The following is a 271,262-nucleotide window of genomic DNA, read 5'->3' as shown; positions in this document are numbered from 1 at the left end:
CTCTGAATGTATTGAATGAGTCTGTGACGTGCTGCAAAAAGGATTATACGGCTGTCAAAGGTGATCACTGAGTATCATAATTAATTTGAGTCTTTATCGTCTGTGTGAAAATTATATTTTACGTTTTAGAAGATCTGTTCCCACAATATAACTATATAGCTCCCATTTCCTTTATTTGAAAGCATTTATTTCTCCAGCAGAACGCTGTCAAGAGAACTCTGACTCAGACTAATGGAGTCTACAACAGTGGATTAGCGTCTTCCTCCAGTTAACGTGCCGTCGTTTGTCTCTTTCAGACGCAGTATTTCTGTGACTGCTACTCTGCTAATATAGCCCCCCCCCACCACACACACACACACTCATTTCTGCATTGTGTAGCAGTGCAAAGGGTGGAGGACTAATGTTGATTGCAGGAACAAGTTTGCAGGCTTTGCTTCATTTAGTCAAAGTAACTGTGAGGAATATACTGATGGCTTTATATGACTTTCACGAGTAAAGACAATTAGTAGACAATCGAGAAGATTGTCTTCTTCAATATACCAGAGACCAAAGACTCTCACAGCGACTTGCTGCTCGTCCTCAAAGGACTTGAGACTCAATTCGATCTTAAGATTTGGGACTCGTGTACAATCCGTAATCAATACATCAATACATTCACTATCAATACACTGGTAACAGTTGCACATTCTCAGTCACTCTCTTCTCTCCGACCGCTAGCTGATACACCTGTACACACACCTACCCTACATGTTATAATGTAATATGGATATGTCTGTAACTGTCTTTAGGTGTTTATGGTGACAATGAGATTAAAACGTTACTACAGAGTTGTTAATTTCACTGTCACTCTTTGAAGGCAATAACTAAAACACTGAGGTTATGATACATTATTATAAAATGTAATTGGGTGCAAACAAAGTCATGGGATGAGATTGGAGTTATGACAAAGTGCTCACTTTGATATATACATATTAAATAACAGTTGCAGACTGAGTTAAAAGACCATGCAAGGAAAATGATGTTGAGAAGCAATAAAAGTCATCCAAGCAGAACTTGTTTTATTACACTCGGCATCCCATTTACAAATCAATTTAATGTTTGCATAATTAGAGCTATTCAGATGATGTAATGCATAACGGAAAGTTAAATAACAGCACAATAAAGATGTTAAAAGCACTTTGAAAATATGTTTCCTGCTTGCACAAAGAGCAACAAGGTGGTCTGTTAGCACTCTTACATTCTGCTCTGACCAATAAATAGAGAATACTGATGAGCATCGTAACGATTAACTTTAATCAGCTCTCAGGTGAGGCCCAGTTTATCCTTCTGTTCTGAGCTGCTTGTAATGGTGAGAATGAAATGAACAGCGCTGGTATTTACCTGTTGAAGCAGCGTGAGCTTTTCCTCCGGCTGCTTTCATTTCTTTGCGCCCACGTGCTTTTGGTTCTCTCCCTGGCTGTGCCCCTCCACTCCGTATGTTCTCCCAATGTACCGACAGACGGCATTTGACGTCACAATCTCCTGTGATATATGAAGACTTGTGTCGAAGCGTGGCTCAGATTGGAAGAGCTTGTTGTTTGGAGGCGGTTGTATGGATGGAGGGGGCATGTAAGGCCTGAAGACCAAACTGTTCTGTTCAAGTAGATCTGAGTCAGAAAATGCAATTTTCAACACGGCGTAGAAACCCTCTCTGGAAATGTCTTCCAGGAAATTTCACTCAAACAGAAGACAAAGCGGTAAACACCACAGCCGAACACGGGCAAGTTCCTCATAAACGCACCCATATAACATTAAGTTATGTATTTTCATGTGTGTCTAGGTCGCGCAGTATGTTGGCTTTAGATTAATCGACCGATGTTATCGCAGATATATATCACATCAAGGAGAAACTGCAGTAGAGAAATGCCCAAATGAGTGCTGTAAAACTCATGTTCAGAACATACTTTGGGGCCGATTGACTTGCTATTATGTTCTTCTATAATATTCAGTCTTTTATAATTCAAGAGAACATTTTGGTGAATGAATGAAACCTTTACTGCCTTTAGAGGAGTTTTCTTTGCACAAAAAGCTTAAATGAATATCAAGAGAACGTCAACAACCATATATGACGGAACATAATATAACATAAAGCATGAGCTTTTGGTTTGGTTCAACCAATTTACAGAGAACATATGTTCGTCCCTTCCTCGCCGTATTGAGCCATGCAGATAGTTTTCTTGTCTGTCAGAGGTTCTGACTTTTAGCTCTCATTACATTTCTGCTAGAACTTCTTTCTTTTCCTAAAGTAGTCCCCACAAGCCTCACAGCGAGGCCTGTGGATTATCACAGGAACGGGGACATTATACCATGAATACAATTCAAAACCTGCACGAATATAACCAAAAGTATATTGATGGCTGGATATCATTAGCTGGTGAAGAATGTTTGATGCGTGCATCGTCTAGATGATGGTACACAGAGACGTGATACTGCACCATACTAAAGATGTTCCCTTATATGACCGAGAGAAGCTTCTTCAACAACCTGTGACTCGTTCTCGTGCTGCTGCACCATCTGTGGCAACACTTCTGTCACTGTCTTCGCTCTGCTGATCTAATCAGATGCTTGTCTACACCTGGAATGCCAGCTGAATACACATAATTAGACGGTTGAATAGAAAACCAGCAGCTAGCCCGGGTCAATTACCGAAACACTTAACCCTCGTATAGCAACTCATCAGTCTCCGAGATGAAGGACCGAGTCGATGATTCGCAGGTTAATTGAGTGCAGGCAAACCTTGTAGTGGTAATGAACCTCTGCTGATGCTCTGTACGCCTTGACTGACACCTGCCACACCTGAAGGGCACACGTGTGTATATATATATATATATATATATATATATGTATATATGTTGCACGATGCAAAGAGCTGCTACGCTGTGAAGGACGCAGAGCAGCGACTGAAAGACGAAGCTAATGTCCTCATCCCGTATTCATGCTGGGGGGGAATTACCTTTGTCTTAATCTGCTTAGTTAGAATATTTAATGCACTTATTGTATTTAAATTGTAAAATGCTATTGTATTTTATTAGTTTAATAATCTATAGTAATAATTTGCCACACTGTTTTACTAACCGAGTCGTCAGAATAAATGTTGGCGTTTTAGGTTTCTGCAAACGACGGATATGTTGAATGTTGATGAATCAAAAATACGTTTCATATGTTTTCATATCACGCTTGCAGAAAACACACAATGGCACGTGATTAACGTTGTGAAACGATTGTTGGGTTCAGGCAACAAAACTACCGGGTTATGGTGAGAAAGAAACATCATGGTTTGTGTTAAAATACATCTGTTTTTCTACATCTTCATTGTTGTTGTTGTCTTTGCATGCATTGGTCTCCAATCGTTGTTTTCTTCTTCTCTGTTGTTTTCTCGGTCTTATTTTAAGCCTGTCAGTCATCTGTGAAGCACTTTGACCTGCAGTAACCTGTATGAAAGGTGCAATTCAAATAGAGTTTGAGTTGCTGAATCCAGGCTTGTTTTAATATGGTTCTCCTCTTAGCCAGGAGGAAATATAGAGTTCCTCCAACGAACAAGGACAGAAAAGCTGTTCACAGGCTTAGAGAAGATATGAAGCTCAGATACGCAGCAGTAGATCTGTGAATGAACGCAGATTTAGCTGAGGAGAGGAGAGGAGAGGCAGAATGAGCACTGCTCCATTTAGAAAGTTATTAGGAGATGATCCGAAATATCTTTCAATGAATAGCGGCAGTGTAGAGATGAAAATTCAGTTTTAAAATTCAATCAATTTGTGCAGGTTATACTGGTAGAAATGGAAAGAAGAAGAATCTACAGACAGATGTTGAAGTTACACTGAAGGAGTTAAAGCTTCAGTGAAATCTACTTCATCTGGAAATGGTTTAAATCGTCATTTTTAATTTTACTCAAATCTGTGTGTTTGCCTTTTATTCTAGATGAAGGCTGAATAAGAAAACAAGAAACATAAGTTCAGTGTAAAAAAATGTTAAAATGTAAATTAGGTTTTGAAGCTTAAAGTTCTAATGTTGCTGCTTCATGTATGTAGCTGGTGGGTCGTGATGTGGTTTCTGTTCTAAAGCAGCTACAGGATGTTCAGTGTATTTGTCACTTTGTGGTCACTTAGAGGTTCGTGGCTACGGAACAAAACAAGGAAACATATGGAATTTTTTTTTTTTTTTTTAATATTACAGGGAGCAAATGTTAACAACCACAGCGGATGAAAAACAGACAAACAGGCGCCTACTGGGCTCCATAAGATGTGACACAGCTCCAACACGTCCAGGAGGTAACCCCCCCCCCTGCTCTCACCACGCTGTCTCGTTGTATAGAAAAACCACCGGAGCTCTGAGCACAGCGCGACACTTACAGGTGCTGGTAGCAGAAATGAGAAAGAAAGCTTTTAGATTTCTGCACCTACTGCGTCGAATATTATACAGATTTATCTTCTTTTTATTATTATTTATTTAACTTTAATTTAACAAGGATATTTACAAGAGGGGTTCTGGCTGAGATAAAGTTTCCCGCTAGCACCACATAAAACACAAACAACAAAAAGTTAAAATCAACGTAAAAACATTTTTAAAAATCCTGTTTTTGAAATTGTGCATTCTAATAAAATATTCTAAATTAAAATGTATGTGTAGCTCACACCGAGATGAGGGTCCAAACACTTTAAAAGCACTATAAGCGGCGTGGGTTCTATGAATGATGTTCTGTGATAGAGGAGGAGGAGGAGGAGGCCTTCATAAAGAAAGAAACGTACCGGGGTCTCAGTCTGCAGCTGTATAAAGAAAACAACTTCACCCTGAGGTTTGTTTTGTGTAAAACACTTGATATGATGTTCAGAGTATCAAATAATTCCTTTCATAAAATCCAGGGAATGCATAGATAATGTATAAAATGTTATTTGATTCAATGTAACGTATTTCTACAAAAGACAGGTTACTAAACATCGATCAGATTGATTCACGTTGTAAAAAGACAAACATCTTTTTTTAGTCTCTCTCAGCAGCTTGTAAAAATCCTGTTTCCTTTGAGGCGTTCATGATTAAAGTGGTTTGTATGTCAGGCTTCTACTTTGCATTTTTCCATCAATCCGTCTCTCCGTCTCTGATTGATCAATTCAAAGCGAGGGGTTTGATGTGGTCCTAAAGTGATTTCTCTTTTTCTTCCTCCTCTTTATATCAGAGGAGTCGCTTTGCGGTCGCTCTCGAGCCTCGTCATGTGTGTCATTTCCCCTCAAATAGAAATCTGGGAGCGATGAGTGAGCGACATCTGAGATAGCTGGAAATGAGCAGCTGTCGGTCAGTTAATCAGGGAGTCCATTTCAGATCAGGGAGGATGGCTCAGAGCATCAGACGTGAAGATACCGGAAAGGCAGAATGTTTTTTAAGTTCACTTTAATTCGAGGAAAGTCAACCGAGTCACTACTGCAAAGCTCCATCACCAGGGGACCAGTATCAGTCATCAAAGACCCAGTCCTACAGGTGGCAGCTTGAAGAGCAGAGGGAAAGCATGTTTTCATCTCACGCGTGTGTGGATGGTCTTTATTTACGGATGCTCTCCAACTCTTTCAATTTCAATCTTCTCTGCATGTTATGTGAGAAAGAGATGCGTGAAAAATAGATAGAGTGCGACAGATGAGTGTCAGCGCTGTATATAAATATGGTCATGCCAATAAAGCGTCCTGATGTCTTGCTTTTTGTCTCTTGGAAGAAAGCTGTTTACATCACACAGACATACAGACGGTGTCTCTAATCGATTAATAACAACCTGTTTACCTGTTTACACTTTTCATAAGGAGTATGCTGAGTTATCAGAGGGGGGGGGGCTCCTCTGGTTGTATAGAAGTCTATGAGAAAATGACTCTACTTCTCTCTTGATTTATTACCTCAGTACATTGTAAACATGAGTTTATGGTCTCAATCTCTAGTTTCAAGTATTCTTCAATACAGCATGATGTTCATTTAGTAAATTATGGTCCATTTAGAGTCAAACAGACCATAAAGCAGGGGATGCTTTAGGGGCGGGGCTACACAGTGATTGACAGGTCTCTACCAGAGACGTATACGGCGTCACAACTCCGCAGTCCAAATATGGTCACTTCCGTTTCCAATTGGTATTATTGTTGTCTATGGGACTGAAGTGCTTGCATGGCTGGCTAGCATGTTAGCGGCGGTGAGTGGTCACTACTTCACTAAGCTTCCGAGCTTCTAGAGCTTCTTTCTAAGACACTCAGACACTTTGTTCTGTCCCACTTCCTGCTGCTACCAGGTCGTAAAACCTCTTCATTGATCCCACATGAGGCAGTGGGTCAAATTTCTGCTCTGGCGATGATTATTCTCCCACATTTACGATATGAAATCCTGCTCTTCCAAAAGATGCTAATGTGCACATCTGTGAATGTTATTAAATGGTAATTCAGTGAGACTTATGATGTGCTAAAACAATTGCGGCTTTGAATTAAATGTCACCCAAATCCTCTGTTTGATGTAACTCTTCTGTCTCTCTCATATTTGGACACCACATGTGTAAATGATGTACACATGTGGCTCCAGAGCATTGTGAGAAGTTGTACCAACGGAGCATAGTGACGATATAACTCCGTTTGGTTTTGGAGTCATCGTTTCTCTGGGATGCGGTTTGTCTGTTTGCAATTTTAGAGGAGTAGGAGGGAAAGATTTGTCCGCTTGTGTCGGTCCTAAATATATACTTGGTGCTGATTTAAATTGACATGCCGAAAGGTCAAAGGCCAAAATGAAATATTGCTTGAAGCTGACATAACAGAGGTTGTATGTATTGGTTTTTTGAATTGTGTTGAATGTATGAATTTAAAAGATATCCAGAAGCTTGGTTCAATAGATGCCATGAAAAGTGTTATTATTGTTGTGAGCTGTCAGATCTTTTTGCTTTCATACAGTGTCCTGCTAAACCAATTTAATGAGAAAGACGTATACTAAACTGTGTGGCCAGAACCTCATGAATAGATACACCAGCAGCAGGGAGGACAGCTTGCAGGAGTTTTTCACTTTTAATAACACGGCCGGTAAATTAAATCCAAGCAGCTGTCATGTTTCCGTTGGTGTGTTTAATTGCGAATATTGAAGATCTATATTAGAGATTGCACTAAACTGTAAATCTAGAATGAATCTTTTTCCATCCCTTTGGCTGTGTTAGATTAAGCAGGTCTTCAGGCTCGTTGTTAGTATGTAAACATTCACCGCTAACAGTCTCCCAACCTGCTGTGTTTTAAAGAGCTAAATCAGGACTTCCTATACGTGTGCAGACGCCGTGCGAGCCGAACTCAACACATTCCCGCCTGTGATCTCCGAGTATACCATATATTATTAATTGGGAGCAGAGCAGCAAGCAAAGACGTGACCCTGTCTACCTCCTACTCCCCCTCCTCATTACCGCCTGACGAGAGCTGAAACATCCCTTTAGGGTTCAGGCAGTGTGCACTAATGGCTGCTGTCTGGTGACGGAGAGGTCTGGTGCAGAGCGCACTCACCCGGGGCACACCGAGCTCACTCAGTCATTCATCCAGAGCAAAGTGACTCCACTAGCACCAGCACCTCCTGACGGCACAAGTGGTCGTGGTGCAGGGAAAAACTAAATGTACAAATAATCACATCTTATGTACAGTGCTCACACAGTATAATGGCAAAGTTACTTAATGACAGTGGTGCAGTCAACACTGAGGAGAGTGAATCAGTGATTTACAGCAGGATGGTACAGATGTCTGATAGACTGGTACCGTAGTGTACCGTTAACCTCGTATCTGCTGCTTCTGACGGCCTTGGAGCTGTTGATCATGATCCAGCAGCTACTGTGTACATACACAAGGAGCTGCACACAGGCAGAGTGATGGTGATATGATTTAACTCTGAGAGAGAGAGAGTCTGCGTGAGATTACAGATTAATGAACACAGATTGTGTTGGTTAGAGATGACTTGGGTTGCTCGTTAATTCATCTCGAGACATCGGAGATTTGTATTAATTTGTTGATTGCTCAACACTAATGTTCTTCATGGCTCAAGTGTTTTTAAAAGTATTGCCCTCGTTAAAGAGTAGTCATGAAATTAGTCTGTTTTCTTTGGTTTTCTCATTCCTGTCATTTGTTATCATGTGTATTCAGCCATATAACACGCTGACAGCAAAAGGGGGGAACAGTTGCCAAGTTCCCACAATGCAATGTGCCGTCTGGGCTGTATGTTTCCCTGCATTTGTTGACACGGCAAATAAATGCTGGTTGTTTCAAAGTGATCGCTTCCTGATATTTACTTTGCCTCTCTAAAGGGAGGCTCTTCATTGTAATGGGGACATTGAGGAAGAAGAGTTGTTGGACATGAACAGACGTCCGTGTCTCCAGTTTCATCTCGACAGCGTTCGGGAGGTGCGGCTCGTTGTTCTTCTCATTTGTCTTCCTGTTTCTCTCCCTGCTCCTCTCCAGAACATTGAGACAATCGTTTAGTCCCAGCCCAGCTGCCAGGGTACAAGAAGTTTGGCTTTGTACGCTTCTTTAACTTTCTAACGTAATGTAAGAAAGTCAGCTGAGGGCGGTCGCTGCTTTTTAAAAACTACTTATGTTGTTATTTTAAGATAAACCATGGTGTTTTTCTCTCCTTAACCAAGTAGTTTTATTGCCTAAAGCAAATCGTAGTAGGTTTAGTTTATGCGTTTCCTTTGTTTTCATCTTGCGGTGGATATTTTTACTTTGGCCCAGAATCGGATCGTTTAATGTATTTATTTACAAGTGAGTGATGACCAACATGAAGCAAATACCAGGAAATATGATGACGCGGTCACATGCTATTTCCATTTAGCGTTTCACCATGCTGCAGTGGATTATGGGATGCTGAGGGGCTGCAAAGGACACACCAGTTCAGGCGGCCTCCTCCTCAAAAGTTTATTCAGCTTCATTCAGAGGAGCTTCTTGAAATGAGAGGATGAGCTTATAGGTCCGTTTTAATGTATTCAGTCTCGTCCTGAGCTGAGAGAATATTTCATGAGGATCCAAAGCAAGCTGATAAGACTTTTCTGCGAAAACAATTAAAAAAAGAAATCATCTGCACAGTCAGCTGCTGCGAATGTTAATTGGAATGTACAGTACAGTCTTGTACATTGTGTTCATTGTCTTCTAACACATACGCCCACACACAGGTGCTTGAGCACAAAGACACACAAATCTCCTGGTGCACAGCCCAATTTACAGAAAAACAACAACAACACAGCAGAGCTCATTTAGGTAGCTGCTGAAAAGAGCAGCAATTACTGCAGTCTGGTCTCAACATCCAGGATCACGGTACGTTTTCATGACATTCACATAGAAGCACAAGAGAATCTCACTTAGACTTATTACAGTTTGTGTCTTCTTAGTTTTGTCCATTATTCCAATCAGTAATAATGAGATTGTACTTAACTGCTGGGATTTGGGAACACAAAAACAATCAAACAATGTGTTTTTTTTATGGCACGTTGTCTTGATTTGACAGTGACGGTAGAGATCAGACAGGTTTCAAACAAAGGTGCACAGTGACATCACCCATGTCTCCATTAAACAGTACAGCCGTGATGGTTTACAGTCAAAGCTAGACATACTGTACTCGATGGAAACAAATGATGAATATAAATGGAAATATCTTGGTATAAATTATAGCCAAAGGTATAAAATATAAGACCCAAGCTGTGATAGACCATATTTTAACACAATATTATATTTAGCATATAGTTACAGTTCATTTTACACCTCGCAGTTTGTAATACTTCCACACCAGTCGTCTCAAACACCATGCTTCATCGAAGAGAATGAAATCCATTAACCTTCTCTGCACGTGGCTGCAAGATGTACTTTCACTAAGTCAATGTCTGAACATTTCGCATACAGCTTTTCAATAATAATGTGAAGGTGTTTGTTTTCTTCCTGCCAGCTCTACCTGTTGTCGGTGGGCCCAGCGGTATTCAGCACAGGTTGATTGACATTTTTACAATAAGTTACAGTCAATACACCTTGTCCCCGACTAGAATTATACACCGGAACCAATTACATCCACGTTTTGCAGTGTTTTTTATAAAAGACTTCAATTTAACAACCTACAATAGAAATACATTGACTCACTCGGTGCTCCTTTGTATTTGATTGCAGCCTGTTTTATAGTTAATTATGATATAACTGGGTTAGCAAGTGCCAGTTGTTTTGTTTTTATACACAAACCTCTCGCATGTTAAACATGTGTCTAAATATGTCTGTCCTTTCATCCGATCGACTTCATACTTGCCGGGAGCGTTGCTGAGGAACCGAGGAAGTGTAATATCGAGTGTGAGCTCTTCAGATCTACGGGATACATATTTATTATTATTGCTATGGACACGCACAGACTGTGAATAAGAAGTGGACGTGGCCATCGTGACGTCCCCCGTTGGTTTGTGGGCTGCTGTTTTGAAGACTCGAGTTCGGCATTTTGGCCGTCGCCATCTTGGCTTTTTTTGCAACCAGTGAAGAGAAATGAGCATATTTGGAATGTGGCGGAGTGCCGTAGAGACGCTGCATACGGCTCTGGTAGCGGTAGCAATCGGCCCGTCCAGAGCGGGGCACTGCACTAGTACCGCCAAATTCAGGCACATTTGTTTGCATTACTGTTGCCGTAGATTACAAATTCCTGACGTGAACAATGCACGTTATGTGCAGAGAAGTTTGACCATTTCTCCCAGAAGTTAACCTTCCTTCACTTCTTTCTTTTGTTGGTTTTTGTGCTGTTTAGCATTGACTGCATGTCTGTTGTCAGGAATCTAAGCCATTATCTGTGTGACCTTTTAAATGCTGAATTTCAGACTGAGTAGGCGGACATAAATGATGCACTACATAAGTATACATCGGCCGTCCAATCGATGCTCACTTAGAATGCTGAACACAGCAAGACCATAGGCTCTGAGGCTCTGGTTGTAAAACTGTTGAGGGATTTCCCTCACGTTGATGTGATATTAGGTATTCATGAGAAACAGATGCATCTAATGCCACATTAAAATGGATGTCTACAAACCAGAAACTATAAGGAACGGACATTATAGCTTTTCATGGGGATTCCCGGATGGATGTGATCAGTGCCTGATGGTAATTCAACAGACCTGACAGCCTTATGTGTGTCATAGCTCCAATAGGTTAACAGATGTCATGAAATCTCCATATCCGCTTCAATGAGTTGATCAAATGATTATTTTTAAATTGAGCATTGACACCGTTCACGATACATAACCTCTGCTACCGAACACAGGAAGGATGGATCGCACGGGCAGCCTGAGCCGTCGCCCGTTCCTGTAATTTGTCCACATTTTTCTCCTCTGTTGACAATAACGTGGATGGATGTTTAATATTTAATATGCAGGAGGAGGGGGGGGGGGGGGGGGGGGGGGGGGGGTAATGTAGCCGCTGGCCCCCAGAGCCGAACCTCTTTCCTCTTTCCTGTGCTGCTGCTGACTTGGCAGGATGTCCTCAGCCACTCAATTACCACTAAGCAGCCATCGAAGGCCCTCTTCTTTCAAGGGATGCACACAAACACAGCGGTCAGAATCACATATGTACATAGCACACACTAGACATTGGACCGATGAAACACGTTGGTGTACTTTAACCAATCTATCCACTGCAGCCTTGCTCAACACTGAAGTACACCGGCAGATGTTGTAATTAAAGCAACACATTTCCATGCACCTCTTTCATTTTTTCTTTATTCTTTTATGAGACATCTTTGGTGATAAACAGTTTGATCTCCATTCCATTTTCAAGCAACCTTTTGTGTTGCCTTTATAATGCGATATTTCAAAATGCACATAAATAAACACGAATGAAAACACATGAAAAGAGGTTGTGATATTTTGACCTCTCCTTGGCGAGAGAGTTACAAAGTGGGAGAAGTCATTTCAGGCATCGAGGACTAAAAGTCCCATCTCATTTTCTGCATGGGTGATGTGAGGTCACCGGCAACTGGATGGACAATAAACTCTCCTTGTTGAATCGTTAGTGCAAAGGATGAGTAACTGCTTTTAGGTGCAACACACACCTGCCGTGTTGCATCATGGTATATGATTCCCTATAGTAGTTACACACTGCACACGTCACACAGACGGCTGCTTCTAAAAATACTTTTATTTCTAAAAGATACTCCTCCGGTCTTGCTGTTCCTCTGCTTCTCTCTGAGATCCTTCCTCACAGTCTTTGCATACACTCAGACTACCTGTAGACATAAGCTGACCCGACATCTGACGAGGGTCACTGTGTGATACCAGGCAATAAAAAAAAAAGAAATCTTCTGTGTGGAACTGCAGGTCAGTGAGGCTTGTATTTTCTCACGTTGCCCTTCCTGGAGTCATCCGTAGAGCCAACAAAACCAATAACAGTCAGCTGGAAATATCAGTGTGGGCTTTGGAGAGCAGAGATATTGAATGCCGAGGGCGAAGAGAATAACACAGCTTTTAATGAATTGTCAGATTGTTTCTGCTGTGTTGAAGCTTAGGAGCAACAAAGTCTTCGATTTTGGACCAGCTGGCATTTTCTATCACTGTGTCTGGTTTGGGGTTTGCTGGTATTTGGTGTGTGAGGGGCTTTATTTCAGTGAGCATACACATTAGGGGACATTAGGGGAATAAATATTGAGGATTTGTGCCTCATTTCAAGGCTCTTAACAGTTAAATAATGTTTTTCTGTGTTTGCAGCAGTACAATTGAAGTAGAGCTGTGTGTTTTGGCTCATACGTGTATTTTAAAATGTTCCTTTTAGAAGTGCAGAAGACACCCTGAGGGGGAGATGAATGTCTGAACCAAATCGTATGACGATCCATCCAATAGTTGTGGAGACATTTGACTCAAAACCACAAATCGTCCCTGTGGTGCAGCATGAGGACTAGTTGGGGATCAAATTTTAGTAGCAATTGATTAAATATGTGTTCATGTGTGAGGAGGGAATGGGAATTAGTACAATTAACCACAGACTGATTTATTTTGGTGTCTGAAATTTAAGGAGCAGTTTTGCACCAGCTGATCTCAGTGATGCAGTGATGTACAAGTGTACACCATGACATCACTGCTGGGTGTGGTTCTCACCACACGTGGCCACGCCCCCACGTGACGCTGGGCAACGTTCTCGATGTCATTGAGACAGAGAGGGTTGTAAAAATCTCCTTGCGAGCTGTCCGTTCAGTATGAGTAATGATAAGAGTCTGTGTTTATTTTGAATTTTGGAAATGATTACATCTGTCTTGTAATATAGATTGAGTTGTTGACGGACACACAGGCGGCGGTAGCGCTCTCGATTCTGTAGGTGTGTGTGTTTGTGTTTTTTTAAATCATTAGGATAGTGAACAAGCTTGTGTCTCTATAAGAGAATGGAGACGAACGGAGAAACGTCACCGACCGTACGGTCACTTTTCATGTCAACAACACACGAAGCAGATCAATGATTTCTTTGTTCGACCTCTCGTGGCCATTTAAACGTTTTAAGACCGACCAAAAATCTCCCACATAGTTTTGTTTTGTATAACAGCAGGTAGTCACTGATCTTTTAGTTGAGTGAAATTAGGCAATACAATTGTCCCCTTATGTGTACAGTAAAGCCTTCCACTCGCAGGGCTCATTTACATGTGTGGTCTTTGTAATCTAATCTGCTGTAAACATCTACCTTTCCTTAACCTAACCATGCACCCCCATCTGCTCTTTTCTGTCTGACCTTCTCTCTCCCCGGTTCTTTCTCTCTCTCTCTCTCTCCTCGAGTTGATTTACACTCGGACATTAGTGAGCCACAGGGATGCTCCCGGCCCCCCCTCTAATCACTCGCTGGACCTGCTCCAGATCAACGGGCCGCATGCTGCCAGTCTTTTTTAAAAGGTCTGCATTCCTGGAGAAACTGGTGAAATGGAAAGAAATGGAGAGATGTGAGGAAAGTGAATTTACAGTATGCGGGAGCGGAAAACGCTTCTTTTTTCTTTTCTTTTTCTTTGGCAGACTGACGTTTAATTGGTGTGATTGAAGACAGATGCAGCAGCTTAGGTTGGGGAAGATGCCAAGAATAGGAGCTTTAGACTTTGTGATGAAGGTTTAAACTGTGCCAAGAGGCTGCAGCAGCATGCAGCTTACTGTATATATATATATATATATATACATATATATATATATATATATATGTGTATATTCATCCAACAGACGCAGAGAGTGGAAAGAATCTTGCCTGAGGTAATATATACAAACGGAATTTGTGAGACGTCAGAGTTTTCCAGTCTTAGAAATCCCTTTTAATGTCTCTGGTGCTACTAAGTTATTGTGTCACAAATGAATGAGCAGGACAGCTTTATTGGATTTACATGACTTTGTTGCATTAATGCAATGCAGGATGAAAAGAAAATGTGGTTATTTAATCTATAAATTCACAGAAAATCTACAAGTCACACTATATCTGATATATGTCGATATTACGATGTATAATAATGTCCATCTCAGAGTTCATCATCAGACAAGAAATTGATTATTTCTTATCCTACAACCTCATTTTTGAAAGATACAATTCCTCTTTTATAGGCCGTGGTTCCACTTCTCTTCTCAGTGCTCCTTTTGTCATCCGTTCCTGCCAGGAAGTCTTTAACTGTCAAGTCTTTACGCTCTGAGATTGGATCTTTTTCCACATTGGGGTCTGATCAGCCAGACCCCATGCCGAGGTGGCCTGGTTAGAATCAACTTTGGATCTCAGTGAGGTGTGGCCAGCGTGTGGCACAGTCCAGACAATTTATCAAACGTACGCCTCATCATCTCCCCCACACACACACGGGAGTTCCCCTCCCGAAGAGAGCAGGAAAACCAGGGCTGGAGTCCTGCTGTCTGAGTCGTGTTACGGCTGATGAAAAGCCAAGATTTCCTGATGTTTCTGCTTCAAAATAATGAAAGAACAAGTTACTTTTATTGTGAACAACGTACAGGAAATCGTTTTGTTAGCGGCTGTCCTACAATAAATCTACTAATAACTGCGGGAAGGAAGAGTTAGCAGCAAAAAGAATGGAGGCATTTTTAGAATTTAAAGGAAATAAAATGTGTTTATCCACAGTTTTACAGCCGCAACTACGACCACAAAACTTATCCGATCAATATCGGATCGCAAAAAGTGCATTAAAGGGACAACTGTAACCACAGCAAAACATGCAGAGTTGAGTCTGAATCGATACCTGTTCTATCAAGGATTTTGAACGGGGCATTTTATTTTGGGTTAAGATTAAGGAAGGCATGAAGAAGAGGAAGTAAGTCGACCGCAGGGTTTGGATCGGAAGAAGAAGAAGAAGAAAGGGAAACGCTTGAGAGAGCAAAAGGCTGTTATGAGCTCAACAAGACTGTTTCACAGTGTGCACGTGTGTGACCCGTTAACACACCAGGGCCCTCTTATCTGCTCCGAGCCGCTGACCCTTGAGTTCTTGGGGGGGGCAGCGCACACCGGGGACCGTCCTCAGAGGACGGTTCAATGTCACCAAACAGGAAAGTGTCAGCGAAGACTATACACCGTTTCTTAGCATGCAGATCACACGTAGCAAACTGGGATGTAATCAGCGCAACAACAATTTCATGTTTCCTCCCCGGGGTTTCTTTAATAATCAATGTGCCAAGAATTGTGTGCACGTATATGGAAAACAATCGGCCGCAGTAGGAGCTGCTACGATGTCCTCGTTCTGTGTACATTCATACAAATAAATCTGTGCATCGTCCCGGCGAGTATTGCGTGCCTTCCTTGCGTTTGGCGTACTCCCTGCTGTATGTTTATTATTACGTGGTACATGTGATGATGATAAACAAAATCTCAGTTGGAATCGCTGAGAGCGAAAACAAGGGAATGCTTCCCAACTACAAAGACATTTGCTTTGGCAACAGCACACATGAGAAATCAGAGCTCTGGTTCCTCCTGCTCGCATACCTCCTCTGCTTTCAGTGTCTTTGTTTTCTCAGGCTCGTGTGGAGAATAACAGACGTCTGGGGAAGAAGTGGGTGCGACGGCACACCTAGCGATGGAGCAGCGTTGGTTTTGGCTTCAGGTCGTATAGATGAGCTTTGTGACAGCTGTGCTCAGAGGCACGATAAGGAATCGTATACGAGTTCCAACGCTACGTGAACGGCAGACGAATTAAAGACGACGAGGAGCGAATGAGTGGGTTAGCTTTGCTCGGATTGTCTCGGTTGTGTTGTGAGTTTGGGGAGTGGGATCACAGCCTTTTCTTTTTACATCATATCCTGACTCTCCTTTCCTCCAGAGGGTTATATTTGAAGGCATTTTAACTTCATTTGACACAGATATGAAACCTGGGTGAAGAAAAAGGAAATGACATGCGATAGAAGTTCCCTGCTAGATTACAACCACAACATTGGAGTTACAGTATATGAATACACGTCTCAGAGCAAGAACAACATAGCCGGACCGTGCTATGGAGAAACTCCTCGCACGAGACAGTCCAAGCACGGGAATAAATTACAATATAATAAGCCGACATGTGATTAAGTTTGTTGTTCCAAATGTTGCAAGCTCAGTTATTTAGCCAAGCAGGCCTGTGCTGCCAGCCGGCTGCTAACAGCTGGTGTTAGCTCTCCTCCTGCCGATTCAAACGGATTAGCAGCCGGAATTCAGTGCGTTTTCATTTTGCCCGCTTTCTTTTATACAACAGAGAGCAAAACAAAGAATACTTATTATATTAATACTCTTCTACTCGGGGCTGCAGCTGCGTGAAGACAAACCATCTCCATCGCCCCCTGGTGGCCGGCTGTTGGTTTACGAAGCGCTTGATTGGATATGAGTGGAGCACACATTATTTTTAAACCTCAATATCACAAGTGGTCACGTTCATTTATTTGTGGGAAGCAAAACTTGTGATTGCGATGAATATTTGATTAATCGTGCAGCTCTTTAATGCTGACTGGAATAAAAAAAGTGAGTTCACTGATGGGACATAGTTTGTTCCACCGACTGTAAACTACAGCTAGAGAGCACAACACATTGTTTTTGTTGTTATACACATATATATACTTTTCATGGTTGAAGATGAATTTGACTGATTTCATAAATATTTTTTCTACTTTATTTAAAACAATGAACTTTGACTCTGTGAGCAAATCCACTAATTGCATGATTCATTTTTACCGGAGGATAAGGTCCCACTCCTCCATGTGCAGACTAACCAAAAGCAAAGTTGCTCGACTGCCTCGTCGACTGTCAACATTGATAGATGAATTACTCTTTGGACCGAACGTGGAATAATGCTTTCAGCTGCAGAAAAAAGGCTTTTCAATCAAGGCCGCTCCGGTATCCCATCTTCTCCCGAGCCTCTTTTATGTCTGACTCTCAGGTCCTCGGCAATCACCGAGCCGGCAGATCTTCCATTAACCTCAACACAAAGGCCGGCTGAGGCCTCAGCACAACGGCTTCATCCATTTGGTGAGAGCTCCGGCTTTTCTCTGAGAAATGAGGTGATCGCGTGTTGGTGTTGTCGTTGTTGTTGTTGTGGCATTTGTGGAGAGAGAGATTTTTAAAAAAGTGTGCAAAGTGATGTTTGGAGGTCGGCCATTTATTGCGAGCTTGGTCGATCGGCCCTCATGCAGAAGAAAACTAGGTAGACGCACTAAACCCCAAATTGCCCTAAATGCATAATGGGAAACAAATCAAGTCTTTTGGGATAAAAGCGTGCGCCAAATGAATATAATGTGATGCTGCAGGGCGGCCATTGTTCATTGGCACTCTGACTATGATGAGACTCCGTAACAAGCAGAAATCCACACATTTCACCTCGCACAAAGGAAATGTTTATCTAAATGACCCGTGTGTGGAAGGAAAGGTAAATCTGTTTGTGTTAACACCTGTGCACCAGAGCGGCTCTGCAGGCTGTGAATTACTCCCTAATATCCCTGAGAGCTTCTATTATTATAGTATTCTACTCTGGGATTCACATTTTTTTCACATTCATGTTCCTCCTTCACTTCTGCATATCACATATACAACATATTGATTCATAATGCACGTTATGCATATATAATATTCACTGTGCGTTGATGTAGTTGAAAACACCTTTACTTAAAAACAAGAAGTTTTTTCAAGTGAAAGTTTTCCTCTCAACAATATTTCCTCAGTGTGTCATTTCTACTTGACACGTGTTTATTGCTACTACTTGATAAGAAAAGTGATAAACTTCTTGTTCTTGTCGTTGATTATTTGCATTTTAGGCCACTTTTACTACACTTCAGAGGGCAATGCTGCACCATACAGGACTCTAATCTGTATTTTAACGTTGTTTTACTTCAGAATATGAATACTGTACTTTTTGCACCTCTGTATACTGCCATGTGTATAATCTACTTACCCGCTGACCTGCTATAAAGAACCAGACATGTTATTTATCACAGTGAAAAGAGAACTGTTGAGCATAAATTCAATAACTTCATGTTAAAAGACGCTAATTATGTTTCCACTATATATATACTGTAGATATAGATTTATATATATATATACTTCATAGTCTATACTATATAGACTTTTTTGCTCAAACTATATTTCATCTTTGAATTTTTTGCCCAAACCCAACGGGTTCAGCATATGAACAAGCTGAGCCATCATTATAACCACAACTTCAAAGTCGTCATCCTCAAAACATCTTCAACGACTTTTGCATAATGAGATTTTTTTTTGTCATGAAGACAAACTTCTTACGGATTCCCCACTGGAGTGAGCCCATTAGCCTGTAGTGCATAAACATGAGCACCAGGGTGGCTTAGTGGGCAAAATGGGAGGATTTTTCTGACTCATTTCGCGGCCGCTGTGAACACGGAGGCAGTAAGTCTTTTTGTTGGAGGACATGTACTCATTTTGTTCTCCTTCTGCATGAATACTGAGCAGGACTTATCGGCGGTAAATCCTCTGCACCTGCAGCGCCGGTCTCCGAGAGACTCTGATGGAGCAGCGCTTTGATCCTCTGTGCCATCGCATCAGCGCAGCCAGCGACCTTGTTCCTAATTCTGCTGGTGTGAATATAATGAGCGACTTACATTTACCGCATAGGCTGCGTATGTGAGGGGGCACTCTTGTGCTTTTGTTCTGTTTGTACCATGAATATGAAAAGAGTAAACACCACGGAGAGCTGCAGGCTTTAGAATAGCGTGCCGGCTGTTTCTGCAAACATGTGATGTTCAGATGGAGACATCACAAACACGTGTGTCGTGACGTTTAAGGTCAGAGACTAAGAGTGATTCTCAGCATCAACCTGTGAAATGTTTAAAGTCAAATGATTTCATTTAGTCTGTATCATGTCATCAAATCACAATTTTCCACAGCCCGAGTTAATAATAATTATGTGTTCTGTCTGACCAACAGTCCAAAATCTAAAGCAGAGAGGAACACACGCATGCATTTACATTTGAAAAAGGAGAGGCCCACTGAACAAATGCGTCAATCAAAAGTGAAGTCAAGAAAATGTTTCAAAGCCTTTTCTGCTCCAACGTTTGCTTTCAGCGTGATGGAAGAGTCTCGTGTCTTTAAAGGACTCTTGCCGAACTCTGGCAGCTTGAGTAGAGTTTAACCTTCTGCGTCGACACGAGGCGTGGTGCTCACTACCGGAAACACTACCGCTTTTGTCCACAGGGGCCGCCAAAACCACGAAATACAGGTTCATAGTAGTAACTTTAATCGTTTATGCGATGACATTTTTTTCCTGCTTCCAAAAAAGAGCTTTGCAGAAAAATTGTATAACCACTACATATCCATCGTCAAATGTATATACTTCTCTCTTGACTGATCGTTGAATCACTTCCTCCACATACAGCCTGTTCTCCTGCTCCTTCTAATAAGCGTCCAGTGAACAATGCAGTGTGTTTTCCAGGCTGCATGTCTGTATGTGCATTCCCCTGTGGGCACAGCTACACAGTGAAAATATCTCCCTATCGGAAACAGATACCAAGCCAACGCTCTTTCTCTCTCTCACACACACACACACACACACACACACACACATACACACACACCTGCATGGAGCAAAAATATTCTGAATTGTCTTCACATCCATGCCAGCTCCCAGGCAGAATGGCTGGCATGTGCTGGAGGCACGCTTTTTTTCTTTCTTTTGCAGAACATACAGGCCTTGTAAGTGCTGCCAGCAGCTGGGTTTTGCATGTGGCATCCTGACGCATTGCAGTCTTGGACATGCCTCTTTGCTCGCGCACACACACACACACACACACAGACACACACACACACACACACATTGTAGTTACACAGAAAACTACGCAGATGCACGCACGCGTCGTGGTATCGGGCTCTCTCCCCACATGTCAGTCACACACTCAGCCCATGTATTAGATGGCGCCTCTGCTTGGCAGAAGAAGAAGGTGATAGCAGAGGGATTCCGGAGGCTGTACGTTCTGTCAAACAGCAGCATTAGTATGCTGAGGAGCCCGGGAGCCAAAACACAGGCCATCAAGACGCCTCTATGGCTGCTTGAAAACAGACGAGGGCCACTTAAAGGTTTAAAGGGATGCGACCCCGAGTGTCCTTTGGGCCGGTTTAGTACATTTACATGTAATATATTCAACTTTTGAGGCATTTCAGTGGCAACAAACCGGACACATGTTTGACACATCGAGTCAAGTTTGGACAGAGCTGCCATCAGTGGTGAATAAAAAAGTAAAATGGACAGCGCTCAGACGAACAACGGGTCCATTTTCATTTTGGCGCAGTTTTCACTGTTCCTGTCTCCCTGAACACAAAGACACAGTTTGAAGTGTCTGTGATTGTTTTTTCGCTCTGCTTGCCGTGATCTCTGTAGCCGAGGACATACAAACACTATGGAAAGCCCCCTGCTGGCACTTAACTCTTGGTTGCCAACAGAGTGTTTGATTGCAGCCTACGCATCGGGTCGCTTGTTGTCACAACTCAAAAAGCTTGACTTCAGAAATGCTTTAGATCGGAAGCGTTTGCTGGAAACATTTTCCACAATCCAAATATTAAAAAACATTGAATTTTGGTGTCTTGTTTTTGAGATTGTAACCTTTAAATGCTCTTATCAGGGGGTCTCCACCGGCCCAAATTACCTCCTTCAAATATATTTCCACACGAGTTGTCAGGCTCAACAGACGGAGGAGTGACAATATATCATCAATAACTCCGCTGTCACTGTCGGTGCCAACTCATTCATCAACTTTCAAAAAAAGAGACTTTTTAGCAATAACCGCTCCCCCGGATCTACAAATCTGAAAAGCGTGGATCTTATTTTTACTCTGAATTGTTATTTCATCCGCTGTTGTTCAGACGACCTTCTCGACCTCACGTGTTGTGTTACATCGCCCAAAACTCAAACAAACTTCTCACAACATCATTGCTGGGAGAAAAAAACGAAAAAAAACAGCACGCTATTATTCTCAAGCGTTTACTGTACTCCATCGGACAACAATGGCGTTCCTGAAGAAGGACAACATGTTTACATCTGCCGTGGAGGTAGTTTCTGGTGATTGGTTCTGCAGAAGAAGAATTATGCTCTCTGCTTGCTCCTCAGTGAGGCGAGGTCATTTGTATGCATAGCTTCACGTGACTGCATCGCTAAACGGTGGGAGCAAACAATGCAGCGGGATTCTTCAATATCAGGCGTTGAAATATTTTGTTCCTGCTGCTATATATCAAGGTATCATCTTTTCCCCTCCCCCCCCCCCCCCTCTCTCTCAGATAGGGGTCTTGATTATAGACAGATGCAGACTGAATTATCTTCAGAGCTGCAATTCTTTTCAACTTCTCAATTATGGTTCCATTACATGCTCTGTGTCAACACATGAATTACTGCAATTGCACTGTGAGAGGTTCCTGAAACATGTTCAGAGAAGGCGGACTTTCCTCTCTTCTGTCTAGAAGGAATATGGGATGACTCGCGGCTATAGGCCTCGCGTCTGCAAGCACAGTTATCACACTTTTATTTTTAAAATCTGTTTGCAGTAAAAACGTCTCCGTGGAGAAACATGTGTTCCTGTGTGTGAGAGCTGCTTATTACAATATGCAGGAGTGGATCATGTAGACATCATGTCTGTGTTTATTTCGGTCGCTGCAGTGTAAAAGTTATGGCAGCACATTCCTGAAGGAAACAGGGAAATCTGTACAAAATGTCATGGAAGTCTGTCAACAGTTATTATAGATAATTCAGATTCGAACAAAGTGGTGGAACGACCGACTGACTGACATTTACATCCCTACATCCATGCTGCTAACACGGGTAAACATAAGGGGTCTGTTTAATATTGTGTAGCCTTATTTATTTATTTAACTATTCTAAACAATGTTGTATATTAAGTATTAAAATTAAGAAATGAGACTGTTATTTATTGGCAGGTAACATGCTGAACATATTCCACCGTCACTCTTCTAGAGAGACTCTCCCTCGTAAGCGCCTTTAATACAAAGATCACCCAACACTGCTTAATAATACATTTTATTTAGGAAGCGCTTTTCAAGAAACTCACAGACACGTTTACAAAGGAGATCAAATAGAGAGAAATATTTAAAAGCATACATCACAGCAATAGACAACAGAGCAACTTCTCTACACAAGTAAAATGGTGAGAGGTTAAAAGCAGCCGAATAACGTAAATGTGATGTGATTCATTCAGAGTTAGTATTCACAGCCAGGTTGTTGTTTTGAGGTGTGAGTGAACTGTATAATCCTGAGAAACCTGCATCTCAGTTAAAGAGAACATTTACATTTTTTACCCATTTCAGCCCAAATGGGAATTATGTTACACTCAAAAGAATTTACATCTGGCATGTGGAGATTTGCCCTTTTTTTTTTTTATAGCAAAAATAGATATGCAGCAATGCTGTCTGTGTGGACTCCACGTGGGCCGCTCTAACCTGTTACCAAGGGCGTCGAATATTAAAGCCGACGCAACACAACGGCGGTGTCCTGTACGCAGCCTGTTCATCAGGTGTTGTATCTCCCTCGTACTCGTGTGTGTGTGTGTGTGTGTTTGTCATGTTAAATACGGTGTGGCCAGAAATCCATGTCTTAGCTAAACGTTACACCGGTGACTCCCTGAAATGTCAGCCTGTAGTTCTTTGCACGCTTAAAGAAGTCTCTGGATGCAGGAGGAACAACCGATTCTACAGCTTTCTGGGTCAATGGACGACGTTTATCTGTCTTTTAACACTCAGACATGAGAGTGGCATTGATCTTCTTCACAAAACACTGTAAAACAAAAAAAATACTGTAGTGATCTCTGTGCACGGAAAGTGATTTCCACCCAGAGAAAAGATGCATGTTCATGCATTAGTGCATTATTATCTATTTTCCAGAGGGAAAGCTGAAGAAAAGGGCCAAGATCCTCTTTTCACTGCAGCATCAGGTCAGGAATCATTTTAATAACATGTTTAATTCTCACTTTAAAGCCACTGTACACTCATCTGTCAAGCGAGGGATTTAACAAACGGCGAGTGAGTCAGTAAAAGACATTTCAGCCTCTTATTCCTCTTAAGCTGCATTTAATAATTGAGTGTTTTTTTCTCTGTTTATCGGAGCAGACACTGAAAGAAAAACAATGCACATGTGTCCTCCACCCAGAGGTTCTTCTGCAAAAAAACAAAGCTCACTACGGTTCAGGAATATCAATGAAATGCACAGACAAGGACTCCTGTTCAGCATCAATGCCAACAGCATTTTAAAATAGCACATTCCTTTGAAACATTACACAGTAGAAGACCCTCTGTGTGCTTTTACTTCATCCCCAGAAACAAGTCTTTTCTTTCCTTTGTTTGATTATTTTCCCATAAGCCCCATCCACTCTGTTTAGTGTTTCCTACACATCTTTTCTTTCCCTTTGTTTCCGAGTGTCTCCCCTCGCTTCTCATCTTCCTCTGTAGTCCCTGAGTTGCTTGCTTGCGTGTGTGTGTGTGTGTGTGTGTGTGTGTGTGTGTGTGTGTGTGTGTGTGTGTGTGTGTGTGTGTGTTGTCTCAATGCGCGGTGAGGGCACGGCCATGTAACCTTGGTGCACATGTTGACGTTGCTTACTGAAAACCCACCACAGAGCCTCGGTGCAAATCATCCCGTCAGTCAGAAGGAACCGGGTCGATCGACACTGGGATTGTGTCCAGACCAGGATCTATCCAATGCAAACGTTGTGTGTGTGTGTGTGTGTGTCTGAGATTGGGTGCTGTACAATAGATGGAATCGGGACACGTGGAGCACACACACGCTGAGGCTCAGTGTTTGTGTGAAATGGAGAAAGAAAGACAGCACACATAAATGGATATTCTGTGATGAGAGGATTCACAGGGGGGGGGGGGGGTATAAGAGCCGAGGCCCATTATTTGGCAGCCGTTGGAGCTCAGCTACAAATGTGGGTGCTTTTCATTACGCTAACGTGTCTCCTCTCTTCCCTCACTCGCGTCTTGTCCTCAGAGGTGACGCTAACCGAATATTTTCCAGTCGTTGACGGATTTTTTTAAACAACGACGGAAAAAAAAAGCTGTCCAACATTTTGCCTGACTGGAGGCCTCGGTGACCTCGGGGACCACTACGTGTCAGAGTGCGGTGCTGGTGCAGGAGGAGCACATGATGCGGGGTTTCTTAAAACGGCCACATGAAGCCAAATACAGAAAAAGAAAACCATTCATCTGCTTCGAGGGTGTTGACATGAAAAATGACATCAGGGTCGGTGTTGTGTCTCTGTCCACCATTCTCTGTCAAATACACAATCTACAAGCTAGTTCTGTATATTCATGACAGAGCTGAGCTCTCCTCCTCCCTCCGGAGCTCCGACTCAGGTCCAAGGCTGCAGTGAAGCAGTGAGCTGAAGGAGTTTCTGGTGAACCTGCATGATTTCATCTGATTTCACATGAATCTGACCCGGTGGCACCGATGACGAGCATCAAGAATAACTCTATAGAAACAGACCATCTTCTCTCTGATGGTCTCCTTTACTTATATAGGTCATGTAGAGGATCAGCTTTGCATTGAGACTGTTTCATAACCAGTTGAAAGTAAGTGAAAAATCAACATACAACATTAACGCAACAGTTTTTCCTCGAGTTGCTCTGATTACAGCGAGAACTTGACGTCGTATTTACACAAGACGGATCCTTTCCAGCCATGTGCCACATGTGGAGGAATGTCACTTTACTAGAAGATCCATGATGGAGAGATTTCCTGCTCAGGGGCGGAGAGATGAAACGAGTCAGTGTAAGTTAGCATAATGAAACAGCCCTCTCCCATCAACCCTGACTCTTGAGTTCTCACCATTAGTGTGGCAGCACTGAATAAATATTTGTTCTCTTGACGGTGCGTCTCTGGACGAGCCGGGCCATGAGAAGCAGCTTGACTGCATCTCCAAACCTTGCAGTCCAACCTCGCTCGCTCGCTCGCTCACATGTTTTTACGCGTCCGCATGTTGCTTGTTGAAAAGACACTGACGTTCACACCCGGTGGATGTTCCCGGCGTGATTTGTTAAACCTCGCGGTTCGACCGGCGGGTTGGGCAGCTGGGTGGATGTAAACACGCCGTACAGTTGCAAACATTTGAACACAAATGGATTCTCATTTCTCCATCTGACGCACGCTGTGTAATTACTGCTGCTGTCACATGCAGGCTGATTGCTGTGAATAATGGACTGATGAATGAAAATTGAATGTAATGATACTTGGTGTACTTTTTAGACGGTACCGCCCAGCTAATTTCTGAATGTATTTAAGTGGAGTAAATACGCTGGTTAATTATTGATGGGTTCCATCTACAGCCGGTGTAGAGCTCATACAATAATGATTTCTCATGGGTTCACACCTCAGACCTCTGGGGCCAAGCTCTGTCACAAAGTGGCTTATCTTACCACAGGGAGTCCTCCTAAATGCCACTTAAAGTTCTAAGTGTTTCTTCTCAAAGCTACTAAGAGCAATGTTTACTAAGGAATAGACTCGTAATGTTTCAACCCCATCGGGCTCTTCGTTGGGCAAACATGAAAACAACAAGATGCATGTTTTTTTCAAGGGATCCTGGAGCAAAGAGTTTTGTTGGATTGTTTTGATTTGTTTCAGAGCCGATTTGGATCTTTTTTTAACTCCCCTGCCCTCAAAATAGCCTCCCAAATGAACCAATACCTTTTTCAGGAGTTCTTTATGATGTTTCTCCAAAATCACGAACGCGATGAGGCTCGGTGCCTGCAGCAGCCGCGTGATTGTAAGCAAGTCTTTTTGACTGGAATGCCTCTAGCGTCCCGCACACTTAGGATCTGGTTTTAGTGCCAAAATACTTTGATTAATTCATCTTCAGTTGATTCATCCATAATAACAAATAATTGCATAAATTACAGTTCTTCCATCCTAATCAACCAGCGCTGATTACAGAAACACAGGAACTAAATACCCACAAGAGCGACTCGTCCTTTAATCACATGGTTGGTGGTTCGATGGCTCTAAGTTGCTTATTGGGTTTTGGGTTCTTCCTGAATGCCTTGGCTGGGTTCATGCAGAGGTCAAAGACATAGTTGTAAAACAACATCAGATGATATACCATAATACATCTGTAAAAACCTGTAGAAGAACCATACACACAACAACATAAAAGTAACCTAAAAAGAAAAATCTAATTCTCCTTGCAAAGTTTTGGTTTGATTCTTAAATTTAGGACATGCTGACTATTTTTAGGAGTTTACTATGTTCCAGTACGGAGCTGCTGTTTAGCCATAAGATGTTTTAAACCCATCCGGTTTCCCGACCAATCGTAAACCTTCATTGACTGATTTTCTTTTGACCACTTTGAGTCGAACAAGCTGTGAATACAACATACGACACCGTACTCGTATGTTATCGAAACCAAAGCTCTGGACGTGTTTCAGAGACTTTATTTCTTGCATTCTGGTGACTTTTCAATAATGAAATTAACAAAATAATAAGTACATTGTAGCAGCATTTTTATGTTAAAATATTTTTGATTTAACTTGGAAATAGTAGAGCTTTAGAGTGATGGGGCTTATACACGCTGTGCAGAGCCAGAGACAGGTTGTGATAATTAAAAGGTAAAAAAGGTGACAATTTGGTAAAACGTGAATTTTAGCAAATGTGTATTAAGTTGCATATTTACACATCCAGCACATATGGAGCAACAATAGTTCTGTATTAATTTGGATTTACGTTTCTGTCGACCTGACAAACAAAGTTCAATATTTACTGTTTTGGTTTTCACCAACTCCAGAGAAAGACATGTCAGTGTGATCATTTTCAGGGGTTTTGACACTACAAGCAACCCTTTTCAATTTGATCCATTGTCATTATGAAACTATAGATTATTGCGGCTTTAAAATGATTAAAACTGGGTATAAAACAGGGTGACCGTATGGGGATTATGCCTCTCAGTATATGTGTGTGTACATTTGCATGTGTCATGTAACTGATTTGAGCTAACTTCTACAGCTCCCTGTCACGCTGGGTCTTGCTAATCAACACTAAACAAGGTACGCCTCCACGGTGGAATGGGGCTGTTGGCGCTGTGCGTTTCAAACAGTTCCCCTCGCGACCGGCCATATCCATTTGGGTTTTGCTCCACAGGGATTTTGCCTCCCTCAGTTCTTCCCCGCCACTGCAAAACCAGAGGAAATCAGTCTTTGCCGGTGCTTTGCCCCAGCTCATAATGAGATTTCAGGGACATCAAAGTGCCTCTCTCTTGAGGAAGAAAAATAGATCGGATGAGAAATAGGCCCGAAATGCAAATGTCCCGCTGCGATGATGAACATGAGTCAGCTTCCTCGGGAGCGTGGCACAAAGGACTGAGGCAAGTTTGGACAGCTGAGACATTTGGAGAATGAGTTAGCGGATGTGTTTCAATGATACGCTGTTTTTGTCTAAATCATACATAAATCATGTTGTGATGAAAGGCTGCGCGGGGGCTCCAGGCGAAAAAGTGACACCCACAGGTACAACTATGAATCTGTTGGTGAAACCGGCATGAATGCAGCTTCATGAATGGCTTCTGATAACGGAGCTCACTTCCTCTTCAAGCTGGATTAGAGGGTTCATCAGCAAGCTTTTCAGTCTCATAATAGGACTCCACTGCAAGCTGAGCTCTGTTGCCATGTTAACAGAGGAATATCATTGGGGGCATATTGTTACGAATAATAGTTTAGTGAGGACAAGGAATACTTTGCTTTTCATGTTAATCAGGTATAATATGTATTATATCAGAGACACAATAGATGTCTGAACTCAATAAGGCAGCTTCTATTTGTCGAGCTTTTGGCCCCCATTGGAGCTGTAGTTGTTGATCACCTAGGAACCATGAATACTGGTGCTAAATTCTGTGCCATTGTATCTGATAAACATCAAGAAATGTCACTCCATAAGTGGAAAGTTTGGACTGCTGGTTGCACTACGTGAAAAGTGAGGGGAAAGTCATTAGGATTGGTCCTCTGGGGACCTTGAATATCTGCACCAAATTTCATGGCAATCCAACCAATAGTTGTTGACACATTTACCTCAAAACTACAAATAGCAACCTCATGGTAGCGCTGGAAGAGCCAGGTGATAAGCAGAGCTATTAGGGGACATCCTCTGGGGAAGAAGAATGTCTGTACAACATTTCAACGCAGTCCAATATTTATGGATAGTTGGCATGGTTGCTCAATGGTTAGTGTTCCGATGATGAAAAGTGATGCAAATGCGGAAGTACCTTTAAACTTTCATTCTTTCTAATGGCCATGGTTAACTTTGGTTGCCTAAAAAATGTCTTCTTCAGCATTTGGTTGTTACTTAACTCCACCCACCTGTGTCACTCCTGGTTCAAAAAGTCCAAAATGGCAACAAAAATGCCAGAACTCAAGACTTTAAACCAGCAGTCCACAAACCAATAGGATCACTAGAACTAGACCTCATTAGAGAGAAGAGTAGCGCTCATTTTAGGGGAAATCACTCTTGATGCTCTTGTTTCAAGCTAAAAAGAAAAGATCATATCTAAAATGTTTTCACTCAAATCTGTTGGGCCCTTTTTGCAGTATGAGAAGTAAATATTCAGAGTGTGAGTATCATACAGTGTGAGGCAATGAATACAGCCTGGAGGCGAGTCTGGGGTTAAATCATCTGGACTCCTGGTCTCAGCAAACTCTTATTATTTTCCCTGGAAGCTCTCAGTATCAGAAAGAATGTTTCGATTTCCCCCCCCCCCCCCTCAAACCACCAAATGCAACAATGATGAAGGAAGGGCACAGAAACAATAACCGATTGTATCAGCCAGATGAAAATGCCAAGGGACTGGTGGAAACAAACATTTCTCTGGAAAACAGTGGAGACGACAAAGAGCAACACTGTACAGCTGAATGATGCCGTAGATGCATTTATTTCAAAGCTACTCGTTGGGTGGCGACGACAACAGAGATGTTGAAGACGATGAATAAAATCAGCCATTGAAAACATGTAGGAGATGGAAGAATTCATAATGGGTCATGATTTTAAATGACCAGCCGCTGTCAAAGAAACATGCAGGGAATTATTGTTGTCTTGTTTTGTAGATGTACTTTTGGTGAACGATTGCAGTTAGCGCTAGTCTCCATGTCAAATACATTGCTTCACAATAAAAGCCTCTCTTGTTGTCTCACCAGACTTATAATTTAGCTCATTTTCACTTTCACTTATTGATATCTGACTTTAATAACTTAATGAGTCACAAAGACCCAAAAATCCTTTTCCCCATAAACCACCATTATAAAAGAGACGCCTGTAAAGCTGTCGACAGCACACTCGAACTGCAAACAAGCAAAAGAAGTCCGATTGTATAGAAGTCTATGAGAAAATGACTCTACTTCTCTCTTGATTTATTCCCTCAGTAAACATTGTAAACATGAGTTCATGGTCTCAATCTCTAGTTTCAACTCTTCTTCAATACAGCATGATGTTCATTTAGTAAATGATGGTCCATTTAGAGTCACACAGACCATAAAGCAGGGGATGCTTCAGGGCGGGGCTTACTGTGATTGACGGGTCGTTGTTCTCTTAATTTGCTTGTGTTTTGTCCATTTGCACGAGTTTTCTTAAATTGCATTGACCTCTCAGAGCCGCCGTAACGTTGCCTCAATTAGAATTAATGAGACCTCGGGAAAGAAAATGTCAACTAAGTTAGCGTTGCCGTCGAACAATGAATTGCCGCATAACCTTTAACCCAGTGGTGTCTGTATAATCCACAGAACGACACGTTAACTTCAATCAACACAGAACTTAATCGTGGGCTAGATTAGGTGCTGGTGCCATTGAGGCAGAGGACAAGCTGCAGATGGAGGGATCCATTATTCAGAGCAGAACCTCTCCAGTATCCGGCTTTGACAGCCATTTGTTAGATTAACTCTCACTTGTTTGCATTTGGACAAAGGGGGTATCATGCTGAAAGACACATGGGCTAATTGGAAAATGTTACATGTCGAACAGTACACATAAAGCTGCTTTAGAGAGTTAGTTAAATGGTTGATGCTGCTAGGGCTCCATATTCAAAAGAGCTTAGACGACACATTTGTAGTTTTTCATTGGGAGGATCTGCTGGTAAAAGGTCACAGGTCCAGCCTGCCATTAATGTCGGGTTTCCCTTTTGTTGTTATGCCAAGAAAGTAGCACGCAATCAGTGAAATGGTGGAGAATACAAGTGCAAAGGTGCAGGAAATGAATGAACAGAAGACCAGTGTTCGTAATGACCCTTTAAACCACATCTGAAGTGTGATTATTTCTGGCCTCAGCAGGGGATTTGATTTCATCTACCTTTCAGTTATTGGTGTCCAGAAGTCTTTCCATTACATTTCTGATTAGGAAGTTCTCATAAAAATGATAATGAATAAGCCCACTTGGCTCCGCTTGCACACTCTGGATGATTTATTTATTGCACGTGTTTTGGGAAAATGCCTTTCCTGAGCGTGCTAACGAGCAAATATACTAACCATGCTTGGAAATCAAGAGTCTCCTAAGCAAGGAAATACATCACATCTATTCAGCAGCGTATGACATCCATATTTACATAATTGTTTCCCATTTGGAGGACAGAACTATGAGCAGATGGGCTACAAACATCCTATTTATTTTTGGCTAAAGAAAGAAAAGAAAGGAGAAGGAGAATAGCGACATCAGTCATCTCTAACCCTCTAGCGGCTGTTGTAACGATGGCAGAGGAGGGAGTCCGTTAAGTTAATAAAGAGCGACAAAGTCCAGGTAGGGAGGAGCTCAGGGTGGATGGGACAGCTAAGCAATGACTTTACCACAACAGCTGTTATTTTCCCATGATGAAGTAGTCATTTTAACTGTATAACCATAATAAAGTACTTAAACCTACCAAACCTTATCCAGGCACAGACAGAAGATGTCCTCCTGCTAATAGCGCCTTCATGTCATAAAAAGGATTCTATGTGTTGTTGTAAAAAGCATGGACAAAGAACGTATGTTGCCATTTAATTTGAAAGTACCAAAGTTACCAAAAGCTTTGACTCTTTTATGGATAAAACATGTACAGTGATTCCAGCATGACACCTTCTAAATTGCACTTTAGCAGACAGTTTTGAATCCTGTTCAGTTCTCCCATCTGTAATGTGAGACCATGTGATGACAAAGTAGTAATTATTCTTTCCGCTGTAATGATGAATACCAACGATTGAGAATGGTCCCGCACGTTGCTGTGGTCCACCGGTGTAATTTGCAAGCTTAACTGTGTGCACTAAAGAATGCTCATTAACTAATAAAACATTTATAATCTAAACTAATGACGCACACCACTGTGGATTAATGTAAACGAGGCTATGTAGGAACTAACAGACAAGAATAAAAGTGCTGCTGTAGGATCGGAGCTGATGGAAATATAGCAGTTAATCCAGTTCATCACACACTGATAGTGTTTTCACTGTGTTTTAATCCAATGTGTAAATCCTGCTATCAAATGGAAGCAAATGTGTTACAACTCACATACTGTAGTATCAAGTGCAACCACTGAAAAACAATGACAAAAGAAGGGTTGAAGTGAAGTTAAATGTAAACGGTCGTAAGATATTAAGAATGTAAAGCATTCCATGTGTGGGCTTGTATGCGTTCAGTGTTTTGTTCTGATTTGAGTGTGTTTGTGAGTGTTTCTGCAGCCTGACAATGAGTTACAACCCTCCCATTACAGCAAAAGTTTATTTATATTACACCTTTCATTCCAAGGGTAATGCGCCGCTCCACAGAAGGGCGCAAAGAACATTAACGGTAGGAACTGTATACACTGGCACACATGGTGCACTAACAAACAATTAAACAATCACATGCATATTAAACGCACAACCACAGTGACACATGACTTATTGACAGCACAGGAGAAGAAACATGTTCTGTTTTACCTGATTGCAAGATACTCATTGATTTTCTTTAGCACTGAACAGTTTTTTTCCTACCAAATATATTTTTAATTTAACAAATCTAGAATATTAAATATCAAATCAAGACACTTTTGCAGAAAACCGTGGAGACGGATTTTGCCTCTGAAAATGGTCCCCTTTGACCGAATGAGAATGTTGTAGGTTGAGTAATGGCAGTGAGTGGAATGGTAATTGCATGGTAAATTAAGGCTTCACAGATCCCAGATGCTACGTGCATATTTTTCTGCAGCCTGTGGTGGGAATACATTTATAAAGAAGCGCTATTATCCATCTGTCCGTCCGTGCACTCGTTAATTTAGCCATCTACTCTACTGACCAATCTCTGTAGGAATAACGTTCATTTGGACGATTCTTGCGTCCGAGCGCCAACGCACAATGCCAATGTGGGAAGTAGACCACCATTTGTAAAATAACCCTAACCCTTAATGTATTCTTGGAACATGCCAACCAGTGGGGGAACTGGTAATTGATGTCCCTTAGTAATTGGTATCCTTCCGAGTTGTCACAACAATAGAAACAGATGATATTTGCACACAAACCCTGTACTGTTGTCACGCACGCAATGGTCACTTTAAAAGAGGGACAGATACCAACGCGGGCAAACGCAGAGTTAAGTCATTAGCATGTGACGGTTTCTCGGATGGAACTTATTTGGTTTATCTGCTTTGATCTACAGAAGAGGCTTTAACAGCATGCAATCAAAGAGCAACTTCCTGTATCGCGACTCTTAAGGAGTCCCACCGAGTGAAACACACAGAAAGAGCAGGAATCTTTTATGTGTGCGTTGCACAACGTGCAATTTAAAACCCATCAAATGTAAATGTCACACTTCTCACTTCTGGCCATGCAGAGCTCTGAGATTGTTCCACACTCACAGCTGCTGATTTCCCGAATATGTGTCGGCCACATTAGTGGGGCAGAGATATCTGACTGTTTGAAGGCTGCAGTCAGTCGCTCAGCACACAGTTTCCTCCTTAGTCTGAAGAAAGGATGGAGAAATCCTTTGAAACACAGCTGAGGTCTTCCCATTGAACTGTGTTTCACAAGCCCTGAATGCATGAAGAGTCGCTGCATTGACGTCAGCATCTTCTCAGGATGCCGCTGACAGCGTGCGGCCGATTTCAAGCAGTTATGGTGATTTTAAAGGTTCTGTTTGTCCAGCTGTTATTTTGATCAACATAATTGGAGTGCATTATCTTCTGTCTTCACTTCTCTCTGTACATCCGTAGAATATTAAATATGGGAAATGATGTACAGAAAGCCTTGGATTATTGCAAAAAAAAAGAGCTAGCGGTCATCCTGAGCCCTGATTCGTTCTGCAAAAATAACTAACACGTTGCAAAGATTGTCCTACAAAGTCAATACTATATGCCAACTCTCGCAAATTCTGTTAGAAAGTACGGAGTGAAACGTATCACTATTGGGACTAAAAGTAATGATTATTTTGATTTTTTTAAACTATTATGAATTGTTTGATCTACAAAATGTTAACGTCTTCAAAAAAGCTCCAATAAAAATTGGTCCACTGTCACAAAAATGTTAACATGGTGGGATTAGCAAGCTAATGATAGCACGCTAACTGTGACTGTAATGCTACACTGACTGAAAATGTAAAACCGATAGACGCTGTGGGGAGAGAGGCGATGAGCGGCTGAGTTCACACTCTTTTATTTCGTGATGTAGATTAGTGCCCAACGCTCGACTCTATCTCAGAATCGGACTCGCAAGATTAGGACCGATTTAAAACTGTAGAAGGCTTTTTGAGCCATTTTCAACCATGAAATGCAGATTTTTTTAATAAATTTGATAAGAAATGTCAATATTAACACCAGCATTAATGTGTTTCATCAAAGTACAGTTATATAGTTTACAGTTTATAGCTTAAAAACATGTTTAAGTATGTAGTTACTCTTTAATTTACTGTTAAACGGCAATCAATTGATTAATTGGCTCATAATTTCAATACTAATCATTGTTTATTTGATTAATAATCATATATGTTGATTACAAAAATCATGCTTATTAAAAATAATGTAATATATTATTCTAATCATATAAAATGATTATATTATATAATCATTTTTGATCAATTATCTTAGAAAATCATGCTTTTTGATCAAATAAAATAAACATTAATATAATATATAAACTCCTATTTACGCGACAGATAACTAACACCAGTCGTGTCCTTTTCACAAAGTCTTTAACATCGTCTCTATCGTTACCTATTAAGGTGGACTAATCTAACCTTCCCGCAGGGCGGAGGAGGAGGAGGAGGAGGAGGAGGAGGTGGAATAATGAGTTTGAACGCAGCGGTGATGAAGTCCATAAATAAGGAAAGCAGAAAGGTACAAGGCAGGAGATGTTCCGCATTCCCCACCCGGACATGTGTCGGTGTGTACAGTCTGTGCTTTACAGTGGTGGTCCTGCAGAGAGCGGTAGATAGTTTTAATACGAGCCTCCCCTTACTGTACAGCACATAAGCGGAGGGAGGAGCGACCGTGTAGTATTTCTTTTTTTTTGTGTGTGTGTGTGTGTGCGCTCCTTCTTCTCTCCCTCCTGTCGTTGCAGCCCAGCCAAACGCTACTGGAAGGCAACGCAAAAACAGGGGGAACAAACTGCTCATTTTAACGCAACAACAACAACAGCGAAAAGAGGCTTTTGCAGGAAGGAGCTGTGAGGGGAGGGAGGCGTAATTGTGGCAGTGCGAGGCGCAGCAGCAGCTTTAGCAGAGGACCCGGAGCTTCGGAGTGAGAGAGGTCTTTTGGGGGGAGACGTGGAGCCCTACACACACACACACACACACGCACACGCGCCGCTACACTTCAGCAGAAAGCCCGGAGGAGCCACGCTGACCTTTTCCCCGCTTCGTTTCCACACCAAATGCTCTAAAATATCCAACCCTCGAACTGGTGTCCAAGACCGCGTGAGCGTGGAGGGGGTTAACCGACGGTAAGTGTCGCCACCACAGCGTGCTCTGTGTGCTCTGTGTGTGTGTGTGTGTGTGTGTGTGTGTGTGTGTGCGCGCAGTCGGTGCTAGCATCAGTAGCCCGGGCTGGTTTTGACAGATCGGATCGGCAGCCAAGGTAACGCTGCACACGGTGTACAGTACAGGAGGCACAGGGTCTGACCGTGTTGGGCTGCAGCCATTCCGCCATAACTGTTGACGTTCGTCTCAGGTTTGTTGTCATTGAAGCGGTAACGCAGCCGGATGTAACGTGAACTGTGCAGCGGTCATGCTGCCTCTTTTTTATTATTCATTTATTAGTGTGTGATGCTTTCACTATGTGCTGCACACAGGCCCCAACTTGGATCGTTGCCTGCAGCTGCACTCTTGGCGCGCGCGTGCACGGTCCAAATTACGCGTGCATACGTGCACACCCACAGAGGCAGGATCGATACAAGATGATACAGCCGTGATGCATAGGGAGTGGGATATAGGGGGCCTTTCAGTTCAGCTACTTGACCCTGATTCATGTCGTCCTCATGTTCTCCTTGAGGCGTAGGAGCGGATGCATGCATGCATTCTAGTTTTAATAACAGCAGCAATATCTGTGTTTATAATAGCATTGATCCAGATCTAATGTAATCTTATGTAAGGGTGCAATGAGAGCGAAACACACCCTACAAGTCAACTTGCATCTGCTCATCTTAAAACGAAAACCCTCTTCATCAAAGTCAGTGTTTTGAAAAAATTGTCTCATCAGCATTCGTAATAGTTTTGTGTATGACGGTCCACATGAGGCTCACAGACCGCTTTTAGAGTCATTGTTGTTGTTGTGTTTTTGCTTGATGGTGACACCCCCGATGAATGCCCCGTGCATCCCCAGATAATCATTGTTATCAGTCGATGTGTATCACATATTGCTAATATCGGAACAAAGTGTTCTGGAGAGGCACAATGTGCACTGCATTAGAACTATCTGGGTCTGGTATTGAATTACCACAGACGCTCTGACTCCGTTGTATAACTGTGTGTGTGTGTGTGTGTGTGTGTTTTAGATAAACATGCCCTCAAAATACAGTACAATAGGGTGGGCTTTCTGCAACAAAGACAACATTGCCCAGGAAGTTGCCTTGACGTAACCGCGCTGATTACGAAGGAACTGAAATGCCTGATGTGGCCAAGAATCACTTTCCTAATACAGCCCGGTGGTCCCATAGCCCCGCCTGACCGCTGACAGGCAGCTCTCACACGTAATCATTCACTCAGACCATGTGAAAAAATAATCTCAGTGCAGCAGATCGGGACTATAATGGTGACAGTTTGTGTGCGAAGTCCCTCATCACAACATTTTAGCGCTGCAATAATTAAATCACTCAACGTAACCGCTCTGCCCGGAGCCTTTTCAGGGTCTCCTTTCTCAGGGTCTCCTTTCTCAGGGTCTCCTTTCTCAGTCGCGCTCACTTTCACAGTGGTGTCTTGCACCGCGCTGATAGTAAGTGACAGTCTAAAAAGCCGTATGCTCTCGCAGCTTGAATCCATCAAGCTGGCAACAGAAGCGTCTCCTCTGGCACGCCGAGGCTTCTTTCAAAAGGCGCAGAGTATGGATTCTCCCATCAACGTGGTAAACAGCGAAAACTGTAATTAGTTTTTGACTCTTAGATGTCTAAATTATTAGACTTGAGATGTCTTTTGCAAGCAGGGTAGGATATCGGCTCATTTATTCCTCCAAAAGTGCTCGAGTGCAAAGGTGCCTGAGTAGAGTGCGTACACCTTGATTCATAAATAATGTTCCTGTGTTTATTATGTAAATGTCTGTGGTGCTAAACCCCTACGGAGTCTCAGGATTCCTCACTAAACCGGACTGAAACTAAGCTAATTTATGTTCGGATCAGCTGGTGTGGCCCCAGGTGCCCACTGTTCATTAATCATTAGCCCTCCGTTTAAATCGCAGAGTTCTCTCCCCGGGTTGATTATTAGCCCTGGACAAATCCAGCAGTGGAGTATAAACATTTTCTCCACGGAGAGGATTTTAAGGAGACCAAGTGTGGGCTCCGGAGCTCCGGAGAGGGCATAAACCTGTGCAAACAAAGCTCTTCCATCAGAAACAAAATAACTCAGAGAAACACTGAGCTAACAGGGTTTGTACATGCGAGGACACACAGCCGGTGGGTGGGTGTAGCCCCATGTGACCCGGTCTTCCCTTTTTCTCCCCTCCTCTCCTTCCTTTCTCCCCTCTAACTGTTGGCTGGGGCTCCTTCAGGGGGCCAGAGGTGACCTTCAGTCCCAGCAGCAAAGCACCCCATCGGGCCTCTCTTTTTGTGACCCTGTCTTTCGTCCTGGCCTCCTCGCTCCTTCTCCCCTTCCCCCCCTCCCCGTCCCACCCCTCTCTCTCCCTCTCTCTCCTCTTCTACTTCCATCCTCCCCTCCTGTTCCCGCATGGCGGGGCAGCAGCGCTTAATGCGCAGACACGTACAGCGTTCCCTTATATAACTTGGGCTGTGCAGCTGATGTCCTGGCCCTGTATGTCCTGTATAATGATGTCAGAGCTGTCTGGAGAGACAGAGGGCATGCTGGGTAGGCCAATATGTCAAGAGCTATTCCTGAACCGAGTCTGGTGAGCGGGCTGATCCGGGGATTTTCCTCCTCTCTCTTTTTTCTCTCTCTCTCTCTCAGGATGCTCTTGGAAGCTAAGTGGAGATGCAGTTGATTAGATGTTTGTTTTGTGTGTCAGTTTTAATGAAACGTGTGTGAATGACACGAGGAATGAGGAATGTCCTCGACATGGCAGTTATTGTCCCGAGGGAGCGGCCTCATTGTTTGCCCATATGTCAAGCCGAATACCTCCGGACGTCACTGCCCTGGTTTCACATGTTTCTGGCATTTTTTCAAACAAGCTTCTTTTTTTTTTTCAAACCAAAGGCAAGCAAAGGTGACATATCTGCAGCTGATTATCAGACGTTAGCGTCACAGTCGGACTTCTTTAATGTTGCCTTTTCCTCCATGAACTCACATCCCAGAATAACACGCCTGTTATTGTCTTACCTTTTACTTTCCGCTTGACCTCAGCCGACCGTTGCTCATCCAGTGGAAGCCGGGGGTCCGAAGGTGCTTCGCCATGTCGTCTGTGTTTTCGCCTATGACTAATTAGATTATAGCACACACCCATATGATATAGACTCGTAGGTTGTTTCATGGGATCTGTTCAGCCGGGGTGAATGCAGCCGACCACAAGAAGTCATCTGATCATCACGGGTTTCTGCACTGGCTAATAGATTTTGTAGCAGAGTAGAGTATAGCTTGTGTTAGAAACATACTGCGTTTAGACACACAAAGCCATCTTTTATCAAAGGGCACTTGTATAGAAGTGTTTGATTCCGTTTATTTCTATTTCAGCAAATACATCAGCCTCTTAATGCGTCGAGAGATCGCTCAGATGACAATCAGATAACCATCAGGCGTCTTCGTAGAAGCCTACATATCTTTGTGCTTACCAATTAATAGAGTCATTGCCTCAGGGCCACCTTCTTCTCACAGACATCCTCTTGTTTCCACCAAATCCAGTGCTGATGAGCAACATGCAGTATGTGCAACTTGTTGCTTTCAGTGTTTACTCCCCAGCCGACACTTTAACTGTCTCTCAGGACTTAAACTTTCACTGTTTAATCCATCACCTACACTTCAACTTCAATCGGACATACTGGCCGAGGGGCGTCGCTGGTCCGACTTGTAGGGGGCGCTAGAGAGCCATTGTTTTACACAGAAAGCTGCATTCTTTTTCAGATGGCTATTTTCACCAGGCCTGACAAGTCCCCAAAATTTGGTGAGTTTTCATGCATGGCAAGTCCTCCAAAAATACGTACGTTTACCTAAACGTTAGAATAACAATAGGGCCTCGCCTGGCCCGACGTTGTCGGTTGCTCGGGCCCTAATAAAGTAATAATATTTAAAAAAGAGAGCGTGACGAGAGCTGAGCAATGGTTTCTGCTGGGGTACACCACTTGGACAAACCACGCGCAGAACTGCAGTACACCATAAATACTAGAACTAGTAGTAACTAATTTAAGTACATTTGATCAATGTATTGGGGAGAAGGACGGACTGGAGGAAGTTCACTGCTGCTAATATCTGGCATGCAGAGTAATGAGTTGTGTCCTCTCGCCGGCAGCTCCATCCTCATTGTCTGAGGATGATGCTAACCTTTCAGTGTGACGTCGCGGAGGGTTTTGTGTTGCACGCGGAGGCCCGTTGAGCTCCACCGCTGATAAGCACGCCGTCGTGGTGAACATGACGAGCGATTATCAGTGCACTCTGCACCGGTCTCCCCACAGACCACTGGGGGTGGAACACACAAACACATGACAGCCGGCGTGCTCCAAGTTTGTGACCGTTTCTTTTTTTTATGCCCAACTCTTTCGTTTTTCTCCCAGTAGGTTAGGTTTCGCTTTACTCTTTAGTCGGTGGTTTCCTCTCTCTATTCCTCAGTAGCATTGGACGGTTGTCTCTCTCTGCTTCTCTCAGCCAGCTTCCAGATTACCAGGGAAAAATAATAATCTGTAAAATAGCCTTCATTGTCCAGAGAGAGAGAGAGAGTATCAAGACTGTTTTATACTTCTTCCTTATTAGTCAGCTTGGCTCTGCCTGCGTTCAACTGGAGCCACTCACAACTGGCTTTTCATCAACGGGAACACTTGGCACCGAGGCCCGAGAGGTTTATTTTTGCCAGGGTGAAGCGGAGCACTTTACGAGGACATCCCCTCTCTCTCTCTCTCTCTCTCTCTCTCTCTCTCTCTCTCTCTCACTCTCTCTCTCACTCTCTCTCTGTCTCAATTTATGCGGTGGAATAGAAATTAAGCCATTACACATTTGCAGACGTATTAAACAACCAGTTCCCCAGACAATAAAGTGGCTGCTTTTTTTCCTACTCTGTCATAAACACTGAAGCGTTGTGTCGTACTGAGGGATTCCCTTCATGTGGATTCGAGATTAAACTGGCAATAACAATTTCAGCATCTGTGCCCCTGGGGGCAGAAGATAATCAGTTTATAATCAGAGAGTTCCCAAGAGGAATTAATGTGTGTGATTATGAGTTAGTCTGTATGTGGGCGTTAGTGACAAGAGAATTTAAAACAAAAGTAATAGAAAATAATTAAAGATTGGCTCTTTTGTTTTGGTAGATGCAGGGTTATCTTTGTTGTATATGTACCTGTACATATATCATATATCTATATGTCAATAGTACTAGTAGTAATGATTATTTTCATCTTTTTTTTTACTTGATTGAATAATTGTTTGAAAAATATCCAAAAACAAGTTCCCAGAGCCTAAGGCGACATCTTCAAATTGGTTGTTTTTTGCAATCAAAAGTAAAAAATCCTTCAAAAATCCATTTACACATTTAATTAAGAAGCTTGAAAGAGAATGTTTGAGATTTTTGTTTGACAAATGTGATCATTGTTTCAGCTCTACAGTACACTTTACAGTGTTGTACTTTGCTGTATTGTGTGTATGCATAGAACACCGTTCTACCACAATCAACCACCTCCTAAAGGTAAAGGTACGCACGCATAATGGCTTCAATGATTTAGTCGATTGTGGTAAAACACATCTGATACAAGGCAAAAGAATAAATCTGTTATCCTGCTTGGAAGTTTCCCATGCTTCAGCATACTATTGCTGATGTAATGAATAGCTCTGAGCAAAGAGATGCTTACAAAACCGCACAATTACAAATTTGGCCGAGACCCAAGTCCGCTATGCATGGCCACTCGGCTCCTCCAATGTGTTCTGTTTATAGGTCAAAGTTCATAACTGTGGGGGGAAAAAATCCATAAGTACACAATATAACGCTCTCTGCTTGCTGCTGTTGCAATGTTTAATAGGTTTTCTTTTTTTGGAAACGAGGGTTTGAGATGATCTTAAACATCTCTCAAACTGGAGTCATGCTTCAGGACATTAGGATGGACTCGTTCCAACGTCTGATGGTTTGGCAGGTTTCTACAAAACTCCACTTCATCATTGGGTTTTCTTTGGGCACCACACATGCTATAGCTACACCTATAGTACTTTGGCTATGAATTAGCTGTGTAATTACAAGACCAAAATGGAGATCTTTGGTTATACAGTTGGCTTTCAGAATAGAAACATGTTTGTTTTCATTAGACAGTGTAGAACTGTGTCGGGGGTGAATGAGGCTGTGGTATGCTACGTGCATATACAGCAACACCACCAGTCGTGTTCATTCATAATGAAACTATTATTAATATGCAGTATAGCAAACTCTCTCAACTGTTTATCCACTAATACTAGCTAACTACTTCAACTGTATACTTGTCTGGTAAGGCTATTATTATTATTACTATTACACATTGAAAGAAGTCATTCAAGCTTTGGGATTGTGCTTTCGGCCTTATTGCGGTTCCAATACGTTCAGGTACGGCAGGTCATTTCTTTCTCGCAGTTATTGCACAGCTCTCCTATTCATTTACTGCAATCTGCTTCCTCAGTTGGAGAATGGCCTAGATGTGGGTCACATGTCTGGTTTCCACAGCGGTCGAGTCACAACTCCGTCTGACTGGGGCAACAAGTGTGAACGCATGTGTGAGATATTCCCCTGGCAGAAGAATTAGACTTTGGTTTATATTATGACTGTCTGTGAGGTTAAAGATCGCCTCAGAGTTTAGTTGGGCTTCTTTGAAGTGTGACTGAAAGTGACCCAATCTCCACTGGGCCTCTCCATTACTGCCCACCAGGCACTTTTCTGTTTGAGGAAACTTCTTTTTCTGACATCACTTCCAAGCTGGTCTCTGTTTTCCTTCCTCTGATTATTTTGAGTGCATCGCTTTTTAGAGAAAGTAGCCGGGCCACTTGTTGAGTCAGGGTCAGTGCATTTTGTTCACACTCTGTCCCTTCTTTGTGTGGACGTCGGAGTGGAGAATAGTTAGACGTTCAATCTGTGATCGCATAATGATGGTGGCGGAAGTTGTTTGCCATTGTCTCACAGCTGCAGGTGACACGTTGTGGTTTGCGGAGGGGCATGTTGGTGACAGGAAACCTGTTTGACAGTTGAGGCCTTTGTGCTAAAGCAGCGTGTGATACAATTCTATTTATCTGTCACCTTCTCTTGTTTATTACTCAAGTTCCTGCACACTTTCACACGCGTATGCACTTGTCATTTGAGACCGTTTTCTCAGTTATCTCAAAGGAAAGAGACGATCATTGTGATTAACATACATTTGAGCATTTAGCATGTGATATTGATTGCTTCGTTTGATATTGAAACATGTATGTTTGTCCATGTCTCTGTGTCCTTGTGGCAGATGCAGAAACCTCACCATAAACAGCAGCACTTGAGAGGCATGTTTCACCTTCAAGTGATGCTAAGAAGGAGCAAAGTAACCTTTATATAATCCTAAGCACCTCCGCAGGCTTCACACGCTGATGCTTGCTGTTCATATGGATCTAACCTCTGAAACCTGCTTTTATAAATTGCTGTGCAGCCATAGCAAACTAAATGTCTTTGGGGCTTTTTCTTTGGGAATGTGTCAGCTTGGGATGTTTGAAATGATAACCGGCATTTTGAATACATTTGCTGACATTTTATAGACAAATCAATTAGTGTTCATTAGTTGCAGTCCTGATTATATGAGACTGTCAGACAGCTTTGAATGACAGAATATTCCCACCATTAAAGAGAAGATAAAATGGGAAAATTGTTAAGGGGGTTAATCAATTATCATTAATTAAGTGTGGTTAACTTTTATACATGTACTTCATTCATTTAAATCGTTTGAAATTCTTGCTTTGGAGTGATTAATGTGTTGAGGGTGTGAGTCATGTGAAAGGTGTTTACTGGATTGTTGAAAGGGAAAGTTGTTGAGCTTTAGCAAATGATCAAACAAAAGACAGTGTGCACTCTGCCCTTCATAAAAAAACAACGAATAGAAACAATTAAATCCCCGTGAAAGCTGCTACTGCACGAGGACATTCTGTCACTCATGAACACTCTGAAAGTACTAGATGTACTAGTTTTGGAGCAATGTGGAGCATGTAAACAATCATTAATGTATCGCTATGAAAAGTCCCCTATCCTACACATAAGCTAGGTATTGTTGTCCAACCTGAACGCATCATTAATCCAGGGATTTACTCTGAGGTTTACCTGAGCCAGGCAGTGTGTTTCATCTCTACCTGTTAGTGTTGCTACCAGCCAAGGGAAGGGCTGGCGAGCTACGCACTGGGAGGTCCAGAATGCCAAACTAATGCCAAGCGCCCCGAGGCTGTGTGTGTGTGTGTGTGTGTGTGTGTGTGTGTGTGTGTGTGTGTGTGTGTGTGTGTGTGTGTGTGTGTGTGTGTGTGTGTGTGTGTGTGTGTGTGTGTGTGTGTGTGTGTGTGTGTGTGTGTGTGTGTGTGTGTGCGCGTTTGTCTTTGCAAAAGTATCGAGAGACTTGCTGATCTGGCAGGCGAACACATTCCCCATCTGAGTTGTCTCAACTGCAGCCAATCAACAATCTCTGGCCCACAGGAGACACTAACATAGTCTGAAATTATTTAGTAACATCGCTTCTTTTACACACTTGCATGTGGCGCGAGCGTGTGTCGCGTGTTAATTCATGTGCGTGCAAGGCCGCGTGAGAGCAATGCATCGCTGCAGCGTCTCCCCATGTGTTTGGTGTTAGAGGACGAGCTCGTGTCCTCCTGCATAGCTGGCCCGGAGAGCAGGAAACCCAATAGGCAAAGTGTGAAGCCATCACCCTGTGATTAGTCTTACAGTATCATAGTGCAGTAGCTTTAGCGTGGCAACGCCGGGCACACAAACCCGGGGAAGTTGCATGCAAGCTTTGCACACATGCCAATAATACAGCTGATATGCATGCACTTACAAACACGCACTCGCACCCGCAGAGGCACACGCACACACGTGCATGTTCACACGCAGTCGGCTATTCTTGGTGAAGATGTTATCAATCAGGCTCGTACAGATCACCACTCCTGAAGAACACATGTTGCGTTATGTTCTCTGTGCTTGCACGGTATCGCACAGAGGGATATACACAAAGGCACTTACAGTTCATCTTTATCCCGAGCCAGCTCTGTGTTTGTACAGCTCTGTCTAAACTGTCTGGAGTGAGTGTTTAATGCCGAACCCAACAACTGTTTGACTTTGTTCAATGCAGGGCGGCGCTCGGGGAGCAATAGGCTGCCGACAGTCCCGTGTAACTGGAACAACTTCCATATCAAAAACCACTGTTGGTCATTTATTACAGCAATATACTTTGCACTTGTTTTGACTTTCACACGCGGAATTTGTGTGTTTTGCTGATGCTTTTTTTTTCGAAAGCACTGCTTCAGATGATGTTTTGTTGAAATTGAACACAGTGTTGTGCTCCACCCAGGCCAGTTGTTTGTTACTTGATCACAAAGCATCTTAATCATTCCATAAACCTTATTAGACTAAACAAGATTAAAAGATAATTACAAGGGTGTGAAAATGAACAGTGAAAATAATCAAATTGACCTCGCGGAGCATTCATAGAGGATTTGGCTGCATGCCGGCCCGGGCTGACCGGCAAAAGACTGACAAGCTGGCCCCCGAGAAGAGGCTCCAAACGCTGCTTGTGTTCGCGCTGTCGTGTCCCTGACCCGGGCTCCAGCTGGTCGAGAGAGAGAGAGAGAGAGAGAGAGAGAGAGAGAGAGAGAGAGCGAGAGAGAGAGAGAGAGAGAGAGAGAGAGAGAGAGAGATTGTATTCTGTGTGTATCATGTAAAAGTACATAGTTTACAGTCCAGTGCGTTCCTTTGTTATTCCTGTACATCTGTGTGTGTGTGTTGGTGTCCTAACCTGGAGTGTGTTGGCAGACCCTTATCTGACGGGGGGGATTAGCTGACCGTAGGTGACCCTTTGCCTCCTCTCCCCTCTGTCTCTTCAGCATGTCTGCTCTGCTGCTGTAGAACAGACTCTGCGCGGGGTCGACTGTGATCTGACCGGTTTACCCCGTTGAATACAAAACATATTCATGTTTATCATGAACAGCCGTCGGAGTCCTTTCATTTATATTTTAGTATGATATTAAAGGGTCTGTTCACCCATATTACAAAGAAAACATATTTTCTCACTTATTTAAGGGCTTTCTAGCCGTGCAGTTTTGTCATTAAGGTCATAATCCTTAATCTTACTGTTTTTAAGATGCATCCATTTACATTTATTAATTGCCTTCCAAATAATAGTTGTCAGTGGCGGAGTCTTCATATTGCCCAAGGGAGTCCCAGTAAACGATGCAGCATGTAATCCAGCATTACTGTAATTTGATCTCATTGATATCAACCTCACTGAGCTGTGTTCACTGCTGATGCAAACAGGACATTTCATGCTGCTGCTGCTTCACATCAAGTCTTCAGCTGAAGAAAACATCTCTGTTTGGTTCAGATTCCCACAAACATGACGATCATTGCCTCTAATACTGCAAATCATATCTCAAGCCCCAATCATTTGGGTGAATTGTCCATTTCAAAATTCACTTACAAAGACCTTAAAAGCAACCTTTCACAGTGAAGGTTAAGTTGAACCATGCAGATACACAGTTATGCTGTAACCTTACTGTTACTTGTACCACATATGCACATATAAAAAGCCATAGATTACCATATAATGTGCTAATGCTATCAGGGGAAATGTCCCCTCATCCTCCTAAAGCATGTAATTAGACTTAAGTTTACCCTTCATCAGGGACTAATGTCACTCAATTTGAGCCTTCAGAAATGCCGTAAATATATATTTTACGTCTTTGCATGTTACAGCTATGAACGGATTATTTATTATTAGAAAGGAGCACCAGTGTGTTTCCAGCGAGTGAATAATTGATTATCGGAGTGTCTCTGTTGGAGCACAGGCCTCTCATTATGCTGTTGAACACGTACAGTACACAAGCCCGTCTCACACTAACACACACATTTCCATTAAAGCGCACACAGAGAATATCAAATCGCTGTGAGATCGAGGCGTCGCGGCGCTCTGCGTCTCTCCTTCCAGTTCCTCCAAACTGTGCATCAGGATGTGGATGTGTGTGTGTGTGTGTGTGTGTGTGTGTGTGTGTGTGTGTGTGTGTGTGTGTGTGTGTGTGTGTGTGTTTGTGTTTCGGTGTTTCGGTCCTGTGGCAGCGATGCAACCCTCGCTGTGCAGCTCCAGTGAATCCAGTTGAGTCAGAGAGCTCCTTTACTGTAGATTAGAGGCGGGAAGGAAATTAGAGAGAGAAGCAGGAGAGAGAGAGCGAGAGCAGAAAATGGGTCAGACATCTGAGAGCCAGGCAGTCCTTTTTTTTTCTGCAATTGGTGTCAAGACATTATCCAATTGCACCTCTTTTTCCTTCTTCTTTTTTTCTTACTTTCTCTTTCTCTCATGCATTTGTGTTTCTTTTTCTCTCCCCACTTTCCCCGGCCAAGAAAAAGTGCAAAGAGAGGAGAGTTATTATGCTTGGCATGTCTGCAGAGGACGGGCTTTAATTTGGACACGGCCCAACCGATCAATCTCCACATTGGCTCCGTTACAAGACTCTGTGTGTGTGTGTGCGTGTGTGTGTGTGTGCGTGTGTGTGTGAGTCCGCGTGTAACAGCTAAGCTTTTAAACTATGCAAACCAGCAGATTGCTCCGAAAGTAAAGCACACTCTGGATTAATCCCGTGTGGAAATGACTTATTCTATACACAGAGCCGTGGAGGAACAATGAATTGGATTAAACCTGGAATGAGCGTTAATGGAATGCATCGCTAACAAAGTCAAAAATAAAGGACAGTTTGTTCTGTATGTACGAGGCGGTCTGCAGAGGAGCATCAGCTGAGTCCTGCAGGTCTCTCATCTGATCTGACGCGAGTGATGTTAATGTGTCGCCGTAGATACTAGGCTGATTTGGAAAGGAGCTCTCTCTCTCACACACACACACACACACACACATGTGCTCTGATTTACACTTAAGTCGTTTGCATAATATGCAAATACATGGATGCGAATCAGCGGGTGGTTTGGCGAAGTCTTATTGAGCCGGCAACGTTTCCTGTCTGAGGCCTTGGCGTGCCGTCGAGAGCACTCAGCCCACTTGTGTTGGGAGGTCCTCGTGGTGGGCACGACAGCAGCTCACACCAGCCGTCTCCCAGAAGTCGTGCAGCAGTGACACCCCCACAGCAACAACATCATTTACTGAGGCGAACAAATACTTCAAAGTCACACTTTTGCTGTAAAGAGGCGAGGGTCAATTAATCGGTTTGTCTTTAAAATGTCTCAAATGATAAATAATAGTTGCTGAATCGACAAATTGTTGCAGCTCTAAGGGAGAAAAACCTACTAAACTGAACTAGAGGTGAGGCAGCTCACGACAGAAACACCCCGAAAAGCCTCAATAAAGGGTCCAGTTCCATATTAAAATGGAGACGCTTGACGTTTGTCTGTAATATGAAGCTTCTGACGAACAACTCTGTCCCAAACGTCAGATTTGTCCCAAAAGATTAACGACGGTTGCGGTCTAGTCTTGGGAGACGCTGTCATCTTACAAGAGAGATTTCTCTCTTTCTTTTATTGTGAAGATTAAGCATCGCTGTCTTGGTAAAGCGGGACGGGCATACCGATGAGTTCGACATACTCTGTCAAACTCACAGAGGGACAATACTTCAGTAAGTATGAAACGGCTTTGCATGAAAACATAGAAGGTAGAAGATGTTTATTTCTCCCTGGCTTGATGAAATCAGCAGACGGGTATTTCCGGAAAATATGCTGTCTCTCATTAAAGACGAGGATTGTGGAGCAGATGAAGCTTATATAAATACCGTATTGGCCTGAATATGAGACAACCTTTCTTATTGAGACGCACTGATATGACAAGGTGAAGACTGCATCGTCAACCTTTTAATGAAATCTAGTAGTGAGAAATTAAACTGCAGCCTCGTGGTCAGTTCCAGCTGTTTCAAAGAGAATCGGCATCACGTGTGAATTCAGCTGTTTTTGTCCTCGAACTCTTTTCTTCCTGTGAAAAGGAAACGCACGGTTCGTCCAGTCCACCATACATCTAGGAATAAAGGAATGTTTGGAGTGCGTCTGGTAATAGGCATTCCTGCACTCGGTTCTTCAGTCACCATCTCGCTGCTCTGTGATTGGAAAGGTGTTCTCAGACTGCTTTAAGAGTGTCCTTGAGGGCTCGCCGTCTTGTAACAGGACATTTTGAGACGCTGTTAATTGTTTGTTGCTGGACAGATGATTCTGTCCCCGGACAGTTTCTGCAGTAAAGATCCACAAACGCTTTTTACACTCGCCTCCACTCGTTTGTTTTCTTTCGCAAGGCCTTTTCACAGCGGAGGGCGTGACGAATAAACGACACCAAAATACATCAAAACTATTTATAGCTACAGCTCTGCCTTTGTCGGGGTTTAAAGGAGTAACAAAGTTTGCCGGACTACAGAGCCTCCGTGTTGTATAATATAGTGTTCAGTTTGAATAATTCAGGTCCACACAACGTGATTGGTTGATGCCTTTATTTGTGATGGAGTCAGGGTATGGTTAGCCTAGCTTAGCATAAAGACTAAAGGTAGGGAAAACAGTTAGCCTGGCTCTGTCCAAAGTTCCAAAATACGCCTACCAATACCTCCAAACAATACTTATTAAAACCATGTATCTCATTTGTTTAATTGGTACATATCTTGTTTGTGTTTGGTGGTGTTTGTGTCAGGCTAGCCGTCTCTGCCTGCTTCCTGTCTGTATGCTAAGCTAGGCTAACTATGTCCTAACTCAAGCAATGGACCCAACACTGAGACATGAGGTTGATATCAATGCTATGATCTCGCTCTTGAAAAGAATGCAAATGAACGTATTTTGATAAAAATGTCTTGCTATTCCTGCAAAAAGAATGTTGTATTATGGGTTGTTTGTAGCTTTAATGCAGCTAACAATGTGTTTTTCTTTCACGATGAAGTAGACAGAAAGAGAGTCATTGCATTGATAGTCAGTCTAATACTATCGATCCATTAGATGTATGGGTTCATGTTTTATCCTTCTAATGTTGTGGTCCGGTTCAAAGAGGCAAATGGGCTTCAAGGAACAGCTAACATTCTCTCTTCTTTGTGCAGATGTGCACTAAAGCGCGTCACAAGACGAGAGCTAATGTGCTGACACGTTATGTTGTGGACAAAAGAGTCCCGTCTCTCTCCTCTCCTTAACATCTATCCTGCGTATCCATCAGTTCTCTGTATGTACTTCCTTGTCAGTGGTTCCACATCATCATTACTTAAAGGAAGGAATATTGATGAGAACGGCTCATATTCTCTTCCTCAGCTCATACAGTAGATGAGGTCGAGTGCTGTCAGGTTTAACCCCGACTCCTAGCAGCTGGACCTCTTATCTGTTCCGCCTGTGCTGATGCATTATTTACACCCCCGAGTGGCCGGGAGCCGTCTTAGTTTATGGATTAGCCGGAGAATGAGATGCATGGCCACACTGAATCGCCATAGCCAGTGCTGATAACAAACTAGTGGTGTGGCTTAAAGACAAATTAGTACGTCATCATAGCTCTGAGTCATGGAAGAGGCTGTGTCTCAGTCTCGTGGTGATGATGCTCATATATATATATATATATATATATATATATATATATATATATATATATATATATATATATATATATATCTATATAATCCTAATGAAGGCTAACCTGAGGACAGTTTCTCTCCTGACTTTAATTTGTGAGGCAGCAGCAGTTGTGAGACAAACGTTGATACCAAAAAGACCTCCAACTCTGTTCCTCTTTCTCTCTGATAACGCCGCCAACAAGCGTCTGTGTGCGTCCAAGAAGAATTAGTTCATTATCTTCTCAAAGCAGGATGGGAGTGGCTCAGTGTGTGCCGCCTGCCAAGTCAGGTGGAAAGGTGTGAATGGCGTTGTACTACTTGGCAGAATGTCACCAGATAAGAAATAGATTTTGTAAATGTTTCAGGTTTGCTTGTACTTCACAAGCATTTATTATTGGTGTTAAGATTTTATTAACTACATGTAAAGTTTGTCACGAGCCAAGATCAGATGCAAAACCTACAGCTCTACATCTGTAAAGATATTCCATTATCCAAACCGCTTATCCTATTCAGGGTCGCTGGAGCCGATCCCAGCTGACATTGGGCGAAGGCAGGGCACACCAGGTACACAAGGACCGCCCGGGATCGGGGATCGAACCCGGGCCCCTCTAGCTCTGTAAAGATGTGTTGTGCTGAATTAACTTTTATGATGATTCATTTGACTAAAGTGAGTCACAGAGAGTTATGTCCTCTGCCTCGAATACCTCCGTGAACATGGGCAGTGATGCAATACACAGCTTTTAGCAAAGAATCTGCAGATGTGATATTGTTTACCTCTGTTCCCGGGTCAGTGTCATCCTTCTTAATTTGTTTGTTGCTAGGTCAGACAAGCTTGACAAAAGGAAACATGGCGACGCCGGTTGTGTTTAGCTTGGTGCCGCAGTGCGCCAGGCAACAAAGAAGCCGACAGCAAGGACTGCAGTATGCGATGGAAGGAAGGGAGTCACGGGAGAACCAGAACCAGGACTGAGCGGAGCACTGTCGGACCCCGCTGCAGTACAATGAGAGGTTTTCTGAAGGGAGTCTGGTGCTTTAAATGTAACAGGAAAGGGGGAAAGTTGGGTTTCAAGCTCGCTCAACTGTTATTGGAGCACAGAGCAAAGAGGGGCGGGACTTCGGAAGGGTCAGTTGTGCTTTTTGAAGACTTCAGGCAACGTCTTGAAACGGTCGTCTCACATTTCATTCAGCGTGGGAATGTTTTTGATCAGGCAGCACACTGTAGTGAGCCAGCAGGAGAGGAGCACACAGGGGAATTATTCTGAAAGATTGGTTTTGTGACAGCTGCATCGATTCATTTCCTGATTTCATGCAGAATTTGAGTCACATCTGTAACTGCGTGTCGGTGTAGCTGAATCTCTCTCTTGTATCGGTTCATCTTCACACCCTTCCTCGACGAGTAATTAACAAATCAAAAAATCGGACTGAAAGATATCTTAGTTGCAGCGCTGATCTGTGTTTTTGTGCCTTTTTGTCGATGCATGTTTTCATGTTAATGTGTGTAAACAGCATGTCTGCATGTTGCTGCGTGCATACACATGTGAAGCATTATTCACTTTGATCTGCCAGTCACTTTATGTGATCCGATGCAAAGAGGCCGTCGTTGTCCTGTTCAGTTTGAGATGATTGAACGTGATGCCCAGCGGAATATAGTTTAGTTTAACAGTCAAACATCAAAGCTTCATGCGTGATTTTCCAAGTTGAGGTTTCTGCTCGAGCCTCTCGATCCACTCGACGGTCACAACAGCTACGAACATTCACAAGGGCATTTCACACCTTCATCTCGATGATGTGCGTTGAGCCGTGACTGCTAAATATTCACATTTGCCGTCAGTATTGTGACACTTGGAGTGGGAGTACGAGTGCTAATGAAACCTGTCTGGTTAACACCACCTGAAGCCTTTTCTTTAAGTAGGTGGAAGACGTGGACCTACTCCATCGATGCATTCCTGAGCAGATACTGTGCACTCCTGGCCTTCTGAAAGCCCGGCGAGGTTCATCTTACTATAAACTCCCTTTGATTCCTCTGGCCAGCCTAAGCCTTAAATTAGACACTTATTTTGCCTAAAGGATTAGACTACTAAGCCTTTTAGTGGTAAGCTGGTCACATGAAAATCTAACTTCGGGTTTGCATAGACAAGAAAACCTTGCACCTCCTTCGGGGATTTTCCTCTCTTGAACTCTTGAGACTCCTCCCATGTCATTCCTGACTTGGCAGCGCACGCATGCATCAGTGGCCATGTGGATTTCCCTGTGCAGGGCTGTGGCTATCTGCAGGGTTTTGGCGAACTCCTGTCTCGCAGGATCTTTGTGTAAGCCTTCTCACTCTCCGGAGTGTGTTGGCCCCGGTGGATGTGTGTCTTTTTCCCCCTTTTTGTTGGCGGAGATATGAGGGAATCACAGATTGTCTGTTCTGTTTACAGAGTTCCCTGAGAGCTGCGTTGGGGGATGAAAAACAGGATGAAATGTAAAGAGACGACACTGAAGTGAAGACATCCGACCACCGAGGTAAGAGACGTGTCCGCAGCTTTGTGCACTTTGGCGTGCTTTTCTGCTAAGTCACTCATTCCTGTGAACTTAATTAACTGTGAACCAGTGGGACCAGGGAGTGTGTAGTTACGTTGATACCTCGATACAGGGTCACCAAGTCAAAAGACTGGAGGTGGGTCTTATTTCTCCATGCTGGGACACCGTGTCTCATTTCCACAGGTGCAGACATCAGATCCTGTATGTATAGTACATCTGAGCTGTACAACACGTATGTTCAGCTCGCTCACGTTTATCAGCCTCCCATGCTTCTCGATGGTCCGTTGGAAAATGAGCCAAAAACACCAAAAAGGCTGCAGCTTTTATATTCCTCTTCTTTCCAGATGTGTGAGGCATCATACATGGACAGCAGGCTTCATGTGCTGTACCGGCCTTCATTTACAAATCAAATTGCACGTCAGAAAAACTTTGCATTCTTCTCATACTGCGTGAATTTTGAGGCATATAACCACGACACCCTTTTGAATACGGGTCATCGAACCCATCTCACTTTGAATACTCTGAAATAACAACCTGTATGATATGTTCTCTGAACCCTCCGTCGCCTCTGTGCAGCAGGTGATAATAAACAAGTCCATGCACTCTCATGTGCTGAGAAATCACTCGGGGCTGACAGGGCAGTAAATGGACACACTGGGACAGATTTTTGGGGGGTTCTTTATGTCCGCGGGCGGCGGGCCAGCGCAGTGTAGCATCGCACAGTTCGCAGACTCCAATCTGCAGCAGTCAGCGCTCCTCCTCCTCCTCAGCAGCGCTTTTCTTCAAGAGTGTCGAACGTGCACTTCTTCCCTCTCGTCATCACCGCTATCCAGAAGCAGAAACACGCTGAGCCTCAGTGACGGCTCACACCGGCGCTCACGTTCACTTAGGATTCTTTTTCGTGTTTCATTTTCATGATTTTCACGAGTACTACAGCGCTGATGGAGCAGTTATTGTTAGTGTTGTTGTTTGATAGCAGTTTATTGATCTCAACGCAGTATTAAATTGCAGTATTAGTTAAAAAACGACAACTTTATATCTGCAACCAGCTTTTGTTGGCTGAGAAGGAAGAAGCAGTTAATAATACAAGGAGGATAAACTTCATTTGTATTGCACCTTTTCAAAGCAAGTGCTGACAGTAACTCATGTTCACAACCTGCATCTACAACCTGAAAGTGAGAAGAGCAACATATGAGGTGTTGATTAAATGTGTATCTGATGCATTGACATAACAGCGGTAGATAGACGCATTAACCTCACCTTGTTTTTATGAACTACTTCAGCTCAGAATTCAGAAGCACGAGTTGATACGCTGTAGTGAGGGACATGATGTGTGGGAGATTGTGACAACAGAAAACGATTAGATATTGCTTTGCTCTCTCTTTGGTCGAGTGGGGTTTCACTTTAGGCCTGCGGCACAAATGCAAATGTGCAGTACCGTTGAGCTGTCGCCGTTTCAAACCTGCCTCCTCACAGGGAGTTGGAACCCTCCTCTGTGCAGAGATGCTTGCGGGTATCGTCGCAGAGCCACGGTTGCAGCCTCACAGCGTTCACATTAATCATCTGACAGAATCTGTGAGTTTAACCAGTGAAAGTGACGCTCAGATGTGGCTAAAAATGATTGTTTCGTAAGTTGGTCTTATAAAATAACGAGATCCCGAAACAGAACCTCGCTCCAGATATAGTTTTTGTTGTTGTGGCGTGCTAAAACAACTTTAGCATTAGCATTTAGCCTACCTTTTTACGGGGCTGGTACGTGAATCAAAACAAAGTGGCTCCTGTCGGAGGAATCGGAGGCGAGCGTCGATGCTGCACGTCCCGCCCTCGTGCTTCTCAGGTGGCACAGAGGACGAGCCGAGCCGCTCCCTGCCCATCTGTCATGGCCATCAGGGGAATCACTGTTCCCGCTCTGGCGCACACGCACACACACACAAACACACACGCACACACACATGCACACACTCACACTCGTAAACACAGACGAGTACACACCTGGGCACACATTCACAAACATGCACACACATAATCAAACGGACAAATATGTACAAACATCCACGTGCATGCAGACAAATACATCCACATGCACGCGGACAAACACACACACACACACACACACACACACACACACACACACACACACACACTCACACACACAGTCTAAATACATTTGAATTCTTACACAGATAATCTGCTGACATTTATCTCCGAGCAGGGAGCCCTGTAAAGCTGGACGGGCAGACTGTGAGTGGGCTCGGAGCCAGCGGTTGAATTACTTTTATTTGTCCGACGGTCTGACTCGCCACCTGGTCGGGTAATCCCAGCGCACGCGTTTGGACAGCCCCCCCCCCCCCCTCGTACTAAACCTCAATTTCATTTTCGAGTGAATTGAATTTCTCAGATGGCCATTCGAGCCCTGCCCGGCACTAACCGGTGGAAGTCAGCTTTATGGCCGTTAATGCCGAGCAGAAGAGAGACGCCGTGACATTTAAAATGAAACCATTACAGATGGATGTGCTGGCAAGCTGTCGCTGTATTAATGCGGCCTCCTCTCCTGTCAGTGACATTTGAATAAGCATTTTTTATTCTTGGTAATCAATGAGCTAACTTAATAACCTGCCTCCAGGCTCTTGGATGTCTAGACAGAATATTGTTTTTCTTTTACTCTGCAAAGGAAGCCAGGGATTAATTTAGAAAGACAATTACCCAGCATGCTGCTAAATGACATTTCCAGGGAAGGAGGAAGCAATAACTGCAAAACGACTCTGGAAAAAAATAGCAGGTTGAATTAGTTTGTGTGTCTGCGGCTTCATTTGATGCTCGTGTTATTAATGCTGCGACAGGCGGCTCTACCTGCGTGGCGGTCGGAAGGCTCAGCTGGGCCGGAGGCGCTGCGGTGCGTGCGTCTGTAATCGTTGTGCCGGATAAACACGGTGCAGCTCTAATGTCAGGTTGCAGCGTTGCAGAGAGAGAGTGGGTGGTATTTTATGAACCCCGTGCGGTTTCCTGGACAGCTCTCTCATTCACTGAGAGGAAGTGTTTTTTTTTTTTTGCCTCCTCTTCTGCATCTCTCTGTTGATACTCGGCTCTCTGTTTTGGGGTTTTGGGGTTTTGGGGTTTAGAAGCACGGCTCAAGCGGAAAATGTAAAACAGCACAGCTGTCAGAGAGCAGAGAGTGTTCCTGGGTAACGACCGCCTACCTCTCAGAGCCGTGCTCCTGCTTTAATTGGAGCTGATTGGTGCTGCAGAGTGCAAACGTAGAAGCTCAAGTATTAATGATGTTTCCAAAGTCTGTCAATTTCAAGCTTTTATCTGTGTGTACTGCGGGTAATCCACATCCACAACTTGTTGAACTCTGTTGATTGGCTGATTCTATAATTGATAAAGAACATGCAAGTTTAAGTGCGTCCTTGTGCATTTTGCTAGTAGAGTACAAGATACAAAAACAGCCTGCTGATGTAGGCGAATTAATCAGATTTAATTTTCAATGACCTCCATTACCTATGGAAAGGGGTCCGCACAGCTTGCCCGGGGACGCTGTCTGTGGGAGGAGCCCCTCATGGGACCTGGACTCTGTAGATTTAGCCTCTTTATTTCTTCTCAAAGTGCAGCAGAAGCTCCACTGTTTGGAAGATTTTTTTTTAAAAACCCACAATGTTTCCAAAATCAATGAGTTATCCATACACGCGTGATCTCAATATTAACCAAAACAATCGTAATTATGACTTTTACCAAAATTGAGCAGCAAACGTGTGGTCCAAAATAGAACTGGACCAAAGTTGGACTCTGGCAGGATATTTATTAGCTGAACTTTGACTCTCAGAAGCACAAACTGTGTGAAATCACATCATTGGCACGTCTGCACTGACACTTCTTGTTACTTATTTGACAGCGTGATGCATCAGCGCTGATCTGTCTGTTGTAAACCACACTCGGTTGATAATATCTGAGGAAGCGTACAGTTCTACGTTTGTGTTAAGCTAACGGAAAGAATCAGCAAACTGCAAAACCATCGATGTGTTCAAGCCGTCATGAATTCACGGGTCTCAGTGCACACAACAGAAATAAGAAGTCATGTTCCCTTCCAACCCTTCATTGCTTTTAAATGTGCAGCAGGCTGTACTTCTGTTCTACAGAGCTGACTTTCCTCTTCTGAAGCGTCTCTCTCGTGCTGTGAGGTTCAGGTGGACTTCAGGCTGAGTTCAGACGTCAGAGGCGACATTGATGCATCGATTGCAGGGTCCGGCGTGAAAAAACAAAACAAAGCAATTTTCTGTCTGAGTGTCTGGACTCGTGCTCCATAACCTGTGATCACACCTCAGCTTTATGCAACGTGAATGTAACTTCGTGTTCCACATGTCTCCCTCTGAGTCGCTGGCCGGTGCAGAGGCTGCTGTCAGACGTCAGGTGTCGGGGGGTGAAACAGATATGATTGTATCGAGTGCTATCCAGTTTCAGAAGAACAATGAATAACGTCTTTGAGCAAACCAGACTGGACACATTGTTCTAAGTTCACAGGCTTCACCGGGGGGGGGGGGGGTCCCGTTTCCTGACAGGAACATTTTAGTCGTTCTCTGCACAGACAAAATATTTTCTTATCCCTTATCGAGATGGAGATAGCAGGGTGTTTACATGAAGGCTTTATCATGGGACAGTATTTTGAATAGAATCAAAGAGACGTTAAGCCGCTACCCGCTCTCGGTGTTAGCAGTTACGTTTCTGTGCTTTCAACCTTTGGGTGGCAGTTACACGTGTCAGGGGATTGTGTAATTGTAGTTTTATAGACTAAGCGTTCGGGTCGGGTGGCCGCCGTCAGCCCAACAACCGGCCGATTGCCGATATATTAGCTTAGGAAATACACAACTAGTCAAAATAAAAAGAGGAGATAAGAACAGCATACACGAATTACAAACAGGTACAAATCCTGATCCAGGCTCAAAGGAAGTGTCGCTGACTGTTGGTGACAGACGGGACGTGGATATCGGGTCAGATGCTTTGTTGTAGTTTTAAACAAACTTCCTGGTGAGGACGGCCTCCCTTTGTTGTGAAACTGATTAACCATTCACCAAAGCACTGAAGTGGGTGAGCGCTTTCATCCGACAGCCACCAAATCTTTTTGATACATTATTTGTGACGCGTCCTCCCGCTCCGGATTATTAAACATGCAGTTGCAGATGAAAAAGAATCAATAATATTTGCACTTTAATGGCATTGGACTATAGCTGCTGGAGAACCCAAACTGTTGACGTGACGAGTCCCTTTATGTGGCCGGTCGTGTGAACGGGCCCGCTGAATCCTTCTTTTCTCTCTCTGCAAGATGTAATGCTGAATGCATTAATACGGTTACATTTCAGTAAGTCACGCTGGTGTGGAGCAGTTCTGTGTACGTTCATCCCAGCTGTGTTTACGCTCAACGCGCTGAAGATCTTGTAGTTAAAAGGGCCACATTCTTGCATTACATTTTGTCCCTCGTTCCCTCCCCTATGCCTCATCTTTCCCAAAGGTGGTGTCAGTGGAGGCAGGGAGTGAGATGAACACAAGTTCCTGCACAAACAGTCCCCGCCCCATTATATATAGATATATATTATATACAGCCCGGTCTCCCACTGCGCCGCCATTCAACACAGGTTCAAAGTACTCGACCACGGCGACCGTCTTTTCTTGTTTCAATAATGCCCTGGCTGTGTTTGCTCTCATTCTCGCCTCAGCCGTATGGGATTAGAGATAAAGATACCATGTATGGCCCAGACTTAAGACCACACGGGGTCTTCTACCTCTCGCTAAGGACAGAACAGGCTGAGCTGGTTTACAGGTTTAATGAGTAACGCATCGGTGCGGGTAAGACACGCTGTACAGCAACGGTATGTCTTGGTGAGGGAGGAAGTGGTACATTTTGATGCTCTGAGGGGGAACATGCAGGAACATGCTGGCTCACGTAGTTACAAACTGGGCATATAGCAGCACGTATGTGTCTGTGTTGAGTTGGATCTGATGGAGTGCCCTCCGGCGGGCAATATCTCCAAGCAGAGGTGTTCATTTCAAATCTCCCTTCAGCCCAAGAAAGGTTCTCTTTGTGGCCATGTGCAGCTCTCTGAGACTCCAAACTCACGCCAGTGTATCTTTAGGCAGCGTGTTTATTTCGTCCAAGTTGCAAAGCTCTGGATCCACTGAACATTTCCATGATTAAGAGCTTCTCCTAGACGGTCCAAGACACAGAAATAGAAAAGACACACAGACATCTAGAGGGGGAAAAGCTGGGCAGAAATGGCCGGAGACTGGTGGGCAGCGTTAACCAGTTTAGAGAAGGGCATTCCAGCTCTTTTGTTGTCGGGCCACAACTATTCCAGTCCTCCTACTCCTTGTACCACACAAACGAAGTGAACTTTGGAGGACTCCAATAAAGGCAAGAGAAGAGGCGAGAGCATGAAAAGCGCCCGGGGTTAGGAAGGTTTGCCTCGCTACACACAGTGGGCGCTCTCTTCGGCTCTCCACGCGGTCTCGACTGTTAGTTCCACTACGACACTGAGTGCGGTCTGGTTTGAGTTTTACGCAGGCATGTGGAAGGCTGCCGGGGAGGGGCTTGGACCTCTTTACATGCACGCTGTTAAAGACGCACAAGGGAAGAAAGGGGGTCGTTTAAACCTGGAGCATTTATTAAAGTTTGTTTTTTACATATATGCGTTCACACTGAAACCACGTCTCCGTGCAGACAGGTGAGCGCATACACAAGCATGTGCAATATATAACGTTTTCCAGCTGTTAGGTACAGAGGGGAGGGGCACAGGAATGCATCAGCCCACCTTTTGTACTGTATTTGGATGAGTTCCAGATCAGTTACCCGCGTTCTGCACCTTCTCATTAAGAGAAGGTAATTCTATAAGGTATCGGGCCGGTTTCAACTTGCCACAGTTAGAACCATATTGGGAAGTTTCCCTCCACCCCTGTGGGCAGAGGTCTAGTAGACTTACATTGTGTAATAAAGTTTGATCACATGCACGCCTTTTTCTGGGGGGGTGGGGGTTGTCAGCATGAGTGATTAATAATATCTGAGCGATACAGATGCCAGATGAGATGACTGATATCGTCGTACATATTAGTCCCAAATGACTGGATGTCTCACTCTCATTTTAATGATTCTCGCTGCCTCTTCTCACTGGCAGTAATTTGTGCCTTGATGTTCTTTTCTTTTTGTTGTCGGCGTTTGATCTCGCTCTACACTGCCAGCTGAAGTGTTGTCTCTATTACTAAATTGCCCGTGTGCCTTTCGGCAAAGCACCGAGTGTGTGGAACCTCAGCCAAGTCTGTCAAAGTTACTTTCGCTGAAGTTTGTGCCCGTGTGGTTTGACACACTTTTCTCAACTCTGACTCTATTTTCCCCATTTGTGACTAATGGGTCCAGTATTGAGCCAACCTCACACACCAGATGGCACGCTTACACAGAACCGTTTGAGGAGCCATCTTTTTTGCATAAGCAACTTTCAAAGAAATAATTGGATGAACCATCTGTCAATCAAACTCTTGCAGAAGCCGGTCGGGAGAAGAGTGAAGACGTCTTTCTCATCTAGAAAAAGCCTTCAGTGTCAAAACAACTCTCCAGCTCTGATTTAACTGATGCTAATGCAGCTTCAAACAACTCAGCCACTCCCGTAGCAACTCACAGTTGAGAATAAATACTGAAATGACCCTTTAAGTTATTGTATATTGAAGTTATTTTGCATTGTTAAACGTTACACATTCCAATTAGTAACGCGTGGTTTGTGCTGTTCAGACATAGCGCTCTACAGAACATGCAGACTCAGCTTTGATCTTTTGATCGGTATACTTTCTCATTCTGAGCAGGGCTGCTGAGTTCATATCAATCCAGTGTCCGTGACGTTCCTGTCACCTTACCCTTGTCTGTGTGGTTCTAGCTGATAGAATTGACATTTGGCTGTTCCTTTTTTTGGCTGCACAGCTCAGTGTTGACTCTTGAATGTGAACAAGTTTGTCTTTAAGCTGAAGAACAGAGAGGGAAGACCAGTTTTGATGTAACCCAGAGACAAATCTCAAGCAGTGAGGTGAGCTCCTGACTTTGACAGCAGCCACGGTGCTTTCACTGGGGTCTTTTTCCTGCTCGTTATACTCGTCGGTATTATACCACGCCACTAAGTACGATCAATAACGGTTACTTGATATGCTACGTAAGTTGTATAAAAATTCACCCCTTGTAAAGGTTTGTATCAGGCCGTAAACATGTTATAATTCTGTGTTAAAGTTGCACATTTTAACATAGAGGTCTACGGGGATTGACTCACTTTTGGAGCCTCGAGTGGTCATTTGAAGAACTGCACTTGTTGGCACTTCTGCGTTGGCTTCATTTTTTAGCACCCGAGGCTGCCGCTTGGTTGTACTTCGTCACTTGCTCTCACCAAATGCAAAAACTAATTTTCAACGTATCAGTGTCTTTCTACAGGCGACTCAGCTGTTTGTTTTTTTGTCCAGCACTCAAAGATTTTCAGTTTAAACTTTCATAAAGGGCTCAGAAACTCATCAAATATTCTAATTTAAGTGACTGAGACCAGTGACTTAACCGTCCAGAATCATTGGAATAATGTAATTCTCCCTTAAATGTAATACATACAGTCTTTGTGAGTTCCTGGTTATCCCAGTCTGTTTGTGTGTGTCCCAGTCTGTGTAAATCACTCGCCATATTATAACTCTATATGCGTGTCCTTGTCTGTTTGTAACCCGTTAATGTGTTTGTGTCCTTATGTGGTGTCACCCAATGTGTCCCTGTTTGTCCTTGTCTGTGTGAGTCCATTTATGTATATGTGTGTGTGTCTCCATACACTCATGCATGCAGCAGTGGGAGACGACTGCAGAGGCATGCCTGGGGATGTGGTCAGGAGAGGCATGTATTTTGTGGAACATACTGTACTAAGCTGCGCCGCTGCAGCAGTGAAGGTGCTATAAATAGAATGTGCTGATAAAGAGGAAGAAAGAAAGAGGGAAAAAGGGGGCTCGGTGTGAAACCGACTCACCGAGCCGGTTCCTGTTTGAACACTCAGCCAGCGGAGAAAGGATCCCTGCAAGTCCAGGCTGAGCTAAATACCAACACTAAGGTACATGACAGGCATACAAACAATACTTAGAAGGAGCAGTAATCCCAGATGTTTGTGTCTGTATTGAGGGGGAGGGGTTTTGCGTGTCAAGACTTGATGCCTTTCTGATTTTCATAAAGGGAAGTTAAATGCGATAACTGCAACCAAATCTGGATGTCTGCTGGAGAATCGTCTGTCTACAAATTCAGTTTGTCAATGTGTCCGAACAAACGGTAATGAATTAGTGTTAGAACGAGTAAAGTACAAGCTTGAAGGTGACTGTGGTTCATTGTGAATCCATCGACCGTGGAAAACCTTCCTAAAGCCAACATGCATGGAGACGTTTTAAAAATAGAAAAGACGGGACTGATCTGAGTTCAGTTAGACCTGAGGTTGATTAGACCGCATCCAAACATGTGGTCGAATCCAAACAGATTCAAATAGCACCAGCATGATGCTCCGTCAATTAACAAGCAGCAGCTGTTGAAAAGAACAGCAATGCATGTGTTTGTGTTTTTCCTGCACTGTACAGTTCACACAGTCTCACCTCCAAACACACAGTCTTCTCCTGGTGACTAGAGCTGATGACTTATATTCTGAAGCTGCGCCCGCCTTGTGGTTTCTGACCACAGGTGACTATGATCACTATCAGGCGTGTAGAAGTCGAGTAAAGTCTGTTTTATTTATATATATATATCCTGAGATCACAAATTGTTACCGTCTACCTTTTAAATGTGTCGCCTCTTTTCTCCTTAGACCGTTCAGAAAACATGCTTTTAAAGAATACCACCAAACAAACAGGATCAGTGCTGTATGTAGCCTCTACAGCTGCTGAAAGCTGCCCAGTGAATACACAAGTTTTCTGGTGGCCGCGAAAGAAAACAAGAGAAACGTGTTAACCCCGCGGTGGATGACTCATTCTCAGGATGAGGAGGTTTGTAGGTTTCTCAAACAAATTGTTTGCCCTCTGATCCGACGGGGTATAATGGGACTCACATGGACGGATGGAGGCAGGCAGCGGTGTTTGCTTAGCCTCAGATAAAGGTGAAATGCATACAGATGGGAGGAGAGAACCGCGGCCGCCTCGCTAGCAGACCAGCAACCTTCCTCTCCTTATTATGGCACGAAAAAGCGCTGCGAGGTTTTTTAGGCCTTCAGTACAGTATGTGTCAAAGTCCTGGATCCTTCAAAAACCTCTTGTGCTTATTATGTGCCTATTAAACATAATTAACTCCTCTAAGGTGGTGATCAGTAAGTAGAAGTATCAATTTGTAAAACACAGATGTAAAGCAAGTTACACTCCACTTCTTCCGTTCTGACCTTTCACAATAAAAGCCCCAGGTGTATACACTGTGCATCTGTATCCAGAGGAAACTCAAATTCAGTATTTTGTATTATAAAGAGTATTTCGCCAAAAGGAAGCTCAATGGACACACAACAAAAAAAGGCACTGCCACAATGGCAACACATCATCCATACAATAAATACAACGGTGCGACCAGATGGCTCACGCCGTTAAAGTGCCACGTTAAAGTGCATGTGCTCGTTTACCCAACCGGTGAAGCATTCAGAATGCGGACCGCTTCAGGGTTAGTGCTGTTGGGGTCTTGATACTGCGTGGTCTGGATGTGGTCTGGCTCAGAGAAGGTGGGAAGTTCAAGTCTGCGTTCCCCTTTTGGTGTGCATCTCTTTTCAAAACGCCTGCACATGCAGCAGAGCGTCAGGGCTCGGCTGACACCCAGCCAACGGCACCGTTTGTTATGACCTTGTTTGTCTTCTATTTTCTGTGTCTTTTCCCGCATGCTTTGTTCTCACGCTCATCCTTTAACCCTGATCTGCCCTCTTCACCCTTTATTCTACCTTGTGCTGTACCTCCATCACTCTCCTTTGAGTATCCTTTAATGCATCTATGCCGCAGCACTCCCTGATACACATTCACATGTGTGCACATCCTGGGATATGATTTTGGCTCCGTGCACACACTGCACCCCCAACGTTCCCATTTGGAATACTCCCGTTCCCCCATTCCCAGAATCCTGTTCCGCCATAGCAACACCAGCATGTCTGCGCACACACACACACACACACACACACACACACTTCATATCCACCACATTCCCTTTTTTCCCCTCCCGCCTCTTTTTTTTTTTTTTTATACCCCAGTTGTGGGCTGTTATTTCTTTTCTTTGTTTACGTCTGCGCCCCCACGCTCACTGTGTTCCTTCAGGAATTTTGGCTCACGTTCAACAATCCTAAATCAACTGCAGGCTGCAGCAGTACCCTGGGCCCCTTCGCTCTGCATCTGTCGCCCCACATGTTGACCCCAAGAAGGTTTTAGCCGACGGTCCGATAGCCCCCCCCCCCTCCTCTCTGTCTCTCCTCCCCTCCCTATCTGTCATTCTCTCACTCTGTTACCTCCTCTTGTCTTCTTATTGTCACTACCTGATGTATTGCCCAACAGTGTTTCAATATCTTTGTGACCCACATTACTCTCAATCTCCCTCAGGGATGATTGATTTTGTAGCCCCCCTCCCCCATTTAAATCTCTTTATCTCTCACTCCTAAGAGTTTTATATATTACATGCAGCTGCATATCGAGACGAGTTATACGTAATAATACCTAAGAAAGCAGCCCAACATCAATTAGTCATCATACTCCCTGATACAGTGTCATAAAAGCATCTTCCAGTTCCCTCTGTGCTGTCAGATTCCTCATATTGTGAGGTCAGTGCTTCATTATTCATCATTCTAAACGAAAGAAATCATAGAAAGAACATATCAAACTTATTTGGTTTAAAGTTTCGGACATCCACAGCCATACTATTTTTTGCGTTTAAGAGGCAAACATCATGTAAAGACCTTTAATATGCTGAGGTCATAAACTATTCAGAAAGCAGCTTGCGCTGGTTTTGTGTCGTACATACGTGCACATCACTTTACATTCGTCAGCCTCACTCTAACTTTGTCTCTATTTTCTCTGGCGCTGATCCCTGCTCCGCCTTCTTAAAGAGAGAGGAATTAGTTCTACAGATGTTGTCTATCCCGGGGCTCGAACCGTAGTCTCCTCTATCCCCTCGTGACTCAACCGCCTTTTTCTTTTTACCTCTGCATGACCCTCCGTTCTCATTTGCTCATTTATCTCCAATGAAATGCTGCGGGGATGACGTGTGTTTGTAGGCCAACCGCGGAAGTCAGCATCGCACAGTTTCCTTCAACAGAATGCCAGTGGGATTTATTCTTTCATTGGATTCTGGATTTTCTACAAACGTTTATGATACTTGCATGTTTTGTTCATCAAGATAATCTTCACGAATGATCTCTACATAATCGATGGCTCAACATATGAGCTACATTGTTTGGGCTGGAAGACGTATCTCCAACAGAGAGACACACCTTCAGGCATCTGATCAAAAACGCATAAGAAGAACACCACGTTGAGGGAACCGGAAGTGGCAACATGCTCATTCATTTCCGGGATGATTATTCCTGGTCAATACATCATTCCTGTCTAGCCTTGCACGTGCCGATCAACAAACTGCTTTTAATTGATTTACGGCACCGGCGTGGTGTTGTGCTCTGTCAACACGAGGGCCCCTCCGCTCGGCTTTAATGTGGGTCCATGTACGTAACAATGAGTGTGTGTAGAGCTGCTCGGGACAGCATTCAAGTGTTTTTGCTCTTGTGTGAGATGCTCGGATGACAACCGGCCTGCTGCACATTAGCCCGGTGATTTAGTGAGTTTGGCTGTGGCGCCGCCCCCCCCTTCCACCTCCCCCTCCCCGCCTCGCTCGTTCATTTCATCCCTCCGTTTGGTTGTCCATCGGTCTGGTTCAGATCCCCACATGTGAACACATGTGCAGAGCGGATGTGTTGTCTCTCTCGTGTGCTCCTCTCACAGCTCTTCAGCTCTCTCACCGTCGCGTTGATATTTTTACACGTCTTTTGTGCGTTGTGTCGCTGCAGAGCGTCGCTGTGGCGGTACCTGTAAACACTTTACCATTCACTCTTATCTGCATTTCAAAAGAACATCGGAATTAATCCCCAGGCGCCAAAATGAAGTCAAAGAAACACAAGCGCACAGAGCTTATGATTACCATATTTTCAATGGGGACTCCTGGCGATGCACATGGCTTTTTATGGCTGTGCATTCACTTATCGTTTCTCAAAGGCATCAAACATATTTAGACGGAGAGGGATTGAAAAAACAAGTGCGTTTGGCTTGAAGGGCTTTGGACATCACAAGTTCTTCTGTCAAAGCACGTCTTTTGTTCCAGTGAAGCGATCCTGGTTCCTGTTTTCAGCTGGTAAAGCTGTCCTAATCCGTCCATCAGACCCCTCTTTACCCAGTCAATTTACACTCAATGTAGACTCCGGTGTGTTCATCCTGCCTAAGCCCATCGTGGTCTGTCGGGAAAACCAAACATGTGGAACAGACCTTTGCTAACTTGTTTAGGAATCACATTTTTTTCCGTCATTATTGCATTAGAAGTTATCCTGTTTGATCTGCCGTCTATTCGCCCTTCAGCGCTGCTTGCAGTCGTGTGTTTGTACTTGAGCATCACACACAGTGCCGGTCTGTTTCCAGACCTCTGAACATCCCCTCTTTATTCAAAAAGCTCCGGCGTTGTGCTCATTGACGGCTGTTTCCCTCCAGATAGAGACACAATTAACAAGCCCGGGATGAAGAGTGGGGACATCGTCTTCATCTATGAGAAGGAAAACATAATGGCGACGGGTGTGGATGAGATCAACACAGCTGTGAGGGATGTTTGAAGCTGATTTACAGAAACAGCAGCTCTAAAAGAATCTGTATATTTCTTCATGAGTCAAGAGAACTGTTAGCTACTTATAGCAACCGCTACCAAACATTTCACTCCAGTAGATGTTGAGAACTCTCGTCTCAAACGCAATACAACCCTCACAAGGGAGGTGAAGCCAGCAGTTTATTTGTTTACGTACTAGAATAACAATGCAATGTGCATTCTTTTCTTAATTATCTTTTTTTTCTAACAAAAGAATCAAAGAGAACCGATAAAAGTGTCGATAAGGAACCGAACCAATGAGCAGTAAGAGCAATAAGTACTAATATTGATCAAATCCTACCGATACCCATCCCTACTCTCTACGGAGTTCTCAGCAGAAATCGGCTAACATGAACACAATGAAACAAACTGGCGGTTGAGATTATCACGAGGCAACACAAAGGCCTTTTGACGCTGCAGTGGAAGTATGAGGCATCCGGTCCGTCCGTCTTTTAAGCTGATCTGCGACCTCATATTTCTGCTGTAATGCAGAGTCCTCCAGGGCTGTGGCGGTTGTTTTCTTGTGTCTTTTTGAATAACGGGCTTTATTTTAACATCTCAAATCCTCTGAAAGACACCACAGGACCTGACTCGCTTCAGTTTTTTTGGCTTGGCAACCGTATAATTATTTAATATTCTCAAGCGAATGTACATTCGATATTTATTAAACCTGGGGAAGGCTTCAGTCTGCCGTCATACGCGTAGGCTACCAACAGAGCAGTGTTCTCACAGAGTCCTTCCTCTTGATCACAGAGCTGTCACATCTCCAGTTCTCTGAGCACAAAAGGAAAAAGCATACAGTTACTCACACAAGGTGTGTCTCTCTGTTGGCGGTACGTCTTCCAGCCCAAACAACGTAGCTCATATGTTGAGCCATCAATTATGTATAGCGTCATGGCATCGCGTGTTCTGTAAGATCCAGAGTGCTGGAGGAGCTTATTTCAGTTTTGGATGTTATGAAAACTTGAAGAATGCAGATGTACAGTAGTGAGTGACATCTCTACAGGCTGCTCTGCCTGTTACCGTTCACTGTATCAACACGGCGCTCTGAACGCTCTGGTTTTTAAAAAAAGCAACAGTGGCAGGTGCCGTGTACACAATCTGAGAATTTGGCAGAGCGGCCGCTCGTAGTGCGACGCTCTGCCAGCACCGACACTTTCTCTCCTGCTGCCTGTCAGGCTTCCGTCCATTCCTCCTCTGCCAGATCTCTAATCCACTATTGTTGTGCTCATCTGGTGAGGAGGAGGAGGAACAGAGTTAAAGTTAGTCCAGATCAGCTGGGAGAAATGTGGCTGCTGTGCATCCATCAAGCTGCAACTGAGCTCAGACATGTCTTTCAGCAGCGGGCAGCCGCTGGGAAAAGTGTAAACCAATACTGCTGTGTATTTACTACAGAGTTTATTTACTCTACTCATGTTTAATTTGCAGGGTATTTAATACTAAGTCAGATAGCCCTGTTGAAAACATGTGACAGGAAATGCTCCAGAATCTCAGTGTTTTTATTTCCCGTTGTCAACAAGCAGAGATTCTCACGCCTCTCTCTACCTGGTCTGAACCCCAAAACCCGCCTGAGGGAGTGACATGCATAGCTTTCTTTAAACACTTGACAAAAATGCACTGTTTATCACAGCCAGAAGCTATGACAGCCCACACTATCTTCAGATGTTCATCTTTCTGCCGGTCCTTGAACACATCATGTGTGACGAACGCTTCCATCAGAAAAAGCAACCAAATTAAAGCTTTTAATTGTGATATTTCATCAAAAACACTTCATTCTGAATGTTTCATTTACAATTTTGCCCCAAATAAACCGTTTGCACAAACCAGATCCTTCAAAAAATATTAAATTCTGCCTCAGCGCAGCTGGGAAGCAATCATTGACTCGGCTGAGACCAACAGTCACAAACACTCGACTGAACCGCAGGCTGCTGAACGCAGGAGAGGACAGTCGAGGTTGTAGATAGTTTAATATACAGTATATACAGTATAATCCTAGAGGGCCTCATTAGATATATAATTACTGCATAGTTCACACATTCGACATCCCGTCTTCCCCTACCATCCCCTACCCCGTCTGTGCTCCAGAGTGCAAATCAGACGTCTTGAAGCTATCGTTTGTTTCCAGCCTCCATCAAAGCTGCTGAACCCTTAACGCTGAATCTTTTGCACTTCAGCTCTTAACAGCCGATGTGCTGTCAGTGTCAAATGTCTCATTGGGTTGAGATCTTTTCATGTTGTTTTGGTGATGTTTAATGCAAATCCACAGACTCTAGCACTGTGCTCAAGACTAATTTCCCAAACTGTTGAGCTGTTGTAAATATCTTAAATTGAAATGGCTCAGAATGGTGTTTTCTTCCTGTGCTGTGCCTCTGGAAACCTTTTTCCCAGTACTGACATCAGAGACGGCCTGTGACTGAGTTTACGTGAGCGAACGGGATTCTGTCACTTTCATCATCCTCCATTTCACCTGCTGCCACCTCCTTCATACAGTTAGACATTAAGAGGACACAGCCGGCTGTAACACCATCTGATGAGCAGTCGGCTCGAACACAGACCTCCGCCTGTAGCTTCTCTCTCTCTCTCTCTGTCTGTGTGCGAGGTACAGATCCCCCGGTGTCGCCTCTCCAGCGGGGGACAATGCACTCTCACATCACAGTTCACAGACGAACAGGCAGCGAGGTGCACACCTTTCTTATCTATGTCCTGAGTCTGAGAGACGGAGAGAAGAACACTGACTGTAGTGCACTATCATGTTCAAGTACATAATGTACCGAGCATTAGACACGGTGTACTAGGAACAGCAGGGTGGAATTAAGAGCTGGAGCAAATAAGAGTGTGTCTGCTGCAGAATTCATCTTTTATAACATGTGGAATGAAAAGGTTTATCATCAGACAAACACCATATATTCGTCCGATCGCCCAACCCCAGACTACACTGCAAAAAAAAGGTCCTTTTTTTTAACAAGCCCTATAGATGTACTTTTATTAAAACATGACAAAGATTCTGCATAACACTTATCTCACCTCTTTGGCAGTTGTTTTGGGAATTTTCCAAAAAAGAAATGTCACTGGCAGTGAAACGAGACTAGTCGAGGCAGATTGCAGCAAAACTTGTGGAGCGACACGCGTTTGTCTTGGCAACAGGTTGGAATAATCTCACTCCTTTGGCAGAATGTCTCCGCTAAAAGCTGCACACAAAGGCCAGCCAGGCACCACAGAGACCGTGATTGGTTTGCTTTGTATTTCCTGCTAGTGTTTCCAAGTGCAGACCTTCTCCGTGCCTCTGTATCCGCCTGACTGTGACTGTGAGAGTAGGGTCCTGGTGCTCTGTAGTACCGGTGGCACCTCGACCAGGGTCTGTTGCAGAAGTAAGAAAAACCTTGTAATACTGCAAACCACTAAGAAATCAGACCTGCAGCATCACTGTGCTCCACAGTACATCATGCAGATCCCTCCATCTGTCTAGACATGCATGGTAAATTCACTTTGTTATATAATTCTTTGCCTTCGGACAGAGTCAAACAGGCTAGCTGTCTCCCCACCCCCGATAACGGTATTTATTGTAAGCTAAGCTAACATGTTTTACTTCATAATTACGACAGACGGAGATCAGACCAGACATGTGGCTCTAACACTAGCAGGACGGGGAGGGCTTAGACAGCTGAAAGTGGATGTCATGCACGAGGAATAAACTTTTAATAGTTACACGGTTCTCTGTCTGATATTCAGAGCATTAACAAAGCATCAAACATGTTTATCTGAGCTCCTCTGTGCTTTGTTTACTTAGCATCGGTTAGCTCTCTCCGCCTCTCTGTACTGCACGTATACGACGGTTACAGCCCGAACCAGACAGCGCTGACGAGGAAGCCTCTCCTCTCCGGCTCCCCCTTCGGTTAAACACCGTTAGCTCTGTCAGCATTGTTGCCATTGTTTGCGCTGCTAGTGCAGTTAGCACCGTTAGCTGCTAGGCGCCGGCTCAGCCACCACCTCGTTAAAGAGTGAAGGCAATAGATATATGCTCTGACTTTGGTATTGAGCACCTTTAATGAGAGCTGTGCTTCTTTTGAATGCAAACAAATTGATATTTATACATTTTGAATTAATATTTGTTTCTTTATTTTTACATCACGAATGGTTCACATTCTAATTACACGTGCTGTAGTTCACCGTAAACCCAACAAACCTCTTTCAAAGCCAGGAAGTGATGTAAGCGCTCTCTCTCTCTCTGACTCTCACTCTTTTCTGTCTTTCACTCTACCTCCGTCATGTTTCTTTGCAGTTCACCATTGCTTTCACTCCCTTCATCATCCTCTCTAAGTCAGACTTCGGTTGCTCTGCCACGCTGTTTGCTCTTTGATATTCCTTTTTTATTATTTTCTGCTTGTTAACACTCTAAATTCAGTCTCCCACTTGCCCGTCTCTTCCTCTTTGTAGCTTGATCTGTGGAGAACGTGACGAGGCTAGCGCACACAGAACCTGACAGAGAGAGAGAGCTCATAGGACTTTCATTATATGCCACCGCTGTGTACTTTCATGCAGAATAAAATGAAAAATCGACAGAAGAAAGCAGTGAGTAATAAGATCCCAGAAAACACGCATAGAGATGCCTAGACGTGTGAGTAGATGGAGGTGTGTGTGTGTGTGAGTGTGTGTGTGTGTGTGTGTGTGTTTGTGTTTGTGTGTGTGTTTGTTGTTGTTCCCGGGACAGTGTGACATCTATGTCAACCTGCTGCTATCTGCCAATGAAATGAAAGCTTTGCTTTTTTTGGAATATTTATTTTTCGTTTTTGTGAGACAGTAACATTTCTCTCTATAGCATCTGAAATATTCAAAAGACAAACAGCCCAACAAGACATTTGTGTAAACGACGATTTCATACAACTTCATTTAGTGAAAGAACTATTGCCTTTACATATTCCTTTGCATCTTCATTAAACTAACATATTCCAACATTTATGCATGGTTATTTTGCAGAGGTATACACATTTCTGGGCCTTTTTATTAGCAAAGTTGCATGATGCACGCGTGAACGTGTGAACCTGTTGAAGCGTCTCTCCTCTTGTGTCTGTTTCTGCTGCAGGAGCCAGAAACAGACACAACAATGGACTGTCCCTCAAAATATCGGCCTGCATAGCTGAGTTTTAAAAATGGACGTGTTGCAACTCTTAGTGTGTTTGTCTGAGCGAACACTGGTTTCTACAGAGATATGCTCTCTTGCAATACTTAATCAACGCACTCAAAGCACACTACGTTCTGAAGCTGTTTTTCCTCTTTTGTTGCAGACATTTGAACTCGTATCTGTTCTTTTACTGACAGTAACACATTTAGCTATCTAATGGGTCCTTGACATTCAAATGACGGCGCGGATATTGCTGTGTGTGTGTGTTTTAATGCTCAGTCTGTGTGTATTTTGGTTTATAGTTTCATCTGAGCTGTTTCGTCTTTGCTATCCATGAACCTCTGTTACATCACAGCTCTTTATTGTGCAGTGAATTAAATCGGTGCAGTTGGTTCTTTTAAGATTATTTTGCCATTTTAACATATTTATCTCCAGCTGCTCACATATTGTGATGCATCACAGATAAAGGTCTTGCTGAATATTATAATGGAGCTCGTCGGTGAGTTTCTGGAAGATACCATTCATATTCTGAATCGAGGATTGTTATTGTTAATCATAATGTCGTAACTATCCGAGGTAGACTGACTAAGAGCTACGAGATGTGAAACCACGGTATAAACAAGTCTGTATGATAACAAGCTTTTATTAAGAAACACTTGTTTTATTGCTGATGTCATACTACACTACCTACAATCCTAAAGTGTTATAGCGACGTCTGTGATTGGTGGCTCGTGAGGGTACGTGCTTCATGGTCTGCTCCGGGTTGTCCAACAGGACCGACGTGGCGTTTTGTTGAAAATGTTCTCTAATTTGACAAAATAGTTCAAAGAAATGTGTTTCTGAAAGCATGTGAGGGGAGAAATAAAGTTTTTCGGGAGTTTTCAGATGTTTGAAACTAGAGATTGAGACCATAAACTCATGTTTACAATGTTTACTGAGGTAATAAATCAAGAGAGAAGTAGAGTCATTTTCTCATAGACTTCTATACAACCAGAGGAGTCGCCCCCTGGTGGACACTAGAGAGAATGCACGTTTAAGACACTTCAGCATGGCTTCACTTGACAGAACCGGACGTTTGACGCCTGATACAAAGTCATAGACAGCAGACCCACATGTGACGACATGTGGTGAGTCACATGGTGTCTCAGTGTTCACTGTGACGGCCTGCACAGCCTTGTGTCGCGAATAGACTGAACAGCGGCAGCGTGTGTTGTTATGTGGATGTGCGTGCAAGATATCATACTACATTCCACTGCCTTTATGTAAGGATTGCTGTGATGACGTCGCTTGGGGTAATGCATGTATTTAAATCAAAGGTTAAATGGACTCATTAAATTACAGTCGCTAACGTTTTTAATGCTAAACGCATCATGCGGTGGAATCTGCAGCATCAGCCGGCTCCTCTCATCACGTGTGTTCTGAAGGCACTAACTAAGAGACTCCCTGCAGTGTGCTGGGTTATGTTAATGACATGGCTGCACAATGGAACCGTCTGCTTTAATTATGGAAGAGTGGTGGGCTCACGGCTCCTGCTCCCCTTTCTGCTTCTTTTGATATTCCTTCCTCTTCTCCCACACAGTTCCTTCCTTTTTTGATTTCCCCTCCCCCTGCCCGGTGAGGAGAGGTGGACTAATCCTCTGAATCAAATGTGTCACCTACTCTTAAGCAGGAATGAATAGGCCCTAGATTACCCCCGGACACTAATCGCATTTAGGCTCCACGATGTAGCTTCTGTGCCGGGCTGGAGGGTCCTGAGGCCGGCTGATTTAATGCAGGTCTTGAGCTTTGCTTGGGGCCCAGCTGTCGTCATGCACCTGTTGAGCTTCTTCCTTCCTCTTTTCTGTGGAGGGAAGCTCATAGACATATTCATGGTTTGCAAAGATGGACTCAAGTTTGTTTATAAAACTAAAATAGAGTCAACCAGTGTTACTTAGTAGACGTAACTGCTAAATATACACAGTTGTAGACCAGGAATATAGGTCAAAATACCAAAACCGCTCTGTTACAACTGGGCTGTCACAATAATTATGATATCAACTTATCGTACCACATATCATATGAAACAACAACACGGAGACTCCTTGTCCCATCCAAGATGACAAACTTGACAAAGGTTCTTACCTTTCACAATAAAAGATGTATTTGCCGCTGAGTATTTAGCATTTTCTTGTCATTTATTAGTTGTTCCCCGGGTGTGTAAAGGCCCTCGCATTTTATTTATTACAGCCAGAAATCCATTGCACTTATTGGTTTGCTTGTGTGGTTTTATTTGACAAATTCTTTCCCATTACATTTCCAATCTCTCAATATTCATCTGTCTTTAAAAGGGTTTACTTGCATTATTATGCTTTTATGTTGTCATTATATCAGTGGCGTGAAATCGGCTTAAATTGACAATGATTTAGTTTTTCCCAATTATTTCTGGGACAATAAAAGTAGTCATTGTGACAGGCCCATTTACAACTTGGATATTCTTTTTTATAGCTTTGACTATGATCTTCAGTTATTATAACATTATTCTCATCCAGTGGGATGTATTTTTATCAATGCTGCCATGTTCACAGATCTTATCAATTACTGTAACTTGGTTAGTTCATAACTGAATCTGTAAGTTCAGTCAGCATCATGTCTGGTTTGAGATCAGTTAACGTCTCGCAGCAGTTTACTGGTCCAACTGCTTGTGGATAATAGTAAATAAGACCACCATCTGGGACAAAGACGCATCTGTTCCACAAACCAGCTCAGTGCTGCCAATCTTACCAGCATGTGTGAAATGAAAAATGTAAATCACTGAAAGCCCGTATGTGATGAGGAGACACAAGAATCTATCGGCAGGGCGAGTGTATCGATAATCTTATAGGTAACGCCAATTCAAAGTGCTTTACATTACAGAGTCCTCATAGTCTCTGTACTGTGGAGTGAAACAAGATCACAATGTTTCAATTACGTTTGATTTGACATACTTAATAATGTCTTCAGTTAGTGTGGGACCCGATAGTTTAGTGGCTTAGTCATGAGGTCCTTTCTGTGACTTGAGGATATTGTTTACATCGTGGTATTTGGTCGCTGATGCTGGAACCCAGACTAGTTTTATTTTCACAAGGCATCGGGGAATTGCCCTAGAAAATAAATGGAAATGATGCTACATTCCTTTTATTTTGAGAAATCCCAAATGTGTAAGACAAATTAGACTAACCTGTTTTTCATTATGGACATTTTTCAAATTTGAGTATATCTGCTCCGACGAACCCATAAAACCCCCCGAAATGTTGTTCCATATTTTAAGTCCTAACTGTGTGCCTCCCTCCATCTCATGCTCATACACACAGACAAGTATCTCTAGAGCACCAGCTTCCCCCCCCCCCCCCCCGTGTCTCTGACTCGCTTTCCCTACACATATCTCATGCAAATGCAGCGTCGAGGGCTCCGGAGCAAAGCTATTTGCAGCTTGACCAACAGTAAATTTTCATTTTGACAAGCCCTGTTGCATTGTCTTCTCCCTGTTAGCCATGCCCCCCCCCCCCCCCCCCCACCCCTCCCCCCCAGCTGTCTCCTTGAACCATCCAACTGTGCGGCCTCTCATCAACGAGGCCTTGTGTCTCTCTGACTTCCAGTCTCAGGATCTTTCTATAGTCGTCATCGCTCCCCTTATTGCTATCCTCCTCCCGAGTGCTGTGCATGTTATGAGCGCCTCCAGTCTTCAGTGAATCCCGTCTTTCACCGGGATAAAACGACCGCCCTTGGAGTGACCATGATGTCACCCACCTCCCACCCCTTCCTCCCTCTCTGCCCCAACCCGAATAGATTGAGACACAGATGGCCTGAAGGACGTTTACTGGTGTGTGTGTGTGCGTGTGTGTGTGTGTGTGTGTGTGAGGGTCTGGGCATGCAAACCAATGTATGTGTGAATAAACGTTTTTATCCACAGTTACACTCGGTGCACGTGGTTTGAGAATTGATTCCTGATGTTATTAGCTGAATGTCAAGCTTTATGGGCAGAGACAAAGAATGCATTCTACAACTTCCCACAACTGTTATTGAACCGCATTAAACAGCTAAAACACCACGAAGGAACACGTTTTTTCTTCCATTGATTCCAGATGGGCACTGCAGATTCTCCAACGGGAATGTTTACGTGTTTGTACTGCCGCCCATCGTGTTGCATGGATGACGATACTTTTACTGGCAAGATGACGTCCAATTTTAACCAACACTTGAAAGTGCATCCCGATATACAGACATTTTAATGTGGCACAAAAAGATTAGGTTTGGCTTGGTTTCATTATTCAAACAACATGCACATCATACAAATGAACCTACAGTTCTTCTACAATTACAACGATAGTGGCCGAAGTGAATTGTTTATGAAGTGTCACCTCATGTGTGGGGTGAGTTGTAACAGATAGAGGGTTAGTTGTTGCTAGAAAAGTCTGTTTGAACACAAATAATTCAATTCCATTCTTTGTATAGACTATAGGCGTATCTGCTGGGTCTTTCCACATATATCATGGATGGATAGGTATCCTTCCAGCTCTACTTTCTACCTATTGGTCCATCATGGAGGGATGTAGATACGTAGAGTATATATACCAAAATATGAACAAGAGGTGTGTCAAACATTTATAAACTTCCAATGTTAATGATGAATAGTTGGTTCATCTTGTAAGGCTTATATGATATATAATACCTCTCATATACATGACACAGATTGCATACCACTCTCTTTAATCCAACAGTTGACTTCTTTTCTCTGTTGTCGTCTCGTTCTCGCTCTCTCTCGTCACGTTTGTGATCCTCCAGGCCGCTTGCTGCCACTGATACCCATTAATGCTATTTCCTCTTTTGCCATTGGTCCCTGCGGGTATGTCGAGGTTCTCTCTTCTTCCAGATAAGTTCAAAAGGGGCATCGGATGTTGGATCTAATTTACTACTTATTTTGACTCGGTGAGACCGGTCAAGGCTAAGTGTAATGGAAGGGGGAGATGGTGTGAAGGTGGCGATGAGTAGGATTGGGAAATTTACTGCCGCCACAGAGCCGTGTTTTCATGTGAATTCTGCGAAGCCACTGACGGGGGATCTGCTTTATGCCAAGCCACTGCAGATTGGTTTGAGCCCTTTCCCACAGACAAGCCACAAGAATACCCACAATGCAACGTGCTCATGCAAAGTAGACGAGGGGAATCTTGGCTGACATTGTTTCTGAAATTACATAAATTCCTCCTCCACCCAACCTAAATTATGATTTGATCAAAACCATCGCAGTGTACACTACACATATGGTCTCTCATGCTTTGACTTCTCAAGACTATCCCACTTTGAAACATTGCATTAAGAGAGCACCTCAACGTGTTCCTGGAGGCAACCTGCCTGCCAATCTCATGGTTGATGATGATGTGTTTTGCTGAAACTGCAGGTGTAATTGGGGCCTTTGTATGCAGAGATGATGCATTGCACCCCCAGAGCTAGAACTCTTTGTGCCATGCCATGTTTAGCCTTGCATCGCTCGGTCTGCATCGTCAGAAGATCTTTTTTCCCTGAGGGCGGAACAGCGAGGCAGGATCTGATCTTTTCCATCCACCATCATTCATAGTCCTGACAGGCCGGCAAATTCCCCACTCCCCCCTCCCAGCCTGGAGTTCAAAGCCTTACATTTGCCAACAGAGGGGGGGGGGGGTGTGCTGGTGAACTTGGGGCCCACTGACAGAATTTACCCTCAAGATATTTTCAGTTGAATGTCCTCTGAAGTGGGAACACTTTTTCTGCTTCTGTTTTAGACTTCCTCCAGTCCACTGTGGGTATTCTATCTGGTGAGATCATATCAGTGTCAGGGGGAGCACGTAACCTACAAAACAAGCCTCTCTTCTCTCTGCTCATCAAAGTCACTGCTTTGGAAATGCAGAACTTTTAAGTTGCCATCAGGCTTATAGCTGTGATGCCTTTTGCTGCCTTTTAATTTGCACCAACTAATGATTGTCTTTGTGGTTGGATTGAAAAAAGGAATGGCAAATAACAGCCTCTGAAATACTTCAAAAAACATCTCTTAACTTACTTCAACGAGAGCATGCAGTCGGATTGTTAAAACATAATGAACTGTATTTACAAGAGAGGTTTAACAGCCCCTCTTAAAATGTATAAAGATGTGTTGGTGATGTTGGGCAGGCTTGGTCAGATAACAACGACTTAATTAGTCGCAGCGAGCGGGAGCCTCATTATTTGATGGATCTTATCAAAGCCTCTTTCTTTTCATGCGTCCCCGCCGGCGACAGCCGTAGCCGGCGGCATTGTGTTCTCAGGTTGTCTCTCTAGACGGTCAGGAAACGCCTGGAGGTAATTTCTTCAAATTTGGCACAAACATCCATTTGGACTTAAAGGATGAATTGATTCAAATTGGGTGGTCAGAGGTCACTGTGTCTTCACCAAACTTGGCCATAACTCAGGAGGATAAAATGATGACGTGATGTCATTTGGACAGACATGGACGTAAACTTTACTTTGACTGGTTGTTACTTTTTAAAAGCCTTTTTACGGCATTTAGGTCAAATGACAACTTGAAATTGAGACTTTTTGACAGCACCAGAATGCCAAATACCTCCCGCACCTTTGACCAACCTCTTAGCTGAACATGATCCTGATGTAGTTAGGATCTCGAGCCATTCCACCTTTTTAGGTTAGGCGTTCTGATTGATCAAGAGTCTTTATGGGTTAAAGTGCGATCAGATTAATGTTAACAAAGACTAACAACACATATTGTTAGCACGTTGCTGATTTTCTTCAGTCCACCGTGGATCGATGTTCTATTGTCTAACAGCATCTTCATTGTCCTTTAGCTGTGGTTATCGTCGTCTACAGAGCCTCAGATTCCACTTTGAACTCTGTTATGTAATATTGATCGTGACCCAGTTTCTTTGTGCATTAGGCTGTGCAACCTCACAACCTCATGTTGTTTACTCGTAGCACCTGTGGTCACTTTGTTAACAGGAAATGGGAAGTTGCTGTGCCGTGACTTTGTTGAAGATGCATCAGCAATGCTTCAGATGTCAATATCAGGTCATGTTGGAGCAACGCACCTTTTAAACGGTGGCGTGTTTACCATCTTTAGCTCAGAAAATCATGTTCAGTGCAGAGAAAAAAAAGCAAGTAATTATACCTAATCCGTCATTTAAGCTGCTGGTCATACAGTGTGTCCTGTATGACCCGTGCTACGGTTCAGTGCGGGCCATGCTCATAGGTTTAGACACGCCTCATGTACTGTACAATATTTGTGACTGACTTTGCACCAGGATGGGCTTAGATGCACTATATATGATAGCTATCCAGCCGGTGCAAATATAGCACAGCCATGTGATCTCATGCCACACTAATGCTACTGAAATCCAACTTGACACTGGACACCCATCAGCATGTACACAGGGCCAGCAAAGCCTCGCACACACTGTTTATTCATTTCTATTCTACACGGCTAATGGATTACAGATGTAGGATGTGCCTCAAGGTGGTTTATAAATGAAAATATGTTGCATTATTGTACAATTTCGAGGGGTACTCCAGCAAATGAGTATTGGACATCCATGAAGTTGTAATTGTTAGACGGATCAAAAAAACAGTTAAAAAAGGAAGCAGAACATTTAGTCCTTCGCATGACGCAGCTTTAAAAACACCTAGAAACCTCAAAGTATCCACCTGAAAATGAGCGTGTCTCCTTCAACAACCCGGCGTCAGTTAACCACCTGTCAGATTCCTCCTCTTAAACAAACCCTAAACCTAACTCGTTCTCACTCGCAAGCTCTTTTTCCTCCCTTCTTTTCAGAACACCCAAATTCAATTATTAGTTTCATTTTAGCTCCAGCGGGAGGGCATCAGATGACTGCTACCTCTCTCCTTGTGGCCCTGTGTTCTCCTCTTCTTCTGTGTTTTTTTTTTCTTCTAATGGCCCACGTAGAAGAGCCCTCCAGCTAATTAGAGAATCTGCAGTGGAATTTCACTGCGACAAAGGAAGCTATTCATGTCGGCAGGATGGTGAAAAGGCCACACTGGCAGCGGCGATAGCATTGCTCAGAGAAGTTAGCAGAATGAAGACACTTCACTTTGAAGCTCGTCTGCTTCCAAAGACACCCGAGCTCTCAAACTCGACGCAGTGCTGCTCAGCCTTCAGCTTCTGTTTTTACGCCGTCCTCGGTTGCTTTGTGCGAGGGTGGATCTGAGTTTCCCCTCCTGTCACACGACTGTCAGCGCACGGGCTGAATAGTTGACCTTCCATCTTAACCTTGCTGTCTTCAGCAAGTTGATCTGGCGTCTCTGTGACATATCTGACCCACATATTCCTTCAATGCACTGAAGACAGACACGCACCATTTCTCCGCCTCACTGTTAATCCAACGACCGGCAATATATCCATATTACATCGACATCGTGGTACGAGACGAGATGTCGCCTCACATCTTGCATTTTATCCACATTAAACATTTATTTCATAACTTTGTAAAACAAAATGTAACACATAAGTACACAGATAAACATTCATAGAATGTATTATTAAAATGACAAATCATACACCAGCAAGTCGGTAAAATATCTTAAAAATGTACAGAAATGACATTTCAAGAATATACTGTTTAAATGCAGCAACAAATTGGTCAAAACTTAAACAATAATTAAGATTCCAACATGTAATGTATATAGTATATAAGCATTGAATAGATCTGCAGCATTGTCACAGATACGTATCTGAGTCAGTATCGGCCCGATCTCTGCATCCTCTCCACAGCCGTTCTACAGGGAGAAGAAATGTATTCTTTATGTTCAGACGGAGGGGAATTTCCCTCGCGTGGAATGTGCAGTGAAACACACCCGTCACATTCTCCACACATGCCATCAAGAGTACGCAGCCACCGCAGAATAAAGGCGGCTAATGTTGCATCATCTCACAGTAAACGTCGTCCACACAGATATGTAAATGAAAATGTGATATTCAGTTATCAACTTGTATTAGATCACACAGACACGTCCTAATATCACAACATCCACACACATGCATTCCTTTCGGCACTCCCCCCCTCCCCCCCTCCCCTATGGGACCGTACAGACATTTACGGCTTCCTCTCTTCCTTCCCGTCTCAAAGCACTTTGCAGTTTAAGCAGGTTTCCTTCCAGTTTCTCACTTTCACAGATTTTCTCACAATCTGTGGATGCTTTTCCTCCCGTCGTCTGGTTCTTTTTCTCTCTCTCCCCTCTTTGTTGTGTGGAATGTCACTGTCTCTTGTGGGTTTTACCGTTCATGTGGAATTGTTATTCGAGACACAGACAATAATGAATTGTAGCAGGGATGCATTGCCTGTAAATGCTTCGATACATTTTGTCATTACAGTTCTGTTCTGAATTTGTCATCTTTGGAATAAACCTCACAGTGAATGTAGATCAACAATCAGCTTTTCATTGTGTGATTAATAGGAACTGACAGATAGGAACTAAAGTAAAAAAGCACAACGTTTGCATAAAGCCAAACTGCCAAGTAATGACTTTGTGTTGGCACAACTTGTTTTGATAATATTGGCAGTTGATTATTGGTTTTTTTAAGATAAAATCAGCTGTTATGTTGTGAATGTTGTGGGTAAGAAGACATTGACGCTTAAAGGAAACGTTTGACTTTTTGGGAAATACACTTGTTCACTTTATTGCCAAGAGTTAGATGAGAAAGTATATAGCACTCTCTTATCTGTCCATTAGATATGAAGCTAAAGCCAGCAGACTGTTAGCTTAGCATTAAGACTGGAAACGGCTAGCCTGGCCCTGTCCAGGGACAACAACATGTGCCTAAAGCTCACTAATTACTACTTATTACTAAGACGTTAGTAGGTGTATTGTTTTCTCTTTGAACAGTTTTCCTCCTGGCTACAGTCTTAATGCTAAGCTACGTTAAACACGTTAAGACTCCACCTCCACACTTTACGCACATGACACCATAGTGACAGGATTTTCTCGTTTCACTCTCAGAAAGAAAGCAAATATGTAAATTTCCATAAATGTATGGACATTTGGCAATTCACATCAGAAGCTAGCACAGCTAGCTTAGCACAAGAGTGCTCACTAGCGTCTTATCTGAGATGACAGGCTGCTAAACATCAAAGTGTGACCCATGCATGCTAACATCTGCCTGACGTCAGTCTGTCAACAGGTCCAGCACCTATGCTGACATTAAAACCAGTAATGCTAGCTGTAGGAGGATGTTTTTGCTCCCATTATAGCGTGACCGCGACGCAGGCCCGTAGATAAACGTTTGGCTTTCATGTCTGACTGTGAGGTAAACAGGCCGAAGCTCCTGAGTTTAACTTTTCACAGAGGGAGGGAGTTAAGAGAGAGAGAGAGAGAGAGAGGCGAGGAAAGACATAGACGGAGCGGAAGAGGAATAAAGGAAAGGAAAACAGAGAAGGGAAGAGGAATCACGAAAAGGTCTCAAACTAAGAGGAAATAGAGGGGGGGGGGAGAGGAAGGACAGACAGAAACAGAACAAGAAGTAAGCGTGAGGACGGAGCTTGCTGGCCTTTGTACTGCATGGCCCTGTTTGTTTTCTATATGCTATCTCCCCCTCCGTCCCTCCTCCCTCCTCCTTCCTCTGTCTCAGCTGCTCCCCCACCCTAACAATCCTCTTTCTATTCCTTCCAGGGCGGAGACGAGGCGGACAACACAACGCAGGAGGCCCGGGGAAATCATTAACGGCACACAAACACGTACACTATGACTGGTAGGTCACGTGATCGGTAGATGTTTATGAAGTGTGTGTGTACACGCCGCAGACTCTGCAAGCGGCTGGTTTGTGTAATGATTATTTATCTTCATCCCTTCTGCTGTCCTCATCCTCTTCATTGTGCGCAGTGAGTTGTCACATGTGCAGAATGCGCTGCTCATTGGTTCACTGTCTCTGGAGCCCCGCCTCCCGTAGCTTATGGTTCATAACCAGGAAGTGAATCCCTCTGATGAGTTAGAACAGGTATAATACATGATATATCCCCCTAATTTACTCCGTTAAATACAAATCCTTAACAGGTTTAATTTCACTAACACTTGTTTTAGTAGTTCTTTATTCATCTAATTATGTTGATTTATATTTAACACTGGTGGTGGAAGAAGTATTCAGATACTTAACTTAAGTTAAAGTACCAATGCTGCAACGTATGAATACTCCATTACAAGTAAAAGTCCTGCATCAAATATCCTACTTAAGTATAAGCACGTATTAGCAGAGTTAAAGCACAGGTTTGGCCCCTCTGGCTGATACATTAATATATATGACATTTGATTATTAATACTGAAGATAAAACTTGTGAGCACCATGTGAGTGTCTGAGCTGCTGGAGGTGGAACCACTTAATATACAGTTTTATATCCAAGGACACCAGATGTATCTTGAAGGGTTGTGAGATGATTAGCAGGAGAGATTTTTTTTACGTTTTTGACATTTCATCAAATCTTTTCAAGACTTTTAGTGAGATATTGAATCATTAGAACATTTGTTGAAATGAAACCACGTGAGAAGTTTAGAGGAAAATTTTACTATTTGGTGGAACTCATAAATCTGAAATGCGACCCGGACTACAAACAGCTTGTTGTCGGACAAAAAGGTGTGAAACCTCTGGCTTAGTCTCTGACAATGTGTTGTATGTTAAGAGCTTGTTTTATTATCCATTGTGTGAAATCTTTAGCTTTTATTAACTCGTAACTAAAGCTGTCAAATAAATATAGTGGAGTAAAAAGAGCAATATCTCCCAATGAAATGTAGCGGAGTGAACGAATAAAGAAGCCTAAAATGGGAATACTTCATTTGACAGGTTTTAATGTGTATTATTAGACAAACCTGTAAGTAAGATATTTCTCAGTGGAAATCTCCATGACAGCAAATTGAAATAACCACGTGATGGCATGGGTATTAAGCACCATATGCTGGAAGAATTAGACTTTTATGCAAATTATGTTTTCTGCGATTGCACAATGCATCTTCAGCAATCAGCTTTTTTTTTTTTTGAATGGTGCCTCCCGTAGTCTTCATCTCTCCGCACAGCTGGAGCCAACGGGGAGGCGCGTAATTGTGGTTTAATCCTGCTCTAAGTCCCTGCAGCATTAGGGAAGCGGCGGAGGCAGATACTGCATCGCAGGCCGGGCACAGTGAGACTGAATAGCCCCCAGAGTTGTTTGGACAGATGTTTGGTGAGAAAGGCCTTAATGTTTAGAGAGTTCATACTGGACCAAAAGGGACTGGCGTCAAGTGCTACTTGATAGGACTGCAATGGTTTGGGTATTTGCTTCTAACTGTCACGGTACGGGGGTGAAGGTTCGGTGCACACAGAGCACACGGTATGTAGATTGACGCACCTAATGAGGAACCAAAGTTCCCAAGTGTGAGTTCCACCCCGAAACTTTGAGCCATATGCCGTTAGAAACATATGCAGAGGTTAGCGGAACAAGCTGATTGTTGTTAGTCAGTCACACTACCAGAGCAGGAAGACCCTCCTGCAGGTTCCTGGTCAGCGACAACAACAAAGAGACAGTTGTGTATAAGAGGATGTTGTGTCGACCATTGTAGAGTGTGTGAAGGGAAACATGTCCAACATGCTAAGGCACGTTCAACGGCATTACTCAAATGTGCCGATCACTGGGATGTTTGGGAAAGTGTGTGTAAATGTTCACACAGAAGTGTTTGAAATGTTCCTCATTTTTATAATGAAAATAGTTTAACAAAGTCCCCAGTGTGTCTGTCTTTGACACTTCCACTACTGTCTGGTCAAAATAATGAAAAGAAACATGTCCTTATGCATTTGGGCTCATTTCCCGCTGTACCGAACCAGGCGTTCCTCATGGTCTGAAAAGTGAAGCCATACTGAAGTGTCTTAAACCTGCATTCTCTCTAGTGTCCACCAGGGGGCGACTCCTCTGGTTGTATAGAAGTCTATGAGAAAATGACTCTACTTCTCTCTTGATTTATTACCTCAGTAAACATTGTAAACATGAGTTTATGGTCTCAATCTCTAGTTTCAAGTCTTCTTCAATAGAGCATGAAGTTCGTTTAGTACATTATGGTCCATTTAGAGTCAAACAGACTCTATATACATAAAGCAGGGGATGCTTTAGGGGCGTGGCTACCTTGTGATTGACAGGTCGTTACCAGGGCGTTGTCCAATCCTGGAGTTGTTTTACTGTGTTTCCGGTTCATGAAAGTTAATTGTAACCTTTTTGTCGCCTAAAAATGTCTTATTCAGTGTTTGGTTGTACTTAGCTCCACCCTCTCGTGTCACTTCTGGTTCCAAAAAAAACAAGATGGCGACGGCCAAAAATTACGAACTCAAGGCTTCAAAGCCGTAGATCTCAAACCAGTGGGACACGTCCACTTCTCATACACAGTCTATGTATCAAACCCGCACCGAACCGTGACCGCTAAACCGGATTAAGACATCAGTATTATTTGGGGGAACTGGACACGTGATGGAAAAGCGAGTCTTTTTAATGAGCTGTCATTTCTGTCACAAACCGTCTTTGTGCATTGCTGTGGCGATCAATGCAACATGTGCACCATGTTTAGTTGTGTCCCTCTCACGTGCAGAGGAGCAACAGGCAGTAAAGAAGTCACTACTGCTATTGCAAATATTCTCCTGTGTTCTAATTGTTTATGACGTTGTTGTAAATGTTTGACAGCCAGACTGTTGACCTCTGACCTTCTTACAGTCAGAAAGGTTAGTGACCTGGTTCAACCGGGGAAACGTTGCTCACGGTAAATGCATGTTGCACAATCAATTGTCCAATATTTAAAAGGTTTTTATGAGTTATGACGCTGTTGTACGCTACACGTTTGTTAAGTTATTGATTTGACACTTTAAATGCATTTTGTATCTGGATATTCAAGGCACGCCTAAATCTATATTACATAACTGAAGAGAAGCGTTCAGGGACAAACCAATGAAATACAAAAATGTTATTTCTGGCACGGGACACGAATATTGACCAGTTGAGTGATCATATAGCAGATTATTGTGGTTTAAGACAAACCAGCAACAAGGCTCAGTCAATAAGGTTCAAATAGTGTTCAAATAGAGATCTGATAGATCTGATGGAGTCCCGAGCCGATCCAGTGGATTGGTATCAGGGCGACCGGGCATATTTTGATGGATTGTGTAAAATGAAATCAAAATCGGATCCTCTCTTTACTCAAAGCCTTTTCTTTTTTCCCTGACCGTCACTTTCACGGATCACATCTCCCAGTTCAACTTTCATCCACATCATATTAATAAGTTGCTGCAGCTTTTATTTCAGTCTGTCAGATCAACATCGAGGTAAACATATGCTCAGGCTCAGTATCAGCAGATGGCCATTATAGGGACTTCATCCCTACATTCTGGACCCGAGGTCCAAATACTGCGACATTGCAAACTAACTCACATATTGCCTTATCAATAAATCGTGATAAATAAACGTTCCTGACCATTTTGATATTTAGTAGGTTAACCAGCCATTTCAAAGAGATGCACGTTTGATATGTTATTGAAAACATATATACGCTAAATATTTAGTTAATAAGACCAAACATGCATTTAGGCTGAGTTAACAGGCTATCTCCATCTTTATATTTCCTCTCATCGGTAAAACAAACAGAATGTACGCTAGTCTTTCATATTAGAGTCATTGTTATAAGTAACAATTTTCACGAACATTCAGACTCCCTCGTGTGGCTCAAAGGTGTACTGCAGATCATAAAGAATCCCCTGCGACCCACTAGTGTCTGGTAACGTCTGGCTTAAGCTGCAGAATATTTACCAACCGCATGAGAAAATGCAACTTTATACTTCTCCGCGTCTTCAATGTCACCCAGTAAAGGGAGAAGCCTCTGTGATCCATGGTGCTTGTAAAAGCTGTGAAACACACTCCCTCCTTCTCGCCAGCTCCCTCCAGTGACCTTTTCTAGGCGCTTTCGGGTCAAGCTCTTCTCTCGGAGTCGGCCCCTACCGGAGAGAAGGCCTCTCCGGTTTCAACGAGGGCCACAACATAGTGTGTGATTCCTCAACAGGAGAGCTTTCGTCAGTGGCTGGGGGATATTTTAGAAGGCGTGCTTATAGCCCCAGGAAGGGCGTCTTTCGGAGCGGGGAACACGGCGGTTGGTGCAGACGTTGGACTCATAGTTTCACGCTCAGGGGTTGATGTGCACACATGTGCGTGTGCGTGCATGCCTACTTGCAGCTGTGCATCTGCTGGCTCTCGCTGGGGTTGGAGCCAGGCGAGGTGTGAGGCGGGCCCAGGCGAGGAGGTGGGATCAGTCTCCCATCGCCGGGCTGGAGGCCCTCATTCTTTAACACCTCGTAAATCTCACCTGGCGCTAGAGGCTGCAGTGCACACACACACACACATGAACACCTCATACACACATATGTACAAACTGTGTAGCATGCACATTTTTTTAGTGCAGCCATATGTGTGTGTGTGTGTGTGTGTGTGTGTGTATATAGTGTGTTTAATTGCACACAGGCAGTAAAATCAGAGCCTGAGAGTCAACAGCAGCAGCGACATCGGAAAAATACAGCGATGAGTAATCCGTCGCATTTCATCCGTCAACTCTTCTGACATCCACAAGAACAAAGAAAAGTTAATCTTGGCAGCATTTGAGATGCACTGAATCCGACCCCGCTGGATTTAATCTGCAGCACAGCAGTCAAAGTAAAACTAATCCCTCCTCTGATTTCTCTTGTTTCACGTCACAATCCAGAGATGTGAGTGTTCACTGTTGGGTTTTTTGGTGACATTAGGCGTCCATTAGAGTTCAAACCCATTCTTTAATTTGACCCTTTCTGCTTGTGCAACTTTCTGTAAACACAGCCCTGAGGCTCTGCTCAGCAGTAAAACAACATATTTTGCACTTGAGTAAAGGAGAAAAAGGAAATCGGCCTCTTTGCTTGTGGAAAATTACACTTAATCTCTCTTGTGCTTTCTTACGCGTTTAAAAAGCCGGATGTACCGTCGCTGAATCAAATGACCTAAATAATCCTGCAAATGCATAGCCAAGCACACTTGTTATCTGTGTTATCTGTGGAGAATGTGTGCACTCAGTGAACCGTTGCATAGGAGGGAATGCAGTATAGCCAGAGCCCATCATATATATACATATATATATGTGTGTGTACGTGTCTTTCTACAGTCGGCAGCTGCGCCGCCGGCTTAATCCACGAGTCATACATGTGTACATTCCCGCTCTGACCTCGTGTGTTCTTTGTGTCTCCGTGTGATGATCACACCGCTGAGGCCCCGTGTCCTGAAAAGACAGCAGGGGATTGAAGGTTAAGACTCGGTCCCCTAGTTTGACTGCAGAAGCACCGAACGTCTCTTCCGTAGAAAACCCTCGTTAACACAGAAAAATCTCTAAATTTGTCACACTGTGCACCTGTTCTGTTTTTTTTAATCCAAGACAATTAGAGATGACTGATGTGCCCACTCAGCACACAGACTGTAAGGGCCACAGGGCCGTGTTGAGTGGAGACTTATGATCCACCTGAAGCATCCTGGGAACAGTTCTTCCAATGTCGCTCAACCAGCTCCCCTCTGACAGAGAAGCTGTTCATTAATAAATAAGAAAACTTTCCCACTTTATGATGCCCACATCTCTGCAGGTGGCTGTGGATGTTTCCTGTGCTTCTTAGACGTCACCTCACGGCAGGACAAGGCGCTCGCTTTCTTTCCCCGTCACGCTCACTCGTCACAGAGGACGGCACACGGTGTCTCTTCTTCACGTGACTGTGCAGAACACACACACGCCTGTGAAGGCTTTCAATGTAAAGCGTTCACGTCACTGGCTACAGACACACGTAACTATTAACATTCATGTCATAAATATTAACTTTATTTATTTAATACCAATGTAGAAAGTAATGCCAGTGTTGGGTTGTTAAATCAATGACTTTTTTTCCCGATTAATCGACTAATTCAATAATTCTCAACCCTGGAAGATAAATAAGTAAAGAACTATGTTTCTGCTAAATGCAACATGTATGCATGCATGTTTTTCTTTTCTTGTTCTCTAGTGAAATACTAGATATTTTCAACTTTTTGGTGTCTTTTAAATAAAACCTTTTAATGAAGCAATCTAAGAAAGAAGTCCACATTAAAGCTACATCCGGTAACTTTAATACAAATATTATTTTGTCCTATTTCCTCTAACTGTCACTATATGCTGACAGTAGTACGTGAGACAGATACTCTGTGTATGCAGCTGTCAATCAATGCTTGTGAAGCTCTCGAACTCCAATCCAACTGTCAAACAACTATGTTGAAAACAGTTGAGTGAAAACAAAGCCCCGCCCACCGACCGGGTCACAAACCTTCTCATTTTACAGCCAGACAGAAACTGAAATATGTTTCTGGACAGAACCTTGATTCCTATTTGATCAGCTCAGTAGTCTGACAGTTCCCGAGCTTCACGAGCAGTGATTGACAGCTGCGTTTAAGAGACTCCTCGGTTGTCCTTCGAGTGCGCTGGAATCTTGCAAATGCCATTCAGAGTTCTATCAGGAGGCAGAGGAACCCGATTATTCACAGGTTACTGGTCTCATGTTCGGCTGTCAGGCTGTAGTGACGGTTTGTTATTTTAACCAAAGTTCTCAACTGTAGCTTAACGGCCGTAACCTGCAGCGAGAGGTCAGAAAGGTACGGCACTACTGGAATAATAATTGAAATATATAAATAAGTAATTATTAAATAAATCACTGAATGTGTCACTGAAATTACCAAAACACTTAGGTAACACATTTCAGCAAAACAAATGCCTCGTATGTATTTTAAGTACGACTTAAAATAAAAATAAATCCATTTAAATGGCTAAAAATAAAATGTTATGAATCGCCAAAATGACCAATGAATCACAGAAAGACTTACACAGGTTTGTGGGTGCTCACCACTAAGAAACCCACGTAAACACGTGTGTGTGTGTGTGTGTGTGTGTGTGTGTGTGTGTGTGTGTGTGTGTGTGTGTGTGTGTGTGTGTGTGTGTGTGTGTGTGTGTGTGTGTGTGTGTGTGTGTGTGTGTGTGTGTGTGTGTGTGTGTGTGTGTGTGTGTGTAAAAGCACAGAGAGACACAGGGGATCTTGTCATGAGCCTGGTCACTGTCAGAGCATTATCAGCTGAGCTAACCGTCTGCTGCCACCCTGTCCACAGCTCATTGATCCCCCCCCCCCCCCCTCCACGGCTCCACGGCTCAGGAGCTGTTTGCTAGCAGCTCGGAGGGAATGGTTTCCTGTCAAACAGAGCAGGTCTGAGCAGGAAAAGAGGGTGTTCTGTGTGGCCGGCCTGCACGCTCACAGTGACTGAAGTGAGCAATATATATATACATACATATATATATATATATATATATATGTATGTATATGTATATATAGGCGTTAGTTTCACGAGAGATCGAATACATATACTCGACCCCCGCAGATGACCGTCGCGCTTCGCTGCTGCTGCTGCTGCGTTTGAGTGAGTGCGGTTATTCGCACAAGTGAGGCCCTATTTTGTGGGCGGTTGAAGACTCAGGCTCATTCATTTTTGTCCTGCGGCATTTTGATTTGTGTTTGTGGATGTCAGCTCCCCCCCGGCCCCGCCTCTGCTTTCAGATGCTTTTTTTGGGTCCTTTTTTTTTTTGCCGTCTATTCCCGGACCCAGTTTGCATTAATGAGCTGTTATGGCTGAGCAGCATCGCTCTTCTCCCTCATGTCAACATATATATCATATATAAACTGCAGGTCTCACACTTTATGTGAATGCTAGCTGCTTGCTGCACAGCTGCAGTGTGTACAGGTCATGGTCCCTCACAGATACATGTAATAAACTAAACTGTACCGTTGCACCATGTGGCAAATGTGTCTAGACATAGAAGTGGAACATAACTTGCCAAGTTGCCATTGGAAAACACTTTGAGAAGCAATCAATTCTTGGCCCTTGGCAACCCTTTTTAACACGATAATATTTGTTGCATTGGTTAAAATAACGAGGACCAGACAAAGTCGCACGTGTGAAAGGCTGGCGTGGGTACAGCCATCTGTTTTAGAGACAGTGGAGAAGCAAATGCAGTTGTTTGACCGCAGGGTGAGAAGTTCGACTGATCCGCCAACACCACAAATGAATGTGCGAATTGTTCAACAGATGAACCTCAATAAAAAACTACAAAAGGGGAAGTCTCTGAAGGGGAAGTATTGCGGCATCAAAATGACGCCGCAAAGAACGTACAGCGCTGCGATAAGTGACCCGTCCGTTGACTGCACAGCATCCTAATTACTCAAAATATAAGGTGACAAAAACGGCAAACCAAAAAGCTGTGTTGAAGCCGCCTGACGGCGTCGATAGATGAATATCTCATCCAGCATTAACGCATAAGGCTGCTGTTACGGTGTCTTTTGTCAACAAATCCCATGAAAAGAGCAAAAAGCAACACTGTAAGTCGATCTCTTAATACTGTACAAACACAGGGGGAGACTCACTCACTGATGCCATGAATGTCAAAAAATGGGTCGAGATATATATCATTTAAGTGATATGTTTAGTTTGTTGCTAAATAAACTGAGCAATCTATTTTTTGGGGACTATTTTGAGCTGCAGGTGAGCACACATCAGGTGCTCTAGTGAGTGTTTGTGGCAGCAGGACGGTGTGTGTGTGTGATGGAGTCAGAATAAACTACAGTGTGTGTGTTCATGGTGATGAAGGAGCAACAGTGAGGCTCATTGATGTGTTTTTAATGCGCCGTGAGGCTTCGCTGTGTGGCAGAATACTCACTGAATAATTATTTTGCAGTAATTATTGTTTGTTTTGCCTTTCGATACACAATCCCTTTTGGGTCAGAGGCTCAGAGAAATGTCTCTTAGAGCACAATCACATCATAATGAAGTGGAACAAACAGGCCTCTCTCTCCCTCTCTGTGTGTCTCTCTCTCTCTCCCTCTCTCTCTCTCTCTCTCCCTCTGTCTCTCTCTCTCCCTCTCTGTCTCTGTGTCTCTCCCTCTCTCTCTCTCTCTCTCTCTCTCTCTCCTGCTGTGGCAGTGTCGAGTGTAATGACTCGTGCACACCCTTTCTCTGCTTCTCTGCTGGTGGGTCTCTCTCCTCCTCACATCATCATCATGAGCGCGGGTTTGTTGACGTTGTTCAACGTTGACGTTGTTGCCCGTTCAGAAATCTACTCGCCCAAAGTCACTTTTTTATCTTTCCCCTATTCCATTTCCAGCGACGTTTTGCTCGCTTGTGCTTTCAGCCCATAAACTGTTCCTTACCCCCCCCCCCGCCATTTTCTCACGAGGGCCAGATCGATGCTGTGTATGTGCAACCCTCAACAGAGCTGAGAAAGGAAAGGTGATGGTTGAGGTTTAATCAGTTTAACTACCTGCTGATTACAGTCTGTACACAGACGACATCCTCTGTCCCGGGACCCTCACATCGGAACAGGAAAAACTCCACAAAACACCTAAAAGAAACCTCAAGGAGAGCCACAGAGGAGGGTCCTTCTCCCAGGATAGACAGAAGCACAATAGATGTCATCTGTACAACATGATAGAATTACAACGTAGTCCATCCATATAGTATTTATGATATAAATGATATATATATAATGACAGTAGTTGCACTAATGATAGCAGAACAATCATTTAAAAAATGATGACTACTAATAATTGCGGCAGCAGAGGATTTAATGGAGTAATGATGATAATTACAGCAGTAATGATAGCTGTAGTAGTAATAGAAATGTACTAATAATAATGATAATAGTAGCAGTGGGTGTCGGGCAGCGCCACGGTTCAGGTATAACCACGATCCGTGGAAACGTGCGAGGCGAGGAAGCACAGAGAAGCACAGAGACTCGGGGGAGTTGCTAGATTTGCTCGCCCGACGTGGCGTTTCACTCACCGGGCCATCCTGATTGTTGAGCCCTGATTAGCAGCACCAGACTCTGAGACTAAATAGTTTACTGTGTGTGTGTGTGTGTGTGTGTGTGTGTGTGTGTGTGTGTGTGTGTGTGTGTGTGTGTGTGTGTGTGTGTGTGTGTGTGTGTGTGTGTGTGTGTGTGTGTGTGTATTTCTGCAGCCGGCCAAATGTGCGTATGTGCGAGTATCTTTAGCATATGTGTATGTTCTTCTACAATTTCCAGCCGCCCCCCCCCCCCTCCCCCTCCCCCTCCAGGACTTTTTGAGTGTTTGAGGCAGCGGCTTAAATAAATCCTTGTTACGCTGCCAAATCATGTCGCAGTTCTTTTTTTTCCTGCGTGTCAACATGCAGTTTTTTCCCTGTGCATCACGCAGTATTTCATCTGGTCTCGACCACCGCTGATGACATCGGGGCACCTACAGGGCGGGTCTGTCCCGACTGAAACACGGTCGGCCTGGCCATCGTCCCATCAGTCAGCTTGTAAATGTCAGCAGAAGGACGTGGCAGCATTGGGACGGATGAAACATGTTGACTTTTATCCCGCACAGTGGGATACGCTGAGGTAGAACTTCACTCCCGGTGTGGGCCGGTTCTACGAGTTAGAGCCTGCTGTCTTTAACTAGCAGTCGGTTTGCAGGCCTGCGTCTGGTGAGCGCCCACACGGCCAGTTTATTTCAGTGTGAACGCTGATTCCACGCTGAGTAGTTTGATTACTTTGTGCAGCAGGAGAATCACTCGTTATCGAGTCTGAACTTTGGTCGATAATTTATTAAAAAGGATAAACAGAACTGTGCCTTTGGTTATGTTATTACAGTGTTTCAGATGGATATAAAATACATATGATGCGGAGAAGCACCAATAACTTTGATATTGGCATTTCATTGTTGTTTCCCCCAATGCATTGCCTGTGTTTGTAAGTTATTAAAAACATTGATCAACATTGGTCCTCAAGATATTAAAGAAACCAAATATGTTCCACTAGATATGTGAGAAAATGTTTGTTTAGTTATGCTCAAGGCGTCTTGAATATTCCCGGTTTATGGAACGGTGCAGCCATTAATAAACATGGATAGACTCAGACCGGGGACATTTCAACTATGTTGGAGTGGACATCTGTAACGACAACAGGCAGCATGACATGAATCCTTCTCTACATTAGAAACAGACGGTATGTTTGAAACATCTGTTTCCATCAGCCGTTTATCACAGCATGAATTATTTTATATCCTCTCAGATTTCCACTCCAAATCCACTGACTGCCTTAGAGATATGGTGGGAAAAGTTTTTCTTTTTTAATAACACAGACCATTGAGGAAAAAAACCCTAAAAAGTCACAGTCCGAGAGTGATTAGTGCGCTGCGGTGGCTGTCGTATCCAGCAGCGTTCCAGCTTAACGGCAGATTTCACAGACTCGACTCTGCACGTGCACAGACACATCCGTACAACAAGTCACAAACACTCATAGCTAATGATGCTAATGTTCTGGATTATTAGAGCCCACCCACAGCATGAGTCTGGTCCACTGTCTATCTGTTTGATCAGCTAATTACCACTATTATGAGCTGACACACACACACACACACACACACACAGCACCCAAGAGACTGGGTAAGAGGTTTACTGCAGCGAGCCGCTGGGCTTTGACTCCCCCCTCTCCCCCTCTCCTCCTCTCCTCACTGTCCTTTTTCCTCTATTTCTATTTATTTTTATTTTTATCCCTGGCCTCAGAGCAGCCTTGCCAACATGTGAGTTATTGAAATACAACAAGAAAAATAAAAGATGGAGAAGTGGCCTCCAGACTGATGCTGGCCACCGGCACTGAGCTGCAGTCTACTTTTCATGGTGTAATAAATATAATGGGAATATTGAAGGGGAAGGAATTGTGCATTTAAATTTTAAATGTTGTCAGTTAAAGCTACTACGAGGAACCTTCATTTGGTGTTGATTTTGGCGGTCCCTGTGGACAAACGCGGTAGTGTTTCTGAGCGCCAGACTCCCTTTAGAAAACCTCTGATTTTACTGCAGCAGGGTATCCAGCTGTGAGATATCGTGTAGAATCAGCCATGTGGCTTTGGGACTGCTGTGGTCTGTCGGTTAGTTGGTCCACCTCTCTGCTCCAGACTGAAATATCTCAACAACTATTGTAAAGCCAGACCATGAACAATCCCGTGATTGTACCACTCACGTCACCTCCAAGTCAAAATCCTCACTTGTTGTTGGCTCCCAGACAATGTATCGTAATGCTGAACTTTTCCTGTAGCTAACTTGCTATTATTCGCAGATTAGCGATGACCTAAAGGCTCCTTTCATTTTTCACCTGATCTACTTTCCCACAACTATTCTTCACCCTCTGTCTTTTCCTTTTTAACTACCATCTCTCTTTTCTCACCTTCCTCCATCCTCTCTTTACCTTTTTTATGTTTTCCCGTCACATCTGCCTCCTCTCTCCTCCGTTCCTCCTCTGCACCACTGCAGAAAGAACAAGGTACGTTTCCTCTCCGTTAATTACCATAATCAATGACTGTGTTACCCACACTGCCGCTCTCTCTGCTGCACCACCACCACCTCTGCATGCTCTCCATGACTCGGGGGGGAAATGCATGGCCACCTCTGGAGCTGTTCCTGCTCGGGAAAAGATTAGGGTCATTTCCTGGCAGCGAGGCCTGGAGTTCCGCTCCGTGCATTATAGCCTTAAACTTTAACCTGTATCAAGTGACTCTAATACGCAAAGAAAACAAACAAGCGGAGCCATTAGCAGCTTTCCTGGCCATTGTGTTCCATGAGTCCAAATACTACAGCAAAGACATATGTTTAATACCTTTTTATAACCCTTTTTCTTGAGCTGGTCCATTTATTTAATGTACGGTTCATTCACTTTTCTTGGATTTACTCTACGGCCAGAAGGGCAGAGCTGGAATTCCCCCCATGTGAGCCATCTGCTGCTGCAACCTTGTGTTTACCCGTCATATAAAACTGCAGTTTCAAATTTCCTTCATTTAATTTTAACCCGGATAAAAGACAGCGAAGCAGAACCGAGCTGAATCGCGCCCCCCCCCCCAAAACCTCACCGTTCCTAGTTAAAGTGGATCGTTTCCTTTACCATCTCTCCCTCTTTCGACTGTCACACATCCGTGGTTAAGTGGTGTGTCGATGGAAAGCTCTTATAGGTGGTCTGCCATCAAGTCCACCCACTAAGTGTGTGGTTTAAAGGGCGGGCTCTTGGAAAAACCACACAAATATATGAAAATACTGCAAGTTCGGGATTGTAAAAAGTTGTCTTTGACCCACAGGAGTGATCTCAGGATTTTAATTTCCTGCTCCGTACTGCACGTCATTACTCCCCTCTTTTGAATCGGTCCCATCTCTGACGCTTTTTTTTTCTGCATTTAGCGCCTCTTCCCATGAGGTGTGTTACTGAGAGCCTATCAATGAAACAGCAGTGGAATGAAAACACAGTGTGTGTAGGTGTGAGCGATGTGTTTTGACACAGCCGGTCACTCTTGGCAGCTGTCCTCTGCAGCGAAGCCCAGGTCTGACGTGTGTGTGTGTGTGTGTGTGTGTGTGTGTGTGTGTGTGTGTGTGTGTGTGTGTGTGTGTGTGTGTGTGTGTGTGTGTGTGTGTGTGTGTGTGTGTGTGTGTGTGTGTGTGTGTGTGTGTGTGTGTGTGTGTGTGTGTTTGCGTGCGTGCAGTCACATTACTTACGACGCAATCTAATTGCCCGGGCAAAAAGGCCAGGAACCAGTGCCAAGAACCACAGCAAGCATCACAGTGGGTGTGTCGGGGGTATGTACCGCCTTCAGCCAATCGGCTCGCGGCTCCGCCAGGCAGGAAGTTGTGGCTTTTGAACACGTGTTGTTGTGGCATCCAGAGAGCTGAGAGAAAGGATACGAAGCGGAGAAGAGAAGGAGCCGCGTTCTTTTACTTCCAGCTACAAAGACACAATACGAGACACTTTTACACAGAAGTTTGCAATAATAGAAGGGGTGTGAGAAGATGATGTTCGAGGGCTTTGGTGGTAGAAATGCACATGGATGCACACACAAGTCTGTTTAAAAGAAATAGGAAAGAGAAACTTATCTGCATGGGCAGATGCTGAAGGATTTAGTCTCACCTTTCACAGCGCAGCATTGTCACACGCTGAACAAATGTCTCCCCGGTAATGTTCTCCCAACACCCGTCCATTGTCGGCTAATGGACCGGCACAGGATAAAGGCATATTCCCTACACGCTCACACACAAAGAGAAGATTGAATGACAGAAGCCATTGTCATCCTGCCAAAATAAGTGTCACACTGTTACCGCAGGCGACGCACAGCGACGCATTTGCATGTCGAAGTAGCAGCGCGACAAAAGAATCTCAGAAGAACAGCGTGAGCGAGGCGGGGCAGACGTTGTTTCAGGAGGGTATACGGGATGTACACTTCATGGGGAATGAGTTTCGGATAAATTTCAGCAGAAAACGCAGCCTCCTGCCTCGGGGAGAAACAGACACCGCTGTGCACCACCTCTGACACATAACACCGGCTTTGTGGGGGAAACTTGGTGTTGCAAAATAAATCCAGGTGGGATTGATTAGCATTATCCCACACTGTGACGAACCTCGATTATACAGGATCTTTTCCCTGTTCGTCTGTTTTTACCACCACATGCTCAAATCAGATCAAAACAAAGGCTCGCCTCCAAACCGATGGTTCCCAACAGAGACGTTCAGAGACCAGTTGTGTCCTTCCCAATACTGACTCAGATACCTGAACTTGCGTATCCGCCAATACAATTACCAATCTGATACCAGTGCGTCCTTTCTTCTCATCTCTGTTGAGAGTCGCACATGCTCGTAGCTGCCAACAGCTGTTCTAAACTGTACAGACTGGTCTGTCGTCCACCATCAAATTACTCCCATGAGGCAAGTTAGAACATTTTGAATTCCTTGTTGAGTGTTAAATGACAGTGTATCATGTCTATAAAAGGTTGCGCATTACGTGCTTTCTGCGTGCAAAGACATTTTCTTAGCTGGTATGAAAACCTGCACAAACCTTCATGTGAAGAACTGGAGCTGAATGAAGTTGCCAGGTTTAAAATCTGAACACGTTTCTTACCGTTCAGAAACAAACACTACACCACGTTAGCATAATATATGTTGCAAGAATCATGCTGCCAATTCCCCAACCTGTCAGGCTTGTCAATACTGTATTAAACACATTTGTACTGAATTAATCAGGTACACCTTGTTCTCAGTAATGAGGGCTGTGATGTAAAGTGATGCAAAGTCGTGTACTGAGAAGCCTGGCTAAAGAGCAGGACTGATAGAAATAGTGAACAAAAGAATCAAAAGAGGAGATCCTCTTCAAAAGCAGAGACAAAAAAAACAGGCATTTTATTAAATCTGATCTTCAGTTGAGTCTCTGTGTGACGGCACAATAGCTGCTTTTCCCTCGAGAGGCTTACTGGCTGGCATTTCCTGCTCTGGGATGGCCCAGTCCAGATTAGAGGAAAGTGATTTAATGGCTGCGGTTTAATGGCTCAAAAGGCAACATCCAGTGTGGATACTTCCTTCTCTATTTTTGCTCTTTTTTTTGTTGTTTTCTCTATCTCATCCTGTTTGTGTTTGCACCTGCTTTCCCTTGTTTTCGTCTTGCAGCACACGCTGTAGAGGAATTGTGCTTTTATGTGTGTAGGTATGTGTGGGTGCTGCTGTAGGAGGCAGTATAGCAGGCTGGTTTAATGGAGAGATGCGATCAATAGCGGCGGTAAACCAACACGTACCGCCTCGGGCCCAGCAGGGCATTCAATTAACTGGAGCTGGTACACACAAACAGGGCCGAGGTGTCTCTGCTCACCATCAATGCTGAACTGCTTTAATACAGACATCCGAACTGCAGGTTGTTTGAGTGTCAAGGCTTCTCCCACACACGATATAGATAAATACTTCAACCAAGGGGCTGTGCAGCAACAGAAAATACAGAAAGTATCACTAAAAGTACTTCCCCTAAATACAAAGACTGCAAAACAATGAACAAAACGTGAAACACAGGTCATCACCTTTAAATGCATACATGTGTATTTTATCTTGTTGCAGAGCCGAGATATAAATCTCCTGCTATTTGACATTTTTTCAGGAGACCTATTGAAATCATATGTCAATACATTGTGGTTTCTTGACATATATTGTACCATGACGCTATTGAAACCCCGGGTGCCAGGGAACACGAACAAACCGATATTTCAAAAGTGTAAGAAAAATGTACAGGTTTACGATAAGTAAGACAAACACCGATGAAAAGAGCACAGTTTCGACCTTTTTATCTGGACACGCCCAAGATTTGTTTAAGTTGTGGCGCTTGTGCCGTATATAATGGGGCTATAGAGATGGTGTGTATCTATAGCCTGTGAGGAGTGTGTGTGTGTGTGTGTGTGTGTGTGTGTGTGTGTGTGCGTGTGTGTGTGTGTGTGTGTGTGTGTGTGTGTGTGTGTGTGTGCGTGTGTGTGTGTGTGTGTGTGTGTGTGTGTGTGTGTGTGTGTGTGTGTGTGTGAGCGCTGAGTTTTAAGCTCCTTCAGCTCTACACAGAAACATGACAGGTGGAAGGCAAATTGTCGGCCCTCAGCAAGGTCAGGGGCCTTGCAAGGACAAAGTCCACCTCGAAATATAATAGACAGCGTGACCATGAGACGGAGACATCCCCGTGCATTGTTAACAACATTTGAAATGTGTAAGGTTTTACTTTCACACTTTAAAAGACAAGAAAACAAGCAAATATTCACATTTTAGAAGCTGAAAAATCTCTTTCAGCCGTAAAAGCTGGTATTTGTTGTAAGACGATGTACGGACGTGTCTTGTTTTGTGGTCACTTAGTTTGCATTTTGTACATTTGCTCATAATAATTCACGACATGATCTTACAAATGTGTTGCTAGCATGCGTGCCCACGCCACCATGTTTGCACAGAAGCATGTGAACCTTAACCACACAAAGAGTAAACATGTGATGTAATGTTCCATGTTTGTCCAGTTACTTCCTGTACATCCTGTCGGAGGTCACAGAGAGCGTGGATGGACCGCCTTACCCATCAATTCATTTCTTTTATATAATGTAAAAAGAAGAAAAGCGACATTAGACACCGCAAACGACTATTAATTATCCTACCCGGCTATTAGGTGGCAGACTACAATGTTCACAAGCGGTGAACAGCTGTGAATGGCACCCATTCAAGTGCGATTAATTAAACACAGACACAACAACGACACGAGCCCTGTTCTCCAAAACACAGCCAGCGTGACAGTTAATAGAGATAACCCTGAGGTTTTTGACTAATGAGCAAGGTAATTATATAGCCACATACGATGTGATTAGCTGCAGCATGCGGAGGTCAGCGGGGGGACACACATGTGTTCATCTCATGGGGCCGCGAGGGGATGCGGGACGGCTCCTATCCTCTTCCCCCGGTCCCCTAAGGTCCCCGTGTTATTTAAATGTTTCCCATGTGACGTCTGGCCCTGTTAGGGTTAACGGCACAGAGAAAAGACGGTGCGTGACAGACGAGGCGATGCGGCGTGCTATGTGGGTTATCTATTTAGACTGCGTGTTGAGTCGCAGAGAGGGGCCTCAGGGGGGGCTGTGATTATGAGTCATCACCGGTCTGAGTCTTCTCCCTCTTTATCTGGGCTGTATGCTGCCGAAATATATAATTATAACTGTTAGAAATAATTTATAGCAACAGTCATGCACCTGCTCTGCTGGATTTTTATGTAAACGTGTTACTTGTTTTGGTGCTTTGTTTTTCTACAGTAGTGTTCGTAGTTGGTTGCCAGAGGGGTTTTTATGCATGCACATTATGGTAACCGTGGAGAAAATGGCCCTAATGGGGGATCTTTCTATATCCTCTTGTGTCCTAAATATTCTTTGTTGAAGAGATTAGTGTACATCCAGGATTCTGGCAGAGCCAGTCTTCTTAATGTTTTGCAGTTGTAGCTGATGGTGCATTATAAAGTCACAGCTTACTGATATTTCCTTTAAACCCCTAGAATAATACCTGTAATGGGTTATGGCACCAAGAGCGCACTGTCGCCGTCACAAATAATGCGTTGATGTTCAAACGCTCGGTAAATAACATGCCCGTTGGGGTGCTGCAGTCAAAGAGACGGCTGAAACTTCAATGAGATCAAAGACCCAACGTTTGCTTTACAACCCAATTACACACAAACTCCCCAACACAAAACTTTCCCCATGTCCTAAAAACATTTACAGCAGAACTATATATGTTATGACTATGATCTATAATTGGTGGTTTTCAGGACGTCCACTCCATCAGTCGGCTCAGTTGAAAAGTTTTCTCTACATTGGCCGCCAGTGCAGGTGCTTGGCTTTTAATCTGCAAGTGAAATAAGTTAAATATGTCATGTTGCTCCTGGCACTTTATTAATAATAATATTTCAACACATTCTTCCCCTATTATTTATTCACTCTTTAGCGCTGCATATCCATGGAGACTTTAATATTTTACTTCTTTCACAAGAAGTCTTGGGATGCAAAGTAGGAGTTGTGTAAACATAAAAGAGAATGTTTGAAAAATCATTTATACAAAGGGCCTCATTTACTTGCTCCAACAATCCTCAGCTATACATATTTGCTGTAGGCGATGTAAAGGCTAACTCCACCTCAGGCTTTTCTTTACTTTCTCCCTAATCAGTAGCTCAGGTCTCGCTAATGTTTTTTTAGGCCTCTGCCCCTCGTCTTTATTGTTCTTAGTGGTTCAGTTACAGAGTTCTAGTTGGAGATATCAGGACCGTCAATACTTTTAACTGTCCACATTTAAATTGCATATAAACTTCGCCGTATAAACTTGATTCCCATGTCGTTGTCGTTTAGCGGGCAGCATCGCGAGCCAGAACCGAGTTAAACGTTTCATGCTGGACGTGACACTGTAGTTATTTTAAAGATCTCATATGACTGTATAAGAATAAATCAATCAACATGTAAATAAGTATGACGAGGATAAAAATATACATATATATAAATGACAACGTTATTCCAAATATTGCGTGGGAACGCAGCACGGTTGTGGGTCGGTTCAGGTCTCACTTGGAAACCAACTGATTGATATCCCTGTTGTCCTGAATAAAGTCAGTAGAGTAGCTTATTTCTAACAGACAGGAGGAAATAACCAGTATTGTTAAACACCGCTTGCTGGCGTTCAAATATACCGGTGCAATCAGTGAGAGTTTGAGTCGGCACAGACGGCGTAACCCAAATTTAGCAAATGAAACAAGCTTTGTCTCGTTTGATTCTCGTTGACTAAAATAACCGAGGTCTTTTAACACACTGTTCCATGGTGCAGCTCTTAGTCATGAGAAACTATTTGATGTTCTGGCTGCACTTCACAGGAAGTCAAAACCACTTCAGCTTGAGCAACAAACAAAAAAAAGGAGATATATCAGACGTCTTCCAGCATCAGTAGGAATCACAGCTTGTGCTTTCCCCAAATGTCTTCAGACTGCTAAAAGATAAAAAAAACAAGCGCTCCTTGTGGCTTTCCCCTCTCTCTGTGGTGGAGCCAGATTCTGTCTGAGGTGTTGCTGTTGTCAAAGATTACATCCCAATGCTGATGTCGGCCCCTGTGAAGAAACATACCTGGTGTTTGCTGCTCATCCGTCAGCTGTTCCTGACACATTTTTACCCAACACCATTGCTCACTGACATCAAAAGGGGAGCGTGATGCCTCATAGGCTCCCACCACCACTCCTCTGTGCAGAGCTAAGCATTTAACCGGCGTAGGACCCCTCGAGCTGTGATATTTTATTCAGCAGAAAGTGCCTGGGTTGAATTCCCAATCCTCTTAAGCGGGGATTTTTCCACAGTAGGCAGCACCCGGGCAAAAAGCATCTCTGCAGCATGCAGCTGGTGCAGCACGTCGGCTGTGTTTTGGTGCACGGTTGGCACCCAGAGCAGCCGGAGTGTCTCGCACCACGTGGGTTGGCTTGCCCTTTGAGATAAGGTGAAGTGCTGAGTCATACAGAGTCGCTCCTTTGCGCTGAAAGGAGCCAGGTGGCTCGAGCACTGTGGGACGGGGACAGACCCAGAACAGGGAATATATATATATATATATCCCATCTGGCCTGGGAACACCTCGGGATCCCCCCAGGAAGAGACGGAGAATGCAGCCCGGGAGAAGGACGTCTGGGCTACCTCCCTTTGGCACCGGACGAGCTGCAGAAAATGGATGAATGGGTTTTAATGACGATGATAGAGGGGACATCTTTTAGTAGAGGGAAGAAATAGGGCTGAAATCGGTACCACAGTATTAATATCATTATTGCAATAGAAAGAAATACAGCAAATGTATCACATACAGTATATAATAATTGAAATCAAAACAAAGTACCACGCTCTGCTTCGTCAGCAAAACAAAGAAGATTCAGCAGAGTAAATGAATCATACTTCATGTTTAATTCCCCTAATATCTTCTCAAAATACCAGTTTTCTGCACAGGCGAGTCCGTTGACTTTGTCACCTGAAGCAGGCAGCTGCACTAAATAGAGGGTGTGTCACAGACGATGTTAAAGATCTGATTTGCCCTCCAGCAGCACATTTGTGTGTGGATCACGTTTCTACTTCTTTGCGTCAGGGAGCAGCGACACAGTCACCTGAAACAAAACCGAAACTTAAGATGCCATGTAAAAGAAAATGTTCCCACCCTGGACTGTCTGATTTGATCCACGCTGGGACAGAGTCGTGACAAAGACGGAGGAAGACGGATCATTGCGTAATCAAGAGAAGACGGGTGACCACCAGCAAAGGAAAACAAGCACGCCAATCAATGATGTTATTAATGGCTCTGCACGGACCTGTAGATCTCCCCGATATGAGCTCTGCTGGCATGTTAACATTAATGGAGGACCCATTAGCGTAATGATGGGGGTCACATGAGCTCCGGGCAGCTGGTGCAGGCCTGCTGAGTGTGATGAGGCTGCTGCAGCGGCCCGTTTGTCTTTGGGTGCAGCTGTCAGAGGGCTGTGGTCGCAGCATAATGAACTCCTTCAGCGTCTACGTCTGAGCGGAGGAGGTGGCAGCGTGCTCCCCAACAACAGACACCACTCGAGGTTCATTTAATGTTCATTTTGTTATCTCTAAGGTTTTTAATTTAGTTGTTTAGCACATCCTTTTGTGGGGGCTTTGACGGCATTACTAATAAATAAATACAGTTTTTTTTTTAATGCTACAATGAAGTGCACATTTCTGCGTGATGCAAACGTTTTCATAGCACCATTTATAATTAGAATTAAATATTTTCGCAAATTGAATTAAATGTGAAAATCAGTTGTTGCCAAGGGGGGTTACAACCCTGACTTCCTGTCATCACTCAACTGTCAGCTGCTTAATAAAAGAAGAAAATGATTTTAATGAAATGCACTGCCGCTGTCGGGTCGCTCAATCAAAACAATCACTAAAGACGGAGTTGGGTGACGTCGTGACGTAGCGAGGGATCATGGGAGTTGTTGTCGTCACCACCATTGTCGTCATTGCGGTCGTCTTCTCTCGGTTAGGATTCCTTCGGTTTTTACGCATCAAACCTTTTGATCAATATTTTAGGTCTTTTGTTTTTGGCAGTTCTGTAGAAACAAAGGGGATCGGCATTAAAGGAATACTTCAGCCACAAAATGACCATTTCTACATGAAATATTCACCGCTTGTTACCCTGAATTCTTAAGGAAACGTTGTTTTTCTCTCGTGCCTCAATGCCGAACGGAGAATCAAATAAAAACGGTAAAACGAATCAAAACATCAGTTTACAAACTCCCATACAACTCCTGCAATATGATCCAAGTCTCATCTATCCACTCGTATGCTCAGAGCTTCCAAAACACATGCATCCTCACCAAAACCATCCTATTTAAAACACTTCCTCCACTTCCGTCTCATGTTGCAGGAAGTGTTTGAAATAGTTTTGCTGTTATTAAACGCAGCATCCATTCGCTTCAATCCCTCGAGGATTTACTGTTCACTGTGGAGGCACGCGAGAGAGGTTTCCTTCAAGAATTCATTAAACACAAGGAGAGTAATAGATGTACAAAAGCTCATTTTGTTGGTGAAGTATGGATTTAAACAAAGACCCCCAGCGAGATTCATATCGGGGACGATCCCTACATGGCATCGGTCCCACTGGGCCACGGGGGGCCCCTGAAGAGCCTGTCCTCGGGTAACTTAGTCCATCATCCAGGCGCCGTTTACGTGATCTAATAAAGATACTGAATGCCTCTCTCTCCTCTCACACACACACACACACTGTACTTACTGAAAACACACACCAGGTGTCTGCGCTACAGACCGGATGACCCAGAAAGTCTTGCTGTTCCAGTTCCCTCAAACAATCCGTCATGTACACTAATGGGACGTGAGGGCACATACTTGTGTACATACAGTCACTGCTGTGTGCGTGGCAGTACAAGATGTTTATCTTTACATCTTGACATGGCACAGAATGTTCTCATAGACCTTATTTGTCCTCCTCCTCCTCCTCCTCCTCCCTGCTCATCTCCTTCCTCTTTCTGTCTTTTATCTCGGACACTTGATTGAACGCTGAAGCAGCTGTTTGAGCTGCAGCAACGCAGCTCAGAAATTGATTTGTTGCTGCCAGTCAATTACTTTTTTAGCATCAATTAGTAAATCATTTTTTTGAAGGAGAAGATGTGCGCAATGCAAATTGGGGTTTTCGAGCATCTCAACTCTTCATTATTCTTCCGTTAAGACATTGTGAAAGTTGAAACGTCCTGTTGGGTTTGCTAAATGTTTAATCTGGCTTTGGGCACAGTGTACACATCTTTTAAATATGTAAGTAAATATTGTATTAAATACTGGATCCTTCTCATTTGGTTACAGAAAATCACAATGTGACATCTTCAGAGTTGTTCAAGCCTGTACATTGCAAAAAATAAAAAGTAAAGAAATGCCACAGAAATGCTGAAATAGAAAATATTTGGTCAGTGCATGAATGCTATGTGTACACATTCCTGTCAGGAAGTAGTACAGACACGTATCGCTCCTCACCACTGAGCTTTATCACTTCGGCAGAAATCAGCTTTCTTTCAGAGATCATCGCAGGAAAAGATCTCCGCTCAGCTTAAGCAGAACAAATCCTACATGCACCGCTGTGGCGCCGCGACCCAGCGCAACGTATCATCGCCGTATCTCCGTCTGTGACGCCGCGCTAACGCCGCCCTCAAATCTAGACCCCCATCAGGTCCCCGAGTTCCACCGCTGGGCTTAATGGAGCGAGGCAGAGCTTATTCACTATTTATGTCACTTGTGTTCTCCTGAAACTCCGAGAAGAAGAAAATCCCTCTTCTGAACTTTACTAACAGATGTGAGTTAATCCTTTTGGGCGAAACAAAGGTCGCTTTTGATCTCACGGTTTTCGAGTCTTTATGTGGAGCGGGGGTGTGTTCCCACTTGACTAATGAGAGCTGTGGGCGCGGCTGCTGGATCTGCCTTTACACACCGTGTGCCCCAGAATAGCCAGTTATTTGATTGTGTTTAAGTCACAACACCTTTTCACGTCTCGGTTGCCACAAATCCATAGATGAGGGAGTTATTTCAACGCCAGCGGCTCGTATTTAATGTCAGAATCCGACTCCCCTCTACGCTCTGTGTTCTGCATTGCTGTCTATGGGGAACATGGTTTGGGAATCTGCTTTATATGATTGTAATGCATTGACACATGCATTGACACATGCATTGACACATGCATTGAGGATTTTTGATTTGCATTTAAACAGACCATCAAATATAGATGCTTTAAAGGACGGGTTCACAGTTTTTCCAGTCTGTCTTACAACGACACTCGCGCGCACAAATTTACATTGAAATAGGTTTCGCCCGCTGTAATCCTTCCCATTAAAAATCCTTTCCTTTTGAAATTCCAACATAAATGATGGGGAGCAAAATCCACAGCCCTCGTTCTGGTTGATATGAGGCCTTCAGTTCTTCTTCTCGTTGCAGCTCAGCAAGGAATCACTGCCGACGACACAAAGAGGGAATTCTGTGTAAAAAAATCAAAGACGTACGCTCTTGTCTAACTCAGACTGCTGACAAATTTAATATATGTCTTTGCACAGTCGAGGGCTTTACACAATATTCAAATATCACTAATGCAACAAATATTAGATCATTATTTATTTGGGGCACACGATTTGCTACGAATTGGTTGCCAATTTCTCAAAATGGCAACCTGGCAACTCTTACAATGGAGCTGGTTTTAACAGCACACATGGGAACACATACTAACTAGCACTGAAACAAGTGGAAAAAAGTCATTGACACCTTTTGATAAGCAATTATCATGATTATGAACTTTATAATATGTCTTTTAATATGCCGACAAATAAAGAGCAGGGGCTTCGGGGGTGAGTTATTATTTGCACCTGTTCTTCCAGACACTTGTGTTTCTCCGGAGTTGAGACGGACTGCATTCCTCCCCCTATTGTGCATATGTGCGTGTGTGCACGCCTGCATGCGCCCATGTATGTGCTGTAAATCAAACATGCGCAGATCCCGGTGGGAAGTCAACCAAGCAGCCGTTCTATCTCCGTCTTCTTCGTCTGTCTCCCGTCTCCGTTTCTCTCGTCCTCTATTGATTCTCTGATTGAGAGGAGCCTGTGGGTAAGAGCACTTAAGCGCACTGAACTCCTCTGTCCCGTGTGCATGCATCCATCCATACAGTATGTGTATGCGTGCGTCTGCACGCATGTTTGTCTGTGCTTAATGCGTGTTGGCGTCTGCACAGGTTAATGCAGTGTGATTTAAACATATGGGGGCATGTTTGTGTCGACTGTCCCGCTATAATAGTTCATCCTCATTCTTGTCCCCCGTCGAGCAGCAGCATAACACACACACACACACCCCCCCCCCCCCAGTGCATTTACAGTGCGTTACATGTTTTTACATTTTACATGAATCAGTTTCATTGACCGCGTTCAAAACCGATTTGACTTTGCCGAACTAACAGTGACAGGATGATGGCGAATGCTGAACCATTCGTAAAAGTAGCACAGGTACAGAAGAGTCGTCATGTCGGCGAAGTAGGGACGCACAATGATATGGGCATGGTCATATGTGGACTTCTCATTGTTTCCACCAAACCTCTCATTCTGATTATACAATAAATGAGCGAGTCATTGACTTGTTTAGCTTTCAGAGTCCAGTTTGTTCGCTTTATCCTTGAGGACAGTGATGAACACGTATGCTTCTGTGTTTCCCTCATACTAACATCATAATCATAATAAACAGTTTGCACATCCACAAGAATTCTTACATATATCTCCAACAGCTTCTTTTTTATTGAGGCTGTCCGATTGTTTGGCAGATTCTGACCCACCAGGGCAGCAACACAAAGCGGAGGTGACGGTGATGGGCTGCTGACAGCCCTCTAACCCCCTCCTCCTCGTCTGAGGACGCACGGCGGCTCACTTTATCCAACGTTTGCTGCATGTGCTCTTTTATTTACACTCCTGAACTGATCAGTACACTAAAACATGTTTTCTGAAATAATTTTAGGCGAGAAACAGTCGGTGCAGTAACAGAATCTAGATTCATATTTGATCAACGCTGCCCAGTTTGACTGTCTGATGTGTCAGCGGCTCCTCGGCTCTGATTGGTTGTTTATCTTCGGGCATGGTGAAATCTTGAAAGTGCCATCAGGAGCACTAAAAGGAGGCGAAGGAACCAGATTTTTTTTCACAGATTAACGGTCTCAAGTACGAGCAAATATGATAAAAAAGTTATTTTATAAAAGTTACAAACTGCAGCTTCAAACGGTCAACATTAAGCGCTAAGCTGCAAAGAGCCGGTGCAGACATCTGCATCGATAGCAAAGACAGCGAATCTGTGAGTAAAAAACGCATCTGATACACTTGCGGTCTAGACGTTTGTATTTATTCAGACATCACAGCTGTGGTTGATGCAGACACACTTGGCTGAGATCTGCACTCTAGTGAGTGCACTTTTCTAGTCTTGGTTTAAAGAAATATGTGCATGAATCAAAAGTTTCTCTGGATTCTCTGTGTATCACCGTTCCTCTAAATGTGTTGGATGTATAAAACAGGGCGTCATAGTTTAAGGGAAAGAACCAGCGTGCTGACATACGATATATCATCAGCACACATGGAGTCTCCTGTCGACTCGCTCCCGAGGCGTCTGTTGGACAGGTGGAGCCTGTTTGAACACTCATCATAAAGGAGGACACCGTGCGCCCACTCTTTCACCCTTCCATAATCGCTCTCAACTGAAACACTGACGGAGACTCGCTAAGATACGAAGGCGTGTTTAGGCAGCCCAGAAGTCTGCTTTCAGCGCTAACACACACTCACACACACACACACACACACACACACACACACAACCTGGACATGTGGTGTATAGACTGCCACATGGACACAGTTTTCTTCAGGCAAACACACACACACACACACACACACACACATACTGGCGGCAAACTCCGGATGAACTCATACACACTACAGACAAACACATCTCTCTCATGCGCATACAGTACTGTGTCTGTTGCCTTCAGACTAAATCTGGATGTTGTGTGTGTGTGTGTGTGTGCGTGTGCGTGTGCGTGTGTGTGTGTGGGGAACATCCATGGAAATAAAACAAGGAGAAAGCATGGAAAAGATGAAGTGATTGAGTAACTTTTTCAATTTTATTCCTCGGGGACGTTTGCAGGGAACACACACAAAAAACGTTGACAGCTCTGGCTCTCGCCGCGTTTCATCGCCGCTTCTTCTTCTTCTTCTTCCTCCTCCTCTTCTTCTTCTTCTCTTCCTCTCCCCCCACCCGACCATTTTGTTCTGTTTCTCATCACCGTCCTTGCATTTGTGAATCAAAAAACTGTCAACTGCCGGTTCGCTTGATGCACTCTGACAGTGTTCAGACATCGAGTTGATTTGTGGAACAATGAGGCGTGTGTTTGGGACCCGCTGCATGTGTACAGCACGTGTGTGTGTGTGTGTGTGTGTGTGTAATAGCTAGCCTGTGTTACCGTTCACATGTGGGCAGCTGTGTGTGTGTGTGTGTGTGTGTGTGTGTGTATGACGAGGGGCTTGGCGCCAATCACATCCAGGACCACACAGGCACTCGGGTGGGAGCCTGTGGGAGTCAGGGGCCCCACAGCCCACAGTTACCCCAACCAAGACAACCACCTTCCAGCCTTTTGGTGCCTCCTTTACCACCTTCTCCTCTTTCACGGATTCTGCCGGCCGTCAGGAAAAGATGGAGACTTTAGTGTGAGGTGGAGGGGGTGTGGTTGTGGCTCTGGGGTGCCCAGGGGCCTCACCAGGCCTTGTAGGCTTCATTACAGACTCCTGAGTATGTGGGGGGGTGGGGGTCATCAGAGGGGGTTGGACCTTTTGTGAGTGAGCGGTGTGGTCTCTTTATAGTGTGTTTTATTGCTCATTACAGAGGAGGCTGAGATGTGGAGATGAATGGAAGGACTTGGGGGGGGGGGGGGGTCTGGAGTGTTTGACGGAGGAGTTCATCCCAGTACTCCGGTGTACTTAATTCATTTGTGAATTAAATATTGACAAATAATGCAGAAAGAAATATGTAAGAAGATGCTGATTATAATTCAAACTACTTGAAGTAACTGCAATTAAAAAACAATGGTGTTAAAACGTCTAATAGACTCTCACGATGGCTCTACTGGAGCCTTGGGTCAAACCAGGCCCTGCTGGTCTGGAGCCTGATGTTTATTCCCTCGCCTCCCTATGCATCTGTGCATCTGTCCTCTTGAACTGGGACACGCATGACCTGAATAGCTGACGACCTGCTCGCTCCTCCCCGGGGGGGCGAGTGACTTTTGCTGGGGCTGAGATCTCAAATACGGTCAGGGAGGCCTCAGCGCTGTCACCGGTGTCATCTCACACTGTACGTGGCGACGGGAGGCCTGTTAGCGCTACGTCTGCTTGGACACTCGTACGGTGTCCCATGCAGAGCCTTGGACCTGCTGAATCTAGGCCAGACATCTGCTGATGTTGCGCCATACTGAGCACAGCGTGGAGTAGAAAGGTCAACTTAAAGTTAAGTCCACTCTTGCTCGCGGTTATATTTGTGCCTGTACACAAGAAGTAGTGCATGCATACTGGACCCACTTGTATGTACGATGCCAGGAGCCGCTGAAGCCACGCCCCTCTGCCATGTCTACAGTTTCATAGTTAAATAGCTGAAGTCCACAACCAACAGCTATTCCAGACCTCGAGACCATAAAACCTGCTTCAGTGAAGAAACCAGAGGAGCTGCTGCATCTGAATGCTGCTCTCCCCCCTCTGAGCTCAAACATAAACCGCTTCAATTTGTTGAGGCTTCGCTATTTTGCTTCATACATTTGCACATATTTATTTATGTCATTTTTATTTGTGCCAGTGTTTATACGTCTGATGCAAGTCTGGTTTGTTGTATTTGAGCTGAGGCTGGTGCCTGGATCCCAGCCCTGTTTGTAAACCACAAGAAACTGAGAGTGCAACACACACACATACACACACACACACACACACACACACACACACACACACACACAGTACTCACTACTGCTAGGTTTGTGTAGTGCAACACTAGAAGTGCACACACACACACACACACACACACACACACAGTACTCACTACTGCTAGGTTTGTGTAGTGCAACACTAGATGTGCACGCACACACACACACACACGCAAACAATTGCTGTTGTTTCGCAACCAATTTTAAATGTGCAACAAACTCTCATGTAAAACAGACCCGTTAAAAACCAGCGCTCATAGAACGTCGAGTGAGTTGATGTAGTTACTCAGCTTTTGTATATTAAGGAAAATAAACAAAATGTAATAAGGACATATTTTAGGAAAATATGAAACCGCTCATCCTCTCAGACTTCTAAGATTTTCCCTTCATTACACATTTTCATGGTCTTAATTTCAGCCTTTACAGTTGTTTTCTTTGGGTTTTCAGTGAGAAAACAAACATGTACCATCTTTGTTTGATTACTCATTGAGGGGGAAGTATACTGTATGCTGATAGTTGATAGCCTTTTTGGGGGGTTTCCCCTGTTGCTCCATCTCTAATGTGGGAAAAGGAGACCTCTCCCCGGGCTGTTGGCATGGCAACAGCAACTGTGTGTGTGTGTATGTGCGTGTGTGTGTGTGTGCGCGTGTGTGCCTGCACACTAGAGAGATGACAGGAGGGAGGCCAAAGTAGAGTGATTGCCCAGATTGCTGGCACAGTTGGACAAAGTTACCCATGCAGTCACAGCCTGTGTGTGTGTGTGTGTGTGTGTGTGTGTGTGTGTGTGTGTGTGTGTGTGTGTGTGTGTGTGTGTGTGTGTGTGTGTGTGTGTGTGTGTGTGTGTGTGTGTGTGTGTGTGTGTTTGGTGCTACAGGTTAGGCTCAGGGCCCAGACACACACAACCTCTCCCCCATGCTGCTATGTTGCCAGCTCAATCTGCCTAATGTTGGATACACGCAAGTTTACACACTAACACACATCGCTGTAGTAATACAAAAACACACGCACACACACACGGAAAATGGAATTCCCTACTCTGCTAGCCCATCTAATTATACCACACACATACACACACACACACACACACACACACACATACACACACTCACACCTTTCTCAGAATGAAAGTTTGGCATGACCACTGCCTCCAAACATTTTCTAAGGTTAAGAAAACTGACCTTTAAAGGGGACACATCGTGCTTATTTTCAGATTCATACTTGTATTTTGGGTACCTTATAGAACATGTTTACGTGCTTTAATGTTCACAAAACACTTTATGTTTCTCACACTGTCTGTCTGAATATACCTGTTTTCGTCCTCTGTCTGAAACGCTCCGTTTTAGCGCCTGTCTCTTTAAGAGCCTTGCTCTTTTCAAAGTTTGTGGGTCGGGAAGACACTCCAGACACCCGATTGTGTGTGCATGGAAGAAATTAGTTTTTCATATGTCCCCTTTAAATTATGTAGATCTTCATCTTAAATCCACACTTTCCTACTTAAATATTGCATATATCACCACGAGATAGCTTCCTTTAATTCTCTTTTAAGAGCCACTATTGAAGCTGATGTAATGTAACGACATTTTAAACGACCGTGGCTGTCCATATGTTGAAACTGTACTAACCCCTCCTTGTTAAAGCTCCTTGAATGCACTCTTTGTGCCCCAAAGCAAACAGCAGCAATAATCTCTCTTCATCCGTGTTGTCTTGTTACAATGAGACATGAGACACTTCCATGAGCTGTGAGGAAATGAACAAATGTGAGGAAGTGGACATCTCCGGGAAAGCAATTTGGGGGGGTGGGGTGGGGGGAGCACACATTCGTGCGGCGTCCAACAGTTTCACACACAGTTCAGTTTTGACTTAAGGTGGGCTGACGAGGAAATGGGAGGCAGGAGGAACCAGCTGAACGTGTGTTTGGGAGAATCGGGCGGAAAGAGTGCAGAGCGATCGTGGGGCCACCTTAAGAAGGGGGAGAAATAACTGCAAGTGGAGGAAAAGAGAAGAAGTGGGGAGAAAAAAGCAGAAGTGAGCAGGATTTGTTTTCCAAACGCAGTCACATTCTTGGCAGCACCTTAGCTTGTCCTTGCCAGAGGAGGGTGGGAAAAGGAGGGAGGGATGAGAGAGGGAGGGGGAGAAAGAGAGAGAGAGAGAGGGGAAAGTGGACGTGGGAGAGAGAAAGAGCAGATTGTCTTTCTTTTTGCTCCCTGCCTAGTGCATTAAAAGTTAATATGTTAACATATTAAAGTACATCTATAGATGATCTTTGATCTTTGGCCTTGGCTCACGTCCCCTATAAGCAGACACGTGTGAGCTTTCTAATCTTTTTACAATGTACGCAGGTCTTGTTTAAGTATACATTGCCTCATTTAGCCCCTGCTGACAAAATGTAGTTTTCTATATTTAGTCCTTGCATTTGCACAAACCAATCACAGAGTGTCCTCGGGTGTTTCTCCCACTGCGTCCAGCCCGGTATGTCTGTCTCTATAGAAGCATTTCAAAGTAAATACAGCATAGTTGACAGAAAGTTCACAGACGCTGCTTTTTGATGAATGGACAACAAAAACAAAACTAGTTTGTGGTCATTCTGTCATTTTCCATCTTCATTTGCAGTCGTTTTGCATCCTGTGGTTGTTTTGCATCGTTTTGTGTTTTTTTTAATGTCTCTTTGTAGTCCTTTTGCACCTTTATGTTGTCGTTTGTCTACAAAACTGTCACTTACGGGGCTCTTTTCCCGGGAGACCCGCTCAGTAATCCATCAACAGTTGCACCGTTGACGTGGCTCGAGCAATTTTGGCGCGATGTTAATCTGGGAGCAAATGTAACAAACGTCAAAGGGGCTCTGCTTTCCCAGGCGTTTTGTTTTTCACGCCTTTATCATCATTGGTTCTGAAAGTGACACGCTGACAACCGGAGAGTTTGTAAGCGCTAAAGGAGGTGAAGACAGAGGGAGAAGTGGTGACGTAAAATCTGTAGAAAAAGAGCCCCAAAAAAAAACCTGTGTTGAAAGAAAGATAGACGAGACGAGGAAAAGAAAACTGTTGAAAAAGGACAGATAAGGTAGCGTGATCGCTGGCGAATGAGCAGAGTCAACAAACACATACAGATAACTGCATTAGTGTGCCGTGCGGCCCCGTCAACCCCGGCATGTCCCATGTGTCCTTGGCTGGTGCAGACGTATCTATATGCACACCCAAACACGCACTGCACATGCAAACAGAATAAGAAACATGGCGTTACCAGGAGTCAGGGTAGGATACTGTGTTCCCATTTTCAGCAGGGCGACGTGGACGGCTTTAGAGCCTGTACTATATCAAGACTTATAGATACACAGCGGTACAGACGCCCTGCTCTCACATACCAAAACCAAAGGATGTGTCGAAATGTAAAGGGACTATTGTTTACTTCTTTGACATCTAAGTGTGGGACACATGAGGCGAGCTGACTGCTGCTGCTCATGGCGTGAAAAGCTTGCTGGGTCAAAGTAGGTCAAAGTTCAAACGGTTTGAAACCAGAGATTCGTGTTTTGTAATTTATTTTTTCCTGCACCGGCCGCAGCAAACTGCTGAGTCGAGAGTTATTGCTCCCATCGTGATAAATACATGGATGTGTACTTGTCCTTTACCTGCACAACAAGCATGAAAATCCCCCAAAATGTGTGTGCACATTTAGGTTGAACATTAACGTTGTAGTGTATGCAGTATGTCTGTGTTTGTGCGTGCTCAAGTCCACAAGGTCAGGTTTTAAAGAAATGGCTGCAAAGGTAGCATTTAGTCCCTTTGTTGTGGCCTATTAGCACCTATTAATAATGCCCTGACAGTAACTAGCCTGGCCAGAGAGCGAGCAGAGACGGAGAGTGAAACATGATCTCTCTGCCGTCGACTACTCGTGACCCTGGGGTGCTGACCCTCCCTTCCACTTCTCCCACTGCATGCGCCACATCAACAACACTGGACTCCGGCCCTGTTTCATTACTTAACCACTAATTGCTCGGGCCACCCTTGGGAGTTGGGAGCGCTGACCCCCCGCGTCTGCTGTGAATGGTGTGAATTTTAACAAGGGGTCCTCCTCAGGAGCTTAAGGACTGAAACCATCATCCTCCTCTGAGGTTACATTAAACCTGCTCCTCTATAATCCGTCTGCGTTCATGGGGGAAAGACGCTGTAAATATCGCTCATGAGAAGGTTTGACATGAAAGTCTGTGTCAGTGTAATGAGAAAAGGGCCACATCTGAGCTGACTTGTGATCTGCTGCACATCAGAGCACTGCAGCTGCTGCAAGAAGCACGTAGCGGTCTTAACAGGTGTCTCGTGGACTCGGCTGGCCCCCTTTGAGTTCAAATAATTGGTCAAAGAGCCCTGAATCAATATGCAATTTCACAGCGAAATCGCAAGACTTCATATTTTTCCAAATTGGGGTGCGACTGTGACATTTAAATGGACAAAAATCTGAAAGGAGTCGTGCAGATTGGGGGAGGGGGGGGGGGGGGGGGGGGGCTTTCCTCTTCTGTCCTCTCATTGAAGCAATTAGCAAATAACAGTAATTCTCAGCTTTTAGGAACTGTTCTGTTAATGTGTCACATTTTGTCTCATGGACTCATCTGCGTCCGTCTTGATTCACGTGACATAAAAATGGAAACATTCACTCTCGTGATGCGTCTTTACTTCCTCCGAAAAGTGAAAAGTGAAAAGTGAAGCCAAAATATCCCGGATACGGGAGCTGCCATCTTGAGATTTTGACAAAGCAAGCTTTCCCCTCATAGACGCTCCTTATTCCCTGTACTTTTGTTGCTAATTGTGTCATTACTACAGCTAGCAAACTTTCAAAGAGTCTCTTCGTGAACTTAATTGACTGGACACATAATTCCTAACATTGTTTCAGGGTCTTTAATAATACCTTGAATTGATATCTCCCCATCACAACACAGCAAAACGCCCTTGACCGTCACGATTTGTTGCTGGTGTAGAACCTCGTTTCTCACCGGCCTGCTTTGTACTGACGGATCCTCTCGGTCTGAAGAACAGAGGGGCATCGATCTCTTTGGCCTGGAACAGAGCAGGTCATGTTTAATGAATTCTTCGTATCTCCGGGCGTCAACGTGCATTCGCTAGTTATTCTTTTGATACGTTTTCAAGGCTGTATTTCACAGCACGCAATTAAAGGTGAACCTTTTTTCCTTGAGGGAAGATCCCAGTTTTTGCAGGCCCAATTAAAATTTGGAAGCCGTCCTGGAAGGGAAGAGAATCAAGGTGCATGTGGCTGAGACGTGTGAGGTGTGTGTGTGTGCGAGTGTGTGTGTGTGTGTGTGTGTGTGTGTGTGTGCGCTTTACAAACTGTTATTGTTAAAAAGAAATCTGAGAGCTGACATGTAATTGAACCTTTCAAGTTGACGTTTGATCGCCAAGCAGCAGTTTGATTGGTGCTCAGTGATTGCAACTTTCCCGATGTTGTGGATCACAAATGCAGAATCTGTGCTCTACTATGAGTGTCTGTATCTATCTATGTTTGTATATGTGTGTTTGTTCGAGTCGATACAAGCTAATTCTAACAGAGTAGGTGTGACCGCAATAGATGCACGCTTCCTCCGGCGCAGTGATACATCTGCCGGATGTAGAAATAGAATAGTTCCTACACGGAGCTGCTCACGACAAGGTCCGTAGATTATCTTGAGTAACCGGATCATGATTTCTAGAAAGAACCATTGCTTTCCATCTCGTCCCATTACATTAGAGAGAAGGCAGACATCTCTATGGACGATGTCTCCAAAACCAGGCGACAACCAAACGGTCTAGTCTGATAAACAGCACGTAAGAGGTAAAATATGTGCTTTTGATTTTGGAGTGAACTGCCCCTTTAAGTACAACTTTTAATACTCTCTGTCTATACATGCTCTACATTATGTGAGTGATACGTTAGATATTATGCTGCCAGAATCTCCTAGTTGCATCAGAATTTGGGCGATTAGATTCAGTTTGGCTCCGTTTCCGTCCCCGAAGCTTCAAAGTATCTCTGCTGCCATTGGAAGGTCACCAAGAAACACGTTTCCACTAAAGACATTCATCAGCTGTTTAAAATGTAGCGGTCACGTGTTGTTTCAGACGATTTGTTTCTTGATATACGCCGCGTGTTCTCGTTCTATTGCTCATTGCCGTGCACAGACCATAAATGGTTGTATAACTGATAACGGACCTGTAGGATCCCAGACATTGATCTCTGGATGTGCACTCGGGCTTGAAACCACCTGAACGCCCCAATTCTGCCTCCTGACTCGCCCCGTTCTCTCGTCCTGATATTCGTCTTCCAGCTCTGATAAGCGGGTTTATTTTGTCTCCGTTCCAACGGTGACCTAAATCCAATCTTTTCTTAACCTCTCCTCATCTTTACCCCCATGCCCTCCTTCACAAGATACAGTTTATATTATATCAATCTCACTTTGTCTCTTTCGTTCTTTCTCACGCCTTATCTCCTCTCCTCTCCTCACTGTCTTTCCACAGCTCTAGTATGCTACGTACTCCTTTCCGCCACAGACCAATTGACAAACTGTATTTTCATGCCCCGTCCTTGGATACATGGGATATTAATACAAGCATAACTTCCTTGGTGGGGGCAAAGGCGAACAAGTACATTCAAGGACACAGTAGTTAAGCGGGCGACTACTGTGTGTATGTGGCCTTCAGAGCGGGGGAGTGTGTCCTTACAAAGATTTATTACGCTGCGATTTGATTCCTGGAAATACCTTGATGTTCTAGCTGGCTAGCTTCTACTTTACGAGTGAAATGCAAACTTTACAGCACGTTTGGTCCTCCTGAATGTTGAACGCTGTAAAGTATTTAGACTCGGGGCGATGATGAAGCTGACGGCGCGGCCCTCAGGGGTCAGTACAGAGGACTCACTGGAAACACCCACCAGGAGGCTGGAAGCTGAGACGCTGGTTCCACAAAAACAGTTTTATCCTCTTTTCAGGAAGGAAGTATGTGAAGAATAGTATTAGTAAATCATAATCCTACCTTTGCTGCCACTGAAGCTGCTACTAACAACAGCAATACTAGGTTATGTCATCATTACTGTCCTATTTACCGTCACACCACAGTCCGTCCTGCTCGGGTCAGAGGGGCCCGGCTGCTGTGTGCGCGACCTTTTGTTTTCATGACAACAAATAGAGTTTGTGTGTTGAGTGTGTGCTTGAGAAACGGGGTTTGTTTCACGGCCAATAGGGTTCTTGATTCAGGTTCTTGTAAAAGGTAGATGTGGCTGTTTGTGTAATGTTTGACTGAAAAGACGTTTTCATCCCCTCGTATCTCGTCACAAAACTCCAGCCACATTCATCCTCTGGAGGAGTCTATATTCTATCATTTAGAGGTCTATTCAGAGCTGTTTAAGCCGAAGGTTGCAGCACTTCATAAAGCTGAACGTTCTTTAAACCTGCGTTGATTCAGTGATTCTACAATGACACACAATGTGTTCGTTCAACGGATTAGCGGCTCTAAAAGAAGGTGTTTAGTCAGCGCGTTAAAGTGCTGCTATGAGCTCATGTTTGGGCTTTTCAATTCCCTTTCAATACCTCAGATATGTATGCAATTTATTTTATGAATCAAAAGGACCACTGCACATTCTTTCAATGAAGTAAGTCTTCTTGTTGGGCTGCATCTCACAATTATATGAATTCAAAATGTTATAGAAAATAACAAAAATGTAGAATAAAACACGAGCCCGAGAACCTCTTGATTGTTCTTGTTTTGTCCGACCAACAGTTCAAAACCCAAAGTTATTTAATTTATAAAGACATAAAACAGAAAATCAGCAAAAGCATCCTCACCAGCTAATCGTTGGTGTTTTGCTTGATTGATTGCTTAAACGATAAATAGATAATAAATGTTGTCCATTACTTTTCTTTCAAACCACAAATTGATTAATTGAGTAATTGTTCCAACATTAAATTAAGAATGAACTAATTAATATCCTCATCTCGCCTCATATTTACAACTTTAAATTCAAATGATCATTATTTTCTGAGCTTCCGTCGGCCTCACACAGAAGGTTTCGCCGTGTGAATCGTTCTCCTTCTGCTGTACAATGACTCAAACACAACTCCTTTGCCAGCAGAGAAAGGTTTGTTTTGAATATGTATGTAATCTCTCTATTAGCAGTAAAAGCACTAATAATATCAGTCATGTCTAAGGGCATTCTCATGCCCTGTATCCCACTGTTCCGGATTAGAAAGGCATTGAACCAGGGATTAGCGGGGGGGGAATAAAGCCTTCCTTTGACAACAGGGGAGGGAGGCAGAGGGCTAATGGATCAAGACCCTCTGAGCACACACAAACACAAACACTCTTTCACACAGATCAGCTCCTCATCTCAAAGCTACTTATCCCTGCGCGAGAGGTGACATTCCGGAAGAAGTTTTCAAGTTGTAGCCGCAGCGGTTGAAGGTGACGGAGCTCCCCTCTGACCTGCAGGAGGTGACGGAGCTCCCCTCTGACCTGCAGGAGGTGACGGAGCTCCCCTCTGACCTGCAGGAGGTGACGGAGCTCCCCTCTGACCTGCAGGAGGTGACGGAGCTCCCCTCTGACCTGCAGGCCACCGTTTCAGTTCTGACTCCGTGTGTGGCTACGAGGAACCCGTCTGCTGGTGGGTACACCAGGAACTGTTTCCCCTCTCTGACCCGGTCGTCTGTATCAGTGCATGTCGTGTGTTGGAAGCCTCACGTTTGGAGTTGCATTCATTTGGGTCGGGTCGTTTGGCAGCTTCCTCCCCAAGACACTCTTGAGAGAATCCATCAGTCTTTGTATCACAAAGATAAAAGCAGGATCTTCACCCAACCTTTTAAAATCAAGTTATGAGTATATTAATATTGAAGGAAAGAGTCTGATGCACCTTTCAAAAGGCTGACAGGATGTGTGTGTGTACAGGTTTGCATGTATGAAATGTGCAAAAGGGTTTTCAGGATAAATGCACGACAAAATAGACACTTATGGCTGCAACCAGCGATTGTTTTTATCATTGATTAACCTGCTGATTATCTACTCAATTACACAATTAATCGTGAAAAATCCCACTTTCCCACTGTGTCCTGTTGTGTCCAAAACCCAAAGATATCATAGAGGACTAAGAAAGCCAGGTAATGGTTCCAGCTCTGTGTATCTCACGGTGTCCTTTGTTCTCTTCCAGACTGGATCCCACTCCTCCCTCCGCGTCCCTGAGACCCCGACTGGTGCCCCGGCCCCTGGGTCTGCCGATTGACCTCCAGCATCTCGCATATCTCACCGAGCCGACCTCACTTTGACTCCCTCTGGAGACCCCCGACCCATCCTCACCCAAAAAAAAAAAGAAAGAAAGAAAGAAAAACCCAGGGACGGGACCCTGTCATGTTTCACTGACGGCCCCCTCCCAACCGGCGAATGACAAGCGGGCATCCGAGGGTGGGGCTTGCCTCAGTCTCTCATGATTGGTTGCTGGATGGAATTAAGGTGAATGGAACTCGTGTCCAAGGAGCAGCAACCTAACCCTTCAGAGGGAGAGGAGAAAGGGTGAGCTCTTCCAACCTTGTGGTCTTTCTCTTTCTCTACACAAACATTCTGATGCTTCCAAAACTAATTAAAAAGTTAGTTTCATATTGGTTGGCTTTAATTGTTTCATGTTGGTCTGTGTAATGTTACAACTAATATACGTCTCTCCAAATCTTTGCCTCAAGAGCCGCTGGCGTTTCCTTTAGTTTGTCTTCCCTGATGTAAACATTTCCCTGAAATGAAGCAGGCATGGCTCTCTGTTGTTGCATCCTGGTGTTACGTATGGAGGAGGTCTTCTGAGGACATCCAGAAGGGAATCTGGATTTTCCGTTCTCATGGTTCTCTCTGTTTGTACGTCTCTGGATCATGTTTTTTTTTTTCAGACAAGCTCAACAACAAAGCGGCCTCTTTTTTTCCTCCGCCGCTCTCTTCCTCTCGCCCGGATTGTTTTTCAGAGAAGTGAGCTTTGAGCTACATCTGACCCTGACGCTCCTCCCCTCTGCCCCTACAGCTCTCGAGGAGCAGAACCAGTCGGGCCCGGCCCGAACACAAACAAACACAGCACTGTTTAAGCCCCTTCTCATAAATGAAAACATAATATTAGTGGAATGGAGGCTCTCTCATACAGTAGTGCCGCCGGGGAGGAAGGGGCCCTCTGTGTGGAAGAGGTCTCTGGCTCGAGGAAAGCGTTATCGCTCAATATTAATCTGCTCCGGCTTTGGGAGGGGAGTTCACTTCATTTAGAACATTCTGTGATAGTATAACGGGACAAAGAGAGAGAGAGATTACCTTTTTCATTTAAAAAGAAACTTTTGAAACGGGTCCAGTGTTGAGGGAGAACGCTGCAGACAGCAGCAACTCCTCACTGTCGGTGTACGTCCACAGAATCAGATCGTTATTACACGTGTCTGGCAGCATTTTGGAACAGCTTACTTATTGTGTCATGTGACTTGCTGCCCCTCAGACGACGGTGAAAGTGTGAGTGAGAGTTAAAGAAGTGTCGGTGTTGGAAAACACAAAGCGTAGCTGAGTGTTATCTCAAAGATTGTCACCGTCACGGCTGAACATTGAGAGGATTTCAATAATGCAGATGTGTAGCGAGATTTCAGATCGAGACGTCTCACTCACAACAACAAACATCAAGCGAGAGGTAAAGAAAAGGGTTTTATTTCTCTGTAGGGTATCAGACACTTCTAATAACAACCTGAGCCTGTCGGTGGCTTTTATTGGACGTGCATTGAGGGTGAGGAGTTTCCCTGAGCGGTTACATCGCAGGCCGTTTAGCGGCTGCAGCGTTCTCTCTCAATACTCGACCCATCTCAAAAACATTGTTAACCCCAATAGTCACTTAGACACCAAAACATGAGGACGTAGGTTTTAAAAATACGGAAATTATCCTTAAAATTACAAAGGTGATCTCTGTTTGTGGGAACTCTAGAGATGTGACGTGGATGACTTGTGACCTGGAAGTCTGACCGTGTGACGGATGTGTGGAAGATCACTGAAGCTTCTGTTTCATCTCTTTGTTTAATCTTTGCTCGTCATGCTGGTGAGTTGTCGAGGTAGTAAACACTGAAAGCAGCTTTCTGCTAGAAGCTCATTTATTTTGATGTCACAAATATCCCTTTGGCCATTGAAATAATAAAAACATTACATGTCTGCATTATGGCCTTTCATGCAGTCCAAAACTAAACTTTCCAGGAGGTTTATTGCCTTGTTTATTTAGTCTGTTTACGAGATGTAGTGTTTACTACTTTCAGTGGATAAGAGGAGCATCTAAACAGATGAACTTAAATATCTGTAAAAAATAATAATGTCAATATGGGTTGATGCTATTAGCGCCGTGTGGAAAGACTAGCAGGCTCCATGTTCTATATTACGAGCTCGTGTGAAGGATTCCTCCGCTAACATGAACACCTGTCAGGAGATTAACAGCTCTGCCCCTGGGGGACAGTTGGTGCCGTCCCGGACGCAGGAGCCCGTACATCGGCCTTCCTTTTTTTATATATATATATATATATATATATATATATATATATATATCCGATATGTTCAGGGGCAAGTATTCTGCGCGTCTCCGCTTGTGTTCCAACACCTGTACCGAGTGGTGGCCACAGCGCTTTGCACCTCACGGGTAATTAAAAGCACAAAGAGTTGAAGCTCTCGGGGGGCTTCAGACTGGAGCCGTGGCTTCATAGTGTAGATGTCAGCGGTGTGTTCGGCATGACGGGGGATTGTTACTAAATCTCTGCCCCTCCCACCTGCATGTTGTCACCCTTTTGTTTTCAAACCGCTCCGGCTCTTTGAAGTGATGCTATAGTTACTCTACCGGCACGCAGACTGAGAATAGAACACCTGTACTTATGGATCGGAAGATTGTTTGATGTGTCCTCACATAAATATGAAGGATTCTCTGCCTGACAATAACTTTACAGACTGGTTTTTCACTTCCCGAGTTGCTGAAAACCTAAACTCTCTTTTGTGTCACTTTGCTTCATAAGAAGCCGCTCGTCCTCTCGATGGCTCATTAAGATGCATACATTGTTGTAGAGTGTATGTCATGCTGGATTTAGTTGAGACGGAGATGTAGTTGCAGCTTGCATCACTTCTCCTAACATGTCACCACAGCTGACGCAAGGCGGCTTGCAGTGTGTTGCATTAACGGTGGCAAAGGCTTGCGCCATAGTGCTGTGTGTGTGTGTGTGTGTGTGTGTGTGTGTGTGTGTGTGTGTGTGTGTGTGTGTGTGTGCTTTATATCCAGGAATCTTTGTAGTTGATGTGCTTCAAGATGCCTCCGGTGTTTGATCTGCTTCAGCCTCCAGTCAAACATGTGTGGGTCCAGATCTCTGCATGCTACTTTCTTCTCGGGTGACAGTGATTCTGATGATTTAATTACATGGAAAATAAGATGCAGTTTGAACTCAATGCTCCCAGTATGTTGAGATGCCGTATCTGTGCTCAGACTTGTATTCGCCACAGGTACGACCTGTTTCTCTCAGCTGGAAATGGCGTGTGATGTGAGATAACCTCTGTGGTATTTGTGTCGGGGAACAGACTCAAACTCACAGATCAAGCTACCAAACCTACAGACACACATATAGAGAGAGAACACGTTAGCACCGGGGGGGAGATGTGATCCTTTTCCTTCCACATATGTATCTAGAATGCATACTTTGTTTTAAATAAAAGTCAGGCCTCCCTGTGTTTTCTTCCTCTCTGTGATCAGATTATTCTCTGTCTCACTAACAGTCTGTCTGCAAAAGTAAACAAGATCCAGCTTTTCCTTCCCTCGTGGACGTGAGGATGTCCGGTTGTGCGCGGGTTAAAAGCATTGTTGTGTGTACTCGTGCTGTGGATTTTATGACGCAGCTGGTTCCTCATTCGACGGACATTTTAATGCCGAGTGTCATTGAGAGAGATACTGTACCTACCGGTATGTTGGGCCTGAAGATGAAGCTCTTGTGTTTGGTAAACACACAGTATGTGGTGTATCCATAAAGTATGTGTGAGCTGCACAACATAAACCGACTGGGGTTGGAACAATAACACGAATCCCTGTGGAGTCTCAGATTGCATTACATGCGTTGAAAAGTGTTCCTTAATATTTGAAAATGTTTCTTGGAGAAGGAACTGTTCCAGAAAGATGAACCTCTTCCTCCCCTGCCTCAGACCTTAGTTACAGTGGTGATCTGTGTTGGTTCAAAGTGTTCAAACTTCAAATATATAGCAGATCCAACTAAATGTGAAAGAGAGGCAGCAGGATTGTGTGTGCGTGTGCGTGTGCGTGTGTGTGTGTGTGTGTGTGTGCGTGTGTGTGTGTGTGTGTGTGCGTGTGTGCTTGCGCGTGCGTGTGTGTGTGTGTGTGTGTGTGTGTGTGTGTGTGTGTGTGCAGTCCCTCAGTCATGTACTCTTCCTGGATTCGTACTAAAGGTTCTGCTGTGGGGATCTCAACAGCACTCTTTAACGTTTGTGACCACATCTACGGAAAACTGTTGGTTTTGAAGGTGAATGAAATAATTGAGGTGGACAATAACTGTGACTGGACGATACTTATCATCTGACATTGCTCTTGAATCTCTGGTCCAGTACTTTGTGTTTTGTCATTTAAAATAACTCCACTACTACTAGGAGTCTTGTTCAAGATCATGACAGTTCTTTGTGCAGAGGACAAGCCAGAACAGTATAGAGTCCTCCAGCGTAGCGTGATCAGTGTGTTTGTGTGACTTTGTCTGGTAAACAAGTGCAAATGCAATACAGAGATAAGCTGCTATAGATACAGATGCACCCGCTGCAGACGGTTGATAGTTAATCTACACCGTGTTTGTTTTGCCTCATCACACTGACCAGCGCAGCCTACACCCAGTGGGTTTAAAGGTGAGGTAACCCGGCTGAAGAGGGACTCTTTCCCCCTTTTTATTAAATCTACATGTTTAAAAACGCCCACCATTTCATTATTCTATCATATATATTTTTTTTATACATTCAAATTCGGCTGGGTGGTTAAAAACACATTCTTCTCTGGTGCGATGAACACATATTCCTTTTTGCTTCACCCAGACTTTAACAAGATGCGTATGGTTTGAAAACCTTTAAGAAAAAGCGTAGAATAGAATTCATGGAAGCAAAATGCATACAACATTTATAGTGATGTGAGCTAAACGCAGCTAAACACAGGCTGCATCTAGCCGTTCGGGCTGTGTAGTCTTTTTTTAGTTGCACCGGAAGTAGCGAGCTGTATATATTTGAGGATTTAGCCTCCATGTTTATTGTGTGGGTTGCTGTAAACTTGTGTATTTGGACAGAGGGCGTTGTCTGGCTTTCACTCAGTGGTATGCTATATCCCCTTCTAGCTCAGCCTGTAATTTAGACAGTGGCGGGATACATGCGGGAACAAAGTGTCTATTAGCACTGGATGTATAGGACAGACCCAGCTGTAGGCCCGTAGCAAGCGTGCTGAACAATAGGCTACTGTAGCACTCAAAACATAGCACAGGGGGCCTCATTCAGCCGCTGTTATGGATATAATTATGTGGACTAGTGTCTCTTTGTATTGTTCTGATTGTTTAATGCATGAGCTTCAGAGCAGGTGCCTCTCAGTCTTCTGATTTTCACTTCGGGCGTCCCCCTCACCTCAGGCTGTATCCAGCTAGTTTGGGTTTTATTTGCTGAGGTTTTGTAAATGTCATCATTTTTGGCACCACTCCAGTACGATGGAGGTACTTGGAATTTAATTTGTGCGGCGCTCACAGCAGTGAAAATTGCATTTAAAAAAAAAAAAGTCAACAACAGACTCGGGTATTTCTTGTGTAACCGGCACGTTCCTGTTAAACCTTTTATTGTTTTGAGCACCACAAGTAAAATTCCATCCGCTTGCATTGTGTAAGCAGTGAGGTGGAAATATCACAACTATAATACATAAAACCAAAACTATGTGCATCGCTAGACACAGCTCAAGTAAGTGTAATTTAGATGAACTTACCCTTTTAACGATAAGGCTGGTAATATACTATATTTTTCTTTATTGTCAACAAATGCCATGAAACGACCAAAACATGTATTGTCTGTTTATGTCTATCTTATTCCTCTTTGCCATAGAGCCCCGTTCAGTGAGACATGCTCCGTAGTTTAAAGCACACCGACACCGTCCTGCTGCCAGAAATAATCCCTACAGCACTAAATGTGTGCTCATCCGCCGTGGAAAATAGTCCCCAACAAATGCACTATTTCCTCCTGTTTGTGTGACGTTACAGCGCCCTGCTGTTTAAGGAAAACACTGAGCCCATTTATTTAATTTTTCTTCTGAACTTTGATTTGATTATATGTCTGTGAGATTTTCTGGCACCACCTCAAAAACACAGCAGCACGTGTTTTATAGACACATTGTCTCTGGAGAGACACGTTGCTGTTAAATGAGGAGATTACTGAGTATATATTTGTGAGCTGTTTTTTATCTATTTATTTAGGTCTTAAGCAGGAACCAATGAGTTTAAAGGTCACTACGACTGGTTGAAGACAGATTAAGTACTCAGAGTCATAAAACACTTTGTCTTCAAGTGTGCTGAGTGAAATAATCTGTAAGGACACAGTTCTCTGTGACTGCTCTTCTGTTTTTACTGCTGTTCTGCTCAAGCGTGCTGCTTTCACCTTAATCAAACCCGCGCTCGTCTCAAAATAGTCGAGTCTCATGAGAGCGCTCAGTTACCTGAGATCCCGGCAATTACATGTTAGACGTTCCTACGCAGTCGCTGTCAAAGTCACAGGTGGAGAAGCTGGCTGTCATCCAATCGGGATGGACTACTGGGGGGGGAGGCGGTGCTAGCAGGCAGAGCAAGAAAGTCCCACAGATTAGAGGACGAGGGAGGGAGAAGGCTGGGTGTGTTTGAGTGGGTCGGCAGGCTAAACATAGCACAACTGGTAGAGACATCAGGGTGTGAGAGAGTGAGAGAGACAGACAGAGACGGAGTCCATGCACCAAGGCTGTGGAGCAGCTGGTCACCTACATCTGCAACTTCAACCAGCCTTGCCATGCATATTTTACAGTCCCACTGCGTCATCAGGTCAGTGCTGTAAGTCTTTTTTTTTCCTGTCATCTGTTTTGGCTCGCGTTGTTCACTCTTCTCTTCTATATTGTGTATTTGGTTTTGGGCAGTGTGTGTGCACTGAGTTGTGCAACATGTGTGCATGCTCAGATATCGGGGGGGGGGGGGGGGGGGGGGGGGTGTAGGAATCATATTGCTCAGACACGTCAAGTTTAGTTTCGTCCTGTGCGTGTGCCAGAGTGAGAGTACAGTATGTGCATGTGCCTGTGGGCTTGGGCTCATGTTGCTGAGAGGCACAGGGTTTGCGGGACCTTGTGTATATTCAGTGATGTGTTGCAATCCATGAACCGTCCCGAGTTTGGGAGCTGGAAATTGAAAAAGAGCGATCCATGGTATGCCTGCGCTCTCCTGCCCCAACCTGCAAAAAAAAAACTCACATTCTATCAACAAATGTTCAATTATGCATGATGTTTTCATCCGCCAACGGGCGTTCTTGTATTTGCACAAAGTGGCCACACGTTCACCGGCTGTGTGATACAATTTCCGAAGCTGTCAGGCTGCATAAACACCCAGTGAAGTGCTTCAAACCGTCCTGTTAGACAAGAAGCTAATCACTGTTCAAAATCGTGTTTCTCTGTGATGTTTCTCTTCTCTTTCTCACTTGCCTCTTGGGCCTCTTGACACCGTGTCTCTGCAAGTCTCTCCATTGAGAGCTCTTGCACTTCTGAGGCTCCGCCAACAGTGCTAAGCTCTTTTTTTTTGGCTACCATAGCGCTAATATTTTCATTAGTGCTATTTTTGGGATTGGTCTTAATAGCGGGTTAGAGCTGGAGCTTATTCACAGAGCGGTGATTCCTGTGATCATTTCATTATTTCATCCCCGCTGTGCCAGCTCTGTGGCTGTTTGCGTTGTCTTATGTCAAATGTGTGCGTGAAAACATAGCGCGGTTCAGCCGAGGGAAACCAAAGGTAAACATGTGGCGGGTTGTACATCTTCTCAGCACAGAGATGCAGAGAGGACAAAGTTGTTTCAGGAGTGACAGAAACCTGAATCTGTTTTTATCCACTTTGCCTATGTTTCCATCTTAAACAACATGCCGCCGCATTGGGAGGACTGAACTGTCACATAGCTGTCAGTGTGATGCTTGTCGCCTCCAGCAGCTGTACGGGCTGAGTGATCGGGAAGCCAGTTGGTGTTTACCTTTGAGTGGCAGTCAGGGAAAACCTCACCGTGTCTTTCTGCCTCTGTGACAGCTTTAATTCCTTTTTCTTTGTTCCGGCCTACTGACATTTAACTTTGCCCACGAAGGGGAAGAAAAGCATCGGCTCAGAGAGCTCTCCCATTTCAAATATGCACCTTGCTGTTGTTGTTACGCCGGGTAGTGTCGCTTCACAGGTGAGCACCCTCCTTCAGCTTTTGGAGACAGTCAGTCATGTCAGCCGTCATCCGTTCTCCCCCCAAATCTCACCGTGCCAGGAACAATACATCCCGTAGTTTAGAGGGGTTCCTAATAAGATGCTGCAATCACGATCAATCAAGCTTTATCTCAATAGGCTGTTTAAGAGCTTAATTCAATGCCCTGTTAAGCTATCTGAAGTATTGTGAAAAGGGCAAAGGGAATAAGTGAGACCAGTACGGTGCTATAAGCCGAGGTTAAATGTGGAGGTGCCGTTTGAGTTGGCATTTAAGCTCAATTACTGCAACTCTTGAGCTTAACGGGCAATGGTGTTGTTATGTTTCCAAAGAGCAAACACTGTTTGCTGGTGTGAGACCTAGAAACATGCTGGTTTATAAGAGAAGCCTTTTATAAAGTGACCGCTTGAGATCGGATCTCACTTTCCCGCTCTATATGCAAATAAACACGTTCACCGCTTCCATTGGCAAAGACCCGATGCATCGTTGTTTTTAAAGGTGCAATATGTGGGATTGAGAGCAAACAACTGTTAGCTTTATTATATAATATAGGAAGTCCCTCTGTGTGTGTTGTTATCTGAGCTTTGTTGACAACGTCGAGCCGGCTATGCATGCTTTTTAGTGCATGTGAGCGTGCACCACTGGCTCGCTCACGGCCGCCGCTCTGCACTGCTCCCCTACGGCGGTAGAAGCTGATAACCCAACTGACAGCGCCATCGAGGAAGCCGAGTGGCCACCCCTTCAGTTCCCCCTCAGGTAAACACTGTTAGCTCTTTTCACATAGTGTCCACTGTTAGCACTGTTAGCTGTAAGCTGCCGGCTCAGCCGTCGCCATATCGAGAGCAGTCGAGAAGCAATAGAAGTGCTCCAAATGTCGTGTTCAGCACCTTCAACTGGCCGGAGGCAGCACTGCACCTCCTGTGCCTGTGTTTGAGGAAGAGATCACAACTATTTCTCAGCCTATTTCCTGTTACTTCAGGGACTCATCAGCATGACTAGGATCCCAGACCCCCTCTGCACAGTGCTTGAGTAATGTGATCACAATGCTTCCTGGTGGTCGTTTACACTTGTGATCCGATCGCCCAAGTGCCGTTTTATAACCAAGAGTAAACAGAGTCTCCGAGACGTTTCGATCAAGTCACTCTGCATCAAATCTCTTCATTAAAGCATGGAAACCAAAATATGTTTTCATGCACTGAGTGACTCTCGCCCATGTGTTTCCATCACTGCAGCCAAGTTCCATGGTACATATTCTGAAGTGACCAGTTAGAATATAATCAGAGGTGTCAGTATGCATACTGCGTTTGGAGAAAGTGAGTTATCCCAGCATGCAAAGTGCTACTCAGAGCTGGGAGCTATACAAGAATACGTATTGTAACCTTTTGAACCTTGTTTTTGTCCGATAGTGGATTCTAATTAAGCTTTCCAGAGATGCAATTGATAAACGATCGATCCAGTCACACAGACATTGTGTAATTACCTCTTTGTACAAAAGCAGCCGACCACCGAGTATCAACTTTAGAGGCAATATTGCTATCAGGAGAGAGATTTTGTGTTTTACTTTGTTTTTATTTCCACACTTTGTATGCAAATTAATATTATTTAGTTTTGGTTTGGATGCGAGATATGATATGATTTACTGAATTATTCATGTCACAATACTGCTAATAGACATTTTAAATACATATATTGTTTTTAATTAAATTACGTAGTACACAGTATAGTGTGTACCTTGTATTTTTCTCCGTCAAATATTCATATGTATAGCCCAAAATCACAAAGAGCTTTATAATCTGAACATATGACACTCTATATTCAGACCTTTGATTCAGATAAAGAGAAACTGTAACAAAAATTCTACCATTAGACAAAATATCAGTGGAGGGATCGTTCCTCCAGATAGTAAATAACATTCTTATTACAACTCCACAAAGCGAAGGTGACCAACAGGCCTGTGCGTTGCATCGTAACAGAGTGGAACTTGACTTTATTTGTGGTGCTAATGGAGCCCTGCTCCCTCTCCTGGAGCCGGGATTAAAGGGCCCTGGTGTGGGAGGAGAGCTGCAGGCTACGTGGAGTGTCTGCGAGCAGAGAGCTGGACTCTTGGGATCAAGCACTCACTGACTCTCTCTCTCTCATACTCTCTTTTCAGAAATGCTTTTTCTTTTCTTTTTTTCATCTCCCCCTCTACTTAAGTCTCTCACTCCTTCATCTCTTGGCTTTCATAATTCCCTTCAGAGCAGCCAGTTCCCATCTGGGCTTTACATGCCTTTCACATGTGTCAGTGCGGCTGGTGGGGTGTTTCTGAGTGTGCATGCTTGTCGAGCATGCTGCTTTACATGATACATACTAGAGTTGCGGCCTTTGTGGTCTGTCTGTTATTGTGACTGTATATAGACTTTATACTGTAGAGTCTGTATAGTAGAAGTGGACGTAGTCATCGTCACGTCACCCATTGGTTTGTCGACTAAAGTTACCGTTTTGAAGCCTCGGGTTCAGGGTTTTGGCCGTCGCCATCTTGGTTTTTTTTGCAACCAGAAGTGACGTAAGAGGGTGGAGCCAAGTACAACCGAACGCTGAATAAGACATTTTTAGGCGATAAATAAGGCGATAAATGTTAATTAACTTAAAGAACTGAAAACACACTGAAAGTGTTGTAAGACGAAAACACGGACAACTCCCAGACCGGACAACGCCGAGGTAGCAACCTGTCAATCAAAAGTTAGCCCCGCCCTAAATCATACCCTGCTTTATGGTCTGTTTGACTCTAAATGGACCATAATTTACTAAATGAACATCATGCTGTATTGAAGAAGACTTGAAACTAGAGATTGAGACCATAAACTCATGTTTACAATGTTTACTGAGGTAATAAATCAAGAGAGAAGTAGAGTAATTTTCTCATAGACTTCTATACAACCAGAGGAGTCGCCCCCTGGTGGACATTAAAGAGAATGCAGCTTTAAGTACCTTCAGCATTGGCTTCACTTTTCAGACCCAGAAGTTGCTGGTGTGCCGTAATAATCAGAGTTGTTTTGGGGGTTTAACTACGTTCAACAACAAATTGTTTTCCTGCTCTGTGGATTCCGTTCTGCAGCAAGACCTTTTTCACTGCACTTGTCGGTCAGGAGCGCTCCATTACTCCTCAGTTAGATATGAAAGTGGCAGCAAACCATGCTCCTGTTTTTTTTTCATTTAATTGTAGTACCAGATGTTTAGCTGGCAGAGGGATACAAGATGATATAATGCCAATAGAGATAAATACAGAAAGGTTTCCAGAAATCTGTTTACATGAGTTCATGACATTTCTCCTCACTATTGTTGTATGTTCCAACTCACTCATAGACCTAATTTACATGGTGGTGTTAACATTTGATCTTTTCCTGGATGCATTACCGGGGAAATGCCAGCTAATCACAGGCCTTTGTATGTGCACCTGGTGTTAACAAGCTTTTTCTTTAGCTCGATTATGGAGCTGATGGACTTGTCAACAAACATGGCGGGTCCAGGGAATCGGTGCGTTTGTCTGTAACCTTTTTCCGGGCGGTTTGATGTAGCAGGATGTCGTGGAATTAGGTGACATTTGAACTTGTTGTTGAGCAATTTGTTCAATTGTTCAAATGTGGCCAAACTGTACAAACAGCTTTTCTGGTCGATCCAGATTAATTCGATCAAATATCAAAATGTTAAGCTTCGATTTGGTTAAATTTTCTGATGTACTCGTTAGTTACACATGATTCCCTTCAAGGACGATCAGAAATTTGATTATGCAATGATAATTTAGAACCCGCCGATGGGTTTTGGGTCTTTTAACATGCACTTTTACTTATTTCTCTTTCTTTTTTCTCTCCTGTCAGGTGGCTCAATGGCCCGAAAAGGAAGAGGAAGATCAGCCAATGTTCCTTGAAGAGTATGACTGGTGAGTAACTGACGGCTGGTGTTTCGGTGGAGAGAGACAGAGACTTTTCTAAAGCAGCTCTGAAGTAACAGCTAGCAAACAAACCTCCACCTTCGTACCTGAAGTGTGAATGAAGTCTGCATTTTTAAACACACCTCTCCTTCCGAGAATAAAAGCTCTCCAAATGCAGGGAACCATTCATTTTGAAAATGGCTGTCCCAGCATTTCGTTCAGCTATATTTGATGCACTTTTGAATTATTTTAGAGAAGGAATATTGTGGCTCTCAGTCTCACCGCAGTGAATGCATGCAGCCGAGTGACCGCACAGAAGCTAGTGGTAGATGATTCATTGCTGCCTCGCGTACATTACGCGTTTGGATTTGTCACCTCCAAAGAGAAAAAGTAAAACATCTTTGCATCTGTCATCAATAAACGAAAGCCTTGTGCTCTGTCTGCTTTCTTGTTGGACGCAGCACATTGTCTGGGTGACAGCTCCAAATCCCTCGAGCTGAAAGAAGCAAATAAAGAAGGTAAGAGAGAGTGATAGTAATGGAGGTAGGGTGGGAGGAACACCAACATACAAATCTGCAGGACGGTTATTTTGGCACTTGTAAAAAATACATCTCCCAAGGCCCGTCCTCCCCACATGTTTTCCTTCCCAGCAAGCTTGTTGTCTTCCTCTCTGCATCACTGCTGGAATTGTGTCCCACATTTGATCTGCCACGGTCCATTTCCTCTGGGAAAGTGTGCCAATACGTCTGTCTTGTTGTATGAGATTGATTTGCATACACTGTAATGATGTCCGCTCTTTCCTGAGGGAGAGCGGACCCTCAACAGGACACTGAAGAGTTTAATGTGCATACCTGATTTAGTAAAGACGCGTATCAGTGACAAATCATGACAGAGATATATTAATGTGAATACAGAAATCCAGTTTACTCTGAGACCGCTGATTTAATTCTAGTGTTGAAATCATTCGTGGATTAATTAGTTGAGAGATAGAAGATTATTTGACATATTTAAATCAAACCCACAGAGAATTTCATCTTTATTTGAGCAATATGCGACATTCAGAGCGTTAATATAGCAGCAAACGACTAATATCTAATGTCTAACGAAGTGCACTTATAGGCAACCGTTAGCTAATGCTGACACGGCTCCAGTTTGTTCTGCTGCCACCTAGTGGCAAACATCTATGAATTCAGCTTTAAGAATGAATCAATCAGGTATTTAATTTGTTAATTTATTAAATAAGCACGCCAAACATTGGTGTTTTCTACTTCTTTTGCATATTTACATTGTCTCAGATGATTATACGTTGAGTCACTTTGTTCAGAAGATGCCGCAGTGAAGGAATTTTCCTCCCGGTTGATAAACACACCGGTGTTAACGGTTGCACCTGACAGTGCCATGGCTCCTTCAAAATAATTGATGCTATTTTATGCATTTTTAGAGGGAAACAGAAATGAGGCATCCTTAATCCATTTTCAGTCAAATGTTAATTGTGTAATTTAACTCTCTTTATAGTGACAGATGGACATCTTCCAGTCAGGAACGAGACGATAAACGCGGCACTAGTTTCTGTATAACAGCTGTTGTTTCAATTCCAGCTCCTGTGTGTAGTTCCCTGTGCCCCGATGTCGTCAGTGTTTACAGTCTCAGATGTCACCTCACTGTGCTGTTGTCATGTCAGGACCTCGGAGAAACAATCCCGGGACTCCGTCAGGGACCCGATCCATACTTTTATAATTTACACGCTTTGACGAAACGCAATGGCAGATGTTGTTTTGAGAAAACAAAATATTTATCTTGAGCAGCAGAAAAAAATCCCCTTACGCTTTTCTGTTTTTTTTGTTGATGGAGATATTGCAGGGCCCGTCATAGGAGGGGCCGGTAGCCACAGAGCTGCAGCGGTATTGATTTTGGGCTCGGCTTCCAAACATAGTCCTCAGCAGACTGGCTGCTTGCCCTGCAACACACTGGAGCTGACATTTTTCCCTATATGATGTATTTTCCACCATATATATATATATATATAAATTAGTCTCTCGCCCTCTCGCTCGTCTCTCCTCCTCCTTTTTCTCTCTTTCCCAGCATCCCCTGTCTTGCCCTCCCCCTCCTCATCTAAAGTCTGTACCAAAGCCAAAAGGCAGAGGCCAGCTGACACTGCCAGTCACAGCTCTTACCACGCCTCGATATACAGACACATTTATATGTCATGCGAACGTCACACACACACGTTTGTACACAGTACAAAGATCTGCCAGTGGCTCTGTGTGTGTGTGTGTGTGTGTTCAGACTTAAACACACATGTTTCTGTATTAAGTTGTGACTCACAGAGTACCATCTCCTCCCCCCCCCCCCCCCCCCTCCCAGTTTCTCTGCTATATATCATATGGAATGACTGGAGATCTGCTGTTTCCTGTGTCTGTGTGCTCACTCGCTCTGTCTCACTGGTCCTATAGGCAGTGCATGGAAAAGAACAGACTGTCCTACTCTTGAGTTTAAAGCAGAAGAAAGGCTGCAGAGGGAGGAGGACGAGTGCAGAGAGAGAGCAATACAAATAATGCCAATTTAAGTTTATTATGGCTGCTACATACCTTATTATAATAGTGTGGTTAAAACCCATTTATAGTGACATCAAAGACCTAATCTGTAAGGTTGTGACCACATTGATTTGAGGTTTGTTTATATATGTGATTGAAGAGGATTAATTCAATGAGAAAATGACATACTTCAAAATAAAGCTTATATTACATTATAAACCTTTTGCGTCACCAGAAAACATTGAAGACTTTAAACAGAGTCGTCCAGTGCTTGTCTGTTTACTGAAAGACATGTCAATCAATTAGAGGGTAATCCTAACCGATGGGTGCTCCTCTGTCAGAGCTCCTCCTGACACGCAGCGTTTGTACTTGACACAAATGACACATTTCCATCCCATTGGTATTCTCTGTGGTCTACATGTGGATCACAGATTCTGCTTTTTAAAAGAAGGCACAGCGGCCGTTGAGGTGCTAGTCCAGTTCTGGACTTGAGCCATTGTGTGGGTGTAGTAGAATTTACTAGATGTGTCTGAAATAGTCCCGAATTGTCTCATTAAAAACAGAGTCTCTGGACCTTTAAAAGTGCACGGTTGAGTTTTTTTGTAAACAAGCAAAAGCTCTGTTTACATTCAGAGTTAATCACTAACGTGTGTCTGCTTAAGGCCTCACAAATATATAAATAAATACATGTTTTAAATGCTGTATTGTTTACATAGAGTTATGCTAACAGTCTTCTTCTTCACTGCCTTTGCTGGCACGTTTCTTGGCGCATTAGCGCCACCAACTGTCAATCAGTGGATCAACATAAAAAGCAATCAGCGAGGATGTGTGTCATGTGATCCGCATCCTCGTGCACCTGCAAGACAAACAAACGGGGAACCCGCTGGTAAAAACAACTTCTACGGGTCACTAACTCAACAGGATCCCTTTAACCCTGTTAGGAAAAGGGCGGATTGTGTTTCCCTGCAGGTCAGACTGAAAACTAGCTCCAACCGCTGAGTGTCAATGTCGAGGTTTAGTCCAGGAATCACCAAAACAAGACGGGAACACCACCGCCACGTTGCACTCCTTTCTTGCTCGATATAAACGGTTTTACTTACTTACGTCAGAAAATTCACATATCCCATGTAAACAGTCAGCTACGGAAGCCCTGACAGTCCAAAGTCTGTTCTAAAATGTTTTCTGTCCTGTGTTTATGATTTGAGAAGGATAATCTTCATATGATAAATATAAATACATAAGTTCCTTTTTAAATTAATCTTGAAACAGGTGGAAACAAAGGTTTTGCTAAGATCGTTTTTCTAAGTTACAAAATAAAAAGAAAAGGTGATTTTTTCTTTTTGTTTCACTGTTTAAAATAACAGGAGACAGGAAAGGAGAGAAAATAATTTAGGTAAAAATAAATCACCAGATTGTTATTGTTTTCTCACCTTCCTCTCAGGGCTTCCGTTGAAAGCTTCTCATTGGCCAAGAAAATCAATACAGCCACACAGGACATCTAAAAATGAGCGGCGAGTGTTGTTTTTCATCATCGTGTGACGCTCACGACTCCGGCTCAGTGTGTTTATGTCACAGTATAAGAACGGTGGAGACGGAGAGTGTTATGTTTGTCCACAATGTCCAAGCCTGCTGCAGTGGTGATGAGTGGAAATAATGTGTAGGGGTGTATAGTGGCTCGGTATTACTAAGCAGTAATGTGACTAGAAAGTGAAGTGGATCTAATGTGATGGGATACCAATGTTGTTATTGAGTAGAACATCTTCAATGACATGAAAACATATATACACATTATAATAGTCTGTGTAACCTTGTCTCTGGCCTTGCTTCTCTCTCTCAGGGTACATCCCCAGCTACCTCGAAAAAGATGAGCCATGTGTGGTGTGTGGTGACAAGGCCACAGGTTACCACTACCGCTGCATTACCTGCGAGGGCTGCAAGGTACACACACACACACACACACACACTCACACATATACACACACGATCCCAGTGTTTCACACGCAGCAGGTTCATAACCCACATAATATCTGCCAGGAAAACCTGCTATGAGGCCTCTCAGGTCACTCCAGAGTAAACACATCAAGGACATAGACGCCTCGTGTGCAGCGGCAGAAAGATGATATATGGACATATTTGTATAAAAACCTGTCAGCTCTCCGCTGCGTCGGTTGTCTTCGCTGCTGTCAGACTGCTTCTGTTCATCGATGACATGTCATATCTAAGGCATTGTGATTAAAGAGGTTTCCACATTAGGCACCGATTCAATTGAGTACAATTGTGAAAGCAGCCAAAGCTTAGTGGACATTGATGCATTTTACGTACGATTGATTGTGCCACCTCTCAAGAAGGAAGAAAGACATTTATATTTAAAGGCATCAGATTTATGCTAATAATTTAACTCAGCAATCAGTGTGTCTTCACTCGGCAAAAGCATACTTTTTATTCTAATAACATTTCATGGATATAAATCCATTTCCAGCTACGATTTGTTCACTCCCACGCTGCTGCCTTCCAGCAATTATACTACTGGGATGCTAACATGGAGACAAATTGCCTCAGATTTGGTAGGAAGACAGGTACGGACCAAATTAAATGAAAGATCTTATCTCTGAATTCGTTTTATCGCACAGAAGGAGGTGGCAGTGATTCAATTAAAATGAAAGTCACGCTGTAACAAGCGTTGATTCCTTGTTGTCAGTCTCTCCCTCCACGTTCCTCCTCTCTGTCTACGAACGTCACTGACTGTCCGTCCGTCCGTCTCCAGGGTTTCTTCCGCAGGACCATTCAGAAGAACCTCCACCCGAGCTACTCCTGTAAGTACGATGGCTGCTGCATCATCGACAAGATCACCCGCAACCAGTGTCAGCTGTGCCGCTTCAAGAAGTGCATTGCAGTGGGCATGGCCATGGACTGTGAGTGTTTTGTTTTGGTGGATTTAAAATGACAAATTTCATATTGTTTATTAAAACTGTTGTGCTTTTGAAGAAGTAGTAGATACATGATGTGTGTGCTGATGTGACTGTGTATAGAAGGGTTGTGTAGAAACTTTATATAGAAGCTGCATCTCTAGACGATATATGCAGACTTCAGGCAACACACACACTAATTATATATCTCTCTCCCTCATCCTCCTCTGCCTCCCACCATCTCCTCCTAGTGGTGCTGGACGACTCAAAGCGGGTGGCTAAGCGGCGTCTGATCGAAGAGAACAGGGAGCGACGCAAGAAGGAGGAAATGGTGAAAACCCTCCAGAACCGTCCGGAGCCGACCGACAGCGAGTGGGAGGTGATCCACCTGGTGACGGAGGCCCACCGACACACCAACGCTCAGGGCGCACAGTGGAAACAGAAGCGCAAATTCCTGGTAAGGAAGTCACGTACAGTTCAGAATCTCCCAAAGAGATTCAGCACAGGAAGCATTAACTTAGATTTTACGATACCACTCAATAAAAGTAAAACCCGATATTATTATTATTGTTTTTGTTCTATGCATATTCTACTCTCTGCATCTACGGCGCTACAAGAGTCTGCAAAGTTGTCATCTACCCATTTCTGCAAGGGAGTGTATGTGTGACGCCCTTTCTGGCTCAAACTAAAGTGCTGCATGTCCTAAATCAGCCGCTGAATTAGTTTCTCTTCTTGCTGTGACTGAACAAAGTTGCCTAATTTGTAGATTATTTAAAGCTGTGATGTTGGAGGGTTACAGGAGACTGATATACAATATAATGTTTTCAATTAGAGAGCATTTGTTTATGGTCTTTCATTAAAGATTGTGGTTCTCACTCATAAAATAGACGACGTAGATGATGTAAAGTAGATGAATCAATCGTTCTCTTGTTCTATGATCGTGTGCCAGCTAGTGAGCCTTTCAGTGAGTGCAGACCAGATTTGATGTGTCGCACTCGTGTGATATGACGCGTGGCTCCTCCTCTTTTACCTCTCCTTGGTTCAAACCCAGACACCCGAGTGTGAGTATTTGCCCAGCGTAGTTTTACCTGAACGTCACAAACTGAGGCTGTCGGACTGTCAGAGTAGCTCTTTATGACTTTATCGTTGTTTTCCCTGCTGTCTGTGCCTGTGCCTTTATTCCTCAGTTCTCTGTAGGTTCTCGCTGTAGGTGGATGTGATGGGAGGAAATGAGGTTGATGGCATTTAGTGTAGCAGGTATTGTGGATGGAGTTGCTAGGCAACAAGAAGGATGCTGCCGGGTGTTGGGATGAAGGCGATAACGAAGGTCAGGAGGTGTGAAGCTTCAAGCAGAGAACCCGGCTTGTTTTGTTGTGTTTTTGGGTGAAGTTTGATCCGTTTGTCAAGTCCAGACTTCTTTATGAATCGAGACTTTCGTTTAGGCCACAGTGAGTATAGTCGAGGCACAAGTGGTCGGGTTTTCCTGAAGAAAGAATGTACAGATCCGTACAAAGATAAGCCCTCTCAGTCATCGCTTATGACTCACTAGAAGTGTGCGTCTGCATCTGCAGAGACCCTTCCCTCTGTCTGGGTTTTCTATTTTCTAGTGAGTCTGAGGTTTCCTCCGCTGGTGAGCACCATAGCCTTCGTTGTCCATTTGTTGCGTTTACGAACCTTCTTATTGTGCATTTGAGGTTAATATGAGAATTTCGATGAAGAGACATATTTGTTTTTAACCCTATGAAGTTGTAGAAAGCCTGTCCGTACTGCAGGGCTTGCACAACCCAGGATTTAAAAGACAGATTAGCGCTGCAATCAATGCTACCGTGACATATTGTACATCTTAGCCCTGAGCCCGGTTCAGCCAAAAGGATAAACAGTTCTATTTTACGCAGCCTTCACCCACTAACGGGTCTCTGGAGGCTGAAGCCACTGAACTCTTCAAGGATCAGCCGTCTCAGTGACGGCGGCTTTAAAATGGCAGCAGTGACACAGCGCCTCATTCACTGAACGTGTAGCTCGCAAATGACTCGACGCACTGTTTACGGTGAGCTACCGGGTCTAGCAGAAGACTGCAGAGCGAAGAGGAAGAGGAGAAAACATTTAGTTCGATACGTTGAACCAACAGTGTGATGCTGCATGTGTATCACAGAATAAAGAAGACTTCAGGACCACATGATTACCCAGAAAATGTACAAGCATCCGCATAGAGTCCTTGTGAAGTAGAGGGTTTACATGAAAGGGTTTGCATGACGCAAACATCCTCACCTACCTTTGATCTGAATGCATCTATGGTATCATCCATCGAGCTTATAAGATGTACCAGGTGTTCTTGTTTTTAGGAGTGGCTTCAACAACACGCTGCAAATGATGAAAGGATGCAAAGAGGCGTTCTCCGTGCAAACTGTAAAACATCGCGCGGATGGATTGATATTGTAGATCAGATTGTTATTATCATAGATAGATTCTTCAGTATCATATCTATGGCGTTGGTTAGACTGGCTGTAGACCTTCACTGTCACAACGTGTCTTCTCATGAAGTGTCCAACTTAACCTGCTAGCTTTGAATGAATGCACCTTATCAGCAACTATTTCAAGCATCTTTTTGGCACTTAATCGATGTTTTGTCGACACTAAAGAGCTCCATGGTCTTGATTTATTCATCATTGACTCCTGCTTCACTCGTGTGTCTTGCCCATTTTATTATTTGCCTGAGCCTCCAGATCTGCCTATCTGAGTTACAGTTCTACAATGTTCTCTCTCTCTCTCACTTCCAGCGTTCAGTTCAGTTCAGTTCATTAACAGCTGTGTGGGTTTGTGCAGGTCCACACTTCTGTCTAGTAGCAGGCAAAACGTGTCCGGTGTTAAGATCAACAAACCCCATCTCGTAAAAACCAATGCCCTCACACCAACAGAAGATGCAAGAAGAGCAAGTTTATTCCATGTGCATGCATTCCTTCTTTGAGACACAACTAATACACATGCAAATGATGAAGTACGAATGCAAAATTGTTAATTCACTCCTATTATATTACGTACTAATATGCAGGCCACTATCCAACTACTATTTAGCGAGCAAAGGTCAGTCCACACTCAACGCTTCAGGTGTTTTCATCTTCTCCTCCAGGCCGAGTGAAGCATAAAAGGCTCCCGGTCTGAGCAACATTAGGTAAACAACGCGGCTCAACCGACTGGATTCACAATGTTCTGCTCAGCTATTCAGAGACTAAATTGAAAAACCTTGACATGTTACTGAGCGCTCGGAGGACATGTGGTTTTTTGTTGAACGCAGACATTCAGAATTAGACGTTCAAAAACATCCGCGTTTCTTTTTCAAATGCACACTCGCAGCTCGGCAGTCACAAGGTGATCTTATCATCTCGTCGTGCTCAGTTCCTATGATGTAAAACAAAACGCTGAATACTATTATCTTCATTAATCACGTCCAGTATCGGTTCATAGCGCAGTGGTAAAAACATCCTCACTTCTCTTCTCCGGCTCTACTGGAACAAACCTTCCAGCACTAATCCATCTGATAAAAGGTCAACAGTTCACCACATAACTGATGAGACTGCAGTGAAGAAGTTTCTCCCTCCTCTTCCTCCTCCCTATCAATTGCCAGTTCCCAGTGTGCGCTGTTGGTTCACGTTAGTCCAAATAACTTGTGCCTCTTTTGGGACTCATTATGAAATGTTTATTTTTTCTATACGTGACGGAGACGCGTTTATTTAGGAATTCTTCATGCCACATTGAGTTTTACGATAACTCCACACGAAGCAGCCTGTACAGCAACAAAGACATAATCCCTTCGCTTCGTCTTTGCGGGTACAGCCGAGTGTTTTCCCTGGATGCCATCCATATGGACATGCGGTTAATAAGCATACATCAACATCGCATTAGTCCATAATAAAGGACCAGTAATATTGAAAATATGAAATCTCTTTCATTTCAAAAACTACATATTTTCTCTCATGATTTTTGTGGTATACAGCCACGCAGATATAGTTTTGGGTTTTATCAGGCCAGGTTTTGAGATTTCAAGCTGAGCTGTAACGTTGGCTAGCTCAGTGGTGCATTGTCCGTAATTGGTGAGCAGAGGATTGGCTACATTTGTACTAATTCACAGAGTCTCCTTCCGTCCTCTGGATTAAGATTGATGGTGATAATTATTATACTTTTATCTCGACCCGACTTGAACAAACCACGGTGACGTTGACGCACTTTATTCAGCGGAGCGTGAAACAATATTTTCATACTCGCGGCCTCGACCCACACAGCTCTGTAAACGTATGTATTACTGCTCTGCAGTCCTCCTCTAAGTAAGCGCTATCTGTCGGGTGACATGTCCCATTCCTCTCACAGAGCACAGTCTGCCGTCCTTATCTGGGAAATTGATTTTAATTTGTCTCCCAAGGCAAGAGAGCACTTTGTAGGAAGGCTATGAAAAAACATTTAAAACTGTGTTGTTCCCTCTGCTATATTCCCCCTAAACCCCACACCGCTCTTATTGATTCTTCTATAATCTTATTTTGCTCTTTAATTTAAAACACACACCCACACTCTGAACTGTAGCTCGTCCTAATGTTCTCTCTATTGTTGTATAGTCGTGCTCTCTTCTTCTTTAACTTAATTTAAAGTGCCTTATGCACTTTGTTCTTTTCTTTGTTCTACCAAGCTCAAATATGCTCTCCTCGCCTCTATCAGGGCATCACCACTTCAAAAGATGGCGATAGTCTGCATATTCTTTATTGTGAAAACCAACCATGTGTTCTGTGTCTGTCTCCAGTGTTGGATATCGGTACTCGATACCTTTAAGGTATTCAAATAATCCAGGTATTAAAACGTCTCCAGTCAAACGATCCCTGCGTTCGATCTGTTTTGAGTTCATGTAATGAAGGAGCAACAGTGAGGCTCACTGATGTGTTTTTATTGGAGCTCTATGGCTCAGAGGAAGAAGAGATAGCAGCCTTTGATACACACATTTATGAATAGGATCAGTTTGGTCTGTTCTCTGGATTTGTTTACAATAATAAAGTCTAGTCTGGCTTCTTTGCTCTTGTCTAATGTAAAACGTTTTGTTTTCCCATGCAGCCAGAAAAAATCGGCCAGTCCCCGGTCGCCCCGATGTCAGACGGAGACAAGGTGGACCTGGAGGCCTTCAGCGAGTTCACTAAGATCATCACTCCTGCCATCACCCGCGTCGTCGACTTTGCCAAAAAACTGCCCATGTTCTCTGAGGTGAGTGTCGGGTTAACGGTCTGGAGGAGCAGAGGGGCGAGTGAGGGAGTCTCGACACATACAGAGACGCTTAACACACAGCAGGCACGGCCGAGCTCCCGTCCTCCTGTGAGGCTTGGAAAATCAAACCCAGAAGAAGCTTTTGTTGCTGGAGGCAATCAGCCTCCAGCAACATCTTGATTAGCAACATGTAATCACGTAATGAGACCGCAGAGTGGATAATTATCAGGGTAGCTGACTTATTGTCTAGTAGTGGGAACAGCTGCAGTGTGTGTGTGTGTGTGTGTGTGTGTGTGTGTGTGTGTGTGTGTGTGTGTGTGTGTGTGTGTGTGTGTGTGTGTGTGTGTGTGTGTGTGTGTGTGTGTGTGTGTGTGTGTGTGTGTGTGGTAGAAATAAGTTGTTCTTGAGAACATAAATCACGATAGCTCTGAAAGTAAAGGTCGTCACTTTTTTTTTTTTTAATCAGCATATTTTAAAGAAGTTGAATTTGTTCAGATTGTTTGTTTTATTATAATATAAATGTTACTATCATGACGGATGCTACTACGTGAACTAGAATACATTCCTCACGCCGCTGCTGGACGTTCTATTAATTGTAGAGATGAAGAAAGCAAACGGCAGCAGATGAGAACACAGAGTTTTAGTATTCCAGACACAGAAGCAGATAATCGGTTATGTTTAATATGTTATCTTTCATTCACAATATAATAGATTGTGTTGGATAGAAGAAGACGCTTTGTAATCTGATGTAAGAGGCGGTAGAGAGAGAGAGAGAGAACCTGTTCGTGCCACTGCAGTGAATTACAGACAACAAACGCACAGAAACAAAGAACGCGTTTATTCAGCCTCTAAAAATCAAGCGTGCCCTCCAGGTACAAATTTACAAGACAAATCAAGCCAATTAATGCCAATTAATCTGCTCAGCAGTCAAGAGCAGCGGAATATGAAACAAGCTTACACGAAGGTGACATTTTAGTTCAGCACACCGGAGTCTGTAGATTTAATTAAATGGGTTTCATCCCAGATAATCTAATATCCATGTAAATCAGGCGTATTAGTCATAATCTGTGTTCATCAGGGGAAAACATTTGTCGTTCCAACTCGTCCTCGTGTTTCTACCTCCCGTCCTTTCCTCCCTACCGCCTCCTCCCTTCTTCCTTTGTTACCTCCTAACTCCTCGTACATGATACTAGACATCCATCTCAAGTCAAGTGTTGAGATTCAACGTATGAATGGATGAGAAATCGAGGAATGTATTTTTTTTGTGTTGTATTTTCCTCTCAGGGGGGATTGTGTGAGTGGTGTGGTGTGTTTTTGTTCTGTTATACTTGAGAGCATATCTTATTTCGGCTTTTTTTTGTAAATTGATTATGTCTGTGTGGATGATTTTCATTTATTTTTTACTGTAAAACTACCTGAATGTAACAAACATGTTGTCGTCTCTACTCTAAACAATGCTTTATAATTAATCGGCAAAACAACCTTTCTCCACCAGCTACCTTGTGAAGACCAGATCATCCTGCTGAAGGGCTGCTGCATGGAGATCATGTCGCTGCGAGCCGCCATGCGCTACGACCCCGAGAGCGAGACGCTGACGCTGAGTGGCGAGATGGCCGTGAAGCGCGAGCAGCTGAAGAACGGCGGGCTGGGCGTGGTGTCGGACGCCATCTTCGACCTGGGCAGGAGCCTGGCGCAGTTCAACCTGGACGACACGGAGGTGGCGCTGCTGCAGGCCGTGCTGCTCATGAGCTCAGGTAGAAGACTTCAGAACTTCTTGACTTGCTTTTCTAAAAACGTACAGCGGCACGACTCTGCCTGTGGCTGCTCAGAACATTGGTAGTCTCGGAGTCTCAGCTCGATATAATGTAAATGTAAATTTTCCGTCTTCTGTGCCCTCGGAGACACAATTCCATGACAGTCCATATTCATTACCCGCCGCTTTACGCTGTATATATTGTAGCCTATTGTGAGCCAGAATGTAATTATGGCTTGAAGATTAAAGTCCACATACATATTCAGTGTTGAATGAAGGGAAAAATTCATCCTAAATGTGATTAAAAAAACCTTCACACTTGGTTTGTTCTTTGTAGAAACTCTTAGCATGAGACTTTTTTTGGGGGGGGGGGTTTAGTATGAAATAATAGAAGGCAAATAAAGAGAGGATGTGTATAATGGTGGGTCTACCATCCACCATACTACTGGGGATAGTAACTGCCCCCTTAACCTCACCAACCATCCACCAATCTTGTTCATCAGTAATGAACCTGTGTGAAGAAGAAGCGTTCTAGCCAATCAGAGGCAGAGTAGGGCGGGTCTTTACTTAATCAATAATACTACCGTAAATAACCACAAACTGCCGATGGGATGAGAGGAGACTTCAACATTTAAACACTCTCAACACGTTTATTACCGACGCAGCCTCAGGTCCCGCTACACTCTGCTCTGTAGTCTTTACATTCAGCAATAAACATCTACTTCATAATGATAAGTTAAACACAAACACTTGTTTATTGCTACTTTAGAAAGTACGAAAAATATCAATTAAAATAAATGCTGCCACGCCCACACCATTTTTTAGAATTACATTGAGTTGATGTTTCTTCCTTCATCCGTCACCAGATCGCTCTGGCCTCACCTGCATGGACAAGATCGAGAAGTGCCAGGAGACCTACCTGCTGGCGTTCGAGCACTACATCAACTACCGCAAGCACAACATTCCTCACTTCTGGCCGAAGCTCCTGATGAAGGTGACCGACCTGCGGATGATCGGGGCGTGCCACGCCAGCCGCTTCCTTCACATGAAGGTGGAGTGTCCCAACGAACTCTTCCCGCCGCTCTTCCTGGAGGTCTTCGAGGACCAGGAGGTGTGAAACTCAGCCGCCCGCCACGCGAAGGGCGGAACAGGAAACCGTGGGCAAAACTCGGGAGATGGGAAGGGCCATCGTTTTTTTTTTATAGGGGAAGGATGGAGGGAGAGTCCTCTCTGCATTTCTCCGACATCGCATTTACAGTATGTGGTTTTAAAAGAAAAACAAACAAGTGGAACCAACAATAACAGAAACAACACACCAGCAACAGGAGAGTCAAGCAAACAGGGGATTTTGTTTCACGAACACCCTCTCCTCTACCTCTTTCTCCTCCTTTTACTTACCCCTGTTTTAAAATCCGTGTGGGGGCCCTTCTGTCTGAGCATGATGTCTTATCTAGTAAGAGTTGTAGCCATTTGCCAAGACACGTACACCGACACACACACACACACACACACACACACTCAGCCTGTTCCACCTCAGTTCTTCAGAACAGCGCAATTTTGCAGGGGTCCGTTCCCCCTCTCTGGTTCTTCTTTTTTTTAAAGCGGTCACAGATTTACACACCTTCTGAAGCCCATGTTTCCAGCACCTCTCAGTGTTATTTCTGAATAAGTGTTAAGGCTTGTAATTCAGAGGATATGGACACAGGTGACATATATGCTCACAGTCATGCATGCACACGCAATCAGCAAACACTGCACATTGAAGACATTTCCAGCAGATGCTCTAAGCGTTGCTTTGGTGTATAATGGCTGCAGTACAGCAGACTTTAGTCTTTTATCGATTCCTCAACTCAATCTGAGCCGTTTAAACAGCTCTTTTTTTGGAGCTTCGTACTTAGATTCCAGTGAAAACCGGTGCTATATTTATACAAGGCTAAAAAATGTGCAGAACATGGCTCCATATCTACCTTCATTTTTGTCATTGGACCGACTCCTGTGACACACACAAAGAAACACACACACACACACACACACACATATGAGCTGACTTGCCTTGTCATCGCCCTGCGCTGCTAGTGCCAGCAGCCCACCGTCATATTAATGACAATGAGGCTCTTCTCTCTCCGAGGAGCTAGTGCATTGAGAGGAAGACAGAAAGAAAGAAGGGAGGGAGGGAGGGAGGGGAGGAGTAAGGGGGAGAGACACTTGGAAGGGAGGGAGGAGCAGAGATGGAGAGAGGAAACAAGATTTAACAGCTGAACTGTAAAGTCGGAGCCAGAGTCAGAATAAATCTCCTGCACGCAGCCTCCAAGGAGGTTTTCAATAGCAGCGACCAGCGAGACGGCAAAGCTCATCTTACACACACACACACACTCTCTCTCTGTCTTTCTCTCACACACACACACACATAAACACACAACATCACCTCAGAGTAACGTGAATGCCTCATTTTACTGTATGCACTGCGCGGCAGTGTCGATATACAGCCCTAAACTGCAGGGTTTGTACAGAGTCCTCTCCTCACGGACTCTGCTCAATGTGGCCCTCCAAGGCTTCCATACACATCTGCCTTTGTTTTTTTGTTTTTTTTTAAAACCATGGGCGTCACTGAGAGAGCAGGCAAATGCCAAGAAGGCTACCATTTACCTCAAAAAGTGGATTACACCCCCAGGCTGGGGCCACGATTCTGCCCCCGTGGTGTCAGGCACTACCTCACCTCTGTGGACACGGGGCAGCTGCAGACACATACACCATTCAAGTTGGCGCATGTGTAGGTTAACACGCAAATGTGCATAATATTTACGTCGGTGCACACTTGTAGTCACGGAAAGACAAAAAAAAAAAACACTTGCATCATGAACACACACGCACACGCACACACCCTCAGTGCTATCGCTTGGTTGAAATGAAATACCATTGAAGACAGGAGGGCCAGCCATCTCCCCCCCGGAAAAGGTTTTTTTTTTATTTACCGACTCCAGGGAATGGTACCCATCGCATTCGGGTTTATCTCTTTTTTTTTTTTTGTTATACGGGACCAAGTGTCGTCTTTTGAAATTTGGATTTACCTGTTTCTATCAAAAACGGAAACCGACTCACAGAAGCGACGAAGGACGGCGTAGATGCGTGCAGCCCATTTACGCGAGCAGCAAGAGGACAGATGACGGAGAGAGTACCGGGGGGGAAAAAAACCTCGGAGGCCACGCCCGTTGAATTAGCATGCAGAGAAAGGGCTGTTTCCTTCTGCATCATGGCGATTTTCCACAGTACACTCATGATGGCTGCCGTTGGATCTTGACAGATATATATTTCATGGAAATAAGCTTTCATTCATGCAAGGACCGTGCATTAGACGTAATAAAAAAGTAGAATGTTCTCCACCGAAATGAAGCTTCTTAGGAGGCAGCTCAAAAGCTCTTTTAGTCCCGTGCACTTTACCAACGCTCACCACTATGACGGTAATATCTCACGGCAAACATCCATGGCAGGTATCATAGTGTACTAGCCAAACGACCATTCAAGAATGTTGATTTGATCACAAAAGCCCAGTCTGTTCATTCCAATTCTGGGGCCAAGCCAAATCTAACTGGGTTTACCACTCTTGCAAGAGGAGAATGAAAGGAAAAGAAAGACTTAAGAAAATCTATTATATACTCAAAGCCAAGCAGTAGTTCGCCGCTCGGCGCTTGTACAGGACGGGTAACCTGCACCCCTGAGAAGTACCTCAGCAGAGCGACACGCGGCAGGGGATCGTGGGTAATCGACAGGGATGGGCGAGCCGCTCCGACGTCTGGAGCGGTGCTGGGAGGAGAGAGGAACTGGAACGCCTGGTCTGACTCCCAGAAGAACCCCCCCCCCCCCCCCCCCCCCCCTTCACAAGCATCATCATCACTTTCAGAGATCACCTGCCCTTACCTTACCCCACTTCTAGCCCTTCACGATGCTCTTTCTGGAGCCTAGCTCGAGACTAAATTGCTCCCCTACCACCGTTATAACAGCCCCCAACCAGCCAGGCTGGTGGGAGCTTTTGCACTACTGCAGCGGTCCTCCCTTTCGGCCCCTTACTCGTCAAAGTTTAACCAACAATTGTTGGATTACCCAATAGTTCCCCCCCTGCCTCATTATGGGGCGAGTTTTGGGTGGCAGGTACGAATTTGAGGTGAGCTTTGGTGGCTCTGTGTAATAGATGCTGGCAGTCTCAGTGGGCTCAGTCCCAAACCTGACCCGTTAGTCAGTATTAGACCAACAGCACATGACCCTCGCCACTTAACTGTGGGCTGTGTAGAATTAATTAATAATTAATAAATAATTCTCCCATCATCCCTCCTGTAGCGTCAGCCCAGTGGCATTTCAAATTCAGAGCCCTCCCTTCCATAATCATCTTCTCTCCTCTTCCCTAAGCAATCTAGCTTAGGGAAGGTTAGGCTTAGGGAAGGAGGCGACCCACTCACCGCTGAGTGGGTCGCCTCCCCCCTCCCCCGTAGTTTGGCCCCCAAATATCATTGACACCAAACGGGATCCAGGCCTCTCCCTTGTGAGACAAGGCTGGCCATAACCGTCCTTTAGAGTGGCGACCACCGAATGAATGTGATCGGCAGAGCGGCGGCAATGGGAATGAGAGACTTGAGCGCAAGATTGTGAGGATGTAAGAGAAACAGAAGAAAGCGTGGGACAGGAAACACAAAAAAATAAAAGCTGAGGGCTTCGACCCCTCACTGCCATCATTGACGTGGGAGAGAGAGGGGCGATGTGGCCGGTTGTAGAGACGATGTTAACAAACACTCGGGAGGAGTGGGAGGTGGCGGCGTAGGGATACGTACGCTCTCCCCTTCAGTTCCAACGACAACCGCATATGAGCCCCCCCTCGCATGCCAGCTGACGAGCCCAAACGTCCCCCCTCAGCTCCCTCCAAAAGGATAACCTCCAACCTCCACATGGCGAGGATCACAAAGAGATCCCTCGTGCCAGAGATACAGGTTTGGAATTTCCAACACATCTACGTAAAAATAACTGAAAAAGAGAGAAGAAGAAAATACAAAAAGCTATTGATGTCCTTTGTTCTCGTGAGCTGACTGGGTATGTGTGTGTGACAGTCGGGGTTATAATGCTGCTTTACCTTCTGAGTCTGATTTAGATTAAGAAAAAAAGAAAAGAAGATATATGAAATTATTATAAATCCACGAAACAAGATGAAAAGAGATGACTTTTTAAAAAAGAAATGGACTCCTGAACAAAATTATTGGAGATGTTTTTCATTTCATCATTGTTTTCTTATGTTTCTGTTTTTTTTTTTTTTTGACGCTTAAACTGCTTCTGTGTAAAAAAGGAAAAAAAACAGCTGTAGTCACTTTTTGACCATGCGTGCAGTGTAACAGAGAATATGTCACTTCTTTTTCACATCTATACTTTGTGTTGATAAGCCAACTGATCTGTTTGTCTGTGTGTCTGTCCAGTCGTCCGTCCCCTTTTATCAGGAGGAATTTACAACCAACAAAACAGGAATTTCTTTTCTTTTTTTATATATATATATATATATATATATATATATATATTTAGTTTTTTGTTTTTTTTATGAAATGAAACTTTGGAGAAGAAAAAAAACACAAACAGGAAAAATAATGCAACAGAAACTGAAAATACAAAAAAAAAAAAATTAAACAATCTTGTCATACCTCACACAACACAAAACTCAAAGGAACTTGGGAGGAGTCATATTTTGCAGGCACATGTGAAAGTTCAGAGATGCATATATAGATTTAAGAATAAAAATGTATACGTTAAGATAATATGTGCTTGTGTGTACGCATCAGTAGAAGTTACAAAAGGACTCTTCCCTCAAGCTTTTGTGCTCTATCTTATTTGGTTGTGAGACGCTCGAGATCATCTGCTAATGTGAGCGCTTCTCCAACTTAAAGGCACAGTCTATGGACAGTAAACCTAAAATGTGAATGGCCCAGAGACTGAGGGATTATGACTTTTGTAATGGCTGAGAGTTTTATGGTGTTGAATGTAGCTGACAGGAGGAGGGGGGGGTGGGGGGGGGGGGGGCTGGACCTGAGCCCGGCACCCACAACCCAACTTCCACACACCAGCAGAAAAGATAGTGGTGTCACATAGACGTTACAGACAAACTACAAAACTGAGAATATATATTGCCCGTCTGCAAGGTGCAATTTTGTGTATTTTTATATGTTTTTTTTCTGTTTTTGAGTTCTCGTTTCATGTTATTTTGGCCATAACCAAGGATGTAAATACAAACACATACAACACTCGAGATTTATTGCAACAAAAAGTAAATTCAACCTCTCCATCCCGCTCCCATGTAAGAGGGGAGGGGGGGACTAAAAAAAAAAAGCAAAGTAATGTGTAATGCTTCATACATTTGTATGTGTGCACTCTCTCACATGTGCATGCTGATCCATATTCAGAAGTGCCCCGTGACATTAATCATGAACCCTGTGCCTCCTGTTGTTTGCAAAGAGATAGATTCGTACCCCTCGTATTCTCACCACGACATCACATGCTACACATGAATGCCTATAGTGTGTGTGTGTGTGTGTGTGTGTTCACCTATGGAATCAGATTCTTCCAAACTATTGATGTGGGTGTGGCCAGCAGCCACGGTGGCAGAAGTGTTAGGAGGGCAGTGAGGTGGGTTTTGTTGAGTAAAGTGGGAGGTGGGAGAGGGAGACATGAATCCAACCTGAGCGAGTTATTAAGTCGAGTGAATGTCGGCTAACGTGGCTGCAACACGCTCACATCAATGTTGGAAAAGGCCAAAATGGATTTCCCCATTTGTCCGCCACCCCCATTGCCTCCCAAGAAGCCAGCCTCGGTTCTCTAAAAACAAGTTAGTCATAAACCTGGACCAGTTTACATCAAGGACCCCCATTTACACTCGGCATTTCAAGTGTCTTGTCTTCCAGATTTAAGACACTAAGCCCCTTATATGCCAGATCATGTCGCCACACCCGAGTCAAGAGAGTGGTGGTAAACTGGTAACTGTCAGAAACACCAGAAGCTTCCACAGATAGCTTACTGACCAAGTCACACTTTGGAGGAGTAAAGAATACATTTTCAACATCTGGCTAGAGTGCATCTGAAACCAGCTCCCAGGTTGGTTTGAGCGGTCAGATTTCCTCTTGAAAGCGTCTCAGATGCATTTCTACTTTTCTTTTTCTAGATTTAATAGCTATCCAGTCTGCCCAAGACACATGAAGTGAAGTGTAAATGGAGTCTTGGATCATGATGACAGTTTGAAGAGAGTACCATACTTGGTTCTACAGCGTTGGTTAAAGCTGAAAGTCATTGTGGTCCATGACGATACCCCTGAACTTGGACCACAACGAGCCACGTGTGGGGGTTTCCCAGGCTGGCTTTGCGGGGGGGGGGGGCCCTCCGAGCCCACCCTTCCATAGATATCATGATCCCGGTTTATTCTCACATGTTGACACATTGGACATGGGTGGAGATTGTCTGTGATGTTTTTTTTTCTGGTTTGTGTTTGGTCCCCCCCCCCCCCCCCCCTTTATGCCAAATGTAGAGTTTGTGAAGACATGCAAATAGCGAGATGTCTATGCAATTTCCCTCCGAAAATACGAGCTCGGTGTGTAACAACAACGGGTTCGTCTTGCTCATGAAATCAAACTCGGCCTGGCTCGAGTTCCAGAGGTTCTTCACGCGACCTGAAGACCCTCGCTTCTTTGTGTGGGCGAAGGGTGAGGACTGCCCGGGCGAGCTGGTCCCCGGGGGGGGGGTCGGTACACTCTTCACGGTAATCCCGTGGTCTCGGAGAACCAGTAGGAGGGGTGATGGGGATGTTGTGGAGAATATGGATTCTACGAGATGTGCTGTTTTTTTGTAAACTGCTCAGAAAATGGTGTGTGTGCATGTTTATGTGTGTTTGTGTGGGTTCGTCTACCTGATGCGATGCTCTCATGGTTCGGTGGGTTGAACCTTAAGGCCACAACTTAAGATTTAGACAAGCCCCTAAATTCAAACTTACTGCAAGATGTGTGTGAAGCCTTAATTATTCTGTCCTCCGACCAACCTAATGTAACATTAAAGAGTATTCTGGGTGGTGGATGTCCATCAGTGGGATGTTTGTAGCATAAACAAGTTTACTTAACCCGTTACCTCTCAAGGTAAGAGGAGACGATTTGACTTGATTTGCAAATCTTTAAAAGAAAATAATTGAATCTACAACCCGCTGACCCCTCGTTCAACTTGAGCACTTAATGCTAAAATGCACTTTGAATGGCCCAAACCAATCCGCCATAAGTGGAAGAATCTCTGGTGGTGATAATTGTGACAAAATGTAAATTGCACCGAAGCCAAATGCCTTTTGCACCATTTAATGGTTTGTGTTTTCTTTATTACAAAATAAGAGTTTCAGCCTCTCTGCAAAGTCGGTTAATGACTAATTATAAAGTTTACTATGATTTTTTTATTGAAGTGTAATAAGTGAGTGGGTGGACCTTTCGGCGTTTTTCTCGTCTGAGCAGATCTTTTTTTATACGTTTGTGTGAAAATAATAATCTCATGATTGCTTTTAATAATGCGCCCACCCATGAGAGCATCAGCTTAGACCCACACACACACACACATGCACACACACAAACACAGACCACTTTTTGTGACTGGGTAAAGGAAGCTATTGAAGGATTCTCTCAGGTAAAAGAACATTTTCTAATAAATGATGATGAAACTTAGATGAAAAAACATTGTTAGCTCATCTTTTTTTTGTCTTCTCAATTCACAATCAAAAATGTACCTTTATTCTGTTCTGTGTCCGGTTCTTGACGAGTGTCCGGTAGACTTCAAGGACTCGGATCCTGAGTCTACCTCGAACACAACGAGTCAAGCCCTCATTGCTTTCTTAGCCCTGAATGAAAACATGTTTCTTCATGTGTGGAGGTGGGAGAGCGTTGCGTCTGTTTGGTTTGGTTGGGAGTGTTTGTGAGTTGTTTCCGTTTATATGGAAGCCCACTCCTGGCAGAAAAAGAAAAGTTAATTGTATTTATATAGCCCAATATCACAACTTTACAATCATCTTAAGGGAAGACTCCCCTAACAAACAACTATAACAGGAACAGAAGAGAGATCCCTCTCCTAATAGATGTGTGTATAGAATAGACCAACATAGTACAATTACATCATGGACAAAATTACAGATAGATTGTAAACGATATGGATCAGGGAGGATGTCATGCAACTTCCAGGTGTTGCCAAACAAATAACACCTGAGCCTCACCACCTCCTCTCCACCACGGAGAGCTGGAACGAGGTCAGGCTACAAAAACCACACATGAGGCAAAGCTTAAGCATTCACACAGAGAGGGAGAGACTGAATCTCCTGGAGGATGAAGGTCCAAATCCAAAACATCTGGAATGAGGCACTCGGCGGGGGGGGGAGATGTCCCAGGGTGGCTGATGGTCCAGCACAGAGAAGCTTGAGAGAAAGAGAGGACGAGGAAAGACACTAGAAACAGACAACAGAACGTTTACCATATTCTCGGCAGGACAAACATGGCTTATAAGCACTCGGCTTAACTGAGTCCTCATGAGTCACAAAGGGTGAGCAGCTTAGTGAGAGTGAGTTTGGCCACAGTGAAAGAAATCCAGGATTTAGTTTATTGTTAATGATTAAGTGAGAGAATAGCTACTGAAAAAAAGAAAGAAAGAAGGTCTAAGATAAAGTCTCCAAATTCTTCTTAAAAAAATGCATCATCAAATGCATCATCTGCAGACAATGCTATGCTAATGTTATCGCCATAGAAATAGAGTCGGAGTACAAGGGACATTCCCCTTCAAGTCAACGTGGCAGGACGGTCAGAGCGGCGGCCATTTTTTATGTGTACCGTTGCCATTGCGACCGTTGTAGCGAGCTAACTTCCGTGTGAACCAAACCGACTTACAGCAAGTCGATGACTCACTGAGGTGAGGTTTGGCAGTAATGACTAAAACGAGCCGATGACTAAAGTTTTAACAACTTAATCGTTCATCTTATATCTTCCTACGCAGCGTAGGAAAGCACATTGCTATCGCCAGATTAGCGACAACTATCTTCGGCTCAATTAGCCAGTTTAATCAATAGGACAAAAGTTAGGGATGCCAAAATAAATGAGTTACAATCTCACAATTATGACTTTCAGTAAGTACGTTCTTTTCTCATCCCTGAATTTTGTCCTATTAATGACTTAGTACGACAGTCATTTTCCGTCTTTTTTTATTCGTTATCATCCCTAACTTTTCTTCTTTTTGTCAGAAATGGGCTTCCATAGCACAGTGAAAACACAAAACAATTGACTCTTTTTTTTTTCGAGCCAGCCTGTTATTTACTTCCAAAATCCAGCTTGATCACGTGATCCTAAATACATCACATTTTGACTTTTCTCATAAACACGTGCCAGAATGTGTACAAAAATAAATTCAGCCCCGAGTGTCAGTAATAGTTTAGTCTTCACGGTCAAAGTGCCAGCAGCAATAGCCAGCTCTCCCTCACCCAGTTGGCTGATGGTGTACATACAGAAGAAGTACATGATTCCCATCCGAGCCGGGCACCATCCACCCTCTACATGCCTGTGCTATTTCAGTGTGCTTACTGCTCAACTTTGTGACGCACTGAAAGGCTGGCATGGCTCAAACCACGGCTGTGCATGTATAAAGGTGCATGCATGTGAATGTCGGTGTCCATGCTCATGTGAGAGAGCTGTGCTCGGTGTGTGTGTGTGTGTGTGTCTGTGTGTGAACGCTTCGCTAAGAACGCCTTTATCGACCTTCTTCTCTTTCCCTCCCAAAATCCCCAAAAGCACCCTTTTAGGCCGCGGTACATGACAGAAGTCTGTAAAACAGAGTCCTGTCATAGACTTTTATTATTTCCTTTTGAAGAATGTAACTAATATTGTGTTCAGCAGGCTAACAAGAGAGTAAAGAGGGAGGCAGTCATTTATACGTGAGCGTGCTGGGGGGGTTTGCAGGAGATGAAAACCGAGTTGCAAGAGTGGGTAATATTTCAGGTGAAAAGCTGCACGGATTCCCACAAACAGAAGCCAGACTGTTGCTGGCAGACCAGAGCAGATTACTGTCGCGCCTGCAGTTCAAGGCTTCGCAATTGTGTTACTCTTTCCAAATGACGGCCTTATTGATTGCTTTTGTATCCCTCGTCCTTTGCAGCGTGTTTCATGGGGCACAGGAGGATTTGCAGGTGGTGGCGTTGGGATCTCTGTTAAAGAGTGAATAAGTATGCTGGGTGCGTTGCAGTTTTAGGACTCCCGAGAGTGATTTTTAGGTTATCACAACACGCAATATTAAATGGCTAAATCTAAGCCGATACTCCATTTGTGGCCACATTAGCGCAGCAAGAAATCAGTAGAGAATATTTAGGCCCTCCGTGAGCTGCGTGATAATCAAAGTGCCAAATCGGCTTATTGGGCACAATGTTAGAAAACGTTCAGACTGTTTAAATTGAGACTGTTAAAGTACGACAGCCGTCACTGATGGCTGAGTAAGAGGCATTGTGTAAATAGGAGAGTTGTATTGATCATGAGATACCACTACAACACTTCCTCCACCCCGTCCCTTCTCCATTCGCTGCCCTGCGCTTCGACCTTCCCGCTAGTCATTATAGCTTTGAGCGGACACTTATCGCTCTCCCGTGTTGAGACCGTTGCCTAGTTCACCAAATCCCAAGACAGAACGAAGAGCACTTAAGAGGTGGTGTTGTGGCGGTGTTTTGTGCTGCTTGGACGATCCACGAGGAGATTTATTTTTGTACGGATGGGTGACAAATCGCATGCCTAGACAGCTAAGAATGTACACAAATTAGCTAATTTATTAATAGTCTATCAATCAGAGATATTGGTCAGAGATTAGATAAATTATGTGAATTGTATTGCATGAGATCTGTGCTTACGAGGGAAAAATATGCAATGTTTGTCAGGTTGAAAATACGGTTTTGAATTTGGTTCAGAACTGCTCAGGTTTGAAGAACCGGCCTCAAAGGGTGCTTTACCGTCCTCCCTCCTCCCTCTGGTCCTGGTCCAACATGTCTCCATGTCTGTCCTGTCAAACACACTCAGACCACGTTCACTATCCGCACATGCAGAACACAAGCCCACTGTTTGTATGCAAAACCCCGCGGAAATGCTCTCTGCTCAGCTTTTCTTATTTTTTTTTCAAAACTGTAGCAGGTCCAAGCCACTTTATGCAGCACCAGCAAAAATCACCAACAACCACCTCGTTATGGCTTCATGACCACTGGGAACGTCTTCTTTGCCCTTTTTCCCGCTCACGGTGTTTACAACTGGAAAAGGACTCGCTGTTGCATGTAGCTTAGCATGCTTATAGTAAGTTGTTAAAAACATTTAGCAAAAATAAACACGCTACGCTTCAAAGTGGTCTCTTCAACAGCAGAACCAGTGTTTGGCTAAAAAAAACAAGGAAAAGAAAAAGCAGATACCAGGTGGATTCTACGTCTTGTATGCAGCGGCTGGTGCTGGTAGATGTTTCCATGTCAGACTTTATTTCTAGATGGCGTTATGTTTGTACAAATGTCTATGAACTATCTCTGTGTCTGTGTTCACTCTTCTACCATCCTCTGTTCTAGTAAGATAGTAGTCTCAAAATGAAAAATGATTTCATGATCAATCGAGAAAAAGTAAGCAATGAAGGAGATGTGTGGGCCGTAAGCGTTCTCAGTGTGCAGGAGTTTACTTTGTCGTAAACTACCACCAGGTTGTACGGTGCATTTAAACACATTTCAACCAATAGAAGCACGCAGATGAGCAGAATCTGCAGAGGTGGAGTTCTCTCGGGGTTAAGTTTTGTTTTATTGTTAAATTGCTATTGTCTTTTTTTTGTTTTTCTTGGATTCTCTCAAGGACCCTGTTCAGCCTGCTCAGTGTATTTGTGACTATTCACACATGCTATGACTTCAAACCAGCAGTAGATGTTTAACACAACCTACACAACAATAAAGGAAACAAGCAAATGAGCTAAAAAAAAAGAAATGTAAAAAAGATACTCACTACAACAGCTAATACAACTACCTTTCTTACTTTTGTATCACTCCTCCAAGAGTTCCTTGCTTCACTGTGACTACAGAGGCTGCTGGGAAAATTAAAATAAAAAAACTACGATGTGGTCTGCAGACACTCAGGGGTCACGACCTGTCCGCTCAGGATCAGGGTTAGTCGGAAGGTGCCAAAGACAGGAAGTGAGGTGTTTTTGTCAGTTATGTTGAAAGCGTGTCAACCTGTTGTCACAGCTGCCCATGCAAACTATAAACCAGGCAAATAATTAAGTGCAAGAGACTGAAGCAACGTAGTCACTCGCCATGATGCAGGACCTTCAAAACGATGTGTCCCGTATACCTGGATGGACGTCTCCTGAAACATTTCAGCCACTCGGCGGTTCATCAAATGACGGAAGGAGGTCGAAGGCAATCTTAGCGACTCATAAGGTGGAAAAACAATATGTTGAAGGAACAAAAATGACTTAACCTGAGAAAGGTCTCCTCCTGTGAAGTTAACACAAGTACCCACAAAATGACCAAGAAAGGACTCTAAAGTCAGTGAAGTGTGATGTCATCGGAGTCTACTGTTTTATTCAGTAGTGTTGCTTTAATATGTCTCCTGGCAACACATTCTCACTCGTGAAATTACGGCCTACGCTTCAAATTAAGGCGTTTTTAGCTTCCCCACATCAACGTTGACTTTTTAACGCCGGTCTCCTGGGTGAAAGTCTTATGATTTTGGACCCAACTGTCCGCCCCCCGACTTTGTTGCTTTTTATACTACGTCACCTGACTTTCAATATTATGAATTTTGAATCCAAGAAGGTTTAGTATTTGTAAAGCTTTCATTCAAAGTGAATGGGTGCCATCTTGGAGTCCAGTGTCCAGCTCTTACATGATGTTGACTTCAGAGAGATGTTGACTTTCTGCTCACCTAATTTTTCCACCTTATAAGTCACTAAGAAGATCGCATTCCATGATAATGATGATGGATTTTGTGAGCCGGTGAGCGACTGAATTGTCCAGGTTTGTACGTGATGTACATGTCCGGAGATTTCTAGAGAGAACAAGAAGCCAACGGGAATCAAATAAACAAAACAGTAGAATAAAACATTGGGTTCACAGCGTATAACATAGTTTGCAGATGCATCCGAGGCTAAAGTCTACTGCAGAACAGTGAAGGCAGGACACAGCACGCAGGGAAACGCATGGCCATTCACTGTACTAACAGCAGAGATCTCTCCTTCTGTGTCTATCAGAGGTGCCAGATATTCATATATTTCAGGGTTATACAAAGAGTAGCAGAAAGCATTTAAAAGTTTATTCAGTTTCTGTGACTGACCGCATACAGGACACTATTTATACCCTGATATACTACAAACCCCAGCCTCCTGGAGTCTGGTGCAGGTTTAACCAGACAAACAGAAGTCTCTGAAAATATAATATATTAGTCCCAGGTTGTTTTGTTCCTGTCATTTCTCTCTTTGTTGAACTCTCACATTGCGTCATTGTCTCAGTCATGCAAAACAAAGGAAGGATATTTAGGATTCATTTCAAAACGTGCGAGGACATTTAGGCAACGCTCTGGGCTGAATAAAGACACACAGTCTTTCAAAATAAAACACCAACACACGCGCAGGAAACCTCAGAATATCAACTGTGATCTCCTCTCACCACCCCGCCCCCCATACCTCCATCACACCGAGCCCCATCTCACCTGGACCTCTCCTCCCCGGGATTACCCAATCTCCTGCTGTTCCCGAGCCCCCCCTCACCTCACCTCCCCCCGCCCCTCTTTACCTCCCTCTCCTCCTCCCAACCAGAGTCCAGTGGGCGGTGTGATGTCAGGTTCTTGTGGTGGGCTGCTTACGACAGGTCCGGACAATCAGAGTGTTTGTAAATGTCAATGTGTGATTTTCAAATCTTTGTTTATGGTCAGGGTTTTAAAGGAAGATATTTTTATGGTAATTGTCGCTGGTCTATTTTACTATATATTTATGTAATAAATATGTGACTAAATTTACATCTCACTGGCTCTTTGGGCTGTTATTGGCTCTCAGTTCTCTGGCCAGCTGCGTCATGTGCTGGAGGGTTTTCATTAATGGACTAATAAATTAAACCCACAAAAACGTTTTTCTTGTTATCACCTCATTGTCTCTGTTATTTGCAGTTGTATATAAAGTTCTTGTTGACAGATGAAGTCACTGTACATGGGAATAAATCATAAATGTCTTTTCTCTATCATGACTCTATCATATCTGCAATCCAGATTGGTGAAAGTGAAGATTTTGGCTGGATTTAAAATGCTGTGTTACCGTTTTTCTCCATTATATACGCACAAAAGATGGAACTATGCACACAATTCTGAAAAGTTTCATGTTGGTATATAAATGTGGAAGCAGCCAAAGATTCCAGACTGCTAAACTTTTGCTAAAACAATAAAAAAAATGAACTAACATTATCAGAAGAATGGGAAGTAACAGTGTTGACATTATGCCAAATACGTCAAAGTCTGTTAATAGTTTTTTTTTAAATAACTGATCCAGTTAGAGGTGAAATGCTGACCCCTATTTTTTGGGAGCAGGTGGCTTCACGTTACACATTGCACCTTTGATATTTGATCCTATGTGACTCTGAACTGATCATTTGGCCAATATAAGAGATGCATCATCACAGCATCAGCACGTCTAGCACCTCAAACACGCTCTGCAGCCCTGATGCAGGTTTCAGTAATAATAGAGGAAAATGTAAACGTCCCCTCTGTAGCATAATCCAAAATGAGCACTTAATCCTGCTTAGATTGAGGACAGTCGTCCATTTGGTGTTTAATATTTGCCAAATTTGGAAAACAATGTTCTTTACAGTCGCACGCGACAGAATGTCGTGAAGTCGGAGGGCTGAAATATCGGCTAAATGAGGAGTAAACGAGGTCTGTCTGGTCACATCAGTGTCATGGTGGAGAGACGAGCGCTGGCAGCACTGCTCAGTTCATCAGCACACGTCACAGCACATCCCGTCTGACTTATTGACGGGTCACATCAGATGTCTGTCGGAGTGCTGTGAGGTTTCCCGGTGAGAGACAGCTGGTCCACGGCTGCTAGTTCCTCAACCCAGAATGATTAGTTGGTGAAGGCCTGCAGGCTTAGTCCCCAAGAAAACATATGAAGGAATGCAGTGTGTCTCTGCTGAGGACGTGTTGTCACACCTCAGTGAGCTCCAGCCTCTTCTGTTGCACTGACATGCTGAGGAAAAATCCACATTATTGCGTCTGCCTTGTAAATCATCATGTCATGAGTCTATTTTCTGCAAGTTAGGGCAATTTGGATTAGCAACCCAGCGGCGCAGCAAGTTGTGGAAAACCTGTCATCAGCTCCCTTGAGACGCCTTAAACTCATACAGTGCAAAGATGGAGTAATACTTCTTTCCAAAAAAACTCATGAGGTGCACAATGTACCACGTTAAATGGGATTTATGGCTGAAGAGTTTCCAGTCGTTTGGTTTCTTGTACAAACAGGGATCCAGGCTGGAGTTTGACCTGTGACACAAGACGACGTGAATGTGGAGTAAAAAGGTCTGTCGTGAACACTCGCGGTTGTAAAAGGTCACTCGAGGGTGACGAGTCCGGTCTGACAGTGTGTCACCATCTGCTGGTCACATGATAAAGACATGAAAATGTCAGCTTTCAATAAGTTTGGTCAAACCCTTTGAAACATGTAGTATATGCAAAATAATGTAAAATAAGTTAATAGATTTAAAAAAAAAAAAAAACTTCTCGGGAGGATATATGGTACATGGTATGTTCACGTACTACTATAAACAAAAAGGGAGTATTCTACTGACCCAAAGCTGTACAATGATAAATAAACTATGTATGTATATATATATATATATATATACACCCAAAATTGAATATCCATCCATGTGCAAAATACAATTTTCTTGCAAAAATGTAGACTAAAGCAGCATTTGTAGATTATTCTGGCCACTTGGGGGCAGTGGAACCAGATGTAAACACACTGTTGACATAATATCACCTCATAAATATGTTATGACAAATGCTTTAGCTAACAGTGATTCATGCTATGCTAATGTGGGGTATAGCTGCCGGTGAAATGTTCAGCCTGACTCATAGTCATGTAATTGGGTCTATTAGTGTGCAGCAGGTGATGTGATTGACTTGGAGGTTGGCCCCTCCCCAGGAGAACACAGGTTTGATCTTCATTAACTTGCTGTGGTTCAGGGTGGGTCTTTTTCACATCAAGTCCGCCATGTGGGTGGAAGCTGTTGTGGGGGCTGTGATCTCACGAAGGCAGCTTTTCCGCCAACCAATCCCCTCGCTGGCTGTTTGGACGGTAGCCCAGCCTCCCCCTCCCCCCTTCAGCATTGCCCTCCTCCCTCATGTGTGTGTCATGCGCACACCCCCCCCCCCCCCTCTCTCTCTCTCTCTCACATGCACACACTTCATGCTTCATCATGGCAGGAATTTTCCACTCAGCAGCAGGAGAACATTGCAGCCAGCTGTCAATTTCAGTATGTGCTCGAATCTTAAGGACTGCTCGCAGACACGCTTTTTCTTTTCTCTTCTCTTTCCAGAACCCTGGCGCTCCTCTCGTGCTACCGCTACAAGCATGCACACAAAGTACACACGATGCACTGAACGTGGTTCATGCATGTCAGCCTGCAGCCTTCATTTTTCATCTCTGTTTATATATTTTATTCCTTCCAAATGTGGCTAAAAAAAAGAACATGAACACGTGTGTTTACCAGGACAGTGGAGCAGAAGAATGCAAAACCAAGTACTGGGGCCCAAGGGAGACAGGATGGCCTACTAATACCTCTCTCTCTCTCTCTCCCCCCTCCGTCACTTTCACTCTCTTGTACAACACTCTCCTTCTGAAGAATCCTACATGGATCATCTCCAACAGTAGTTTTGTTCTTCCTCCTCTCATCTTTATTTCTCAGTCTAATCCTCACCGTCTCTCCCTCTTTTGTTTCATCACCGCTCACCACAGAAACATCAAGCGTGGCTGTGCACATGTAGCATGTGCTCTGTGTGTATTAGAGGCCTCTTATGTAAGTGTGAGCCCACTCCTCCCCCCTCCCCTCCCCTCCCCGTGTGCCCATACATTTCCTCTGTAATCAGGTCAGGTGAGGACGGCACAGTGAGAGGACTGCCCTTAGACGGCCCCGTCGGTGGGAACATATACATGATCCTGGGGGCCTATACAACACGCAGGGGGAGGCAAAACAAAAGAGGAGGGAGGAGTTGTTTGTCGTCAACAATGGCTGGGTCCGTAGCAACCTACGTAAATGTGAGAGAGAGAGAGAAAATAAATAGATTAAGTTTGAATCTTCAAGGCCCTAATCTAATGAAGCAGCGTGGTTACACCTGTTTCAACAATCATGTTTCTGTTGGACATTTTGTGCACTTACACGTACCCTATATGGCCAAAAGTGTGTGGACACTCCTTAAAAAGAAAACATTCTGGGAGAGATGTGGAGATGCTACTGCCAGGGATTATCTTAGTTCAGCATAAAGACTAGAAGCAGAAGGGGGACAGTCAGCCTCGCTCTCTCCAGTGTTAAAAAAATACACACAATAGTTGCACTTTTAAAGCTGCATTCATCGTTGTAGCAACAGGGGTTAATGGTGTCTAATGAGTCGGTTTTGAGTTATACTTGAGCGTCAGATTTCAGACATTGATATATTAGACGCACGTATTGTACACAAATACAAAGACAGTTCAACCTCAACCCCGTCCAACACCTTTTGGATGGACTGCAACAGGTTCAACATCCTGTGGAAAGCCTTTCGGTGCTCCCTCCGTGAGATGTTCTCATTGGGAGAAATGGAATATAATATTCATGTTAGTTGTATTCAAGTATGTTGTCATTGTTGTATAATCTCTATAATTTATAGAGTTGTATAATTTATGACCCAAATGTGATCTTTTCTTAAACCTAACCAAGTAGTTTTGTTGCCTAAAACGGAGTTTCTTGTGAAGGAGTTTCAAAGTTTATTTTGAAAAGACAGTATGTATATAAGGAGATTGACACGTGTTGCTGGCTTTCGTAGGAAAACGCATGAAAAACGAAGAGTAACTTTTCGTAGGATATCGTACGAGCCGTTGTATGAGGACATGTTGTTTGTTAGCTTTCATGAAACCGTCATATCTATACATAGGGAGCTGGTCCTCTTCACAGAGCCATGTTTCTACAGTAGCCCAGAATGGACAAACCAAACACTGACTCTAGAGAGGGCCTTTTGTACGTTATACCTGAAGGCCACCGTAGTTCTTCAACATGCTTAGAAAGGTTAGCAGAGGGCTATTCAGTTGTTCACCATTAGATGCACAAAAGCCTGAACACTGCTCCTTTGAGTCTACATACTTTTGCTCATGTTGTGTATTCGCTCTGAAGGTTTCGCAGTATTTTTATATGAATCTTAGCTGCAAACACATTGACTAAATTTGAGGCGAGCTCATGAATTATAGTAGATGTAACCCAAACGTCGAACGGCTGAATAAATTCAAGGTTGTATTTTTGAACAGAACACGGGGGAGAAAATACTTGGGGAAAATGAAAAACGCATTGAGTGGAAAAAGATCATGTGGGACTTCTCAGAGAGAATCCATTACTGCCTGAGTTAACATAGAGAGACACAAAAATGTAAAATGTATGCTTTTAAAGATGCAGGAGTGGCAATGTGGAGAAATGGCAAGTGAAGCAAAAATAATTACCAAAGATTACAGAGGTTCAGAGTTTATCTGGCGTAACAAGACACATGCAGACATATTCTCACAGGTTTACTCCTTCTTAAAATGATAAAATATCAGAGGCTGTGTGAGCATGAAGTCATACAAGAAAGGTTTCTAGATCAGGAATCAAGCAGTGGTCTGAGAGTGAGAGACGGAGGACATCGTGTGTCAGAGGGCTCTGTAAGATTAGGTCATGGAGTTGAGGGTGTGCTGGGAGGTATATGGAGGCTCATCCCAGGACGAGGGGAGGAAGGATGTCTCCCAAGTCCTGCATACCAGCATGCACTCCCAACATAAACACCATACACCAGAGCCTCCATGATTGAAAATCCAGTTAGTGAGTGCAAAACTATGAATCATGACCGTATGCGTATGCCAAGATAGAAACAGAGATAAATACTTTGGTGGAAGCCTGAGCTAAGTGTTCAAGATTGCACACATGTGTGATTATTCGCTATAAACTGGGCACTGTCGAGTTCATGTTTCTTAATAATTCAGTTTCTTGCGACTCCTGAGTAATAATTTGATATACACTGCGTGTCCAAAAGTACGTGGACTCCCTAAAATTACACCCAGATGTGATTGATGAAAATCTTTACAAAAACTACGGGCATTAACACGGTATGGTGCTACAGCGGCCCCCGCGCTTTCTGGGACAATTTTGGAGCCCGGTTGCAGAGATTAATAACATCAGCAACAATTGGGGTACAATTCATCCCAAAATGGGGTTAGATTGTGTTGAGGTTCAGGGTTCTGTGCAGGCCAGTCAAGCTGGGAAAAAAAGCATTTCTTCATGGACCTCGTTTTGTGTGTATGGTGAAACAGGAAAGTTGGAAGCACAGTGTCTAAAATATCACTGTATGCTGTAGCATTAATATGTTTCACTTCCATGTAACTTGAATTATCCAAAACAATGAAAGTCAGCACAAGTACACCTGTCCACATACTTATGGTCCTATAGTGAGGTCCCCTTATGTCCCATCTGAGCAAACTGGAAGGAGCAACATGCTTTTTCTACGTCTAAAATATGTTAAACCCATCAGTGTTAATAAATTCTTCATTACACTGTAACAAATTATTTAGGCAACAAGGCTACGCAGGGGCCACAGCTGGGTCTGTATGCTTACAGATCATGAAACATAAATTATTAAATGAGTTGTCTGTGTTCTTATAAGATGTTGCACGCAATCATATCTTTCCCTAAATCGTCTGAAATGTGCATTATACATTTAAACAAACCATAAACTATTCATAAGACCAGGACCATAATAAAGAGAAGAATATACACGGTACATACGCATGTGAATATGTATGTTTATGTGTGTGTATCTATGATCTATGTTATTGTATGTGCATTGTGACGTTGTTGACAAGGGTGTTGTGTGATGCAGCAGCTCGGAGCTCAACACGAATTTCCCAGCGGGACAATAAAGTATATCCTATCTTCTATCTTTATTTCACTTTCTGTTAAACTGATATACCTCAGAGATAGATCAGATTTGATGGATCCATTTAATTAAATACAGATGTTTACAATCTGCTGCCAAAAACCCAAATGACAAATTGATATTTCACAGTAAACACCCCACCATGTGGAGACACCAACTATAACACCGTTACTCTGTTGTTTGTTTATTGTTTGGTTAAATCTTTGCACTACTGTTTAGTTAGTTAATTTAATAGTATTCTATTTCATTGTATATATTGTGCATTTGATATTTGCATTTGATATTTAATATTTTTACTCTGTTATTTTATTTATCTATCTATCTATCTATCTATCTATCTATCTATCTATCTATCTAATAGTGGTCATATTGTGTCGTTTTTAATTAGGAGTTTTAGCGCCATCGTGCGGCAGGTAGGGGCAAGACATGTACAACGTCGACGTGACTGACGTAAAAGCCGGAAGCGGAAGTGGCCCACGTTCAATAATGTCGGCTGTCTTCTTCTTCTTCTGCCGCTGAACAAAAACAAGACTCGTGGAGAATGGCAGACGGCGGAGTAGACGAGCTATCGCAGCTTGAATATTTGTCTCTGGTATCCAAGGTCTGCACGGAGCTCGACAACCATCTGGGAATAAGTGACAAAGATTTAGGTGAGTAGTTTGTGGCAAAAAAAAAGAAAAATCCCGGCTAGCTAACTAGCTAGCTTGTGCTAAGTAGCTAGCTGTTGTTAGCTAGCTAGCTACAGTGTTATCCATTAACTCTGTAAAGTGGCATGTGTTTCTAACGGAAACTGTATTTTTCGTAGTGTTGCCATGCAGAGCGTAACATAAACTATGTTAATGTTAGATATGCGGCCTTGTAGTAACATTACGTCTCGTTATTGCGAGTTTTTAACGTTTTTCAACGTTAACTAAGCTATTAGAGTTGTCTAACTTATATTTGCTGTTAATGTCCTGTTCACTGCTAACGTTAATTTGTTTTTTTTAATGTTTTGCAGCTGAATTTGTCATCGACCTCGCTGAAAAACAACCAACCTTTGATGGATTCAAAGCTCTTTTGCTCCAAAATGGAGCCGAATTCACAGTAAGTTCACTACGCCAAATGCTACACTAAGCTAACAGCCTGCAGGTGGCTAAAGCTAACATAAACAGCTAACTAACGTTAGCTAAGCTAACTGTATGTGGTACCTAATCGGTTCTATCGACTGTTTTGTTGTGTTTCATTGTAGGATTCTCTCGTCGGTAATTTGCTCAGACTCATTCAGACTATGCGACCTCCATCCAAGTCATCTACGAGTAAAGGTAAGTAAGCTAATGTAACAACCAAACTGCCAATTGCTTTGGTAGAAAGCACATTTTACTCAGAGACATTTACCCCATACATACTGTGTATTATTGACTTGTATTTTGTTTATTTGTACTGTGTAACTGCTAATTATCTGTAGTTTCCTTGTGCTATGCCATATGGTATTGCGTTATATATTTCTCCCTTGGGAATAATCAAAACTACAATAAATGAATAACTGTCCGTTTTCAGTGTTTGAGGCTGTGGTCAAGCCGAAGACGGAGAAGGACCGGATGAAGGAGTTGTTTCCTGCGCTGTGTCGAGCAGATGAACCGGCACCACCACCGGTACGTTGCTTTAACACAAACAAAATGTGTGATCTTATTGATAAACCACCTTAGACACTCTGATAGTGGTTGAAGCGAAATTCAAATTGACACTTGTCTGCACTTCGCTGTGTGGGTTCTTTAAAGCTAGAAAACGGAGGTCACGTACCAGTGACGACTAACATAATATAACTATAATAATGCAGCATTCCAGAAGTGAATATGATAGGAAAACTAAACAAAGTTGTTAAACAGTAAAAGTAGAGTCCCTCTGTGCTGCTAATTGTTTTTTTTGGCTGACTTTCTCTGAAGCTGGAAGATGAAGACGATGTGAAGGTAGCAGCTAATGCCATGAAAGAGCTGGAGATGTTTCTGCCCAGTGTCAGCGGGACAACCCCCAAAAGCAGCAAGAGCAGGTAAGACGACTAACGATGGTCACACTTTTATATGCCTTCTTGAAAAATAAAGTTTACATGTAAGTGACGTTTGCTTTGTTGAATATAGGATTAAAAAAATATGCATTTCTACAATTAAGTTTATTGAATTCAACCCTTTTTAGGGTCACATGTCAGTTGTGGCTTGTGATGTTTACTTTTCATACTCATTCTAGCAGGTCAGAAAAGAGCCGACGCCACAGCCGAAGTCGCAGCCGAAGCAGAGAAAGAGACGGACACAGAGATCGAGACAGGGACCGAGATCGGGACAAGGACAGGAAAAGACGGCATCACTCCAGGTCCAGGTCTCGCTCCAGAGATCGAGATCGGCACAGAGACGGCGGCAGAGGCGGCGGCAGAGACGGCAGCAGAGACGGCAGCAGAGACGGCGGCAGAGATGGCGGCAAAAGAAGAGACAAATCCTCTCGCTGGTCTGAGCGCTCACCCAGTCCCAAAAAAGACCAAGACAAAGACTCTGATCGCTGGAAGGACAAACACGTGGACCGCCCGCCGCCAGAAGAACCTTCTGTGGGCGACATATACAACGGCAAAATCACCAGTATCATGCAGTTTGGATGCTTTGTTCAGCTGGAGGGATTAAGGTCTGTACCAAATATTTCTTCCTTCATGTCTATTCATTCTGCATAATCCTGCTATTTCTGCACAGTTGAAGATTAGGCCACACTAATATTATTAGTAATATACTATTTGTAGAATTAGATTCCAGTGATGGCTGCGTAGGATTGTTATAAAGTCAAAATCCAAAAAAAGATCAATTTCCAACATGTTTATCTTGAGCTTCAATCCATATTTTTTGGAGCTCAGCCGTTCAAAAAACAAAAACATTTTCACCTTTTCTGTGAGCCAGTGCTCTCTGGCTTGCTGCACACAAAGGAAGACAGGCAATTGTATTAATGGAGCAATCTAACAGCACCATACATTAATTTATAGAGCCATAATAACCCAAAAAATCTATTTTTAAAGCTTCATCTGAAAACGTCAATAAAATGAAAGACATTCTGTACACCCCTAGTATTAATTCACAAGCGCCATTAATACAACATTGACCTAACTTTGGGTGGCAGCTCAGCCCAGTGGCTGCTAATTAACGTCGATACTGTAAATTGAATTGCAGATGCATTCCTGTGATGTGTGGTGCATACATGGAGCATAAGTTGACCGGAAATAACTGTTCTTCCGTGAGTTAAGTAAAGCCGCGTGTTCTCTGTGCGTAGGAAACGATGGGAGGGTTTGGTCCACATATCCGAGCTGCGCAGAGAGGGCCGGGTGGCCAACGTCGCTGACGTCGTCAGCAAAGGCCAAAGGGTGAAGATCAAGGTGCTCTCATTCACCGGCTCTAAGACCAGCCTCAGTATGAAGGTAAGAACAGACAACGACTCGCTGAACACATTTCTGTGAAGTTGGTCTCAGGGCGAATAAATTAATTGAAAGTTGTGTGTGTGCAGATTTCTTTGTGTGACCCGGTTTGGAAAATTGAGATCTTGATAGCAGCATTAGTGCTTAATTTATTTCTAAATTACATTTTTTTTAATTGAATCTGATATTCCCTTTCTATCAGAGCAGGTAGTTGTTTGAGCCAGTGAGTAATTAGCATCTTAATTAGTGATTAAGCTGTTGTGAATTTCTCATGAGAGAATATTGTGAAATTCTATCATCGTAGGATCTTCTCTCTGATCGACTGTTGGCCTCTTAATTGTCAGCATGTGTGGCCTAATTTGTTCTGCCTTTCTTTCATCTGCCAGGATGTGGACCAGGAGACAGGAGAGGACCTGAACCCCAACAGGAGGAGGAACGTCGGCCCAGACGGAGGGGACGAGATCTCCATGAGGAACCCCGACCGGCCGAGCAACATGAACCTGGGCCAGCCCCCCGAGCTGGAGCAGGACGACACCCTGGAGCGCAAGAGGCTCACCAAGATCTCTGACCCAGAGAAGTGGGAGATCAAACAGGTGGGTCTGGATTTCTGCACACGTTCAAGATGGCAGTAGCTGCTTTGATGGTACCACTGAAGCCCTATTTTTAAATCTTAATGCTCTTTGTCTTCCCTCAGATGATTGCTGCAAACGTCTTGTCCAAAGAAGAGTTCCCTGATTTTGACGACGAGACGGGGATCCTTCCTAAAGTTGACGATGAAGAGGGTAAGAAGTCCAGTTTGAAAGTAATGACATCAGCCTCAGCTGTGCTTTGTGTTTGGTGCTAATAAGCAAACAATAGTATGCTAACACGCTAAACTAAGCTAGAGAACAAAGTGACAAACGATACCTCCTCCACATCTGCATGTCAGCATGGTGACGTTAGCGTTTAGCTTGAAGCACCACTGTGTCACAGCCACACAGAGCTGTGGACTCTTTAATCTCTTTCTTTGTGATACATAAGACTTCTTGCTCATTGATCTTGTTCACCGTTTCAGATGAAGATTTGGAAATCGAGCTGGTTGAAGAGGAACCCCCGTTCCTGAGGGGACACACCAAACAAAGCATGGACATGAGCCCCGTCAAGATCGTGAAGGTAATGCACACGTCTGAACATGTCGTCACATCTAGATACACAGAGGCGGGACTACAGTGCAGACTCGAGTTAATTTCATCTGATCCGTCTGTGGCAGGGGAAATATTTAGAACAATTATTAAAACGGGTTCTCTGGAAGCAATTATGTGTTTATTTAACAGATGTAGGATCTGTTTAACATATCTTCAGACTATAAACAAACCTGGCATCTGGAGCCTAAAGAAATGTGCACGAGAGTGATTGTGGTCCCGTGTGTCCCTCCGGCCAACAGAATCCAGATGGCTCTCTGTCTCAAGCCGCCATGATGCAGAGCGCGTTGGCTAAAGAGAGACGAGAGCTGAAGCAGGCGGCTCGAGAGGCAGAGATGGACTCCATCCCCATGGGGCTGAATAAACACTGGGTCGACCCGCTGCCAGACGGTAAGAAATCCATTAGATGTGCACATTAAGCGATTGTGAAGTATGATTCATCAAATCCCTGCGCAGCCATAAAACCATCTGCCAGCTTGAAATTTTGATTATCGTACCCTCTCTTTAGGTTTTATTATTTTTTATATATATATTTATATTTATATATATATTTAGAGTTTTATCTTTGCTTTTTGCACAATCCGGTGTGGAGTAACGTCTTAAAGCAGCGCCGTGCTTTAGCAAAACCAGTGTGAGTCATACCTGCTCCCTCAGGCTTGCCATCACTGGAGATGGTTATCTGGCCCAGACATGAAGCCGTAGCCATGCAGATCGGATGCGAGCACATTTTAGTTGCAGCTTTTCCTTCATTATTATAAGCTCACTTCTGCTGCTCTTCTACAGTCGACGGTCGGCAGATCGCAGCCAACATGAGAGGCATCGGCATGATGCCCAATGACATCCCGGAGTGGAAGAAGCATGCTTTTGGAGGCAACAAGGCCTCGTACGGAAAGAAGACCCAGCTCTCCATCCTGGAGCAGAGGGAGAGCCTGCCCATCTACAAGCTGAAGGAGCAGCTCATTCAGGTTGAAACCCAAAGGGACACGTTCTCAGATTTGCACTTTATTCTTTTCAAAACCAAGATATAATGCAACCCGGTGACTGGCTGCCACCCAAGTGCCAATTTGTAATATTTGCTGTGTGGATCAATCTGTCACAGGCTGTTCACGACAACCAGATCCTGATTGTGATCGGAGAGACGGGGTCCGGTAAGACCACCCAGATCACTCAGTACCTGGCGGAGGCGGGCTACACCACCAGGGGGAAGATCGGCTGTACGCAGCCCCGTCGTGTGGCCGCCATGTCCGTGGCCAAGAGAGTCTCTGAGGAGTACGGTTGCTGTCTGGGACAAGAGGTGAGTGCTCCATCATTGGAGGAAGATGGTCAAATCACAACATTTATATCTTGTAATGGCTTGGTTACATTTTAAGATGGCTAATATACGTATTTTTTGCTCTAGGTGGGTTACACCATCCGTTTTGAGGACTGCACCAGCCCTGAGACGGTGATCAAGTACATGACGGACGGTATGCTGTTGAGAGAGTGTCTGATCGACTCTGAACTGGGCCAGTACGCCATTATCATGTTGGACGAAGCTCACGAGAGGACGATCCACACGGATGTTCTCTTTGGTTTGCTCAAGAAGGTGAGCGAGCTGAGCAGAGGCTTTCGTTTTCATACATTCAGTGGAGCTAGTCGGGTATTTGTGAGAGAGAAGTGAACGAGACGCTGAGTGTTTTCTTTGCGTTTCTCAGACTGTACAGAAGCGCACGGACATGAAGCTGATTGTTACATCGGCCACACTGGACGCGGTGAAGTTCTCCCAGTATTTCTACGAGGCGCCCATCTTCACCATCCCAGGAAGAACGTATCCAGTGGAGGTTCTCTACACCAAAGAGCCCGAGACGGACTACCTGGACGCCAGCCTCATCACAGTCATGCAGATTCATCTCACCGAGCCTCCAGGTACGTTTCAAGCTTCACGTCCTTTTCACCAGTTGACCCAAACATCAGTCTACATCAGAACCCAACTGTCCCTCGTCTCTGTCCAGGTGACGTCCTGGTGTTTCTGACCGGACAGGAAGAGATCGACACCGCCTGTGAGATCCTGTATGAGAGGATGAAGTCACTGGGGCCGGATGTTCCTGAACTGATTATTCTGCCAGTTTACTCGGCGCTGCCCAGTGAGATGCAGACCAGGATCTTTGACCCGGCACCTCCGGGCAGCAGAAAGGTGACCGCATTTATCAGTAATCTTTAAAACCTATAAGTAACTTCTCTGCATTAACATGCCTAAAACGACTAAAGGTTAAATTGCACTGTATCTAAAATAATGGATTTGTTCTTCTGTCTTTTTCCCTCCCATCAGGTGGTCATTGCCACAAACATCGCCGAGACGTCTCTGACCATCGACGGGATCTATTACGTTGTGGATCCCGGCTTCGTCAAGCAGAAAGTGTACAACTCAAAGACCGGCATTGACCAGCTGGTGGTGACTCCCATCTCACAGGTACAGTCTGTTTATCATCTACTTTATATATTCAGGAGAAGAAAAACGCCAATCCCGATTGTTAAAAAAATATCTGTTCTGAATTTCAGGCCCAGGCCAAGCAGAGGGCCGGTCGAGCCGGACGAACGGGCCCCGGGAAGACTTACCGGCTCTACACAGAGAGAGCCTACAGAGACGAGATGCTCACCACCAACGTGCCCGAGATCCAGAGAACCAACTTGGCCAGCACCGTGCTGTCTCTGAAGGTAAACGCTTACTCTGCCACACACAGAATGTGTGTGTTTAGGATTAGCACCAGGTAGACGTTTAGCAGAGGGATGGAGCGGGTTTATATTCAGACACCAGAGAGGAGCTTAAAGGCTTTAACGTTTCAACCTTTCTCATAACTGACTGATTGTGGGTGAAACATGGTGTGTTTAAGTGAAGTCACAGGTCAGTGTGTGTGCAGCCATTTTGTGCCAGCAGTTTAAAATGTGTGCATGTTTCTAGTACAGTGACACATCGTAGATAAATAATGTTCCAGCTAATCTTCCTCAGCCTTGAAGCTTAGAATGTATTAAACATAATACTTTATTGTCTGTTTCCTCCACCAGGCGATGGGCATCAATGACCTGCTGTCTTTTGACTTCATGGACGCTCCTCCCATGGAGACGCTGATCACAGCCATGGAGCAGCTCTACACTCTGGGCGCTCTGGATGATGAAGGCTTACTCACCCGGCTGGGGAGACGGGTGAGGAATGATGTTTACTGCAAAGATGAAGAGAATAAATCTACATCACATTTATGCACTTTGTAGTTTGAATAAAGAAATAATGGTAAATGGTACAAGGTTTTATTTATATTCTGCCCTTCACTTCCCTCTTGTCTTCATTTTTAGCTTTGCTCCAATTATTATTTTTTCATCTTTTCTTCTTTTTGCTTCTTCTAGATGGCTGAGTTTCCTCTGGAGCCGATGTTGTGTAAGATGTTGATCATGTCCGTCCATCTGGGCTGCAGTGAAGAGATGCTCACCATCGTCTCCATGCTGTCTGTGCAGAACGTCTTCTACAGACCGAAGGTTTGTCTACATTTAATATCACTTATTGCATTTATGTTTTTGACTATTTGAAAATCCTCATTTGTTTCTTTTTCTTCTCGTGTTAAAGGACAAGCAGGCCTTGGCTGACCAGAAGAAGGCAAAGTTTCACCAGCCGGAGGGAGACCACCTGACCCTGCTGGCGGTCTACAACTCCTGGAAGAACAACAAGTTCTCCAACCCCTGGTGTTACGAGAACTTCATCCAGGCTCGCTCCCTGCGCAGAGCCCAGGACATCCGCAAACAGATGCTGGGTATCATGGACCGGTAGGACTATCAAGATGTTAGCAACTGAATCTGAAATAATAATATCCGTCTTGTTTCTCATGAACCTCCCAACGTGCTCTCTTCTTTTCAGACATAAACTGGACGTGGTGTCTTGTGGTAAAGCGACCGTACGGGTCCAGAAAGCCATCTGCAGTGGCTTCTTCAGGAACGCAGCCAAAAAGGATCCTCAAGAGGGCTACCGCACCCTGATAGACCAGCAGGTGGTCTACATCCACCCCTCCAGCGCTCTGTTCAACCGACAGCCCGAGTGGTACGACGCTTACATTTTACCGGAACAAGAAATGATAATTTCATGTTAATTTTCCAAATGTGACGTCCCGCCTCTCTCATCCTCAGGGTCGTGTACCACGAGTTGGTGCTGACCACCAAGGAGTACATGCGGGAGGTGACAACCATCGACCCGCGCTGGCTGGTGGAGTTCTCTCCGGCCTTCTTCAAAGTGTCCGACCCGACGCGCCTCAGCAAGCAGAAGAAGCAGCAGCGCCTCGAGCCGCTGTACAACCGCTACGAGGAGCCCAACGCCTGGAGGATCTCTCGCGCCTTCAGGCGCCGCTGACGTGCGTGACATCACAAATGCGGAAACAAAATGTCTGTTGACGGCGATGATGAAGTCAGACGGGTCGACCTGCACCAGCTCTGGTGGTCGACCGTTTGTATCGTCACTACTTCAAGCTTCACTTTTGTTTTAATATTTGTACACATTGTACATTTTCCCCCCAGACGTCCCCACATTAATCTGTCTAGGTCGGAATTTTAGTGTCATTATTTTAGGAAATGTGGAACTACTATTTTCATAGCACTAACACGGCAACAAAAAGCAAACTTTCCACTTGTGAAGTTTAAGTTAGTCTTCTGTGAGGAAGTTCTGTTAACAGTGGACTATTTATTTTGACTGAACTTGAACAAAGCATAATGTTACGCCCAAATAAGACCCGATCGTACGTCTTTATGTTTCACTAGTCAAACGTTTTCAAACCATAACTATTGAACGTGGTATAGATTTTGTACTTTAGCCTGAACAACCTTCACTCGTCTGTGTATTGAAGACTTGCTTTGCTGTACTCACCAGTGGAACTGTGACAATGTGTCCTCAATAAATACAAGATGTTTTTTAACAGTGTTTGAGTTTGTTGTGAACTTTGAAAAGTACAGAAGCTACAGAGAGATCAATCGGAGAATGTGGTGGTGACATTACACTGGGAAGATGTATCCCCGTTTGGATTATTTAGCAGCTTTTTAATGTTGCAGCTGTTTGAAGGAGAATAAATGTTGAAGTTTTGGGTTGTTGAGTGCTGTGGTGGAAGAATTACTTTGATCTTTTAACTAAGTAAAAGTACCACAGTTAAGAAATACTGTTTGTCCTGCATTCAGAACCTATAAATACAAAGCAGAACATTAACTCTATTACAAGAAAAAGTAACGCATGCGATATTGCTTAAATAATGGTATGAAAGTATTAATAATTGAATATACCAGAAGTAAAAGTATCATAGAATATTTGTATTAGTTGGTTAATAAAAGTATTAATAATCTGAGTCTGCATATTAACTGGTAGACTACCTAATAAAATAAACTCAGTGGAAGTATAATGTAGTATCCTAGGGAAAAACTCCAGTAAACTACAAGTACCTCAGTATTGTACTTGTACAGTAGGCGGATGTACTCGTTAAGTTCAACCACTCCAATAACCTGTATACGTGTAATCTGCCCGTTGACCGGTAGGGGGCAGCGGCGCTGCAACACGTTCGTTGGAGCTCAAACTAAAGAAGAAGAACCACTTCCTGGGCAGAACAAAAATAAACAAGAGAAATGGACGCCTTAGACGAAATAAAACGTCTCGAGTATTTATCGTTGGTGTCGAAGGTTTGCACGGAGTTGGAGAATCATCTGGGAATAAGCGAGAAGGATCTGGGTAACGTTACGACACGTAATGATGTGATAGCGTAGCAGTGAGTTAACACGGGGAACGTTAACTTAACACCGGTTGATGTTTTACAGCTGAATTCATCATCAGTTTGGCCGAAAAACACCCAACATTTGAGGGATTCAAAGCGACTCTGTTTCAAAATGGAGCAGACTTCACAGTAAGTGACGAACAAACCCCTTAACAAATGTATCTATCTACCTCTCTCTCTCTCTCTGTTTAAATCCACGTGTCTTGTTTCAGGACACCTTTATTGGTAATCTACTTCGACTTATTCATACTATGCGACCCTCACCATCCACAAGTACAGGTACAGAACCTTTCTAAAGTATTTCACGTAGTACTACCTCGTGTTTTACAGCTATACTGTTAAACTACATCCTCTCTGTTGTGAATGACAGGTCCTCAGTCAGACGTGAAGGCAAAGAGTGAAAAGGACAACCTGAAGGGGAAATACCCAGCTTTATGTAAACCAGATGCTGCTGTGTGGATAGTACGGCTCTTTTATCTCTATAAAGGACAATAACACATTTCAGAGGCAACTGCGGTTTATAATATTTAAGTTCTGAACCCTCCTTCAGATTCCACCGCGTCACGCAGACAGAGATGACGAGCAGGTGGCAGAAGTGGCCATGAAGGAGCTGGAGATGCTCATGCCTAACTTCTGTGGAACAAGCTCTGATACTGGGTAAAGCTTTGGACTAAAAGTGTGACTGTCATTTGGAAAAGAAGCTGATCAAACATGGCATGAAGTAAAAAATTGTTTCCGTTTGCTCCTCAGGTCAGTCAGGAACACAGACGGACAAATCAGACGTCAGAGGAGTCCAGATCGCGACGGAGACGCAAACCCCAAGCGCAAAAGGAAACGGGTGTGGAGCGACCATCCACCGAGCCCCCTCAGAGACGACGAGGACAACAACAAGAAGGACGACAGAGACGCTGACCGCTGGCGTGACCGACTTGTGGATCGGCCTCCGCCAGAGGAGCCGGTTGTGGGCGACGTCTACAACGGCAAAATCAGCAGTTTAATGCAGTTTGGCTGTTTTGTGCAGCTGGAGGGCCTCAGGTCAGTCAGCTGAATCCAACTACTTCTAATCATTTAGATATTTCTCCCTTTTGTACTTGTGTGTTTCAAATAAATTGAGAATTTTTCCGATCATCTCTTCCCCGACGGTCTCAAATCATCCACTAGATCACACCTTATGTTGCATTCAGCGTCTGCCTGTAGTGTTCTGTAAGTGCCTCTTGGTCCTAACCTGTAGTGTGAAACTGTCTGCAGGAAACGCTTTGAGGGCCTCGTGCACATCTCTGAGTTACGCAAAGAAGGACGCATCGCCAATGTGGCCGACGTGGTCACCAAAGGCCAGAAGGTGAAGGTGAAAGTTCTGTCATTCACCGGAACCAAAGCCAGCCTCAGCATGAAGGTGAGTCACGTTTAAAAGATCAGAAGAAGAGCGGGTTTGTACATGAAACCTTTAGGAGTCAGTAAACAATATTAAATGAAACACCAGTAATGGTTTGGAGTATTGTAGTTGCTGTTGATTAGTTAGTAACTGAAAATGTGGTCACTGGTTTCCATGTTGCCAGGATGTCGACCAGGAGACGGGGGAGGACCTGAACCCCAACCGGAGGAGAAACCTGGACACCGGAGACGAAGCCATGAGGAACCCGGACCGCCCCGTTGAAGCCATCATGGTGGAAATGGAGGAGAACCCAACGGAGCGCAAACGGCTCGCCAAGATAACTGACCTGGAAAAATGGGAAATCAAACAGGTATTCATCCGACACACTCGTCAGACAGCAGAATAAGTGTTGAATCTGTCTTCCTTGGCTGGTTTTTAACCATCTGGTTAAAAAACCCTGTTCAGATGATTGCCGCCAACGTGCTTCCTAAAGAAGAGTTCCCAGAATTTGACGAGGAGACGGGAATCCTTCCCAAAATAGATGACGATGAAGGTAAAACTCTGCCCTTTGTTCTTCAGTTTTTTGCTAGATGAAAGTCATCCTGCATAATGACGTCTCCGCTGTAACTGTTCCCTCCACAGATGAAGAATTAGAGATTGATCTGGTGGAAGAGGAACCACCATTCCTGAGGGGACAGACGAAATTTAGCACAAACCTGAGCCCAGTGAAAATAGTGAAGGTACGTATCCAGACTGGTTGTCTGTGGTTAAATCTAGACAGATCACACTGAATATTCATCTTCTTTGTGTGTGTGAGGCATCACAGCAACGTCCAGTGGATATAAATACATATAAAGACTTATTATAGGAGCTACGGTCGAACTTCCAAAAAATGAGAAAAACTGCCTTTTTGTTTTGTTGGAATTGAAAATTATAATTTTATAAAAATAAACCGTAGATCTATAGAAGAACATCGGGACTTGTATATCTGTGCTGTAAACTACGGATGCACTTTGATAACATTTGTTTCTCCGTCATCACTCCAACGACTGTTTTCACTTTGTCCATCAGAATCCAGACGGCTCCCTCTCCCAGGCAGCCATGATGCAGAGCGCTCTCTCTAAGGAGCGGAGGGAGCTGAAGCAGACGGCCCGTGCAGCAGAGATGGACTCCATCCCTACCGGCATCCACAAGAACTGGATCGACCCCATGCCCGACTGTAAGGACCTGATCCAGCAGACTCTTTATGAGCCAGGCTGTAGATTTAAATGTGTGCAGCACTGACTCTCTGTGTGCGTTTCAAGCATCCGTGGAGCAAACTTTCAACCGGAAATTAATTCAAGGGCAAAATCAATCAATGTTGCGTCAGAGATTTTAAATGTATAAAATGAGATAGAAGCGCCTGCCTTGTGCCAGGCCTATTACACTGTTACATTGTTACCGTGGCATGGCTGGAGATGATTATCTAGCTTCCCCTTGAGTTTACGCTGACTCATAATGCACTGTGACTGTATCTTCCGCTGCCTGAGGGGACATCGGAGGTTTAACAAGTTCCTTCCAGCCCCGGTCGCTACCTCTGACTCACAGTTTAATACAAGAACAGCTTGTTAGGATATCGAGTTATCGTTGCAGTTCATCTTGATTAAACACAATAGTTAGGATCTCGCCGGTGCTTAACATTCGTCCTGTTCCTCTCCCGTGCAGATGAAGGAAGGCAGATCGCTGCCAACTTGAGGGGCATCGGCGCGATGCCGATCGATCTTCCAGCGTGGAAAAGATACGCCTTCGGAGGGAACCAGGTGTCGTATGGCAAGAAGACGGAGCTTTCCATCCTGCAGCAGAGAGAGGGGCTGCCTATTTTCAAGCTCAAGGAGCAGCTTGTTCAGGTACAGTCAGTGCTGGGATGGGCACAGAGATTAAGGGGAGACAGCCCAGGCAAACATTTTGGATATTTTGCTTTCATAACATGTCTTCTTTAAGACTAGTGTGGGAAAAACACCAACCAAAATACACATTTAGGCGTTTACTTTACTGCGTTGTAATGATTAACAGATGGATATTCTAGATTTCTCCTAAACTCACCAGAAGTTAGCGTCCGATAAGCCCTCGTTTTATTGAAACATACACTTTCAGACGGACACAAACTCACCATCACCGGTCTCGATTACACCGAAAAAGGCATTTTTCAGCCCGAGAGGTGACAGCGGACTTTTGAAAGAACAAACAAGCCATGAACCCACGTTACAACCTACAACATTTACATCCTCCCACATCCATCAACATCTCTTTATTACCGTAGCAATGAATTATTTCTCTTCACAGGCGGTCCACGATAATCAGATCTTGATTGTTGTTGGAGAGACGGGGTCCGGTAAGACCACCCAGATCACTCAGTACCTGGCCGAGGCGGGCTACACCTCCAGGGGGAAGATCGGCTGTACGCAGCCCCGCCGTGTGGCCGCCATGTCCGTGGCCAAGAGAGTCTCTGAGGAGTACGGTTGCCGTCTGGGACAAGAGGTGAGTGATCTTCATCTGTACAGGAAGAGTCATAGAGAGCCTTTCCTCCCTTCCTGTGTCATTCATCCCTTTCAATATAAACTTTAGGTGGGTTACACCATTCGATTTGAGGACTGCACCAGTACAGAGACGGTGATCAAGTACATGACGCACGGTATGCTGCAGAGGGAGTGTCTGCTGGACGCAGACATGAGTCTGTATTCCCTCATAATGCTCGATGAGGCCCACGAGAGAACGATCCACACCGACGTGCTCTTCGGACTTCTCAAGAAGGTATTTTCTTTACGTTCTGCAAACCACACAATAAAGAATACCAACAATGCTGCTTCTCATGCAGTAACTTCCTCTGCCTCTTGTAGACGATAAAGAAGCGCAAAGACATGAAGCTGATCGTGTCCTCGGCCACACTGGACGCCGTGAAGTTCTCCCAGTATTTCTTTGAGGCGCCCATCTTCACCATCCCAGGAAGAACGTATCCGGTGGAGGTTCTCTACTGCAAGGAGCCCGAGACGGACTACCTGGACGCCGCCCTCATCACAGTCATGCAGATTCACCTGATGGAGCCTCCAGGTACGGCTGTGTCAGGGATTTAAAACTGTTCTGTACATAAGAAACCTAACCGTGTCTCTGTACGTTACAAAACACTCTCTGTCTCTGTCCAGGTGACGTCCTGGTGTTTCTGACCGGACAGGAAGAGATCGACACCGCCTGTGAGATCCTGTATGACAGGATGAAGTCACTGGGGCCGGATGTTCCTGAACTGATTATTCTGCCAGTTTACTCGGCGCTGCCCAGTGAGATGCAGACCAGGATCTTTGACCCGGCACCTCCGGGCAGCAGAAAGGTGACATACTGCACTGGATAAGATTAAAGCTGTGAAGTACATCTTATTAATGTGATCAAAAGCCTTTCTTTGATAGAATTTGAATATATTTACCTTTTAGTGGCTTTCAATTAGTTTGATTTTTATCGGCACAGAACCAAAGATTCACCTTTTAAAGAGGAATTCTCTCCGTTGTGTTTGTGTACCACCAGGTCATCATTGCCACCAACATCGCTGAGACGTCTCTGACCATCGATGGAGTCTACTACGTGGTGGACCCCGGCTTTGTGAAACAGATCGTGTATAATTCAAAGTCGGGCATCGACCAGCTTGTGGTGACTCCCATATCACAGGTACAGCCGTGTTAACACAACCCTCATAATGTGGAAGTAAACATTTTACGTTTGGCCCGACTTGGAAACCTCAGTGTTTTTATCGTATGCTGAAAACCCCAAAAAAGCATCATCGGTGACGATTTGACGATCTTTGCTACAAGATAAGATAAAATAGGCTTTATTGTCTTAGACACAAACAAGACAGTATCTGCTCTTTAGATAATACAAAGTATCATAATGTATTCATACACAGTACCTAAAATGTATGCATAGACTGCCATCAACCAACAAATGGCACACTGCCCATCGTACGACCCACCGGTACTGATCATCATCCTAATGTGCGTACGTGTGCGGTTCCTCCCTGATCGTCTTTCTCAGGCCCAGGCCAAGCAGAGGGCCGGTCGAGCCGGCCGAACGGGCCCCGGGAAGTGTTACCGGCTCTACACAGAGAGAGCCTACAGAGACGAGATGCTCACCACCAACGTGCCCGAGATCCAGAGAACCAACTTGGCCAGCACCGTGCTGTCTCTGAAGGTTGATACAAAGCGAGGGCCTTGCCCTGTGATATGATGCATGACATTAGAGATTTTAATCATGATTTTGTGGCCCAGTTATTATCATCGTCTGTCAGGCTTTATCGTCGGTGTGATTTGTTTTTATTTCCCAGGCGATGGGCATCAATGACTTGCTGTCTTTTGACTTCATGGACGCTCCTCCCATGGAGACTCTGATCACAGCCATGGAGCAGCTCTACACTCTGGGCGGCCTGGATGATGAAGGCTTACTCACCCGGCTGGGGAGACGGGTGAGTAGAAGAGAAAAGTCTACTGCATCTACTCAGTCACATTATAACCGATGATATTATGTCCTCTTTGTTCCAAATCTCCATCATGCATCCTGTCCGTGTCTGATCTCCACCCGTCTGCGTGGGTCAGATGGCTGAGTTTCCTCTGGAGCCGATGTTGTGTAAGATGTTGATCATGTCCGTCCATCTGGGCTGCAGTGAAGAGATGCTCACCATCGTCTCCATGCTGTCAGTGCAGAACATCTTCTACAGACCGAAGGTTTGTGGCCAACACCCGACAACACTCGTGCTGACCACATCAGACGTGACTTACTTCAATAACATGCACATACCCGTTTGTCTCAAATCTTGTTCGAGACAACAACATGCTTAAAAGCTTTGTGAAATAATGCAAAATTAAATGCTTCCTTGCGTTTTCAGGACAAACAGACTTTGGCTGACCAGAAAAAGACAAAGTTCTTCCAGCCGGAGGGAGACCACCTGACCCTGCTGGCGGTCTACAACTCCTGGAAGAACAACAAGTTCTCCAACCCCTGGTGTTTCGAGAACTTCATCCAGGCTCGCTCCTTGAAGAGAGCTATGGACATCCGCAAGCAGATGCTGAGCATCATGGACAGGTGCTCAGAAGCAGGAAATTCAACTGTGTTTCAAAGAATTGTTTGAGTTACTGTATTTCAGTGTTTGTTCTATCGTTGACAATGGAAACATCTGTAACACTGACCTCATATAGTGAGGAATGGAGAAATGACTGCAGACATACAAATATGCAGCACTGTGTTTACACGTATGCCAGAGTTAAAGAAAAACACACACGCAGCGTTTAAATCAAACATGTCTTGTGAAAAAAATACGATTTGAATATAAACAAACCATTTTGATTGAAGTATACAAACATTTACCAACTATTCCTCAGACACAAGTTGGACGTGGTGACTTGTGGAACAGCTACCATGCGCGTCCAGAAAGCCATCTGCAGCGGCTACTTCAGGAACTCTGCCAGGAAGCACCCCCATGATGGGTACCGTACCCTGATAGACCAGCAGGTGGTGTACCTGCACCCCTCCAGCACGCTCTTCAACCGCCAGCCAGAGTGGTGAGTCCTCGCTGTGCTGCTGGAACGCTGCAGGGCCGACGGGACGAATAGACTTATGTGACATAAGATTTTAATATGTACCCCACAAACGTGATTTCAGCCTCGCTTAGAGCTGCAGAATGAGTGTATGGATTTATATGGATCAATCACTATTATTGCAAAAGTTTATAAATTCATTTTCTGTATATCAAGTAAAACTGCAAAATGTTAATTAATTGCAGCGACATTAATTTGAGCATTTGATATTTATGTTTGGGTTTTTGGACTGTGAGGGGCACCTTTTACTATTGTATGAGCTGATCATTATTAACTGTCTTCTTGTCCTCGTCATGCTTCCTGCAGGCTTGTGTACCACGAGTTGGTGCTGACCACCAAGGAGTACATGCGGGAGGTGACCACCATCGACCCGCGCTGGCTGGTGGAGTTTGCGCCGGCTTTCTACCGAGTCGGCGACCCGACGCGCCTCAGCCGGCAGAAGAGGCAACAGAAACTGGAACCGCTCTACAATCGCTACGAGGAACCGAACGCCTGGAGAATCTCCCGAGCGTTCAGACGTCGCTGATGAGCAGCTGGGCCTCGTGGACAGACTGAAGTGCAGAATGACTGAACCAGCTCACAGCTGAGACATTTAGTTCAGTTTTTTGCCAAACCTGGACAGTCTGCTAAATAAATAAATGAATCAGTTGTAAACACGTTTGACAATATGTGATGGTCTTAAGTAATACTTAGTTTTGCCTTACTAAGATATATATATAGATATATATATATATACACACACACACACCTACAAAATGTTCCACGTTTTGTAAAAAATAGTTTTTCGTAATTGCCGATAAATACTTGATGCACTTTTAGTCGTCGCTGCCTCTTAATCATCCCGTCTTGTCTGCATGTTTCAGTTAAAGAAATGGTAATTTATGGGAAACATGCTTCTTTTCTTTCATATTCACAGTATAATTCATAGTATAAAAAAGTCAGACTTTTTTCTACATACTATACTATGACTGACATACTGCACTGGGACTTTCTTGTACTTTTTCCAAATATATTATACGTTGCACAATATTTTGACATCCTATAATAAGACTTTTTCCAACATACTACACTGACTTTTTACAATGTTTTTTCAATAAACTATGCTGTGACTTTTTTCGACATTCTATATTATGACTCTTAGACATATGATCATTTCTCAACATACTATACTGATCTGTTTTTAACATACTACACTATGTCCTTTTTTTATACACTATATGACTTGAGGTTTTATTTTTATATATAGTACACTGACTTTTTTAGAAATACTATAATATTACTTTTTTTTCAACAAACTACACTGACTTTTCTGACTTTTATGGCATAAAAAAACAAAAACAGATGCGTCAGAATACCTCAACATGCCTCGTCACAAAAAACCCAGGAAAGAAAAGTCTCGACTTCAATTTGGGTATTATTATGGGTATTTATTACGCAATCTCTCCAACCACAGTCATGTTTATGGATTGAATAGGCCTCAGATGTGAGAAGAATGCAGCTCTAAAAAACATAACAAAAAAATCCCGAATGAGATTAATTTAAAACAAAAACGCCATAGCCTTATATACAAGTGGATGGGGTGGGCATGTGCAAGAGGTGCATGGGATTTCGGGGGTGTGTATGATGATGGGTCAGTACAACAGGAAGATGTCTGAAGGTGGGGAGAGAGGAGGGAGGGTGTGGGCTGGCTTTAGTACATGTAGCCTTTGGAGTAGGCCTGTGGGCCCATGTTTTGGGGGGCTTGTTCCGTGGCATAGGGCACTCCCTCGTCCAGGTGGGACAGGGGCACCGTGTCCTCCTCGTTGACGTAGCGCTCAAACTCGGCCTTCAGGCTGGGCCGCTGATTGTCGGGAAAGGCCAGGGAGATGAGGGCCTCGGGCTCACACACAAACTTGTAAACATAGCGCTCCCCTGCCACCTGGAGAAGGAGAGGGAACGGCTTCAGTCATGAAGGAATATATATATAAAGTGCATTTAATGCTTCTTTTCCAGCTGTACAGACTTTTCAGTTGCTTCACTATGAAATATTATAGTATGACTTTTATGAAATACTATACTGTGACTTTTTTTATCTAATATTTTTATGGCATATGACTTATTGTGGCATACTATACTACTTCATTTGCTATTTCATTTAACAGAAAGAGCCTTTCCAATGAATCATTTGGCCTCTTCACTTCTGGATCAAAATGATCTTTTAACGGCTTATTAACAATTACAACTGCATTGTTGGTGGACTGTGCCGTGCTAGAGGAAGATCAACACCAGCCAAGTGGAATATTTACAACCAGGAAACCCAAAAGTTATTCTCATTTATAGTTTACAACTGATAAAAAAAAAACATTAGTAAATGATTAAAAGCCATTAGTTACAACTTATAAAGCCTTTATAACAGCATGTTATAATAAAGTGGTACCATTATTCGATCAAAGTGGACGGGTTCTAGTTAGCCTACTATGAATACATTACGGAAGGAAACTCTAGCAAGCCTAAGGTTTTAGGAAGAGTAAAAAAAAGACTTTTAAAAGCTGTATAACGTCAAAATAAGGACAAATTATAAAAAGTGTGTTTTGTACCTTCTGCATGATTCCCTTCTCGTAGTAATAGCGCAGAGAGCGACTGAGCTTGTCGTAGTTCATGGCCGGACGGTTCTTCTGCATGCCCCACAGCCTGGCAACCTGAGAAGGGGAGAGGACGGAAGAGAAGGAAATGGCTGTGGTTACACTTCTGGCTTAGTTCAGCTTTGGCGAGGTGCATTTAAAAGGTGGTTATTTGCATGCTAAAGAAGGGCTTAAGAATACAGCCCTTCTCAAATGACACGACAACAAAAGAAAATCGTTGGTGTCAGCATTTTTGTTCCTGAATTTAATATTCCCAAAATCATAATTAGACACAGTTGTGTGTATTTCTATTCTGTGACCACTAGGGGTCCTTTGTGACAAGCCAAAGCCTCCTCTGCTCCTCGCTCTCAACAGCGTCAACATGCAAAGACCAGGGCGAGTCCCCACATGTGGATTCACTTCCTTTTTATGTAACCCATTACCACTTGAATGCAACCAGAGTCCCACAGTGTTCACAGTGAAATAAGAGTCATGGCTGGTTGTCAGAGGCAGCCCGTGAAATACACTTGCAACCCAAAACTGAACTCTCAGCTGACGAGGGACCTCTAACTCCGATAGAGAATGAGTGTAAATCAAATCATTTCACATCAGCGAATGAGCTTAATGTTGACAAACATCCAAGATGGTGGAAGAAAGTGTAAAGCTGGGGGGGGAAGACACTGAGATCCATGACTCAGGAAGAGACAGGTTGTATCCCACAGTGGCCATCCAGCCAGCAGCCCTGTTTGATCTCTAAGTGTGCTCTCAGCCCTAATTGCTCTTGTAAAACTCTTACCCCATTCATTTTTAATGTACAGTGAAAAGATAATGGAAAACACCGTGTAGACCTATCCGTATTAGGACCCACCCAAATGGACGCTGTCTGATTCGTCCAATCAAATTGCAGACTTAAACGTCGCAAGAAATGTCTCGACTAAAGCAATGTGAAGAGGTGAGAGACAACGGGGGTGTTGGATGATTCTGTGATAGCACTTGTCCTTCATTTATCAATCCAGCGTTTCATGTGTTGAATAATGAATGGGGGACTAATGGAAGACGGATAAGAGCATAAGACCTACGAGGAAAGTGGCCAAATCTCACTTCTAATCGCTCTAATCTAGGTGGCACTTTAAAAACACTGCTGACATAAATTCATTCAAAGAACAACTCGAGCCGTCTTTATCAGATTCATATTAACATTGTGATCTCTATCAACACTTCTCCAGTATTTGTGGATAAGGCCAAACAAAAAGAAAAATAGTGCTGATGCATATTAAACGGCATCTCTTTCATTAAAGAAAACAAACTTTAAGATGATATTTATACAGTTTTGATAGAAAGAGGCTATGGCCTAAAGAAACCCAACACAAGTGCATGAAGATGCTGTACCATAAATGGCAGCTATATGCTTGCTTCAAAAGAAAACCAAAAAGTCAAATCAAAAAGTTACACCGTCTCTCTCAAAGTTAAATTCAATACTTTGTGTTTAAAATACTGTGATTAATCAAAGGAGTTCTACAAAACTGCACCTCTACTCTCAGCGTTTAGACAAACGATTGTCCTGTTTATGTTGAACAGATAGTTTCAGACGAACCTCTTCAGGTTCAATGAGCTTGAACTCCATGCCGCGGCCCGTCCAGGCGATGAAGCGGGCGTTGCCCGGGTCGTCCAGCAGGGCCACCAGGAACTGCCAGAGCTGCAAAGAGCCCCGGCGCTGGTAAGGTGCGCCCTCGCGAAAAACACCACCCCCCTCCTGCTTCACCTCACCTGGGACGAGGAGAGAAGAGACCGGACGTCAGCGCGGTTATGAGCATATGATCACAAATGTCGAAATGCTTTTCTTTGAATTACAAACGGACCGGGAGTCACTGAATCTGAGCAGCTCACGATGCAACTCAAACATCTCTGTAGCTTCAGTTGTACTTCACACCCAGCCAAGTTTATGTGATACATTTTCTGCACTTTAATCTGCATCAGGCCATTAAATTAGGGACTCAAATGGTTCTTGTTTCACATGTACAAACAAGGACATTTTGACCAGCCAAACAGCTGGAAGAAGTCTCGGAATTGTAGTGGGGCCAGTACATCATTAGCTCATCTAATCTTGATGTTTCATGTTTGCATACTGACGTAAACTGAATCAAATGCTTATTAACTACGGCTTATCAAAAAGGGCAGCGGTGCGTTTAGTTGAGACGGAAATAGCAACAATTTTATGTGACTGAGAGAAGAAGCTGAAAGTAAAACAAATAATTGATAATACTGGGTTAAACAACATGTAGGTAAGTGGACACTGATTAGTTCTTGGTTGTTTACCGGTTACTGGATATGTTGTACACAAGTGACAGAACATGAGAAGCTCAGCTAAGTTACTGCTGTTGTTGTTTCTCAATGAACTTGCACACTTCACTGGTTCAACCAGTGCCGACACCCTCAGGTTCTCCACTCAATCTCCTTTAGCGTCGATCACCGACAACACCATGGGAAACTGCTCGTCTCTCTCTTTACCTTGACGGAGGAGCCCCACATCGTGTGTGCAGGGAAACCAAACCCTCTAACTAAGCTTACGAAGACCCGTGTACCTCTCACACAAGGATCCCTGACGTCTACACGAGAGGATAGTCAGGTATATAGAGTTTCTCTTCGATACCTGCTGTCATCCAACTAACACCTTCACCAAGTGGATTGCGGTGGGCAAATTAAATTCTGTGTGAATGCAGGGGGGGATTATGGGTGCAGCTGGCTCACCTTCAAACTTCTCTGGAACCACACGGGAGTCGTTTTCAAACAGATAGCCTGGGAGACAAAGGGAGAATTGTGTTAGAGTTTCAAGGGGCCGAGATCATAGCACAACTTGTCCATTTGGGATCCGTGCCAAGCTTTGAATACCATCTCCAACAAAATACAAGGATCTATTCACGCATGAATAACATTAAGCCAATAAGTGTGTACTCTGCTTTTACAAAAGTAGAAAAGAACACTTCAGTAACAGGGAGAGGATTTCATGGTGGAAACATTTAAAAACAGACTTGGATCCTTCGCTCCCATTTGCAGGGCCAGTGAACTTATTGTAACATTTTTAGGAGCCATTCTAAGTCTGTTGTTGAATAAGAATTTGAATAACACAAAATGGTGCAACAATGAGAGTGAAGGGAAAGATAGTTTTCCTTTTTTTGCTGGGAAAATACTGTGTTTTTTCCAGGAGTAATGTTTATTCAGGGATTCTTGAGGCAGGGGTGAGGCCAGAGCCTCTGCCAATGGAAACACGGACACACCGCTGGTTAGCCAATGGAAACACGGACACACCGCTGGTTAGCCAATGGAAACACGGACACACCGCTGGTTAGCCAATGGAAACACGGACACACCGCTGGTTAGCCAATGGAAACACGGACACACCGCTGGTTAGCCAATTACCGCAGAGCTCTAACCAGCAGAGGCTCAATGAAGATAAAGCGTTGCAGAGGAGATTGGAAACATGCAATTGAAATTGTTTTCACAATAAAAGTGGCATTACCTTCATTGCTGTGCTGGGGGTTTGGGTAGCCCTCGTTGTGGTGGTACATAGAGGGACATCCAGGCACATCTGTAACAGAACACAAAAAGCTATAGGTCAAATTTGTGTTTATTTAAATCAGTTTAAAAGGGATAAACATGGTGGACAATTATAGGAGGAATGTCCATCTATCCATCCACTTTCACAATTTCCCCAGCGAAAGAAAATTTGACTTTTTAGCCTTTGTGTCCAAAACTGAGTTTTATCAACCGTCAAATAAATAAATAATGGAAATTGCTCACAAGGGGTTTATCATCACTTTGAGAGATTTCAAATTCAAGTAAATAAAAACCCAAACTTATTGCTTAATAAGCCAATACCAGCTTGAGAAAGTATGTATCTTAAATAGAGATTTTGTGTGGTCACCTTTGAGCATTGCAAGGACAAACGCTGCATTTATCATATCGCTTCTCTTGTCTCGGGTGGTATTTTTAGGCCATGAGCAAGCACCTTCACCAGACCAGAAAAGTGCTACAGTATACAGTGTCTGCACTGTATCTGGGTACTATTGACTGACTGAATATGTACATTCACTGAAATACATTTTATACTCATCCTCATAACCCTTTAACTCTTTGCAAGTAGGAACACATATTTATGTTATGAGCAGAGTTCTTTGTGGTCTGTATCCTGAGATTGCTCTGCTCACCTTTGGTATCTTTTGCTTTGGCTGTCAGTGAATAAAAAATAAAAGGTGTAACATTGATTCTTTTATATACATTTGTTCTGTCAACTGTATGAACGGGAGCATAAAAACAGAAAGGTGCAGCTCTTTGCCTCTGGCTCTGGACGTGACTCACTCTCGGGGAATGCCGCTGTAGCACTGCGACTGTGATAAGATGCCACTGGGGGGGGGGGGGGGGGGGGGAGAATAAAAACACCTCAAACCCTCCATTCTGGGGCAGCAGCACTCGACCATACTGTAAATAATATGTCTGCCAGCTGCGGCAGACTCCCACTAGGGAGTGATCGGTAGATTGGGTGTGAGAGCAGCGGGGTTAATTGTGTACCGAGTGGCGTGACCATTTTGTGTCTTTCATGCAACACAATAGCTGTGATTAAGCGAGAGAATGGCAATTTGTGTGTGAAACTAGTCTCAGTCTCGAGCCTGCTTTCTAAATGGGACAGTAGACTTGTGGCATTTGGCTTTCATTGTTCACATTGAAAAGAAAACACTGGTGCTGTTGTCTTTACACGCCATTTACGTCAATCCACCTCTTTTGTATGCTCAAGTACAATTTTCCCATTACATGCCCATACGGCTCGGGACAATCATTTACACCAATTTAGTAATCTGTTTTTATGAACCAATTCAATGTTGTGTTTGCCGGGTGCATTATTTTAAAAGCTCTTTAAAACACAAATAATCTAATTGCCTGAACGAAAAAAATACATTCTTTACTCAGACTGCAACATGATTTACATAACGAAGTTTGAATGATGACGGTTGAGGTTTCCTGTTTTTACTACCTGGAACACATAAACGTTTGTATATCATGCTTTCTTCTTGCGGCATTCTTTTCCAACACAGAATTCTATACTTTGTTTTTTGAGGGATCTAGTGGTTGTTTGCATTCTCCAGAGTCAGATTAATTTGACAACATTATCTCCAGGTCTAAGGCTCCCGTCCCTGTATTATCTCAGGAGAAGTGCGGCGTATTGTATAACTGTCTACAAACCAATGATAAACTGATCTTCTACGTCTGATCGGCCTCTGCTGTTGGTCAAACTCGTATCCGAGACACTTCGGAGGAAACTCCACCAAATTCAACTCTCCTCCTCTCGGCCGTTATCCTCAGAAAAACATCCTTTTGCACTTTCCCTTTTCTCTCTCAAGGTTGTTTGATTCCTTGTCAGTGCTATCCGGTCCCCTTATCAAAAGGTGCAGGTATAAAAACACAAGAGAGTGAAAAGAATTAGGTCGCTTTCCTTTGCGTTTTTATTATGCATACAGTGTGCTGGCTTCAGCGCTGGTAGGCATGCTTGGTAGGCATCCACAAATGTGCATGTGGGACCTGTGGGAATCTCAACAATAGCTTTCAGGTCCTATCGCAGCTTTGATTCAGCTGAATGAGGACACGATGTATGATGAGTGTTATGTTTCTCTCCTTGTTGTTTTAAATTCAGAGAGGCGAGCAGAGGAGCTGGTTTCTGTGCTCTCCAGTGGTTCAGCTCGTTGTTAAAGCGCCTGTGCTGGCTACCCCACCCTGTACCCCCCCCACCATCACCTCCCCTCACCCTCTCCCAAAGCCCAGCCAGTAAGAGGTTCGGGTTACTGCGGCCACGCTCATTTTTCCATTATGAGTTCATCTGCCTGCAGAAAAAGGAAGCCGCTGGTGCAACCTGAGATCCTGGAGCACTCCACCAGGGACTCTAGTCTTTCCAGTGCCCTCCATTTTCTCAATGAAATTCCTCTGCCTCTCTCTCTCTCTCTCTCTCTCTCAGAGAGAGGTGGGGGGGTGGGGGGGGGGGGGGGGGGGGGGGGGGGGTGAGAGGGGTAAGGAAGGAGGTAGGAGTGTAGCTGCAGGAGGAAAAAATATATTTTTGTTCCTTTTCTTTGCAAAGTGTCAGAGAGTTGAAAGGAGGAGTTTTGGAGGCAGGGAGGGAGTCGGGTTTAGATACAGTGAAGAAGTTTGTTTGCCTTTTGGACATTTTGTTCTTGAGTTAGCGTTACACACTGGGGAGGGTTTGTCTTCAAAGGGGACTTTTTTTTTTTTTTTTAGACAGCTTATAATCCCAGAGACTCCTTATAAATCATTTCAACCATTGTCAAGATTCAAGCTTTAGTGCACAGGTACATACTGTATTTTGATGTTATGTACACAATGTTATATAAACAAACATTTGCTGGTTCTACCCTCTATAATGTGAGAATTTGCTGCATTTGAAAGTCTACCTTGGGTCTGAGTATTTTTACTTCTGATATTTCCTAAACTCAATCGTTGATCAATTAATTAGAAAAATAATTGTAGTTTCCCGTTGGCATATTTCACCCACTTGCTGTGAATTAAAACTACAGACTTGCTTTTGAGAAGCCTGCATCATCACTTTTAAACATACTTTAGTGACATTAGTCTGAATCACTCACCAGGTTCGTAGGTGTAGTCTGTGGGCTCCTGCTTAACCATCATGTGGGCTGGTGGGAACCTGTGTGGGTGTGGGTGTTGATGTGGGTGTGGATGTTGATGTGGGTGTGGGTGGGTCTGGGGGTGAGGTCCACTCCCGTGTCCAGGTCCTGCCATGTGAGCCGCCCGCTCATACAACGGGTCTAGGTATTCTTGCTTAAAGCTCTGCTGCAGGTAGGGCATGCAGGGGTCAGAGTGCTGCCGATGATAACCGCCACCTCCGCCTCCACCTCCGCCCCCCGGACCTCCACCAGCTCCACTGCTGCCATGACCCGCTGGGGCAGAAGGCATGCGCTGAAAGGCCTGGCCTGGTGGTGGGAACTGGGGACACATGGGGTCTCCTGAGGGGCCCTGGTACCTGGAGCTGAGAAAAGAGATACAGCAGCTCATTTCAGGGTCTCATGCTAAATAGTATCCTTGTGTTATTGTTTTGGTCGGAATCATACAACAAATTCATACAGCTGTTAAAGACTTTTAACAAGACGCTTGTGTTGTGTCACCTGGCGTTGATGGGGTAACTGTTGCTGGGCAGTGGCTGGGAGGTGGCAGCAGGGTTCATGTAGCCAGCATCGGGCCGTCCGGCCGTGGCAGGTTTTGGGGAGTAATGCTGCTGCATAGGAGACATGGGGGTCCCTGGGCAGGAGCTCTTGGCTCCTCCTGCAACCCTTTTCTGCTCATAGGCACTAAAAAACACGAACACACTCATGAGTACATGCATAAAGGCACATGTACCAGCAGGGTCATGCTAGGGAGGGTCAATACAGGATGACAGCTGAGCAGTGCTGTGTCATTAGATAACGGTTGTTATTGAGAATGGCAAAATAAAGTAGTTATTGTTTCATTTATTCTGCACTTGGTAAGAAACAGATGTCAGTAAATATGCAGAGAGACAATAAATCAGCCTTTGTATTAGTGCCCAAATAAAATAAAATAAAATAAATGTTCTAAATAAGAGCTAAAGAAGCACAAAGGAAGTCTGGTAGAGACTAAGAGGAGGAAATGAGAAACGTCTTCTTTAAGCTTATCTAGAAAGCAAAACTGGGAGAAAGGATGACAAACAGAAAATACTGCAAAGTATGATTCCCCGTATTGTTTTAGAGATATCACTCTAAAATATGTTTTTGGGTACACTGGCCCTTTCAAAACACATCAAACGTTTAGGGACAAAATACGACAAACATGTACTTTAGTAGGAAAACCTGGAGGTACCTGGCATAAAGGCACTGCTCTCCACTGGGGTAGCTGAAGCTCTGCTTGTGGCTACAGGACTGGCTGGGGTCGGAGCCCGGGCTCTGCGGTTCCTTCTTGATAGTGACTGGAGGGCTGTGAAATGCCACCGCTACAAGAGACAGTAAACAGAAAGCAGACATAAAGGTTGGCACACACACACATATCAGGCTTTGTATATTCTTTTCTCATTCAGCCCTGCCCAGATACTATTGCCGTTAAGCTCAAATGCAAAAGCAAATACTTCTGTCTGCACAGGAATCTCTTTTACGTGCCAGCCAAAATGCTTAAGTGACTGTCAGTTGCAAAAAACAGGGCAGCAGACAGACACGTATAAACACACACACACGCACTGAGGAGGACAGGCACACACACACAAAAGCACACGCTCACACACGACTGCATTCCAGCAGTAATTTGGAAACCCAAAGTGTCCTCGCCCACTTTTCTTCACTCTTCCAGACACAACAGCAGCCAAAACTTCCTCAGTCAAAGTCGAGCTTAAAGCTAAACAAGTCCACGGGCCAGAGAGACGTCTGTGGACTGATGAAAGCAAATATCACACCTCTGTTAGAGCAGCATACACGATTCTAAATCCCTGCATTCTTTCCTATCGGTATCCAGATGTTAGCCATCCCTTGTGAGCTTTACTTGTTTGCCTTCGAGTTAAGACGGTAACAAGGATAAGCTGATCATGCCACGTATACCCTCAAAGTCCTAAATATTAGGCAACATTTCTGCCATTTCATGTTTCCCCAAAAGGCATCCATTCAATCTCCGGCACACCGAACTGTCTATCAAGCTGAACTGCTGGAGGGGACCTTTGCCTTGATGGCCACGAAAACCACCCAAAGTGGAGCTTCAAACTGTGCCGAGGGCTTGTGTTTATTATGTGAGGGGAGGTTTTCACCCGGAGAACGGCACAGGATGTTTTTCTGGTCCCGACAGGGTAAACAGCAGCAGCTGTGCACTTCCAGCTGGGGAGGCCTGTATTTATGTGCGTGCGCGAGTGTGTGCGTGTTAGAAATCTCGGCGAGTCTGAATCTGTGTGTGTGCTTGTGAATGCGTGTGTGTGTGTGTGTGCTTAAATGTCTATCTGTGTGTGCAGTGGGTGTGGAACTGACGGAGCAGGCCACACTGAAAGCTCAGCAGGTAATTACATACCGACGTCCATTCAAAAAAATGTCTGGCTCTGAGGCGAGAGGTGGAAAGTGAAAAACAAAAAGGACAAACAGAATAACCAAAAGGTGAGAAGAGATTATAGCGACATAAAACATAAACTGCCTCGAGGATGTGCAGTCACTCGCAGGAATTTCCCTCAACTCTCAAAATTGATTGAAAGTTGGGTGGAATTAGTTGTTAAAAACTAGACTAAAGAGCAAAGATTCAAACGGTTTTATTTAGTGCTGACTTGATGCATCGATCAACAAAAAGTTAAAATCACGACTTCAGTGTATTAATGGTTCAAACGATTCATTAAAAGGTACAAACGCAGTCACATCATTCCTGCTTCTCAAATACAAATATTTGTTGTTTAATTAAATGTAAATGGAATAATTTGAGTTGTTAGTCGGACAAAACAGGCATGTATACAAGGTGTCCCTAAGGGTTCTGGGAAATGTTGATGGCCATTTTTCAGTAGTCAGTCAGTAGTAATAATTAATTTAAGTGGTTAAAAAAAACCTGCAGAGTTTACTGCAGCCCTAGTTTAATTTTACTACTTTTTTTGCATTTTAATTGGTATTTGAAATGAGTAAGTAGAGTTGACTACGGGACGATCAAACAGCTTAGGTGTGTCATCATTCATGAACACAGACTCTCCTCGTATTTCTGCCTTCCTGTTGCTATTCAGGTGTTTATTTCACCGTTTGATTCTCGTTCATCGTGCATAAAATGATAAACCGAGTCGAACGATCAAAACACACGCTGAGAGCTCATCGTCATAACCTTCCTATTTTTGGTCTGTACTCACTCTCCCATGGCAGGCAGGCAGGTGAGGAAGTGTTGGCTTTAGTGGAGGATCAACGGGATTAGAGAGCATTTACCCAGATTTCCCAGACAGACGCGATGGGATTCCAGCCTCCTTTAAGTCTCCGACAGCTCGTCTGCTGGTACTCAGAGGGTGGCACATGACTGCCGCTCTAATAATACTAGTGCGTTTGTCTATTGACATTCCCCCCCTTTCTCTGCCTTGGTCATGAACTGCAAACAATCCTCAGAGAGTGTACACTCACGGTGCAGCCAAGTGGAGCCACTAATGCGATTGGCAGGAATATTTCCCTTGATGCGGTTCTCGGTTTATGAGGATGTTCCATTTCAAACAGTCCTGCCTGGGAACGGCGTCAGCTGTGTGTGTGTGTGTGTGTGTGTGTGTGTGTGTGTGTGTTTGAGCTATTTGTGTGTGACCTTTGTGGAATATTAATGAATCTGGTAAATGAGCTTCGGGCAGTGTTTTGTGTTTGTGTATTTGCCTGTGATTGTGATTGTTGTCTGTTACATCGCTTGCGTGTCCAATCAGACAGAGATGGTTGATGATGATTCAGGTGTAGGAATTAGTGGGAACTAAACAGAAAATAAATAAAAAACGTAACATATATGTAGTTATTTAGATTCCCAATTACCTCATGATTTTGATTAAAAACATATTTGAACAATACTTGGGAGTCCACAGACTCTGTGAGGCTTTACTTCTGCATTTCCAACATGCTCACAACGACAATACTAACACGCTGATGTGTAGCAGCTATAATGTTTACCACGTTCACCTTAACACAGCCGAGGCTAAGAGTGCAAATATTGGGTCATAAACCAAAGTCAGGGGATCACAAAAGTTATTTCAATTGATCCTCTGCAATGATCTTAATTCTGCTCTTACTAATTTGTGCATTCGGCTTGTGCGCTCCTAAAAAGGTCGACTTGCAGATCAGAATAGCGATCAGAATTTGTTTTGTGCTATCTCTAATTATTTTTAATCAATATACTTCCATGGACAAGAATGACTGAACCAAGTTTCATGGCAATCCATCCAATAGTTGTTACATTTTACTCAAAAACACAAACGTCAACCTCATGTTGTGCTGAAGGAAAGTATGGCGAAGCTAAAAAACACATTTGGGAATTAATCTGACATCCAGTTCCACGAATAGTCCTTAAATAAATAAAATTTAATAAAAAACTCTGGTCTCCACCAACTTTTACAAACTCTCTGGCATATCGCAGTTAATCTAACTTTCCCAAATGATAAAGTTTATACGCTGGTGGCAGTCTTGTAAACGGATCCAGGGAGAGTTATGTTCTTCAGGCTCCCGTCTCTTCCTGCTTTTATTTGGGGCAATAAGACCTTCTCTAACGGCTTTGTTAAATGTTACATCACCCTTTCACAGTGATCCTCATATTTCATAGTTTCTTTTCTGTGTGTGTGTGTGTGTGTGTGTGTGTGTGTGTGTGTGTGTGGGGGGGGGGGGGGGGGGGGGGGGGGGGGTCAGTTCATGAACTTAAGAACAGAGTGTGAAGAACCTGGAAGCTGTTTGGAAGTGAAAAGACAGATACTGTACACAATAGCCGATGCCTTTTAAAACAGACAATTTTTGAGATAACACAGAAGGGTGAACAGTGAAGACTACGAGTGTGTTCATGCGTGTGGCTGGACATGCACGCTCCGATGTACTTTCTCCTGCTGCATTGGGCGGAGCGTGGCAGATTCCCAGCACCTCCTAAACTGATAAGGTCAAAGGCCTCTTCCTCACGCCAAACTTCGTTCTCTTATCTCCTCCTTCCTTATTTTGTGGTGTTCTTTGCCGTCTCCCTTTCACTCCCTATTCTGAGTGCTAAAGGCAGGGTGGAGATGGACTTTTACATATGTAAATGTTGGTTCTTAGAGGGGGAGGATGCAGGGTGAAAGGTGATGGTCATGGTTGAGTGCTTTAGGAAGTAGAGGGATCATTACATGGGGGGGGGGGTCCCATTCAGCCAGACACCCACCACAAACAAATCGCAGGAGCAGGGATGCCCCCCCACACACACACACACACTCACACACACACTCCTCTCTACATAATGGGCCCCTCAGCTGAGCCATACGGAGGGAGTGTTATCATGTCAGGAAACACTATTGGATTCCTAAGGGATTCCTAAAAAACACAAATAGTGCGGACAAAGGGATGAACTATAACAACTTGTGCAAAAAGATTTCGTTTGCACACGAATAATGATGGTGGCGATTAAGATTACAATATTACAAATGTGATTAATATACGATCAAAATGAATAATGTTGATGCTTTTTCGTAAGAAGCTAGATTGATATCGAAAGAGACAAAATCAAGGGATTAAACTCTCAAGCGTAGCAAAGAAAACACTTTAAAATCACTTGTGAATGAGCCGTTTCAAGCGTTTTGACGAGACCTCACTATGAACTCCCCCATCTGAGAGTATTTCCTACCATTAAAGGCACTTGTGTAGGGAAATCCAATCTGAAGACAGCAGTGGATCTGGAGAGTCTTACATTGGATGTTTATGTGCGACATGGCCAAGTCTTAAGCCCCTGGAAGTCTGCAGTACATGACAGCCTCGCTCACAATAACTCATTGGACATCAGCCCCAGCGTCAAACAGGGTGACTGGATCGCGCTAAACCGAAAGACACGCGAGCGTAACATAAATACTCACTTAATGGGTCCAAATCACACAAATACAAGTCAAGTTGTACTCTTACAGGAACCATCTCAGGGCTATCTGGAGGTCTGGTTCGTCTCTCACATTATATGCATCGTACATGTGCAGTGCAAGCGGCTCAAGGCCTCAGTACGCACACGCACAAGCAAGCTGGAAGCGTGCGACAGGCTACACCTGGGTCCACTACTCGTGCCAATTGATCCCTTATGTGGCGGCGGATCAATAAAAGCCAAGGATGCCAATTATGCCACGATGGTTTTAAAAAGGTTAAAAAGGAAGCTATTGATTCACACGTGGCTTGCAAATGACATTCGTTGCATAGCTGCATACATGGCTCCATTGTGGTGAGAGGGAGGCGTAATAGGGAGCGAGTGACGACAACAGTACGTGGCTAATAGCCAATCAAATTGCAGCTGGGCACCACGTAATCAGCCAAATTGGCATCCAGTTTGTACCATGCGCTGTCATTAGCAAAGGCTTTGCGCATGCGTGTTGGGGTTTTCCCCACACATATTTAGTTACTGACCTTAAATTGTAGAATAATGATAATTAACAGCAGCAACCTGTGATTTTCATTTCATACATTAATCCAGAATAATATTAATTTCTTAACTCAGTTCCACTAAAACCACACGTTTCTTATGTTGCCAGTAGGTGGGGCTTTACCCCACCTGCCACATATGACCCATGGCCTTTAATTATGTCTAAAGTGGTGTCAAGGACAACATTGTCTACTGGGCAACATTTGAAATGTATCTCCATTCAAAATCAAACCTTAACTTCAGTAAGCCCAAGTGAAGAAACAAATATGATAATGTATTGACACCTCAGTACCAACGCACAGCTAATATATTGTATAACAAAGAGGCGGATTCAGGTGTTCACTCTATTTTGATGAAATATGTATTCATGTGTTTTGGCTTTGTGGGTTATAGTTCAGTGGAAAAATTCAGAGCGAGAGAGAGACTAGAGTGAGAGAGGGAGGGAAGGGAGGCGAGGCGATACAATATGATCCAGAACGTTTGGACTGCAGAGTGTATCCAGTCATTCCACTGATGCATGGAAACATGTGCTGGACATGTGTGTGTTCGCTCAGGTCACTGCACAATCAGGAAGACACAGACAGAGAGAGAGAGAGAGAGAGAGAGAGAGAGAGAGAGAGAGAGAGAGAGAGAGAGAGAGAGAGCGAGAGAAAAGCAGCCTGGCCAGCACTGACAAACTCATCCTCATCTCTATAAGAGACAACAGGCCCAAGAGTGGCTTCAGTATCTGTCTGCTCAGGGAGCCCAGGAGTGTTGGATCCATTAGTGTCCGCTCTATCTGATTTGCAGGTCGTCCTCTCCCATCTGATAATGGTTCAGGCTTCTTGAATATTTAAAGAATGGTTGTCAGATACCTACCAAACAAGCCTAACGAGATTGTTGGAAAGTACAATCAGCGAGACAGATGATTGGCCGAGACAGCACCGTGGCACTTCTCACAAATGGGATTTAAAAATACATATATGTATACGTTTCGTGATGCATCATTGTGTTGGCTAACAGGATGTAGAGCTGCATGACTCCCATTGTGGGAAAACCAGTGGCACAGTACATCTTTCTGCAAACGTCAAGGTTTCACTTCCCTTTTTTCCAACTGGAAATCGATTGCAGTATTTATCTGAAGTGATGGGGATGTTCTTGTTTTAACAAGTGCTCTCAGCTTTTATTTTCTTTCTCAGGAGAACCCCTGCACTTTGAGCTCTGTGTCTTCTCAATGAACGGGATATCAGTCGGCGCTGGTGTGGGATGTCAGCCATGGACAAAGAATACTAATTTACCCCGTTAAGAGTGCTGGAGATGATTAAGTTGTGCTTTCCGAAGGAGATGAGGATTCAGCCTCAGCAAGGATGTGCTTTACAAATGAGAGTTCACAGTGTATTTACACAACCCTGATATTGTAAAAAGAAAAAATATAATAATAAACGTATTATTTCCATGGTCTTAGTAGCATCAAGGGATCTCGATTTTAATCGGTAAATGTTCTGACATCTCACGTTTTCCCCGTTGTCCACTTCCCTTTCAATTGTGCCGCGTTGGCTTTTTATAAATGGCCATTGACCAGTCATAAATCTCACCGCTCCATTGCTATTTAGTGGAGCCGATACAATACATCCCTGTCCCGGGACATGTGCAGCGAGAGGGACATCCCGTCACAGGCGAGGGGTGGATGTAATTAATCTGGCACAATATTGACTCCTCTCTCTCAATCCCTCACTCCCCAATATAGCTGTCCCCTCGTAATGTTTAATGGAGCGATCGATCCACCCCCCCACACTGTTACTGAAATGATATAATGAGTTCCCGCTGCCCACCAGGGTATCGTGGACGTGAGGGAGGAGAGGTGTGTGTGTGTGTGTGTGTGTGTGTTTCATTTGTTTGTTCTCCTTTGTGGCAATGCGTGCCTGTACGTGCGTTTCCAGCAGGCGTTTCAAGTTGAAATCTGCCTTATCAGAAGGAGATAACACACACACACAGACAGAAAGGCCGGGACACCTTGCTTGAAATTATCGGCGCAAATGCCACATCCACAGTTCTTTCCCCCCCCCCACACACACACACACACACACACACACACACACACACACACACACACACACACACACACACACACACACACACACACACACACACACACACACACACACACACACACACACACACACACACACACACACACACACACACACACACACACACACACACACACATCACCCTCCCTTTCACCCTCTCTCCGTTTCTTGATCAGGATCTTGACGGCACGTCTGACCCGCTCTTACCCCTCTCCTTCCCCTATCTGCCTTCATGCTGATTTATCTGCGCTACATCTTTATCCAGTCATCTATCAACCCCCTCCATCTCCTCTTGCTCCTCTCCGGGATCGATATACGGCCGTACGCTGGCTCTCAGCTCGCTCTACACACCTACCGGTCTGTGTCAGCAGTTTACTACAAGTTCCACCCTCTGCAGCCACCTCCTCCACTCACACGCAGGGTGCGTTTTGGATTGTCAAGCATATGAAAGTGGAAAACTGTGTGAGATCTGAGGATGACTGTTGGCCAAGAAAGGAGAGCAAAAACAGCTCTTAAAAGCATAATTCTGCTTTGTTACAACTTGGATTATATTTTCATAGTTTTGGCCATAATCTTTTAGGGTTATGAAGACACTTCAATCTTTAAAAGTAACTGCTAAGTTCTGGGAACGTGGTGGCACTGCGACGACACACTCTGATGGGGCGAGAAACAGGATTTAGGGTAAAAGCCGACCTGAACGAGGTGGAAAGCCAGTCACCATAGAGACGAATGGGGATAAGAACACACACTCTTTGCTCATGGCGTTGCACGAATGAAAAGTGAAATATGACCCAAAAATTAAAATCTGCTGAGAACATTGGTGGCCAAACTACGGCCGTTTTTAAAAGGCCTCAGGTGAGTTTTTTTAAATGAACTAGAATATGGCTTTAGCATTGTTTTAATGAAATGCACATTGTCTTTATTGCACTACGAGTTTTAACACTAGATGTTACTAGTCGATCTCGGTAGATTAGGTAATCATGGCAGAACTGAAAAAGAAGGGAAATAACGAGTGAGTAACTTTCAGCAAACGTTGAGAAAATGAAAGCTTTCTCATAGAAGTCAAGGGGAAGTGTGTTTGCTTGATTGGCCACAACAAACATGTCCAAACTGGACTTCACACCACCATCTTCTTATTAACGACCGCTTCAAGTTCAACTACTGTTGTTTTTACGGCCTCGCCCCGTCTCTTTCACGGCATCTGTCGCTCTCTTTGGTCTGCGCTCGCTTCCGAAAGAGAAAACGTTCCAGCTGCAGAGGGCAGAGCCGTCCTGCTGGAGAGAAAACACACCAACACTAACGTAGAAATACGTACGAGCATCACAGGGATGTTCTCTCTCACACACACACACACACACACACACACACACACACACACACACACACACACACACACACACACACACACACACACACACACACACACACACACACACACACACACACACACACACACACACACACACACACACACACACACACACACACACACACACACACACACACACACACACACACGCACACACACACACAGGTTGTGCTGCCTGGCTCAAATCCCTGCGGCCCCCCGGCTTTGACAGGGCTGTTCTGAATCAACACGCAGAAGTACAGCTTTTACTTCCCCACTGGAAGCTGTTAAACGCCTATTACTCCACATGCCTGGCCTTTACAAACCCATTTTCATTGGATTGGATCGACTAAAGATGACCGAACAATGTTGTAAAAACTAGCAGTAACTTTTGGGTTGTTTTAAAGGAACCTCAATGGAAAACAAATTCGAAAGAAAGTCTCTAAAATGTGCACGATCGCTACAAAACCAAAGATAAAGACAAAAGTGAAAGCATGAAGTTGCATTCTCTCCCAAAAAAAGGCTAGATCTTGAAAAACTAGGCCTGCACCTCTTATAGGTGTAGTTAGTGGTGGAATAACCCCCCCACCAATGTCATGAATGAAGGTTCACTCCCCTTAACTCAATGTGCTGCCTCAGCCAGTCTTTCACAACCAACCCATTCATAAAACTGCAGGGCTGAAGTTTGTGTGTGTGTGTGTGTGTGTGTGTGTGTGTGTGTGCGTGCGTTCACCAGGCCAACTGTGTTTATGTGTGCGCATGAGTAAGTGGATGAGAGGCTGTGAAAATAAATCATCGGTTCACGTAAGAGAAATCAACCATTTTACTAGTAAGCAAAACAAAGACCGCCACAACAAACACAGACACCTCGTCTCCCTAAAAAGAGAGAGAGAGAGAGACAGAAGAGAGAGAGAGAGAGAGAGAGAGAGAGAGAGAGAGAGAGAGAGAGAGAGAGAGAGGCACCTGGCTGTTTTTTAGCGCACTTTGTTGCATAGCAGCTGTATTTTGGAAAGCGGAGAACACAGAGCGGCATGTTTCTCTTTCGGGGGGGAAAGAGAGAGAGAGAGAGAGAGAGACTCGCCCATCGCCCCATGCTCAGAAATCTGAGCCTGAATGGGCCGGTTCTGGTCCCAGAAAAACAACCCAAAAACAAGAGGAAGGCTGTGAATTCATGACAAAGCAGAACACACAGAGCCAGAGAGACGCACTGCTGCGAGGAGTTGGTTAGAGCCGGTTACTGGAACCTGGAATCTCCCTCTTTGTTCCTTCCTTTTCTCTTTTTGTTTATGCAACTTTTGCAATCATTTAAGTCCTTTTTTGTACACAAAAACGCTAAATATTACCTGGTTCTACCGTCTCAATTGGGAGGATTTGCTGTTTTTCTGTGGTCTTTTTTTTTTTTTTGAAGATGCCACCTTGTTCTTTGCGTTTTTCTGCATTGTGTACTATAATAAACCAGCACAGACTATATATCTATATATCTATATATATATATCTATATATATATATATAATGAGATGTAGTTTAACAACTGAATAGTGGTAATAGTGAGATACAATGAAAATCAAAGGGAAGAGGAAGACTTTGGAGTTCAGCTTCTATTCTCTCTTTCTTCTCCTCTGTTCTCTCCTCTCTTTTCCTCTCCTCTCTTTTCCTCTTCTCTCCTTTTTGCTAAACTTGCTTTCTGAAAAACACTGTAACGGCATTCTACAGCCACAACTTCCTATATAATTACTGCAAGGCACAAAACTAAACAATCGTCCCACACAGCTCCGAAATCGCTGGATTAGTTCACATCTTGGAACACTCAATGTGTGTGTAGAGAGAGAGAGAGAGACACAGAGAGAGAGAGAGCGAGAGAGAGAGAGGTAGAGAGAAAAGGGAAAAGGGGGGGGGGTCGTCCAGATTTTTTAATTCGACTTAGTTTGTACAGACACAGGAAGGGAGGGAGGGGTTTGGAGTATCCACTTGGAGAGGAGGGGGTGTCAGAGGGGGGGGGGGGGGGGTCTGTAGTACTGTAGGGCTTTTTTATGAATGAAGACTGAAGGAGAGAGCAGCAGAGGAGCGAGAGAGAGGGAGAGAGAGGGAGAGAGAGGGAGAGAGAGAGGGGGAGGGAGAGGCACACTTCCTCTTACGCACACAGGGAAGAAAATTTATGAATGGGTCACATCTCTCGAGCTGCTCCAAGTGTAAACAACATACTTGGGACAAAGAGGAACGAGCTCTCGGAGCAGGCAGCGCCTCAGCAAACGCTCCAAAATGTCGGCCTTTTGGACGGTTTTAAAGCAGCGAACATGTTCAAACTATTTTTACTGAAGTATCTTCACCATGAATTTGACTGACACCTCCATGTGTTTCTCCCCCGCAGGCAAAGTGAACAGACAAAGGAATCACTCCGACAGCCCAGCGCCAGGGCGAGGGTAGTAACCCCCCCCGAAGGTGTTGTCAACGCCAAAAAATGAAACATTAATCCTCATCTCCTCTTGATGAGCGGCAGATAACAAAATTTAAGAAATAACATCCTCCTTCTTAAGGCTGTGGTGCGAGGCCAAATCACGTTTAGTTCAATAGGAAAACTGTGGTGCACTGTTATCACCAATGGCTCAATTACCTTTAAAACAAACACACACACACACACACAGGCAGGTCAGCAAGTACATAAAAGTTGCATGTTTGCATAACCTTCCCTCAATGGCAGCCTGCAGACAGAGCACGCTTGTTAGCTGTGAACCGAGGGGAGAATGGACCAGATGAGATAGATTTACCAGATGTGCAGGTATTGCACAATCCCTCCTTTGCCCCCCCCCCTTCTCTTCCCCAATATAGCATTCCTACATGTCGCAGTGTTTTTGCTTCTCTTCTTCTGCTGTTTCTCTGGCTCCCTCTCTCCGTCTAAACACCACACCCATGCAGGTAACAACCTGACTCGGTAAACAACAATGTTTCATTTTTTCCAGGGCGCCGCTTTTTTCAATGCAAGCGTCAATTATATTCCGGTCAGCTGGGATTAGGGCTTTGCTTTATGCTCTTTCTTTTATGTGCTCGAGTTTTCAAAACAGGTGAGTCACTTGTTTTTAGAAGTACACCAGACTCTGAGAATGTAGCTCAGTATGGGGAAAGATATGAGCCTTTCTTGCAGTTTTAATAAACCACATGCACAATCTAGAACAAACACAAAGATGAATATATTTATAGTCGCTTGTCAGCTTGGATTTTCCCTAAACGAAAGCTGAATGGAGATACTACAAAGTTGACTCTGCGGCTATTGACTGTGACCAGCAGGGACACTGTCTGTCAACGCGGGAGTGTCTCTGCAGCGTATAAGTGAGCTGCCCGTCAAACCGGAGCCCCCGTGACCCTGCAAATCATACCCTGGTCAACCGTTAGCAGAGGCCTGACAGCTGATTGGCTGACAGGTCACGGGGGGTTAAGTAGACACGACCCCTTCGTGCCCTCGGGGTTCATCTGCACTTCCTGCTCCGCATTGTTGGGCCAACAGACAGCGACAATGTCGCACAGGGCATGTGTCACCGAGGGGGCCGAGCACTTGTGACCCGGAGCTGGTTAAATCCCGCGATGTTTACACACAAGAAGAGACGAGAGGAAGTGCCTTTGACTGGGACTGAAAGCTGTCAGTTTCACTTTGGGGATGAGATTATTCTTGACGTTTTTTTTCCAAGTTCTTTTTAAACCATTTCAGTGTCATTGCGAGAGATGGGGACGCCTGCAGTGCGTTGAACGGAGCAGAAAAACACTGTTTGCAGAGCGACACGTATTCCCACCCTGATCCTGAACCGCCATTGTTAAGACACACAACAAGAAAGGGAAACTCATTCAAATAGCCGGCTCAGTTGTGCAGCCAAGGAATTTGCTTTTCCATTTTACACCTTCCGATGTGCACAAACGGCCATCTTTGTACCTGGGCCCTGATTCATTAATTTTTTTTACTGGTTTCCTGGGCCGTACCCATTCAGCTTTTCAAAGGCATGCAAATGGGCGACGGCAGCACGTAACGCCGGCACCCAAATTCACCCCACGGTGGCCGGCTCATTAGGCCTTCTGTTTCTGCATAGCTTTGTCTGCCAAAGAGATTACCGTAACATCAGCGAGTTACAGTATCCCCGCCTAAGCCTCTGGCGGTTTCACAGCCCAAATTTGACCGCTGGTTTCGTCCTCTCCGTCTCATGACATGCATACTTCAGCTGCAACTACATAAGCAGGCCGACTGGACGAATCTACAAGATGATGTGAGACAGTCTCGCCCATGTGCACAGTTACGCATGTTGCACGGATCGATGCCTGATTGAATAAACAATAAACAATAATAAATAAATAAAAAAGATCTGTCTCTGCAATATATCGTCAGAAAATCAGATTTGGGGCATTTAGAGGACACAGAAATTGAAAGTACTCACAGTTCTCAGAATGGAAATCAGGAACAAACTGCTCATCGCTGTCAGGAACCTGAGCTGAAATTACACAGGAAAGAAAGAGCAACCAAAAATGTAACATTATTCTTTTTATTAGTATACTTCTTCATCACTCCTTTCCTCCGTCATTCGGTCTTATTTCTTCCTCTTGAAATCTGAGTCAGAGTCTGGCTGGGCTTCATTCAGGCAGGGTTTTTGCAGCATGTCAGCACTTTGCTCATCACATGGATCGATACGCAAGAACATGGAGCTCCTGAATGGCATGATGTTAACCTGCCAGCCTGGTTTCCTTTGAGTTACGATCATGGCCTTTAAAGTGCTCAATATGTGATGAATAAACACAAATAAAACCATGAAATTGTGAAATAATCCAATATTCTTAAATCTCATTTTTAAAAAAAGGGTATTTCATCCTGCAACGTTTCACAATAAAAAGCATTTATTGCAGGTCATTTTTAAAGTATGTTTATATTTCAAAATCCCATTTTGCCCAATGACCATTTTATTAACACCCCCCCCCCCCCAACTCCACTAATACATCCTGTTCAAGACAACAACCCAAACTAGTCAGAGATCGTTTTCACAACCAGCTGATGACCAGTTTCTTTCCATTTCCATTGTGGAAATCCAGACAGACTAAACAGGCTGTTCCGGCTCAACGAGCGAGGAGATCTGTCAAGCGGTGCGACGAACCAGCTATTTAGATTCATCTTGTCCCAAAGTGTTGGGGACTCTGCCTGACAATCTGGAGGTGGTCTGGATTTCATCTGCTGCTTAGATGAGGCTTCGCTCCGAATGGGAAACAAGGACTAAAATCCAGAAGAAGTCAAGGTTGAAGCTTATACAGCTACACTCATATTTAATTACTCCGTATTGTTTGCAGCGCTGAGACAATTTACAGCCAGCTCACAATGATTTGTAAAAATAGAAAAGTCAATACAGTGATGTGTTATGTGCGATATCTCCATCTGATCTATAATCACTTGCAGTGGTGTACAATTTCAGTTTGAATGAGACACTCTCTGATGATGAATCTCATTGAGGATCTAATTATTTAAATGCCAAGCCCAGGTGCAGCAGAGCTAGACAGACACTATTGTACCGCTTCTCTTCTTAGGAATCCAAACCCATTCACAATTGTCCCTTTGGAGCTTTAGTCACACAAACAGCTCAAATCATTTGACTGCCAACACCCTGGTAGGGGTGAGGAGGTCAAATTCACCCACTTAACCATGAGCGTGATGGCATTTTCTGTTCTCCTAACGCCGCATTAATGATCTCACCCAAAGAACGAGGAGCAGAACCAAGGCTAGCGACCTTTGTTTAAATCTGGCAACGCGCCAGCGCCCCGAGTTTTTTTAAAAAAGTGTTTCCATTGCTCCTCACACTTACGTCACGGTACGAGCTAACTGCTAGGGAAAAGTTGATGGCTATCATTAAATATCATGAACTCAATCAGGGGAGTAATGGTCTACAAAACAAAGTGGTACCATTCGTCACTCGCTCACTAGAAATGAGACAAAGAGCCATAAATAATAGAATTTCCTTGTAGATCCATCTCTTTTTTTCTCATCTTAAAAGTAGACAGTTGCAGGATCCACCATGACTCTGCACCGAGGGTTGTGAATGTAATCTCACTCAAGAGCCTAAATCTGACCCAGCGTTCAACCTCAACAGCCTCTTCTCTCTCACTTCACCCGCCATTTCCAGACAATGACTCACAACACAGAAACCAAAACTCAAAAGAGAGAAAGAGAGAGAGAGAGAGAGAGAGAGAGAGAGAGAGAGAGAGAGAGAGAGAGAGAGAGAGAGAGAGAGAGAGAGAGAGAGAGAGAGAGAGAGAGAGAGAGAGCAACAGAGACAGAGGACAAAACGAGGAAATAAGAAATTCAAATCCACTTTCTTGTCCTCACACTCCTCCTTCCTGTTCAGAGGAAACCGGATGATGGCATCTCGGAGCATGTTCAGATAAATTTAATCGATTTCTTATACAACGCTGCATCCTGTGGCTTACTATATACCATAATAATATTACCCCCTTTTAACTTTTTCAGTCTGGGGGGGGGGGGGGAAAATAAAGCTGCTGTGTGAGACAGAGCAGGGGCCAATATTTGGTTCTGCAGAGCCAACAATCAATCATATCCACTGGTTTCAACATGTCCACAACGGAACATGCTGGACCTCATAAAGAAACACGGGAGGACGAGCACCAGACATGATGGTAGCCCTGGCGCGTGCGCTTCCCTGCGTGTGCGCGAGCGCTCGCACGTGCATCTGATTTGTTTCCAGGAACACCTCGTCAGGGGCTTTGAGATGCAAGTCAGCACAAGAAGGAAAGTGTGTTTATACGAGCTGCAGACGCATGTTCTCCCCGATGCTTCCAGGCACCTTGACTGACTTTTTTCCTCTCTCTCTCTCTCTCTCTCTCTCTCTCTCTCTCCCTCTCTCTGTGGGAGATCCTGGGAGGAGCTAAGCAGCCTCAGTCATATAAACCTAAAGGCCAAAATGAGACAAGATGTGACAAGCTCCTGAACTCCTGCCATTCAGTACTTCACCCTCTCTGTCTCTCGCTCGTTTCCGCTCTGCTTTGGCTAAAAAAAAAAGAAAAAAAAGAAAACTCCCTCCAGCTATGCAGCGTTTACAGTCTTGGTGAATCCCTCACAACTGCAATCAGTCATGATAAGGTCTTTAATTAATGCAACAGGAAAGGAGAGGTCTTAGCCGGGGAAGCTGAAAACAAGCCAGTACTTAGGCTTAAATAACACTTTGATAAAGTTACACTTCCATCTCTCTGTCTTGCTTTTTTTTTTCTATGACTCAACGATAAGCTATCGCCCAATTTGTACATGAAGTGATGTTAGTAATAACACTCACTTCTCATTTTTCTTACAGTGGTATCTAGTCATACAGATGATGTTGGTTTCATTGGCACAGGTTTTTAAATGTCAGTCCTTTACTATTTCAAATTACTCACAGGACTCGTGATCAGTTTTCAGAGGAAAACTAGTTCCAGTGAACTCTGATCACAAAGGAAGCTTCTAAAAGACATGTTTTCATCCGTTTTTTCAGAGTTTTGAGCCCAACAAACTACATTTGACTCCATTGTGGTGAGGAGGTGGCTTGAACCTCAGAGGCTGATATCTCAGCCTGGGCAAATAAACCTAAAGTCATCCGAAAGACTATACACCACTATGAGGTAAGTGAGAAAACCTGAACCTTTAAAGGTGGCCTTTTACAGTGAAACCTGTGAATACAAATAAGGCTCCAACTTTGAAGCGACACCCATTGTTGCAGTTTTATGGGCTCTGGCTCTGGTCTTTGTCTGCGTGAGACGCTGGTGTGAAGTGAACTTGCGGGGTTTTCTTTAATGAGAAAAGGTGAGAAAGCTAACGTAGGATACAGCATTGTTTCCCATACACAGTAGCAGGGCTCTGTTTAAATGTCTGGTCCTCAGAAGAGACACAACCGCTTCCACTGTGGCTCTGATTGGAGCTGCTCTACTTCCCCTTCATACTGTGAATGACTCAAAGTCAACACTGGGAATCCTCGTGCTGCTTTGAAGTGACATAATATTTCTCATAAATATGAGAAATCGCTGTATACATCGTATACAATCTTTTTTATGTAGTTCTTATTGTATCGATTGGTTTTATTGTTTCACCTATTGTACTGTTATTAGAGTTTAAATTTGACCTTAGTTTGTCTTACTTTTGTTGGACTTTCTGTTGTTATATTTCCTCACTTTTGCTTTGTCTGTCAAAGCACTTTATAAACTCTGTTTTTAAAAGGTGCTACATAAATAAAGTTATTATTATAAGCATTACTCAATTCATTAGCAAAGCATTTACACAGAATATGCAATCTCCCATAACTTAAAGAATCCCTCCAGACATAGAAAAGGTACTTTGCTTGGAATAAAAATGTGTCTGATGTGTTTTTTTTACCCCCAAAAAAGTTAAATTACTTTGTTGGAAATTCTAAATATTACATATAGACAACTTAACTACAAGACACTTATGCAAGACACTTGCATAAGTTACATATTAGACTGTGATTGATTTCCAATCATAGCTGAAAGTTAAAACCACCTCTGCACAAACATCATTCTGCACAGTGAAGCTGAAACAAAGTGACAACGAGCAACTAAAAACAGGTTTCATCAGGTTGACGTGGGTCACTTTAAATGTCAAAAATGAGTAGCGCTCCCTCTTTAAACCTCCACATTAAAGCAACTGACACCTCGTGGTGCAGTTCTCATTCTTACTTGCAGCTTTAAGCACATTTAAACTCACAAAAACAGGCCCATGACTCACGGCTTGTGTTGTTTTTTTTCTCCCTCTTGACATACATTATAATTACTCTATTAGCGCTCATGTCATCATTGCACTTATTAAGTCTACTAGCTGACAATTGCCTCTGGCTGGGCCTCATTTCATCGCTCTGTGCCTTTGAGTGACACAAGCCAAATAGCCTGTTTGTTTGCTTTGGCTGCTGGCTGGCACGCATGCCACATGGCCAAAATAGGACATGCTCAAAGCTAATAATGTCCCATCTGTGTTCTCTCTGGCCTTTTTCTTTTTTCAAGTGTTGTATGGTTTATGAGCATGTGTGTTGCATCAGACAGTTCGGGACGGCACTTAAAGGCAGCTAAGAGGGCTGTCTTTTTCACCAAAGTTTTATGAAAACATTTCAATAAAAAGTGCATTAATACGTGTTTGTTGTAGCGCTGCTGGACCGACAGAAAAACCTGGAAGCAACCTCTGATAAAAATGCTTTTAACGGACGATATAATCCCTAAAGAGTTGAATAAAATGGAAAAGTATGCATGTTTCTGTGGTAATTGTAGGTCTCTGTGTTCACCAATGTTTCCTGACAGACACGTCATCAACCCTCTTGACTGTCATTAATGAGGGACTCATCACAGAAAAGAACAAATTAAGAAGAAAAGCAGCCTGCAGGCAAATCTCACCTTCTGTGAGCCATGTCTCTTGGAGCTGGCTTAAATCCTGGAAGAGGTCTGGGCAGAAAGATACAAAAAGAAAGAGTGAATAATGAGCACACTACAGAAGGTCAAGCCACCAGCTACACTATGATATTTTTCTTATCCTTGTGATATTTAAATGCAGTAACTAAGCCTCAGACTGACATTGCCTGTCTGGGGTTGATATGATGTCAACATGCGTCATGTAAAGAGAGACTTCCACTACTTTACCTTCAGATTCCTGAGGGGGTAATTCTGTGTCCATGTATTTCCTTTTCGCTGCCATCAACAGTCTATTTAGGGGCCCATTTCCATGCGACTTCTGCAAAAACCCACACATGTTAACAGAGAAGTGAGACTCTCAACGGGGCACATCAGTGTCAAAATGCCGTGTTTCAAAGTGGCATGCAAGGGAAGCCAAGGAGACACGTTTGACAAAAGAAAAGAAAGAAGTAATTAATAATAATAATTCATAATGAGCTACGAATTAGAGCCTACTGCAGCTATAGGTGAAGCTCCTCGGAAAACAAGACATTTCTCAGTTGTGGAGGCGATCTGGGGAAAAACAAACGCACTGTTTGCGTGTGAAGAAAGTGACCATTTGGCACGCTTTGACGCGCTCTTCAACCGAAGTATCCCACGTAAGAAACCCGCTGACAAACATCACCAAAAGCAGCACTTGTTATGCTCAAGTTTGTGGAGAGATTTTTTTGTTTTTTGTATTAGTTTTAAGCGGGGTGAGAAGTAGTTTTTTTTGTATCGCGCGCACACAGCTGCTTCAGCCAAAACTCGTGCAGACGCGAGACGGAGAGCGAGATAAAGCCCCGGGTATCCGAGTCAAAAAACATGAGCATTAACATCAACAGAAAGACTTCATCCATACGTACATTTGCTAAAGTGTAAGGCACTTGCTGGTCCAAATATCCATCCATCTTATAATCCATCCGTTAACCGTTTGTGGTCATTTAGGCTGAGTTGAGTGAGATCCACGCAGCCTGCAGAGAGAGGAGGGAGCGCTGCTTGTGAATGGAGCTGCGTGGAGGCTGCATGCATAATGAGCTCCATTCACAAAAAATGCCGAGGGGAAGTGATGGCGAGTGATTACCCAGCGGGCTGCAGCCCTCTTTACAAATCTCTTGTTTTGTGTGTGCGTGCGTGCGTGTGACAGACAGCACGTCACGTTACCTTTAAGTTAAGGTAAAGTTCATTTTACACCTCAAGCAGCTCTTTCTACACACTTAAAAAAAACGGGTTTTTTTGCTGAATAAAGCAGTTTTGTTTTGGTGTATTTGTGTTGTAAGTGATTTAAAAGCAGGTCGGACGAGTCGTACAGCGTGCATGAATTATGAGTGTTATTTAGGAGCCTGTTTCTCGGGCTCTTTGCCACGTCTGCCCAGATCACCAGGCAGGCTCCAGTTTCTTTAGGAAGCAGTCCAGCGCTGAAACTGTGACGGGAAACAGATGTGTGTGTTTTTTTTAGTGGAGTCTAAGCAACACAACAAAACAATTTCGACGGGAAATAACTAATTAAAGCATCTAGAGTGAGTTTAAACACCTTTATGTTGAAGCCGGGAGACTTTTGAGCACCAGCTGTGCTGTCATTTCTGTACCAGACATGATTTGGGGAGAATGGGGAGACGTGATTTTCTCGCTGGGGCCAGACGAGGCTCGTGATTGGCGCATTTCCTCTTTCAAGGGCTCGGATTTCTTGCCTTTGTTTGGTTGAATACACTGACTTATGAATGAAGCCTCGGTTCCCCCGCGTGAGCCAATCGGAAGCCTGGCAGCCCGGTTCCTAGCAACCGTGGGCGGAGCTTGCGCCACAGCAGCCAATCACCTGCCGGCAAACTGCGGGCTTTTTATACTGGATTTTCCAGTTGTTTTTCATTCACAAAAAGAGAGAGGGAAAGTTCGGGAAAAAAAAACTTCCATTCATAAAAACCTGCCCTGGCACGAAAGCCCTGACATGTTTTTTTCTTCTTCTGCCCGCACAAACTCAAAGAAGCTGACTTTGTTTACTTCACTTCATGTTTCTAGTCCTCCACCTTTGACAAGAAGTGATCACAGCCAGGCAACAAGAAGTGGCAGCACCTCTACAGGAGCCCTGTGCATTAAAATGAGCATTAAACACTGACATAAGTCAGTTCAGGGACAAGCATTCTGGCATTCTTGTGTTTTTTAAGTCTGCGCCACAAGAAGACCACATGATTTAAAGCTCTCCTCGGGAAGCTTTGTACACAGAATGGTGAAATGCTCGCTGCTTATTGAAACTAAACTGCCAAACTTAAGCCACAAAAGCTGTTTTTAAAAAACAAAAAAAGGACTTGGCAGCCAGGAGACAGGAAACAAAGTTCTGATGGGATTTGAGTTTTAGTTTCTGTAGTGACGAGATTCAGAGACGAACAACGAGCAGTTTAAGAGCATTCCTCTTGCTCCCCTCTCTCTCCCCTGTTGATATCTAATTCAATCTCCATAACAGGTGATACTGTACATGCTATTTCCTGCTTAATGCTATTTAGATGCACATTTAGATGATCACAACAGGCTAAGTATTGCATCAGCCCTGCTGCGTGCAGCTTCACCACAGCCTCCAGGATATTACAGAAGTAAACATTATGGTTGTTTAGTAGTTGTTGTATTCAATTTAAGCCACTCTATAAACTCTCCAGTAACCATATAGGCGAAAACAGCGGTTCCCAGACCGCAGTCTCTCAGTGGATCTAAAGGATTAAAGCGAGACACCGAGGCACAGAGACGGCTCAGTTTTGAGATTTTGAGCTACTTTGCGTCCATAACGTGTCTTCTTTCAGACTAGCGGAGAGAAAACATCCGAAATACACATTTAGGTGTTTATTTAACTTCTTTTTCCATTAGATTTCTCCTAAATTCACCAAAACGTACCATTAGATAATGCCTCATTTGGTTATTTAAACATAACATTTAAAGGCTGTTTTCTCCAAATGAGTTTTTTCTTAACTCTGATCCAGAAATCTCCACTTCAGCAGCACTTACATACACCAAACTTTACACTTTCATTCCTCTCTATATTCTGAAGGTTAACACAGAGGGGTTTGTTCACACATCATTCAGAGCCTCATTTATACAACATTTTATTCCTAAAAATTGGAGAATATAGATTTTTTTTAATAGCTGTTGACAGATATCAAAAACCTTTGACTCTAACTCAACAAAGTGAAACAAGGATTTTGAACATGGCTTCATCCAATGTTTAGATCTCTGTTCAGGAATCACATAATTAATACAATAATGTACCGTTTGCATATTTAAACCTACAATTTTAGAAAACTTGTAATATAATTGTCTTAGTGTAAGTAATCAACTGGAGAAGCTTCATGGTGATATTCATTACCTCAAAATCGTACTCTTTTCACCTCCAATGTCTCCCTTAAAAGTGTAGCTTCTTTCTTACTTTGGTTAAATGCTGGTTAGTTTCACCTCTTCTCCCCGAAAAAAAACAAGCTTCGAGTGAAACAAGCAGATTGAGTTGAACTCCACTAACCTGTCACATGGGGTCACAACTGGACCAAGACTTCCATCTACTGAAAGAAAAACAGATTTGTGCTGATGGTTAGACTTAGTTTTTTCATTTGATCCCACGACTAAACATTATTCCGTTATTACCAACAATGAAAACCCACATGACCACACGACCTCAAAGCATGTGAACTTCGGTAACAAAACTTCCCATTTTGTAAGTGAAAATGAACATTTTAGCCACACTGGTGAGGTGTCTCTGGTGATGGGGATGTTGGTCACCACTTTGGTGCAGACTGAGATATCTCACACACCTTTACATGAATTGTAATGAGGTTAATATTTGTGGTTTTGATTGACAAAAATGAAAGTTTGGAAACTCTGTGGAAAGGCACAAAAAAGATAGGTAACGCTGATGTTAGCATTTAGCTCAAAGTGCCACATTGCTGAAAAACAGCCTCAAAGAGCAGCCAGCGTAGCCGGAGACACTTGTTTCTTACATCGGACACTTTTACCTCTTCAGACCTCCAACAATCCTTCAAATGAAACAGTCAGAGAAAGAAAAAGTCATAATTTTGTCCCAGATATTACAGCATGACTCAGCATTATTGTGTTGTTTGTTACCACAACACTATTGGCAAATTCCTGCCCTTGCAAAAAAAAAAAGTTGCACGTGAAAACCCCCTGTGACATCAAAGCATGTGAGCTTTGTGGACATGCAATTTCCCGTTATTGAAAACGCCTTCTCTTTTTTTGTGTCTTGTCATGAATAATGTGTGAAATATGAAATTCATACAATTTTTTACGAAGTGAATGAAATAAAAGTTCTGTCTTGTGACTTTCGACAGAAAACAAAAAAAAGTTGATTCCTGAAATGCATCATGTGTTTGAAAAGCAAGTGTATTTAATTCAGATGTGGTTGGCATCCTTAAGAAACAGCGGCATTAAACACCTACACAGATTAATTTACTATCGATACAGTCAGAGGATTTACAACTTCTTTAGATCCTTTAGGATGAATTGAAATTGTAAAGAACACAGGCAGCTGCCATGGATCACCTCTGTCTATTTCATTTACAGCACACACACACACACACACACACACACACACACACACACACACACACACACACACACACACACACACACACACACACACACACACACACACACACACACACACACACACAACGCTGTGCTAAAATGCATTGTGAAATCAACTGTAATACTCATCCACCCCTGAGTGTAATATAGCTTTGTCAGCAGAGAGATAAGTACTGACAGAGACAGAGGGGAGACATTTTAAGTTCAGTGCGGTGCTGTGGAGTGGACTCAAAGTGCTTATTGATCAAAGCTGGCTGTTGCTTGATGGATGGGTGAAATGTTATTATAGCCTCAGCTGTTCTAGTTATTGAGAGGCAGAGTGAGAGTGGAGGTTTGACGGACGGAGTGAAAGACGTTCAAGAGAGACGTCAAAAGAAAATGTAATGAATGAATGGAGAGAAAGAATGAGGAAGCAAGACGGAGTGAAAGAAAAAACAGAGGATGTGGAGAGACGGAGAAAGACAGAAGGAGTAGGCGTCTGTGGGGGGAGGGTGCTCGTCAACAACACCTCTCCGTCTTTCCTCTCTCTGGAGCTTCGTCTTCCTCCCTCGTCCCTCCTGCTCCTCCCTCGGTCCTGATAAGGCTGATGGTGACTGATAACAAGTAAAGATCCTTGGTAAAACAAGGACATCACACAGGGACTTACTTACTGGAAGCATGCTGCACCATCAAACACGTCCAGTCTTCCTCAACTCTCAATTTGACCTCCATGAAAATACTACAAATATTATTTTTATTTATGTTGATGTAACCTTATCACACTGTAATCCAAATTATCATATCACCTGATCTTTATCCGCACATGAAGGGTGTCCGGTTGTAATAGAATAAAAGTTTACATTTTTGTATTTTTTAGGAGGAAAAATTTTAATTGTAACCTAAATAATAACCTGAATAAAACAAATTGTGAAAGTGTAAAAGTGCTTAGAACATTATGATGGAAATATATCCCATGCTTAATTTTTCTGGGTTATTTGGTGCTAAATTTAATCGTTTTTGATCACCCGAAAAAAAATGATAAAAAATCCCTTCAAAATACCAAATCAAGACACAAACATTTGAGGAACATCGTAGAAAAAGTCATGCTGTGATCGAAAGCTTTTGGAGATTGCTACATTACAATCTATTTAAAAGTGCAACACATGGCATTCAGAGCATTGAGAAGTCACTCTGTGTGTTGCTATAAGAGCTTCTCTTTGCTTTATTGACATAGCCCGGCCGATAATAAGTGCATGTCAGTGCATGTGAGCGTGCCCCAGTGGTTAGCTCACGCTCTGCTCTCATACAGCTGACCCACCCTCCGGTTCCCCCTCACGTAATCGTTGTTAGCTCTTTCACCACTTTCGCTGTGGTTTGCGTTGTTGGCGCCGTTAGCTGCGAGCTGTTGCCATGTTGAGAGCCGTCGAGAGGCAACAGAAAGGCTCCCAAATCCACGTATATTGCACGTTTCAAAAAAGAAAAGAGATACAACAGGAACTTCCCTGTACATGGGCGACATTAGCTCTCATTGTGAACGCCGGGCATTAAAACAAACAGGACTTACTGTCAGGCTGGAGGCCGTCAGGGAGCCCTGGTTTGTTTGGAGTGTGGATCGGGCTTCCGAGGATGAGCGGCTTCTCTCACGTGCCATGCCAACTGAAAGATGATTCCTAATGCAAACACTCCTCGTGTGAAACACAGGGCAGTCTGTGTGTGTGTGTGTGTGTGTGAGTGTGTGTGTTTCTCATGGCCTTGTTACTTGCTTGCATGTCGGTGCCCAGAGACAAACCATATCCTCCAGTTTCTCTTCCATGGTGACCAAAAATAAAATCAATTCCACGCAAGTTTCCTGATTCATCTCACATCCTTACTATACCACCTTGCCAAATCTGGACCCCCCTTCATGTCCTGCTTGTGTGAAAGCGCCTGATTTACATCCAGGAGAATATTTCCTCAGCAAACAATACATAACGGAAGATAACTCCAGACAAAACAGAGCCAGCTATGTTTGTTGCATGCTTGTTTCTTTTTTAAGCAAAGAGCACTTCCTTTTAAAAAGGTCAAGCTGGATTCTTTGAACTTGCAACCTTCCTGGAAAGATCCCGTTCTTTGGGGCATTAAAGTAGTCTATATCGTGTTATAGCTGCTGTGCACAGACACACATCAGTGCCATAGCCTGTATGGAAGTGTATGACGTCACACATTGGTTTGTGGACTACAGTTTTTAAGCCTTGAGTTCGGCATTTGGGATTTTTTTCTGTCGCCATCTTGTTTTTTGCAACCAGTGAATGGAAGTTACCATATTTGGACAGAGTGATGTGGAGCTCTGGCAGAGACCTGTCAATCATGACTGTAGCCCCGCCTTAAAGCATACCCCACTTATACAGGCTATTGCACTGATGCAAGAGCAACATGATGTAGACTACTTTAATGCCCCAAACAGGATCTGTCCAGGAAGGTTGCAAGTTCAAAGGATGCAAGTTTAAGGCACTTCAGCATTGGCTTCCCTTTTCAGAACCGGAGGTGAGCATGCTGTATATCTAAAAAGCTAAAAGTTGATTTGTGAGTCATTTCGGTTGACGGTGTTTGGTTGTCGGAGCGGAAATGTTACAGGATTTTGATTTACTCCTCCTGACGTTGTGCTCTTGTGCAGGGGGGGGATTGTCACTGCCTCTGCCGGGGTTTAGACCCTGGGAGGGCTTCCCACCCGTGCACCACCCCTGTAGAATTCCTGGCAGTGATGTTCAGTCAGCAGACAGGCTTCGCTCTCCTCAGTTGAGACCCGGCCTCTCTCTCTCCACAACAGATGTGCTTCAGTGGAGGTGTGTATGTGTGTGTGTGTGAGTAGAAAGAGACAGAAAGAGATCTTTATTAGTGCGTTTATGAGAAAGTGCGTCATGTTTAATGCATTCGCTCCCATACATCTCCCTCCTCCCTTTTTGCTCATGTGTGCTGTAAAATCCACCCCTGTCCTCCATTCCCCCAGGACACCGCGCCGTTGCTGGGATGCCTGCTTGTGTATAGCCATAGTCAGGAAATGTCACTGTTGGCATCTGACGAGGGCCAGTGCGCCAACCCAAGCGTGCCTCCTAGCCACCTGCGGCCCAACCTCCTCCGCCGCAGACACTGGCTCGCTTGTTTGTTTCGCCGACCATTCCTCGGCCATTCCCCTCCAAAAGTCAGCCTGTCTGGCCTGCTCTGGGCCCGTGAAAGATCAATCAGGTGAGCACAATAGCATTTATAGGGGTGTTTTTTGGACTGGCAGCCTCCGAAGAGAAGTAGCTGCCATGCAGCTGCACCGGTCCAGCTGAGCTGCCAGACATACAACACAAAGCCGAGTCTAAACGCTCCCCAACAGCGATACGCAGACGCTGCAGAACAAGAGACAATACATCAGAACTTCAACATCTTAGCATCAAAAGGTTATTTTTGCATTGTTTGTTCATTGTTTGTTTATTAGTCAGTTGACAAGTGATAGAATAATCCCAGCCTTTGTCAAATTTCATGAAAAGACCAAAACCAACGATGTGTTTGTGTCCCTCAGCCCGTCCTGCTACAGTTCAGCTGAGGACTGAAACACATTTGATGCATTAGTGAGTATTTGTGGCAGCGGGATGGTTAATGTGGGATTGCCTCAAAATAAACTCTGTGTTAATCGCAATAAAGGAACATTTCATCCAGCGTAGCTGTGCTGCTGACTGATGTGTTATGGCTCAGAGGAATAACACATGGGTTTGGCTAATAATTAATAGGATCATTAACTTGTTTGATTTGGTCTTTTCATGAGAATAATATAAATATAGAACATCACAGTCCTTATCCTTTAAGGAGAGACCCCCCCCCCCCCCCCCAAGTGAAAAAAATTAACTTAGTAGATATCACCATGAAACTTCCCCAGTTGATTACTTACATTAATAAAATTATTCTTTGTGTTACAAGTTTTATGAAATGTTATGTTTAAATATTTAAATGAGGCATTATGTAATGGTAACTTTTGGTGAATTTAGGAGAAATCTACAGATGCAAATAGACAAAGTATCAAAAAATAAACACCTAAATATGTATTTTGGATGTTTTCATTCCACTAGTCTGAAAGAAGAAATAGCCCAAAATATCAATACTGACCAGTGCATGAAGAATTATGTTTTTGCCTGGGGTGTCTCACCCGAAATTAACAAGAATCTATTCATAAAAATCTGTTTTAAAATACATTTTTGGAGTTTGCTACGTTAAATTATTTATTCAAATGGAGTTAACATTGTAAAAGGCACATGCAAATATTCACATTCATGTGTATTCACACGTGCAGGCTATAAAAGCGTCTCTCTATTACCAGCCAGAGGCACATGGTGGAGACCAAAGAGTGTTGTGGGAGACATTGTTTTGTTCTAAAAGCAGCACAACTTTAAGGAGACACAGAGGAGCCTTGTTGATGTTCGCTGCCCACATAACGCTGGTTTTGTGTAGACCCTCCTATTGTTGCCACCAGCCCCCTCTTCACCCACATTTCCATTTATATCCCATGTTCCACTTCATTTCCATGCTAATTTGTGTGGGGGGGAACAATCCCATGTCATGTCATTTATAGTGATGCAGCTGGTTTATCTGTCCATACAAGGGGGGAAAACCATGCGGGCCCGGCCTCGGGGCCCAGCTTCATCAAAAGTGCCTCTGTCGAATCAAAGGCAGGATATGTCGATGGTGGGACTGTTTGGCAAACTGACAATCAAGACGTCTCTTATGAATTCAACATAAAGGGACACTCACTAGTTGAAAATCAAACAAAAGCCAGACTAATAGCAAGTTATTTGAGCTTTTCTGAGCTCTGCTCCACATTTTCTTTAGGGGGGGTTTTCATGGTTTAGCAATCCCGTATTGTCAGTGTTTTCACAAGGCAGCTTGTCTAATTTTGTTGGATTCCTGCTTGTAATGACTCTAAATCCTTGTAAACTCTGTGGTGTAAACAATGCCTCCAGATCTTTCCACAAAAACAACACACGGGCCTGTTTGGAGGCCTGAACGAGTGGGCGGTTGTGTTTGGTTTGGGTTTATCCGGTACTAGGAGACCTGATAACACAAGGTCGCTCAGCTTGACCGCAGATGTCCCACCGTGGGTGACGGTGACTTTAATAGGATGTGAAGGTGATAGATAAACTCAGCTCCAAAAAAGAGTCCATGCTGCTTCTAGCAGAGCGCTATGGAGGACAACATGGGGAGAACAACAGTCCGTGGGCCGATAATAATCCAATAAATTGTCCGCTCTGCTTTTACTTGCTGCTGCTTCCCCTTTAACGTGACAATGTATAGCAGCCAGTTTGTAGACAATCGTACCAGACAAACCAGACTGTTATCCACCCAATAACTGTTAAGACATTTCACTCAAAGCTGAAAATACTTGTATTCATATATTGTTTTTAATCAGAAACAATGAAGAAGATCTCAGTGTATAATAAATGGGTTTAAAGATGGTGAGTGCTATTACAGTGAAAATTATGGAACACATGCTGTACATACCAACATGTCATCTGAATAAATCTACTGTCACCACCACACAGACGGCCCTCCTCAACCACACAAACACACGCAATCAAAACAAGCAAACCGACAGATGAAAGGTGACCTTCTGCACCTGTAAGCACCAGCTAATGCCCAGCATGCACCAAATGCCTGGCACCCCACGCTGTCTTTTGAAGTGAGCCAACGTGGGGGAGGTATGTGAGACCGACACCCGTGCCATCCTGTGACATCTGGGGCTTCACCAGGCCAGGAATGTGCAGAATCGCCCTTTGATGGAGGTGCATTCACTGTACGTGGGACTGATGGCGAACGAGGACGTGGTTTAAGGGCTATTAGCGTAAGCTGTGTCCTTGTGGGTGCAAATGCCAGTGGGTCTCTGCGATGTGGCCCTAATGAATGGTGTCCTTTGACAGACACTGGATGCCTCTCAGGGATATTAGCACTGCATTTGTGGTAATTGCGGGTTCCTTTTAGCGGAGGCTGGCACCTCGATATGAGCACGTACTTGTGTGCAGAGCTGTGTGTTCTTTGAAAGTCTCATCACAGCAGCTTGGACAACAAGCTTTCACTTTGAAAATGTAGAAATCTATACCCACCGGTGGAGGAAGTATTCAGATCCTTCACTTAATGTAGTACATCGCCGTAATATAGGCTGTATTGCTGGAGCCGCTGAAGGGAAGGGAAGGAGCGGGAGAACCAGAACCAGGACTGAGCGGGGAAGACTTTTAGGCCACTGCTGTAGTAAAATTTAGTTTTTTTTAAAGGTATTCTGGTGCTCAGAAACACTACCCCTTTTGTCCACAGGGACCGCCAAATCAACACAAAATGAAAGTTTCTCATAGTAGCTTTAAGTAAAACTATGTAGTAGCAAAATGTGCTTAAATTATGAAAAGTAAAACTAACTGTGCAGTATGTTGCATGTTAACTCCTTTGCATATTGTTGGCTAGTTTAATCTACATCAATGCATCATATTCTATAAGATCAACATATGTTTGTCCTGTGAGAACCATGTTTCTCTAAAAAGTAAAATTTGGAGGTTCGTGGTTTTACCTGGACAGGAAGTACCTTGATTTTGTACTTAAGTACAGTACATGAGTAGTACTTAGTTACATTCCACCACTGACTCTACCAAAGATAATTGATGTAACACTTTTGATTATTTTGAAAAACCAAAAGCAACATCAGCTCTGTAAGTTGACAATGAAGTGTCACATCAACACGCGTCAACTCAGAATGAACACTCACAGAACTTTGGACTTTCCCCGTCATGACTTGAACACAATGAAGCTACGAATTGTGGGTAATTGCCTCTTGCATAAATTGTGCACGAAGAGCCCCGAACCACAAAGAAGGAGCCCTCAGGCACTTGTCGATTTCACAGTGGGAGGGCCCTGAGCTGTCATTGAGGACTTTTAAATGGGGAGGATTTTGGGACCGGGGGTATGCTGTACTAATTTAATGTAAACAATAAACAAGTACTGTGTATTCACGAAACGTGTTTACAACACATTTCAGAAGTAGTGGAACAGTTCCTGGAAATAGGTGTCTAACTTATAAAGTGTTTTTTTAAAGACAGGCTGCATAAAACTTGAAACCGGGGTATTTATCAACACATGCCAGCGGATGCGTTGAAACCTTCTACGTTTAAAGGGCAATTTCGTTTTCCTAAACCTAACGTAGTAGTTTTGTCGCCTAAACAGGTTTTTCACTGCAGGGGCTTGGAGAATGTACAAAAAATACTTACTTAAGTTTAAAAAATATCATATGAAACGTTGTGTGAGGATATGTTGCACTTTTAATGGAGGCCCTTTACTTGTGATTGAGTATTTTACAGTATTGGTATTAGTACTTTTACTTAAATAAAGTATCTAAATGCTTTCTTCACCACTGCCCATTAGACTTCTATTTTTGCAATATTGCTGTGTTTCCAGATCTCAGTAATTAAACTAGTAAAGAAAATAAGAAAATAAGACCCAAGTTGAAATAAACTGAAAACGCTGCCTCGATCAGATGTTAGAGAAGTAGAAACAGGGTGTGAGCAGTTTCATGCCACCTTGTTTTCTTCCTCCTCAGCACATGTTTTGAGGGTATAGCGCCACGCACAGCATGACGTAATAAAAACAATATTCCATTGAGAAAACTTGGACCCGTACTGCAGGGCAACGCTGAGCTAAACACTCCCTTCTGGTGTCGTGCTGTACTCGCTCTGCTCAGGTGAAGCTGCACTGATGTCAGCCCTCCTAACACCAGGGGGATGAAGTCAGTGGTGTTTGAAAGGGGTGAGATCATTTTTCCATTGACTGCAGAGTGGGGCAGTGTAAGGGACACCTCTTGTGGCAATCAGGGAGATGTTGCTTGTCTGCCTGCTCGCCTGTCTATCGACCTGCCTGTCTATCTGCTTTTATACCGGAAACGCTCGTCTCTCTGTGCGCATCAACACTCTTTATTTCCTTTTTGCAATGTTTCTGCATTTCCAGATCTCATAAATTATACTATACAACAGTTATAAATATTATATAATGTTACAAATATTAGCTATTCCCCCCTTGTTTCTAGTCTTTATGCTAAGCTAATCGCCTCATGGCTCCAGCTCTGCACATAACACACAAATGGGTGCAGTATAGATCTAATGGCAAGAAAGCAAATGAGCATGTCTCCCAAAATGTCAAAAAGTATTTTATCATTTGAACTCTAACTGTCTTGTCTAGTTATTTTAAGACATATCATGATATGTTATGGTTGCAGGACATGCATATATGTAAGTAAGACACATGTAAGATATATGTACACATATGTAAGTGTACAAGACACATGTAGTAAGTGACATACTCTTACTGGAGCACAGAGGAGCAATGCACAGGCACAGTACACCTCTGAGAGCACACTGTAACAAACAACATGAAACAAAACACTCACACTGGTTCCCACAAACAAACAGGACTACACACACACACACACACACACACACACACACACACACACACACACACACACACACACACACACACACACACACACACACACACACACACACACACACACACACACACACACACACACACACACACACACATCTCTCTCTCCTCCACCCTTTTACCCATCTCAGCATGACATCAGCTCGTCCTGGGTTACTCGGCCTCCCGAGTGTCCTGATGGCAAAGATAAGGCAGGAAAGTCACTGATTAGCTGGGAATCTCGTTACACAGGGAGCAACGGATCACCCCTTCCTCCTCCTCCTCCTCCTCCTCTCTTCAACTCCTCCATCACTGATGCCACGCATGGGCAATTCTGAAGCCAAATGATGAGCAGATGAAGCGGAAACAAACAATAAAAGATAAAAAAATAAACACCTCATTACAGATGTTGACTCACATAAAAACATCCTGGTTTGTGGCGAATCACTGTGTTGGATTACCATTACGTTTTGTTCATATATTTATGGCCCCCAGAAGATGAATTTTAAAGCCTTTGATGATCTTCTGACTTTTCTTTTTGCTCCACCAGCAGGTCAACGTTTTCACTTATCCAGTAAAATATTTACATACAATTTTTCAGAGGCATCCATGGATCCCAGACGTATTCACATGACTTTTATGATCCTTTAACTTTCATCTCGCGCCATCATCAGGTCAAAATTAATAATTTGTCCTTTACTTTGGTTTATGACCAAATACCTGCAAAACTAATGACATCCCCATCAACCTCAGCTGAGCTTTGTTTAGTTATTATCTGCAAATGTTAGCATGCTAACACACTAAATCTATTGATGAACATGGTAAACATTAAAGTGTTAGCATTTAGCTCAAAGTATCGCAGATTAGCTTCACAGAGCCGCTCGCATGGCTCTAGACTCTTAAATTGCCTTTTTCGATGTTTGGAAGTTCGCCATTATTCTCAAATTTAAGCCATATTGCATTTCCCTCTTTCTATGTTGGCTGACTTTTCACTTTTTATCATTTGGAATTACTATAAACCTTTTGAATTATGTCCTACAAATCACTTATTTTCTCGCATAAACCCGGCTCATAATAATCTGGTGTTTTGTTACTCTGCCCACGCTCTCTCTCAACTCCCTGACACAACACACAGTGTATTCTTTTGTGTTTCTTCATGTCATCCATTTTGTTCTATTGTAAATAAATGTTATATTCTGTTGCAGCTTGAGTCGATCTTTAAGTTGCGTCTTTCGAGTCAGAAAAATAGATCTGGCTTGTTAACCACATCACAGACTGTCTTCAACAACAACAAAAATACATTTAAATGAAACAACAATCCTTCATTTTGAATAAAAATCAACTAGGATTCAAACTGTGGTGGTATTTCTTCTAACCTTTCGACTGTAAAGCCCGTCTGTGACGGACATGTTGTTGACTGAAGCGCTCCATTCTTCTGATGTTACAACATTTCCCAGTAATGTTGCGAGGGCGTTGCCGCTTTGCTTTGCTGCCGTTGGGCTCATTGTCTCGGGTACAAGGGGAGCAAACGTATGCTTGAAGGAGCCCCATTTAAGACTCAATCAGTCCTTTGGTGGGGTCCACTGACCCAGAAAATGGCTTTCCACAGCCAGAGGAAATGATACTCAGTAATCACCTTACTGGCAACACTGGGGAAGGAATGCACAGAGATCTCACACACAGAATACAGTCTGTTTACAAGTTGAACCTTTAACCTTAACACGCCTGAGAAGGTGTAATATCTCGTCAGCTGATGTCATTTATTGACATTTTCAAACCGGTTTCTTTCTTGACAGGTAATCCACACGCTTGGTTGTATTGTTTATAGCTTTGGCTGTACATGTTTCCCACACATTCCTGTCGTTTACGTATTAAACAAGAGGATTCTCTAGAGCTGAGAGCAGGTGTATCATGTGTCCCTCGTGTTACTTTCTCATGGGAGATGTGGTTGAGATGCAGCGTTGGGAGGGTTACTTTAAAAAGGTATTCCAAAAAAACAATAGTAGTCACCTGTTAAACGATGTAGTGAGTAACCTGATCCAAGTAACATAACATGTTTACTCTCCGTTCCTTTTGGATTACCTCAATATCAAATATGCAAATAAAGACAAGAGAAAAGAAAAATGGTGAAATTATCGGCATTCTTTTTTATGTAAAGCAGAAAAGTACAGTTCAGCCTTCCATCTGTTGAAGTGCTGTCATCATGTGAGGACTCGAATCATTTGGCACATTAGTGTTACCGGATTTTAAACTTGGAGCAGTAGCAGTACCCATATCAATTCAATTAAATCTAATGCAAACTTCCAGTTTATCCTGAGTCATGTTTGCTGGAGCAGAAATCTGAAGCGGTTTACTTATTTCTTACAAAGTCATCCCTTTCACGCTGGGATGACTGTTGGCAAATAGAATCATTTTGATGAACTGGAAAGTACGCAAACCACCCTGCTTTGCAGCGAACTTGAACTGAACTTGTTCCTCTTTTCTGCTTTACATACAGAATAACGGGGAGATTTCCATGTAGTGAAAGCATCTTTTCCCACGAACGTTAGCGGCCGTTGTGTGAGACTTGTGTTGTGTTCACATGTGCATGGTAGTTTATCGTTCTACCCGCTAAAATACTGCTAATAATCCCCATTTTACTAAATATATATCAGTAATCAGTAAACAAAAAAAAAAATGTAATATTCCCCTCAGGATGAATTGTAAAAACTTTTGTCGATCCTCTGACTTTTCATCTAACGCTGGTCAAACTTTCAGTGTCCAATATTTTAGTTAATGGCCAGAACTAAGAATCAGAATCAACTGTAGTTTTTTTTAAGCTAATGCAAGCATGCTAACACACTAATCTAATCTCATGAACATGGTAAACATTATACCTGTATCAGCATGTTAGCATGCTGATGTTAGCATTTAGCTCCAAGGTGCAGCAGCCTGACAGAGCTGCCGGCTGTAGACTCTTAGTCTTGTTAAAACACATATGATACATAATAGATGCATTCCTGCACAGAGAAATTAAAATGAAAGAGTAATGAACATGTCACTCAAACATACAGAAGCCTGCTCCCTAATGCAAAAGGCTCTCAACAACCAAAGCCATGAGGCAAGTGACCTTTCTTGCTAAAATCCAGCGTACCGCAATCGAAAAAGTTTCCTGAAGCTAAAAACACCGTATTTTGACACAGAGCACATCTGATACGGGCGGGTCTGATTCAGTGAAAACATTTTCCCTGCGGTATTCAGTTACACATACCATTGCATAATCACAAGTGACCCTAAATAGGTCATCCAGCCACTTGTTATTTAAGATCTTTGGAGGAGCTGTTTTGACAGTCACACCGATTGATCTGACTCGGAGTCTAGTTTCACGTGGGAATCGATTGTGAGATAAAGATAGAACGATAGATTGACTTGATTTTCAGGAAGCATTGAATGCAACATACAAAAAATAGCTTAATAAATCTAAGAGCTATACTTTACTTTTGTGGTCTGTAATAGAATATCATTTACAGTAAATAAAATGGAATTATTTTTCAATGGTACCAATGTGTCTGGTGAGGGTCGTGATGGGGTCATGACGTGTTTATGCTAAGCTAAGCTAACTTCTCCTGAATTTAGCTTATATTTATTAAAGTCACTGTGAGGAACTTTTAACCGGTTATGAAACCGTCTCAGTTTAATTCCGATCCTCTATATGACTTTCATAAGTAAAGGAGACCATCAGAGAGAAGATGGTCTGTTTCTATAGAGTTATTCTTAATGCTCGTCATCGGAGCCACCGGGTCGGATTCTGGTGAAACCAGATGACATCATGCAGGTTCACCAGAAACTCCTTCAGCTCAGACTCCAGCAGAGACCGGTTCACCGTGGACAGACCCAGATCCTCCAGCAGAGACCGGTCCACCGTGGACAGACCCAGATCCTCCAGCAGAGACCGGTCCACCGTGGACAGACCCAGATCCGACTTCTCCGCAGCCTTGGACCTGCAGTCGGAGCTCCGGAGGGAGGAGGAGAGCTCAGCTCCCGGCAGCAGCAGCATCTCCTCCTCCTCCTCCTCCAGGAGCAGAGCTTCTCCTGGTCCCCACTGGGAGCCAAATACCGACACAATGACCCAAGACATATTGCTGGGCCCGCTGGAGGGATAGGGGGCACGGGAGAACCAGAACCAGGACTGAGCGGGGCAGACTGTCAAACCCTGCTGCAGTAAAATGAGAGGTTTTCTGAAGGGAGTCTGGCGCTCGGAGACACTACCACTTTAGTCCACAGGGACCGACAAAATCCACACAAAATCAAAGTTCCTCGTAGCTTTAATGGAAGTAGGTGAAATGAAATTCCCAAACATTTGAATTGTTCCTTTAAAAAGAAACTAAGCTCTTCTTGATGCCCGTTCGTGTTGCATTTAATTCAAATTCTGTTATAAAAAGGCTCGTTTGTAAAAGACGCTCAGCTGTTGTTGATCTGTGTTTACTTTGAACTTTTATTGCTCAGCTCAAAATAGAGCAGAGTGTGACAAAGGAAGGGAGAGAAGTGGAAAACGTGTGGACAAAACAACATTGTGATTGCTTCCATCCCGTCCGTGACCGTGTATCTACCTGAGCAAGCGGCTGACCGTAAGTGTGAGCAGATGGCCGAGGTGATGAACTGAGAGAGGACGATAAGGTTTATGGTGACGTCCCCGGGCAACGCGGCGCAGGTGACACACAATTCTGGTGCCGTGTTTGATTTGAGTAAATATTTTGGAAGGTGGCTGGCAGCAAACCGTGTGACTCGTCTGTCATATCAAGAGCCACCGGTCATGGATGAGAGAAAATATGTATTCAGCACCTCTATAATGTTTTACTGTGGTTAGTGTTTCCAGTCATGACCTCTTGAAATGGAAGGGGGGAGGTTAAAGACCTGGAAATGTGATTCAGTGGTCATGTTTTAGTCCCAGACGCCACCATGAGGTCACTTCTGGTAGAGCAGAACATCTTTACCAGCCTATTGATGCAATGTGTGTCTAATGTTGAGAGCAAAGGTCAATCAATTGGAGGCTCCGTTATGAATCAAAATAAATACGACACATTCAAACCTGTTGCAGCTTCACAGCATAAAACGTAATATATGATTAAATCCAAAATAACAGGGCAGGGCAACATGTGCTCTCATAAGCGGAGAGAAAAACAGTCAGTCGGGCTGTTTTGGGTGCAGCGGAGTGAGTCACGGATGCTGAAGTGCTCGTGTGTCGCTGTTTGTTGGCATGCGGCTGTGTTTGCACTTCTGTGACTGTGCAGCAAAAACAAACAGCTCTCTTGTGGTAATGTCACTGCCAGCTAGAAGAAAATAACTTAATAACACAGGGCTGTGTTCATGCAGAAGGAACTGAAATAAAGGTAACTGTTCATGCAATGCAACGTAAGGGAAACTGTTTACATTGTTGTCATTGAATTTCCCCTTTCTAGTAAATAGATTTGATGGAAATTGCATAAGTTAACACCTCTTAGTGTGTGGCTCATGTTGTGTGTTATATTTAGGCCTTTTTCACAGGTAAAAAAGAAATATGTGCACACAAGTTGCTGTCTTACACAACAAGAACTATATATTTTTAAGGACTTCATGGTTTTGTGTTAGTTTTGTTGCAGGACAAGGTAACGCTGTACCATTGTTCTTGGTGAGCAGAAGTAAATCTCAGCAGGTCTCTGCTAAGTAGCGTTATAAAATGTGTGGGTATGCAGGGCCTTTAATCTATAATCATGTTTTATAATTTGATCACATGTAAAAATCAAAGTAGTGGAGCAAAAAGTACAATATTTCTCTTTGAAAAGCAGTGGAGTGGATGTTTAAAGTAAGTCAAGTAAATACCTTAAATATACTTTCCACCACTGACTCACTGTCACGTCTTACTGCGGCTCTTTAATGGAACCTGTGCTGTGAAAAAGGCTTTTTGTAAATTGAATATTGTTTTAAACTTTTCTTTTTCTTAATTAGGATCACATAAAGTTACTTTACATGTTGCAATATGTAAACAATAAACCACTAAACTATTCTTGGGATGATCATTATTAACACATGGAAGCCAAATGGAAAATGTCTCGGTCCTCAATAACTAAATATAAGTGAAGACATTTGGACCAGAGACATTTCTCAACAATTAAAACAAAGTCACGTGACGAGCAGAGAGCGGTAACTGAACACTAGGTGGAGCCAATCACCAGCTGGTGTCGTTTTAAAGTCGGTTCTAAATCCACCGGTCGAGTAGAAGATACAGGAAAAGACTTTGTGAAGCTATAATGTTATAAAATGATTTTAAAGGTAACAATTAAAATATCTCAGAAACCAATTTAAAGAAGAATGTTCAAATGATGTAGTGACTCAAACAAAATGTAAACTGATGATTAATCAGTTAAAATGTGCAGCCAGGTTTGAAAGAAACACACTAACAGACATTTAAACAACAAGCATCCAGGTTTTACAGTGTTCATAGTAAATAATGCACACTAAAAATCACCAGGTTAAAAAAGATTAGTGTTATTTATTATGCTGCTGTTTAACTAAAATGTAGTTACATCTTAAACATACCATTTTATCGTTCATCTAAATGTTAAAACATCAAAGGAGACACACGTTTCTTTGTTTTTATGTTAAGTTATAACGCCCACATTTTTACCCCAGTTTGTATAAAACAATAACATGTGGATTAGTGTTCGTCACGGACCTGTCACTGGAATATTCATATTATTGAGGCCATTGAAGGACACGGTCTGCTGAGATGATCTCTTCTCCTGTAAATATAGACAAGGCAAGTTTATCAGCAGCTTCAACAACATCAATCCACCGTGCTTTAAATAAATCCTCCATATTTACCTTCTCTTTTAAATCTGAACCATGCAAATTATAATCTCTGCAGGACCTTTTTGCGTTTTCATTTTTCCAAATGAATGGCACTCAAATCTATGTGCTTTTATGGTTATGTTAATTTAATTTATGAAACTCTGTGTTGCTACTGTTCTTGGTCTGGTGTCCCTTGTAGAAGAGATCATTGGATATCAATGGGACAAACTTGGTAAATAAAAGCTAAATTACAGAAGTAAAACAGTAAAAAGGGAAAATATAAAGAGATACACAAATATAAAAAGAGCAATTAAAATAGCAGAAAAAAGATTAAAAATGACAGCACAGTTACGATTGAATCAAAAGAAGAAGAAGAAAAGTTGAAAGAAGTAAGAGTTGCAGCAGACGTAAAGTTTTCTGGGTTCCCAACAGAGCAGCCGATCAGAATCTTTAAATCTTTAAACCAAAAGTTGTGTATTAAAGTCACAGGAAACCAGTGTAAAGATGTGAGAATTTGAGGCAATGTGATCCACTTTCCAGGTCTTACTGGAGACTATCTTTGCTTACAATGATCACCATCCTGCAACAAAACGATGCTTTAATCCATTTATATGTTGTCACATCAAGACGATGTCCTCAACATTCAGCCGAGAGCAGAAGATCAAACAGAAGCGGAGGTCGCTGCCTCTCTCTATTTCTTGTCTTTCACATGTTTTAGGTTACTCTTTTATTTTGAAGATATTGCTAAAAAGAAAAAAAGTACTACTCTGTGGAGGTTCAAGATTAAAACAACTGAAATGCAATAAGCACTGCTCCCAGTCCTCCGCCGTGTCAGTTACGTTCACCGGTGATGGAGTTATCATGGTGGCAGTGGAGAGCACATATCTTTTGCCTCATGGATCTGTTTCCTTCACCGCATCCCGGAGCCGTATTTCAATCTTGCCCACTGGTTTGACCTCTGGGGGGGAAATCCAGACAATCTGGTAATGATGTCACTTTTCCGAGCCCATCAAGACCAATCAGTGTACGACGCGAGGACACGTGCACACGGGCGCAGACAGACACACGTAAACACACGTGAAAAGCACACATTCGCACACTATAATTAAGAAATAGACTTGAATAAACAGAAGTAATACAATATCTTAAAACCCATTTAGAGGGAGCACTGAAACAAAACTTTGGCTTATTGCATTTGTCAGGTCTTTTCAAACTGATTGGACATTTTTTTCCTTTTCTGCAGACTGATGAAATATTGCGCAGGAGATGAGTGAAATCTTGCCTGCTCTGAGACACAGAGGTTGTTACAGAGAGGTCTGGAAGGACGTCTACGGGCCGCGGAGAGGAGAGGAGAAGCAGGTAATAATTGGAGGGCTTTTTTGGAGCAGGTTTCACCGAGGTCCTCTCTTTTTTCCTTTCTCCTCAGAGTCTGTGGGTGTAGAATAACACCAGCGCTGTGACCCGGTGTCTCGTCCACATGACAGATTGACAGAAACACTATTTCTCTCCGTCTTTCTTTCTTTCTACAGCCGAATACAAATCTCTCAAGCGTTCTTTTTTCTTTTTAATGAGAAAGTGAGTATGAAGTATGAAAGGGATACAGACAAGGAAAAGATCTGGTGGGATTGAAGCCAACAGAGTTGAGTTAATAGGGAACACTGGAGAGCACATTTCATTCACATCAAATAAGCTCAATATTTGTGGTTAAGAGTTTTGGAGAACAGAATTTCCCATTAATAAATAAAACAGACTCAACGTTTTGTCTGCAGCGTATCATAATAATCACTGCTAAGCAGACTGAGATGAATGTAAATATATGAACACACAATAGTATATATGATGTACTGACTGGAGTTTTGGAAAATGCCAAATAGACGTCATTGAATGTCTGGTCGGATTCTTAGGCTGTGTCTGCAATAATGGCGGATTATGAGACAGTGGACAGACACTACCTCTACTATAGGAGGGAGACTCATGGACTTTATAGTTCTTTAGCCTCTTTTTGTTGTTTTTTTGTGTCTCTTTGTAGTTGTTACGCATCTCTGTGGTTTTGTGTCTCTTTGTAGTCATTTTGTATCTCTTTGTAGTTGTTTTTGTCTATTTGTAGTCATTTTGTTTCTCTTTGTAGTTGTTTTTGTCTATTTGTAGCTATTTTGTATCTCTTTGTAGTTGTTTTTGTCTATTTGTAGTCATTTTGCATCTCTTTGTAGTTGTTTTGTGTCTATTTGTAGCTAGTTTGTATCTCTTTGTAGTTGTTGTCTGTCTCTTTGAAGTCATTTTTGTTTCTTTGTGGTAATTGAGTAACTGAGTGTCCACAGCATGTACAGTACTCACTGCCAGAGATGTGGTCTCAAGTCCAAGTCAACATTTTTCACAAATTGAGGCTTACCACGACATTGTTTGTGAAACCAAAAGACAACGCTGACTTTTTTAAAGTTATGTAACGTTTAGTTACTACGTCGCTTACGTCGAGTAGTCCACTTAACTACGTAGCGAACATAGCTATTTTCTTTTTTGAAAAGACACTATGCATGTAACAAGCTTAAATTGACACATGGAAAACTATTACAGTGATACTCATAGTTTGAAGCGCAGGGCCGCTGACCAAGCTGCTGTGTTGGGATTGAGAATGTGTTGTCTCAAGAGGAAAACGTGCCGATCCGTGCTCATGAACGTACACAAAAACTCAGCATCACCTTTTAAAATGCACAACACAGTCTAAAAAAATGGCTTTTGGGTTCATGCGCTCTGTTTGCATCCGGCCAGACAAAGAATGTAGATTTACAAGCCCGTGCAGCCATGCAGATGTGGAACCAAAGAGCAAGTGTTATGGTGTATCCCCTGGAGTGCGAGTCCACCGTCTCCTCTCCTCGCGCCCCTCTGGCCTTTCCACATACCCCACCACCACACCTCCTCCTTTCCCTCCACCGCCGTCCACCTCTCCTCTGTCCCTTCCCCCCACCAGCGGCAGGAGCTGCAGCATCCCTGCTGGGCCTTGCCTGTTTATCTCTTCCGAAGCAGCCATGATTAATGAGGCCCTGAACACATCCTCTCTTTCCCCTGGACCTGGGGAGCCCCACAGCTGAGTAAACAGGCCCAGCCGCTGTTCCACCGCGCTGCCACGGTCCTGGGCCTGAGGTGGGTCGACAGGGAACCCCCACCGCAGGTAGCAACTCACGAGATCTGTCAGACCTTTGCTGCGCTGCTCGTATCACTAAAACGTCTAGATATATCATGGCCCGTGTAAGAGATCCAACGAAAAGTCATCTGGGCGTCAGTAGTTTGAAGGACAAAAGCATCCTCGCATTCAAACGTCAAGAAAACCCTCCTAATACTCACGCTTTCCCAAAACGTGTGTGGCACACACAACATGCACACACACACTGGCTCCTTGTGGTCCAGCAGTTCATGAGAGACTTTAAAAAACATGCTGTAGCTGCAGATTTATGACTTTCTTACACGTTCTTTAAAATGCATGCAATGAGAAAGTAGAGAGAGAATTCTGCAAAAAAATAAATAATAAAAAGCTATTGTCTGAGAGCGATGTCACGTGTGATGTAGTGAATATAAAACTTAAAAGAAGCGGTGCAGTGCCATGCTAGCAAAGATGAAATCCGTTTTAAGCATCTGTTGCAGCAGTTACATTAACATGCTTTGTCTCAATCCAACTTTAGTGCGATTATAAATATATTTCCTAGTCAGACGAAAGGATTTGGTAATTAGAAGTAATAAGCACAAACCATAAATAACCAGTGCTTTCTCTTAAAAAACATTCTTAAAATCTCAAACTTCATGTGGAGGTTTATGTAAACCATATGAATTTTTGGGGGATGAATATTGTCTGGTTATTTGCAAAGATATCCATCATGAGCAATGCCAGATTCTCGCAAAGATTTTCTTTTTTTTTGGCAGCAGCTTCGGAGATTGATCCGTTGATCCCCCGTGCACTGACAGGACGGCTAATCAAAACAGATACCTGGACGACAAAGGCATTGCTTGCGGGTAGAAAACAACATAATTGCCAGCAGCATATGGAATCCAGAACAGCTTTATTTAGTTGCTCCCAGAACCACCAGAACACAAAATACTTTCCGCGGCTAGGAATACCGTGCGTCAAATATAATCTGTGATAAAGACAAATTCCTCCTGACTTGTATTCTGTTTTCTGTTACTCATCGTGAATTTGCCTCCACGTGTGTCCAGCCGAGCTCCCAGTTTGCTTAGGACGGACCCTGGTGCCAGAAGTTTGTTTCTCATGTCAGGCTGCGGTGTCAAATGTTATGTTCCAGACCCAGCAGGGGAGCTTTCTCCACTAACAGCCCCGAGCTGGTTTTTAACAACTCTTAACGCCCACCATCGTCCACTATTTCACAGGTGAAGTGACGCTATAAAGCGGTCACTTCACTGTTGGGCCCATTTGTTCATAGGCATTTCCTCTTTTGGGTGTGTTTGCCTTTGGAAGTGTGGAAGGTAACACCCTGCACCCATCACTACATTGTGTGCAGCAGTTGGACGGCGGTGAAACAAACACCTTCATTACACCTTTTGACAACATTTAATCGTGTCATTTGTTGTAATTCCATTATTGCCACAGAATATTTACTTAATTGTGGATTTCTTCTCTGTGAGGTGAGAGTGTGATAAAATAGCCGGAGCAGATGTGAACTTTCTTGTATACTAATTTAATTCCACTTCATTTGAACTTAGGTGGATTTGGTCATCATTTCTATCAGCTATGACACAATTGTGATCATTAATTTAAAGGGACAGTGTGCAGGATTTGGTGTCATCTGGCGGTGTGGTTGCAGATTGCTGAATACCCCTCTGCTCACTCCTCCCTTTACAAGAGTGCTAAACAGCCGTAACGCTGTTGCCCTCGCTCTGCGTTATTATGAATCCCACTTATTATGAGACCCGCCTTATGTTGCATTCCATTGCTAGGATTGGCCGGGCATCCATGCTCGCCGAGGTACCGGCTCAGGTCCTGTACCCTGACCAATGGGCTATTCTGATCTTAACCACTCGAGGTCAAAGCTTAACCTTAACCTTAACCAATCTTCTCTGCCTCCACCGGCTACGCAGGGCCAGTCTTGCCAAGAAAAGCAGTGGAATTCATAATTACGCGTCGCTCTGAGGCCATCTTTACCATAATAACACTACTTTAGGAGCAACGGAGGTCAGGTGGCGGTTGGCGGTATTACGGTTTTGCACTCTGCGGTTCACGTTACAGCCAGTGTTAGGTTTTTCCGTTCTGGGCTACTGCAGGGACATAGCAGTGCAGCATGGCAGACGCCACCTCCTGCTCCCTATGTAGATATGAAGGGCTCAATTCTAAGCTAAAGGTAACACAACGATTCTTAGTTTTATGTGAAATATACACCAATGAAAACTTAGTTATGAATATTATATTGAATTTCTTCTTATAAATTGCTGCACATTGCACCTAAGTAGCATTAAAGGGGTAGTTCAGTGATTTAGTATCGCACTTACAGAAAGCTGCGAGACTAGACAGAGACTTGACAAGAAGTCTGCAATCGAGGCTAAGATATCTTGACTTTTGGTGCCTAGCAGGGGCCAGTCTCCAAACGTTCTGGATCCTACATCTCCCACAATGCAACTCAATGAACTATCTTTTTTATAGACTTTCCCTGGCTGGTAAATGCCCACATCTTTTAAACTCCAGGTCTCCGTTTGTAACCCTGATGACATTTATTACCTCAGACTTTATAAGTTCCCCTCAGAGACACAGAAGAAATTATACAACTGTTTTCTCATGCCCAGTGGTACTCTGACGTTATAGTAAACAGAACTTAATGATCAAAATCGGTGGAGTCCCTTTAAATACTAATTTTTAATGGATGAAAAAATCCCAGTCATTAAACCAGACATGTGCTGCAGTTTATCCTCTGATAAAAGCTCTTCATAAGCTCTGCCTGGTGGCTTTTTGAAAGCATCTCAGAGTGATGACAGGTGGGCGTTTCCCCATCAATTCGGACGCTGCTTCATGGGTGTTTTTGAGGATGTGAGTGCACTGGATGCACATGTGTGAGTATGCGTTAATGTGTGTGTCTGTACATCCGTGCGAGTGTTGAGGAATCCCCTGGTAGCTAATGCTACAGTGTGTGTTTGTGTGTGTGTGTGTGTAATAGATACAGTGGTCTCCAGCATCAGGGCCGTCTTTCCGGGTCTGGTTGGCTGGCTGGATGGGGGCGCCTGGCCCGTCTGTCCCCATGTCTACCCATCTGTCTCTGGGCTCGGCTTGGAGAGGTGTGGGGTGAAGGATGGGGAGCCGGGCAGATGTGCAGCCATTAAGTGGTGACATGGGTCTGGGAACCTGTGGGAAGGCAGAGCCAGGGATTACATCGAGTTAGTAAACCTGGTGGGCTAAAACCTTCAAACAGAAAAGACCCCACACATTTGTATTTATATATTTATTCTATAGATCTTCATGTATCTATATATTTTTTTACAGCGATCAGAAAACAAATTTATTTTAAGTGACTGACATAATGCGGCCAGTTTGACAGTTTTGCTGTCGGTTTAGAGGGTCAGTTCACCCAAATTCAGACTCAGATTGTCAAGAGAATTTTAAGCGAACGTTTGAAACGTTGCAAGAAAGAAATGCGAATTAGGCGTATTTCCATCAACTTGTTTGCAGCGAATAAACTCATAGTTTCGTCAGAAGTTGGAGCTATTGGCTACCCATGCATGTGTGTAACCCGCCAGTAAACAGAGTAGAAGAAGTAGAGGTAGCGACAAAACAAAACACCTTGGCCATAGAACCATCTACGATTTGTAGATTGTTTTGTCAAGTTAATTGTCAGCTATTATCAAACTTGTTTCATGTTGTCCGGAGACGATACAATGTAGATAAACATTCAGGAAGATGACGACAGCAGACAGCTGATCCATCTTAAATATTTGCTTTGTCAGAATTTATTTTCAGCAAAGGCATTTCCATAATTTATTTAGCGCGTGAACTCTTTTATTCCGACAGTGACAAAAATCTTGTGCGAGCAATTGAGCAAGTTTTATTTAATATTACCGTTTCCACATGGCTTTTCTGCTGCACATAGAAATACGTGAACGGAAACACAGCTACTGTCATAGTTTTTCTTCAGTATAAATTTGTTCCGAAGAAAATATTCCGTATTATCCCGAGGAGACAGAACATCAGTTCTGGAAAGCTTTTGAATATTCTTTTTAAATGTAATTGTTGCAATCGAACCATTTACCTCCATTGACTTAAGGTGGAGGCAGAGATCCCAGAGACATACTACAAAAAAATAAAAAATACTGTTTGTGCATGGCTAAATACCACTGAAGGTGTAAGTGCAATATTATGATTTTTTGGGTGAACTAACCCTTTAAACTTCCAATCCAACCATTCCCCTAAATCAAACGCCATCACGTTTAACTCTCATCTGTTCCTTTGTGAATCTAAACACCTTAACGTCGTATTTGTGGGCGCAGCATCTGTCTACTACTGTCTGAAGTGGCAGTGAGAAACAGCTGGGCTGAGGTTCGACGTGAGTGTGTGTTGAACTGCAGATCTCGTTTCAACTCAGGAGAAGATCTAAATGGTGTGTGATGGTGTATGCGGCCGTGTGTGATGTGTACGTTTGCGGTCGTAGTGGTGTGTGTGTTTGCAGAGATCTGGATATACATATGCGTGTGTTCAGCGTCTCGGTTTGTGAGGATACGTGTGTGTCCGTTGGTGTATTTTTGGTGTATACGTGAGGTTAAATGATCGCGGCCCGTCTGAGGTCGGCCTCCCTCCCAGAGGCCCGAAGCTGTTCGTTGGAAAAGCTCTCTGACGCTCTTCCTCTGTCTCTCATTCTCTGTGTCTGTCTGTCTCTCCAGGCTGGGAGAACACAAACAGAGGTGCTGCCTTCGTGAGGCACAAATCCCCACTTCCTCTGAAACTTCCAGCGCCGCTTTTTTCCTGTCCAAATTCCACAGCCATTAAACTTTCCTGGCAGGAATTCAGAAAACAACTCAGAGGAGAGAAGGATGGAGGAGGAGGAGGGGAGGGGGGGGGGGCACTCCATCCCCCCCTCCCCCTCTTGTCTCCTCTCCTCTGGATATCACAGATCTGTACTCCTGCTGACTACCTTAAATAAAGATCTGACTTCACTTCTTTTCGTTGCTGATCGGGTTTCCTCAAAAGTGTCTACTGGTTTTCACAGAGGGTCAACGAGAGACATCTGGTTCTATTCACTCTCAGAGGCTCGGATGATACAAACCATGGTCAGATTAGTCTAAGGTAAATATTCAACTAGTGCCTGTGATTTTTTTTTGGGGGGGGGGGGCTTTATTACCGCCGGCGCTTTGGTTCACCAGCGGTAGTTACACAATACAAACAACATGGCCTCCCACTCAGCGGGACAGCTGAGGGAGAGGTGGTGCTACCGTGTTGGACAGATTCTCACTTTCTCACTTTCTGTTGAACGTGTCGGAGGGAAATTGCACAGAGCTTATGTGACTTTATGGTCGTTTGCGGTGCCACAGATGGTGTCTAGAAAATTTTGAAAAATAATCTGGTTTTTAAACTGCACACATAAAAACAATTTTTATGTATTTTATTGACCTGTATGTTATGTATTGCAGTATTAATGTCCTGATAATCACTCTGAAAAAAGACCTTTGCTCTCTGAGAGTACGTCCTAACCCTAAAATTGAACATGCAATTCTACAATATCTGCACATGATAACTAAAGTATCTTTAAGGATAGGCAACAAAAATAAACTTGGACGCAGGAAGGACAGTTTAAGTGATAGAAACAGGTACCTTTGAAAACAATGATGCTTCTTGATCGGGTCTTATCAGACATGACGTGTCCTTCACCGATTCGTCATTTCAACGACATCAGCCTCGACCAGTAGTTCATTTCAACATGGATAACGAATGATGATGACCTTCTTGTCTATGCTAGCAGCTGTTGTGCAGTTAAAATCAGTTTATTTTGCTGCTACTGCCTACATGTGCAGGAGGCAAGCTTTTATTCGAGCATTTGAATAGTCATGTGATAGTTTGGACGGAGATTATTTAAAAAGAAAAGGCGCTAAAACGTTCGTGTGGATGGAGATCATTTTTGTTTTAGAACGCCGTTTTAAAAAACTAAAACATAGGGTGGTTGTAACTGTAGCTCTTCTTCTCTTTAGGTATTTTACTGCGGACGGACGCCTTCAGACATGAAGATCTGACTTGTAATGCGCTGGTTTACTGTGGACACACACTCAGTGTTAAAGAGGAGGAGAGGGTCACTTAGGGCAGAGCAGGAGGTGGGAACAAGTCTCACTTTCCTTCAAACTTCCATCCAACACCACACACACACATCCACCCCTCAAAACCAACCTATGTCATGTGCCTTTGGTGCCGGGCCTTGAACTTTCCCTCTGTCACCTTCCTCAAGCTTTATCTTTTTAACTATCCCAAATCCCCGGAGATTTAGTGGCCAAACCAGCTGCTCAGACTTGTAAAACCAACAGAAGGATTGATGAAGAAAGGTATGTGTGTGTGTGTGTGTGTGTGTGACAGAGAGAGACAGACAGCATGCAAGCCCTGAGGTCTGCAGCGAGATAGCGAGCCCTGCAGACTAAATGAGAACAATCTGTGTGAGCCGACTAAAGAAAAGAGAGCGAGAGAGGGAGCGTGGGAGGGAGCGAGGCAGCGAGAGGACAAGGGAATTAAAGCTCTCGTCAAAGAGGAGAGGGATTGACAGGAGGAGAAGAAAGTTTTTGACACCTGCGGCGGAAGCCCTCAGCACACACTGTTTGGTTGGAGACGGATGGGGGGGAAGGCCAAGGGATGAGGTGGCTGACTGCAGAGCTCAGCGCATGGCCGCACCAGACCAGACCACGCTGGGCTAGCGCTGCTACAAACAGCCGCGCTGCAATAACTCAGGGACTAGGAGGGGGGGGGGGGGAGGCTGAAAGGTGATAGCCTGGCAGGAGTTGGTTTCCAGCCAAGGCAGCCAACACTTGTGGATGCTGAGACCCCCCCCCCCCCTCCCTCCCTCAGACGGAGGCAAGCTTAAATATAATCGGTGTAAGGGTAGCTTTCCTGTCTACGAACGTTTGTGTGCGCAGACCTGCGGCGAGTCGGGGCAATGGAAACTAGATGATGGAAGAGGACGGAGTGATGAAGGCCGGCTATGCGGTTGTGAATGCCTGGTGATGATGATGTATTGTGGGGAGGTGGGACTTTTGGCCGTCGTCTTCACCAGGTGCTGCGGAGGTTTTTTGTTGGACATAGTCTCTGTGAGAGTTCCTGTCCTTAGTAAGGACGGGATTAAGGAAAAAGGAACACAGGCAGTTGGTTTCACGCCAGCTGGTGCCCGCGATTGTAGCGTGTATTTGGTTTATCTAGCGCTCTTTTTGATGTGGTGTTAAATGGCCATAATAATCGGGGCAGTCTGACAGTAGGAAGTGTTGAGGCCTAAAGAGATTAATTCCAAGTCAGAGCTACAAAATCGACATGCTGTCCCGAAGACTTCCTTGGATACATTTCTTATTTTACAGAGCTCACGAACCCAACAGGTTTTCTTCAAAGCTATGATTGTGTAGCTTGAAAAAAAAAAAAAAAAGGATCAGGAGTTAAGGCTGCCCTCAGACAGACATCAGCTCTGTCTGATTTGATTGGAAAAAAAGTTTCCGGTAAACTTCCGGCGCTTCCGGTAAGGTGCTGCGTTGTCCAATCATTTATGTGCACGATCACATTCTTGGCGGGTTACTCTGTGACATGAATGCCGTCTCACAGTTTACCTGGAAATCAAAAAAATTTATTATTTTTGCTGTAATATCTTTGGTAAGTTTGTTTAAGAGTATGATAAACTGCTGCGCAGTGTTTTGGATCTATTACTCATACTGGACTTCCTGGATCAGATTACCAGGACATTAAAAAAAATCGGCCTATAATGCAGCCCAGCAGCAGGGCTGTTTCCAGTCTGAACGGCCACTGTAACGCCTCAGAAGACTGAAAGCTTGAACCCAACACACAGGCACAAAGGTTAGGATAAAAGTTCACGAGAGAGTCGATGGAACAAGTAAGAGTCAACACCAGGAGTCAGTGAGGCAGCGCATCAACAAAGGCTGGAAAGCTTGAATCTGGCAGTGGCTGAGCGGAGATGGGCCGGTTTATATATACTTCTAGGCTGATTATGGAAATTGGAAGCAGGTGAGTGTGTGGGCGGGTAAGGTCAGGTGATGGTAATGGTGTCAAAGGTTAATGCAATGACAGGGAGAATTAGTGTATTAGGGGCTGTGACATCTAGTTTAGTGGAGAGCTGTTTAATTTCTTTGACGTGTTTGAAGAACGCAGAAAGATAATTCAGCAACTTTAAAGCTCCCTGAAATGGACTTATTTAGCTTTCTGGTAGACAGATATTAAATAAACATTATCTTTCTAAGATTTCTAAGATCTAACAAAATAATGAGATATACAAACACCATCAACTCCAACATCTAGAGCATTACCTTTACAGTTATTTACTGTTAATTCAGAAGGAAAATGTAGCTTTTAAGCTTTCACTCATATCAGAATGTGCCATGTCATTTGAAATGTAGCTTGATGAGAGAGAACTCAGGTCTGAACAGTACAGACGGTCACTGTGATATTTGTGTTGCTGCTGGTCGGACTGACTCCCTCTGGATGCTGCTGACTGGTGTTTAGAGAGCGGTAGGTCAACATTGACCCGTGTCCACAGATGGTCTGCACTAATGGCTCGTGTTGCTGTCAGTGGGGCAGGGGGGGGGGGGGGGGGGGGGCTAACCTAACCCAGAGTAAACAGTCAAACAAACACAGAGGTAATCCCACAGTTGTTTAGATTGGGACCAGATAGCCTGCCGACTGACATAACAACCAGTCAGTTTACTTCAGAATCACATGAAGTGTCAGAGACTGTTGTTTCTGTTCAACTCACACTGTCCTTGATTGATCAAGTTCTGAATGATAATAATAATCGTTAAAATAATAATGCTTTATAATAAGAAAATAAAATATCTGTCTTCAAAACAAAGCAGTTAAACGTCAAACATAGAACAATTAAAATAAAGAATATTGTGAGGGCAAGATTGGATGTAAAACTGCTGGATTAAAAAACATCAATCAATAAATCAGTCAATGTATTGGAGTTAAAATCAATGAGGGAAATGGTATGGTGCTCAGGATGCTGCCTTGAGGAACTCCTAAATGTACATATATGTATTTGGATTTAGGGTTATGAATCATCAGAGAGCATGAGCAGATGAAGAGAACATTTACACAAAGAGGACTATAGACTTCTATAGAGTTGCTCCCACTTTCACAAAAAAGTGGAGGATAAGAATCCCTACTACTACATTGTTTTTCCTTTCACTTTAAATCGGGCATTCCGACTGCTTGGCGTGTTTGTGTGTGTAGAATGTAAAAGCCGTACATTCCCACAGGTCTCCCCGCCGGCTCCCCTCTTGGGATAGTCTGAAGGCACTGACTCCCACTGAAATCAGAGGGTGTGGAGGCTACCAGCGACACACAATGACCCTGACCAGCTAACAATGGCCACACACACACACATGTTTTGGTTTGGCCCAGTGTTGCGTCCCCCCCCCCCCTTCTTTTCCTCTGATGGATGGCTTTCCTCACTCTCGGTGCTTGGCGTGTGCTGTGGCCTCGCCGGACTCCAGTCGACCGTTGGGAACTGCCCTGTTTTCCTTCTCCCTGACTCCAAACCTCCAAACAGTCGGCAACTCCACTCACAACCCAAGCCCACGTTCCCTCCTTGCCTCTGCTACCATATTGTATTGCCTGTTATCTTTCAAACACTGGCAAACAAAACAAGATGGATTTCGTTGTTGCTTCTGAATCTGTTTCCAGGCAATAAAGAGAAGCTAAGCCAATGTCTGTACTTTGGTTCAGGATGTGGGGAAAGAAGCAGAAAGATGTAACAAGAGGGGTTTAAAAGTAACTGCCTATCGTCTTGCTCTCTGTCCAACAAAAGCCTTCTCATGTTCTGCAGATACAACGCCACACAAACACACATCCTGCCCAGACTTGACAAATAGTGTTCAACATAAAACCAACATAATCCTGTGGACGTTCTGCCAACTTGCTAACATGCGGACTATCCATGAGCACCGCATAACGCTGGAGTGCTGGTTCTCACTTTCAGGGAGGCGGAGGTGTCACAGGAAGTCAGATTGTTATCCACTGGGCGTGCAAGAGGTCTACAGCTGGAGAACGGCTGCTCTCAGAGGCCTAATCCTCTGGGCTTTGAGTGGGATTTTAGACATATAGGTTTGGAGACAAACACACACACACACACACACACACACACACACACACACACACACATGAGTGCATACACTTGGGCCTGTATACAGACATAAACACAAATTATGCTGGCAGACCTGGAAGACCCTGAAAATTGGGTTTATATATTTATTGAGGTTAATTCTCACATCCCTTTTTACATCAAAAAGTATTTCAATCTAGGTTGACAGTTTCCTTTACAAGAGGTTTCGATATTTATAAGGTCTTATATATCCAAACAATTCAACATGAAAGTATGTATAAAAATAAATCTAAACAAATTGTAATAATGTTAATTGGATTTATTGGAAAATTCTGGCATCATAGAACCTGGGTCTTATTTTTATACGTAGTTTTGTCCTCAAGTTAATTGCTGAGATCTGAGAAAAGATGTTTGACGGGGTAAGAAACACAGACAATCAATAGTTTAGCAATAGTTTAGTGTGTCAACATGCTAAGATTTGCTAATTAGCACTAAACAGAGTACAGCTAAAGTTGACGGGAATGTCTTAAGTTTTGCAAATGTTGAAATTTAGTTGCAACAATTAGTCTACGAATCTACAGAAAAATAATTGCAAACTAATTTGATAATCGTTAAATCGGGAAAGGAGCAGTGTGCTGCATCTAGTAGTGAGGTTGCAGATTGCTACCAACTTCTGTTCCTCTCTCTGTTTCCTGGCATGTCGGAGAACTACAGTGGCCTTCAGGTAATGTATAAACGTGAGAGCCTCTCTCTAGAGCCAATGTTTGGTTTGTCTGTTCTGGGCTTCTGTAGAAACATGGTGGACTCCGTGAAGAGGACCCGCTCCCTATGTAGATATGAAGGGCTCCTTCTAAGGTAACAAAAACACAAAGATTCTTAGTTTTAGTTGATTATACACTAATGAAAACTATCAAGAATATTATATTCCATTTCTGCCAATGAATCCATTATAATCCTACACACTGCTCCTTTAGAAAGTCATTGTTCATGCAAAAATGGCAGAAAATTCTGTTTTCAGCCTCTTAAATATGAATATTACCTGCTTTTCTCCGTTATATATCCTATTAAACTGAATTACTTTGGGTTGTGGACTGACAGAAAAGACATTTAAAGACATAACCTTGGACTTTAAGAAAATGGAATGGACATTAGTCACTATTTTCTGACATTTTACAGACCAAACAATCAATCAATAAAACTAGAAAATCGTTAATGGAAATAATCATTAGTATCCGCCCGAGTTCAAAAGTTGAGGGATCACTAAAGTTGTCTGAATTCATCCACATTTCATGACAATCCATCTGATAGTTGTCAAGACATTTCACTCAAAACCATTCATGTCAACCTCATGGTGGCGCTAGATGAAAAGACAAGGCATCATCAAAGTCCTTAGGATACATTTTCTATGAACCATGAATGTGTAAACTTAAGTTTGTGCCAATCCCTCCAACAGTTGCTGAAATATTTCACTCTGGACCAAAGTGGTAAACTGACCGTTGGGCATTACCATCCCTAAAGCCGTGCTGCTAGCGTGGCTTTAAATAAGACCTGAGTTCTAATAAAGCTGGAACTTTCCTTTAACTGGGAGTTTGAATGAGGCTCATGGATATTTTTCCATACATCTGCATGCTAATGCAAATGTACAGAAGTTGCCAAGGATGAGATTAAGGGAGATTTGTCTGAACTATCATGCAATAAGTCTTTTTTTCCCATTTGCACTTGTGTGCATGCGTCCCTGTGACTGAGAGCCAAGAAGGGCGGATGAAGCGTGGGTGGGTGTGAATGATTCTGACATCATCACCGCCTGCCGTCTCGTCCTCTTCCAGTGCCCCGATACTGACAGGTCCTCTATTGTTCCAGCATTGCGTGGGCTCCCAAGGTTCCCATGTGTTAGAAATCATCCACCCACGTGCTGCTGCAGACGGGGGCTCTAGACTATGAAACCGTATACCGAGAGTCTGTGGGCTGCAGGACGGGGCCTGATGAAAGACAGTGTGACTGCAGAGAGAATAACAAACACCAGGCTCCTTGACACCGTACACTACACACACACACATACCTGCAGAGACGCAGTGAAAGCACCCATATCGATGCAGGTACACACGCACAAGGTAGACAAACACATCCACACATTGTCACGCTACAGGCTACAGACTCCCAATGGGAGTTGGAGCGTAGGGGTGGGTGGAGGGATGGGTAGCGGAGATGCATGGTGGTGGATGAGAAGACTTAAAGAATCCTGGTTCACGACGGTCTGAGCCTCATTTCTGGTTCTGCTCAGAGCTGGTTTGGATGCGGGCCAGGCTGAGTGTGCTGGCACAGGTGAACGCAGTCACACTCTTGGCTCACAGATCGTTAAAGCGCGGAGAGGACAGAAGTGGGGAGTCTGTATATTTTCAAGTGGAGCCGGACTCATTGTGTGTGGCTGCATCTGCATTTGCTGAATTCATCCGCAGACCTGGATGAAATACTATTTGAAAATATTTGGGTCGATTTTTTCTTTCTTTCTTCCTGCTCGAGTACCAGATGGAAATTTTACAGTATTTGAAAATGAATTTAGCATTAACATGTGGTCAGCAACGTAACTGATGCTAACAGATGTTTTCCGCTGCTTGAGTCCAAGTTAAAACATTTATTTACATTTTAAATATTTCACAGCGCTGTCATTTATCGTGAGTGAATCTGGTTTCTAAAATTGTTCCCATGACTAAACTGTGTTTACTATACAAGGAACCTGAGAAGCACTGACTTTTACACTTCAAAATAACACCTTGTTGAAACCCCCCCCCCCCCCCCCCCCCCCCTTTTTTTGATGGCATTACCTCATACAGGCCCCTCATTGTTGGATCTTTGTCATCTTTTTTTATGACGACACCTGTACGTGAAAACCTCTGCCAGCCTGCGTCTAAAACTTTGTATGGAAACCCAAATCCCTGGAATTTATTGGGGGCAGTAAACGGTGCGGCTGATGCTCAGTAACCCGGTTATTTATCGATCAGCCAATGAGTGTTAAACTTCTACTCTTTCACACTGAGACTCTTTGGAAGTCAAGTCCTGCTGCTGACGTAATATATGGACACAAAAATCACATATTTTATCATTACAATAATAGTGTAACACTGCAGCAGTTATTCAATTAAACATTGAAGTCATGATTCGTTCCACCCAACAAGTCTAATATTCTCCTTTTAGCTCTGTTTTTGGTCTTCACCGACTCCTTGAATGCCAGAAAACCAAAATGATGAGCTGAAAAAAAAATGCAGACTCGGGTTGTAATTCTCTGGGTTCGTCACTACGAGGAAAACCTTTTACATTACAGATATTTGATCTATTGCTTATATAGAAATATTGACTAGTGCAGCTTTAAAGTTTCTTACAGACAGTTGAAAGTCACAATACTTTTGATTACTGTAAGTTCTACATGATTGCAATCTTATCAATACAACTGGATCAAATCAGGATCGAATAGATAGGAAATTAGGTTTTGTGTGATTCACGTGGAAAAAACCTCGTCTTGCATTTTAGCCTCACAGTGGCCTTAGTCTTCAGATGCAACCAGACTCCAGAAGCCAGACTCTTGTTGGATCCCTGTAGTCAAGAGATACGGGTGTCTTTGTTGTCCTATAGGTTCGGCTGTCTGGCAGCCATGACACCTTTATGACAGCAGTCTGATCCCGGTGCACGCTGGGAGCCCCAGGTGTTGATGGATGATTCCTCTGCTGCCTGATGCCAGTGCGTCCAGGTCCATTTCCCCAGCGCTCCTGTAAGCCGGGGCTGTTTGGACAGGAGACCTGCGAGGTAAGAGGGTGAACGAAGACCAGGTCACAATGGCTGAAAGAGCTTTTGTGTGATAGAGGGGCTCGCTGGTCGCACCAGAGGGTCAGAGGTTCTAGATGTGGGATTGGTTTACTATAAGGACAAAGTCTACTGTTCAACAGAGAGAGTGAGAAGCTGCTGATGTGTTTGATTGATGTGTTTTTCTATAAACATGTTTTACTGTTGTACAGTTTTCCTGACATGGTGAAGACTTTGAGTCAAAGCTGGGACATAAATAAGACTAGATGGGAGATCAGGTTTATGATCCTTCTATGTTACGTTGATACGAGCAGCAGTTTTGAAATGTTCAGACACAAAAACGTACTCCTCAGTCCAAGTTCTGGGAAATCTGAATACTTCACATATAAACATCACACGCTATCGATTTTTGGGGAACATTTCAGATTCTTGGCAGAATGCAGGTAAAACTAAAAAAGTGCAGATCTCAACCAGGTGTGTTTGCAAAAATCACTGCTGTAATGTTTGATTGATTGAATACAAACTACAAGGAAGGAAGTTAGCATTCCATTGGTTCCCTTGAAAAAAAAAGCCAGTGAGATTTTACCATTGGATTTTAAAGACAGCTTCAAAATTCACTGAAGGGGTATTTAAAGACCTATTTGTTTGGTTAGTGCACATTTTCTGGCGCAACGTTGACAGCTGGAGTGTTTTCGCACTTCATCTCTATTTGCCCCAAACCAAGCATAGTGGCCACTCTTGGTATTGCAGGATCACGTGACACACTGGCCCTCAATCCTAACAAAAGGAGCAGCTGTGAAGCAATGAATGCAATTTTGTGTCATAAGTGTCATAAGCTCAATATAACCACTTATATTATCAGAATTTGATCCATTCCAATAAAAAGTCTCGAAGACCAGTAAATGACCTCATGAGTCTCTAACGTACATACAAGCCCTGCCAATTCCAAGATGGCGCCTCATTCATTCCTTTAAATTTGCTCTGGCTTCTGCCTCAAAGCCATAAAACTTTTTAGACATCTGCACGTAGTAGTAAGCAACTTTCATTGGAATTTATTGGTTGCCATCTTTGAATGCTGCATCCAGTTTTCTTATGCATGCTCCAGACAGCCAAAATACTGACTGTAGGCTACAGATGTTAGCTGCAGCTAGCTAGACCTCATTCTTTAAACCTGTAGTAGTTTTAGTTGCCTTAACTTAACTAAAGAAGAGGCAGGTCAGAAAACGCTCATATAAGTAGCTTTCGTAAAGGTCCTATGAGCCTATCTGGAAAGCACTGTCACTGACAAATTACCTATTTCTGTTCAGGTATGAGGACTTCTTACTAAAAGCCTGAAGGTGTCCTGCAGTGTCAGATGCTAATGCTGACACGGCGATGTACAAACGTTTTTTTTTCTCTAGTTATGTTAGCGTCTTTGGACCAGACAGCGAGGCCTCACCCTCCAGCGTTCGCGTTGCGTGAACTTGCAGTGTGCTCTCTGGGTGAACAAGGCCCTCTATGTTCACTTTGCTCACTCGAAGCAGCGTGATTGAGTGGTCCTCTGTGTGATGATTCGCAGAGTCCGACTGCTGCTGGATTTCCTGGCTCCGCACCAGGCGGGACGCAGCAGAAGTCAGAAGTAGCAACCATAGGGAGCCGTGGACCAGACTTCCATGGCCTGAGGTTGTGGCATCCACTTCGCTTGAGACGCAACATCCAAAAGGAGCCTTTTTTTGCAGGAAGTCTCAGATAATTTAATGTTGTGCAGCTCAACTTTGGCCTGTCTTGACTGATTGTGCAATGGAAATTGTAGATTTATAACTCCTGCAGGAGTCGCTAATCACCGGAGACAAGAGGCTTTGGGGGGGGGGGGGAGGATGAGCAGAGGCGGGTGAGTGTCCAGCTCTGACTGTCTACCGTCGGGCTTTTTTCCCCCACCCACAGGTACACCGACCGGCACGCAAGCTCGCACACATGCAAAACACGCAAACACGCGTTCCTTGTACGTCTCCCTCAACACAACGGCCGTCTTGGGAGGATGTGCGGAAGATATCACATACTTCCTCTACCCCCCCCCCCCCCCCCCTCTCTCTCTCTCGCTCTTGCATGTGTGAGAGGCTGAAAACAGACGCACCAACACAGAGCGGCTGAAACAGAGAAATGGATTTGCAGGTGGCCTAAAAATAACAATAAGGATGAAAAGAAAGAGAGGATGTGTGTGTCCACTTTGTGCTGGTAACTGGATGAAGGATCACAGAGAGGAGGGCAGAGCAGATGGGGGGGGGGGGGTTACATTAAGTTGCTCCTGGGTCCATTTCACTTGACAAAACCCAGCACACGTTTGTCTTTTGCAGCCGTCGACGGGGTGAAACAGACATGTTCAGGACAGACTCTTACCGTTCAAAAGATAGAAGAGGCAAAGAGTCTACAGACTGTTCTGTTCCCATGGTCATGTCAGTTGAGATTAAAAGAAGAAAATATTTTTTGTAAGCCACATTCTCACATCCCTCCCCCCCCTTTCCTCCTTCAAACACCCCCACAAAATTATCCCATTATGATGTTATCTTAACTCTCACTACTACCGTTTTCACAGCAGTGTCCTTCCATATCAGCCAGTCATCGAGTCTTTGATGTGACCAACGAGCTGCCCGAACACAATAACAGCGTGCAGATGGAGCTCATAGCGCAAAGGGCCCCCAGTAGGAGAAGGACATGCTTTAATTTCTACGGTCGCCTCTTGTAGAGCTGACCTTCACACCTCCGGCGATCCATCAAGATCTTTTCCCGCCAACGAACAGCTGGAGGCGAAGCAGAGCACTGGGGGTTTTTTCAAAATAAATGCCTGGTGGGAGAGCAGGTGAAGTAGCAAAACGTGTACTTAAGACGTAAAAAGATAAAGCTGATGATACTTGCCACCGCGTCATTTCTCGTCCCAGTTTTGAGTCAAAATAAAAGTTGCGAAAACAACACTTAAAGATCGCCTTGTTTCCACATAGTCCATTCATTCCTATGGGAACATCCGGAAAGTTCGATGAGTTTGCAAAACTTCTCCTTTCATTTTTTAATATTCGCTTTGAGTACGTTGAAAACTTTGAACTTTTGCGACAGATTTCGGACAGACCTTATGTATGATAACTTCCTGAGGAATTAGCAAATTGCTGACCGATTGATGAATGTCTTCCAGCTATATTTACACATTTTTTAAAATAAAAAGTTCAATGGCATATTTAGCCAGTCTTGTGAACTATTTAGTTAGAGGTGCATGATACCAGATTGGGTACATTGGGACTGCCTCTCAATGGCTCTCAACGTGGCGACGCCTGAGCTGGCGGCTCGTAGCTAATGGTGCTAACAGCGCTAACGGTACAAGTTATGACAAATAACATAACAAGTTATGGTAATTGTCAGTAACTATCGGCTAAAATATACAGCTAACTCACATTCTGTTATCCGCTGTGATTAAAACTATCTCAAATGGAAATTAACAAAAGTAAAGCTTTTTTGTTGCTGTTTTTAAACTAGTTAAGTAAATTATTTTGTTGTTACACAGTAGAACTTAAACACTGATATTTCATTAATATATATATTTTAAAAACTGTCGCACATGCAAAATGACAGCATTTCTGAGTGTTCCTAAGTTACTGTGACAATAAATACATGTTAAAAATACAACGTTGCATTTAATGTTTAAAAAGTCACTGAACCTTTTTTTGCTTATGATGCATTTGGCATTATATAAAGTGAAATTAATCTGTATATAGACGGTGGTGTCAACTACAATATGTTTGAATGCTCTGAGGTTAACTGTAGGCATACCACATTTTTCATGAATACCGTTTCATCCAGATGAGTCACAACTGGAAATGTTTTTAAAAATGGAACCGGTGTAGCACAGCTGCTCATGCAATGTAAAAAAACAAAAACAAAAAAAGCGTAACTTTTTTTTTAGCGCTGTGCTGGTGACGTGGTCTGCTCGAGAGCCTGCTCGCTTAAATCGAGCATTTGGCCGAATTCTCCGGTAATCTGTGCTTTTAGTGGCCAATACCTTCCGTGTGCTGAAAGCTTGTTTTAAAGAATATTCCCGTTGAGTGCTGAAGGGTGAAGTCACCGGCCGAATGTTTTCTTATTGCTCTTTGCCCACAGAGAAGGTTATTTTCAAAGAAGAGGAGTTATTCCAAGAATGTTCCCTGCTGCTGAATCTGCGTTTATAACCACAAGCTCGGGAGATATTACTGGGAACGTGTTGCCTCTCGTACTTATATTTCTAAATCAATTCATCCTGAATCCAAAAAAAAATAATAGAACAAGGTGAAAGGGAGACCTATGTTCTCTTGGGTGTTTTGGCATAGTCGAACATCCCACAATCACAATACCACCAATTAAATCTAATCCATAAATTTGGCCACCCTCTGCGCCTTTAAAAGGAAACTACGGTGGAAGAACAACATTCCAGCTTCATTAGTTTACACTGCTGATATTAATACTATCATTACAGTTGGACATGGTTTATTTTGACTACCATTACCACTAATACAATAATAGACTCTAATTGAGGCTGAGCAAGGCGGGGGGGGGGGGGGGTCGGCACAGGATCGACTTGGAGTCGTTCCACCCCCAGCAGCTGCAGCAGGGGCCCAGAGGTCAGACGTACAGTAACACTTGACCCCGAGTCCGTGTGTGTGCGTGGAACAACCGTCCCCGCCCTCCCGCCAAACTGCGGTCCCTGCAGACCAGCAGAAAAAGGGCAGTAACCTCTGAAGGCTTTGTTTGGTTGGCCGGAGTCTGAGCATAGGCCCACCATTGTAAGTCTGGGGACTCCTATGCTCCAGCTCTTGTTTTCTTTGGGAAGCAGGAAATTGGATGACTGGCTACCTGCTACAACAACATCCTGTACTTGAGAAGCCGTCTTTTCACCCATACCCACCTATTATTTCCCTTTTCCATCATACGCAAGTGGTCAGCCAGCTTTTTTTTCTCTTCTTCTTCTTCTTCTTCTTCTTCTTCTGGTCCTGGGGGCCCCGTGCGTGGGTTTGTCTCGGTTCCACTCAGGTTGAGATCAAATTGGCCCCATCCAGATGCTTCCGTTAAAAAATAGCGCTCTGGGGCCAAAAAAACTTTTTGGAGCCTGACTCCACCTCGTCAGATTAACGGCCCTTTGTGAGCTGACTGGAATGACAGTGATGGTGTGCAAAAGTGAATGTTCCTATTCAAACACACACACACACACACACACACACACACACAGACCCAAATCTACTTATAGCTCTGTCAGTCCTTGTCAGGTCACTTCAGACCAATCAGAGAGATCTCAGCGGGTCTGCAGGAGACCACTTGCCATTGTGAAAACATTCTTGAGGATTATGGTGCAACAGACGGGATCTAGTCGGGCGTTGATGAGAGTTGATTCCGATCTGACCTCAGGGATATCCGACCTCCATGCGAGATATTAGTGAAGATAATCATGGCATCATCGGAAAGGGATTTCGTGTAGAGCTTGCTCCGTCGCAGGAGCTCTCACTGAACACCCATGTTACACATTAAGGGGCTGCCTAATCCCTCCTGATAAGATTTTGTCGCTGCGACCCCCAGACAGGAAGACTTCACTGAAGTGGGTGACCTGGGACAATATAGTCCAACCAGACAGGACTGCCTTGTCGTTAATACCGAGTCAGACACCATGTTTATGACAATGTCTGATATTTGCATGGAGGGGGCTTTTATGTTATAGTAGCAAGTGGCGTATCGAGGTTCCTCGTATCGTTTTCAGTCAAAACGGAAGCAAAAGAGTTTACTTTAAACACGCATCAGGGGTGAAAAGGTGACATCTTGATGCCCCCACAGACATCATAACCCCTCCCATAATGAAAATAAAATAGTAAAAAGAAAAGTACGAAAAGAAGTACGCTACTGTGACTAGTGACTTTTACATCAGCGCAAGAAAACAAATGTATATTCTTGTCACTTTTATATTAACATATGTGACTGCACACTGTCTCTTATTCCGACTGCACTGACAATCTTTACTTATACACCAGTAGTACAAGTGTCAAAGACACAATCCTCCCGCTGGGGACTGAAGTAGAACCTGCTTTGTCAACTTTGGTAAACTATTATCATTAAAAAACATAAGGAACACTGAACAAAAAGGTTACAGGTCACAATAGGCTATCAAATATTTTGCCAAAAAAGTGACAAGCCAACTTAAAAGAGCGCAAACAGTGTTGTTATTTACACATCCAGCAGACAAAGAGCAACATTATCGTTAACTTAAGAGTCGGTTTGTGGTGACCTGTTCAATATTCACTCCCCTTTTAGTTCCGTTTTAATCTTCACTAACTCCTGAGGAAATATCTGTCTCTTTGGCTGCTACATGCTCCACTATGTTCACCAGCTGAATAAAGTTTGGGGCTGAGAAGGTGTAAAGTGAATTAATCAGAGGTTTTTTGACTGAAAACAGCAGCTTGCTTCAGCTAAAGACAACCTTGATGAGAGCCGTGAGAATGAAACAAAACATTAAAGTGTTGTCGCAAAAACCAAAACAATGAGCTGAAAGACCCTAAAACACTTCGTCCAGCTGAGGGGAACTCAGTCGGGTGATAATTCTCGGTGGGTTCGTCACTACGAGCGACACACAGTCGTTTGATCCATTGTTTGTATAAATAAATTGATGAGTGCAGCTTTAATGTTTGTCATGATGATGTTTCATGCCGTTTCTCTGGCTCTGGTACAGAAAGATGACGTCACCATTCTTAAACACGCCTTCAAAGCTCTGATTGGTTGGTTGTTTTTTCCAACCAGGGAAACTGCCACCAATGAACACAACACCAGACCGGTTTGAATCACTACAAAAAAAAAATATGGGCGGCATATAACTGCAGCCTGGCGAAAATACTTAAGCATGCTTAAAGGGACATGCAAGTACACGGACACACATGCAGGATTTATTACCTTTGATGTCAGCTGCCGACATCAAAAGCAAATGGGAGCAAACTTCTCCTCGGTTATAACTTTCGTAGCACTTATGTCTGACCTAAAGATCTCCATGTGATGAAACCATCAGCCCATAATGCACACATGTACCTACCGTCTCAATTATTGCAGGGTGGAAGAAATCATCAAGATATTTTTCCCATCATTTTGCAGCAGATGATTTATTCTATTTGCAGAAACAGGCAACATCTGTGTTTTATCAATAACATTCAACATGTATAAAAAAAGAATAGTAAAAAAAATGCTTGACAGATTATAAAAAAACAAAACTATATTCTAGGGAAAAAGAAACTGACAAAATGAAGCAGAAGTCATCTGATTGTGAGGCACTTATGGCTTGGCAACACTTGTGCAGTCTGAGTTTTCCCAGGTGGTTGTAGTCAAGCGTCAAAAGGCCAAGATTACAATATTGGAACCAAAGGAGATGCTCTCAAACACAATCACATCACGGTGTGATATGTCATCACCGGCCTTAAAGCTGCTTATCTGGACCTTGTCACTGATCTACAATGACCAATAAGTATCATCTCTAATATTTAAGACACAGTCAATGCAACAAGAGGTGGCCTCTTGCACGGAGTATTTATCAAAAAATGTATCGAAAATGCAGTTCATTGTGGACAAAAATCAACTATTTACAACAGCAAAGAAGATGCTCGTTGATTTCTTCCTGTGGTAATAAAAAGAGTTGTTTGATTCCTGCAGTTGCATTGTGCTGCGTTGGTGTCCAGTTGACCCCAAGTCTCTCTCTGTGTGTGTGTCATCTCCTTTTTCATAACGCCGCCGTCTTTTTTTTGTTCATTCAGAGCTGGGCGAAGCCGCCGAGTCTATGTCGTCATTTTCCAGATCGTTGGGCGAAGACGACTGTCCTCCCTTCACTCTCTTCCACTTCATCCTCCTGTTCTGAAACCACACCTTCACCTGTTGGACAGAAGTAAAGCAAACGCTACGGTTTAAAATGTGTTTCTTGATTTTTGATAAAGAATTGTGTTTAAAGATCACGATGTCATCAGCGTACATGGATAAAATCGATGAGGTATATTTGCCTCTTGGTGCTTCCCCCTTTGCCATAACTTAAGATCAATGTTGTTGATCGATTGATTAGTGGATCCACAGAAAATATGTCTGCAACTATTATATTCATCTATTAATTGTCAATTATTTTTGAAGCAAATTTTTTGACGGTTTTTTGACTGTTGAAGTAAAACATGATAAAAGGCTTTATTGATTCCCAAATGGGAAATTGGGTTGTTGCAGCAGCACAAGAACAGAAATAAATACAGTTTAGTAGGAAGAGTAAAATATAAATAACGAGAGGACTACAAAACTAAAATAAGAATAGAAGTAAAACTACAAACTACACAAGACCAATTAAAAAGACAATTACCAGGCTGCTAAAATAAAGGTTTTATATATGTACATGAAGACTAATACATAATTTGATTAAGTAATGATAATAAGTATTTAACTATTAAATGAGAAAATAATTGTCAGATTAATCATTAAATGAAAACAATCATTAGTTGCAGCCATACTGGTATATTACTAATTAATACCGTGTATTAAGTACCCAGCATAAGAAGTTAAAACAAGAAGAATCTATTCTAGATAACACTCAGATACAGTGCAGAATTATTCCACCAAATATGAACTTGTAACATGATCACTGTGGCTTTTCTCTCTGTGTTGCAATTTTTAGCAGAATTTACAACACGGTCAGCGGAAAAATAGACAAATAATCCCCCACAAATCTCCCAGCGCGGTATGTCAACTGGCTCAGTTTGCGTTGGCCTTGCAAGAAGCATGAATTGTCGGTACAAAGCTCTCGGTTCTGGCTCAAAAATCTCTGCAAATGCAGGCAGAGAGTATCGCATGGACAGTGGGTCAAAGGAGTCAACTATCAGGATGTCGGCCTCCACAGGATGTGAGTTTACAGTGTGGATGGTGCTCATCTGTGTCACTGCGCCGCTCTGAAATGTGAATGATATCATGCTTCAGCCGTCTGGCCAAGAATAGCAGCGCAAACATACACTTCCTGAAAATTACAGGGAAAATACGGCAAAAAAAACAACCGAGGGTTGAAGTGTGTGATTGAGAACGTTCACTCAAGATTTTATAAAATAATGTGACAGATTAACACCGAGACAAAACAACGTCCAAATAAATCTGGACAGTAACAGATGAAGTGAATGTTTCACTAACCGGTCGTTTAAAATTAGGCTCGTCATTTTTTATTTGTCAACAAATCCCATGAAAAGACCTAAAACAACAATTAGTCCATTTGTTAACACATCTGTGGCTCAGTCCTTCCTGAAGAGGAAGTGGTGCATTTGTTGGAGTATTTTCAGCAGCGGATTAATAAACATGTGGTGATCTGCTGAGCATTTACAGCAGCAGGGTAGATTTATTTAAATTAAACTACAGTACCAATGTTCATCACAATGAAGGAACATGTCACAGTGTGGCTTTAATAGTGTTTGGACAACTAGGATCTCTATGGCACAGAGGAGGAAGATGCATCAGGCTTTGGATACACAAGTTGTTAATAGTTTGCTGTTAGTATGATGCAAATGGGATTTGTTGACATAAGAAAATATAGAATATCTCCAGCCGTATCTTTTAATAAAACCCATTAAAACCAGTTGTGTTATGTTGAAAGCCAGCAACACTGAACTCCAAGCTCTTCGTCTCAGTTCATGAAAAAGTGACATTTTTGAGAGACATGATTGACTTCAATTTATATTTTAGGATGACTCTAGCAGCTCAAGGAATGTCAGGTCGAGAACGTTTGAGGTGACTCCTGATTACTCTGGGATTCAAATGAATCTGCTGCCACATACAAAAGCCTCTTTGAGTTTTCTTCTTCACATCGTGGCCGACTGAAAGGACGGCGAAAACGCCAAAGCCGGGAGGATGAGCTGGAAAAAGCCGACCAGTTGCAGTGGGACCTCTGAGTAAAGATGGAACCCGGCTGTGCGAGTGTGTCCGTCCATACAGCAGTGTATATATATATGCGAGTGTGTGTGTGTTTTTTCTGGAGGTCTGGGAAATAGATTTGAGGAGCAGACGGCAGTATGTGTGGTCACTGTGGCACCGTGGCCTCATTAGGAGGAGCTGGGACACCGGGCCTGACAGACAGACTGAGGTTTCATCCAGCAGCATCGACACATGTTCGCCCGATTTTCATCGAGTCTGGAGCTGCCGCCCACTCATTAAAGCTGCATGTCATTCTGCTCGAACCGCAGCACGAAGAAATATCGTGGAAAAAGCGGTTCATTATGATCTAAATGCATCTATGTGCATGGATAAATATTGCAATATTGCAATATAAAAATCTTTTGGGACTTTTGCTGGTGGATTAGTATGACAGTAGAATTAGAAAAAAATGAATCAGTAGCTGAACTAAAATATTTACTTTTAGAAACAAATTTCTTTCCACGTTTCAGTATTTGTCACATAAACCTTTCTGCTATATTTTGTATTTTTTGCAAGGATTCTTTCATAAACAAAAAGTCCGAAATCAGAGATTAGTTTTTATCTAAATGCGTCCCATTTGACTCAGAAATAACAGAAACATATTTGATATTTAACATATTCGACTGATGAATAATACGGAGTATTATATTGATATGTATGATAAATGGCGTACCTGTCTCTCTGTGAGGTCCAGGTTGACGGCGATCTCGTAGCGCCGCAGCCTGGTCAGGTAGTTGTGGTGGGTGAACTCAGCCTCCAGCTCCCTCAGCTGCTCCTTGGTGAACGCCGTGCGCTCTTTCCGGGCCTTGCAGCTGGAGTCCACCTTAAAACTGGAGTCCTGGATATCTGGAGGGAAACAGAAAAGGAAATGCATTTCATGCAGATTAAGGAGTGCGTTTGGCAGCTTTCTTCTTCAAACTTTCCTCAAGACTGTTTGCTGATGAATGGACAAATTCTTAGCATTATTTTTTGTACTTTTCAATCACATTTGTTTTAAATATGGAACGACTAAAGTTAGATTTGTGACCAGCCTCTCGTTGACTATTAAATAGCCCTGAAGGACCTTTTCAACCAACAAACCACAACTCCAAAGACTCTTTACTGGGAGGCCCCTCATATAGTAAACACCAAAACCAGCACTTTAAAAAGAGACCACCATGACCTGAGCTCACACGAGTCCTGTTCACCTGCAGCGAGTATACATGCATGTGCATCTCTGCACCAGCGTGCATGTATCAATGCACACGCTCTGCCTTCATTTGTTTGTTTACACATTTTAGACCAAACTGATGCATTCGAGCGTTGATTCACGGCGTGTGTGTGAGAGCATTGTCGGCACAGGGCAGGGCCCACCAAACCAGCCACAGAGGGACTGAGTTAGGAGAGGAATGCAGCGGAACATCGTTAAAGCCTCTAACAAAAGAACAAAGGTGCGGATGTGTCCAGGTCCGACTGCTACGTGTGTGTGTGTGTGTGTGTGTGTGTGTGTGTGTGTGTGTGTGTGTGTGTGTCAGGGGAGATTTCCCTCTGGAGCAGATTCACATTAACTCATCTCAACATGACAGCGAATACATCAGGACGAAGATATCTCTATGAAGGTGGCGGTCAGCTGTAAGGGGCGACCGGTAAATGTGGTTTGAACTATGCTGACATCGGTTTCACTGATTATTTAAGCTCTTATAAGACAAAAGTCACGGTTTATTGCTAAGATTTATAGATCCCTGCCTTGATATTTCCTAGGAAATGTTAAAATTTTAAACCTCATTTACCAGGATGAATATCAATGAAAGCTGGTGGATTTAACTCCCAGTAAAACCTCTCGTGTATTAAAAGGGAAAAGAGTTTTTGTGGTAATAATTGAGCGCTGGTAGCGACACTAGCAGCTGATGTAATCGCTAGAAAACGGTTCTAATTTGTCAAAGTGAGAAGTTTTGCTCGGCGCTTGCCAGAGCAGCGGGCCAGGATGTGAAATGGACTGCTGTACCTGGGCCAGATGTGACTGGGCAGACCAGGACATGTGTGTGCAAACGCCTGGTGTGTGTGTGTGCTGGAATACCAGTGTGTCATGCCAAAAAAAAAAAGCCTTCTTATTGTTGTTAAAGTGTCTCGCTGCCCTGAGTGCTGCCGGGCCGCGTCAGGTCTGGTCTGGAGCTGCGTGAAGCAGGTTTCGTTAGACCGAACACCTGGCGGGGCACAAACTGGTTCCCACTAAACAGGCCCCCAATAAATATCCTGCACAGCCAGAGACCGTAAACTTGCAGGGAGAAGGCTTCTGGACCCAGCAGGGTCCCCAAAGACAAACAGCATTTGGTGTCTTTCTTTTGGGGTGGATGGTGCAAAAGTAGTTTGTCTTCATCAGGACTGAATTAAAGCTGCAAGTGATTGTTTTCAATCAAAAACCGCAGGTGAAAATTACAAGTGTGACTGATCGCATAATTGTGGACGTAAAAGTGGGAGTTTTATTGGTAAAACTTTATTAAAACCTCGTTATCTATCATTTGTAAGTTGAAGTCAATTCATAAATGGGTTATAACACAATATAATGTAATTATAAGCAGGTATAAGGACATTTTAAAGTGCTTATTAATGTGAATGGAAAGGTAATGTTTGCTCGGCAACATAAATGATATATGATGAATTGTCTTCAATTACATTTATTAACACTTTTAGACCCACATGAGAATGATTTGTAGACGTATACAAACAGTTAGTAAATGCTTATAACATACTGCTCTTATGTGTAATAATGCAGCCATGTTACTATGCATTAGTTTAGTGACAAATACATTAGTAAACATTTAAATATGCCTCTAGCCAAATAATCTGAATTTTAAAATGTCCTTGTATTTATTAAAGTGTGTTATAAACCATTTATTAAGTGTTAATATTCTGTTAATACATGTTAAGTAGTAGGTAAAAAGTATTACTGATTGCTTATATAATGAATTTTCCTAATTGTTTTAAATTGTGGACAGATTACAGACAATTCAATATAATGAAAATAATAACATCTGCTAATCACAGAGAGTTTATATCAATGTTCCTGTTTTATAACGTGCTGTATTATACAATTAATTATCAGTCAAACTTTGGACTGAAGTCGATATCAGGCACCAGCTGGAGTTCTAGGTTTTGGAAACACTTTCCCATATCTGAATAAATACACACAGACACAAGCAGCCTGTATAGCAGCTCTGTCTGTAATGTGAAAGCCTTCGGGGCATTTTCCTAATATACGTGCTCTTCCACCGGCTAGTCAATACAAGACTGAATGGCTCTTTTTCTGGAACCAAGAAGCGATGTAGTGGTCAGACATGTTGCATGCACTCAGTGGGAGATTGTGTTACGGTTTAACGACAGGAAAATGTCAATGGATAAGAATGTAAAGAGTGGGCTCGCAGGCGAAGTGATTTTACCAGACGTGGTCTGGCATGTTTTCAGCGTAGTGAGTGGAGGTTACAATAAGGTAAGAGAGGGAGGGGGTGGTGGGTGGTGTGTGTGTGTGGGGGGGGGGGGGGGGGTCTGTACTTCCCCCACCAGCCCCTTCAATTAGGCTGTTGCAGACATCGGTCATGTAGTTTTTTTTCTCCCAAATAATGATTGGTGCTCTTCAGAATCAGATACGGTTTGTTACGTTTGGACAAGAACAGATAATCACGATGAAGCACTTGATGACAATATCTTGAAGTGTATCTTCTCCACTCAGCTAGTAAGTGGAGTAAAATAAACATCAGGATTTGTAAAAACTGAGTCACCCAAGAGCCAAACCTCATTTAAAATATGCACAGAAAGGTTTCTTGGAGATTAAAGTTTTACCAGAGATTACATGCATTTCTCCAAAGTACAGATTTGGAATATTTATTGCTACATTTTCTTTCTTATTAGGTGCAGAAGTGCAAATGGCCGTTTACATAAATCATCATCTTTGTGAGGGAAACAAAGTTGAAAGGCTGACATTTCTCTTCAGTTAAGAAAAAGTTTTTCACAGATGAAAAGTGAACGTTCCAGATGTGTTGGACGTGGATTCATCTTTGACTCTGCCAGGGAGCAATTCTGCACATTCAAACTTTTACACCTTCAGATTCAGTTTAAATATAAACATTTACTTTATTCCGTCGCGCTCTGTGTTAGTGTGTCACGTGCTGAAATTTTTAGGAATGAGTTCGTCATGGATATCGGTTACTTTTGCTTCCTATTAGCAAGTGTGAAATATGATAGGGGGAATAAATTGTACTGTAATCCAAAAGCATACAATGATACTATTGCAATGCTTACAACACAACTATGGGCGGATATAAGGAAACATGAACTCAGAGAGCATTGCTGGAAATAGCATGCAATAGAAGTATGATCTTATTTTGGTGAAGCTACATGAGCACTTTTTCTTTTTGATAGTTTTAGGTGAAAAAAGTTCAATAAATTCAAAATTCACAAAAAAAAAACTGCAGCAAGATTGTGGCTAAATATAATCCACTCAAATAAATAATAACTGAAGCACCTGCGATGCCTGAAACCACTTTTCCCCACAGAAGCCTGATTTTTTTTTACCATCATCTTGAATGTGACCACTCTGTTATCAAACAATGGTCTATTTCCAACGGATGCAGGAGCGCAATGAAACGTTCACTCGTCCCGTTAATCTTTTCAGCCTTTTGAACAATAAGAGGATGCAACTGCTACTTGAAGTGTGCGTCTCGAACACAAAAGTCTCGTCACCTACTCACCTTTCACATAGCGATCCGGTGAGAGCGCTGCTTTAAGGGCGAGTTGATGAGGAAATAAGAGGGAGAATTTGTGTCACTGCCAGCTGTGATACAGGGCAGGGGAGACATTCTTAACCTCGAGGTACTTAACATTTTGCTGCACTTAAAAACAGAGCGTCAATGGCGTGGCTTTTTTTTTTTTAACACCTGCGTGCAGAGGTTTGTTGAAAAAAATCATGGGATTACTGTCTATTTTTCATTTTTATTCTTTGCTGCTGTCTTTTCTTTTTATGTCCACCGTATACACCAGAGTAGCAGAAGAAGAAGAATGTGCACTGTCATTTTTAATACGCCCACGTGTGCATTTCATTACTGCACATCTTCCTTTTCTAACCCTCCTGTGATTAGTCTTTGGATGCTCGTCTCTCTCTATTAGACCTAAACACACTCCAGCTGACTCCCATCCATCCCAGCGACTCACCTGTGACATCTCTCTTCCTCTTGTTGGAGCTCTTCTTGTCAGAGTCGGCCGACGTCGCGCTCTGAGGCGAGTACTCTCCCTCCAGACAGCCGGGCACGGCCCCTGGAAGCCTGTCTGTCCCTACACTGTCCAGCTCGGGCCCTCCGCCTCCGGCACCACCTACGGGTGCGACGATGGCCGGGCAGGCCTCGGGCGCCCTCGCCCGTGTCTCGCAAGGGTTGAACTGCCAGTCGGCTCTCTGGTAGCCCCCCTGGCTCTCTTGGTACTGTCTGTCGTCTCGTGGGTAGGCGGCGTGCGGCACAGTCGGCACCAGGCAGGAGCTGGAGAAGTCCGTGTAGGCCAGGAAGTCGGGCTTCTGGTGGAGTGAGAAAGGGGCCTGCTGGTAGGGCAACTGCAGATTGGCCCCCGAGTGAGGGTTCCTCATGCAGCCCCAGATTGGGCTGCTGGGGTGGGCGCTCCTCATGCAGCTGCTGGCTGGCTGATCCATGACGAGGCAAGAATCACACGATCTTAATCAACGTCTTGTTACGAGTCTTTTTGCTTGCAGAGGAGTTGGAATCCTCCCCTCCCCTAACTGATAGCGAGTAAGGACTGGAAATCTGTATCGGTCTTGAGAAACGTCCACTTCAGCCGACTAAATGCACATCATCGTCTCGCTGCATCCACCTCAGGAACACTCACTTCTGTCAGAGGCTGCTGACTCTTCCACAGCCGAGAACGCGTGAGGATAGACGCCTTCCTGTGACAGCTTTCTCTCTCTCTCTCTCTCTCTCTGGGAGTGTGTGTGTGAATGTGTGTGTGACGTCCTCTGGAGCCTCCGGTCCTGACACACTCTCACACACTTTCCCTCACTGTCCTGCTCTCACACACACCCCTCTTCTCCCTGACTGGCTTTGTGGCTCGACGGGAGAGCTGCATCCGCAACTGCATGACTCCCCTCCTCGGGCTGGCTGTTTTCACAACTCTTCTAAGGCATTCTTGACAAGCAGAGCCCTCCTCCTTTTTAAAACATATAGGTGGGAAAGAGTGGCAAGTTTATGGAGTGTAACGTGAGATTGCAGAGGAGGAGCCCTGCCGGCCACATGTTGGTAGTACCCTCCAACCAACCCTGCCTCATCAACTATTAATCACGCTGGGGAAATTTTATACGCACATCTAATGGGCTTTCCAGACGCGGGGCTTTTTAAAGGGACATTGTCTGTAAAATATAAAGCGAGCACCCACCCACACGAGAGCTGGGGACCCCGACTTATTTCGGCTCCTTAGCGCTTTCTGACACCCAATTTAATTCCTTTTTTGACACCCTTTAGGGAAAGTTAACCCTAACCCTTTCCCTCCGCACCCCTGATCCCCCCCTGTCCTCTCCAATCTGAAAAGTATTTTTTTTTCCTTTCTTGTTTTTATGACTTTCTGTGTGTGTGTGTGTGTGTGTGTGTGTGTGTGTGTGTGTGTGTGTGTGTGTGTGCACATGAATGCTACACACCCAAATCCACCTGGCTGTACTTTCTTTAAGTCTGAGGTGATAGAGGGACTGGATTTGATATTGGCTGCGCAGGCTCTCACACCTCCTGAGGCTTTCTCACTTTAGTGAAACACAATATGAAATTTCAGAGCCACATTTCAAAAACACAAGCTAATATTTTCTTCTTCTACTATTTTTTTTCCTGCGCGGTCTCTGTGTGGAGTCCTTCTTGCTCCTAACGTCTGAGATATTTAAGCAGCAGTAGCGACTGTGCGTGATGGCGATCGCATGTGGATTTACCGCATTTGGATCGACGGAGATGTGATTTTCTGATCACTGATTTTTAATCTGTGCAGGCTACTCACGATAGAAGCCACTTCCCCATGAAGTAATGTCTCTAATACCATTAAAACCTTTTCGGGCTCAACCAAAATTTGGACTCAATTTCAGCGTATCCGTTACCCAGTAAACCCACTGAACCACACTTTACAGAAATGCAGTTTCTCTTCATACTGCTCATAGTTGTGAGCTGAGGTTTGCCTTCCTTGTGTGTCCTCACTTTGCTCCTGACCACCTCTCAGACGGGGGGGGGGGGGGGGGGGGGGGAATCAGACCTCCATTGAGAGGAGAGAGAAGGAAAGATTCAAGGATAAAGGCTATTAGAGTAGAAAGAAGGAGGGAAAACTGAGATAAAAAGTGCACCTCAGAGGAAAAGGGAGAACTTGTTTGTGATCATTTCATAGCCAGAAAATGGGCTAAAGATGACTCAGTACTGCTGACCCTCTTTTGTACATACATTACATTACAGTCATAATGCATTCAGCTACAACAAAATCATTCAAGAAAAAGACAAGAGGGAAAATAAACGTCATTCAAAAAAAGAAATCCACTGCCACGAAGTAAAAAAAAAAAAAAGAAGCCACTAAAAGAACGTTTAGATGAAAGTGAAAGCCAACAAACCTAGAAGGGGACGAAATGAAAGAAAGAAAAAGAAACAGTCAGATAGAGACAGAGAGTCAGAGAGCCAGAGAGTGTTTGAGGTCGCACACCAAACCCTTTCCATTTACCCAGCGAATTGTTGAGCCATGAAGCATCCCCTCGCTTTTACTGGCAGCCCGAGCTCTGGCCGCACCGCAGGGAGCAGAGGTTACACTGCATTTGTGGTCAGAGCCCGGGCCATCTGTGTGTCAGTATAAATTAGAGAGTGTGTGTGTGCATGTGCTGTAAAAATATACGTCATTGTGTGTGTGTGTGTCTCAATATAAGAGGTAATGGGTGTTGAAATGAAAGTGATAGGAGAGAAAGAGTATCCGTTACTTCACACTCTATCTGTGAGAGTATTGTTGTCAGACATTTACACAGAACTCTGAAGAACCGTCAGTTCAGAGCCAACAAATGTAAAAACAACGACGGCTTTCTTTCCCTCCAACGTCTCTTAACACAACTCAACAAGAAAGCGGGTTAGTCACTGCGTCGCTGTCGGGCGGAAACTTTGATTGTCCAAAAAAGTCACTTTTCTGGAAATAATCTAAGTTGGTTTGTTGTCTTTATATATATGGTCAGATACTTCCATGTTATCGTATTATTTTACCAAAATAAAGATGAGTGTAATATAAATGTATGGCTTTTATTACTTTATCCTGATTTTATAATGCCTATGTATATACAGTATATATATATATATATTCTTTATCTTGTCCTGCGTGTCTAACACTGTACTGTCTTGTTGGCTTCTTCAGCTGATTGCAGCACTATTGCCCAAGCAAAGCTTCCCCTTGACGACTATAAAGTATATTTTATGTTGTCTTGAAGTGAAGCTTTTGGACATTATTAATAAAGGTTAAAAAAGCCTGTTGACACCATAAAGTTCACCTTTCGCAACAGCTGGATTCTCGCGATATCTCGAGATCACGCAAGAATCTCTGGATCACATATCACACAAGTCATGCGTAAGCCAGATCACGGACCAATCAGCATCCTGTGAGGAGCTACTGGCCGCTATGGGGCGTGGCTTAGATTTGCGCCAAATTAGACAGAAACGACTGTTCGTTCAAAACAACAATGGCGGTTCCCAACGAGGTTAGCGTGGATACTGCAATAGTGCCACCAACAGGGTGGAGAAGTCAGGAAGTATTGAGAGACGGACTACAACACTGTTAGTTCTGGTGTCCTCGTGGGCTTTGTTGACAATAAGAAAAAGACAGAATCATCCTCTAACAAGCAGTGATGCTTCACTGTATTTCATTAAAATGATAATCTTTCTCAGTATGCTGCAAAATGTTTCACACAGTACTCGTAATGTGTGTGTGTGTGTTTCTGCTATCCCTGTGTTTGTAAAACAACAAAAGGCCTTTACGACGAATGACGAATAGATGACAAGAAAATGCGATATACTGCGAATACTTTGCACCAAAACTTTTTATACCGACGGTGATGTACATTTGTAACAGTTGCAGCACTTTTTCAGTAAAATATTTGAATAGTTTTGTGCAGACAGAGGACCAACAACCAGGATCCTATTGACCCAGAGCAGCGCCTGACAGTATGTCTGAGTTTAACTGTTGCATAGCCTAAACTTCTGTAAGTTATTTTATTGAGTTTCCTTTTAGTGAAATACTCTGACTGAATTTGAGTTTTTGTCTTGGGCTTTTATTGTGAAAGGTCATAACAGAAGGAGTGGGTCTGGTCTGTGCTGCATGTGTTGAAAGTATTAATAAAGTTTGCCGTCCTGGTTTGGACTACGGAGCTTCCGTTGTTGTAGACTATAGTGTACGTTTTGAATATGTTCCACACATCGTGTTTAGTTGATGTCTCCGTTTGTGCTGCGAAAGCTCAGAAAAATCAACCGGAGTTCCGAAATAAAGAAAAATGATGCCGCTTTTTTTCCGTGGCATAATATTCAAAAGTTCCAAAATATATATTAAAGCTCAAATAAAGCAAGCTAAAAAAAAGCCCCCACGGTGTGTAAAGACCTTGAGAGTGTTTGTGTGAGAAACCGGGGAGCATGTGAACTCTCACTCAGTCATACACACCACGGACTGCAGATAAATGAGCTGGACATGAGTCACATCTCCCCTCACCCTGCTGGCAACCTGTTTCTGTCAGTCTAGCACCGCGCGTGTGTGCGTGTGTGTGTGTGTGCGTGTGTGAGAGAGAGAGAGAGAGAGAGAGAGAGTAAAAGTCTGAGTATGAGATAGAGGAAATGAGTAAGAGATTGCATGTGCACATGTTTAAGTTTTGCAAACTGTGCCGTTATATGCTTCATGCTTCCGAGTATATTTGTGCATGAATATGTGTGTGTGACCGTGTATGAGTGTGTGTGTGTGTGTGTGTGTTTTTATCTGATCCATCTTCGTGACTCTGGCAGGATTAGGGATCTCCATCCGTCTCGTGTTTGACAGCGTGACCCCGTGACCCCACGTTAACCCGGGTCTTACTGGACTGTGGGAGCCCCCTTATCTCTGCTACTGTCCTGGGGGGATGAGTATGAGAGGATGGGAAAAGAGGAAGATGAAGGAGAAGCAAAGAAGCATATTTATTTAAATGCAACACAATAAGCAAATGCTAAGTTATACGATTGAGAGGAATCCTTCTAGGTTCTCTGTGGCCTCATGTTTAGATAATTCACTCCACATTTGTGCCACTGAGTCGGAGTCTGCTGCCCAGCTGACAGACAGATAGGAGCCAATAAACAGGACTACTGGTTTCTTTCACTCCTGCTGGTGCAGCCAAGAACCCAATCTGAGCAGCTTCTGTGCAACCAGAGCATGAAAAAGCACGACTCCACTTGAGCATCAGAAGATAAATGATGCTTAATCAACAGGGAAGCCACAGCGGTCGATCATTTGCTCAGTTAAAAGTCTAAAAGTACAAGCAGTCAAATACTGGAGGAGCTGTGAATGAATTCAGAAAGGAGTGAAGTAATACATTACGTTTTTTATGGTTTATTTTGGTATTGGCATCATAAAGGAATGAGTTTACATGTTAGCAGTACCTTAGTTAAATTTAGTAGCTACTAAATAAAAAATAACATCAGCTGTGACCTTTTAAAATGATGATTTTTAACATTTACCATATACTGTAGGTGTGTGCAGCCAGACTCTTTAACAGATTTATTACTTTTCAACACCGCAGATGAGCAAATGTACACCGTACGATAACCGTCAATCCTCACGCTTCATAAAACCTCATGTGCAACGGAATGTGTAATGTTTATGTGAACCACAATCCTTATTTTCTGCATGAATTGTCTTTCATGAGGTGAACTTTAAACAAGGAAAAACTGAGGAATAGCTGGAAGTTGTTCCTCGTGCTCAACCTGTTTCAATAACAATTTATAAGGCACAATAGGCCGTATAAACAGCCTCAGGCATTGAGAGACGTGGGTGCAATGGATGGTGTGTGTACTGTATTCTTTCGATTGCTAACAGTATTACCTAAAGTCATTAGCAGTGTTGGCGAAGTGATCGACTGCTGCTTTGACAAATGGACTGGATTTAGAGGTTGCGTAGCCAGAAGAGTCGGATGCTGCCAGCACACTGAAGACCTAAAGAGTAGGAGCGTGTTTGCGGCCTGAATAAACGAAAAAGAGTCAGCCAAGCCAACAAATTAAATTACTGTTAACTGATTAACAAATGGTGCATACATTTATATATATATATATATAAGTAACGTAATGCTTGGACTCAACAGTGTTGGCTCGGAGATTTATATAAAATCTCTGGATGTCTGACTGACTGACCCATCCATCATAGCAACTATTTTTGTCCCAGTATTACACCAGAACTTGGAATAATCTGCAAAATATCTGCTGATTGGGCTTGAAAATATATTGTCTGCTAGCATTACAGCATTTATACACGTGTGTGTGTGTGTGTGTGTGTGGGAGGGGGAAGGGGGAGGGGAGGGACACACACAGGTGCTAATAATCACATATGATTGGAATCAGGTGTTGGCAACAGTTTCTTGCTATTGTGAGGGAATATTATAGCTCTCTGAGGCTTCGGCCTCTCATCATCTCCTCATTGTGAAGTTGTTTACCATTTTTCCACAGTCAGATTCTCAGAGTGCTATCCTACAAGGTTAAAGCCAGTTTACACCACAACATATCGGAGTGAAAAATCCGGCCTTTGGATCATTCTTAAAAGTAAATGATAGCGAGAGCACGGAGGTCTAAGAAAGCTGGTCAGTTCAAGTTCAAGTAATATACTTGTGTTACCCAGAAAGAGATTTCATTTGCACCTGCAATAACTGAATTCACGGCCACTTGGATGAAGAAGAAACACAAACCTGTTAGCAACGTGCAAACGGCAGATAAAAGATTAATTTAGAGTCACGTTTGTGTGAACGAATGCAAATCAAACATTCTCTCCACCAACGCTTGAGGGAAATATCTGGCTCTGTAGCTACTCAATGCTCCACTATGTTTAAGTCCAGTAAACCAAAATCGTAAAGGCCGTAGAACAAAAACCACGTGCTGAAAGACAGTAAAACGCTGCATAGAGAGAAAAAATATATAGAGAGAAACTGCAGAGTTGCACTGATGCGATCCATTGTTAATATAACAATACTGATTAAAGCCACATTCAGCTATACTGCTTTGCAAATTTATAGAAGCAGAAATTATGAAATTGAGCGACTTTTTTGTTTGTAGTCCAACTGGGTGTTTGACAGACAACTTAACCTTTGGGAGGAGGTGTGAAACTTACTGACACCTGTTTTATTTCAGTGGAATGAACTCATCAAAATGGTCTCTCACTGAGACACCAACGGTAAAGAATAGTTTCCACATAAAAGATATTTTATGAGGGACAGAGAGGAAGATGCTGTCTTCCAGAGAGACTTTAACCTGAGTTAGTGCAAAGTATGAATTGATAGTCCACTAATATGTTATTTAAAA

At 43.6% G+C, this 271,262-nt stretch overlaps 5 protein-coding genes across 14 annotated transcripts; 3 read left to right on the top strand and 2 right to left on the bottom strand.

Annotated features, from left to right (window-relative positions):
* The first annotated feature begins 34,965 nt into the window (after positions 1 to 34,965).
* LOC142952098 (thyroid hormone receptor alpha-B) lies at positions 34,966 to 153,442 on the top strand. 9 transcript variants are annotated; one of them, XM_076094109.1, is made up of 13 exons: positions 34,966 to 35,363; positions 52,377 to 52,461; positions 82,137 to 82,215; positions 119,378 to 119,549; positions 120,090 to 120,448; positions 132,238 to 132,299; positions 132,752 to 132,808; positions 136,662 to 136,762; positions 137,589 to 137,736; positions 137,982 to 138,187; positions 142,822 to 142,968; positions 144,464 to 144,722; positions 145,588 to 153,442. In XM_076094109.1, the coding sequence occupies exons 5-13, from the start codon at positions 120,393 to 120,395 to the stop codon at positions 145,836 to 145,838; spliced, it is 1,287 nt and encodes a 428-aa protein (XP_075950224.1). In that variant the 5' UTR covers positions 34,966 to 35,363; positions 52,377 to 52,461; positions 82,137 to 82,215; positions 119,378 to 119,549; positions 120,090 to 120,392; the 3' UTR covers positions 145,839 to 153,442. The 9 variants fall into 9 exon arrangements, with proteins under 9 accessions (XP_075950224.1, XP_075950223.1, XP_075950229.1 ...); XM_076094108.1 differs by having other exon boundaries at positions 119,263 to 119,549; XM_076094114.1 differs by lacking the exon at positions 52,377 to 52,461.
* A 12,898-nt stretch (positions 153,443 to 166,340) lies between these two features.
* LOC142952095 (ATP-dependent RNA helicase DHX8) lies at positions 166,341 to 175,472 on the top strand. Of its 2 annotated transcripts, none has more exons than XM_076094105.1 (23): positions 166,341 to 166,592; positions 166,940 to 167,025; positions 167,171 to 167,243; positions 167,479 to 167,573; positions 167,865 to 167,968; positions 168,166 to 168,588; positions 169,222 to 169,366; positions 169,750 to 169,956; positions 170,058 to 170,145; positions 170,418 to 170,515; positions 170,787 to 170,934; positions 171,328 to 171,509; positions 171,644 to 171,838; positions 171,944 to 172,129; positions 172,239 to 172,449; positions 172,536 to 172,717; positions 172,853 to 172,993; positions 173,083 to 173,238; positions 173,587 to 173,724; positions 173,923 to 174,051; positions 174,140 to 174,336; positions 174,428 to 174,607; positions 174,694 to 175,472. In XM_076094105.1, exons 1-23 carry the CDS (start codon positions 166,484 to 166,486, stop codon positions 174,911 to 174,913), a joined length of 3,693 nt encoding a protein of 1,230 aa, XP_075950220.1. In that variant the 5' UTR covers positions 166,341 to 166,483; the 3' UTR covers positions 174,914 to 175,472. The 2 variants fall into 2 exon arrangements, with proteins under 2 accessions (XP_075950220.1, XP_075950219.1); XM_076094104.1 differs by having other exon boundaries at positions 166,342 to 166,592; positions 168,163 to 168,588.
* A 644-nt stretch (positions 175,473 to 176,116) lies between these two features.
* Positions 176,117 to 184,410, top strand: LOC142952096 (ATP-dependent RNA helicase DHX8-like). The gene is made up of 23 exons (XM_076094106.1): positions 176,117 to 176,269; positions 176,356 to 176,441; positions 176,525 to 176,591; positions 176,683 to 176,774; positions 176,863 to 176,969; positions 177,063 to 177,347; positions 177,561 to 177,705; positions 177,869 to 178,054; positions 178,150 to 178,237; positions 178,327 to 178,424; positions 178,756 to 178,903; positions 179,389 to 179,570; positions 180,007 to 180,201; positions 180,289 to 180,474; positions 180,561 to 180,771; positions 180,864 to 181,045; positions 181,237 to 181,377; positions 181,741 to 181,896; positions 182,030 to 182,167; positions 182,298 to 182,426; positions 182,588 to 182,784; positions 183,081 to 183,260; positions 183,603 to 184,410. The coding sequence occupies exons 1-23, from the start codon at positions 176,167 to 176,169 to the stop codon at positions 183,820 to 183,822; spliced, it is 3,522 nt and encodes a 1,173-aa protein (XP_075950221.1). The 5' UTR covers positions 176,117 to 176,166; the 3' UTR covers positions 183,823 to 184,410.
* Positions 184,411 to 184,708: 298 nt separating this feature from the next.
* etv4 (ETS variant transcription factor 4) lies at positions 184,709 to 212,846 on the bottom strand. The gene is made up of 12 exons (XM_076094121.1): positions 212,734 to 212,846; positions 212,078 to 212,168; positions 211,835 to 211,882; positions 206,851 to 206,904; positions 193,787 to 193,916; positions 193,078 to 193,260; positions 192,541 to 192,941; positions 189,414 to 189,482; positions 188,645 to 188,692; positions 187,491 to 187,663; positions 185,873 to 185,974; positions 184,709 to 185,214 (listed from the first exon to the last, which is right to left on the bottom strand). The coding sequence occupies exons 1-12, from the start codon at positions 212,788 to 212,790 to the stop codon at positions 184,987 to 184,989; spliced, it is 1,584 nt and encodes a 527-aa protein (XP_075950236.1). The 5' UTR covers positions 212,791 to 212,846; the 3' UTR covers positions 184,709 to 184,986.
* A 43,693-nt stretch (positions 212,847 to 256,539) lies between these two features.
* On the bottom strand, positions 256,540 to 264,414 carry meox1 (mesenchyme homeobox 1). Its single transcript, XM_076094117.1, has 3 exons — positions 263,902 to 264,414; positions 259,391 to 259,563; positions 256,540 to 256,662 (listed from the first exon to the last, which is right to left on the bottom strand). Exons 1-3 carry the CDS (start codon positions 264,386 to 264,388, stop codon positions 256,540 to 256,542), a joined length of 783 nt encoding a protein of 260 aa, XP_075950232.1. The 5' UTR covers positions 264,389 to 264,414.
* Positions 264,415 to 271,262: the final 6,848 nt, after the last annotated feature.

This window comes from Anarhichas minor, unplaced genomic scaffold (assembly GCF_050575085.1).
Source record: "Anarhichas minor isolate MPS153535 unplaced genomic scaffold, ASM5057508v1 ptg000017l, whole genome shotgun sequence".
NCBI classification, from domain to species: Eukaryota; Metazoa; Chordata; class Actinopteri; order Perciformes; family Anarhichadidae; genus Anarhichas; species Anarhichas minor.
This window is presented reverse-complemented; position numbering and strand designations above follow the sequence as displayed.

What these genes read in the sequence shown, in the direction of transcription:
- etv4 (XM_076094121.1), bottom strand. Translation starts at nt 212,790, where the DNA reads ATGGATTATAAGATGGATGGATATTTGGACCAGCAAGTGCCTTACACT. An exon ending in AGAGACATGGCTCACAGAAG is followed by an intron (nt 206,905 to 211,834) that starts GTGAGATTTGCC and finishes GTGTAATTTCAG; the next exon opens with CTCAGGTTCCTGACAGCGAT. An exon ending in AGTTACCCCATCAACGCCAG is followed by an intron (nt 192,942 to 193,077) that starts GTGACACAACAC and finishes CTCTTTTCTCAG; the next exon opens with CTCCAGGTACCAGGGCCCCT.
- LOC142952095 (XM_076094104.1), top strand. Translation starts at nt 166,484, where the DNA reads ATGGCAGACGGCGGAGTAGACGAGCTATCGCAGCTTGAATATTTGTCT. An exon ending in CAAGTCATCTACGAGTAAAG is followed by an intron (nt 167,244 to 167,478) that starts GTAAGTAAGCTA and finishes GTCCGTTTTCAG; the next exon opens with TGTTTGAGGCTGTGGTCAAG. An exon ending in TCATCTCACCGAGCCTCCAG is followed by an intron (nt 172,450 to 172,535) that starts GTACGTTTCAAG and finishes GTCTCTGTCCAG; the next exon opens with GTGACGTCCTGGTGTTTCTG.
- meox1 (XM_076094117.1), bottom strand. Translation starts at nt 264,388, where the DNA reads ATGGATCAGCCAGCCAGCAGCTGCATGAGGAGCGCCCACCCCAGCAGC. An exon ending in GAGGAAGAGAGATGTCACAG is followed by an intron (nt 259,564 to 263,901) that starts GTGAGTCGCTGG and finishes GTTTCCCTCCAG; the next exon opens with ATATCCAGGACTCCAGTTTT. An exon ending in TGGACCTCACAGAGAGACAG is followed by an intron (nt 256,663 to 259,390) that starts GTACGCCATTTA and finishes TCTGTCCAACAG; the next exon opens with GTGAAGGTGTGGTTTCAGAA.
- LOC142952098 (XM_076094113.1), top strand. Translation starts at nt 120,393, where the DNA reads ATGGAACTCGTGTCCAAGGAGCAGCAACCTAACCCTTCAGAGGGAGAG. An exon ending in AGTGGGCATGGCCATGGACT is followed by an intron (nt 137,737 to 137,981) that starts GTGAGTGTTTTG and finishes ATCTCCTCCTAG; the next exon opens with TGGTGCTGGACGACTCAAAG. An exon ending in AACTGCCCATGTTCTCTGAG is followed by an intron (nt 142,969 to 144,463) that starts GTGAGTGTCGGG and finishes TTTCTCCACCAG; the next exon opens with CTACCTTGTGAAGACCAGAT.
- LOC142952096 (XM_076094106.1), top strand. Translation starts at nt 176,167, where the DNA reads ATGGACGCCTTAGACGAAATAAAACGTCTCGAGTATTTATCGTTGGTG. An exon ending in AATAAGCGAGAAGGATCTGG is followed by an intron (nt 176,270 to 176,355) that starts GTAACGTTACGA and finishes GATGTTTTACAG; the next exon opens with CTGAATTCATCATCAGTTTG. An exon ending in TGGTGACTCCCATATCACAG is followed by an intron (nt 181,378 to 181,740) that starts GTACAGCCGTGT and finishes CGTCTTTCTCAG; the next exon opens with GCCCAGGCCAAGCAGAGGGC.